General features: G+C 43.0%; 3 protein-coding genes across 6 annotated transcripts; 2 read left to right on the top strand and 1 right to left on the bottom strand.

The window, feature by feature from the left end:
• Positions 1–369: 369 nt before the first annotated feature.
• On the top strand, positions 370–44,069 carry LOC117363588. Its single transcript, XM_033951598.1, has 3 exons — positions 370–489; positions 28,292–29,436; positions 43,977–44,069. The coding sequence occupies exons 2-3, from the start codon at positions 28,410–28,412 to the stop codon at positions 43,994–43,996; spliced, it is 1,047 nt and encodes a 348-aa protein (XP_033807489.1). The 5' UTR covers positions 370–489; positions 28,292–28,409; the 3' UTR covers positions 43,997–44,069.
• An 11,492-nt stretch (positions 44,070–55,561) lies between these two features.
• Positions 55,562–175,093, top strand: FMN1 (formin 1). Of its 3 annotated transcripts, none has more exons than XR_004540101.1 (17): positions 55,563–57,741; positions 65,707–65,824; positions 80,003–80,064; positions 92,030–92,700; positions 111,488–111,632; positions 117,442–117,529; positions 120,194–120,255; positions 122,759–122,847; positions 129,150–129,279; positions 137,086–137,232; positions 143,851–143,910; positions 152,310–152,430; positions 157,941–158,033; positions 164,712–164,759; positions 167,060–167,209; positions 172,288–172,372; positions 174,623–174,681. XR_004540101.1 is itself a non-coding variant. In XM_033951595.1 (17 exons), exons 1-17 carry the CDS (start codon positions 56,314–56,316, stop codon positions 174,689–174,691), a joined length of 3,570 nt encoding a protein of 1,189 aa, XP_033807486.1. In that variant the 5' UTR covers positions 55,569–56,313; the 3' UTR covers positions 174,692–175,093. The 3 variants fall into 3 exon arrangements, 2 of the variants coding, with proteins under 2 accessions (XP_033807487.1, XP_033807486.1); XM_033951595.1 differs by having other exon boundaries at positions 55,569–57,741; positions 164,712–164,763; positions 174,623–175,093; XM_033951596.1 differs by lacking the exons at positions 157,941–158,033; positions 164,712–164,759; positions 167,060–167,209; positions 172,288–172,372; positions 174,623–174,681 and adding an exon at positions 157,784–157,926 and having other exon boundaries at positions 55,562–57,741.
• A 13,696-nt stretch (positions 175,094–188,789) lies between these two features.
• Positions 188,790–225,203, bottom strand: SCG5 (secretogranin V). Of its 2 annotated transcripts, XM_033952400.1 has the most exons (7): positions 225,151–225,203; positions 222,033–222,111; positions 211,364–211,596; positions 207,055–207,204; positions 198,932–199,044; positions 193,075–193,125; positions 188,790–189,462 (listed from the first exon to the last, which is right to left on the bottom strand). In XM_033952400.1, the coding sequence occupies exons 3-7, from the start codon at positions 211,587–211,589 to the stop codon at positions 189,346–189,348; spliced, it is 657 nt and encodes a 218-aa protein (XP_033808291.1). In that variant the 5' UTR covers positions 211,590–211,596; positions 222,033–222,111; positions 225,151–225,203; the 3' UTR covers positions 188,790–189,345. The 2 variants fall into 2 exon arrangements, with proteins under 2 accessions (XP_033808291.1, XP_033808290.1); XM_033952399.1 differs by lacking the exons at positions 222,033–222,111; positions 225,151–225,203 and adding an exon at positions 221,652–221,816.
• Between the last annotated feature and the right edge of the window lie 208 nt (positions 225,204–225,411).

Genomic DNA, 225,411 nt, shown 5'->3' with positions numbered 1-225,411 from the left:
TTCAATATAATTTTAGGGAGATTTTATAGGTACGTTTGTACATTAGTACCCTGCAGACAGGTGACCTTATTATGTTTTGTACCTTCTTTTCCTATCCTTTGAAATTATTTCATTTTAATCACTTCTTTGATTATTATTTTCATAACACATAAACATAAAGAGTAAATTTGATAGCACATATGCAAATAATCATCCATATCAGTAAGTTTCACGGACCTGGATCCCTATAGCGTTAGTCACCGATCTTCTCACTTTTTTTCCTCTCCTCTCCTCCCCTCCCATCCCATGCAGACCAGGAGAGTGAGCTGTTCTTGCCCCTCCCCCTCCCTCCGTGATAGACTATCACAGGCCCCGCCCCATGAAGTGAGGATTGGCTCTTGAGTCTGCCTGTATACTGGATTCAGCTGAGCAAGTGATTGAAAGACCTAACGGGGAGTTGGGAGATGTTTTGGTTTCTGATCCCGATGTTGAGATGTGCGAAATCACGGGGTGAGTCAGTCTCTAGATTGACAGTTTATTATAGTTATGGGGCTGTAAATTGTGGCGAGACGTCTCTCTGTTTGTTGTAGAGAGCTGCACGGGAACGGGGATGACGGGAATCCCGCGGGACCCGCGGGGATCCCGCGGGTTCCCCCTTTGGGTCACGGGGATCCCGTGGGGACGCCCCCTAGGGTCGCGGGGATCCCGTGGGGACGCCTCCGAGGGTCGCGGGGTTCCTGCGGGGTTGGATCGCAGCGGGGTTGGTCGAGCCGCGAGGGTAGTCTCCTTCTCCTTACCTGCCCTGTCGCAGCACACAGCCGAACGGAAATCTTCCCGATGTCAGCGCTGACGTCGGAGGGAGGGCTTAAGCAAAGCCCTCCCTTCCTCCGACGTCAGCGCTGACATCAGGAAGACTTCCGGTCGGCTGTGTGCGGCAGGGCAGGTAGGGAGAAGGCAATGGCGAACGAAAGAGGGGGGAGGGGGCGGTCCGCCCCGAAGAATGTGCACAGCCGGTCAGGTCCCCAGATCGACCGACAACAGGCCCGGCCGACAAATCTCCCTGCCCTGTAGCCGCGAATCTAAATTACCTCTTACAGCAGCTTCACTACTCCAGCTGCTGTAAGAAGGTAATTTAGATTCGCGGCTACAGGACAGGGAGATTTGTCCGACCGGGCCTGTTCTGTTGTCGGTCGGGTGCAAAAGCGCCACAAAGGTGGAGGCAGGGAGGGAGGAAAGGTGGAGTGGAGAAGAAAAGACGCTTAAGGGGGGAGAAGGCCGCTGAAAGCACTGGGGAAGACAAAGGGGTGGAAAAGAACGCTGAAAGGACATGGGGTAAACGGGAGATGAGGGGGGGAAGGACCCTGAAAGCACTGGGGAAGACAAAGGGGTGGAGAATGCCACTGAAAGGACATGGGGAAGACAGAGGGGGGAGAAGGCCGCTGAAAGGACATGGGGAAGGCAGAGAGGGGAGAAGGATGCTGCCTGACAGGACATGGGGAAGATGGTGGGGGAGAAGGACACTGAAAGGAAATGGGGAAGAGGGAATGGGAAGAAGACGCTGGCAGGGAAGAAGACAGAGGTGCCAGACTATGGAGGGAGCGGAGGGAAAAAGATGGGTGCCAGACCAATTTGGGAGGGGGGAGAAAGGGAGAGGCACAGTAACAGAGCAAATGGAAGACACAGAGAGAAGAGAGGCAGTGGATGGAAGGAATTGAATGTGAACATGAAGAAAGCAGAAACCAGGCAATAAAGGTAGGAAAAAAATAATTATTATTTTTTTTTTTGCTTAAGGATAAAGTAGTATATTAGTTGTGTTGATAAAAATTTATAAACATTAGAGGCTCTGGTAGAAACCCGTTTACAAAGTATGTATTCTTCCCAATTAATATTTCCAAATTAATAAAGTCTTTTTGCTTATTTTTAAATGGGTTTCTACCAGAGCCTTTAATTCAGTAGCATAATTAAATGAAATAACTATTTCTGTAGTTTATAGGGACAGGTGGGGATGTAGGGGATTCCTCGCGGGGACGGGCGGGGACGGAGGGGATTCCTCGTGGGGACGGGTGGGGACGGAGGGATTCCTCGCGGGGACGGGTGGGGACGGGTGGGAGTCCTCACGGGGACGGGTGGGGACGGGTGGGACTTTGGCGGGGACGGGTGGGGACGGGTGGGATTTCTGTCCCCGCGCAACTCTCTAGTTTGTTGTCTCTTCTCTCTCCGGGGGGTTAATGCCTCGCAATCTGAGCTGTGTCCTTGCTTCCTGAAGATGAGGCAGCTTCTTTCTGTCCCGGACTCTGCTTGTCTGTCTTTGCTTTTTATATCTCTTCTCTGGCCCTGCAGTAGCTTTTATTTACCTTCCCATCCCCCTACCCCCCTAATCCCAATTTCTAGCTCTGTCTCAGCCTGGGAAGTTATGGTTTCAGATAGTATTAAGAACCTGTAATTTCTGATACTCTAAAGAGCGTTCTCTGAATCCTGTAGGTGCAGAGAAATCGCCTCATACACTGCTGTTTAACAAGCAAGCAGTATGCTGTAGGTTTACCTTATGGCTTCAGAAAACGCAGGACAGATGGAGACATCCGGGTTTTACTTCCATTGGAAGCAATGGAAGTAAGTAGGACAGATTAGATATCTGGATTTTACTTCCATTGGAAGCAATGGAAGTACCATAGTAGATGACGGCAGATAAAGACCCGAATGGTCCATCCAGTCTAAAACCTGGATGTCTGAATCCATCTCCTTTTTCTGGAGCTATATGGTAAGGTAACCCTATTATAGGGGTAGTGCTTTATTATTGCTTCAAGTTTGTTCCTCTTCTCTTATGTAATTAAATTTATGACGCTTCCTATTCAGTCCTATACATAACTGCGGTTCATAGACAACGGCGCGAAAGACAAAAGCACGCGCCGACAATTGAGCGCAGCGCACGCCGCCACGCTGCTCTAAATTACAGTTTTTAGGGGCTCCGACAGGGGGTTTTGTTGGGGAACCCCCCCCAGTTTACTTAATAGACATCGCGCCGGCGTTATGGGGGGTTTGGGGGGTTGTAACCCTCCACATTTTACTGTAAACTGAACTTTTTCCCTAAAAACAGGGAAAAACTGAAGTTTTCAGTAAAATGTAGGGGGTTACAACCCCCCACACCCCCCACAATGCCCCCACAACGCGGCGCGATATCTATTAAGTAAAGTGGGGGGGTTCCCCCTCCACGCCCCCCCGTCAGAGCGCTAAAAACAGTAATTTAGAGCGGTGCGGTGGCGCGCGCTGCGCTCAATTGTCTGGGTGCGCCTTTGTCCCGGCGCGCTTTTGACCTGACACCCATAACTGCAGCTTCTCTGGCTAGATTACATTGGCAGTTTAGCCCTCAGTCTAAGTGCATTTCTCCAAGGACAAGCAGGCATTATATTCTCATATGTGGGTGATATTATCCACAGAACCCGGTATGGCCACTATCAAGTGCACTGACACTTTAAATTTTTAAGGCAGTGCTCATAGCACACACGTGCAGCTCACATAACCTGCAGTTTATTTTCTGCATAGCTGAGAAGCTATATTTTCAGTGTTTACTTTAGTGTGTCAAACTTTTATGTTTTTTGGTTCCTTCCGGTCACTTTTTTTTTTTTTCTTAGTTTCAGTTTTTTTGATCGCGAGCCTTTATTTTTACTGACTATGGTTTCTTTTCATCAACTTTTTTTTGGGGGGGGAGGGGGGCCTTCAGGCCACTTCAAGCCCTTTCTCTGCCTGAGAGCATCAATCGTTTTTGGGCTTTGTTTTACTTGAGCTTCCTGGCCCATTTGTGACTTCACATTTGTCGTTTTCCCATTTCGGGTTCAAGTTCAAGTGGTTTTTATATACCTCCTATCAAGATTATCTAAGTGGTTTACAATCAGGTACTCAAGTATTTTCTGATCTACTTAACAGGTGCTTTCAGCGCCTGGATCCTCAACACTGGGACATTGTGTCCTCTGCTCCTGTATGCAAAAGAGACCACTTAAAGCCCACAGACTACAATTTGAAACATTTTGGTACTGGGTCAACATCAAGCATGGCTCGGGAGTTGGATCCCAATGCTCAGTCTCCTGTGATGCCAACTGTATTGGTATTGCATCATGAGCATTGTACATTATGCTCCATGCATCATTAGTACTCTACTTAATCTTCAGCAGTGCCTCCAGCATTGAAGGACATAGCAAATAAGAAAACTAAGAACTTCGAAGCATCAACATTCTTCCCCTTCAAGGCATACCACTGCATCTTCCCCAAGCATTGACGCCCAAGATGACCTCTCTCCATCTGTTCCATTGATGTTTCCGCAGAGGCATACCTCGACATTAAGGTCTCCCATGCCATACCAACTGGTATAGCAGACTGTTTCCATGCCACTTTCTCTTCTGGTGCCAGCACTGACTCTCCAGGAGACGATCCAAGCTACGCTCAGACAAGAGCTTCCAGGGCTACTGCAGAAACAATCTTAGATCTTAAGTGCTACCGTGCTAGCCTCGGCCCAGGCCGAGGATGCATCGATTGAAGACAAGGTCTCGCACTCCAGCTCGATGTCAATCATCAGAGCCCACACCGACCCACTTGACGCATCTCAATGCAGGGTCAATGCTCACCTTGATGCGTACTTCCTGATACATCTAGAGAAAAAAACTTTGAAGAATCTGACTCGGATATCTGTATCCACTCAAGTGAGGAGTTACCAGAATACTCGGCTGAAGAGTTTTAAGGTATACCTTCAGATCCTTCTCCCCCACTCCTACACGGTGCACATCTCCACTTGAGGGCATCTGTTTTACGGTCCCTTTTGCATCTGTATTTTGTAAAACTTCCAATAAATTTTCAAGGAAAAAAAAAAAAGACAAATGGGGTCGGCCTTACTTGTCAAGATGGAAACAGAGGAGGAATTTCATTCTGAACTCTTTGAGCTCCTTGACTTTGAAACACCACCAAATGAGAGCATGAAGATTCCTTTATACAAAGTCGTGAAAGAAACTATCTAAAAACTGGGAGACTCCTTTATCTGTATAAGTAGCTCCTCCCACTCTCTCTGCTCTGCAATGCCTGCTTCCTATCCTTGACACAGATAATGCCTTCAGCCTGTTTGTTTGTATTTCTACAATGGTCTTGTGGTTTCCATCTTGACACCAGTGTGGGAGTGTAGGCATCGCATAACACAAATTAATTGAGATCTACACAGCAAGCAGGCATCTGTTTTGGGGAGGCACATAGGCAATATTTTGAGTAATGGAGCAAGGTAGGATAGCACTGGCTGGCTGAGTGCAACCGGCTGGTAGAAACTACTTGCTAGGTGGGACTGAGGCAATTAGAGAGAGAAACACTAATGGCACAGGCCACAGTGGCAATTAGACACTGCACGAAAATCCTAGAGACTCAGCCTTCTAGGATCTCATGGTACTTTCAGAATCTGTCAAACCCTGCAAATATGTGTGTGTGTGAATATATATGGGACATTTTTTTTAGTTAATTCCTGGCAGCAACATTTTTACTGTTGGCTGCCCTCTCTTCTGAACAACCTAGCACCACAATATATATATGTGTGTGTGTGTAGGTATGTATATACAGTGGTGCCTCGCATAACGAACGCCTCGCACAGCGAATGCTGCGCACAACGAACTTCATGTCTTGCTTCCTACAACGAACTTCGTTTCACACAACGAAGTCGCCCGAGCTGCATCCTTCCGCGCAGGCACTGCGCTTAACTGCCCTCTCTCCGCCTGGCTCCCTGTGCAGTGGCGGACCGTCGGCTCGCAGGGGCCCGGCGCCTACTGCTGATGCGTTGGGGGGGGGCGGAGCTACTCTCGCCGCTTCCCCGATGCTAGAAAAAAAAAAAAAAATGAACAGTTAAGTCCCAGTTTTTGCCGCTGAGACTCTGCCCTCTCTCACTGTAAAATTAGACTCTAATTAGTCTGTCTTTAAATTTAAAAAATGTGTGTTGTTTTAAAAAACAATTATGTTTTTAGATGTATCTAAATAAAAATAATAACAAAAAATTTATCTTTTTTTATGTCATCTTAGCATATTTTATGCTACAGAACGAATTATTTTTTTTAACATGTATTGTTATGGGAAAACGCGTTTCACATAACGAACTTTTCGCATAACAAACTTGCTCCTGGAACCAATTAAGTTCGTTGTGTGAGGCACCACTGTATATATATATTTATGTGTGTGTGTGTGTATGTATATATATGTGTGTGTGTGTGCGCACATGTATATATATGTGTGTGTGTATGTATGTATATATTGTCACCACTACTATAGCCCAGGGCTGGGCTCTATAGCAATCCCAGTGGTTAACATAAGCAGTACACCAGCGTGTGACCCGGCATGGAGTCACTCTGCAGGACTGGGTTCTCAGCAATAATCAAAATTAAAGCCAAGTAAAATAAAGTTCCAACAAAAGGTAGTGGATAATAGAAATAGTTCTTTTTACTCAATCCTTCATGCAGGTAAGTAATTCATTAAACTTTTTCAACATTGGTCAGGATTTCACACAGCATTAAAGAAAGATTGTCAAAAATGGCAAGAAAATAAAGCAGTCCAAAATAAAGTCCAAAGCTTTCTTTCACTCATAATAAAGTCCCAATTGGTCATGAGAACACAGCTCTCCACAGAGCTAGCACTGCCTGCCCAAAAGCAGGTAATTCAGTAACTAAAAAAAAATGCAGTTCAGGATAATAGTTTCCTCTATTCTCAGTCCTTAAGAAAAATGAGGAAAGCCTCTGGCAACATTTATGACTGCCAGGAAAGGAGAGTGTACAGGTTTTGTCAAAAATACAGCCACAGAAATGGCTTTCAAAATCCCACCCAGAGTGACAACAAAACCTCTCCCCATACACTCCTAGCTTTCCCAAAACCAACATCAAAAAAAAAAAACACAGCAAACAAACAGTTCCCAATAATCCAAACTCACTGTTTGTAGCTTGAGGCCAAGTCCACCTGCATAGACTCAGGGTAATTAGCTTCACAACCTGCACAAGCTTCCTGACATTCCATAGGTTCTTCATTCAACAGTAGCAAGTCTTCATCTTGTCCAGCCTCTGTCAGCTCCATAGGGTTGTTGCTCCTGTTTGGCCCAGGTGGATCTTTAGGGAGGCAAGGCCTGAACTTCCTCCCTAACCGGCCTGCTGGCTTGAATGCCACTGCTGGCTTACATACCCTAGGGGTGTGGCCTGATCTGAGTGAATCAGCAGAAGTCCAGGGACCTCTTGAGCTCCCCCGGTGGTGACTCGAATAAAGCTCACCTACTTCCTCCTCAGATGAATCCAGCTCCCTCTGGTGGTCAATGGCATTATCTCCCGAAATATACCCCTGGGAGATCTGGGAATTTCCCTTCCGTGTTTTTATTTTAACATTTTTCCTTGGCTTAACTGGGACCTTGGCAGAGCCCGGGTCTGACTGGTCACATACCCCCACCCTTAAACGAAGCTTATCCCTATAAGCGCATGTAAGTGAGGTGATTTAAGGAAAGAATATCAGCATCATTTGTGCCTCCTGTTCCGATATCTCCTTTCTTCTGGTCGGGGATCTGAGCATAAATTCTCAAAGTCCTCCGGCCAGTGGAGCACAGCGGGTTCACGGTTCTTGGCATCTTGTTCCTTACAAGATTCTGCCCCTTCTAACCCCTCCACCCTTTCTGTGATGGCAGTAAGGACCTGAGCTATTTCCTCCACCCGCTCTTGGATTTGATCCTGTAAGTTAGTCACACTGCCACCCACACGTTTCACCGAGACTTCAACGGAACCTAACTGCACAGCTTGCCGTTCTAACTGGGTTTTATTATTACGGCTCTGTTTGGCTAAACTGCCTGGTTCTATCCCTTCTGTAGCCCAGAGTTCTTGTGTAGTTTGAACTTTCTTCAGTTGCTCTAACAATTTGATTTGTTGAGCTTGACCACCTGCTACCTTGGTCTCTATTTCCTGTATTTGTTGTTTTATTTGGGCTGATAGCCCATCCAGAGTATCAGCCTGATGCTGTCTCTGTACGGCCATCTCTTGTCTTAATGTCTCCTTTAATTCAAGCAAGTAACCTTTGGAAAGAGATTCTTCTCTAGCTGCTTGCTTCCGGCCACTATCTAAGCACTCCTGACGGAGGGCTTGTATCTCCTCTTTCCACGGTGTCCCTGGAGTATCTGACATTTTACCCAATTCATTCTTAAGGGACGCTACTTCTTGTTGAAGCTGTATTATACTCTCTTCAGCCTTAGCTGTACTGACATTCTCAGGGTTTTGAAATGGTCTTTCCTTAAAGTTATTCCTTTCTCCTCCCTGGAATGTGTTCAGCTCGGGTCCCTGAGCATTAATCGGGCGAACTGACCCTGTGGACTCAAACCCCTTCGTTCCCCTATTGGTCTCCCGAAGGTGTACCCAGCGTTCTAATTTAGCATGCCAGATATGCTCGCATATTAGTTGAGCGATCCTGTCTCCAAGATGAACCTGAAAATCAGACTCCCCCTGGTTCACCAACAGTACAGAGACGTTACCTCTATAATCGGGGTCAATCACTCCGGCCGCTACATCAATAGAGTGTTCTAAAGCCAACCCCGATCTACATCATTGCACTCCCCTGCCTACCAACCTATTTGTTACTTGTTGAATATAAATATATAAATCTGGACTATAGTAACCAACCTACAAAAGTAAAAAACAAAATTGCAGATGGTTCTTAGCTGAGTTAGATGATATCAACATTCAAACAAAGGATGTAAAGTCCAGGATCCAAAACTGTATCTTCACTAGATGAAAAAATATATGTATTCAAATGGTAATGCAGGTGCTGAAGATCAAGCAATGAAAAAACTATACTCTAAGTTTACGCCGCTGGTTCCAATCCAATAATAAAGTAAAAGTGATTCCCCAAAAAGAAAACTGCTGAAACTCAACAATGAAAAACCATGTGAAAAGAAATTCTTAATGTGAAACGAGCAAATATCCAGGTTTTCCTCAGCACCGATCGTGTTTCACCACAAATTGCTATACGGAAGCTCAGCAGCCCCTCTCAACTCATCCAATTATTCTCTAATGTTTGGTCGACATCAAAAAGAATCCTTAACAGAGTCCAACCAAACCTACCATCCACAAAATATCTCCACTACAAACTAATTTTCCACTCTATCCTAACCTATCTGGAATGACCTACCAGAAGCTATCAGGAAAGAGACAAACTACACTAGATTCAGAAAAAACCTGAAGACTCACCTTTTTGACAACTAACTATCTCAGTTTCTGTATAACATCCATTACATCTAAGTCTCTCCTCTTATCTCTCCATGTCCTCTTCCCTGCCTTCTTTTCCCCTTTCTCTGTGATCTGTCGCCTTGAGCCTGTATAGATATGTGTGACTCGCAAATGGAAAATTAGATTAAACTAAACTAAACTAAGCCTTAAGTTTATATACCGCATCATCTCCACGGAAGTGGAGCTCGGCACGGTTTACAAAGCTTAAAAATATAAGAAGAGAGAGGAGAAAGATTTACAAGAGCATATGAATAGAGGGGATGTAAGCAGGAGAAGAAATGTTATATGTTAGAAAAAAGCCAGGTTTTCAGTTGTTTGCGGAATAATTGGAGGGAGCCAAGGTTCCGCAGCGGGATAGTGAGATCGTTCCAAAGGCCCGTGATTTTGGAGAGGAGGAATTTTCCCAGTTTGCCTGCGTAGAGGATACCGTGTAGAGAGGGGAAGGATAGTTTATATCTGTGGGCGGATCTGGTGGTAGCAGGCGTCAAGGCGTTAAAGGATAGTGGGATTAGGGGAGGGAGGATGCCGTGAATGATCTTGAAAGCCAGACAGGAGCATTTGAAATGAATTCTGGAAAGTACTGAGAGCCAGTGAAGATTGGTAAGTAGTGGGGAGACGTGATCAAATTTGCATTTAGGAAGATTAGATTAGATTCAGGTATTTATTTTGTACCTGGGACAACGGAGGGTTAAGTGGTGGAACTGCATTCCAGGTCAATCCCCAGAAATTAAACCCTGCCCCTGATATTAATTCTATGACAGTCAGTATATTTTTAAACATGGTGCACCGTGGGGTGTTTTTGTTGTTGTTGTTGTTCTCACATATTCAGTACCAGGCTGCACCAATTTATCTGGGCATAAAGTGGTCTCTAGCACTTGTCTGGCTATCGGCAATAATTGAACTCCTTGAAGTTAGGAGAGTCTTTTTGCCTCTGCTAACTTTAACTGGATAGTTACTCAGCAGAATGACTATTTATTAAGACGGTTTACAAAATGACAAGAGGGTCAAATGAAACGCAGACATAAAGGCAAAGAAAGGAAGGGTAAGTGTAGCACAACAAGGTAAATCCAAATGCATTGATTCAGGATTCACACAGATGATAGGAGAGGTAAGGAGACTAGGAAGTAGGAAATCAGAGAGGACAAAAATTGCCTAACGGAGCAGGAGACAAGATTCTTATCAATTCAATTAAGAAATGATTCAAAGGCTTGCCTGAAAAGCCTCATTTTTAATGTAGTTTTAAATTTAGGCTGAGAGACAACAGGCTGTAAATCTAGTGGAAGAGTTCCCAGGAGCATAGCAGCAAAAAGATAGCTCCTGGGAAGTCACACACAGGCCGCAGTAGGACTCAACAAATGATTACTGTTGGAGGATCTAAGACTGGCCCAGCTGATAAGGGATCAGGAGCTAAACAGGGTGCAGTTATGGAGTGATAGGCATTACCTGAGGGCCCAGAGCAGTTAGAGACTCAGTGCCTTTCCTCTATATGCCCAACCTTTCCTCTCTCTCTCTCCAACACTACTTTTTTCCTAAACACCCTGGTCTGGCACTTCCCCCCGCCACCCCGTATCTGAATTGTCCCCCTCGGTCTACTTTTAAAGCATTTCTCTGCTTTTAAAGCATTCCTCTGCTGCATCTTGCCCTTGCAAAAGCAGGAAGCTAGGTCAGAAGGATACAGCAGAGCAGGCAGGAGGGAGGGAAGGAACAGCTTGATCAGTGGTCTCAAACTCAAACCCTTTGCAGGGCCACATTTTGGATTTGTAGGTACAGAAAAAAAAAGTTAATGTCTTATTAAAGAAATGACAACTTTGCATAAGGTAAGTACCTACAAATCCAAAATGTGGATTATCTGAAATTATCAGAAGTAATTAAGGAAAGATTTATAAACTTGCTTCTGATAATTTCAGCTATACGCAGTGCAACATGCAGAAAGTGAAAAACTATCAAAGTATCAACTGCAAGAGACAAGATTTTGGACCAACTATTTTGAGGCCCTCGGTATTATAAAGAATGATTCTTTTTTAAAAATTCTTTATTCATTTCAAAACATACACAAAGTGCAATAAAATATACAACAGATGTTACAATAAACAGCACTTATAACTAACAAATAATAATGGAAGTACCTTCCCCCCCCTTCCCACCCATCCCAGATGTGTGTAAAAACTCTATAAAAAATGGAAGGCTTGTACTAGTGAATTGTTGTTACATAATTTGTTAATGGGCTCCAAATCTCCTTAAATTTTTTTTACAATTGCCCGTTATTTCCGAATTCATACGTTCATATCAATAGAATAAACATGGAATACCACCAGAAGATGTGATTCAGTCTATCACAATTCTTCCAATTTTATGTGATCATCTGTATAGGAACTTTCCAAGAGAATTCGCGGGAGCCAGTAAGGATGCCTCTCAGTACCGAGCAGCAGCGCAAAATCGCGCTCCTGCTCATGTCGCTCAGCGGATGAAGAAACTCCAGCAGCCGGTTAGCAGCAGGGCAGGAACTTGGAAAGTTCGCTCCTGCCCGCTGCACCTCCACCGCGGATCGCCAGATGAGGTAACCTATGAGGCTAGCGATGAAAACGAAAACAAAAAACTGTGGATACAGATGTTCTGGAGATAATTTATTATACACTGACATATAAAAACATGAAAATTCAATTTAAAAAGTACAATGATAAAAAATACAGTGATAAAAATCCAACCGGACCCTAAACGGTCTGTGGTTTCGGCAAACACGCCTTCCTCAGGGGTCCAATGGTTTGCAAACTCACATATAAAGAATTGGACTGAAAACAGTGAGCAAAGAACACCGCAGACAAGCTGAAGTAGCAAAAAAAACACTATGGAGAGAACCCAGTGGGGAGACTGAAACTAAATGCTGGATTGCTAGCACGATTTAATTACTTTGTATATTTGTACATTTAAGGTTTTTTGTTGTTGTTGTTGTTTTTGTTTAGAGTAAATTTTAGATTAAGACAGATACAGAACCAATCATTTTTGTTGGATGGGAGGTTGGGGGAAGGAAGGCTATGACCTTTATTGCTCGGGGACCCTGTGAGCCAGTGCTGTTCAAGCAACAGTGGAGAGATTTGATCATATTTCATGGCATTATATAGAAGCCAGATCAAGGTGGCCTGTGGTAATTTTCAGCAGCATTATAGGAATAATGCCTCTGAAACTCAATGGCTGACCTCTTGAATGGCATTTAGGAGGGCTGATTGAAAAGTAATGAAACTAGCTTTTTATTCAGAATCAAATGACTCCACAGGATCTGAACATTTTTTTTTCTTTTTCAAAGTAGCATCCTTTACATTCAATACATTTTTGCAGCATTTCAAAAGCGATTCAAAGACGTGCAGTAGAGTGTCTTTTAGCGCTGCGGCTGTGGCGTTTTTCACTTTATCATCTGAAGAGAACTTCCTTCTGCGCAGTTCTGTATGCTTGCCATAGCATTTCAAAAGTTTCATTACCGCTCTTTCCAAGTTGAACACAAAATTCAATCACACACCTCCTGAGGTGCTCTCACAGCCACGTCTTCCTCATCTGCCAAGATGAAATGTATGAAGTTCTTTCTCTCGCTGTGACCCAACAATGAAGACTACGACAGTCCAGCTGCCAGTTCAGAAACACCGATATTTGAGCTTCAAAAGAACCAGCACAGCGTTGCCATGTCTACTTCTTGGAAAGAACAATAGAGGTAGTTTCATTACTTTTCAATCAGCCCTCGTAGATGGTTTGAGAGCCACTCATACCTGAATAGTGACCCTCCACTGATCCTTTGGCTCTGATTGCATTATCATTAACTAGTATTTTAGCCCATTACATTAACGGGTGCTAGAGTAGATGTCTATTTTGGGATTTCTTTTTTCTTTGTCTCTTTCTCCTTGGACGCTGTCTGTCTGTGTCTCTCCCTGGCCCCCTCTCTATCTTTCTTTCTGTCTCTGTTTCCCTGGCCCCCTGTATTTCTCTGTTGTGCCATGCCTGCCTGTCTCTCAGTGGCCCCCTTCCTATGTCCATAGTGTCCCATCCCATCCCAGTGCCTCCTTCCCGTGTCCTTAGTGCCCCCAGTGCCTCTGTCCTGTGTCCTTAGTGCCCCTTCCTATGTCCTTAGTGCCCCTCAGTGCCTCCTTCTTATGTCCCCCTCACTGCCTTCCAGACTTTGACCCAACCCCACCCCCGAAGCCAGCCTGCCTGCCTGTCTGCCTCCCTCCCATCCCCCCCTGTGCAGTAGAACCGGTGAGCAGCCTGTTTCCATCTTCCCCCCCACCACCGTGCTGCCGACCCCATTGACCCATCGGGGGCTCTGTCGGCTACGCCTCTGCCCGGGTTGGGGGGGAGAGAAGGAGGTGTTTCTTACCTCATCTACGTCTCCTTTTGACGGCTGGGGGGGAGGGAGACCTGAGGATCGGCGCTGTCTCCAATCTGCCGCCGAGCCTGCAGCCGCCGAAAGCCGCCGCTGTGCCTTATAGCCGCCTCGGGAAATTCTCGCACATGCGCACTCCTACCTGCGGTGCCCTACAGCGCAAGGAAAATGGGAGCACGCAGGTGGGAGTGCGCATGCGCGCTTAGGGCTTTATCATATTAGATAGCTGTTTATTCCTTTGAGTATCACTATACTGCAATATAATTTTACCCTGATTTTAACTTTTATTGTAAACCGGCTAGATACTTGTTGATGGTCAGTATATTAAAAACTAATAAACTTGAAACTTTAAACTTTTAGGCTTTAAGGAAAAATTTGATAGGGTAACACCTCTTTATTTGCAATATCACTGGCTACCCATTCGCTATAGAATCCAATTTAAAGCTCTATTTCTTGCGCTTAGAGTTTATTCTCTACAGCCTGCTTATCTACATTCATATTTGATTCCTTACTCGCCATTAAGAACCTTAAGATGTATTCAAAATAATAGGATGGTAATACCCTATATTCATAGAGCTAGATCGAAGTCTACTCGAAATAAAGCGTTCTATTTTGCAGCTCCAAATTTATGGAACCATATGCCATGAGAGTTGGGATTAGAGGCAAATTTTAAAATTTTTCAAAATTTATGTTAAACAACAGGGTTTTTTTGTTGTTTTTTTTTTAAAGAAGCATTCGGGCAAGATATTCATATATTCTGAATGTTCTAGATCAGTGTTTTTCAACCTTTTTACACCTATGGACCGGCAGAAATAAAAGAATTATTCTATGGACCGGCATCGATCCGTGGACCGACGGTTGAAGAACACGGGGCTAAGTCGTGGGCCAGACCCCGCCCCCATAATAGTACTAATTGCACTTGCACATCCCGTGCCTCATCTGGAAGCCTTCCTTCTGACGTTGCAACGTCAAAGAGAAGGCTTCCGGTTCAGGCGCAGGATGCTCCTAGGAGCCACTGCCCATGGCTTTGTGCACTGAATCAGTTAGGAAGAGGGAGCTGGCTCGAAGATAACGCTGCATCGATCGCACTGTGGACCGGCGGTTGAAGAACACTGTTTTGGGCCTGATGCACGTGCTGGCCCTGTGGACCGGCAGGAAATTTCTGTGGACCGGCACTGGTCCATGGACCAGTGGTTGAAGAACACTGTTCTAGATCTTCAGTTAGCAGTCTGGTAAAATTTTAAAGTTCAATAGTATTTGTATGATTTTATTTAGGAGTGAATGCTTTTTGTAAGAGTGAATGTTTCTAGTATATCTGCTGTTTATATGGGTAGGGCTATACTATCTAATAATGGAGTTCTTTTTTTATATTTTGTTTTATTTTATTTTACTTTTATTATATTCTGTAAACTGCTTGGATCAGTAAAATGAACGAGCGGTATGACAAGATTAATAAACCATAAACCATACAGGCAGTCCCCAAGTTACAGACGCCCAACTTAAGTACGACTTGTACTTAAGAACGTGGTTGCGGCTTCATTTGATTTCACTGAGCAGTGTTTCCAGACTCCTACACTTTTCCTGTAGCAGATTTAGGAATGATGCATGGCCACATTAAGAACAGTGTGTGGTTGCGCATGCCCTACCTTAGAGGGAACACTGGTAGGGACAGTTGGCCCTTTTGTCAGCTGTGAAGCAGCAAGAATCTTAAAATCTACAAGTTCTGAGTTACATACAAATCTGACTTTAAGAACAGCTTTAAAAACGTAACTCATTCTTAACCTGGGGACTGTCTGTTTACTCCCTAAGAGATGTGCTGTCCCTTGGACACTGCTATGACATCCTATGTCTACTCTTTTTGGGTGTTGCTACATTCTCCTTATTAGTTGTACAAAGTATGATTAAAAAATATGGTGAATGTTTAAATAAGTAAAAATTATTACAGTAAAAGACACATTGCCATTAATCCTCCTCAAAATACTCCCTCTTGCTTTAAACACACTTATCCTGTCGTTCTTGCCACTTTCTGAAGCAGTTCTGGAAGTCCTCTTTATTGAGTGTCTTAAGTTGTGCTGTCGTGGCTGCCTCAATGTACTGAATTGATTAAAAACATTTGCCGTTCATGGGCATTTTGACTTTGGGGAAGAGCCAGAAGTTGCCCAGTGCTAGATCGGTGAATAAGGTAGATGATGATACACTAATGTTTTTTATTTGATAAAAATTCCCATTCCAGAAGCAATGTGTGACATGGAGCATTGTCATGATGGAGGATGAAACCATTGCCCATTTTTTTTGAGTTTTTAACGGAACCATAAGAGATATTCAGATCCTCAGAAATTTCCGTAATAGTCAATCTCCTGCTGATTGAATCATTTTGCTTACTCTTTCAACATTCTCTTGGGTTTTTGAGGTTGAAGGTATCCCAGTCTCTCCATCTCGACTCCTGCATTGACTGCCGATGGAGGCACGTGTGAAGTTTAAATTGGGCTGCTTTTGCTTTAAGGTACTATTCGGCCTAGCCACCAAATACATAACCGAGCTATTCTCCTTTTCAACCAATAGATATAAAAGAAGCTCAAACTTGAATTTTGTTTCTCCTCCAGTTAGAGGATGTAGATATAAAAGAAGCTCAAACTTGAATTTTGTTTCTCTTCCGGTTAGAGGATGTAAATATAAAAGAAGCTCAAACTTGAATTTTGTTTCTCCTCCGGTTAGAGGATGTAAATTTAAAAGACATCACCAACATGTTCTCTCTTATCAAGCAGCATTATGGGGCAATGATCTGAAACAATTACTTATGCTTGCCAATACCTATGGGCAGTGGCGTACCTAGGGTATGTGGCACCCGGGGCCCATCATTTTTTGACACCCCCCCCCCCTCATGGAAAAAAATTTTTTTTTTTTTTTTTGCAATAACCATGAAATGGAATAAATGGTCAGAATAGAAACAGGCAGTGAAAATTTTCTTTTATTGAACCTCATTTATGTAACCATTATTCCAAACATAACATAACATAAATTATGTCGGAATTGTCATGACATCAGAAGTACATATGGAGTAGTTGCAGGTGATGCTTGGGACAGTTCTGATTATGTTAGTTTGGTTTTATGTGTTTTTTGAATAGAAGGGTTTTTATTTCTTTTTTTAAGGTTTTGTAGTTTGTGGTCGAGGTCAATAGGTTGTAGAGTTGGGGGTCAAGTGTTGCAGCTTGAATGGCTAGGAGGTTGTCGAACAGTTTTTTTCTTTTGACGTTTTTGGTTGGAGGGTGTGTGAATGGTGCGTGAGTTCTCCTATGTCTGTTTGAAGTGGATTGAATTATTTAGCTGAAGAAATTAGTTACCCCCCCATTCCACACACATTAATTCTCTTCCATTTTTGTTCCCATTATAAAAAAACACTGATAAGTTCCCAGGAAAAAAATACATTAAAATAAGAAGTGAAAACAAAGGCCCCTACAGATGAGAACATAACATAAGAATAGCCTAACTGGGTCACACCAATGGTCCATCATGCCCAGTAGCCCATTCTCATGGTAGCCAATAGTGCTGCCCGATTCAGAGAAAAATATTTCATTCGATTCGATTCACCCTGTTGAATCGATTTTTCGATTAGATTCACTGTTAATGACACCGCTTTTTAAGTTTAAACAAAGTATAACAATAAATTTCACAACAACAATAAATTTCACAAAGTACTTAAAAAAAAAAAATCACATTTTTCCATTAAAGCAGTTCTGGAGACATTTGCTTGAACAGTCTTTTTTCCCAGTCCATAAGCAAGCAATATGAAAAAGATTTCCTTAATTATCTACTCAAACATTTTTGCTATTTACTTTCATTGTACCTAGACTATTATTCAGTAGAAAAAATTTAGTTTGTTCAATCAAGCAGAACATTCACTCATAGAAGTCCAATGTCCACACAGGATTTGATTGAACAAACCATATTTTTTCTACTGAATAATAGTTTAGGTATACTGAATAGCAAAAATGTTAAAGCCACACAGAAAAGCAGTAAAAGTCAATAGGTTCTCCAAGTGGGAACAACCTGATGTCTCAGCACTTGAGGAAAAGACCACGTAATAATGTTTATAAGATAAATCATATAAATGATTATACTGAAGCAGGGTGTCCTCAGCGTGAGAGGTAAGCGAGAGGAGAGAATTCTCCAGTGCTTTACACAATAAGGCTCCTCTGCCTGCAGTGCACACCATCATAGGACACCTCAGGTGTGCTCAAATTAATCAATGTGATAAATTAAACAGTGATAAACAATTGGTCAATCACAAGAGTGCAAGATCAAACAGGTTGTTCCCACTCAGAGAACCTATTGACTTTACTGCTTTTCTGTGTGAGTAGATAATTAAGCAAATTTCTGATAGCCTACAGAACTGATTCTCACCTTCCATCCCCAGCCCCCAAGACTTACCAGACCCCCCCTGCCGATGCATTTACTTACTGCCTGAACTGGATATTAAATCGTGGGGAAGAGAGGAGAAATGCGGGGAAAGAGCCAGCCAAAACTAGTATTTGTTGCTGCTGAGTGCACCAATCCAGGGCAAGCAGACGCTTCCCCCATGTCTTAATAACAGACAATGGACTTTTCCTCCAGGAATTTGTCCAAACCTTTCTTAAAACCAGCTACGCTATCTACTTTTAACATAACTTCTGGCCACTTCATTTTTAAGCTTAGATCTTTCCTTCCAAACAGAGACCTTGCTAGATGTCAAATACAGCACAAGGTAACTTCACATGGACTTAACTGTGCAGGAAATGAATCTCCTCATACACCCACCATATAGTGCAAAAATGTGCAAAGGTCTGTTTTTTTCTTTCGATCACTACATAGCCTAATGCCACACAAGCAGCGCTGTTACAAACATATTCTGAAGGTCAATGCTAAGGTTGACAAAGTTTCCTTCCTTGGACCAGAAGAAGATACTGACAAACCACTGGAAGAGATTCTAAAACAACTACCCAGAAATAACACCCAAAGACCCACTCAGTGTGTGAACCAGTTGAGTGGAGTGGACTAACTGGGGGTGGAAATGGGCCCAGAGTTTGCTCAGCAGAATTTCCCAGACTACCTCTTCCTCTCAACACACTGACATGCTACCACCACCACCAACACTAGGAACACCTCACCGAGTATGCCAGCAATGCTTATAAACTTTATAAAACACATTATTATATTTTCTTATAAAGCATATATTTTAACTGAACTCAGCCTTGCCATTCACAAAAATAGAAAAGTTCCCATTTCAAGCTGTCTCATGTACACTTTTCAAATCTAACATATTGTAATCACAAAACAGAAAATAAAATTATTTTTTCTACCTTTTGTTCTCTGATCAATATTCAAATCTTGTTGGTCCCAGGCTCTTGTTGTCTTGCTTGCCAGGGTCTCCTTTCTCCGTGCTAACCATCCGTCTGCCATCTCTGTTCTCCCCTTCCGTTTCCCTTCCCTCTCCCGGAGATCTGGCATCTTTCCTTTTTTTTGTCTCCATCCACAGATTCACCTTTTCTCAACTCCCCACCACCCCAGGATCCACCATCTCTCCCTTTCTGTTCCCAACTATCCTCCTATCCAGTATCTCTATCCCCCCTCCACACCATCCCCTGTTTCCAAGTTCTCTCCCTTTCTGTTCCTTCCCTCCCTAAATCCCATTATGCACCATCTCTCTCCCACTCCTCTGTTTTTAGACCCATTATTTCTAACCCCCAAAGTCTGGCATATGCACGTATCTTTGAACCCCCCCTTCCCTCTCTCCCTCTGTGTACTTTTACACCAGGACCCCCCTCCCCCGAAGGTCTGTCCCCCCTCAGAAGGGCTACACCCCACCCCTAAAGACCTGCACCCCCCGAAGGACTTTACCTCCCACCCGAAGGTCTGTCCCCCTCTGAACGCCTAAACCCCACCCCTGAAGGCCTGCACCCTCCCCGAAGGAATGTACCCCCCACCCGAAGGTCTGTCCCCCCCCTGAAGGCCTGCACCCATCCCGAAGGCCTGCACCCACCCCGAAGGCCTGCACCCACCCCGAAGGCCTGCACCCACCCCGAAGGCCTGCACCCCCCCTTGAAGGCCTGACCCCCCCCTTGAAGGCCTGCCTGCTTGTCCCCCCTTGAAGGCCTATCCCCCCTTAAAGGTCTGCCTGTCCCACCCCCTTGTAGGCCTGTCCCCCCTTAAAGGTCTGCCTGTCCCACCCCCTTGTAGGCCTGTCCCCCCCTTGAAGGCCTGACCCCCCCTTGAAGGCCTGCCTGCTTGTCCCCCCTTGAAGGCCTGTCCCCCCCTTGAAGGTTGGCACCCCCCCAAAGGCCTGCACCCCCTTGAAGGCCTGTCCCACCCCCTTGTAGGCCTGACCCCCCCTTGAAGGCCTGCCTGCTTGTCCCCCCTTGAAGGCCTATCCCCCCTTAAAGGTCTGCCTGTCCCACCCCCTTGTAGGCCTGTCCCCCCTTAAAGGTCTGCCTGTCCCACCCCCTTGTAGGCCTGTCCCCCCCTTGAAGGCCTGACCCCCCCTTGAAGGCCTGCCTGCTTGTCCCCCCTTGAAGGCCTGTCCCCCCCTTGAAGGTTGGCACCCCCCCAAAGGCCTGCACCCCCTTGAAGGCCTGTCCCACCCCCTTGTAGGCCTGTCCCCCCCTTGAAGGCCTGCCTGCTTGTCCCCCCTTGAAGGCCTGTCCCCCCCCTTGAAGGCCTGCACCCCCCCTTGAAGGTTGGCACCCCCCCAAAGGCCTGCACCCCCTTGAAGGCCTGTCCCACCCCCTTGTAGGCCTGTCCCCCCCCTTGAAGGCCTGCCTGCCTGTCCCCCCCTTGAAGGCCTGCACCCCCTTGAAGGTCTGCACCCCCCCCCGAAGGCCTGCACCCCCCCGAAGGCCTGTCCCCCCACTTGAAGGCCTGCCTGCCTGTCCCCCCCTTGAAGGCCTGCACCCCCTTGAAGGCCTGCACCCCCCCTTGAAGGTTGGCACCCCCCCAAAGGCCTGCACCCCCTTGAAGGCCTGTCCCACCCCCTTGTAGGCCTGTCCCCCCCTTGAAGGCCTGCCTGCCTGTCCCCCCCTTGAAGGCCTGCACCCCCTTGAAGGTCTGCACCCCCCCCCCCGAAGGCCTGCACCCCCCCGAAGGCCTGTCCCCCCACTTGAAGGCCTGCCTGCCTGTCCCCCCCTTGAAGGCCTGCACCCCCTTGAAGGTCGGCACCCCCCCTGAAGGCATGCACCCCCCCTGAAGGCCTGTCCCCCCTTGAAGGCCTGTCCCCCCCCCTTGTAGGCCTGCACCCCCTTGTAGGCCTGTCCCCCCCCCCTTGTAGGCCTGCCCCCCCCCTTGTAGGCCTGTCCCCCCCTTGAAGGCCTGCCTGCCTGTCCCCCCCTTGAAGGCCTGCACCCCCTTGAAGGTCTGCACCCCCCCCCCCGAAGACCTGCACCCCCCCTTGAAGGCCTGCCTGCCTGCCTGTCACCCCCCTCCCCCTTGAAAGTCTGCCTGCCCGCCCGCCCGCCCCACCCTGAAGGCCTGATGCCCCGACCCACCCCGAAGGACCATTCGCCCCCCTGGCCTCCCCGCACTACCTATGAAGCAGCCGCAGCAGGATCGCGACGTCAGCTATCTTTGCGCTGCTTAGGAGCTGCTTCCTGCGCCAGGCTACCTTAAGCTACTGCCCCCCCCCACGCCCGAAGGACCGCTCGCCCCACTGACCTTCCAGCACACCTATGAAGCAGCCCGCAGCAGGATCGCGACGTCAGCAATCCCTCAGCTGCTTGGGCGCTGCTTCCTGCGCCGCGGTCCCGCCCCCTCCTCTGACGTCAGAGGAGGGACGGGACCGCGGCGCAGGAAGCAGCGCCCAAGCAGCTGAGGGATTGCTGACGTCGCGATCCTGCTGCGGGCTGCTTCATAGGTGTGCTGGAAGGTCAGTGGGGCGAGCGGTCCTTCGGGCGTGGGGGGGGACTGAGCGGCAAGGCCGGGAACACCCCCTCAGGGCTGTTACCCGGGGCGGCCCGCCCCCCCCGCCCCCCCCTAGGTACGCCACTGCCTATGGGGAATTTAGGAAACACCTAAAAACATATCTGTTCCTAAAGTACATAGGAAGCTGATTTGCATAATCTCTCCCACAATAACTGATCTCTAGAGCTGTTAATCAATAGATTTCAACTATGTTAATTCTACTCAATCTGTAACATTTCTAATCATTGTAAACCGCATAGAACTTCACGGTCAAGCGGTATATAAACTGTTATTATTATCTTCAACCAACTCGCAATCATTATGAAATCGCTTGAACCACTTGTAAACTGTCTTCATGGTCACTGCAGCATCATCATAAACTAATTTTAACATTTCATGTGTTTCTTTAGCAATTTTCTGAAGTTTGAAACAAAAAATTAATGGCACACTTTAAAAACACACCTTCTCTCAACCGTAGCTCACAATTGACTGACTGCACCAAACAAGTTGAAACTTGTCACATGCTATTACTAAGGTTTGACACGCAGCTTCCCAGGTTGAAGATCTGTGCTTTTCCATTGGATGGCGCTCGGCAACAGCATTCACCGTATTTTTATTTATCACACGTCGTATGCTGTTTCAGGTGGTGTGTTCTTGCAACTGGTTGTCTGATTCTTGTACACTGGTGGGTCTCAAGTTGGTCCTAATTTGTCAGGATATTTAGAATGAACATGCATGAAATATGTTTAGGCATGAGCTGTAGAATAATTTGACTAATAAGAACATAAGAACATAAGAAGTTGCCTCCACTGGGTCAGACCGAGGTCCATCTCGCCCAGCGGTCCGCTCCCGCGGCGGCCCATCAGGTCTGCGACCTGTGAAGTGGTTTCTGACCACTTTTATAACCTACCTCAAGTTCTATCTGTACCCCTCTATCCCTTTATCCTCCAGGAACCTATCCAAACCCTTCTTGAACCCCTGTACAGAGTTTTGGCCTATCACTTCCTCCGGAAGCGCGTTCCATGTGTCCACCACCCTCTGCGTAAAAAAGAATTTTCTAGCATTTGTTCTAAACCTGTCCCCTTTCAATTTCTCCGAGTGACCCCTAGTGCTTGTGGCTCCCCTCAGTTTGAAGAATCTGTCCTTATTTACTCTCTCTATGCCCTTAAGGATTTTGAAGGTTTCTATCATGTCCCCTCTAAGTCTCCTCTTCTCCAGGGAGAACAGCCCCAGCATTTTTAACCTGTCAGCGTATGAAAAATTTTCCATACCATTTATTAGTTTAGTCGCCCTCCTCTGCACTCCCTCGAGTACCGCCATGTCCTTCTTGAGGTACGGTGACCAGTATTGAACACAGTACTCCAGGTGCGGGCGCACCATTGCGCGATACAGCGGCATGATGACTTCCTTCGTCCTGGTTGTAATACCTTTTTTGATGATGCCCAGCATTCTGTTTGCTTTCTTTGAGGCTGTCGCACATTGCGCCGATGGTTTCAGTGATGTGTCGACCATCACCCCCAGGTCCCTTTCAAGGTTACTCACCCCTAGCAGTGTTCCCCCCATTTTGTAGCTGAACATCGGGTTCTTTTTCCCTACATGCATGACCTTGCATTTTTCTACGTTAAAACTCATTTGCCACTTTTTTGCCCAGTCTTCCAGTTTCGTTAGGTCCCTTTGCAGGTCTTCACAGTCTTCCGTGTTTCTAACCCTGCTGCAGAGTTTGGTGTCGTCAGCAAATTTGATAACCTCACATTTTGTCCCTGCCTCCAGATCGTTAATAAATATATTGAACAGTAGAGGTCCCAGCACTGACCCCTGAGGAACTCCGCTCGTGACCCATTGCCAGTCTGAGTATTGGCCTTTTACTCCAACCCTCTGCTTCCTGCCCGCCAACCAGTGTTTGATCCATCGGTAGATATCCCCTTGTACCCCGTGGTACCACAGCTTTTTAAGTAGCCGTTCGTGAGGTACCTTGTCGAAGGCTTTTTGGAAGTCAAGGTAAATGATGTCTATGGATTCCCCCTTATCCATCTGGCTGTTTATTCCCTCAAAGAAGTACAGCAAGTTCGTGAGGCATGACCTTCCCTTGCAGAAGCCATGTTGGCTCGCCTTCAGTTGTCCATTGTTTTCTATGTATTCGCATATTGCGTCCTTTACCATTGCTTCCATCATCTTCCCTGGAACCGAGGTCAAGCTCACAGGCCTGTAGTTTCCCGGGTTACCCCTTGATCCCTTCTTAAAGATAGGCGTGACATTCGCTATTTTCCAGTCCTCTGGGATCTCCCCTGTTTTTAGGGAGAGGTTACATATTTGGTGAAGTGTCTCTGCTATTTCATTTCTCAGTTCTTTTAGTACCCTTGGGTGGATGCCGTCCGGGCCTGGTGATTTGTCGCTCTTTAGTCTGTCTATCTGCCTGAGGACTTCCTCTTTGCTCACCTCTAGTTTTACCAGCCTTTCATCTTGTTCTCCGTTTATAATCTCCTCGGGTTCTGGAATATTGGTTGTGTCCTCTCTGGTGAAGACTGACGAGAAGAATTTGTTTAACCTGTCAGCTATCTCTTTTTCCTCCTTTATCGCTCCTTTCCTATCTCCGTCATCCAGTGGTCCCACTTCCTCTCTGGCTGGTTGTTTCCCTTTCACATACCTGAAGAAGGGTTTGAAGTTTCTTGCTTCTCCTGCCAGTCTTTCCTCATATTCTCTCTTTGCTTTCCTGACCTCTCGATGACATTCTTTCTGGTGTCTTTTGTGCTCTTCCTGGTTTTCCTTTGTTGGTTCCTTTTTCCATTTCTTGTAGGATGATTTCTTGTCGCTTATCGTCTTTTTAACTGCAGATGTTATCCATGCTGGGTTTTTAGTTCGATTTTTTTTGCACCCTTTCCTAAACCTTGGGATGTACAGGTCTTGTGCCTCGAGCACTGTGCATTTAAGCAGTGTCCAGGCTTCCTTTACGGTCTTCACCTTTCCTGAGCTGCTGCTGAGCTTTTTTCCTACCATTTTCCTCATGTCCTTGTAGTTTCCTTTTCTGAAGTTGAGTGCTGTCGTTGTGGTTCTTTTCACCTTGGTTGTTCCCATGTTTAATTTGTATTGGATCATGTTGTGATCGCTGTTCCCTAACGGTGCTAGTACCTCCACTTCCTTTGCGGGTCCCTCTAGCCCATTGAGGATTAGGTCTAGAGTGGCATCCCCTCTCGTTGGTTCTGTGACCAGCTGCTCCATGAAACAGTCCCTTATTGCCTCTATGAATTTAGTTTCTCGCGTGCACTTTGAGTGCCCAATGTCCCAGTCTATTCCCGGATAGTTGAAGTCCCCCATAACCACCACCTTTTCTGTTTTGCACACCTGTCTCAGTTCGGCCTCCAGGTCTAGGTCGTTTGTTTCTGGCTGTCCTGGTGGGCGATAGTATAGTCCCAATTTGATGTCAGCTCCTTCCCCTCCTGTCAGCTTAACCCATAGTGACTCCAGACTGTCTGCCCTTATTGTTGTTTCGATTCTGGATGAGACAATGGAGTCCTTTATATACAGTGCTATTCCTCCCCCCTTCTTGTGAGCCCTGTCCTTCCTGTAGAGTTTGTACCCTGGCAGGGCCACATCCCATTTGTTGTCCTCTGACCACCATGTTTCTGTGATTCCTATTATGTCTATGTCCTTTTTTCTGGCTATAACTTCTAGCTCCCCCATTTTAGTTCTTAGGCTTCTAGCATTTGTATATAGGCAATTTAAGTCCCAGTTTGTTACCTTTTCTTTCGGATCTACTCTTGATTTGTTGCTCCTGCTGGTCTCCTCGCGTGTTGCCTCCTGCGGTGTGTCTATTCCGTCCTCTGCCCGCTTCTTTGTTCTTTGATAGCCCTCTGGTTCCGGCTGTTTCCTCCTTGTTTTGCTCTTTAGCTCTAAATGCCCCTCGGTTCCCTGTGCTGCTTCTTTGGGTTTATGTCCATAAAGTGTCCATTTTGTCTCTAGTCCTCTATTGCCAGTTTCTGTCTCAGTATCTTTGCTCGATACTGTGGTCCGATGTGTCGAAGTCAGATCGACTATCGGCTTTCCCCTTGTTATCAGTTTAAAGTCATGTCTATGCAGGTCTGGATGTTACGTGCCAGCATCCTTGTCCCAGCTGTGCTCAAATGCAGACCATCTCTCCTGTAGAGCTTGTTTTTCCCCAGGAAGGTTGACCAGTTCCGTACAAAGAGGAAGCCCTCCTCGTCACACCATCGCCTCAGCCATCCATTTGTTGCTTGCAGCTCGGTCTGCCTCCTCGCATCTGCCCTTGGTACTGGCAGGATCTCAGAAAAGGCTATCTTCCCTGTCCTCAGCTTCAGCTTCCTCCCCAGGATCTTAAACTGTTCGGTCAGTGTAGTCATGTTGAAATTCCTTCTGCTGACGTCATTTGTTCCGACATGGATTATCACTGCTGTGTCCTCTGTCTCAGCTCCCTCCATGATTCTCTCGATTTTGTCGGAGATGTCCTTTGTCCTCGCCCCTGGGAGACATGTCACTAGGCGATCCGCTCTGCCTCCTGCTATGTGACTGTCCACCTCTCTCAGGATTGAGTCTCCCACCACGATAGCAGATTTTCCTCTCCTCAGCTTCCTCCTGGGTCTCAGGTCTGTGTCGGTGATGATTGGGTCCTCCAATCCTTCCTTCTCCTGGTTGGTTCCTCCGCAAGGTTCCTCTCCCTCGGCTCCTGGTGGGTCCTCCAATCCTTCCTTCTCCTGGTTGGTTCCTCCGCAAGGTTCCTCTCCCTCGGCTCCTGGTGGGTCCTGATGGGTCCTGATGGCTCCTGGCGGGTCCTGTCCTCCATCCGTTTGTTCCCTTCTGAAGAGCGGGTGATCCTGTGTCTCTACCATCCTGCAGGCCTCCTCGATGAATCTTTCGAGCTCTTTGACCTGTTCACTGAAGTGGTTTTCTCTGGTGGTGTCCTCAGTTGGTTCAAATTCCCCTGGTTCCTCTATGGAGCGGAGTCCCTCTAGCTCCTGTACTTTGATTTGCAGTCTCCCGACCTCCTTCTTGAGGCTAGCCAGTTCCTGACATCGACCGCATATGTAGGCCTGCCTCCCGGAAGGGAGGTAGACATACATGTGACAATCGATGCAGTATACTGGAAAGCTTCGCTGGCCTTCTGCTGCCTCCATTATTCCTTCCTTGTGACTAGGAGTGGTACACGGTGTGCAGCTAGCTGAAAAAATAGATAGAGAAGAGAAGAATGAGAACAGAAAAAATAATTTTTTTTTTTTTTTTTTTTTTTTTTTTTTAGGTTAGAGTTAGAGTTAGAGTTTGCTGCTGGGCTGCCTGTGCTTCTGGCTCCTTCTCTAGGCTCCTTCGCGAAGAACGGCCGCGAGCCGTTGGCTCCCTTGCTTTTAAGGGTGAGCCCGGGCTCCGAGACGACCTCCGACGCTGTGGGGGTGGGCGGAGCTTGCTCTCGCCGCTACCCAATCAGCCTTCTGCCCTTCCTTGCCGGCTTCCGCCCCTCTCTATCTCTCCTCCGCTTTGCCCGGCTGCCTGCCTGTATCCCCTCAGCTTCCCGGTCCGCGCTGCAGGACACCAACAGAAGCAAAGTAAAAGTAAACAAGGTAAAAGTAAAAGTAAACAGTGTACTCTCGAGCCGCCGCCGAGTTCTGCTAATTATTTAGTGCTTTGTGCTTCTAGACAAAACACTATCGGGCTGATATTCAAATTGAGTAAATGGCTGCCAACCAGTTAAATTGCTTGTTCATGACTATCTGGTTATTTTCAGTGGAGAAAACTAGTTAAGCAGTACTGAAAAGGACCGGTTAGCACTGAATTCAAAAGCAGCTAACTTGTGGGAATTCAGGGGCAGAGTTGGGTTACAAGCCAATATTCAGTCCCTCACCGCATAACATAGACTGCTTAGATCGGGCTACATAAATAGCAGTCCTATTGTAAAGCAGTTTGATTTATGCAGTGAGGGGCTGAATATTAACTTACACTGGGGTTTTACTAAACGGTGGTAGAGGTTTCTGCCATGGGCCAGTGAGTTAAATGTTCTTGACACTCATATAATTCCTATGAGCGTCTAAGGGGAGTGTGTGGCGCAGTGGTTACAGCTACAGCCTCAGCACCCTGAGGTTGTGGGTTCAAATCCCATGCTGCTCTTTGTAACCCTGGGCAAGCCCCAGGTACGTTAGATAGTGTAAGCCTACCAGGACAGATAGGGACAAGTGCTTGAGTACCTGAATGTAAACCACTTAGGTTATAAGTGGTATCTAAATACTGAAATAAATAAACTCACTGGCCCATGGTAGAAACCTCTACTACCATTTAGTAAAAGGAGCCCTTAACCAGCTATACTAGCTTGCTCAAAAAAAAAAAAAAAAAAAAAGGATATTCAGTGCTGAAGCCCAGAAGAGACTCGGCATTGAATATCTGGAAATAACAACACTGGTGGCGGTCAGCAAATTGCTTATCACTGCTGGCTGAATATCAGCTGGCATGGCTTTGTTCTTGTTGGAGGCTCTTGCTCTTTAGATATGCTTAAGTAATGATTCTTGAACTGCCTTTTCCAGAGCAAGAGAAAGCCAGGTACTGCTCTTCCTCCGTTTTATGGAAGAGGGCCGTGCAAAGACTCCTGTGCTCATCACAGGTTGGAAAGGCTTGTGTTTGATGTATTATGGCGAGGAACCAAACATAAGCATATAAGTGGAAAGGCCTTGTAAAGCAGTATAAATAGTAAACAATGCACAAAAGGAACCATTACTATTTATGTGCCATGGGATTATGATTAATTGGCGTGTCCTTTCTTTAACAGGCCCGGTTATTGTAGATGGCTACTGTGGGATGAATCGGAATAGCACATGCTGGGCATCAGATGTTGTCTCATGCATCCATGAAACCCGCACATATTGCTTATAGCTGGATGTGATTAGATGAGCATAATGGAAGGCTCTCATACGACTCTCCAACTGCTTCCACCCATCACAGAACTCTGGTACATCAGCTTGTACTTTCCAAGGCCCAGAGCTGGTGGTTTCACACATTGCAGCACTGTGCAAGAAAGAGCCAGGAATACTGGGAACTGCTGGGAACCCCAGGAGAAACTATGGACAGCCAAGCGGAGAGCTCACTGGGATGTGACCCTTAGGGAACTCTTAACACAGTTGCACAGACTCTCCGCAGAGGAGGAGAAGCTGCTGGCCAGCCTGCTGAGCTCTCACCTTCTTTTGCATAGTAGCATGGGGAACCAAGATGAGAAATTACAGAAGGAAGATGACTCAGCCAGCCCCCAGGATCTCGCAGATGAAAAGAGGCCAGATTCTAGGATTAAAAAGTCAAGGACGTTTAGCAGAAGAAGGGAGAGTCTGGGCGGGTTTCTGAATACTAAGATTCAAAGAAAGGTATCAGGGGGCCAGGAATCCTTGGGTGCCGTCAGCAAAGACATACCTGCCTGGAAGGAGGGGGGTTTGTCTGACAGCGGATTGCAGGGCTCCTCAGCTTGCTCTTGGCTGCATTCTGTGGAGAACAAAGATGAGTCTGTGGTATTGGAAATAAACAATCAAATGGGAAAGCAAAGGAAAGCAAGGTGTTTGCTAGAGAGCACGAGGAACACAGACTCTGATACAGACCACGGGAATTCTTTGTACGAGTTTGACAATGACATATTCACGGATTGCCAGGGGCTGTCCCAGAGCCAGGATGTGCTGGGGAATGTGGCACACATTAGGGAAGTGCTGCAGCCCCGAGAAAACATCCCTTGCTTGAAGTGCTCGCTGCAGGACAGTTTATTGGAGAGGTCTCGGACTCTGAGTTTGTCCTCCACAGAGAATCATGACTGGGGCATTGAGAGCCATATTTTGCAGACAGGACCTGCAGTTGCGCCTGAAGCTGGAGTCTCTTTGGAACAGCAGAGAACAACAGATACAGCATCGTCTTCAGAGCTACAATGGTTACCGCCAGGTAGGTCTTGCAATTGGTGTTTTATGCTGCTTTTTTTAATAGTATACCTGTCACATAATTCAGCAGAAAACATCCCTGGATGTATGTGTTTAGCACGGTGTCAGGTCAAAAGCACGCCGGGACAAAGGCGCGCACAGACAATTGAGCGCAGCACGGAGGCACGCGCCACAGTAAATTACTGTTTTTAGGGCTCCGACGGGGGGGGGGGCGTGGGGGGGAACCCCCCCACTTTACTTAATAGAGATCTCGCCACATTGTGGGGGCGTTTTGGGGGGTTGTAACCCCCCACATTTTACTAAAAACGTCACTTTTTCCCTGTTTTTAGGGAAAAAGTTAAGTTTACAGTAAAATGTGGAGGGTTACAACCCCCCCAAACCCCCCACAATGCCGGCGCGATCTCTATTAAGTAAACTGGGGGGGCTCCCCAACAAAAACCCCCGTCGGAGCCCCTAAAAACTGTAATTTTCTTTGGCACGCGCCTCCGTCTTGCACTCAGTTGTCGGCACGCACCTTTGTCTTTTGCGGGGTTGTCTATGAACCATTTAGCACAATTACTGCAGCAGGTGTTGTGGTCTTATTACAACGTGGCAGTAAAAAACTCCACTTGAAAACCACAAAAAAGTGAGATCAAAATTGTATCAATCAAATCAGAAGTAGCCCTCATAGCATTCCATTTGCCCAGTTCCTCAGATTTTGCCGTATTTGCAGCTCTAATGCTGAATATCAGCGCCAGTCAGGAACCTTGATGGAGAAGTTCTATCAGAGAGGGTACCCAGAAACTATTGTGTCATGAGCAGCCAGAAGAGCTTTCTGCAATCACAGGGAGTCCTTACTGGAACACCGTAGGGAACAGACGTAAGGGGATGTGATTCCTTTTGTTTCTAAATTTAATCAAATGTCCCCTTGGGTGAAACGGGTCATACAGACACACGATGGGCTCTTCTCCGGGTTCACCCCTATTTCCAGGAGATGAGGATCCTTTTTGCTTACGGAAGGAATAGAAATTTATGTGACATCTTGAGTCCCAGTGTGTTGCTAACAGTGTGTGTGGAGGGTGTTCAGAATGGTGAGTGGGGTCGCCACTGTTGTGGTGGCTGCTCCGTGTGCTCCCTGATGTTAAACACTACTGAGTTTGTGCATCTAGTTTCTGGACAGAAGTATAGATTGAAGAGCAATACGTCCTGCATCACAGAGGGGGGTTATTTACATCATTATATGCCCTTGTCCTATGCTATACGTGGGACAGACTTCACGAAGATTAAAGATTAGATTACTGGAGCACAAGTCGTGTGTACACACCAGGAGAGTGGAGGAACCCCTTGTGGTGCACTGCCTTGAAGCCCAACATGTTTTCAATTCGTTGCGCTGTGTGGCAATTGAACACCTCCCCTGCTCAGCGAGACGTGGTGACTGGAGACGTCAGCTACGTCAGAGGGAACAGAGGTGGATGTACAATCTACATACCGTACACCCAGCTGGGCTGAATGCCCGGATTGAGTGAGCAGTGTTTTTTTGGTTGATGCTGACTCTGGATTGGTTTGATTGGAATGGGGAGGAGTCTGGACTTCTTTTTGAAGATGTTTGCTGCAGGGTAATCTCACGCCTGAGCCTCTACTTGTTTGGATGTGTGCAGTTTTAGTACTTGGAAAGCCTCAACGGTTGCTGGTGGAGTAGACTGAAATTGTTCCCCTGACGCAGCTCAGCGAAACGGAGATTTCCCCGTCGGACAGGAGTGGCTGCGGGGCCGAGCAGGCTAGCCCCATTTGGGTGCATGGGAGACAGCTTGGATACCGTCTGCAGCTAAGTGATTTTGTTTATCCTGTTTGCCATGGACAGTGTTTGAGACTGCTGTGCTCACACCTTTGGATATTTTGAAATTTGGCGTGCTGAAGTTTTTTAGATGGTTCCTATGAGGGCTACTATTGTGTTTCTCACTACTGATTTGACTGATACAATTTGAACCGCACTTTTTTGTGGTTTTCAAGAGGAGATTTTTGCCATATGAAGCTGAACGGAGGCTTTTTCTTTTTTTTTCTTTTTCTTGGCTGTTGTTTGAGTGAGTGGGTCTGTGTATTAGTGCAGTGAGTATACCTTGTAGTGTCTCGGTAGGTTCCCCTGTTGTTTCCAATAGGACATAAATTTAGTATTTTGGGGATTATATATGTCCTTTCCTTAGATCTTTTTGTGTATGACTGAAGCCCTGTAGATGGCACCAGAATACAAATAACTAAACCAAAAGGATTACTCTCGATGTACAATATGGAGCTTGCTGCCTGACACTGTATCTTAAAGACGCGATTTAGAAGAATGCTGCAAACTGCAAGTTATCACAGCATTCTTCTAAAGCGCGTCTTTAAGATACCGTGTCACGCAACCAGCTCCATATTGTACATCGAGAGTAATCCTTTTGGTTTAGTTATTTGTATTCTGGTGCCATCTACTGGGCTTCAGTCATACACCCCTGAAGAAGGCTATCTTAACCGAAACACGGACCGTGTTGGGGTTCAGTATGAAAAAGGATTGATAGATTCCTTGTTTTGCCTGCTTTGTTTTATGTATATGTATCATTGATTTACAACGTTTAAATAAATTGATTGTCCCTTAAGTTGATTGATTGTGTCCCTTCCCCACTTCTTTTTTGGTTCATATTTTCACACGTGGGGTTGTTTTTCCTCTGTATTGTGGGATACTTCAATCTAGATAAGACAATCTTTGTGCCCAGGATAACTTGTGTCCTTTCCTGAAAAGCTAATAGAAAATGCATTAGGAATTTTTATCAATAAAACTGGAAATATCTGCAGTTTTATTTTTATAGCTGACTGAGACCTGAAATCTCAAGGAGAATTTCCCACAATCAGAAAGTATCATTCAGCTACTGTTAAGTCATTGGATTTGGCAGTGTTTTGTGATTTAAAAGTGATTGTTTAAGACTGTAAATTCAAAATTGAACATTTCAGGTAGGAAGTATAGGTGTAAATGTGGTGATGTGATGGTGGCAATTAACCTCAGACATGAAACCTGAGAAGCAAAAGGGTAGCTTTCTTGTAAAAGCACATCCACTTCAAAAGTACATTAAAGAAAATGCTCATTAGATTTTTATTTAAGATTTTTTTAAAAAAGGGCAATGCTATTAAGTCCCCCTACCACTATGCACTTTTCTCTCTTTTAAATACTGTAGATACTGATTTACATGTTTTGGGGGGTTTTTCTGGAAATGCTGTCTTTCCCTTGTTTATATAACAAAACATTTCCTTGGATTTGAGCCAAAGATGAGGGATTTTGTGTTTTATTTACTTTGTGAGCCATGTCTTACGGTTTTATGTGAATGGTTCTAGAGAACATATTTTTGATTCTAGAAAACATATTTTTGTTTATATTAGAGATTATTTCAAACAGGCTGAAATGAACAAATAGCCTGTTCTTTGTCATGTATGGGATCTTGCTAATGAGTCAGGGACCACACACAATGCAAGGTACTGTACACAAAAGTGAAGGCTTGCAAGTGCAGAAAACAGAAAATGAAATTTTTTTGTTTTTCAGTTTTGTTTTTGATTTGAAGGTAAAATTATTCTTACCACCATCAAGCATGAAAGCACATAATCAACAAGAGAATAACAGTTTAACTGTAATGGTGAGCTTTTCCAAAGTGTGTCAAATGGCACAGAATGGATGGCAGTGCTCATTCTGGTGCTTCAATAGCCTCCTTTGTGGTCACAATATTGTACTCCAAAGTGATGTAATTCGAATGCATGGATAATAGGTCTCTGAATAAATGAATGAATAAATATTCCAAGCCTCACTCTGGTGTTCCAGTACCTTCTCTGTATTTCAAGCCTCACTCTGGTGCTCTAATAGCCCCTCGCAGTGGATTCCAAGTCTCACTCTGGTGCTCCAATAGCCTCTTTGAATGTGTTCCTAACCTCAATCAGGTGCTCCAATAGCATCTCTAACATGTTCCAAACCTCACTCTGGTGCACCAGCGACTTCTAGTATCTTTCTACTTCTCCCACCCCTCTCAAACCTGACCGTCATGCCCACAGGATTCCTGTAATCCCCATTCCCATGCAGCTCTCTAGGGAATACAGCAGTGCTTAAGTATGAGCCTGTACTAAGAGAGCCTACACAGCACTCAAATTTTAAGCTTTGAAAGGAGGGTGAAGTGGAGATGTAGCCTTATCCCAGTGTTTCCCAATTTGTCGCTAACCCTATGGGATCTATCTCCAACCCCATCCCATCCCCATGAGTTCTGTCCCTGCACTATCCCTGCAAGTTCTGTCCTCATCTGCACAGGCCTCAAGCACTTATGATTACCGTATTTTTTTTGCTTCTTAAGACACACCTGACCATAAGACGCACCCTAAATTTAGAGGAGGAAAGCAAGAAAAGAAACATTCTGAACCAAATTCTCCCTGACAGGCTCTGCACCCAACCCCACACTCATTACTAGGCTATGCACCCTGTCTTCCCTCCCTGCCAGGCTCTGCACCCTGTCCCCCCTCTGGTGGTCTAGTAGTAGGCTGGGACAGGGCACAGATGTCAAAGCAGATGACTTTTTAAAGTATGCAATGTCACCTCAGTAACAACTATAGAAAAATAGACAAATATAGTGCAAAATATAGACAGCAGATATACATTCTCCAAACTGACACATTTTGATCACTAAATTGAAACTAAAATCATTTTTCCTACCTTTGTTGTCTGGTGATTTTATTTTTATTTTTTTCTTTCTTTCCTCAGGCCCAACAATTGTCCCTTCTTCCCTCCCTCCCTCCTATGTTCCCCTCACTGCCTTGGTCATCTTTCTCCCCCAACTCAGGCCCAACAATTGTTCCTCCCTCCCTCCTATGTTCCTCTCACTACCTTCCAGCCTGTCCTCTTCCGCCCCCCCCCCCCAAGCCTGCCAGTCTGCGCGCTGGTTTGAATTGCCTCCCGCTGCTGCTGCTGTGAGAACATGTCCACAAAGCAGCAGTAGGGGGAGGGGGGACTCCTGTCTAAAGCACCGAGAGCGAGGGATGAGTAGGGACCCAGTGGCGCTTCACTCCCTACAGAAGCTTTTCACCCCCTATGAAGAAAAATTGCTGGGAAGGGCCATGCGGGTGCAGCGATTGCATGCCGCTGGCCCATAAGCCTTACCCCCAACGTCGACGAAGAAGCAGCAACAGCGGGTGGGGTGGGACTCCTGGCTCAGCGTGGCACCCGGAACGGAAGGAGTTGCTAGGAAGGGCCAGACGGGTGCAGCGATTGCACCCTGCCAGCCCAGAAGCCTTACTCCCGACATCAGAATTGACATTGAAAGTGAGGCTTCTGGGCCAGCAGTGTGCATTCGCTGCACCCGCCTGGCCTTTCCCTTCCTCTACTTTCAGCTGCAGTGAGTAACCAGCAGCAGTGGCGGCGGGTGAGGGGCGAGCAGTAGCGGCGGCCTAAATAAGGTAAAGGGGGGGGATTGGGGTATTTGCTCCATAGGACACACCCTTTTTTCCACCCACTTTTTTGGGTGGAAAAAGTGCTTCTTATGGAGCAAAAAATACGGTGGTATAAAGTCTTTGAGGCTTGTACAGATGAGGATAGAGCTTGTGGAGATGAGTCAGGGACAAAACTCGCGGGGATGGGATAGGGGAACAAATTTGTCTCTGTGTCATTCTCTAAAACATTTCAACAGAGTACCTGGATGTTTTATTGTTAAACACTAAGGGCAGGATTCTCTAATATCTCTGGTAAAATCCGACGAGTCGTCATAGCTACCGTAAATCTAACTATTTAAAAAAGACAAGTCCTTCTCGAAGAACTGTGTATGCAAATGAGGTTCATGGAGGTTTGACAAATTTACATGAGTTCAGTCACTGGTGATAGCGATTGGCTTGTGCAGAATAGTCCATGGTGGATAGGAGCAGCAGAGAACTACCAGCAACACTACATCATTGTGTCAATCATAGGCATGCCAGCACTGTTGGATCGAGAGGAAGGGAGGGGGGGGTGTAATCTTTGGCTTTCAACAAGCACATGTAAGACACGCCTCTAAGACACACGCTTGAGATGCATGCTTTTGAGATTTTTTTTCCCATCACTTATTTCTATAATTTATGTGAATAGTGTAGTAGTTTTAAAAATTTTTATCATGAGCCACAGCCAGAAACATGTGCCCGAGATGCGCTTTTCACAGTACCAGCACCCTGGGCCAGCCGGTAATTTTTGGTCATTAGAAGCTGCCGCTTCACTTGGAGAATCACCCAGAGAATCACCTGACATACTTGTTTAAATATTAATGAGCCCATTTTACTAACATTGTAATAGTAATGACCTCATTGTACTGCATTTGCATGGCCGAGTCGGAGGCTGCTAGTTAGCTCGGAAAATACCATGGTGAGCCATTCTGATAACTGGGCAGTAAAATACCGACATGCTAAACCAGCTGGAACCGAGTTTGCGACCATTGTTAAAGGTACGGTAAGTTTGAGAATCTGGCCCTAACTAACTAGGCAACATACATTACAAATAGAGGTTACTGGAACTGGTGTACAGACCAAATAATACTTTGGTTGATGTCTTATATTTGGTCTCATGTAAACTGGTCTCTTGACAGGTTCTGTATCATTCATACAAACTGAGTGAACATGAGTAATACTTGGGGCCTATTTATAAGAACAGGAGAAAAGGAAGGTCTCCAGAAAAGTTGCTATTACTGACCAATACGGTTTTCATCTTTGGCAATATGAAATCTCATCGGTCACTATGGGCAAATTCTCTCACACACATCTCACCTCCCCTCAGCCCTTTGTGTGTGTCTCTCTCTCTTTCACAAACTCACATTCACTCTCATTCACACACTCACACTTAGAGAATGACATGGGGACAAATTTGCTCCATCCCTGCAGGAACTCAATGTTGCTGTCTCATTCCTGTAAGCTCTGCCTTAACCGCCCAAGCCTCGAACACTTATGATTTTAAAGTGTTTGAGGCTTGCAGGAAAGGGGCAGGGACAGGAAAAGAACTCAATGGGATGGGAAAATGAGTTCCCGTAGGGACTGGGAAAAATTTGTCCCTGTGTCATACACAATCCTGCCACTTCAAAACACTATGCACAAACTTGTTCCCAGTTGGATAATTACCATATCATAACAGCTCTATCTCCCAGATCTCAAATAATAACCATCTATGTGTGAAAATATGTACCATAATACACAATACAACACCTAGGGCTAGATTCTCAAAACCTCGCATTAAAAAAAAAGGATGGGCTGCTGTTGCAGCCATTATTGTAACAATTTCAAAAAAGCGAGTCATTCTCTGAAAAATATGCATGCAAATGAGGTTGGTGGAGAGTAGCGAAGGTTTGCTAAATTTGCATGTGCCCATCGCTGGTGATAGCGATCAGCACATGCACAGAATAAATGCATAAAAAAAACAAATCGAAGATCAGCAGGAGAAATGCCCATTCCCTCCCCCCAGCAGCGGGAGAGGTGCCCACTCTTGTCGCCAAGCAAAGCCCCCATAACACTCCCCCAGCAGCGGGAGAGATGCCCACTCCCTCCCTCCAACACGCAACCTATCCCCCCACCCCCCTCCCCCTCACCTTGCAATATTACCTTGCTTACGATGGCTGGCTGGAGGGATGCTTATTCCTGCCAGCCAGCAGGCCCGCCTCTTCAAAATGGCGGGCCTTCCCAGTGCATCCTGGGAAGCGCTGAGAAGGGGCTCTGAGTGGCCCAGATGCCTAAGGCCCCTCCCATAGAAGAGGCCTTAAACAACCTGGTCCAGCAGCACCTCTTGTTCTCTCCTCCACTCCCAGTCCAGCAGCACCTCTCCCTCTCATCTCCCACCAGCAGCCCACAGCACCTCTATCTCTCCCATCCCACCCCCACCCCAGGTCCAGCAACACCTTCTCCTTCTCTCCCTTCCAGGTCCAGCAGCACCTTTTCCTTCCCACCCCTTCTCTTCCAGGTCCAGCAGCACCTCTCCTCTCCCTTCCTTTCTCCTTTGGGTTCATTAGTATCTTTTCCTTTCCTTTCCTTCCCCTTTCTCCCCAGGTCCAGTAACAACTCATAGTAACAAAGTAAATGGTGACAGATAAAGACCCAAAAAGTCCATCCAGTCTGCCCAACCATACACGCTCCATTAATTAATCATTTAATATAAATGGTCCTTTTTCTTAGATATTTCTGGGCCAGAAACCCAGAGCTCTGCCTGGTAGTATGCTTAGGTTCTATCTACTGAAGTCTCCATCAAAGCTCACTCCAGCCCATCTTAACCATCCTAGCCATCGAAGCCTTCCCCAGCCTATCCTCAACTGAATATCCATATATGGGACACAGACCATGCAAGTCTGGCCTTAGTTCCTTCAGTCTATACCAGTGGTCTCAAACTCGCGGCCCGGGGGCAACATGCGGCCCTCCAGGTACTATTTTGAGGCCCTCGGTATGTTTATCCTAATCACAAAAGTAAAATAAAACAGTATCTTGATCATATGTCTCTTTAGCTATGAATGACAATATTATTATTAAGACTTAGCCAAAAGGAAAGATTTTATCTTGTGCAAAATTGTCATTTCTTTAATAAGACATTAACTATTTTTTTCTGAGGCCCTCCAAGTACCTACAAATCCAAAATGTGGCCCTGCAAAGGGTTTGAGTTTGAGACCACTGGTCTATACCCATTATCTCCCTTTCCCCTATACATGTATAAAAATAGTACAAATTGTATAAATTAAGGCATAAAAAGTTTGTTAGACTATAACACTCTGTTAGCACATACTGTAGTTACCATGACTGCAAAATTCTAGAAATAGCAAAACTATATAAAGGCAAAAAATTATAATGCATACATTTTGTATGCTTAAGTTTAAATATAATAGAAAACATAACATTTTATGCAAAAAAATTTCTATTTAGCAAGAGGTTAATTTACATGTGAGAATGATCTAGATATATATTTAAGATTATTTTCTACCACAGAGTTCAACAAACAAAAGGGGTGGGTGCTGTGCCTACATGCTCTGTTCCATCAGATATCACCATGTTTCAACAAAGAGGCACTAGCCTGAGAAAGGCAAACTTTTTCCTGAGAGTTATGTAAACAGCTAAAGGCCCGATGGATTCTTTTATAGTTAGGATGGATCATCTTGGCCAGAATGAAGAAAACATGTGGAGGGGCATAATCTAAGGATGCATATGTCCATTTTGGGCCTAAGTTTCTAGTTGCCGAAAGTTCATTCCCAAAAAATATGTTCAAATTTTTTTTTTTTTTTTAAATCGTCTAATTATACGTTCAGCCGTTTGATCGTCCAGACCGCTAAGTCTATCTTTATACCCCGTTCTTGTCCCAAAATTTGTCCAAGTCAAAATATATACACTGTATTTTTCGCTCCATAAGATACACTGGACCATAAGACGCACGCTAGATTTAGAGTAGAAAAATCCAGAAAAAAAGCATTCTGAACCAAATTGTGTACTAATATGTACCAGGCTCTGCACCCTGTCTCCCCTTCCCTGCCAAGCTGTTCATTTCATTTTTCATATACACACAGCAGATATAAATTATCAAAACTGACACATTTTGATCACTAAATTGAAAATAAAATAATTTTTCCTACTTTTGTTGTCTGGTGATTTCATGAGTCTCCTTCCTTCCTTTTTTTCATTCTTTCTTTTTTCACTCAGGCCCAAGAATTGTCCCTTTCTATTCCCTCCCTCCCTCCCATGTCCCAAGTTCATGCCCCTTCCCACTCATTGCCTTCCAGTCTTTGTTCTTTGACCTCCCTCCCATGTCCCGAGTTTGTGCCCCTCACTGCCTTCTAGCCTTTATCCTTCGTCCTCCCTGCTGCGCCGGAAACTGCCTTCCTCCCCCCCCCCTGTGCGCTGAAACCTGCCTACCCTCCACCGATTCCTCCTCCTCTGGCCCCAGTCTACCGCTGCTGCGCCAGAAACTGCCTTCCTCCCTCCCTGCGTGCTGAAACCTCCCTACCGTCTGCCGATTCCTCCTCCTCTGGCCCCGGTCTGCCACAGCTGCGCCGCAACTCAGGAAAGGGAAGGGCCAGCATGCAGCAATTGCATGTCGCCGGTCCACAAGCCTTTGCCTGACATCAGGAGAAGGCTTGTGGGCCAGCAACGTGCAATTGCTGCACGCTAGCCCTTCCCTTCTTTGAGTTGTGGCCCAGCGGTGAGCAGCAGGGAGCAGTGGTGGTGGGAGCAGCGGTGGGCAGCAGTCGGCCTGCGTATCCCCAACGAGTGGGTCATTTTAAAAAGGTACACCGGTTTGGGTGGGGGGTGTTTAAAAAAAGTTATCTTTACTTCATAAGACGCACTGAAATTTCCCTAGGATTGCCAGATTTCCCCTTAAAAAAAAAAAAAAAGAGAAAGACAGGACACCTGGCCCCCAGCTGAACCTTCTGTCTCCTTCCCCAAGGTTTGGAGGACTTCTATGCATTTGCAGACGTCAACTCGATGCTGCTTGCATGCTCGCACGTGTATGATATTATCGCGTCGATGTCCACGCATATGCAGAGGGCCTCCAGGCATGGCCCTGAGCTCGGGGACTTCCAAAACCCAGACAAACTGCTGGGTTTTGGAAATCCCTCTGGGCACCCGGACATTCCTCTAAAAAGAGGACATGTCTGGATTTTCCTGGCCGTCTGGTAACCAGTGGCGTAGTAAGGGGGGTGGCCTGCCTCGGGCACCATCTTGGTGGGGGCACCAGCACATCTCCTCCTCTCCGTTCCCCCACTCCTTCCCACTCCAACCCCGCCGCCACGCCCACACACCTTCAATCCCCACCACTGTACCTCTAGCTCTTCGCCGGCGAGCAGCAGCTTCAACCTGCTGCTCGCGCCAACCTCAGCGCTCCCCTCTGACGTTACTTCCGGGTCCCACGACTAGGAAGTGACATCGATGGGAAAACTGACGCTAGCGCAGGCAGTAAATTAGAGATGCTGCTTGTGCTGGTAAACTGAACAGGTACTGGAGAAGGGAAGGGGATCGCGCAGGGGAGGCAGAGAAGAGGGCAAGGGGGGGCACCAACACCACTACCTCAGGTGCCTCCCACCCTTGCTACGCCACTGCTGCTAACCTTATCTCTCCCTCTGATTCTAGCTCTGACTTTTAAGTTCTTCAGAGTCGCTTCCTGGTTTCCTCCTTCTCTCTCCTCTCCTCCCCCCCTCCCTGAGGAAATCTCTTTCTTAGTAATGCTCTGGTTTTGAGACAAATTGGCCATGAGAGGGAGTGCCAGGTTAGTCTGAATCTGTGAAGTGTCGGACAGGGGAAGTGGCAATGTTTTTTCATACTCTGTCACATACCACCTTTTTGTTGTACAATCAAAGAGGTTTACATATGCCATAGAAAAAATCTCGGGGATTCTTAGGCCAAACATATGCATATACAAAATGCATATTGTCAATGGTATACCCACAAATTAACAGTGCAATATGTGCCAGGAGGTATACCGCAAGGTAATTTAAAAGTTCAGCTACCAGATATTCCAAAGATGATCTGGATATTTTTGTACCAGAAATATGCATCCTGCCAGTTGCAGGCACAGTATAAATATATTCTATTTGCCAACTGTAATGATTTCCAGGCTTAGTTAGCTGGATAGGACAGCATATCTGAAATTTTTAAAAAATGCATTAGTATCTGGGTTATAATTTGACATATTCAGCTTGATTGGTCATGTTGGAAGTGTGGGGGGAGGGATGTAAACTATAGCCTTCAGCTAGCTGCCCCACAATGAATAACATAGCAAGGCTGAGGAGAGCATTCATGATCAAAAGAAGATGACTCTGATTTTCTGCTTTTAGCTTATAGAATTGTCCTTCACTTGTACAGAATTTCTTAGGGCATCTGAAAGGACCCCAAGGAAAATAAACACCTAATTTCCTTAATAGAATACTAGGGTAACTGGTTATACTATATATGTGCCTAGATATTTGGGCATGAGCACTTATGCTAACCATACATGTGGCTAAAGGTGAGCCGGTTGATGTATATCTAGATTTTCAGAATGCTTTTGACAAAATTCCTCATAAGAGGCTCCTGAGAAAATTAAAGAGTCATGGGATAGGCAATGTACAGTTGTAGATTAGGAATTGGTTATCGGATATAAAACAGAGGGTAGGGTTATATGGTCATTTTTCTCAGATGGAGGAGAGTAAACAGTGGAGTGCCACAGGGGTCTGTATTGGAACTAGTGCTATTTAACTTGTTTATAACTTATTTATTTATTTGGAAATTGAAACAACGAGTGAGGTGATTAAATTTGCAGATGACACTAAACTGTTCAAAGTTGTTAAAACACATTCAGATTGTGAAAAATTGCAGGCAAATCTTAGGAAATTGGAAAACTGGGCATCCAAGTGCAGATAAAATTTAATGTGGACAAATACAAAGTGATGCACATTGGGAAGAATAACCCAAATCATGTCCAGATGCGAGGGTCCACCTTGGGGGTTAGTTCCCAAGAAAAGGATCTGGGTATCATTGTAGACACTATGATGAAACCTTCCGCCCAATGTGTGGTGGTGGCCAAAAAAGCAAACAAGATGCTAGGAATTATTAAAAAAGGGATGGTTAACAAGACTAAAGATGTTATAAGCCTCTGTATCGCTCCATGGTGCGACCTTACCCAGAGTATTGTGTTCAATTCTGGTTTCCTTATCTCAAGAAAGAGATAGCGGCACTAGAAAAGGTTCAAAGAAGAGCGACCAAGATGATAAAGGGAATTGAACTCCTCTTGTATGAGAAAAGGTTAAAAAGGTTAGGGCATTTCAGCTTGGAAAAGAGATGGCTGAGGGGAGATATGATTGAAGTCTACAAAATCCTGAGTGGAGTAGAATGGGTACAAGTGGATCGATTTTTCACTCTGACAGAAATTACAAAGACTAGGGGACGCACGATGAAGTTACAGGTAAATACTTTTAAAATCAATAGGAGGAAATATTTTTTCACTCGGAGAATGAATGGGTCTCATTGCTGGAGGTTGTGGTAAGAGTTGATAACATAGCTGGTTTTAAGAAGAGTTTGGACAATTTTCTGGAGAAAAAAGTCCATAGTTTGATATTGAGAAAGACATGGGGGAAGCCACTGCTTGCCCTGGATCGGTAGCCTGGAATGTTGCTACTCTTTGGGTTTTGGCCAGGTACTACTGACCTGGATTGGCCACTGTGAGAACGGGCTACTGGGCTTGATGAACCATTGGTGTGACCCAGTAAGGCTATTCTTATTTTCTTAGAAATCACAATATAAAAAAAGTCCACATCAAGAAGGCTGAAGTGAAACAACAATGACATTCTACTGATGAGTTATGTGCACCTTTACAAAATAGCACATCAGCATGTCCATGTACAGTATGTATGTATACAATTGCCTGAACGTACTAGTTTTCTAAGTCAGTCTTTTTAGAAGTGCTATTTATGAATTAAATGTCGATGTCCAGGTGTATAAATGCTTAAAATGTATAAAGCATCATTTTAGAAAAGGCCAGGGCTAAATTTTTAAGCCACAAAACATTTAGAATGGCTAGGGTCACATATGGGGGCATATCATGGGTGTTACAGCATCCTCCGTGTCTTTCCCTAATTCCAGGTAATGTGTCAATATACAAGCAAAGCTAGCTAAATGTTGGGACTTCAGCACCTATAAAGGATAAATGTTCTGCTGCAGCATGTCCCTGTATCTGCTTCCATTGCTGCTGATTGGAGGAGAGCATAGAGAGAATCTGTGAGCCTGATTGCCATCTCTGTCCATCCACCTTTGTTGTCTTCAATCCCTGCCACCTGCCCTCCATCACCCAGCTCCAGCCTTCTGCCCTTGCCTGCCTGCCTCTACAACTTCCTTGCCATCTGTACCCATAACCAAATGTAAGACCCCTCCACATCCCTCTCAGACTCTGCCCCTTTCCAGCCCCTCTTTGTCAGCATCTGCCCTGTCATTCCCGAAAGCACATCAGAGGCAACGTACTCTGACCCGCTTCCCCTCTGCCTTTGGTATCATAGACTGCATCCACATCTCCCTCAAGCTTCCCAGGAGAGGACCTACCTATCACAACAGAGAAGTCTTCCACTCAATGAATATACAAGTTGTGTGCAGTTCACCGGGGGGGGGGGGGGGGGGGTGAGAGAGATCACCTTCTCCGCTTTCCAGGATCCTGTTACGACTGGCATACTCTGAAAATACATGACTGCTTTTAAAGTGGAAAGATCAGTGACAGATGGTAAGAAGGTAAGGTAAGAAGCACAGACAGATTGTAAGCTCTTTCGAGCAGGGACTTTTTTCTTCTTCTATGCAACTCTGTACAGTGCTGCGTATGTCCGGTAGCGCTATAGAAATAATTAATAGTAGTAGTAGACCCTATGTAATGCCTCCATTGTAAGCCACTTTGATTGTAACCATAGAAAGGCAGTATGTCAAATTCCATCCCCTTTCCAGAACCACAAAGGTCCTTGTGCCAGAGCCTAGCTGCCACCTCCAATTTGTAGGCAGCTGGAACAATACCCCACCACACAGCTCTGCTCTCCCACTCACCCCATTTTTATTCTGTCTTTTATTCTTATACAGGTGATCAGGGCTACCCTTAAAAAGAGGTAGCCAATGACCCCAGTCATCAGGCACAGCAAGAAGCTGAGGAGTGCTACATCAGGACGCCAGATCCTTCACTGAATGAACATTTGGAATTCTGAAGACCAAATTTCAGGTGTGGGGATAGATCTGTAGGGAGCTGCTGTACAAACTTGAAAAGGTCTGGCCTGCTGCATTTTGCACAGTCTGGCATTGAAGTACAAAATGCTACTCGCTGAAGGACTTCAGTCATTTTGCCAGGGTCACAGAGGAGGAAGAGGAACAGGCTGTGCCACCACCAGAGCATGCTCATCCTCACAGGCATGTCTGTGCTGCAATGGACAAACTTGTACACCAAGCTTTTCTGTAAAAATAACATTTAATCTCACAGTGCACTTTCTCACATCCAAATGTCCTTTCTCTATGCCCTTCTACGCTGTGCCAGACCTATCATCTACCAGCTTTTCTCTGGGGGGCAGTGGGAAATATACAGTATGTAGGGGGGGCTTTGTTCATTGTGATTGGGTGTTTGTTTTATCTGAAAAAGGGGGCAATGGCTGTTGGGCAAAGATGAGAGGGCCAGAGATATACATCTGCATATCTCTGAGGGAGCACCAACAAAATATGTGTAGGTGTCATGTGGATAGGCTGTTGGGGGTAATACAGTAATTGTGTTACCTTAGGGTTTAAACTTGGGTTAGGGATAGAAATGAGGACACTGCAACTGTGCATTTAAAAAAAAAAAAAAGTATGACAACCCATATTTTTCATAAATCAAAACTTTGAAACAGAAACTGAGGTGGTATGTTCACAAACATCAAATGTTGATCTGTGTAATAGAATTATTTAAATAAATTGTACTTTGAACCCCAGAAACATGATTCGCTGCCCTTCTTACTATAAATGGTTGACAATTATGAGATAGTGATTGTGAGCAGCATAGTATGAAGGAAATAATCTAAGGAAATACTTTTTTACAGCAAGGATGGAAGATGCCTAGAATAGTGTCTCAGTGAAGATGGTGGATGCAAAGACTATCTGAATTCATGAAAGTGTGAGAAAAGCACATGGGATTCCTTAGAGAAAGGAGAAGATAGTGGATGCTGGTGATGGGCAGATTGAATGGGCCATTTGGCCTTTATCTGCCATCTTGTTTCTATGTTGTGGTCCCCTCTCCTTTTGTTCTTCCCCTTAAGTGTTCTTTTTCTCTCTATCACAGTGGTCTCAAACTCAAACTCTTTGCAGGGCTACATTTTAGATTTGTAGGTACTTGCAGGGCTTCAGAAAAAATAGTTTATGTCTTATTAAAGAAATGACAATTTTGCATGAGGTAAAACTCTTTATAGTTTATAAATCTTTCCTTTTGGCTAAGTCTTAATAATAATATTGTCATTTATAGTTAAAGAAACATATGATCAAGAAACTGTTTCATTTTACTTTTGGGATTATGATAAACATACTGAGGGCCTCAAAGTAGTACTTGGCGGGCCCATGTGGCCTCCGGGCCGCGGGTTTGAGACCACTGCTCTATCAGTTGTAGTTCTAATCCCTTCTTCCCTTTTGTTCCCGTTTGTCATTGTCCTTAAAAAATTGTCTTTTCCCTTGGTTTGTTTTTGTTTACATTGTATTTTAATTGGCACATTGTTATGGCGTTTTTTTGTACTCTACCTAGAAGGTTCGAATGGGCGGTATAAATTTTAAATAAACTTGAAACTTGTGAGTTCAGGCATTGGGATGTGGATGATAGCATGGGGATGAGCAGGTAACAGATTCATGGGGCGAATGCTGGGTTTTTTTTTTAGCAGAGATGGGGGAGGCAGTTGAGGTGTGTGTGTTTGTGGGGTTCTTACATATCCATTGGTATTCAGGATTGTCTTGAACTGTGTTTTATAGGTCTCCAGATCGCTAGTAATGCCAAAAATTCTGTAAGATATGAAGGGATTCAAAATACTTTTTTCCATTGTAGCAACTGACATGTAGCCATCAGTTCCATCGACATGTTTGCAGGTTTTCCCTGTATAAGATTTCTCCAAGATATTTTAAATCTACTACTTAGTAACTTCATTACATGCCCCCCCCCCCCCTGATACTAATATTTTTGGAAAGAGTAAACAGTGGATTTATATCTACATATTCCATTCTACTCAGTATTTTATAGACCTTTACCATGTCTCCCCTGAGTTGTTTGTTATCCAGGCTGAAGAGCCTTAGCCGCTTAAGCCTTTCCTCAGAGGGAAGTTGCCTTATTCCTTTTATCATTTCTGTCACCATTTTCTGTACCTTTTCTAATTCTGCTATATCTTTTTTTGAGATGTGGCAACCAGAATTGCTACCACCACACATCAAGCTGAAGGTTTCAACTTATCCTCAATGATGACAGTTAGATCCTTTTCCTGGGCAGTGACTCCTAATGTGGAACCCTGCATCGTATAGCTATAGTTTGGGTTCCTCTTTCCCACATGCATCACTTTGCACTTGCTCACATTTTGATGCCCAGTCTCCCAGTCTTGCAAGGTCCTCTTGCAAGTTTTTACAGTCCTCTTGCGAATTAACAACTTTGTGTCATTAGCAGATTTAATTATCTCACTTGTTATTCCCATACCTAGATCATTGGTAATATGCTAAAAATGGGGAATCCCACTAATTACCCTTCTCCATTGAGAATATTAACCTACTCTTTGGTTTTTATCTTTTAACCATTTCTTATTCCATTAGGACAGGCATATCCAACAGGTAGAGTGCAATCTATCGGTAGATCGGAGGGGTCAGAGGTAGATCACCAGCGATGGGGCGGGCCCCTGGAGAGATGGAGCCAACTGATTCTTTTCCCAGCTTCTTACTTTTAATATACCTAAGAAAGTTTTTACTATGTGTTTTTGATTCCAGCATGGTCTTCTTTTCAAGGTCTCACTTTGCCTTCCTTATTAGTGCCTTGCATTTGACTTGTCATTCCTTATGCTGTTTCCTATTACAGTATTTTCAGTCAGATCTTTCTTCTACTTTCTGAAGGATTTTCTTTCAGCTCTAATAGCTTCCTTCACCTCACTTATTAACCACACCAGCTGTCGTTTGGTCTTCCTTCCTCCTTTTTTAATACATGGAATATATCTGGTCTGGGCTGCCAGGATGGTATTTTTTAATAAAATCCATGCCTGATGTAAATTTTTGACCTTTGCAGCTGCTCCTCTAAGTTTTTCTTTTTTACCATGCTCCTCATGTTATCATAGTCAAAGTTAAATGCTATTGTATTGGATTTCCTGCGTGAACTTAATTCCAGAGATATCAAATCTGATCATGTTGTGATCACTGTTATCAAGTGGCCCAGCACCATTACTTTTTGTACCAATTCATGTGCTCCACTAAGAATTAGATCTAGAATTGCTTTGCCTCTTGTCATCAGTGTAGCAAGGGAGGGAGACGCCTGTGGTAGTGGCTCCTGGGCATTGCCACACTGTGTACCACCCCCAACTATTCCCCACCACTTGAGCACCCTGAACCAGTTCTTCCATAAAGCAGTCCTTGATTTCATCAAGGAATTTTACCTCCCTAGCATGCCCTGATGTGTTACATTTACCCAGTAAATAATGGGGTAATTGAAATCATCCACTACTCAATCAGTACCCTATAGGGAACAAACAGAGGATTCTAAGACACTGCAAGGCCTCATCAACACATACATATACTTCATTCACTCGGTCACAAATGGAACAAAGAAAAAGAAGTGGAGAAAAAGCCTCAGTTCTGCTTCATATGACAAAAAACTCCACTTCACATAAGTAACCACTTGCATATGTGAACTACAAAAAATGGTGAAAAAAGGCACTGTAACAGCCCATAGAGAACCACCATGTAAATCAACACGCCAGGAAAAAATTCAAACAGTGATAATGTGGATAGAATAGCACCTCAGCACAACAGAAGTGATTCATGTGTGGAATTGGAGCGTGTTCTGACTTGTTGCCTGTGATGCAGTAGGATTTAAACCCCTGATGCAGCGAGGCGAAACGGATATTTCTCCGTTGGATCAACTGGCTGCGGCATCCAGGTGTAGGAGTACTGATCGCGAGTGCCTTGGAGAAAGCCTGGACACCATCGGCAGCTAAGTTTTTTTGTTTTGTTCTGTTCATGAAGCAATGTTAGTGACTGTTGTGCTGAGGTGCTATTCTATCCACATTATCACTGTTTTAATTTTTTCCTGACGTGCTAATTTACATGGTGATTTTCTATGGGCTGCTATAGTTCACATGAGCAAATGGTTACGTATGTGAAGTGGAATTTTTTGCCATGTGAAGCAGAACTGAGGCTTTTTCTCCACTTCTTTTTCTTTTTCCATTTGCGACTGAGTGAATGAAGTGTATGTATGTGTTGGTGAGGCCTTGCAGTGTCTTAAGAGTCCCCTGTTTGTTCCATATAGGGATCTGATTGAATAGTGGAAGAGTTTACATACCCTTTTCCTGAGGTGAGTGTGCAACTGAAATCACCCATTATTATTGTGTTACCCAGTTCATTAGCCTCCCTAATTTCTGGTAACATTTCAGAATCTGTTCATCCTAGTCAGACGGATGGTAGTTTACTCCTATCACAATCCTGTTTTACCCATAGGGATTCCAAGGTGTGTTTTGGTTCCTTTAGATTTTTTAGTCTAGGGGCAGGCCATACATGTGTTTGCCCATTTGAGGCATTTCCTGCATCTTAAGCACCCAATATGCAAATTCTGAAAGTCTACATTCACATATTGTAATTTTGGGACATCAACGTTTATCTCCTGTACGTTTATGACAGAGGTTAGGCATTGTAGTGGTGATGGCTGGTGGGGAGTGTGATGAAGATGGGTCGCTTTTGCAATGCACTTACATTTTACAATACCATTGCTTCATGTTTTCATCAAAATGTCTATATTCACACTTCCATGACATATCTGAAAGGTGCTACACATATTTATAGTGTATGCAAGGTAGATGTGTAAATCTTAGTACCTAATTTTAGAATTGCCTCAGTAATGTAGAGCATAATTTGAATGTAATTACTTAAGAATACATTTTGACATATATGAATGTATTGTAGTGTATTAAGTTCTTGTTTTTCCTTTGTGTGTCTCTCTCAGGAGCAGGAGGAATATGCAGAGAGCACCCTGCTGGATGCTTAACCTGGAATAGGGAGCTGGAAGAAATCATCTGGCAGAGTGTCTGGCTAGAAGGCTTGGAACCCAAAACAATATGTGATGAAACTGGGATGTCTGATAGGAATAGACTGCACCTGAGCCTGGAATTAAATGTGAGCCACTACTTTGATCACATTTTAAGTTTTTTCATTCTCCTCCAAAACTGGTTACTGATCAGACACTGCATACTCATCCCAGACTAGTTTTCAAAAAGAGACAAACACCTAAGCAGATTTTAAGTTATATTTTCTGGGCTAGATTGTTGTCTGAAAGTCATTTTCATTCTAAGTAGCTAATATTTATCAACCAAGAATTAGGCCTCTCCCTTATTTGACAGGTTGACCCTAGTAGTGCATTCCAAAACATCACTAGTGGTCAGGAATCACAATTTTGTAAGATGGTGGTGTAAATGGCAGGAGTGAGTTGCCATCATTCTTGCTTCTCAACTTTAGAAGTGGGTAGGGGGAGGAGTTGGGGGGCCTGATCCATCAATGAATGCTTTCTGGTTGATGGCATCCTTATGCTTGTGTGCCTAGACCAGGGATTTCCTAGACCAGATATCCTGGAGATGAGGGAAGAAGAAGAACAGGGGGACGAGTCCACCAGAGAATTTGTGGAATGGATAGTTGAGGGTCTTTAGGAATTAGACTTTGAGTCTTAAATATTGGCTCTGGGTTGGGTTCCATCCTGGCTAATATGAGACATCTAAGTGCAGATCTGACATTTCTGCTTTCAGTGGAAGACTTCTACTTTGGCAGTTCATCTCCTGCCAAAGTTGAAAATTCTCCTGCTGAACCACTACCACATCGCTGCTGCTGCTGCTTCTCCTGATGAGCAGCAGTAGTGGCTTCGCTAGGTGTCCTAGAGTTAGGCACCAGTATGTTAGGCCAGACTTTACCTGGCCTAATTTACTGGTGCCTAACTTGGACGCCTAGTGATGCCTAAGTCTACCACGCTGACTTTTCAGATAGGCATTGGAGGGCGCCTTGACTTAGGCATTGCTGGGCACCGTGTGGAGGATATCCACGCACAGCCTAAATTATCAATTTAAAAAGTTGTTTTTTAATTAGTTTTAATGGCGTGGTCAATTACCATGCCATTTAACCCATTATAAAACAAGTTGCACGTGAATTGTAGTTAGGCATTGCTAGGCGTCCATTTTATAGAATCAGGCCCTGTGTATTTCTTAGTTTAGTTCCCTGGCTTTCTTCTTGTTTAATTGCTGGATCCTTGCTCCCCTCTTTGCTCTTGGTAAAACTCTGCACCACGTCCCAGGTCTCATCTCAGCTCTTTGAGCTGGACGCTTGTTCCTTGGCCACTGGAGCAAATATCCTGCAGGCAGCCCAGAATACAGTGGCTTAGTATGAGTGCATGCTCCTATGCCCTAGGCTGCTGGAATATGTTTTCCTACTCAGCATGTAATCTTTGAGGTTTCAAACTGTGATCCTTGCATGGCTTCCAGAGCTCAGGGTGAACATGTGGCAAAGAATCCAATTTGGACTCTGTGGGCAGAGGGTGGCCATCAGCTTGGAATCTGTGAGTACCAAGGTAAGTGCTGTAGTGCAAAAAGGGATGAGGACCAGTCCCAGAAAACAGGAATGTGCCTGGAGCCAGGGAGAGCAGAGCAGGGAAATGATCTAAGCCTGTGGTCAGTGGGGAGTCACAAATTGAAGATTAGTTAAACCTACAAACAAAAGGAGAGAAGTGGGAATCGGTAAAGGGATTGATGAGCCAAACCTTCATAGAATGGCAACTGGCTAGAGAAATATGCATTGGAGCTTTTGGGGGAACGAAGGGAAATAGAAGGCTGGGTCAAGGGAAAATGAGAAGCAGAACAGGCTAAAAAGATTTAGGGAGTGGAACAGGCAAAAATCTAGTAAACACCTTCCTTCAAATATAAAACATCAAATTACGCTTATGTAGGAGGAGGAAAATGAAAAAGTGAAGAGGGAGGAGGGAAATAGGACAATGAGAAATAGTGGTGTGCTGTGACATTTCTAGCAGGGAATTCAGTAGACATGCTAAATCAAAGGTGTCCAAATTCGACCTTCACCAGGTTGGGTTTTCAGGATTTCCATAATGAAGTCTATCTGCATACAATGGAGGCCACTGCATGAAAACAGATCTCATGCATATTCATTGGGGAAATCCTGAAATATACCAGAAGTACATACTTGGCAACATTTATACTGGATTTTGAACAGCAATCACCAAAAGTATCTAGGGTGAATAGCCTCATGGCTTTCTCTAGAATGACCCACATTCATCAATGCGAAATTGCTGACCAGTACAGTTCACACAATAAAGGTAATTTATAGTATACCAAATGTCACAGTTTACAAAAATTAAAATTAATATCACAAGAAAAAGGAAAAGAGACCTCATAAATTTGATAAACTTGTTTTTGAGAGAAGTTCCCTAGGGTATAAAACCTTAAGCTCAATTCAAATCCTTGTTATTGGATGCTTGCCTCCCTGGCCAAATGATCTGCAAGCATATGAGGGGAGAGCCATCCAGCCCAAAGATCCTAGCCATCTAAGCCTAAGAAAATAAAGGAGATAGGGACACGAGTACCCAGGTCAGATCAGTCTATAAGGAAAAGTCTTGGGGCATTTGCGTGACAGTAGCAGCTGTGACAGGGACACCCAGCTAACTCTCCCTGAGCCAGCTGGAGCCCTGTCTGGCCGAGTAGTTTGGTGTGTGATTTTAATTATTCAGCCTAAGATTCAGTGCCTTCCATGCACACTGCTGGACCTGGCTTTACTTGGATAGGTTTCAGCTTTTATTTTCAGGCTTGACTTAAAGCCACTTATTTTTAACTAGTCAAGATTACAGTTCAGTTCCCCGTCCACAAGGGTAGCAATAGCAGAGCTCAAAACAAAACTCTCAATAGTATATTGCAGCGCATTCTAAAACAATAATGCAGAACCAATAAATCAAAAACGTCCTTTTCTTATTTGGGAGCAGGAGAGCTTTGGATTCTCTGCTTCTCCCCTCCTCCGTGCCTGTGGCACAGGAAAAAAAAACCACCTCCAAAGGCAAAAATCCTTTTCCTGCACTCCCAGCAGGGAAAAGAAAACAACTTTAATACCGGCTTAACTGAGAATGCTAGGCCCTTGCTATTCCAAGCAGCATTGGGCCTGGATGCCACTTGCCTGGACTGGGTAGGCTGAATCCCAATTCTTTCAAAAAAACCTGCCTGCCCAATAATTATGCAGGGTGTATTTTGCACACTATAGCCCTTTCCCTTTTCTTCTTCAGGCAAAGTAAAAATGGCAACATAGCCTCCTTAACACTTCTAGGCCTCTCTTTCTTAAACACAGTCTCAAACATTAGAGAGGGAAAAAAAACCATTCAAAAAGGCAAGCTTCTCTTAATGTCCCCAAATACAAGAAGATTCTGACTTTGCTTTACACAGTTCAGCTGAGTCTGTTTCAAACGGCAGCACTCATGTGTCCAGGGCTTAGGTTTCAGCACAGAGAAAAAACACAGTCAGCAAACTTTCCCCAGTTTAGCTTTAAAACTCTGACCTGCTTTAAGAGCTGTGCTGCAGTCCATGGCCTCGGGCAATAGCTGTGTTACAGGAGCCTCTTCCCAGTCCATCTGGCTTGTCTCCAGCATAGGCAACTCCCCAGCAGGAAAATCTCCATCACAACTGTTACCAGTGTCCATCAGCTCCCATATCTCTTCCTCCTTGACTCTTCTGACTTGCTCCTCCCCGGCTTTTCCCTTCTGGCTCAGCTTTGCTGTAGGATAAGGGCTCATATGTTTCAGGCCCCTCCCTCCCCCCCCCCCCCCCCCATTACTCTCAATGAGCACACCAGAGGCCTCCTGGCTTGAAGCCAAGGTAATTTCCTGTCTCGTAAAGGGACAGGCTTAAAAGGTGCAGCACAAGTCTGCTTAACATTTCTAGGCTGTACTGCTCTTAAGCTTGGGAATAGACACAGGGATAGGACTGCAAGGCTGCAGATCAATGTCAGGGGAGTGCAGCGCAGTGTCCCTGTCACACAGCTTAGGTTCTGTGCAGTGAGGGGATCAGTTGGAATAAGGAACCTGCTGCACTCATAGTTGCATAGTTGTATATTTCCAGCAGGAAGACCAAGACCACCAATCTTCTATACAAGTTCCATGAACCACTTCTGGGACAGAAGAAACAAGAAGTAACCAGCTCCATGGGACTCAATCATACTTCCCACCAAGAATAAACTACCTAAGACTTGCTTTGGAGCCTCAGAACTCCTGAGTATTCCAGAACACCCAACAGCAAAGACTGTAACAATCTTCTTTGAAACATTCTCATTTATATGAGCTGCACTGTTATTACCGCCATCCAAACTTTTCTCCTGTCTCTCCTCCCAGTCTGATGCCCGTGGGTTTTCAAGATGTGCAAATCTGCAAGTTCCTGGCTCGAATACCAGAGGTAATGTAGGTTTGGGGCTTCCATTACCTTAATGCAAAGAGAAGCTTTATAAGTCTTGGGCAGTGGATAAAACAAGGATCTCGTGGACCATGCAAGCTGTCAAAACAGAGAGAGACCAATTTTTAAGGCCATGGGGTAGAGATCCGTGAGGTCCACAGGATCCTTGTTTTACCCACTCCCAGCTATGTGACCGGGTATTAAAAAAACGGGCGGGCAGAGGTACACAGAGCTGGGTGTGGAGCAGCTGGCAGCTTTACTTGGACTAGTAGATGGAGGAGAAGGAGCTCCACTTGTGCACCATGTAGGCTAGAATGCCTCTCTCCAGTACTGCTGCCAATACCACCACTATCATAATAGACCATCAGTAATGGGGGACGGTAGAGAGAGATCAGCAATGGCACCCCCTCATTCCCTTCTACAACAAATTTTCAAAGAAAAGTCTTACCTAGGCTGTGCCTGGTGCACAGCCTTGAAATTAGTGGCAGGCTGCAGCACAAACACTCCTGGAGGAACACTGAATCCCCGACTGCACAATGCGCTCCAGTACAGCAGGACGCTAAGGAGGAGAAGCCTGAATGCTCTGCTAGCCTTGTATTGGTCAGTCTTCGGCAGTCAGGGGATTCTATGTCTGTAGAGAACCCCTGACTGCACAGTGTAGGCAGGCACAGAGGAGCCGGGAGTGAGCAGCCAGCAGTCCATAGTAAGAGCCTTGAAGGCCCTGACCATATGCCACTGAGGAGAAGCAATGGGGGGGGGGGGGGGAGAGAAGAAATTAGGGGAAATTAGTGTTATGTAGATGGGCTGAGGGAAGAGAGGAACTGGTTGGAGAAAAGTGCTATGAATGGCTTGAACAGAGAGGAAAAAAAAGTATGATGCTCACAGCATTTGCTTGCATATTTTAACATGATTTGTATACTGTGTTCATATGTTGCAACTCTGCCCCTGATCCACCCAAACGATGGACTAGATTCACTAAGCAAACCGATCATGTACTGATCGGTTTGCGAGCCCTTTTGCGACCCGATTTCCCTCCGACCCGATTCACTAACCTGTGTCCCGATCATCCTCCGATCTGCGCATGCAAATGAGGGGAATCGGCATGCAAAGCAGGAAGGACATGATTCACTACACTTTCTGACTAGCTGGCCGATCAAAAAAACAAGTGACTGGTGAGGACCAGTCACTTGTGCTAAAACCCTGCTCTCTGTCCCGATTCTCCTGCTCTTGCTGCTCTGTTCTCTGCCCCGATTCTCCTGCCTGCCATCCCTCTCTCTGCCCCCGATTCTCCTGCCTGCCGCCCTGCTTCTCTGCCCCAATCTCCTGCCCTTCCCTGTAGTGCGAGCCCGTGGTTTTATCCCATAGGCTTAAAGGGGGTTAAAACCATGGGCTTGCAAAAAACCAAACAAAGCTAAAACGAACACCAAACGCATGAGCAGACCATCTACAGGGAAAGCAGATGGTCCGCGTATGCGTCAGGATCACACACTAGCAATCCGTGTCGGCAGATGGGGGCGTTCCTCCAATCACCTCCATTAGAATATTACTGATTGCAGAATCCATCGGACCTGCCCGAATCGGACACAGATCAGTCAAGTTAGTGAATCTAGCCCTATACCCCTGGAAACACCTATAGTCGGTATGCATATGAATGTGCACCATTTTGTTGGTATGCATAATTGTACATGCATATTCAGGCATAGTTTTACCTTTTCCCAAATGTAAAATCTGTGTTTATGTTTGGAGAATGCTTTATAAAATTACCTCTACAGTATACTGTTTTTTTCTATACTAGCTTCTGTAGCGCTTTGCACTTTAGTTTCTCTTTTTCCTGTTTTCACTGCCTTGTATGTAATCAGAGTGAGGTATTTACATTGGGCATTAACATTAATCGTTAAGTTTGTAACCTTAGTGTGTTTACCCTACCACCCATTTGCTGCTCAGTTGCAATAGGGTGTGGTGATGAATACTCCCTTCTCTGTAAATACCTGTGTTCAGAATTCAGGAAGAGCAGCTGAGTCTGATTTGGATTAGTAATTTGAAACCGTGCTGCTTGGTTTTTCATTCTTGGCAATGCGACCTGACATTTGCATTCCAGGAGAAACCTGCAGCAGAGCGGAATTACAGTACAGGGCAGTGCTACAGTGTATTGTGCTCCCAGAGCTCTGGAGTTCCAGGCCGTCAGCAGTGCCGGACAGTTCCATGTACCTCTGTGCCACTGCTCAACACCAACTTTTTCCCCTTGTCTTACTGTTGGCCCTGTGCATTGGGATCTGAAAAAGTTGATTCCAGACAACATGGAGCTTTCTCCGTGGACTTTTCTGCTGATTCATAGTTACAGTTTCGGGACTGAAGTAAAGTAAGTGGAATATTTTGTTTGTTACTTCTCTGACCATCTCAGAGGAAGAGACAGAACCCAGCAGGATGACCAAAGTCTGGGAAGACCTTGCCAAAGTTAGTCACGGCTAAGATTACAGAGTACTACATATTAGTCTGTGTCTGGCTTGTTTGCCTTTTAAAAGGCTTTTTTGTGTTAGTGTTGCAGCTGCTGGGAAAACTTTACTAGTCTTGAATATACAGAGTCTTTGAGGAACTATGAAATATGACACCCATAGTTTTTAAAGTTTAGCTGGCTACACTGAGCAAATGGAGGGAGAGAGTTTCTCCAAATCCCTGTATAGAGAAGAAAGAGACCAGCTAATTAAAACAATTTAAGCAAAGATTGTTCTAAGTCTAGTAACAGTACCCCAGAAACATCCATGGAAACAAATAACGAGCCTTCTGATGAGGGGAGTCTGAGACCCTTGAGCCCAGAGGTCATATCATCTCTCGTCACTAAATTTTCCATGAAGATGGTTTTTGGACTGAATGACAAACTGGAAGCACCAAAGAAAGACGAGACTTTACTAACGGCTGTCAGAGCCCTTGATATTGAGCACCACGATTCTGGTAAGAGCCAGGAGGATGCTGGGAATCACCCTGGGGAATCACTTTTAAGGCCAGAAATACCACATGAGGAAGACAAAGAACATAAATCAGACCCCTCAAACGCAAACCCTTTGGATTTACAAACTGACAGGTTTGAAAATGTACACGTTCATAATGGAAATTATGTTTCAGCAGATCTGGAGAATTTAGAAATAGAAACACTGAAAGATGCAGGCCTGGAGAAGGTGGGAGCCGTGCGTGCAAACTGCACAGAGCAAGTGCAGGGCTGGCAGACTAGTGCTGGCAGAGATACAGAAGTCTCTCGGACATCTAGCACTGGAGAGCTAGAAGAACAGGAGGCTTCCCTTGTTCAAAGTACTTTAGTTCACACAATAAGTGACACGGACTCGGACAGTGAGAGTCCAGTGTATTCTGTTGGCAGAAATTTAGATGATGTCTCAGCATCTAACTTTGAAGCAGTGTTGTTTTCATCTCTAAATGATGATCCTAAAAAGGAGGCAGAATTGGAAGTGCGGGATATCTCTAAGACGTGGACTAATATTACCAACAAAGCTGAAACGGAAGTGACCTCAACTACTCCACAATCTCCTACAGCCACATGGGATTCAGAGGGAGTACAAGGATGTCTTACTGACCATAGTGAGCACTGTGAAGGAGGCCCCTTAACTTCACCTTCAGAGAAGTCTTTCCAGCTTCCAGCCTTCTTCAGTGGACTAAAAGTGCACAAAAAGGGGCCCATATCAAATAAAGATACCATCACAGAGAGAGACAGCAATCATGCCCTACTGAATCTAACTCAGCCTGTTCAAAAATTAAACGCAAACCCTGAAAGTCCGTTGAAAAAGAAGGCCGCCGACTCAAAACCCGGCTCCAGTTTTCTGGAGCAGCTCTCCCAGCTCTTAAGCTTTGACCTCCCAAAAAATGAAGAAAAGGCGACCGCCCCTGACGAACCTGAGGTCCTAGAAGACGAGAGCACAGACCAGGGCAGCGAACCAGCAGATGAGACCGAGATGGCCTCTTCACTTGAAGGCAACAAGCCATCTCCTGCCGAGACTGCACTAGATGCTTTCAAGTCATTATTCACAAGACCTTCAAGGAAAGCACCGGTCATCAACTCTGTTGATCTAGATACACTGAAACGCAAACGCCGGAATGAGAGGGAATCTCTGAAAGCCATCTTTGAGAGGTCAAAGTCCAAGCCAGATGATAGTGATTCGGGGTTGTCGGAGACCAGATTGGTATGTTAAACTCCTCTATTTGCCATTTTTCATAATTTTTCCCTTTATTTATTAAAATGTATTTACTGCCTTTTTGAAAAAGTTCATCCAATATAGTATACAGTAAGTGTAACCCGGACATAAATATTTACAACAATAAAAATACTCAAATAACATTACTCATTATATACATTACAAAATCTTAATAGACAACATTATAGAGTGTGGGGGCAACTCTGAAGAAGACTCTGGCAGGTGGGTAAGGGATAATTCATTCAACCTTGGTGGGTGGTTCTTTTGGGGAGAAGGTGGTTAGGAATAGTCCCTTGGGAGGACAATAGTACTGACGTGTCATTTTGATCCATTGATACCTCCCTGCCAAACAAGGCAATTCTTATGCACCCTAATTCATAAAACAGGCAGGACAAAAAAAGTAGCTTTGCAAAGAATTCCTAAAGCCTTCACTTCTTCCTCTCTTGAGCAAATAGAAACACTGAAGGCAGATAAAGACTATGCCCTAGATTTACTAAGCCCACGAATCTTACCCGATCCGTGGGCGATCCGAGGCAGGCCAACCGATTCACCAGCCATCTTCATGCAAATGGGGGCGATCGGAGGCACGCCCCTCACCAACGACACGGATCACTGGAGAGCGATCCCGACTCATGCGCAGACCATCTGCGCCTGTAGATGGTCTGTACATGCGTTTGCTGTCTGTTTTTTTTTTACTTTTTTTTTTTTTACTTGCCCGACTCTCCTGCTCTTTGCCGCTCTTCCCTGCAGTGCGAACCTGTAGTTTTAACCCACGGGTTTAATGTGGGTTAAAACCACAGGCCCACACTGCAGGGTAGGGTGGGAAGCAGGAGCAGAGAACTTTTCTCAGCAGAGCAGGAGAATCGCAGCAGAGAGCAGTGAGGGAGCAGGGTGCAGAGCTATCGGCAGAGCAGGCTCGTGGCAGAGAGCAGGGAGGGAGCAGAGAGCTTTTAGAGCAGGGTGCAGAGCTGTCGGCAGAGCAGGCTCGCGGCAGAGAGCAGGGAGGGAGCAGAGAGCTAAATGGAGCAGGGCAGAGAGCAAGGCTGGTGGAAGTTGGCTGGGATTTCAGGGCGGCATGGAGCAGGAGAGTCGGCAGGGACATGTGCAACTGGTCCTCAGCAGGCGTTTGTTTTAGGATCAGCCAGCCCAGTCTGTGTTCCTCTTTTTTTTTTTTTTTGTGAATCGCTGCCTGCCTACATTTGCAAGCCATTCCCCCTCATTTGCATGCACAGATCAGATCGGGTGCGGGAGGAGGGTTAGTGAATTGGGTCGGGGTCGCAAAGTGATCGCAAATTGGTCGGGACACAATCAATGCCCTTAGTGAATCTAGCCCTATATGACCTATGTAGTTTACTGAACCATGCCATTATGTCGGGATTTAATTTTCCATTTGATTTTAGTATTAGAAGAAAAATTAACCTGATTAATTTATTGTATTGTCGTATATATGATTATATATGTATGGATAAATCCTAATGTGATCTGCTGAATTTTAGATTATATTTCCCGGATGTAATGATCTGGCTCTTGTTTTATGTAATCCATCCTTGAACTGCTAAGATATAAATAGAATACAAAAACCTGACATAACATCTACTATCCCCTCCTCTCCCTTAGAAATCCAGCGTACCTGTCTCAAACTTTCTTGAATTCAGATACACTTTTTGCCTCCCCCACCTCTCCACCGGGAGACTCTTCCAAGCATTTCCATGAAAAAGTATTTTCTGAGGTTACTTATGAATCTATCCCCTTTCACCTTCATCCCATTTAGTAGACCGGGAGGGGATATTCAGCACTGAAGCGGACAATGCTGCTGAATATCTCATCTGCAATGGTTTTGACTGCACACAGCAGTTCAACTGTGTATTATTGCCGCTCCTTTGGCTTCAGACTTCGCATCGATTAGTTTCTTCAAGATTTGAACCATTTGTTCCACATTTGCATATTTCACCAACAAATCCCTCTTGGACCCTTGAGGAAGGCTTGTTTGCCGAAACACGGCCCGTGTCGGGTCCGTTGAACATTACTGTAATCAATGTGGATATTTTAATGAGATTGTTTGACGATTTTTGTTAGAAATAATAGGAAAGTCAAGAACATTGCGGTTTCCACAGTTCTTTTGTGTTTGGATTGCTCCTTTTCTGGTGAAAAATTGGGTCTTCCATTTTTTGCTTTTCCTATCTGAATATCTCATCTAACCACCATTGTACTATCCAGTTAATGATTGGGTAGAGCTGGAAAGTGTGCAGGCACCAGCATTGTTCAGCGTCAGTGCCTGTGCTCATATACATAGCAGCTAGCTTGAGCACTCCCAATATATATATATATTTTAATAAATCTTTATTGATTTTATTAAGCATATAAAAAGTACAACAATTATACATTCAAAAATTCAATAAGCAGCATTTACATATTTGCAAATTACTGAAACAATTTACCCTCCCCCCTCTTGGATGTATGTGGAAACCAGTGAAATTGAGATTGAATCTGGTCAGTGAATTACGAATCATTAAGATGTTTAACAAATATAAGGTATTGATTATCTGATAAGAAAAGATGGGAAGGGTGGGAGATAAGAGCGTATTATTTGTACCATTGATGATTATTAAGTGTTATATTTATTGTTAATTTGTTTGGATATATTGTTACACTTATTGTAAATTTGAAAATGAATAAAGAATTTAAAAAAAAAAAAAAAAAAGAGGTTTAACAAATGACTACAATGGACTCCAAATTTCTTTAAAATTCTTAATTTTCCCAGATTGCTCCGCTAACATTCTTTCATAACAGTAATATAAACAAAATGTTTCCCACCAAAAAGTAAAATTTAGACGATCCCAATTTTTCCAATTTCTAGTAATTAGTTGTATGGCCACCCCAGTCATTATAAGAAGAAGTCTATCTTTATTTTTATCAATTAAACTTATAGGATTCAACGAAATAAAATCACATCATATGACCACGGAATAGAGACACCTAAAACTAATTTTTCCCCAAATTGATTTCAATAAATTAAGTATCAATGGACAATAAAATAAAAGATGATCCAGTGTCCCCAATTCAAGATGACAGTGCCATCTATTAGATTTATCCAGTTCTTGCAGTCTTCCTCCCAGTATTAAACAAACTCCTTGACCATATAGTTAAGGGAGGGGTAATTTCTATTGAGTTCAGCACCCCCAGTCGTTTTGAAAAGTTGACTTCATTGCCCAGACACCTAACTGGGTGGATAGGACTGCACAAAAAAGCAGTCTTGTCTTTGCTGATTAGGGATGCAGGTACCACCTCTGAATATTGGTCCGCAGATGGACTTGGATATTCAATGCCGGTGCCCGGATGAGGCCTGGAATTGAATATTTAGGTCTAATTCAGCCCATTGCTTTCATCGGCTTTACAACTGCTGAAGCTGAATATTGCCCAGATCATTTTCTAAATTGTTGTTATAGCATCCAGTGCATTTAATATTGAAACCTTGCGCACAAGTTACTTTTGTACAGCAGCAGCTCTTAAAGTCTGTGAGCAATACTAAGGGATACTATTTGCTAACTGTTTTTCCTATAAATATAAAAGATCTAGTTCTGTAACAGGGTGTGTATGTGTCTTGATAAAATATACATGTACACTGCAACTCCTGTGCTCCACCCAAATGTCACCTCCAGGAATGCCAGTGTCTAGCAAATGTATAAGCATGCACAACCCAAGTACTCAGTTATACATGCAGCCTTGTAGGCTTTTTCCACATGTAAAGGGGAAAACCTTTATCTCAGCAATATTCAGCGTGGTCAGAGGTATTAAAGCTCCTGACAGACATGGGCTTAACTTGACTTGGATATTCAGTGTCGGGCTTAGATATTCAGTGTCTTGTAGCAGGCCCAGATTTTGTGTGGATGGCGTTTGGTATTCACTGTTGGTATCTGCATTAGAGGTATGCACTGGAATGGGGATTGCGGGAACCTCATGGGTACCATTGATGGGAATCCCCCTGGATCCACAGGACTCCTGTGAGGGTCCCCTCAAAGACTGCTGGGATCTCGTGGGGATGGACACTAGTTTGTGGAGTTCCTGCGGTAATGCCAGCCTACCCTTCTTCAAGGGTATGCCCTGAGTTCTTGGGTCTCCCATGCCATCAAGCTGATCAGGGGGCGGGAACGAGTTTGCACTCACCAATTATCAGGCATGTGCATGTAGTGACTGGCGATTGGTGAGCGTTACCTCTAGCCCCGCCCCCTGAGGCAACTCAGGATAGTATGTCTCCTCTATCCTCCACCCCCCCCCCCAAGTGGGAGAGGGTGAACAGACAAAAAGCAGGAGCTAGAGACCGAGAGATGGACAGACGGGTTATCTGAGGATCAGAATGCAAGCGGAGACTAATAATCTGTTCTTGCTCTGAGAAAGGAGGGACAGAGAGAGGGGTATAGTGAAGTTCAGACTGGGATGCAAACAGGGACAGACAGATGGATCTCTACAGGGGAGGAGACGAGCTGATCTGGGGATCACAGCCCTCCTGCAGGACACCAGAGCACTTTACCTTGGCTTCTGGCTTCCAGAATCCAGATTCACAAGCAAGGGGCTGTCACGAAGGTCCAATGCAGAAAGTCGGGGGGGGGGGGGGAGCAGAGGGCTCCCCATGATTGGCTTTTTGTTCCCTCTCTGTTTCTCTTCCTTCTTACTGAGTGTCTGTCCCTCCTCCTCGCTCACCTGTGTGTAACTCTCCTTTAGTAGTGGATGCCCTGTGCCTAACCCTTCCCTCTGTGCCTTTCCTTTCACCTCCCCCCCCCCCCCTTTTGTAATCCTTCCCTCTGTGGAGCTCTCTACAGCCTCTCTCACTGCAGTGGAACCCTTGCCCTCTGTGCTGTGTTCCTCCAGTGCTGTCTCCTATTTGTAACTTCTTCCTTGTGTAACTCCTCCCTCTGTGTATATTCCCCCTCTTGTTTCTTCTGTGTAATACTGCAGAGCCTTGTGAGCATGCATCTTATGCTCACCCTGATTAGCGCACAATTTTTGTGTGCTTAAAATTAGCGTTGGTGAGCAAATACTTAGAAGCTTGCACTTAACATATGGCTCTGATGCAGTTTTCTGCAAGGACTCCTGTTTGTGGTTGTGAAGTTGGTCTTTATGGTTTTCATGTCAGTTTTGCTTGCCACCTGTATTCCGAAGCTGAATTAAAATGAACCATTTATGCCACAGAAAGGAATATACAAGAATGATTGCATAGTAGCTACCTTTCAGTGCATAAATTATGGTCAGCACAATGGGAAAGAGTGCTTTGGTCTCTGGAATGTTCACAGTGTTGTGAATGCCTTTTAAACGATTGGAAAACAATTCTCTGATGAAAGTACAAACAGAATCGTCCTCCTTTATTTTTTGTAGCATATTATTGGATCCAGTCAACAAATGGACTAATGGGAGAGAAACTAAAAAAAAAAAAAAAAACGCTCTCACAAAAATATGCATTGAAGACTAAGCACAGAGACCCACACCTTTTGAATTACTAAATATATATTTTTAAGAAGAGATATCGGTGGCTAATGTGCGCAATCCAGCACAACTTTTAGAAGGCAAATGGAGCTAATTGCTCATTTTGCCACCGTTAATCACATCATGTGGTTCCTCACATATCTGTGTAGGGTTTTTTAAACCGTGAAAATCAATTTGTGCATTTATTAGTCATTCATGCAAGCATGTTCGCTGTAAAGTGCCTAATGCAGGTTGTGGAAACAAACCACTAAAAATGCCTAAATATAGGTCTACTGCTTCAAGAAGGCCCGCACAGGGATTGAGTTACTTCAAAAAAAGGCAAGAGTCCAACCACTCACAAAATTAAATAGAAGGAAACAAAAAAACTTATCTGGAAATGCTAAAGAATGGAAAAACCAGCATTTTCCAATGAGGGACCCCGTTTCGCTATCTTCTTCAGGGATCTTAGCGTCCGCATTCCACAGTTACCATTCCAACAAGTTGTTTCATTCTCTGCTCCTTATCTTTAAGAATCTAGAGAAAAAAAATACCCCTTGCAGTCTTCAAAAGTAACATTAAGAAGCAACAACTGCCTGATCTTTTTTTGATAGGAGGGGATGGGATGGGGGGAGGAGCTGTGCCTAGCGATTGCTCTTCTGAGCAATCTTCAGGCACAGTTCCTCCTCACTTTACTGGTGATGTTCCACATGAGTAGCAAAAAACAAAAGGAATTGACCCCAAAATATCCACAAAGAAGAAAATCCAGAGAAACCCAAAAAAAACTCTTTCATACTCTTTGCATGTTTGATATCATTCACAGTCTTGTATTTCATCACCACTGCCATTCATAACTTATATGCATTCTCAATGTACCCCTCATTATTTATAGGACCCCTGAAGAAGACTTTCTGTCAAAACGCGGCTCATGTTGGATCCTGTATCCCTAGCGGACTAGGTCCTGTAAGGCTTTTATGTGGATAACCTATTTTTACGTGGATGAATTTATTTTTTATATGGATGAATTTATTTTATGTGGATGATTTCAATGTATCTTTGGAACTTTGACACTTTCAAATAAAGTCCATTTTGGAACATTGTCACTCCACAGAGTTTTTTGTTTTGTTTTCTCCACATGAGTAGCATGCATATAATTTGCATGCTATTGTGTTGAGCATTGCTAGTAAAAATAATCACTCCCACCACGTTATTTTGTACCATGGTGTTGGAGCTTTTGTGCATTGGGGCCTGAAAGACTTTGAATATACCGATATTTGTTGTTGCCGTTTCCTCTGCCACACTGGATAATTTTGATTGATTTAACTAAGTAAATACTGTAGTTGATTCGGAGCCAATCCTTTGGAGTTGGCTGAGTTATTGAGTGAGTAGATTAGCTGAAAAATCTGAAATCATTTATTTGGCCTTCTGGTATTCACCAGCCTTGCCCTGGTCCCAACCACAAAAATATTATGTTAATGTACTGGGTTCCTACCACTCAGGGAATGCTCTAGGCCAGTGGATCAAAACATGTTGTGGGGACCACAAGCCAGTTGGGTTTTCAGGATATCCTTAATAAATATGCAGACAGATTTACATTCCTGTCACCTCCATTATATGCAAATCTATTTAATGCTCTACAATACAAGATTTTAAATTACATGCCACAGATATGAAAACTATATTCATACAGTGGGATTACCTCTGTTGGGTGATTAAAAAGGCATATAAATGTGCCTTATATGCCCGATGAATCTGGTTATTTCTTCCTAAACAGATATACTCATAAGACTTTATAATCTGTGTTTTTGCCTTATTCATGGCAGGTACATTTTGTTAAACTTATGAGTTTGAAATACTGGCATGTATTGCAAATACATCCTGCTTTTGCTAACAATCCCCGGTTTGCTTACTAGCGAGGGAAAAATCTTGCAGATTTAATGACTCTCTTTTTTAAAGAATGTAGATTTTCATTTGGTCTTTAGATATGTAATAATACTCATCACAATGGATTTCAACAGAAATGATCTAAGCTTTCACAGTGCAAAAGCTAGTGTAAGCTTTATTACATACCTCAGAATCTATCCGTCCAAAACATTTTTTATGTTGTTTTGACATCAAACAAAAATCCCTGTACTTGGTTTTGTCTCCAGCAGGTAAGAGGTGTCGGATTCCTTCAAGCTGATTTTAAAAAGTATTTCCCTGTAACTTCGAGTGTCCCCTAGTCTTGATAATTTTTGACGGAGTGAAAAATCAATCCACTCTATTCCACAAAGGAATTTGTAGACTTCAATCATATCTCCCCTCAGCCGTCTCTTTTCTAAGCTGAAGAGTCCAAACCATTTTAGTCTTTCTTTTAGATATGCCTAGTGGATGAGAACTTAGAAACATTCACAAGGGTTAGGGTTAGTTGTGGAATGCATTGGCTTTCCAAGATGACTAGTTATCATATTGCTGGGAGAGTAGTTTTCTGGACTAAGTCTCTTTTGCTTTTCTTATTAGCAAGAACAGAATATTTTGGATTCAGAGGACCGGACTCCTGGAAAATTACAGGCTGTTTGGCCACCACCAAAGCCAAAGGATGAAGAGGAAAAAGTGGGACTAAAGTACACTGAAGCAGGTAAGAAATACAGTTCTAAGATCTTTAAAATATCAGCAATGCCTTAGGGGGAAATTCTACCGGCACTGAAGTTAATTAACATACACCGTTTAAAATAATATGTGTGGGAATCATTCCTATGTAAATGCTTTAGGCCGCCTAATGCCACTGTGGGCGTGGCTAATGCCAGAAGTGGTGTTGAGCGGCCTAAAGCACCTGCGTAGGTACGATTCACAACAAAGATAAGCACTGGAAATGTAGGCCTGGAAAACCCTGGCCTACATTTCCGGCACCTAGTTTTCATGAAGACGTGATTCTCTATAGGGCACTGTTGCGTGATTGACGCACAATCGGCAGCCACCGATACCTGTACTCTATAGAGAATCCAGGCCTTAGTGTTTCTGCTGAAAATTAAGTGTTTAATTAATCTTTTTGCATCTTTACTGAGAATTACCGTATATACTTGAATATAAACCAAGATTTTAGGGCCAAAAAAATTATGCGGCTTCGTAAAAGGAGCCCTAAGACTCTTTGGCCCAAATTCTGTAACCGGCACCTATTTCGGAAGCGCCCATCTAGATAGGCGCCTATCTAAATTGATTAACAAGCTCAATTAAGCTTTTTAATCAGCAATAATCGAAACTTAGGTGCCTATCAAGAAAGAGCGATTCTGTAACAAGGCGTCTCTAAAAATTTAGGCGGCCTTCAAAAAAATAGGCGCTATGCACATTAGGCATGGGCGTGGCTATGTGTTAGGCGCCATGTTGCAGAATCACTGCTCTTAAGCATGCTTAAGCGCTAGCATGAGCGCCTAACTTTTAGTTGTGCCTAGAGCTGGCCTATTTATTGGGGACCTCCAAAATAGGTGCCGCTCAGTGTGATTCACTAAACAGCGCCCAATTTTACTTGAATCGTGCTGAATGGTGCCTAATTCGGCGCCTACCTTTTGGGTGCTTTTTATAGAATTTGCCCTTCTGTTACACTAGTAAAAAGTCAAACGAGAGACTATATAATATAAAGCAAAGTTCTCACACAAAGTATATAATTTACTAGAGAATTTATATAGAAAAGTAATAAATAAAAATATGTGAATGTGCTCAGTGACGTGAACAAATCAAATAGCCACAGGGAGGCTGAAGAAAGTTCAACTTATAACCTCATTGCACATGCCCTGCCTGCCTCCATTGTCCAAAATATAACTGATGTAATGTGTCTACAAAAAGATTTAAAACAGGGGTTCCCAAACCTGTCCTGGGGGACCCCCAGCCAGTCAGGTTTTCAAGATATCCCTAATGAATATGCATGAGAGAGATTTGCATACCTGTCACTTCCATTATATGCAAATCTCTCTCATGCATATTCATTAGGGATATCTTGAAAACCTGACTGGCTGGGGATCCCCCAGGGAACCACTGATCTAAAATATATGAGTAAAGAAACCACTTATCTCAGTTCTTGTAGGTTCTCATGATTTTCTCGGCAGGGAGCACGGACTTTGTATCAAATAATGAAGATCTCGACCAGCTGGCAGAAAAACATGTGTGTGTGGTCAGTTCCCCAAATTAATCCACAGTGGAAATCAAATTGGCAAAAATCAAAAACAAAAAACCACCATTTAAAATCCAAGTCAATCATGAATGTACGATAAATCCACAACTCAGTTTCCCCAACATAGATTGTGTTTCCATTAATTCTTTCTCAAGAGGAAGAAGACGCTGGAGATGTGAGCACACACACAAATAAAAGTCATAAAACACATCTCAAAAAGTGATATTTAAACAAGATTCAAATCTTAATAAATGGATTATGCAACTATCTTACCAGGTGGAGAGTACGGACTACACACTACCAAGTTCAGCGACTGAATTTTCGTGGGACCCAGCTGCGTGAGCACATGATCACTCACCAAAGCACAGAAATAAATACAACACCATCATGACGTAACAGACCCAGATGAAAACATAGTCCATTAGCGACGGGGTCCCACCACAAGACCAAGAAAAAAATCAAAACATAAAAATGCCTAGCTCTTCAATATCAACCACTCAATTTCCCTGTTAATCCCGCAGAGAATCACTGTATTTCAAGCAAAAATCAGTTGCTGTTTGTGATAGGTGAGAAGCTGAGATATGTCACCCCCATTTTTAGGATGAAATTTGAAGGTACCTTTTGGGATAAGGCCCTTCGTTAGTAGTGCAGAGACTTGAGCCAGAGACCGAAGAGATTTAAAAAGGCTTTTATTTAAACAAGCATATGCTGGACTTCTGAGCAGAACTGGCTGCATAAACAGAAGACCCTGAGAATTTCAAACACAAAGATTATATAGGGTCCTAACCAGTCCGAACCAGTTTGACCAGTTCTGACCAAAAGGTAGGAGCAAAGAGAAAAACAAAACCATAAATCCATCCTATAATCTACACATCTTAGGCTAACTAGCATCTACATTCCTCTGCCTCCTGGCTGTACCAGGCACTAAGACAGATACATAGTACAGGCCTGCATGCATACGTGATTTCTCAGAGCAGTAAAATGGAGTCACAACTTGTTCTTTGTACTGATTATGACCCACTGATCTAAAATAAAGCTTTCTTCATCTACACCGTGACCCAGCCATGTCAGCTAGCTAGGGATCCTTCATTCCCAACTTTTCTTCTGTAGGCTAGCTGACTAACTGGGTTACGGGAGGTCAGGGCCATCTGTATCAGAGGTGGGGACTGGGTGATAGGAGGAAAGGGCCAGGACTAGAGCGGTGGTACTTTTGTCAATCGTAGTCCTAATAGTATGGTTAAGGGTTTTCAATAAACATGGTAACAGGCAAGGAAGAACACAAAATATGACAGAGAATACCAGGAAAATTATGGTGAGGGCTTTAAAGAGTCCCGGTTTGGAGGCCCAATCAGTCAGTGAGTTAAGTCCAAACATATCAGCAGAAAAACCCTTCCAAGTCTGGACAGGAACGTGAGCTAATCTGGTAATTTTATCTATGACCTCTTCAACCACAAATCCTTCATCATCTAGTTGTAGACAGCAGTTGGAAAGATTGAATTTGCCACATACCCCTCCTTCAGCGGCCAATAGATAGTCTAAGGCCAGTCGGTTCTGATAGATGGCGGTACGCATCATAGTGTTCGCTTTGGCCAGGGCTCCCAGGGCCCTAGCTGTTTCATTGGTGATAACTTCTAAAACTGCCTGCAGTCGTATGAGGCGGTTAAGCATGTAGATTGGGGTCCGGTACCCAAACATACCATCATCAGCCCAAGTAGCAGGACCGTAGACAGCAATGATGCGCTCCGGGGGCCAAGTGTCATCCCATTTACCGATTTCCAAACTTCTTTCAGGACGGGCCCGTTGATCGAATACTGGGACAGCCAGATGTTCTCCTTCGGATAACGGGAGGAGGAAGAAGGCTGGTTTGATAGTGCCCAGAACACAAGTGCCAGTCCAATTTGAGGGTAGAGTGGGGTATGCCGTTTTCCCACAGATCCAGTAGTATCCTTCCGGTGCAGCCCAAGGGGCAGAAGCAGGCAGGTTGAGGTAGACATTTAATGTGGTAGCATTGCCAGTAGTATTCCATCGTCTGGGTATTTTTAACTTAGGATCTCCGGTCCAATAAGTCCAACCGGGCTGAGAGGTGCTGTTTTTAGTCCATAAGGATTGGCACTGCAAGTGTCCAACACGAGTGGTAAAGGATGGTCCGAGACGCTGTATGCAGTGTTTTGCCAGAATGGAGTTTTTCAGAGGCCAGCTGGGTGCCCGCTGTAAGTTGGGGGTGTAGTTGAAAGACGGGAGGCTGGCCAGCCGGAGCATGGAAACCTGTTTAGCCTCCCATGGCCATTTCTCTCCCATATTTGTGCCCCCGCAGACATAACAGTTTGTCAGATTTAAGGTGGCTCCTATGGCTTCAGCGAACTGTATGAAAAGGTTGCGGGTGGTGGCAGAGGGCACAAAGTCTTGTTGGTCTAGTTTCATATGTTCATAAAAGTCAGGAAACACAATGCTGTGTTGTTCAGGGATCCGGTGTCTCTCAACGAGTTTGATGTGTAAGACAGTACCAGGGTCCGTGCCTTTACCATATATCTGTAGGCCCACAAGATAGCGAGCTTTCCGGAGGCTATCATCGAGGTTCCATTTAAACGGCTGTAGGATAGTGAAGTTAAGTGGATTACAGTTCTGGAGGCCACAGTCAGAGGTAGTCACCCCCTTGGATAATATGGCTCGGGTGGTAGGCAGTCGGGTCATACCCCAAGTAGCCCAGGATACACATCTCCAGTAGTTACAGTAGTAGTGTTCGGAAGACCCTTCACAGTGGGACGGCTTCTGTCCCGCCAGGCACATGTATTTATCATTGTGCATATATTCCCTCCTCCATGCCAGGGCACCACAACGTCCAAGGAAGGTGGGGTTTTGGTCCATGGCATGGCAAGCATCAAAGAGGACTGAGGCCGGGACATAGGGATTAGTGACCAGGGTTTGTTGAATCAGGGGGCCCTGATCCCAGACTGACCTGACCTCTATCCAAGTATCCCTATTAGTTGCTTTGGGGTCAAAACAGATCTGTGAGTCTCCATTATTACATATAGAATATTCAACCTTGTTATATATACATACAGGGGTCACTAGTTGACCCTTACACTCATAATTAGTTTGAAATCTAATAACATTTTCCGTTTTGCCCCCATTGTCCACTAGTGCCACACAAGGGGCACACCCAGGCGTGGGAGGGGTAGGGGACATGGACAATGTTGGCAAGACGCAAATCACAAGCAGTATATACACAACAGAGTTCATATTAAATATCTTGACAGATCTCTGGATCAGACGTGCGTGATTACTCTTCCAGAGTGTGGGGCAGCCGTGTGATTTTCAGTTGAAGGTCAGTAGGCCCTTTTTCACAAATATACTCAGCAGCGGGCTTCACACGGCTGTAGTGAATCCAAGACTCGTGGCGGGACAATTTGACAGCTGTGGGAGAAGCAAGTAAGACAGTGAAAGGCCCTGTCCAAAGGGGTTTCAGCGGTTCTTTCTTCCATACTTTTAGCCACACTTGATCCCCAGGTTTGTAGAGGTGAACAGGGGTTGTAATTGGTAGCGGGGCTCTAGAAATGACCCAGTTCTGTAATTTCATAATGGTCTTTCCTAGCTGCTTTATCTCTGCGTCTGTGATAGCGTTCCCTATCTGTTCAAGAGACTCAGGGTCTGGGCTGACTATCGGCGGGGGTCGGCCATACATGAGCTCAAATGGGGACAACCGATTGCGTTTACCTGGGGTACAGCGGATGCGAAATAGAACAGAAGGAATCAGTTTGGGCCATGGCAGGCGGCTTTCCTCTGCCGCTTTTCCGAGGAGGGTTTTAATAGTTCTGTTGATGCGTTCAACTTGGCCAGAGCTCTGGGGGTGATAGGCCGCATGTAATTTCCAGGTGATTTGCAGAGCCCGAGAAACAGCTTGTGTGACTTGTGATATGTAGGCGGGGCCATTATCGCTGCCAATCACTAGGGGCAGGCCATAGCGAGGGATGATGTCATGGAGTAAAGCCTTTACTATTTCCCTACTTTTCTCTGTGCGCACTGGGTAGGCCTCTGGCCACCCAGTGTGGGAATCAATGAAAACCAGGAGGTAACGGAACCCATGGGAGGGGGGCAAGTGGGTAAAATCAGTAGAGAGGACTTGCATGGGGTGTGAACCGATAGGCTGGTGACCAGGAACGGGGGACCTGACAGAAGAGGGGTTGTGTCGGAGGCAAATGACACAGCGGAGCAGGACATGGGAGATGAGTTGAGAGAGATTCGGGATATAGAAATTCTGTCGGAGAAGAGTGCGGAGAGCTGGGTTACCGGCATGAGAAAAATCGTGTGCACGTTGGACAACAGTGAGGGCCAGGAGTTGAGGGACGTACAGGAGGGGGGTGGATGTGTGAGAGGAAGGTATAGTAATCCATCCAGATGGGAGGGTGCAATGGCCAGATTGCTGCACGGCCCACTTGCGCTCGGGGTCAGTGTACTGGGGGGAAAGGGAATGAAGGAAAGGTTGAGGGGAGGAAAGGGATAACAGAAGAGGGGGTGTGGACGGACCTTGGAGGGCTGCCTGGCGAGCCGAGCGGTCAGCCAAGGCATTACCGCGGCTGATGAAGTCACGGAGGCGACGGTGGGCCCGGCAGTGCATGATAGAAACTTTGGAGGGTAGCAAGATAGCATCCAAAAGGTCCAGGATGAGTTGGTGGTGTTGGATAGGGGATCCAGAGGAGGTGAGGAAGGAACGCTGGCGCCAGAGGGCAGCGTGGGCATGAACAGCTAGAAAGGCATATTTAGAGTCAGTGTAGAGGTTGCAGGTGTAGTTAGCACAGTATCGGAGGGCAGCTGTGAGGGCCACAAGTTCGGCTGCCTGGGCTGAGGGGGCAGGAGTTAGGGAACCCGAAAGGATAACTATATCTGTAGTGGTCACCGCATATCCGGAGCGACGAGTCCCGGACTCGTCCAAGAAGGAGGAGCCATCTGTGAAAAGGATATAGTCCGGGTTGGACAGTGGGCGATCAGAAAGATCAGGGCGGGAAGAGTAGACAGAATCGATAGCATGAAGACAATCATGTGACAAGGAAGAGGGGGCTGCAGTGGAGAGGAGTGACAAGGAAGAGGGGGCTGCGGTGGAAAGGAGTACAGGAAGCAGGGTGGAGGGATCAAGGGGGCTCACAAGGACGAGGGAAAGGGTGGGGTTCTCAGAGAAGAGCGCAGTATATTTCAGGAGACGCTCATTTGATAACCAGAGGTGGGCCCGATAGTCCAGGAGGGAGAGGACATCATGCGGGACATGAACTGTCAAGTGCTGACCAAAGGTAAACTTAGAGGCATGGGCCACTAAGTCAGCGGCAGCGGCTACGGCCCGGAGGCAAGGGGGCCAACCAGAGGCGACAGGGTCAAGTTGCCGGGAGAGATAGGCAGCAGGGCGTTTCCAAGAACCGAGGGTTTGCAGAAGGACTCCTGAGGCAATTCCGGACCGTTCATGACAGTATAAGTGGAAAGGTTTCTCAGGATCGGGGAGGCCCAGAGCAGGGGCCGACAGAAGTGCAGAGCGCAGGGAGTCATGGGCCTTTTGTTGGGTGGAGGTCCAAAGGAAAGGTGAGCGATCAGGCCCTTTGGTAGCCTCGTAAAGGGGTTTAGCCAGAGTGGCAAAGTCAGGTATCCAAAGACGACAGTACCCAGCTATGCCGAGGAAGGTGCGGAGAGATTTACGGTCAGTCGGGGTGGGCAGAGAACACAGTGCCTCAGCCCGATCAGGTGGTAGGGAACGCTGGCCCTGTGAAATGGTGAAGCCGAGGTAGGTGACTGAGGGCAGAGAAAACTGAGCCTTCTTGAGGCTGACCCGATATCCACAGTCGTATAGGTGGAGGAGCAGGGAAAGGGTGTGTGTGTGCGCTGAAGAGAGGTCAGGGCAACATAGGAGGAGATCATCAATGTACTGGAGAAGGCAGGCAGGGGGTGGAAGGGAAAAGGAGCTGAGGTCTTGGGCTAATGCCGTACTGAACAGGGTTGGGCTGTTTTTGAAGCCCTGGGGTAATCTGGTCCAGGTTGCCTGGGTAGGGGATCGGGAAGGGTCAGGGTCCGGTCGCTCAAAGGCGAAAATGGGTTGACTGACCGGGGCCAGTCGGCAACAGAAAAAGGCATCCTTAAGGTCCAAGACCGTGAAGACAGTGGCAGAGGGTGGGATATGGGACAGGAGGGTATAGGGGTTGGGAACCAGAGGGTGGATATCAGTGGTGCGAGAGTTAACTGCACGAAGATCCTGGACAGGGCGGTAGTCAGGGGGATCTCCAGGTTTGAGAACCGGGAGGAGGGGAGTGTTCCAAGGGGATGTACAGGGACGGATAAAGCCATCTCGGGCAAGGCGATCCAAATGAACAATGATAGAGGTCAAAGCCCGTTTAGGGATATGATACTGTTTGATTGAAACTGGAGTGGCAGCAGGTTTCAGGTCAATCACAAAAGGAGGAATGTTGTGTGCCAATCCAGGAGACCCAGACTCAGCCCAAAGATCAGGAGGAACAGTAAGGAGGTAGGACGGGACAGCGGGATGAGGAGCCGGTTCCCCGGAGGGAGACTGCATGAGGGAACAGAGACGGGAAGACAAATGCTGATCTAGGGGTTGACTAGCGAGGAGAGGATCATCAGGAATGTGCAGGGAAAATCCTCGTGTGGTTATGGAAATGGAAGCGTGCAAGGCCTGTAGAAGATCGCGGCCCAGCAAGGGGATAGGGCAGGAAGGCATATATATGAACCGGTGAGGGATAGCATGGGGGCCGAGGGAAACTGGCAACGGTTCAAGAATGGGGGCAGCGGCTTGGGATCCCGTGGCGCCGGAGACCTCAATTGTATCTGGGGAGAAACGACTGAGGGGTTTAGTGAGAACGGAGTGCTGAGCACCTGTGTCAACCATCATGGTGACTTTGTGGTTCCCTATTTGGACATCGACCAGGGGTTCAAGGGAACCTAGGGAGTAGACGGGCAGGACATGGGTCAGTCGTACTCCCGAAACCGGTCTGTCTCAGTATTCACCATCTGAATCAGGGGCAGTGTCCTGGACCATAGCGATACTAGGGAGTGGTCGGGGAGCCAGAGAGGGACCGGCACGGGGTCCAGGCCTACCGGAAGCGGCTGGGGGTCCGGATCGGGGATTAAACCGATCCTGAGAGGGTCGATTAGGACATTCATTTTTCCAGTGTCCTGATTGTTTACAGTAAGCACATTGATCTCGGGCCAGATCAGGGCGGGTTCCTGGACCCGGTGTGAACCCTGGACCAGCGGGAGCAGAAGGGGGGCCAACCTTATAGGGAGTGCGGAGGGCTAGGGCAAAGAGGTCTGCCTTTCGGCGGAGACAGCGATCAGCTTCCCGCCGAGCGGCAGTGTCGCGGTTCATAAAAACACGCTGAGCTATTTCTAACAGCTGGGTAGTTGTCATGCCAGCGAATCCCTCTTGCTTTTGAAGCTTACGGCGGATGTCAGGCTGGGCTTGGCTGACAAAAGAGGTATTTACCATGCGTAGATTTTCAGGGAGTTCCGGGTCAAAAGGGGTATAAGTACGATAGGCTTCGGTCAGGCGTTCAAGAAACGCAGCGGGAGATTCATCAGGTTTTTGCATGATTTCGGCTACACGAGTAACATTTATGGGTTTCCGAGAACTCTGAACTAAGCCCTGTATAATATATTTGCGATACGAATCTAGTAAAGTCATGTGGGCAGGTTGATCAGGTTGCCAGGAGGGATCTGTGTCAGGGAAATGTATCGTAAGCCAGTTGTCAGGATTCGGGTCCACGGAGGCTAAAGTTTGGGCATGTTTCCGGGCCTCAGAAAGGGCTCGGCGCCGTTCTTCAGTGCTCAATAGGCAGACTAAAAGTTGCTGACAGTCTGCCCAAGTGGGCAGGTGGGTCTGGAATATGGAGGTAAGGAGATCAATAGTAGCTTGAGGTTTTTCAGAGAAGGGCGGACAGTTCGTTTTCCAATTATAAATATCAGTGGTTGAAAAGGGGGTGTATACCAGATGGGTTATCGGAGGTCGGGGAAACCCATGGTCATCCGGGAGCTGGGCGGTGAGAGTATGTCGGAGGGGAAGTATGGCAGCGGGCTTATCAGGACGATGTCGAAGACGAGATTGCAAGGGGGGGCTGCAGGATGCCTGGGGGTCAGGTTGAGGGTGGAGGGCTTGTTGGGGAGGTAAATCAGGGGATGGGGGTAAATCGGGATCCTGAATATCACCGTCACCAGGACCGACAGGAACGTTCAAATCGGGTCGAGGGGTATACGAAGGAGGGGGCGCTGAGGGTTCCAACGGATCCGGTCCACTATCTAATGGCTCGGATAAAACTGGGCAGTTTTCCTGGACCTTCCGCCGGAGGGCCATTACATGCACTAAGGTAGCTTTGTCCAATTGAGGTTTAAGCCAGGAAGGTTTTAGTCGGACCGTATCCAACCAACTATCTATATAAGGGAACTGATCAGGATGTCCCTCAGTGGGACTGGTGACACGGATATATACCTGACGTATAATATTCAAATCCAGAGTACCCTCGGGGGGCCATCCTACACCGAAAGTGGGCCATTCATATGCACAAAATTTAGTAAGGGTAGATTTTGTCATTTTAGGGTCGCCATAATCGCCAGAAAAGGCGGTAGTAAAATGGTTAAGCATAATCTGAAGGGGGTCGGTGGGCTTGGTGCTGCTCTGACCCATATTATACAATCTGTATATGCACTCAACAAAAATTCCAATTTCCAGAAACCAGAATCCTATATACCTCCCCGCGCTTCACGTCGGATTAAGAAGTTACTAGACAGGAAAGGTAGAGACAGGATAGAGAAGAAATCAACTTCTCACTTACCAAGACAGGTCCGGTACCGGCACAACAAAACCAGGAGCCAGAAATCTCCACCGATTTGTTCCTTCTCGAGGTGCAATCCGTTGTCTTTGACGAGAAACCGTTCCTGGTCAACCACCAGGTTAATGCCGGCTATTACGGGTCTCGTAGAAGGCAAGGTTTGAAATCCTCCGAGGGAGACGATCGTGCCAAACAGGCTCAAGTCTGTAGATCAAGTCCCTGTTCGGGCGCCAAATGAAGGTACCTTTTGGGATAAGGCCCTTCGTTAGTAGTGCAGAGACTTGAGCCAGAGACCGAAGAGATTTAAAAAGGCTTTTATTTAAACAAGCATATGCTGGACTTCTGAGCAGAACTGGCTGCATAAACAGAAGACCCTGAGAATTTCAAACACAAAGATTATATAGGGTCCTAACCAGTCCGAACCAGTTTGACCAGTTCTGACCAAAAGGTAGGAGCAAAGAGAAAAACAAAACCATAAATCCATCCTATAATCTACACATCTTAGGCTAACTAGCATCTACATTCCTCTGCCTCCTGGCTGTACCAGGCACTAAGACAGATACATAGTACAGGCCTGCATGCATACGTGATTTCTCAGAGCAGTAAAATGGAGTCACAACTTGTTCTTTGTACTGATTATGACCCACTGATCTAAAATAAAGCTTTCTTCATCTACACCGTGACCCAGCCATGTCAGCTAGCTAGGGATCCTTCAAAATTGTTTTAGCACACAAAACTTTAGATCAGTGAGCATATGATTTGCTTGATTCCAATGTTCAACCAATGGAGAATCAATCTTATTAGTCCTGATGCAACTTAAATGCTCTGCAATTCGAATTTTTATCGCTCTTTTAGTTTGTCATGTATAATTTAGGGCAGGGACAAAAAAAATCCCAGAAACCATTTGTCTTGATTTGCAATTAGACTTAGATCGCAATTCAAAATTGATATTAGTGTTAGGGACATGGATTTTCTGAGTGTGCATAGAATACTGACAGTACCTACAAGCACCACAAGGAACATGACCAGCATTAATATTGATATTAAATTCAGCACACTGTTTTAAATGTTATACCACGTTTAAAGGCAAAGCAGGGTCTCTCCATAAACTCAGGATGAAAACCCAATAATTACCCTACAAAGCAATCATTGTTTTGGCGGAACTCTCTCTGGTTATGGTTGTCTTGTGTGGCATGGACTCCTGCCAAGCGATCATTGTTTTTGCGGAACTCTGGTTATGGTTGTCTTGTGTGGCATGGACTCCTGCCAAGCGATCATTGTTTTGGCGGAACTCTTTCTGGTTATGATTGTCTTTTGTAGCATGGACTCCAGAAGCAAAAGTCCTTCATCATCCCAGAAGACAGTTGCCATGCCTTTGCCTGAAAATTTTTCTTTCTTGAAAATTTTTGGGGTGGGGGATGACTTGTTTTTCCACTGCATGACTCCATTTTCGATTCAGGTTCTCTGTGATAGACCCAAGTCTCATCTCCAGTTGCCAAATAAGGAAAAAATTACACTTCGTCTTCACAGAGAATCTCCACGTTCTCCTAACAGCATTGGAGCCTCGTGGCCTTCTGACATGGTATCAGTATTCTTGGAACTCATCTTGCACTAACCTTGGACATGCCTAAATTTTCATAAATTATTTTCCAAACTGTACATGCCGAGATGCCCATTTCTTCAGCTACTCGGGAAACTATAATTCGTCTGTCTGACAAAATTAAATCTTTGACTTTCTTACACATTTCTGTGGAAGTTGCTTCCATAGGCTGTCCAGCGTGAGGGTCATCTCTAATGGACTATCTACCCCACTTAAACTGCTTGCTCCAAAATTTTACTCTGTAGGATTATGGGGCAGACTCACCATAAACTGCAGTCATGTTTTAATAGATCTACTTTGGCTTTTTCCTTTCTTTGCTGAGAATTCTTATCACTGAATGGTGCTCCAAATATAGCAGTTTCTTACTTGATTTGCATGAGGACTCTCCTGACACCCTGTCTCTTGGAATGTTAAACTTACACTGAGCCACAACTGTGCTTTGAGTAGCTTTGAGATAGGTCTCAACCTGCACAGACATATTTCAACACGCTTGCTACTTTCTTTCATACTCAGGTAGATAAATTATTGAATACCCCTTGTATCCCTCTAACAGACAGTTACCTAAGGAACCACATGCTAAAAGTCCTGAATCACACTTGGAACTTAGCATGGCTTTCTATCTAACCTTGGACCATAGGAAGGAAACCATTGTCCTAACCTGAGTTGTAGGATGTACATGGAAGAGTCTTTAGCTCCTTCGGTGAGCTTTTGGATTCCAAACTGATGTTTCACAGCTGGCTCTGAATAAGCTGTAGCAAACTACTCAAGGTACATAGATAGGATTCCTATTCTCTGTTCTCAGAGTCTCAGTTTGTGTTTTCTTCCTCCCTCTCTCTTTCCCAGCAGCAGCCAGTCCTAACAACACCCCTCCCTCCTCCCGCCCTCTGGCCCCCGAAGCAGCAGGCAGCCAGTCCTGACAACAAAGAAACATGATGGCAGATAAAGGCCAAATGGCCCATCCAGTCTGCTGTAGAGACACTTGTCTTCCTCATATACTATTCCAGATCACTGTTTACCATCAAAAAGAGGAGGACTGTCCTCCTTCCAGCCCAACACAACTATACAGTTATTAACAAGGTACAAACTTTAACTTTGTCAAAGTACAGCCTTTTTCTTGCCCTTCTTTACAGTAGAGAGCTGCAAATCTCTATGTTGGTCTTCTTGTGTTCCTGGCAATTCTCTATCTGACAAGGCACAAACATTGCTTCCTACATTTCAGGAAACCATCGTCAAACCTCTCACTACATCCTTGCAATCCTGGGGTTCATTCTAGAGCAGGGGTGTCAAAGTCCCTCCTCAAGGGCCGCAATCCAGTCGAGTTTTCAGGATTTCCTCAATGAATATGCATGAGATCTATTTGCATACACTGCTTTCTTTGTATGCTAATAGATCTCATGCATATTCATTGGGGAAATCCTGAAAACCTGACTGGATTGCAGCCCTCAAGGAGGGACTTTGACACCCCTGTTCTAGAGGCTCCTTCCCTCTGAGCCTTTCCTAGATTTTTTTTTGTCTCTGTTGGCTAAACCTTGCCCTCCCTGCTAAGCACTCTAGGGCTAGGCCCTGTGAGGGAGTGTGCTTAAGGGGGTACCACCCATTTCCTGTACACTCCATCTCTAAGGAAGCAGAGTCCAGGGTAACGTCAAAATTTCTTCAGAAAGGATGGTGGATGCATAGGAAAGCCTTCCTTTGAAGACGGTAGAACAAAAAAATATGGCAGAAATCAAGAAAATTTGGAAAAATAGAGAAGATACTTAGATATTGGGAAGTGAGGGCAAAAATAGAGTAAAAGTTAACTCTGGAATTTCAGTGGCAAGGCAGAATGGACAAAAACAGGATGAGACCTCTGGTATCTTATCAGTCTGTTGGGTTTTTTTCTTGATTGAGGGCCCCTTTTATCGAGCTGCGCTAGAGGTTTTAGCACAAGCCAGTGCGTTAAATGCTCCGACACTCATAGAATTCCTATGAGCATCACTTACCTCACTGGCCCATGCTAAAAAACCTCTAGCGCAACTTGATAAAAGGGAGGGTGAGTTATCTGAAGAGTCAAGGTAAGGTGTCATAGCATCCATTTTTGTCATAATTTATCAGACAATGTGAACAATAAAAGGAGACATAATGATGTATGAGTGTTAGAAGTTGAATTTTTAAGGCTGTGAGCTCATTGAGGGCTAAAACTAGATCATTATAAGGAAAGCATCTCTTTCTTGCTAATTGCTCTTCTTTCCTGAACAGAATATCAGGCGGCCATACTTCACCTGAAGAGGGAACAGAAGGAGGAAATTGAGAAGCTGAAGGTTTGTACTCTCTCAGTGCATTGTGATTACTGCATCTTGCTGTCGCCTCTGCAATTTTCTCCTTGGGAAGATCGCTGTCACTTTTTAAAATGGATTTAATTTTGTTTCAGATTTCCACAAGAAATTGTTTTTCCATCCTGCTCTCAAAATGCAGTTGATCAGCAGTGACTAATAGCAGATAAAGTTGGCATGCCATTGAATTATATCTTACATTACAGCAATGTATGACTGTCCGTCTTTCCCAGCCCTGCTACTATGAAAAAAGATGTCCCTGTTGCCTTTTCGGTGGGACACTTTAATGACACCGCCAACGGTGGAGAAGGGTTGTTTAGCCTCTGCACTGCCGGGATATGGTTCTCCTTCTCATAAGAACATAAGCAATCAATTCTCCTATTTCTTTTTCGGTGCCACTCAAGCTGAAACTTTTTTCTGTCAGCATTGGCGGGTATTCCCTCCCCCGCTGGAACCAAGGCAGGGCCCTGAGGGGAGGGAGCCATATCAATTGATTCGTGCCGGCTAACAGCGACTTCGATGTTGTAGACATTCTGAGTGAAGCTGTCTTCATGGTCCTAGTGGCCGCCGTGTAACAACAAACGGCAGGCAAGTATAGTGAAGAGAAACAGACTCGCAATTTCTCTGAAGAGAAAAACTGTTGGTTTTTCTGATTTTTTTTAAGGTTGTTAGAAGGAAAAAATACTTGCGGTTAGTAGCATTGTCATTTATTTTGAAAGGTCAGTTATTCTGTCACTGAGGGGAGTTGGCAAACCGATGAGACAATAAATGACTTAATTTTTTTTTTTTGAACTGCCCCTAGGGCTAGAAAGCCAAAGCTTTCTGACAAAAAGTACTTGTAGTTATAAATTTGAATGTTTTCTCTGAGAAGGGGAGAGCCGCAACTGTTCAGGAGCGGGTCAGAGAAAACCTGACAGGAGCAGTGGAGGGGGCTCGAGGAGCAGGGCAATCCTGCACATGCTCAAAAGCTTACTGTATCTAGGGGAGAGTCCGACGCAATTGGCTCAATCAGAGACTTCACCAACAAGTGGGGCTGCATATCCCCTGCCTGTCTCTGGAGAACATCCTGAAATATAGTGTTCCACTTGAGAACACAACATCTGAGGATGAGAGTTAAATAGCTTAAAAGTAGTCAAGAGCTGATTAAATCTAGACTGGTCATTTATTGCTAACATAGTCACATCCATTCTCTGCAAGGCTTCCGGCTGACTCTCAGCAGAAAGAAGCGTCTGTTGTCCCAGAACACCAGAGATTATCAGGCATAATATGTACTACAGGTTTTCCTGAAGAAGGGAGTTTTCCAGAAACTGAGCTCAGTAGAACAGACCTGTGTGAAACATTTAATGAACTTACTTCATTGCAAGATAAGTTGAAGTTTTTTTGTTACTTTCACAGAGCTTCACCCCAGTGGCGTACCAAGGGGGGGGACAGGGGGCGGTCTGCCCCGGGTGCAGCCTTAGGGAGGGTGCACAGCCAGCCAGGTCCGGAAAATTCCTGGGCTGCAATGGCGACGGCACTCAGCGGCATCGGCGACAGCACTCAGCGACATCGGCGCCCTCCCCCCTGGCGATGGCCCTCAGCGGCATCAGCGCCCCCCCTCCTCCACGACGGCACTCAGCGGCATCGGCGCCTCCCTGCGACAGCACTCAAGTTTGGCCTCCTTCTCCCGGCATCAACAGAACTTCAGATCGGCAACAGGTGCTCAGTCAAAAGCTTCCCCTGACTCAGCTTCCTGTTTCCACCCAGGCAGTTCAGTCAGAGGGAAGCTTTTGACTGAGCACCTGTTGCCGATCTGAAGTTCTGTTGATGCCGGGAGAAGGAGGCCGAAATTGAGTGCTGTCGCAGGGCGGGCGCCGATGCCGCTGAGTGCTGTCGTAGGGAGGGTGCCTTGCCGATCTTGTTGCCAAAATCGGAAAGGTGAGGAAGGGAAAAAGATGGGCCTGTGGTGGATGGAGAGATTGAGAGAAGTGGACAGATGATGGAAGTGGGGAGAGAGAAGAGGGCATAGAAACATAGAACATGACAGCAGAAAAGGGCCACGCCTCATCTAGTCTGCCCACACTAATGGCCCACCCCCCTAACTACCTCCATGAAGAGATCCCACTGCCAATCCCATCTTTTCTTAAAATCTGGCACCCTGCTGGCAGATGATGGAAGTGGGGGGAAAGAGAGAGAAGGTGCAGATGATGGAAGTGGAGAGAAGGGGGAGAGAGAATAGGGCAGATGATGAAAGTGGGGAGAAGGGGCAGATGATGGAAGTGGGGAGAAGGGAGAGCAAATGCTGAATGGAAGTGGAGAAAGAGAACACATACTGGATGGAAGGCGGGATAAAGAAAAAAGACATATGCTGGATGGGGGAAGAAGATAGAATTAGTGAGATAGTGGAGGGGTGAAGAAAAGGGGTGGCATGCTGTGGGTAGACATAGTGAAAAGAGGGAATTTGAGGACTGCATAGTAAGAATGAATTTAATTTAGGCGGACGCAGAAAATAAAGAAGGAAGACCAGAGAAGGAAAGGGAAGGGAGAGAGGAGAGAGAGATGCCAGAGAACGGGGAAGGAGACAGAGATATCAGATCTGAGTGGAGGAAATGAGAAGAGAGAGATGCTAAAAACCACAGGGGGGAGGGAAAGAGAGATGAAAGGAGAAAGATGCCAGACCATGAGGGAACAGTGGGAAGATGATAGATGCCAGACCAAAGGGGGGGTCTAGAGGAGAGATGGCAGGGGGAGACAGACAGTTTCTGGAAGGGGCAGACAGTGGATGGAGCGGGCAGATGCTGGATTGAAGAGACAGGGCAGACGCTGGAAGGAAAAGATTAAAAAGAAGATAAAAGCAGAAATCAGAGACAACAAAAGGTAGAAAAAAATCATTTTATTTCTATTTTGTCATTAGAATATATCAGATTTGAAATATGTATCCTGCTAGAGACATAACTGGGGACTGTAAAGCCCAGGCAGTGCTTCTTTAGCTTCCAGCTGGCTTAGGGCTCTCTCGGACCAGGGGGCATTCCCCTAACACTTTTCCTGTCATGTGTGACTGCAGTATTCTGTTAGCATGATATTTCAGTGTAGCATTCTATAATAATTTGGCTTGTTCAGTTTTCTTGATAGTAGAGGGGATATATGTGAAGGGCAGGGGAAACAGGGGTTTTGTTGGTTCTTGCTCTGTATATTTATATTTATAAAATGGCAATTGTACAGAATATTTTTTTTTCTTTTTATACTTTAATAAAATATGTTCAATATAAAATCATAACTGAGACTTATGCGGATGGGATCAGATGGTTTGCGGGGACTGAGCTTGCGGAGATGGGGTGGAAATTAGTTTTTTTAATTTCAGTCTTAGTAGTTTGCCGGTCCACAAAATAATTCTTTTACTTCTGCTGGTCCACGGGTGTAAAAAGGTTGAAAAATACTGCTCTAGAGCAGAGTCAGCAGCTGCGCTGAGGTGCAGGAAGGTCCCCCGATGACGCGTCTGCCGGCTTTGCTCCGAAAGAAATAAGTTATGTCAGAAGAGATGGATCCAACAGACGCAGTCATCGCGGGTCTTTGCCACAACTCCCTCCGATGCAACTTACTTCTTCCGGAGCAAAGCCTGGAGTCATCGCAGGACCTTCCAGCACGCGGCTGCTGACTCTGCTCCAGAGCTAGTACGTCAGAGTGGGGTGTACCGGCAGCCGGCAGCTACAGTCATCGTGAGAAAGGAGCAGGACTGCTGGAATGAAAGAGTGGTGCAGGGAGAGAAAGGGGGCAGGGTGGAATGGAAGGGCGGTGCTGATGGAATTGATGTACAGGGAAAGGGGAGAGAGACATAAGGGGGTAGGATACTGGATGGAATTGGATTGGAGGGAAAGAAAGGGGGCAGATGCTAATTGAAGAGGGGTGGATGGAGAGAGAAAGGGCAGACATTGGATGGTAGTGTGGCGGGTAGAGGAGGAGCCTATGCTGGATGGAAGTGCAGATGGGAGAGATAAGGGAGCATCGACAAAATAGAGCAGGGAAAAAAATTATTTACAATGTCCAATGTGACACGGACAAGAGGACATGGACTGAAACTAAGGGGGGACAAGTCCAGGACAAATGCCAGGAAGTTCTGCTTCACGCAGCGAGTGATGGACACTTGGAATGCTCTCCCAGAGAAGGTTATTGCGGAATCCACCGTTCTAGGATTCAAAAGCAAATTAGATGCACATCTCCTTACGAGAGGCATAGAGGTATATGGGTGACTAAAACTACATCAGGTGTACACCTGACTGGGCCTCCACGTGTGCGGATCACCGGACTCGATGGACCGTAGGTCTGATCCAGAGATGACAGTTCTTATGTTCTTATGCAAATGCAGGAAGGAAATGGGAGGAGAGAAAGAGGGGAGCAGACGATGGAAGTGGACAGAGAGGAGAAGATACTGGATGGAAGGGGTAGGGAAAGAGGACACATGATGGAGGGAGGGGATAAATAAAAGTTGGGCACATGATGGGAGAAAAGGATTGAGTTAGGGAAATACTGGAGGGGGTGAGGGAAAGAGGTGGCAAGCTGTAGGTAGACAGTAAAAAAGGAAATTGATGAAAGGGTAGTAAGAACGTAATCTAGATGGATGCAGAAAATAAACTGAAAAGGAAAATGAGGAAAGAAAGGGATTGCAGAAGAGAGGTGTGGAAGAGGGAAGGAGAGGAGAGAGATGCCAGACCAATGGGGGTGAAAGGAGAGATGGAAGGGGGAGGCATACAGTTTCTGGAATGGGCATAGAAGGAGAGAAGATGCCATATAGGGGCAGAGAGATGGCAGACAGTGGATGGAAGGAAGAGAGTTACAAGAAGAAACCAGAGAAGACAAAGGTAGAAAAAATTTTCTATTTATTTATTGCTTTAGGAGACATGTGTCACTGTTTCATTGTATGCAGAGTTGAGCTTCTTGCTGATCAATTTAACCTTTGTCTATGTATTTATATTTTATCCCCCCCCCTTTTACAAAACTGTGGAGCTTTTTTTAGCTCCAGACGTGGTGGAGCAGCTCTGATGCTCAGAATTCTATGAGCGTCAGAGCTGCTTTGTAAAAGGGGGAGAGGTTAGTTAGTGATGACATATTCCATATTAGACGAAGGTGTTTTCTGTGTTCTGTGTGTTCGAAAGACATGGTTTTCTGTTAGGATTGATGGTGTAAGATTGATCTGTACTAGTCTGGCTTGTTTAGTTTTACATTGGGTGTATTGATTTACTGCTCACTGCATATGTAAGATGCTGCCTTTTCCTAGGTACTCATGTGTGATGTGTGGCTTGTTACAAAAAATCATGTTTTTCGTACAGATGGGGGGGTGCCAAAAAATAATGGGCCCCGGGTGTCACATATGCTAGGTACGCCACTGCTTCACCCTTCTGTATTTTTTTAATTGTTAGTGTTTTCTCTGAGGAAATGTGCTATATTTTTTTTACATTTTGATTATTTTTGTCGCTGTTAGTCAAACACATGAATACACACACACATGCAATCCATGTGCGGTTCAAGATGGCAAAAGGAAGCCATCTGTAGCGTTTAGTAGAGCTGCCCGATTCAGGAAAAAAAAATTTTTGATTCAATTCAGCCTATTGAATCGATTTTTCTATTTGATTTTCCTGCCCAATTTGGTGTTTTTTTCAAACAACCTGGTGGGTTTATTTTATAGCCTCTTCACCCCTTTTATAGCCTCTTCGCCCCCTTTGCCCTCTCCTACCCACACTGGCACTTGGTGTAAACAAAATAAACAAAAAAGACTTTTCCTCTCTGTTAAATCCTAGCTCACCTTTGCGATCTAACACCAGCTCTGGCAGGATACATATTTCAAATCTGACATATTGTAATCACAAAACAGATAATAAAATCATTTTTCCTACCTTTGTTGTCTGGTGATTGCATGAGTCTCTGGTTGCACTTCCTTCTGACTGTGCATCCAATCTTTCTTTCTTCACTCAGGCCCAACAATTGTCCCTTTCTATTCCCTCCCTATCTCCTTCATTTCTATGTCCCAAGTTAGTGCCCCCTTCCTTCCTTCCTGTGTAAGTTAGTGCCCCCTTCTTCACTCCCTCCTTCCTATGTAAGTTAGTGCCCCCTACCTCCCTCCTTCCTATGTAAGTTAGTGCCCCCTTTCTCCTTCCTTCCTTCCTTCCTATGTAAGTTAGTGCTCCCTCCCTCCTTCCTTCCTATGTAAGTTAGTGCTCCCTCCCTCCTTCCTTCCTTCCAATGTAAGTTAATGCTCCCTTCCTCATCCCTCCTTCTTTCTTTCCTTCCTATGTAAGTTAGTGCTCCCTCCCTCCTCTTTCCTTCCTTCCTATGTAAGTTAGTGCCCCCTTCCTCCCTCTCTCCCTCCTTCCTTCCTTCTTATGTAAGTTAGTGCCCCCCTTTCTCCTTCCCTCTTTCCTTCCTTCCTATTTAAGTTAGTGCTCCCTTCCTCCTTACTTTCTATGTAAGTTAGTGCTCCCTCCCTCCCTCCTTCTTTCCTTCCTTCCTATGTAAGTTAGTATCTCCTTCCTCCCTTCCTGCCTCGCCAAAGCCTGTCTATCCACCATCGATTCCTCCTCCTCTCCCCCCGGTCCGCTGCTCACCGGAACTCCAGGAAGGTAAGGGCCAACGTGCAGCAATTGCATGCCGCCAGCCCACAAGCCTTCCCCCGACATCAATTCTGATGTTGGAGAGAAGGTCCGGGCCAGCCAAGCAGCCATGCAACAACTTTCTGTGTTCTTGTTCAGGCCACAAGGTACTTTTGCACTTTGCTCCTGTTCTCTGTGAATATCTTTCTGTCCTTCTGGACCAGAAAATGAAATAGATTCCTTTCTGATAGAGTGCCAGAAACTGCTGTCAACACTTTACTCTGGGCAACCACCTTCACTGAATAATTGTTAAAAAAAAAAGAAAATAAAAGATCTCTGTCATTCATAGTAACAGAGTAGATGACAGCAGATAAAGACCCAAATGGTCCATCCATTCTGCCCAACCTAATTCAATTTAAATTTTTTTTCTTCTTAGCTATTTCTGGGCAAGAATCCAAAGCTCTACCCCCGTACTGTGCTTGGGCTCCAACTGATGAAGTCTCCGTCAAAGCTCACTCCAGCCCATCCACACCCTCCCAGCCATTGAAGCCCTCCCCAGCCCATCCTCAACCAAAAGGCCATATACAATCACATGCCGTGCAAGTCTGCCCAGTACTGGCCTTAGTTCTTCAATATTTACTATTTTCTGATTCTAGAACCTCTTTGTTTATCCCACGCTTTTTTGAACTCTGTCACTGTTTTCTTCTCCACCACCTCTCTCGGGAGCGCTTTCCAGGTATCCACCACCCTCTCTGTAAAGTAGAATTTCCTAACATTGCTCTTAAATCTACCATCCCTCAACCTCAAATTATGTTTTCTGGTTTTACTTTTTTCTTTTCTCTGTAAAAGATTTTGTTTTACGTTAATACCTTTCAAGTATTTGCACATCTGAATCATATCTCCCCTGTCTCTACTTTCTTCTAGGGCAGTGTTTTTCAACCTTTTTACACCCATGGACCGGCAGAAATAAAATAATTATTTTGTGGACCGGCAAACTACTAGGACTAAAATTTAAAAAGCCTGTTTCCACCCCATCTCCACGAGCTCGGTCCCCGCAATTCATCTGATCCCATCCGCGCAAGCCTCAGTTATGATTTTATATTGAACTAGTATTTTAGCCCGTTACATTTGTTAGCCCGTTACATTTGTGCTAGAATAGCCTCACCTATATCTTGACCCTGACCCCGACCCCACCCATGGCCCTCCATCTGGCCTCCTGGACCCCCATTACTTACTCAAGGCGATCCTGACCCCTCCTCCCTCAGTGCCCCAAAGCAGCAGCGGTACACCCTCTCTGACCCTGTTTATTTTCTTGTTGGTTTTGCAATTTTATAATTTCAGTTATAATTTGCCACAAAAAACATTTGCTCCGTTTAGTGTGCCAGAGCTAAACAAGTTTGAGACACACAGATTTAGCTAATTATGTGACCTGAGTGACCTTAATTTACCACTGGGACTACTGTCTTGGAAATTTAAAGGGCAAGATAATGTTGTCTTTGAAGTTTTTTTTCAGCATGTTTGATGTCACAGATTGTTTTAGCAACTACTTACAATGCTGGCAATGTTCTTGATTTGATTTTGCCATCTTTCCCTTTCCTGTCCCCTTCGTCCTTCCCCAAGGACATCTCTCTCTCTCCTGCTCCTGCTGTACAGACAGGCAGCCTTGAATGCTTGCAGGGTCTGCTGGAGTATATTAGGAGGGGATAGATTCTGTAAAAGTACAAATTACCAGCGCTTTTTCTTAATTTTTTTTTTGTAAGCTACCTAGTCTCCAGGGCGACAATTCAGGACACGCGGCCACCAGCCATTCTTCCAGCCGCGCGCCTGCTTCCCCCAAACCGGAAACAGGAACCTCAGTCGGAGGCGGGAAGGCGCCGACGTGGACTGACAAAATGAAATCCAAATCCTGCGCTGGCCATTCTTCCGGCCGCGCACCCGCTTCCCCCAAACTGGAAACAGGAACCACAGTCGGAGGGGGAAGGCTCCGATGTGGGCTGACAAAACGAAATTCAAATTCTGCGCCGGCTCCGGTCCTGCCAGGCCATTTTGCTCGGGCTGCTTTGGTGGACTGGATATAGGACCTATACAGCAGGGAGGCCGGCGCTTTGCAATTTCTCTTCCGGCCGCTGGCACTGGTATGCACGCATACGCACTCCTGCCGCCACGGACCTACTGATCATGGATCAGATATCATGGAAGCAGGCAGGTAAGATTGCGCATGTGCACTTAGGGTTTTATTATATTAGATGTATTTTATTAAAGTATAAAAAGAAACAATATTCTGTACAATTGTCATTTTATAAATGCAAATAATACAGGGAAAGGATCAACAAAACCCATCTCCCCTCTCCTTCATATATATTCCCTCTACTATCAAGAAAACTGAACAAGCCAAATTATTACAGAATGCTACACAGAAATATCATGCTAACGGAATACCGCAGTCACACATGACAGGAATAGTGTTAGAGGAGTGCAACTAGGGCAACTGCCCCCTGGTCAGAGAACGCCCTAAGCAAGCTGGAATCTAAAGAAGCACTGCCTGGGCTTTGCAGTCCCCAGTTATGTCTAACACCAGCTCTAGCAGGATATATATTTCAAATCTGATATATTCTAATCACAAAATATAAATAATTTTTTTTTCTACCTTTTGTCGTCTCTGGTTTCTGCTTTCATCTTCTTTTCACTCTCTTCCTTCCAGTGTCTGCCCTCTCTGTCTCTTCAATCCAGCATCTGCCCCTTCCATCCACTGTCTGTCCTCTCCCCCTTCCATATGGTATCTGTCTTCTTTCTATGCCCCTCTCCCCTTTCCATCCAGCCTGTGCCCCCCTCTCTCCTTTTTACATGATTCATTCCAGCTTCACTGCTCTCTTCATTTTTATCTCTCCTACACCAAATCTACCATCATTGACCCTCTCTGCTTATTTTTCTGCTGACCCCTTCCCATCATCAATCTCTCTACTTTCTCGTGCCTGTCTCTCCCCTTCCCCTCCTTTAATCTCCCTGCCAGCTGTTTCCTTCCTTTTTTCCTTTCCCTTCCCTCCTTCTCCTGTCCAGCAGTAACTCTCTTCCCTTCCTCCCATCCCAGCAGTATCTCTCCTTCTCCTTCCCTCCAGGACCAGTTTCAACTGTCCCTTTTTTTCCCTTGTCCAGAAGCTTCCCAGATTACTTTCCCTCCTCCCCTTCTAGCAGCATCTCTCCTTCTCCCTCTCCAGTAGCAGCTGTCCCTTTTTTTCCCTTGCCCAACAGCTTCCCAGACTCCTTTCCCTCCTCCCCTCCCAGCAGCATCTCTCCTTCTCCATCTCCAGTAGCAGCTGTCCCTTTTTTCCCTTGCCCAGCAACTTCCCAGACTCTTTTCCCTCCTCCCCTCCCAGCAGCATCTCTCCTTCTTCCTCTCCAGTAGCAGCTGTCCCTTTTTTTCCCTTGCCCAGCAGCTTCCCAGACTTCAATAGTGGCTTTCTCCCCTCCAAGCAGCTCTCCTTACTTCCCAGCGCAGCGATTCAGGAAGGCAGCCTCGGGTCCTTTGTTGGGTCGCGCCGCCTCTGAGGAAAGAGGAAGTTGCATCATCGGAGACGGCCGCAACTCAGCAAAAGCCCCAAGGCTGCCTTTCTGAATCGCTGTGCTGGTAAGTAAGGAGAGCAGCCCAGCACGGACCAGCTGAAAATATCTCGATCTTGCCGGCCCTGCGCACACCAGCAGAAATTTCCTGTGGACCGGCAGTTGAAGAACAGTGTTCTAGGGTATACATATTCAGGGCATCAAGTCTCTCCTCATATGTCTTCTGGCGCAAACCTATTATTTTCGTCGCCCTCCTCTGGACTACTTCAAGTCTTCAAGTCGGTCTCCAAAACTGACTTCAAGTCGGTCTCCAAAACTGAACACAATACTCCAAGTGGGGCCTCACCAACGACCTGTACAGGGGCATCCAGATCTTTGTTCTTCTACTAGTTACGCTTCTTTATACATCCCAACATCCTTTTAGCAACAGCCACCGCCTTGTCACACTGTTTTTTTGCCTTTAGATCTTCGGACACTATCATCCCAAGGTCCCTCTCCCCCTCTGTGCATATCAGCCTCTCACCTCCCAGCATATACGGTTCCTTCCGATTATTAATCCCCAAATGCATTACTCTGCATTTCTTTGCGTTGAATTTTAGTTGCCAGATATTAGACCATTCCTCTATCTTTTTCATATTTTCCACATATTCCATGCTCTTCTCCTTATGATAAGCCCTATGATAAGCCTTTCTTGACAAGCACAAATAGTGTGTGGTCGCTAGTCATGGCCTTTACTTGGCCTCCCACAGACCCAATACAGTTGTATGCATACTGTGACAAATCCCATCCCTTGGAACCTAAATCCCAAGCATTCCAGGAGCAAATTTGCAAGGAAAAAAAAAAAAAAGTAATTAAGCTTCCAGTCCTTCGTAAACTTTGAGATAGCCACTGTACATAGGTTGTTCTGACATCTTCTATTCTCTTTCTCCTCCATTTACTTCAGTAGGAGTTAGCATTATCTTTTTGATGAACCCCAACCTGTGCAGCCAGCCTACTACCTTCCTCTTTTTTTTTTTTTTCTGTACCTATATCCTGTCCTCCATGTGTGTGATGCATGAGGCTTGTGTCTTTAAATGCTCCTAGATCTCATCCATAATGACTAGAACTTATTAAGATTGTCCGCCAGTGCTACTGGAAGCTCCTTGATATCTCCTGGATAAGGGAGCCCATACCCATAATTAGCAAACCCTCATTGTCTGAGCTTGCAGCCATTTTTTCTTCTTTTGCTTTACCTCTGTTGCAGACTACCTGGGGTGTTTTCTTGTTAATACCTGAGCTCTGCAGGTATGCCTCCTTTCCACTGGTCTCCAATCTGTTGATGTGCTTCTGAAGACCAAACGCTCACTGTGGGTAACCTATGCTTGTCCAATGCAATAATTGGGGTTTGTGTTGTGGAACAGATATTTTAACAGACATTTATGCAGTTATATTCAGGTGGTGGTGTGGGAGCCCTGGTGCCACGCATCAGCTCAGCCTTACAGCATATGCAACTCTGTTTATTAGTGTGAGGTATACCATGGGGGGGGGGGTCCTTAATCAGTGTTAGTGTATGGTGTGTCACAAAGGGAATCATTTAGTATTGGTGCAAGATAGACCCGTCAATTTCCACTTCTAACCAACTGAAATAATACCAGATTATAAGAAAATGTCATTTAATTAGCACTGTTTGGCTTTTACATACTAGATGAGTTCTTTAAGTACTATTAATACTAAATGAATTTTGCTACAATAGTGTTTAGTCCATTAGCTTGTAGCCATATTACTTTCCATCTCTTTGCAATATATAATATTCTTATGCAATGTTTTCCTTGACCTCTGCTTCTTTCTTCCTCTAGGCCCAGTTTGAACTCGAGATCTTCAATGTGCGAGGAGAGCAGGCTGTCCTTACATCTTCACTGGAAGATGAGATTCAGAAGCTAAAATGTATGTTAGAAAACCGTCTCACTGGAGGTGGCAATCAAGTCCATGATGTATGTGTCTCCACTGAAGATGACAACCCACCCAAAACCTTCAGGACTGTCTGCATACAGACTGATCGTGAAACTTTTATCAGACCCTGTGAAGAGGAGAAGACTGCAAAGAACAGTCAAGCTACACCCAAAAAACTAAACCTTGCTTCTTTAAACCAGAGTGCAAACTCCTTGATGAATAGTAAGGACATGGGATGCCCTGTATCAAAGCCAAACTGTGTCCCACCACCCCCTCCTCCACCCCTACCACACTTTGCACCTACTTCTGTCCTCCCTCCTCCTCCTCCTCCCCTTCCCCCTCCTCCTCCTCCCCCTCTGCCACCACCACTTCCAGGTTCCGGGCCATCACTGCCGCCACCACCACCACCACCTCCTCCTCTTCTTCCTGGTGCTGGACCTCCACATGCATTTCCGCTATCTGGATTCCTCTTCAGTGATAGCTCAATTTCCAGCACAGGACCTCGAAAGCCTGCCATTGAGCCCAGCTGCCCAATGAAGCCTTTATATTGGACCAGGATCCAGGTGAAAGACAGCAGGTAATTATCTAAACTTGGACTACGATCTATGTGTCTGTCTATTATGTGTATTTGCTTGTTAGTAACACTGATAGACATTCATGAGCTTATCTGAGATACATAATCAGTCATAAAGGAGATAGCTGTAGTTGATTTTTATTTAAAAGTCCAAAGAAGCATTCAGCAAAGGTTGGGATCCACACATTCATCCCAGTAGAAAGGGGCCACAAACACCACATATTTATGGCTGATACTATCTAGGCCATGGGTGCCTACACTATTTTGGCTTACGAGCTACTTTTAAAATGATCAAGTCAAAATGATCTACCAACAATAAAATTTTAAAAAACACAAAGCACACTGTACGCAGAGAAAATGTTAATTATCATTTATATTTAGGTGTTTTGGTTTTTTTTCAGAGGTCAAGGCAGATGACTTCAAAATATGCAATGTCACCTCAGTAACAACTATACAAAAATAGACAAATATACCCCCTCCCCTTTTATTAAATCTCAATAGCGATTTTTAGCGCAGGGAGCTGCGCTGAATGCCCTTCGCACCTCCCGATGCTCATAGACTCCCTGCGCTAAAAACCAATATCGCGGTTTAGTAAAAGGGGGGCCATAGTTCAAAATATAGACAGCAGATATAAATTCTCAAAACGGACACATTTTGATCACTAAATTGAAAATAAAATCATTTTTCCTACCTTTTTGTCTGGTGATTTCACGAATCTCTGGTTACACTTGCTTCTTCTGACTGTAAATCCAATTTTTCTTTCTTTCTGCCCCCCCCAACCCTTTTCTTTCTGTCTCTTTCTTTCTCTCTCCCCCTGCCCTCTCTTTATTTCCGTCTTTTTTTCTCTCTACCCTGCCTGCCTGTCTTTCTTTCTCTCTCCCACTGCCTGCCTGTCTTTCTTTTTCTCTCCCCCTGCCCCCCCAAGCCATCGTGCCGATTTCTCCACTTCCCCGATTCTTTCTCTCCCCCAAACCACCACGCCAATTTCTCCCTGCTTCCCCAAGCCAGGCCTGGAACGTACAAGCGCCAGACCCACAAACCTTCACCTCCGACGTCAATTCTGACATTGGAGAGGAACGATTGGCTGGCCCAGAACTTCCTCACTGAGGTCAGAATTGACATCAGAGGTGAAGGTTTGTGGGTCCAGCACTTGTACGTGCCTGGCCTGGTTCAGGGATGCAGGAAGAACAAGATTGCAAAGGCAACTCGATTGACTTGCGTTGCCTTTGCAATCTACTGGTTGATCACGATCGACCATTTGGGCACCCCTGATCTAGGCCCTGATTAAGGTTCCACAGCATAGGGTACCAGTACAAAATAATATACCAAAGTGCATTATTCTCCTTCTATTGAAGGGATGTCAAAGTCCCTCCTCAAAAGCCACAATCCAGTCAGGTTTTCAGGATTTCCCCAATGAATATGCATGAGATCTATTTGCATGCACTGCTTTCATTGTATGCTAATAGATATCGTGCATATTCGTTGGGGAAATCCTTAAAACTCGACAGGATTGCGGCCCTCGAGGAGGGACTTTGACACCCCTGTTCTATTGCATGCCTTTCACTGAAAAACTGTGTGATCTCCTTTTGTAGAATGAGTGCAACACAGTAAAAGTGATTTCTGTTATCAAATAAGGAGGAAATCTCTGTAGTAGGTAAAACATGAACAAAACCAGAAGTAATTGGGAAAAGTAGTGGAAGGACACCCAAAGTTCACCACAAGAAGCTTTATTATAGAAATGACCTAACATGGCTGAGATTTAGCAAATCTGTTTACATCAGCGGTCCCAACACATTGCACTTTTTGTTTGAGGCACTGCTAACACAGCAAGCAACTTATCTACCTCTTAGAGCTCATAGCTTAAGAATTATGGAGGCAAAGCTGTATTGTCATGACAATATAGGATAGGATAGGTTCTGGCACACAGCTGGGTGACATCATCACAGGGTGCCAGGACAGAATAGCTCTCCCAAAGCTCAGAACTAAGTATAAAGTTCTGAGAGCATATAGACCTTCTCTTACATAATGATTTCCTCGCTCTCTGTGGTGTTTTTTATGCTCTGTTGAATGGACACAAAAACAAAGTTATCTCATTAATGAAGATTCGCCAGTCATTTGTGTTCTAATGTTATTTTTCACTGTCAAAAAAAAAGGAAAGAAATTAATTGAGCCTTTATTTTGTGTGTCAGGTTTTCTTTTCCCTGTTAAAGAATGTTTCAGATAAAGTTAGGTTTCCTCCCTGCCCTCAGTTTGGTAGAAAGACCTAGAACTTCGTCTCACACTCCCGATTACTCATGTGTTCTGTTGCAGACCATATTCAGCTCAAAAATATTATCTCTATAACCTCTGCACTCATTATGATGTCAGCCTAGCATTGCTAGCAGTCAGCATATTCGGTTGGCCTAACCAATGTCAGCAAAGGCCTATGGGACATTATATCAATCTGACTCTGGAATGTTGATGCAGATAGACCCTAAATGCTCCTGCACAGAATTCACATACATTAAGCATCCAGCCAGACTGGATTGTTTATCAAGAAGATAGGCTACTTGAATGGGACAAAGAAGCCAGAGGCTAATCCCATCTACCATGCCTGCAAGTATCATACCTTTCCTTATCAGCTAAACTAACCATTGTTTCAAACAGTTTACAAATTATAAACAGAAAGATACTGGGAAATACAGTAAAACCTTGGATTGCAAGTAACTTGGTTTGCAAGCGTTTTGCAAGACAAGCAAAACATTTTATTAAATTTTAACTTGAAATACAAGCAATGTCTTGCAATACAAGTACATACAGTATACATACATCACAACTGAGTCGATGGTTCTTCTTTCTCTGACATTGCAAAAGTGTAATATATGAGCAAAGTCTTGCAATACGAGTACATGCAGTAAACACACGTCACGTGTATTACAACTGAGCCGATGGTTCTTCTCTCTCTGACTCTGAGGGAGTGTGAATGAGCGAGGTCTTGCAATACAAGTATGTATAGTATTTTGTATTAAAATTTTTGGGTTGTGGAACGAATCGTCTGAGTTTCCATTATTTCCTATGGGGAAATTTGCTTTGATATATGAGTGCTTTGGATTAGAAGCATGCTTCTGGAACGAATTATGCTTGCAAACCAAGGCTTTACTGTACAATAGTTTCTACCTATAAAAGCCTCCTCTCTGCAACACCCCTCTCTCTCTGTCTGGAACATCACCCCTCTCCTCTCTCTCTTTCCTCTGAACTCTGTAAGGCAGGTAAACTCTGTTTTCTCGCTCATTAATTGTAATGCTTGATGTATCTTTATGAATCTTGCTTTTCTGTAATATTAAGCTTATTTCTGCACAATATATATATTTTCTTTATGCAAGCACTCTTATCGGTCTTTGTCAGTAATTTTACTTAGAACATAAGTCTGCTGGGTCAGACCAGAGGTCCATCGTGCCCAGCAGTCCGCTCACGTGGTGGCCCATCAGGTCTAGGACCTGTATAGTAATCCTCTATCTATATCCTTCTATCCCCTTTTCCTTCAGGAAATCATTCAGTCCCTTCTTGAACCCTAATACTGTACTCTGTCCTGTCACCCTCTGGAAGCGTATTCCAGGTGTCCACCACCCTTTAGGTGAAGAAGAACTTCCTAGCATTGGTTCTGAATCTGTCCCCTCTTAATTTTTCCAAATGCCCTCTCGACAGTGGTGTACTAAGGGGGGGCGGTCCACCCTGGGTGCACGGCTTGCGGGGGTGCACAGCCGGCCAGGTCCAGGTCCTCCTGCCCTTCCTTTCCCCCGGCCCGCGCCGACAAGAAGTCTTTCCGACATTAATTCTGACGTCGGAGAGGATGTTCCGGGCCAGCCATGCAGTGATTGGCTGGCCCGGAACGTCCTCTCCGACGTCAGAATTGACGTCGAAAAGACTTCTTGTCGGTGGGGGGAGGTAAGATTGCAGGCGTGGACCGGGTGAAAGGAAGGGGAGAGGCGCTTTTTTTCCCCGCGGCAGGGAGGGCAGGATGTAGGCAGGCAAGCTGGCTGGCTTTAGCGCAGCAGGGAGGGAAGGAGATAGGTAGGCAGACAGGCAGGCTGGCTTTGGGGGTGGACAAAATCTGGAAGTGGGGGGGACATAAGGAGGCACTAAGGACACAGGAAGGAGACGCTGGGGGTACTATGGACACAGGAAGGAGGCACTGGGGGCACCATGGACATGGGAAGGAGGCACTGGGGGCACCGAGGACACAGGAAGGAGGCACTGGGGGCACCATGGACACGGGAAGGAGGTACTGGGGGCACCATGGACACGGGAAGGAGGCATTGGGGGCACTAAGAATATGGGAAGGAAGGAGAGAGAGAGTAGAAAGGGACAATTGTTGGGCCTGAGTGCAGAAAGAAAGAAATGAAAGAAAGGATACACAGTCAATTAATAGATGTCCCCTTTTGATGAAAAAAATAAATGGTCATGTTACCTCTGACTTACTTTCTCTGCAGCAGAGTCGGGAGCCGCGCTGAGGTGCAGGAAGGTCCCGCGATGACTCGTCTGCCGGCTCTGCTCCAGAAAGAAGTAAGTTACGTCGGAGGGGGTGGACCTGGCAGATGTAGTCATTGCGAGACTTTGCCACAACTCCCTGCGTCTGCCGGAGCAGAGCCAGCAGATGAGTCATTGCGGGACCTTCCAGCATGCGGCTGCTGAGTCCGCTCCAGAGCAAATATGCCGGAGTGGGGTGGATTGGCAGCTGGCAGCTACAGTCATCATGGGACCTTGCTGCATGAAGAGAGAGAAAGGAGCAGGACTGCTGGAATGGAAGAGTGGTGGAGGGAAAGAAAGGGGGCAGGGTGATATGGAAGGGTGGTGCTGATGGAATTGATGTACAGAGAAAGGGGAGAGACATAAGGGGGAAGGATATTGGAGGGAAAGAAAGGGGGCAGATGCTGATTGAAGAGGGGTGGATGGTGAGAGAAAGGGCAGACATTGGATGGTAGTGGGGAGCCTATGCTGGATGGAAGTGCAGATGGGAGAGATAAGGGAGCAAATGCAGGAAGGAAATGGGAGGAGAGAAAGAGGGGAGCAGACGCTGGATGGAAGTGGACAGAGAGAGGAGAAGGTACTAGATGGAAGAGTTGGAGAAAGAGGGTACATGATGGAAGGAGAGGATAAATAAAAGGAGGGCACATGATGGGGAGAAAAGGATTGAGTTAGGGAAACACTGGAGGGGTGAGGGAAAGAGGTGGCAAGCTTTAGGTAGACAGTAAAAAAGGAAATTTATGAGAGGGTAGTAAGAACGTAATCTAGATAGATGCAGAAAATAAATTGAAAAGGAAAATGAGCGAAAAAGGGAAAGGGATTGCAGAGGAGAGGTGTGGGAGAGGGAAGGAGAGGAGAGAGATGCCAGACCAATGGGGGTAAAAGGAGAGATGGAAGGGGGAGGCATACGGTTTCTGGAAGGGGCATAGAAGGAGAGAAGATGCCATATAGGGGAAGAGAGATGGCAGACAGTGGATGAAAGGAAGAGAGTTACAAGAAGATGAGGAAAGCAGAAACCACAGAAGAAAAAGGTAGAAAAAAAATTTATATTTATTTATTGCTTTAGGAGACATGTGTCACTGTTTCTGTGGTGCACTGTATGCCGAGTCCAGCTTCTTACTGGTTCAATTTAACCTTTGTCTATGTATTTCTATTTTATCCCCCCTTTTACAAAACTATGGAGCGTTTTTTAGCGCCAGTCGTGGTGGTAGCAGCTCTGATGCTCAGAATTCTATGAACGTCAGAGCTATTACCACCGTGGCTAAAATCCACACTACAGTTTTGTAAAAGAGGGAGGGGTTAGTTTGTGATTACATATTCCATACTAGGTGAAGGTGTTTTCTATGTTCTGTGTGTTCGGAAGACATGTTTTTTTGTTAGGATTGACTGTAGGATTGATCTGTACTAGTCTGGCTTGTTTAGTTTTACAATGGGTATATTGATGTTGTACTGCTCACTGCAGTATGTAAGATGCTGCCTTTTCCTAGGTACTCATGTGTGACGTGTGGCTTGTTACTAAAAATCATGTTTTTCGTACAGATGGGGGGTGTCAAAAAATGATGGGCCCCGGGTGTCACATATGCTAGGTACGCCACTGCCTCTCGTTCTTGTAGTTTTCAGAAGTTTGAAGAATCTGTCCCTCTCCACTTTCTCTATGCCCTTCATGATCTTGTAAGTCTTTATCATGTCCCCTCTAAGCCTCCGCTTTTCCAGGGAAAAGAGCCACAATTTCGCTAATCTTTCAGCATATGAAAGATTAGTACTTCCTACTGAATCTTCTACGAGGGTATTGAACCTGGGACCTGGCGGATTGTAAGGCCGCTTCAACATTACCCTCCAAGCCTTACATTTGGGGGGCTAAGCCTTACAATTCTGAAAAGAAACAAAATTCTTCTGCACTAGATCCTTTTCTGCAGATGATGTTTGTAGTAATATGAATGCCAAAAATACTTGGTTTGGTTCTGAATCTCATTCATGTGACGTGGCAGAGGAAAGGCCTTGCTGGAGCTGGCCGCGGGCAGCCTTTTTACAGTATTGCTTCTGCTGACCGGCTGTTGCATTGGGTGAGGGAGGGGAGAGTTGGTGGGCAGGACCATTGCTGCTTCAGGGCTAGAGGGAGGGGGGTGGTGGGTCAGGGTCACTGCTGCTTTGCGGATGGAGGTAGGGGGGTTGGCGAGTCAAGATGGATGCTGCTGCTGCTTCAGGTAAGTAAGGGAGGGGGTGTTTCAGGACTTGTTGCCGCTGTTTCTTCAGGGGCTGGAAGGAGGGGGGTTTGTCAGGACTGGCTGCTGCTGCATCGGGAACTGGAGGAAGGGAGTCGGACTTTTGTACGACCACACAGAAAACCATGCAGTGAGCTGTTTTCAACATTGGGTTGGCAAACCTCCAACAATTTTGGAGGTTGTCAGTCAGGAGCGCGGGAGACAACTTTTTTTTTTCCTGACAATTTTTGTGGCCGGTTGGTTGAGCATGCTGGTTTGTTAAATATCGGTCATACTGGTTTAGTGACCTTCAGTACCCGAGGAGAGTGTTAATACATCTAGCCCAGAGTGTTTAAAAAAATAAAATAGAAACTTGGTTTTGAATATATTTAGTGTCCCCTAGTCTTTGTAAAAAATAAAATTACAAAGACTAGGGGACACTCAATGAAGTTACAGGGAAATACTTTTAAAACCAATAGGTGAAAATATTTTTTCATTCAGAGAATGAATGGGTCGCATTGCCAGAGGTTGTGGTAAGAGTGGATAGCGTAGCTGGTTTTAAGAAAGGTTTGGACAATTTCCTGGAGGAAAAGTCCATAGTCTGTTATTGAGAGAGACATGGGGGAAGCCACTGCTTGCCCTGTATTGGTACCCTGGAATGTTGCTACTCTTTGAGTTTTGGCCAGGTTCTAGTGAACTGGATTGGCCACCATGAGAACGGGCTACTGGGCTTGATGGACCATTGGTCTGACCCCATAAGGCTATTCTTATATTCTTATGACTAAGAGTCTGTGAGTGTCTGAATGAGTTCAGGAATAAGAAAATAATAATGCAGTGACATGCTGGTTAATATCCAACAAGTGAGAGAAGAAAACTTGAAACTTGAAAACTAGAAATTGGAAGGGAGTGGTGAAGGAGGAGAAGGTAGTGGCAGAAAGGCTTAACATGTTCTTCTCGTCTGTATTTACTAACGAAAACACGTCCAACATGCCGGAACCTGAGCAATTCTTCAACGGAAGTCAAGCAGAAAAATTAACATTCATAGGGATGGGGGGAGACATGGGAGAGGGGGGACATGATTGAGACATTTAAGTACATCACAGGACGTGTCGAGGTGGAAGATGACATTTTCTTTCCCAAAGGACCCTCGGCCACAAGAGGACATCCGCTCAAACTCAGAGGAGGGAAATTTAATGGCGACACCAGGAAGTACTTCTTCACGGAAAGAGTGATAGATCGCTGGAACAAGCTTCCGGTGCAAGTGGTTGAGGCCACCAGCGTACCTGACTTTAAGAATAAATGGGACACCTACGTAGGATCACTACGAAGATCAAGTTAAAGAATGGGGTCATTAGCACACAGACTAAATTGGGTGGGTCAGTAGAGTGGGCAGACTTGATGGGCTGTAGCCCTTTTCTGCCGTCATCTTTCTATGTTTCTATGTTTCTATAGAAGTGAGCATTGAGGACGTTCGCAGGCAGATAGAAAAACTAAAAACTGACAAATCCCCGGGTCCGGATGGCATACATCCAAGGGTTCTGAAGGAATTAAAGGAGGTGATAGCGGAACTACTGCAGCAAATTTGCAACTTATCCCTAAAAAACAGGCGAGATCCCGGAGGATTGGAAGATAGCCAACGTTACGCCCATCTTTAAAAAGGGATCAAGAGGTGATCCGGGAAACTACAGGCCAGTGAGCCTGACTTCAGTTCCTGGGAAAATGGCAGAAGCACTGATAAAAGAAATCATTGATCAACATTTTGAAAAGTACGAACTTCTGATAGCCAGCCAGCATGGTTTCTGCAAGGGACGATCATGCCAAACAAACTTATTGCACTTCTTCGAAGGGATTAACAAACAGATGGACAAAGGAGACCCCATTGACATCATATATCTAGATTTCCAAAAAGCCTTTGACAAGGTGCCCCATGAACGTCTACTCCGGAAACTAAAGAACCATGGGGTGGAAGGAGACGTACATAGATGGATCAGAAACTGGTTGGAGGGTAGAAAACAAAGGGTAGGAGTGAAGGGCCACTACTCCGACTGGAGGAGGGTCACGAGTGGTGTCCCGCAGGGCTCGGTGCTTGGGCCGCTACTATTTAATATCTTCATAAATGATCTAGAAACAGGGACGAAGTGCGAGATAATAAAATTTGCGGACGACACTAAAGTATTTAATGGAGCTCGGACTACAGAGGAATGTGAAGAATTGCAAAGGAACTTGAACAAACTAGAAGATTGGGCGACGAGATGGCAGATGAAGTTCAACATTGAGAAATGTAAGGTATTACATGTGGGGAGCAGAAACTCGAGGTACAACTATATAATGGGAGGGATATTATTGAATAAGAGTACCCAGGAAAGGGACTTGGGGGTATTGGTGGACATGACAATGAAGCCAACGGCACAGTGTGCAGCGGCCGCTAAGAGAGCGAATAGAATGCTTGGTATAATCAAAAAAGGTATTACAGCCAGAACGAAAGAGGTTATCCTGCCGTTGTATCGGGCAATGGTGCGCCTGCATTTGGAGTACTGCATCCAATATTGGTCGCCGTAACTTAAGAAGGATATGGTGTTAGTCGAGGGGGTTCAGAGGAGAGCGACGCGTCTGATAAAAGGGATGGAAAACCTGTCATTTGCTGAGAGATTGGAGAAGCTGGGTCTCTTTTCCCTGGAGAAGAGGAGACTTAGAGGGGATATGATAGAGACTTACAAAATCATGAAGGGCATAGAGAGAGTAGAGAGGGACAGATTCTTCAAACTTTCGAATAATAAAAGAACAAGAGGGCACTCGGAAAAGTTGATAGGAGACAGATTCAAAACAAATACTAGGAAGTTCTTTTTTTACCCAACGTGTGGTGGACACCTGGAATGCACTTCCAGAGGATGTGATTGGGCAGAGTACGGTACTGGGGTTCAAGAAAGGATTGGACAAATTCCTACTGGAAAAGAGGATAGAGGGGTATAGATAGAAGATTACTGCACAGGTCCTGGACCTGCTGGGCCACCGCGTGAGCGGACTGCTGGGCACGATGGACCTCGGGTCTGACCCAGCAGAGGCATTTCTTATGTTCTTATGTTCTTATTATCTGATTCTCTCTCTTGTTGGATATTAGTTATCAAAAAAAAAATTATGACTATGAAACTGGCAAATCCTTTTGAAGGATGTAACACGATTTTTGTTCCTGGGGAGTAAGGCCCATATTCTATAAACGGCGCCCAGAACCTAACTTAAGTGCAAAATGCTGTTTAAAAAAAAAGTAGCCTACCAGCACCTATAAAAGGAGCCTGCGTCAGGCTACAGTGTCGCTTTATGGTGCCTGATGCCACTGTAAGCGCGGCTAACACTGGAACTGGGGTTAGGCTTCATAAAGTGCCTCCGTAGCTGCGATTCATGTGAAAGGTAGGCGCCAGAAATGTAGGCCTTGAAAACCTTTCATGAAGCCACGATTCTAAAAATGATTCCGGTGTGTGATTGACACGCAGTCAGCGGCCATTTTTTAGGTGGCTACTGATACCGGTGCCATTTGTAGAATCTGGCCCTAAGTGTAATTTCCTAATTGATTATATCTAAAAAAATATATAGAAAATGTCTGTTATTTCCGTAAAACTTTGCTTTTGAGACCAGGATAGTTAAATGTTGCAATTTACCTATTTAAAACATTAAAAATGCTGAATTTCTATCTTTTTATTCTCGTAACATCATAGAAAGCAACATATGAATCACAACTAACATGTATTTATGTTGAAGTTATACAAAATGACCCCAGAAGATTTAGAAGTGAGTAGTATTTTGAGATTTGTGATTATATTGTAAGTCACTTTCATGAATCAGCCCCCAGATGTAGTCTCCCATCATTTTCTCATTATATTGTACTTGGTAGCAAAGTCCAGTATATCTTGGTGGAAGTGCTCACCTTGCTCCTCTGAGTATGCTCCCATGTTCTCCTTGAATGTCTCAAGATGAGCATCAAGGACGTGGACTGTGAGAGACATCCTACAGCCCATCTTACTGTAATTCTTTACCGGATTCTCAATCAACTCCATGAAGTTTTTGGCCTTGTGATTGCCCAGGAAGCCCAGAACCACTGTGACAAAGCTGTTCCAAGCTGCTTTCTCCTTCAAAGTTAGCTTCGTGGAAAATTCCTTGCACTCCAGGATCTTTTTTATCTGTGGTCCGACTAAAACTACAGGTTTGAACTTTGCCTCAGATAGATTGGAAAAGATGTCTTGAAGGTACCTGAAGGCTGCTGACTCCTTATTTAGAGCTCTGACAAACTTTCATTAGGTCCAATTTGATGTGCAGTGGTGGCATCAGCACCTTCTGGGAGTCCACATTTGATGTTATTTCACCCCACAGAGAACTTGGTCTGCTATGGCCAGTCTCTGCTGTCCCAAAGGCAGAACTAGCAGGGAAACTTGGTAAATCGCTTTGGAGACTTATTAGGAATGCCACAATTTTGAAGTCCCCGATCACCTGCCAGCTGTAGTCATCATACTTCAAGGTGCCTGGTAAGATCTTGATGCTGTTGTAATCCTCTCTGCAATGCACTGAATGAGCCAGTAGAAGAGACGAGTAGTTGTTCCCGTTATGGAGCAGAACAGCATTGATGCTCCTGGATGAGCTATCAATGAAGATATGCCACTCTTATGGGTTAACAGACAATTCGATTGCCTCAAACAGATTGGTCACATTGTAGCATAGCCTATCTTGATTGGTGAAGAAGGTGGGAAAGGTTGGTGATGCTTCCTCTGATCTGTGACTTGCACACTTTCATCTAACAAGTTCCACTGCTTGAACCTAGACATCAAAAGGGCCCCTAGGTTTGCTCAACTTGGAATCAATCTGAAATGTTCTGCAATAAAGGTAAATTGTCCTGGTCACAAAAAGCAATATTTGAGAGGGAATGATAGCCATTGTCTATACTTTTGTAGCATAGGCAATTAAGAAAGAACACTTTATTACCCAAAAACAAAAATATTTTGCTTACATATTGATGCTTTGGGAGAGTAAGATGATTTTTCATAGAAATTTAAATTATGCTTTTCCATGACCTATAAACAGATTAAAAATATATGCCATGTGAGAGAAAGTGAGAGAATAAAAAGTGTGAAAACATTTTGTTACTGTACTTGAGAACTAAACAAGTAGAGAAACTGTGAAAATTTGAAACTCCTTCGGAAGATTGCTCTGCTTTTGGAAACATTTTGGGAAACCATAGAGATAAAACTAGAAGAATTTTAGATTAATGGTGCTGTTTATTTTATCTAGCCTAGCTATTTAAACAGTAAATATCAAAGATGACCAGGAATGAGGAGCACTGTCAGTTACCAAGACAAGAAGACCTTCAAGCAGTATTCTGGAAAAGCTGATTGGAGCATTCCTGTTGCAGAGCTATCTAGAAGTAAATAGATCTTGCATTCTCTACAGATAGAGAAGTTTCAGCAAATAATAGTGGAGCCCATGTGGGATGTGGCCTTACTAGACCTGGTGCTTACGAATGGGGAGAGTATTTCTGATGCTATAGTGGGTGATTATTTGGCATCTAGTGATCATTGAATGTTATGCTTCTATATTAAGACACTAGTCTTTAAGCCTGTTACATTAATGGGTGCTAGAGTAGATGTCTGTCTGTCTGGTTTTTTTTTTTTCTTTGTCTCTCTCTCCTTGCACGCTGCCTGTCTGTCATTTTTTCTGTCTGTGAATCTCCCTGTGTCCTTAGTGCCCTCAGTGCCTCCTTCCTCCCCTCACCCCCCTCTGATGCCAGCCTGCCTCCCATCCCCCTTCCATTGAACCCCCCCCCCCTCGATGCCAGCCTGCCTGCCTCCCATCCCCCTGAGCAGCATGTTTCCATGGAAACCACCCTACCCCCGATGCCAGCATGCCTGCCTGCTTTTGAAACCCCCCACCCCCCTCCGATGCCAGCCTGCCTGCCTCCCATTCCCCTTTCATTGAAACCCCCCCACGCCAGCCTACCTGCTCCCATCCTCCTGAGCAGCATGTTTCCATGGAAACCACCCCCGATGCCATCCTGCCTGCCTGCCTTCCATTGAACCCCCCCACCACCCCCTCTGATGCCAGCCTGCTTGCCTCCCATCCCCCTTCCACTGAAACCCCCCCACCCCACCCCTGATGCCAGTCTGCCTGCCTGCCTCCCATCCCCCTGAGCAGCATGTTTCCATGGAAACCACCCCCGATGCCATCCTGCCTGCCTGCCTTCCATTGAACCCCCCACCCCCCCTCCGATGCCAGCCTGCCTGACTCCCATCCCCCTTCCACTGAATCCCCACCCCCCGATGCCCCTAATGCTGCAGTTTCGGAAACACATCCATTTATGTGCCAAACGGCATCCCTTCCTCCCATATGCACTTTATGCCCCAATTAGGAATTACTTTCCGCAGTCTGCACAGTAGTTTTTGTGAGACTCTGGCAAAATGATTTATCGGACCCAACCTCTAGTGGTGGAGATGAGAAGAAAGACTAAAACATCACCAGAGATCACCTGGAAGAGAATGGCTGGGGAAGGAAAACAGATCTAATGTGGCATCACTTTTCGCTCCGGAGCATTTCTTTCCCCCCCCCCTCCCCCCCGAGCACACTCTGTTTTGTTCCAGGAGGGGGACTCTTATTTTGAAGGCACTGGCTAGCGAAGACTCTTCCGAAGGACTGCATTGCCGCCTGGGACCGGGACTGCCAGTGCATGTTTGTCTGGGTTGGAGCCGCGCGATCGGGATTTAAGGATACACGTCCGCACAGCCAGCGACTGCTGTCTTTCTGCCTCTGCCGGCAGGGACCGCCAGGGCCTGGGTGCAGCGGGGAGGGGGGTCTTGCCTGGCCAGGGCCGGCCGAATCCCGGGCCTGCTCTCCTTCCCCTAAGTCCCGGTCCCTCATGCCGCGCCATCTAGCGCATGCGCACTCGTGCTGCCATATCCCGACAGATCAGGGATCAGGGAACACATGGCGCGAGTGCTCATGCGCGCGTAGCGTTTTATTATTATAGATTGGAATTTTAGGGAAAGGCTGTATTTGTAATGAGATGGCTTTTAATAGATATTGAATAAATATTTTTGATTGAAAAGGCATATATCTGTACAAATTGTTAATTTGGGATATCCTTGTTGAGCAGGTGTTGCAGTCACCCTTGCTTATATCCCAAGTCATTTTGCATTATGGCAAATGCAGATCCATGGCTGATATCCAAATTTGCAGCCAGTTGAGACACCATTAGACATCAATCTTCTCTAATCAAGGCATCCACCCTGTGCAATGTTGATAGGTGACCTGAACGACCTTCGTCGGTTACATTTGTTTTACCTACTCATAAACCTTTTGTTGATTTGTGGTGCTATGTCCATACTGAGTCAATATCCGATGGTGAATTTCTATAGGCTTTTTTTCCCTCTGCCCAAAGAAAGAACACTGCTGCATGTTGTTCTTTGGTGCACTCTTGCAATGGAGCATCCATGTTTTCTGACCTCGTGGCTGTGACATGACTAAAGGCCAAATGCTGCACTGTGCATGGACGAACTATCCAACAGGCAATGTACAAGTACATATGTTGCATTTCGCTAACTTTGTTTCCGTCATCACGTAATTTAACAATTGCCTTTAATTTTTGATTTGCCCTCATATATTGGATTAGTGTAGTTAGTGTGGTGAGAATAACATAGAAAAGAATGGGAAATAGTATAGGCCCCACAGAATAGAAAAAAACCAAAATCTGTAAAGATTCATTGGTATGTTAGTTGTTAAATCTCTATTTGAGCAGAGTCTTCCTTCTGTAACTGATGAATTGTTAAATGTTTAAGGGGAAAAGAGAAGTATAATGCTGGTTTTGTGTGAATGGAAATAACTGCCAAGAACAGATAAAAGAAACCCCTAGAGTAGTGTAATCGTGCAAGCAACTGGAAGGCCTGGACTCCTTATAAAATACAAATAGCAGGTAATGAAAAGTTCAAAAGGAAAGCGTTATTGCTATACCAAAAAGGTAAACATAAACAGGCTTGTTTCTTCACTGATTCTGCACTCTCAACAAAAATCTCTCAAACACAATTCTTATACTCTATCTAGAGAATGACAAGGGGACAAATTTTTCCCCGTCCCTGTGGGAACTCATTTTCCCATCCCATCCCTGTGAGTTATTTTCCTGTCCCTGCTCCATTCCTGCAAGCTTTGTCCTCATCTGCACAAGCCTCAAATACTTTAGAATCATAAGTGTTCGAGGTTTGTGCGGTTAGGGCAGAGCTTACAGGAACGGGACAGGGGCAGCGACAAAACTCACGGGGACGGGGAAATTGAGTTCCTGAAAGGACAGAGGCAAATTTGTCCCTGTGTCATTCTCTAGCTCTGTCCTCGACAGGTTTCACATTTATACTATTTTTCCTTATAAATTAGGGCTTCTGTTGCTTGTCCCAGGTTAAAACAGTCACTTCTCAGTCTCTCAACTTAGGTTCCAAGGAATGTCTCCTATTTTGTTGAAACCTCATCTTCATACAAACTCAGGGTCGCAATGGGGCTCATTTTCAAAACAGAAAGACATTCAAAAAGTGGCATAAAATATGTTAGTACTGGACCAAATGGACAGTTGTCTTGTAAAACCATCCAAATCGCTATTTTTGAAACGGATTTTCTAAACGGATTTCTGTACTGTTCATCCGCAGTTTGTCTAAATCTCAAGGGGGTGTGTTAGAGAGATGTTTTGGGTGGGACTGAAGTGGGCTTATGACTTGGATTTTTTTTTTTTTGCCATACTCAAACATTTTAGAAAACATCCAGGGCACAATTTGGAGGTTTGGCGCTAGACCTATTTTTAAAGCGATGCTATGGCCAGTTCTATGGGAGCAGCAAGCAGGACTCCGGAGTAGCCTGGTAGGCAGTGCAGTGGACTCCAGAGAGAGGGACCCAGGCCCATATCTCACTCTAACAACTATACTTGTGGTGTAGAGTGTGAGCCCACCAAAACCAACCCAAAATCTATTGACCATCATATAGGTGACACCTGCAGATATAAGGGTTATTGGGGTAGAGTATAGTTAAGAACATAAGAATAGCCTTACTGGGTCAGACCAAAGGTCCATCAAGCTCAGGAGCCTGTTCTGACGGTGGCCAATCCAGGTTTATGTTTCTTTATTTATATTCACAATTTGATATACCACTCCCACATTTTACTGACCTAAGCAGTTTACAATGTAACAGTTAAAACAGGAACTCCATAGAACATATTCAAATAGGAAAGGTAGAGATAGAGAAAGATAAAAGATATATACATATCCTAACAAGTAATCATTACAGGTGAAAACAAAACAAAAACAAAAATTACTTTAAAAATAAAGTAAATTTAAGCAAATTAGAAATTGAAAAATAAGGCTCAGTCCTCTGCAAGGCAGGACACAATGGCCGAGATGAAGGTGAGGTAGAAGAGGTCCCTAGTACCTGGCCAAAACGCAAGGAGTATCAACATTTCATGCTACCAATCCAGGGCAAGCAGTGGCTTCCCCCATGTCTTTCTCAATACCAAACTAGTATGGACTTTTCCTTCAGGAAATTATCCAAACCTTTCTTAAAATCAGCTACGCTATCCACTCTTACTACAACCTCTGGCAATGCATTCCAGAGCTTAACTAATTCTCTGAGTGAAAAAATATTTCCTCTTATTGGTTTTAAAAGTATTTCCCTGAAACTTTGACAAGTGTCCCCTAGTCTTTGTAATTTTTAACGGAGTGAAAAATTGATGCGCTTGTTGTACCCATTCTACTCCACTCAGGATTTTGTAGATTTCAATCATATCTCCCCTCAGCTGTCTCTTTTCCAAGCTGACGAGCCCTAACCTTTTTAGTCTTTCCTCATACGAAGAGTTCCATCCCGTTTATCATCTTGGTTGTTCTTCTTTGAACCTTTTTTAGTGCCGCTATATCTTTCTTGAGATAAGGAGACCAGAATGGAAAGCAATACTGAGGTCACACCATGAAGCAATACAGAGGCATTATAACATGCTTAGTCTTGTTAACCATCCCTTTTTAAATAATTCCTAGCATTCTGTTTGATTTTTTGGCCGCCGCCACTGCACATTGGGTGGAAGGTTTCATCGTATTGTCTACAATGACACCCAGATCCTTTTCTTGGGTGCTAACCCCAAGGTGGATCCTAGCATGCAGTAACTTTGATTTGGGCTATTTTTCCCAATGTGGATCCAGTAGATTTTGGAGCTCTCACCTTACATTGTAAGTGGGTTATGGTGAGATGTGTACCTGGGACATTTGATGTGAAGTTCACTGCATTGCTCCCTAAGGTGCCCTACTCCTCTGCTTAGATGTCTGTAAGATAAGCCTACTAAAAATACTGACCTTTCCTAAGTCCCAATGGCTTTTTCCTGCGTCTTTTCATTTGGACATTTTCTTTTTGGAAAATGGTAAAAAAGAATAAACACACTAAGGGTGAACAAGTATAGAAAGGTCATTTATGAAAAAAATAAGATAGACATTTTACAGTTTCAAAAATGACCATTTTCTTTACTCGATTTTTGGGTGTACTTCACAAAATGCCCAAACTCAGACTGAGCCATCATATTAGAAATGCCCCTCTATGTCTACTGAAGGCCACCTCATTTCTCCAGATCATCCCCAGGTACTACAGCCAAGAAGATACGCTGGAAAAATCCTTGCCCTGAGGACCTCCCTTCAGAGAGCTCTTGCCTTGGAGTCTTATACAGGGAAACCTCTTGCTTCGGGACCTCACTGGTTCTACAGTGTCTCAGAGCATTTTCAATTCCTTCATTCTGAGCCTTGCAATGCATCTCTGACTTAGGACCTGCTCTGGAAGTTTAGTGCCCCCTGATATTAGGCAGCTAAAATTTGCTCTCATGGAGGAAGTGTGTATCCCTTTACCATTTACTTCCTCACAGGTGGTTTGTATTTTAGCACAAAAGATGAGTATGTTCTAATCTAAAACAATGCTTCAGTCAAAAAGGATATGTTTTGATTGCTTGACAAAAATATTCAACATTAAGTATCTTTATGTTGGAAACGTATGTGAGCCCTTCATTCAGTAACTGGTAGCATCTCCAAGGGAAGCAATAACTGTTTTCCATAACTGTTGATCACCCTTCAGGAATTCTGGCCAATTCTTCAATTTAGAATTGTTTCAACTCTTTGACATTTGAGGACTTTCTTGCCTGAAGTTTCAATAAGATTAGGTTGGAACTTTCACTTGGCCAAACCAAAACATGAAATCTCTACAGCCATTCCATAGAGTAGATGCACTTGAATGCTTAGGATTGTCATTTGCTATGTGACCCATGTTTTGATCTGCTTCATCTCATGGATGAATGGATAGCCTGGCAAGTAAGAAGGGGCCGATCAGGCAGGTTCATTGGAAACAAAACAGAGATTGGAAGGATTCAATGGGGGGAGGAGGAAGAGAAGGTAATATGCATGCAGTGTGTGTGCTGAATAAACTAAGGCCTGTCTATCCATGGCCTATATGCTGACCACTAATTCCTACACATTTGGGCTCGTACTGTATCTAGGACAGAAATACGTGCTCAACCAGCACTAATAAGTATTGTGGTGGGATATTGAGAATAGAGGCCATGTGCTGGTCTTGACCTGAGCATGAGCCACCAGAAATTTTCCTTGCCATATCTCATAGATGAGAAACACTGTCTTAGAGAAATGAAGGTTTTCTTTCTCAGGGCCTGAACGCATCACCTGTATACAGTGATGATCTTCAGAGGTGGAGGGAGAGAAGAAATACAAGGTGATCTGATGGGGATTATTACATCAAGAAAATGCTCAGCCTTGGAGAAATCTTTTCTTCCAGAACTGAGCTTGAAAGAAGACTTCAATTGCTCATCTGATCATTCTAGGGACGAGGACAAGTTATGTTGTTTCACTTTCTTCTGCAAGCAGGGGGAAACTTGAATTGCTCACGTGATTATTCTAGGGAGAGAAAAAGTTACACTGTTTTTTGATTTGGCTGCGATCTCATAAAAAAATCTTTTGAGGTTTAGTAACACTGCTGATCAAATCCTATGGGACTCTCTTTCACTAGCCTTACTAACAGAATTCCCTTGTTTTCACTGACAGTGCTAACCCAAATTTATGGGTATCCCTAGAAGAGCCTAAAATTCACGACACTGAGGAATTTGAGGACTTGTTTTCCAAAGCTGCTTTTCAGGAAAAGAGGAAACTGCTGTCGGAGTCATATGAAAAAAAAGTCAAAGCCAAAAAGGTAACTTTATTATTTCTGTATGCCAGAAGTGTGCCTAAATGAAGACTGCTTTATGTAGAGAGACTCCTGCAGTCATGTAACAGAGTAGCTGAGGCACCTTCAGTCTTTTAGTGAACTTTGTAGACCACTTGTAGGCACTCGGGGAGTGCCTGTAGATACAGCGAGTGATCATTCACCCCTAGTAAAACAGAAAACATTCACAGACTCACATTTTATCTTAAGCAAGTGCTTGGTGAAGCACATAGCAAACACATAGCAATCCTGAAGCAAGTCCTCACAGAGAGGCCTGCCATCCTGCAATAAGCACTTCCAAGTCCAACTGTTTTTTATATATTGTAGCGGAGCCGGTACCTGCGTCCTCAGTAACCCCGGCTCTGCTCACTTCAACGAGGCCCTCACGTGCTTCCTGCAAGTAGGAAGTCCTGCTGGAACAGCCTTGTCAACACTGGAACTATAATGGTTATCAAAGAAAAATCAAATCTTGGTTCAAAAATAAAGTCATTTATTGTGGCATGTATGAGTCTATGCACAACTGGACCTGGCTCCACAAGTAACAATGATAGTCCAGCAACAAAACAAAGCAAAACAGAGCTCAAATCAAAAGAGCTCAGTTACCACCTTAATTCAGGTAAGTAAAATATCTCATAGTCCCAAAATCATTGTTATTAGTTGGTCTAAGTAAATGTCCACAAATGTTGCGGCCTTCAAGCTTCACCAAGCCTTCAGCAATAAAGCCAGCCCTTTTGATAGAGCTATATGCAAGCCTGTGGTTCTGCTGGCTTGCTCCCAATCAGCTTAGCTAAGCTGATGTGGGGGGGAGGGGAGTAAGTGAATCCACCTTTTTAAACTTTTCTGTAAAACAGAATGCCACGAATGGCTCCACTAACCCACCCAAATGGTAAGTGGATTCTCCCCAAGGTTCCTTACTTCCCTCAGGTATCTTAACCCATTCAAAACCTAGTTCAAAAACTTCAGTTATTCAGTCAATCAGCACTTGAACAAAACAAACGTTTTTTTTTTCTTTCCCTGTTCCAAATGAACACAGCAGTAGCAGCCTCATTATATTCTCAAGGCAGCTTGCCTTGAGCAACCCCTCCTTAGCTTAACCCTGCTATAATATAGACTGCACAGACCTGCCACTTAACTCCAGTCCATGCCGCAATCTTCAGGCAGTCCTTCCGTCTGTGTCCAGTCCATGGGTTCAAGTACTGGCTGCTGACTGGTTCCAAGGTCAGTATCAGCCTCAGTCATTTCAATATCCTGGGGCTGCAGTGCTCCATCAGGAGAGTCCTCTCCTGTAGCTGGCCCAGGAAAGACTGATCTTTTCCTTCTGAGGGCAGCCTCTAAATTGCACAACTTCCCACGCCCTGTTCTCAGAGGGGGAGGAGTTAGTTGCACTGCCTTCTTAGGTTTACCCGCATTCTTGCTTATTACCCTCAGCTGGGGACTAGCAGAGGGAGAGGTGTGTCTCAGAGGCTGTTCCAAGCTGTTCCTCTTAACAACCTCCACTCCCTGCAACTGGATTTTTTTAGACTTAAAGGGGCAGTCAGTAGTTTCCTTCTTACTGTTCACTACCCTATCTCTTCCATTAGTGCTCTGTATGAAAGGGGTGACCTTAGTCTTATCACGGCCATGCCCGAGTCCAGCTTTAGGGCTAGGGTCGTGACAATATATATATATTAGTCTTTAAGCCCGTTACATTAACGGGTGCTAGAGATTCCTCGGCTTCCTCCCCCTCCCTTTCCCCTTCCCGTCCCGTCAACCCCCTTATTTCCCTTTGCACAGTCTCCCTGCTTCATCCGCTCCTTCTCCTACGCGGGCCACCGGAGCAGAGGGGGCTGCCAGCCTGGGCCGGCGGAGAGGAGCTAGGCGGCTGGAGGAGTAGCAGCAGCCGCTGCCGATTGCAGCCTCCGTCCCGCCTTCGCCTCCCTGGATTTGCTAGAGCGGCCTGCAAGGTTCGCTACAGTGGCTTGCGAACCTGAGCAGGCCGCTTTGAAGAGGACCGGCAGTGGGAGGGAGGAGTCGCTGGCACACGCGCTAGTGCAGGCGCCGTGAGCACTGGCACAGAAGCACAGCTCACGCCACCAGGACTCACAGATTTTCAACAGCGCATGCACGCTTAGCCTTTTATTATTATGGAGATATATATATATAAACTGGACCTTACTTAAAAAATAGTGAAGAACTCTGACTTAGTATATTGGATAAAAGTAACCACAGTGATTTGTCTTTACCTACTTTCACATGCATATGCCTTGGGCCATTTTATAAGTGCCTACCTGAGCAAATAAAATGATATTCTGCATGTTCAGAGCCTAAAAAAATTGATTCCAAAAGATCTGCAGTCTCACAGCAAGTATTGTGGTCATTTTACTAAGCTACGGTAAGCACTAACGCATGCTTACCGCAGGTTAAAATCAACTACCATGGGGTGCGCTCGGGCATTCCATAGTAGTTTTGGCATCTGCACACATTTACCACACACTAATCAGCGCAGCTGTATCGCCCTGTACTAACCGATTAGCACACGGTTAGCACATGAACCCTTGGGCCCACATGTTTAATGGAAAGATTAGCATGTTAAAAAAACACATATCCTTACACCAACTAGAATATAGGACAAAACCAAAAAAAGACTAATTCTGGTGGAGAAAAGACATCAGTTCGCATAAAGGACGGGAAAGAAAACAAACATTTCCATTCACAAAGTGATTCCTCTCATGTCATACAAAAATACTGGAGATGGAAGAAAGACATCGCGGGTTTAAAAAAAACAACAAAAAAACTCCACGAAAGTCATACAGACAACTAATGTAAGCCCGCTGTACGATAGGAGAGGAATCGCTTTGGGAACAAAGGTGTTTGTTTTCTTTCCCATCCTTTGTGCAACATTGAGGTATTTTTTTCCACCACAATTGCACTGGCTTTTACAAAACCATGGTAGAACTTTTTACCATGGGTTGGTGAGGTAAATTCTGTGATGCTCATAGGAAATAAATGAGTATCAGCGCATTTACTTTGTCGGCCCACAGTAAAAAGCTCTACCGTGATTTAGTAAAAGGAGCCCTTAGTCGTTTTGGGTTTTTGTTCTACATCCTAGTTGGTGGATAAAAATTATGTTTTTTTATATTCACATAATTTTTATTGAGCTGTTCAAAACATCCAAACAGAACTTAACTGATTCTTGCATGGTACAGGTCAGATTATGAAAAGTACAATACAATGCTCAACCCCTCCAATCTCTTCCCCTCCCCCCCCCCAACTTCAAAATTCAGATACAATATGTGTAAATATCAAACTACCATGTAAAGTATAAAGTCCTAAGGCATTCAGCCATTTCAGATACAACTGTGAGTAACAGTGGCCAGCATTGTCCAAAAAGGCTCCCATGTAGTCTGAAAGCACACTCCACGTCGGGATGAAAAGTCAAATATTTCCTTCCGCTCCCAGGCTACAACATAGAGCATTTGAGTACACCATAATTGCCAGGAAGGAGCATCAGTGTCCAGCAATTTAATCAGAATGCACAAGATTTTAAACTCCATCCTACTTAAGTGTTTTTTTTACTTTGTCATATATTGGAGAGGATTAGCATGTAGCCATTGCACATATGGAAAATATAGCCTTGCTAAATTTGGCTTCAGCACATGGGCTTGCTAATCATAGCAGAGGCCACTTTTTAGTGTGGCTTTGAAAAAGGGCCCCATAGTGGCTGTGGAAGGTTTATGCTTCTGTTAAGAAATGTTCACCTTTTGTTGCCTTGTAGGCTGGAAATAAAATGCATTGACTCTATACATCCTATCCTACATCTGTCAATTGAAACTGATGTAGAAATCCTTAGGAAATGAAGTAGATAAATACCATGGGCCAGCTCAGTTGGATAAGTGTCCAACCTGCGTACTTGTGTAACGAGCTTAAATACTTGAACTTCTGGTATAACCAATCGCCTTCAAAAGCACATATCAAGTGAATTGCACCCCCCTCCCCTCCAATATTAAATTGTACTGATTCAAATTATAGAATAATTTCAACAGTTCCTGTTGACTCCTACAAGCACATCTAGTAAGAAAGTTTGTGACAACCTCCTTTGAACATACTTAAGCTGCTTGCTTCATTGTAATAGGGGAGAATAAATGGAAGATAACTACCTATTCTGATAACGAGCAAAGGATATTGAGATCTTAGAGGACTTTGTAAAAGTTGATTGCTTATTGCTTCTGCCATTGATGACTATCTCCACAAATGTTACTGTCCCACCCATTTTCTAAATAAGACTTTTATGTGAATAAGTTGGTTCAGAATAGAAATCCCGGAATAGTCTGGCTCACTGACTGAGTGGTGAGTGTGCAGTGTGTGTGGAAATTTCAATGCTCTAGCCTCAACCAAAGAAAATGTTGCCAGCAACATTGTTTGATTATTGGTATAATCAAGTCTTGACAATGAATGTGACTATCTACAACCGAAATTATAAAACCACACAGCTTTGGTCACCTTGTTGGTCAAACTGGGTGGACCATGCAGATCTTTATCTGCTATTTACTACGGGGTCAATAATCAGAACGATTTAACTGGCCAGAATTGGCCGCTGACCTGTCAAATCGCTCGTTCGAGGCTATCCTCTAATTTTCAGTGGCACTTAACTGGTTATCGCCTCTGAAATTTAGCAGTTAGGGGCTGATTCTATAAGTGGTGCCTACCGTGTGTCAATCACTGACAGGCGCCGCTTCCAGAATCCCAAGAACCCTAAGCACTGGAAATGTAGGTCAGGATTTCACAGGCCTACATTTCCGGCACCTAGGGTCCCATCAGAATTGCAGCCAGTGGCACATAGTGACTCCAAAGTCCAGCACTGCCCTTGACCACGCCCATTTCTAGGCTTTGGCATCACTATGCACTGCTAGCCGCCAGGGAACTAGGTGCTGGTCCTGGAGGCTGCATAGTGGCACCTTCTTTTTTTGTAATTACTTTTTAATTGGTTTTAAATGATGAAATCAGTTACTGCATTGTTTAGCACCAATTAAAACAATTAAGTGGTGGTAGAATGCCAACCACCACCTAATCTTTGGCGTCCTCTGGGCAACCTGCAATAGAATTTTATTTGCAAACTTGGCTATATCAGGATTACTTTTTACTCAATTATCTGTGACAAATTAAAGGTGCACTGTTGTAAGTTCTCAATTTCATACATTTGTATTGGAGCAGGTTTTCAGTTCATACCAACAAAAAACCAGTACTGTGGAGTGGGCTACGTCCCTAGGATGGTCCTGATCACCACAGTGATGGACCAAGGAACCACAAAAAGTACGAAATGTTCAAGAGCAAAAAGTGTGGAACCAGATCCTGGACTTCCAAGAGTTAAAATTGGAATAGTTTATTGATGCCTTTACCAAATACAGTATCACAAAAATATGTATATATTAAAAAATAATAAAAGCCAAATGCAATTGCTGTATTCTAGTGATCTGACCCTACACAGGCCGTGTTTTGGCAGTATTCTGCCTTCCTCATGGGTCCTTTGAAATAAAATAAACAAAATAAAAAACATGAAAAGGGTTGGTCACATACACTTTCAGTTCATATACACTTTCTCTCTCTCTCTCGCTCACTTGCTCTCTCTCTCTCTCTCTCTTGCTGTTTTGATTTTTTTTTTTTTGTATGCTTCATCCATATTTTTGCGTATTTTTTTTATTGCAACATGAACCTGAGCTCCATCAGCTTTTCTTGTTTTGTACACTGTTGCATATAGGCCTAACTTTTCAAAGTCCCAGGGGTATATATGCAAAAGAACTTCTTTCTGTCTTTATTCTAGGTCATCAAACTACTGGATGGCAAGCGATCACAAGCTGTAGGGATCCTAATCTCCAGTTTACATTTGGATATGAAAGACATCCAGAAAGGTGAGTACCTGCTCTGCATGTACCACCTCTCTCCTCTCCCTTTCTTTTAGCTGTTGTTTATCAGTTTTGTCTGAAAATATTAGATTTCACTCTAGAAGAGGAGCAGTCTGCCTGTTTAAAATCAGGTCCAATTAATTTTAATTGAAATGAGAAGCTTCCGTGTCCTCCAAATTTTCATATATAGTAGTCTCATAGTTTATTTAATTTATTATACCACTTGGTTTATACAAGAACACGGTGGTAAACCAACCCATGAAGAATATAACTTTGGGATTTTGGGGCAGACCCACTGAAAAGACATCAGTAATATTGCAACCTGGCCTAATTTGAAGGAATTTTTATCAGACTGAATAATTCACTTTCTCCTAGTACAGTTGTTGAACCCTTAGCTGTGCTGGATTAATACTCGGGCGAGTGTGCTTGTGAGTTATCAGTCATTTTCAAAAATTTAGCTTTACTAAAAGCAAAATGGATTGAATTGGGATAAAATTGTTAACACCTAGAACTTTGAGCAACATTGCTTGAAGCAGAGCTAGAAGGGGTGACTGGGACCTAAAATTGAGGGAGAGAAGTTTCCCTGGAATGCAAATCTCTACCCCAGTGCTAGGTGGTTGTGGAGGTTGAACCAGAAACGTAGCTGGATCTCAGTTTTAGGATGGGCCTGGGGGTGGACTAAGAGGCCTGACCCACTCATTTCCATTCTGTCCCCTCCACCTCATCAAAACAATAAAAATATTTTGGCTGGTGCAGATCCCTGGGCCCCGCCAGCTGAAGAGTCCTTTCTGAAGTCCCAAGCAAATTCAACCTCCTGGCAGTTAACAGTGTGTTTCCATCTGCCAACACTAGTACCCCCCAGCCACATACTCAGTTTATCCGGCATCCCTCATGCATGCATTCGCAGGGGTTCCAAGTGAACTGAGCATGTGCGGGAGGAAGGGGGAATATTAGCGTTGGCAGTTGAACATGCATGGATAATGGATCTGCTTGGGACTTCGTAAAGGATTCTTCGGCTGGCAGTGCCTGGGGATCGCCACCAGCTACATTAACATTGCACGTTGCCACTGGGTGGGCCTGTGGCTACGCCAATGAGTTGAATAGGATCCCTCCGTCACAGAGAACTGAGGAGCTAGTCACAGAAAGTTCTTACAGCCAGAAGTCTCGGGTAGCGATAGGTTGGTGTGGAAAAGATGCTCCAGAACTAGAGAATGACACAGATACCCATTCCCTTGGAAAACTGTGGTAAAACCACAGGAACAGGGAAGACTTTGGCCCGTTTACCATGGGTAGGGGAGCAAGGATTTTCACCACCCGCAGGAGCGGTAAAAAGCCTTGCTCCCATGGTAAAAAAAAAATGTGATTGTCGTAAGTTCACCCCTCTGTGCTGCCTTCCCCACCTCCCCTGCGCTATCAGTACCTTACTGTAGGACTGGAGCTTCAGTGACCAAAGAAAGAATTGCAGACCTGCTCCAGGACCTTCCTTCGGCCTGGTCCCTCCTTCTAATGTAACTTCCAAACTGAACTTGCCATATTTAAAATAACCTTGTCTAGTTTCTTTGTCATTGCTAAGTAATAGTTACACTCTTTCTTTCAGGTTTATGCTTTTTGAATAAGCTACTGTGTGTCTTTAAAACAATTGTGACTTTGTAGAATATGCCAATACTTTGTCAGTTTTCTTTATATCTATGGATAAATTTGAAAACTTCAATGTACCTACTGTTTTTCATTTGTATTAATTTATTCCTACTGGCCTGCTTTGCCTTGTTATACCCTTCTCCAGTGCATTTTTTTAGGGTATACCCTGTTTTGAAATCTAGATGACATCTATGGCCTTTTCTTTGAAATCAGTAAAGTCTAAGAAGCTGCAAAAACTGCCTATGACGAATTAAGTTTGATTTCTTATGTGGAAGTTTGTATAATGTAAAAGTTTGGCTTTATCCATAGGTGTTCTCTAAATAGCAGTCATCAAGCCATAATTGGGCCTCACCTAACCCTGACTGCAAGCGAACCCAGATTTTGAGTATTAGATTTAGCTGTTTAGTGAAACCTATGGTACTAAATGTAGCCTTTCATACAGGCACATTTTTGGTCTTCGCTTGAGCTGGTTAAGTCCTTACTTAGGGACCCTATTACTAAGCTGCAGTAAGCACTAGCATTTGCTTACCTCAGATTAAAAAGACGTTACCTCGGAGAGTGCTCAGGCTAAGAAATAGAAATTATTTTTTTGGCATGGGGGGGGGGTGAATTTGGAAGTGAAGAGTTGGTATGCCCTGTGATTATTGGGTAGCACAGGTAAATCGGTGCATACTGCCCAATTAGTACGGGAGCTCTTACCGCCTTCAAAATAGATGGCAAGAAGGGCTCATGTACTAACGAACACACACTAATTTTGACTTTAATGCATGGCCAATAACTGTAAAACAGAAATTGTGGGGCATTTTAGAGCCATGCTGAAAGTAGCATCAGAACGCAGGAAACCCACACGTTAATAACAATGTAAGCCACTCTAGCACAGCTTAGTAAAATGGCCTCTTAGTTTACTAGATCCCTTTAAATATTTATTTCAATCTGCATTAATAAAAATGCACTGCTTTTTTCTAATGTATATCTTTGTACCTCAATATTTTTTTTTTCAGCTGCTTGATTGATTGATTTATTTATTTGCAGCTGTTTTAAATTTGGATGATTCTATAGTTGACCTAGAGACACTGGAAGCCCTGTATGAGAATGTAAGTACATCGGCCAAGTCAAGGAAAACTTTCATTGTAGAACACCAGAGAGCAGCGAATCCGATCATTGGATTATCTGGCATACCCTCACTTTTATTGGATTTGAAATTGGTTTGGTGGAGAGGAGTTTACATCTGACCATTAGAGCTATGTCGTTCCTGGAGAGTGCATCATCAGTCTGCGACTGAGGGAAAGTAGAACCACTCTCATCACTGACATCATTGGAGGGGGCCAGTTAGGAGGTGCTGCAGAGGGTCAGAGAAGAATCCATCTTACCTGCTCTATGGCAGGGCTAAATTAACACTATATTGGGTCCTGGACAAATATATATTTGTAGCCCTCTCAGTTTTCTTCTTTTCTCACTCTACCCTAGATCTTATTCATGACCCCCCTCCCTCCTCCCAACATTTCACCTCTCTAGAAGCAGCAGGGAAAAATGCAGTGCCTAGCTGTGGGCATCCGCTATAATAATACCCTTAGCGCGCATACGCACTTCAATCCCCATGTTCCTGTGCCTCAGTGGTGCCATGTCCCCGCATGCTCAGTAGGAGCCTGCGCATGTTTCCCCAGCAATGTTCCTGCCTGAGAGGAAAGATTGCTGCGGGAACAAAACCTCGGCAGCCAGTCGGGCTCTCCACCTCCGGCTTCAACTTTAAACATAGGCAGCGACAAACTGCAGTGCCCTAACGCCGCCGTACCAACCTATTGCCTCACTGAGGGGCCCCATCTCGGTAACCGAGGGAACCTGCTGCCGAGATGGCGGAGGAATAGAGAGCATAGTGTCGGCCTCCTCCTCCATCGCTGACGCCTACACCCATTCTGTCAAACCCACGGAGCTGTGCGGCCGCGGGGCATTTGCTAGGCCGGCCCACTTTGATAATGCGAGTCGGGCCGTCCTAGCAAAAGCCCCGAGGATGCATGGCCTAGCAGATGCTGAACAGGGAGAAGGGGTACTACTGGACAGGAGAAAGCAGTGAAGGGGTGCTGTTGGACAGGGGGGAGGTAAAAGGAAGGGAAAAGGCCTACTGCTGGACATGGGGAGCAGGAAAGGGGTGCTACTGGACAGGGGTGAGGTAAAAGGAAGGGAGCAGGGCTACTGCTGGACAGGTGGAGCAGGGAAGGGGTGCTGCTGGACAGGGGGGAGATAAATGTAAGGGAGAAGTGAAGACAGACAGGGGAAGAGAGACAGAAAAAAAAAAGACAGACAAATGGGGCATAGAGAGAGAAATAAAGAAAGAAAGACAGACAGGGGCTAGAGAGTGAGACAGAAAGAGGGCAGGAAGAGAGAAATAAAGACAAACATACAGAAAGAAAGAAAAAAAGAAAGACATGCCTAAGTCTACACATATATTCTAGCACCCATAATGGGCTAAACAACAAGTGTCGTCATAAGAACCATAAGTATTGCCAGAAGACCATTGAAATTTGACTCTTGATAAAGGCAGTTCCTGCCGAAACACTGTCAGTGTCGAGTCAACTATTGCAGCTATCAATAAAGTTTCTCCTGATTGACCCATGCTTGAGCTGATGACATTTCTCTCCCTCATGACTCCTGTGTTTGCTCGCATTGCACTGGTTCACATTAACGCCATCTGCCATTTGTATGCCCAGTCTTGCAATTTTGCACAATCCTCTTGCAATCTAACAACTTTGAATAACTTTGTGTCATCAGCAAATTAATTACCTCACTAGTTAGTCCCATTTATAGATTATTAATACATATGTTAAAAAGCAGCAGTACTAGCACAGACCCCTGGGGACCCCCACTATCTACCTTTTTTATTGAGAATACTTCCTAGGTTCTGTTATAGAATACTAATATTTAGGTGCTTGCTTATTTGAAGTAATTGACCGTCCTTTATACTCCAGGATGTACATTACGATCATTGCAAGAAAATAGATCGGTTCTGCCAGGTGGGAAATTACTCGTTATATAGCACCTGGTCTTTGGAATCATCTTTCAAACCATATTTGCTCTGAAGTAAATTTTAAGGCTTTTAAGACATTATTGAAGATCCATTTATTTCTATTAGCTTTCGGTATAGGCTCTTTTCTGATTGATCATATTCATTGATTGAGAAGTTATCAGGCATTCCTTAAACACTTTGAAATAATGGTTTACAACTTGTATGATTTGTGTTTCTTTTAGTGCTGTCCTATTTTTAATGGTGTTCTTATCTTTATTTTATTGAATTTTTATTATTATGCAAACCGCTGCGAATTGTTGTAAGATTTGGCGGGATTTCAAATTTTAATAAACATAACCATTATCACACTTTAGTATGTAGCTTTAAGTTTAGGGAAGATGTCCTCTGTATTCAGTTTCCAGCTGTGAGCAATAGGAGACAAATTGTCATCATACTTTAAATATGAATATCTTTCATCTTCTAGACAAATGTTTGTAGTTTTACCATTTTCTTCTCCTCATCTCTAATAGTTTCATTTTAGCAATGGACAAAAAAAGGGAAGGACCAAAAAGTATCATGTTTTTCTTGTATTGCAGAGGGGCCAGAAAGAAGAGTTGGAAATGATAAAGAAGCATCATCAGACCTCAAAGGAAGAGGAGAGGAAACTTTTGGATAAACCAGAGCAGTAAGAGCTTTAGGGCGGCCATATCCACATTTCTAATATGAACAGGCATCGCAGAGCAAAAGGCCAATTTTCAGCTGCCTAAGTGACTACATGCTACCCATAGGGACCAATATTCAGTAAAGTAGTTGGTGATAAAATTAATTAGATATCTTTATCCAGTTATTTTGATTCCATTTTGTATGGGGGGGGGAGCAAATCTGTAAAATAGGTGCTAACAATTATGCAACTATTCTATTCATAAGTGTTTAAAATAATGTAAGCACTATTTTGTAGATACTTAATTACTGGCCAGGACTCCCAACTTACATACATTACCATACCATACTATATTGTTTCTTATACTCTGCATTTGTCAACTGGGAATCATTGCAGCTTACATAAGATTAATAAGGTTAGCAACATAGATATTATGAATCATGGCGAGACCATAATGAAAACCGATGCGTTTTTAGCACCTTCCTAAATTGAAGATAGGAGGAGGTCTGACATATGCAGGTTGGGAAGCAGTTTAAAATTTTGGGGCCTTGAAACTTGGAAGGTGGATTCAAAGAGTGATTTCCTCCAATGCATGGGTCCTCAATTAAACAGCTTTGTGGACTGTTGTTACTTATGGGTGAAGTCGAGCAGAGATTTTAGCTTGGTCCTACTTGGTCCGCATGAAGGGCCGCACAAAGGGCCCATCAGCAGGGCCCGCCAACGGTGCAGGTCTGCCTAATATGCAGCCCTTTAAAGCAGTGGTTCCCAAACCTGTCCTGGAGGACCACCAGGCCAGTCGCGTTTTCAGGATAGTTCTAATGAATATGCGTGGAGCAGATTTGCATGCAGGGCACCTCCATTATATGCAGATCTCTCTCATGCATATTCATTAGGGCTATCCTGAAAACCCGACTGGCCTTGTGGTCCTCCAAGACAGGGATGGGAACCACTGCTTTAAAGGACTGCTTAATCAGGTCCAGGAGGTAGTAGGTGGGGCCTTATTTCAGCTGAGAATATTCAGGTGGAGAGAGGAGGGGCAATCAACTGACTCCCTTCCTCCTCTCTCTGCTGGAATCGGAATGGCCGGTGGTTTTTTACATTATGCACTTATATCCCGCAATATCCCAGCAAAGTTCAATGTGGTTACAAATAAAGAGGCTGGGCAATACTCCAAGAATTACAATTTAAACAAGTGTAAAATATTTAACAAAGTTTAAAAAGGTATGTTTTCAACGCTTTCCTAAAAGCGTTATAATTGTCTAACTTCTTGATACTTGATGGAAGAGAATGCCACCATTTGGTCGATTGATAGGAAAATAAACCATTAAATACAGTTTTGTATCTGACATTTCTAGGGCTTGGATATAGTAATAATAGTGGAAGTCAATATGAATAATCCCCATTTCTGTGAGTGAGATTATCTAAATTAATAGCTTAATTTTATATCCCGTCATACCTTTTCAGTTCAAGATGGTGTATAACAAGAGGTGCTGTAAGGACAGCGAAGTAATATCAATTAGATTTGGGAAGGGGTAGATAGACAGTTATGTGATGGGGTGGCATAGGGTAGGAGGAAGGAACGTGTAAGATGAGGTAGATGTAGCACAGATTTGGGGGGGATCAGGTGAACTGAAAAAAAAAGATTTTTCATGGCTAGTTCCAACGATAAAATTACAGATAAAACTCTTTATTTAAGAGGACAAGAATATCCAATAGTCTCATCTCTTAAAATTTTAGGAGTTATACTTGACCGCCATCTAACCCTGGGGGAACATACCGATATGCTTGTTAAGAAATGTTTCTTTGCATTATGGAAATTGTGTTCCATTAAAAAATACTTTGACCCTACTTCTTTTAGATTACTAGTTCAAGCATTAATCTTATCTATTCTTGACTACTGCAATATAATCTATTTGGGAGCTTATAAAACCGTTTTAGGAAGATTAAGGTTAATCCAAAATACAGCGGTCTGTTTAATTTTCAGATTAAAAAATCAGGAACATGTCAGCCCTTATTATCATCAGCTGCACTGGTTGCCAATGGAAGCAAGAGTACTTTTCAAATTTGCTTGTATTTGCTATAAGATGTTAATTGGATTAGCTCCGTTATATCTCTTCTCTCATTTTGAATTGTACTGTTTGACTAGGTCTACTCGGCGTACTGACTTATTCACTTTTCCTAATCCCCAAAATTGCCATTATATAAAATATTTTGATTGATCTTTGGCTTATCAAGCAGGTAAAGTTCAAGTATGGTTAGACAATCTGATTCAACAATCTGCATCTTATTGCACCTTTAGAAAACTGGTCAAGACCTATTTGTTTAAAATATTTGTTACTTGATTGATGACTGTCATAGTTTCTTACTGTATTTTTTATTATTGAAATATTGTACTGCCTTTCTGTGTGCTTTGTATAATCACTGGAATGTTCAGCCCTCTTTATTCTGTGAACCGCCTAGAACATTTTGGGTATTGGAGGTATAGAAAAATAAAGCTATTATTATTATTAACTTGTTGAATAGGTGGGTTTTTAGTGATTTTCTGAAAGAGTGGTATGTTAGAGAGTTCAGGATTAGGTCACTTAAGGTGGTGTTCCAGATCCCTGCTTGAAAGGAGAATATCCTGTTGAGGAATCCTTTGAATTTGCATCCTTTGGGAAAAGGAAATGAGAACAGTAATGTTCTGCATGAAAAGTGAGTTTGTCCTGCAGGGTGAGGTGTTTCAGGAGGTAGGTGGGAGCAGAGCCAAAAAGAGTTTTGAAGCAGAAGCAACCAAATTTGAAGATTATTCTGGTCTCAATAGGTAGCCAGTGAAGTTTCTTGTAGTATGGGGTGATGTGGTCAGATTTTTTTCAAGCCAAAGATAAGTGGTTTTTGTGTGCATAGTTTCCATAGTAGGTGGAAGTATTTTTATTTTTTTTTTAATTAGGATGTTGGTGTGGGCTTCGAATGTCAGTTGTTGGTCTAGGGAGACTCCTAGGATTTTTTTTTTTAAATCTTTATTTATTATCAATTAATTACAGACAAAGAATTAACTTTGAAAAGAAAATTAGAAAAAATATCATCGATATCATTGAAACACAAACTTTCCACAAACTTAATATATAGTCCACAATAGGGAGAACAAAGTAAGTAAATAAACCCTTCCAGGAAAAAGGGGAACAAATATAAATGTTTAAAGAATAGAGCAGTTAACCTCGGCTAATATTAACAGACGTGAATAAACCTGTACTTCCTAAGGGGCATCGAAAATCCCTTTCCCTTCTAGGAAAAATCGCAGCTGTTCTGGTTCAAAGAAAATATACTTATTTTGTTGGTAATTTATAAGACATTTACAGGGAAACCTCAACTGAAAAGAAGCTCCCAAAGAAATAACCTTAGATCTATATTGAATAAATTCCTTCCTTCGAATCTGAGTCCATCGTGAAACATCAGGAAAAATATAAATTTTTCCCCCCAAATAGAAATTCTGCTTCAAATTAAAATATAATTTCAAAATCATGTCCTTATCTTGAAGAAAAACAAAAGATACTATCAAAGTAGCACGACCCAGAATTTCAATTTCAGATGATTCCAGTAGCTCAGAGATTTCTAACTGTTCTTGTTCTTCCTCTTCTTTCTTTTCCATCATAGTTCTTTTAAGGAAATAAAGTTTTTGTATAGGAGGGATATTAGACTCTGGAATTTTCAATATGGAAGTCAAAAAATTTTTAAAGATCTCTCTTGTAGTCATAAGTTTTGGTATAGGAAAATTCAGTAGCCTTAAATTCAGGCTCCTATATTGATTTTCAAGATTTTCAATTTTCCGTAGATAAAAAGTTTTATCTGTAACTTGTTGTTTATTAAAAGTCTTGACTTCCAGCATAGTTTGTTCAATCTCCCCAATTTTCTGGTTTTGCAGTTGAACCTGAGATTCCAATTGATTAATTTTCAATGGGAGCCCAAGTGTTAAAGAAATAACGTTGCTACATACCAAATGAAGATTTTCAATTGCTGTCCAAAGAGAGTCCATGGTTACCACCGGTGGTCTGAGAAGCGGCTTGAGTTGGGTCAGCTGAGACAGATCTTGCTCCAGCCGCTGAACTCCATTGCGGCTTATGTCTCCTCCCGACTCCCCACCGCTCTCATTCGGTGCTCCTCCCTCAGTCGGCTTCAACAAAGTTGGAATTGTTGAAGAAATCGCCTCCAAACCTGCTAGCTGCAGCGAATCCTCCCTCCCTTCTATTCCCAGGGAGCCCTCTGATCGGTAGATCGACGCAGCCGCGTTTCCAGGCACTGGGGGAGGGTCAGGTCCAGCTGGGCTCAGCGAAAAAACGCTGTCTAAGCTGAGCCTTTCCTGCGGCTCTGCAGCAGATAAGCCCGTCGCCAAGGGGACTGTAAATGAAGTCATTACAGTCTGTCGCGGTGTGGATGTTACAGACAGAGGTAGAGGGTTAATCCTCTGCCTTCCCCTTCTTTTTGGCATTGAAAAAGAATAAAGAAAAAAACGTAGTAAGTAAAAAATACACTCGCCAAATCAGGAGCTCACAAAAACGCGTCCTGCTCTGTCGCCATCTTAGTTTGTTCTCCCTCCTAGGATTTTAATGGTGGGGTTAATTGGGAAATTTTTTTTTTCCATTTAAGTTGACTTGTTTGTTGGGGAGGTGAGCAGTAGTGGCTCGTGGCCAGTAGGGGGTGATGTTTATGGGACGGTAATGGAATGGATATCAGAATATGATGGTGCAGTATTAAGTGCTTGCTTTTCGTATGATTCTGGGTAATTCTAGTTAGATACAAGCATATGTGTTAGTTAAGGCCACGCCCAATAGAAGCGTACGAAATAAGGTGAATATAAATCTGAATATGGATGTAGTCAAGGCCAGAAAAACACACTACAGATTAATATTAAGGGAAAGTATAATAATATTCTTTTTATGTACTTTGCTATTAGGCTAGATCATGAAGGAAATCACATGGACTCCATTTTGTTCTCTGTTTTGCTATATCTGCTGTCTTTGGAATCCATTTTATGTTCAGTTTTTTCCAAGTCTTTGTGTAGGCTTCTCAGCATCGTGGTGTTAATTGATACCAGATGTGCCTTAGGCTGGGTAGGAAAAGTATATTGGATTACGTATCCTAAACTAAGATATAACATTTATGAAATATGAATGGCCGAGATATGAATGAAAATTATGAATGCTTGGGCCCAAGCAAGTATGAATGTGTGGATATGAAAGAATTGGTATTAAAAATGAAATAGAAGACACAACATCCAGAAATGGTTAACTTAAAGTCAGAGACTGCTGCTCTAACATAGGAAGACTTCTGTGTGAAGATTAATGAAATTTGAAACTGTCAGCTTAGGGGGAGACAGCCCCTCCTTCTCTTTGATTGCCTTCTCCTGCACTTTCTCCTTTCCTCTAAGGCTGACAACATTTCAGCACTTTTTTTTTTTAACAAATGATTCTCTTAATATACCTTTGTGAAAAGGATAATGTATATTCAGAAATGAATGTAAACAAACGAATATGAGTTCTGAAACTTTTAAACGTAGAGGAATTTATTTGTTTAACTTTAAACACCACCTCTGATATTTTATTGGATGTCAAGCTGATGATGTCACACTGAGCCAAAAGTATATAATAGAGTGTAGCAAAATATTGAACTGAGTTCGTTATCAGAAGGCCAGCATTTTGGCAACTATAACGACCTCCCACTAATGCAACTATTAACACAAGCAATTATGCTTTATTCTTTTGAGTCTCATAATGAAAAAATATAAACAATAACCAAATAAAATACATAATTATAATTATATTTGCATTGGTGTAATTTGCATGTTTTTGTTATTTTTCACACCTTGAGCTTCATGAGTGCGCGGCTTCCCATGCTCAGGAGGTCATAAATATTTTGGTCTTTTCCAGGTTTAGTTTTAGTTTGGAGTTTGTTGACCATTGTTCTACTTGGTTGATGATAGATGAGACGAAGTGAAAGGTTTCAGATGACAGTTCTGAGATGAGGACAATGATTGTGATGTCATCTGCGTAGATGTATGATTGGAGGTTTAGGTTGGATAGTATGTTCTGGTGATAACATGCAGGCATTGCAGCTCTAACATTTTAGGCACTAACACCAGGTGATTTAAATGGCCAGGAGTGTGGAAGGAGTGAAGAGGAAAGATGTGGAATTATGGGAAGAATCATTGCGTCAGATGAGTGGGGGATATTTTATAAGCTTTTTGAGGCACAACAATGCATCTGTATACTTTCAGAACGTAGGCATCCTGCAATAAAATTACTCCCTCAATGTATAAAAGTATTTTATTCAGTTCTTTCTCCATGAAACAGATTTCTCTATGAGTTATCCCAGATCCCAAATTTTGCTGAACGCTCCCAATGCATCATCTTCCAGTCCATTTTCTGGGAGGGAATAACTGCTGTCCAGCGGAAGGTGGACATTATCGTTCAAGCATGTAAGGTATGTTTCCATATTGTCATCCTAAGTAGTAAATATATACAGAAAGCCATCCATCAGAACTTGTTAAATTAAGTGATTTTAATTTCATGTCAGTGTAATTTGCATTCACAAAGGTGCAGATTGTAAAACGTGCATGCAAGCATTAAGTTAACTCAGGCTGAGTTAAGGCCAACATTATATAACATAGGCCATATTATTTTCATATATGTGCAATAGCACCATTTCTGTCTTTTAAATAGGCATATTGCACACTGCCTCTCTTTTCAGTACTATAAAGAAAGATATGAGCTTCTGACTAGTGGTAGTAAGCAAGGACAGATAAAAGAGTTCTCAGTAGCTTGTTTTGAATTTTGAATGCTATCATCTTTTGTGATAAATATTTTCCCTGACTGTTCCCCTTTATTTCTCATTTTCTTTGTGAATGAAAACTTGAGTGCAAGCTTCTGGCATTTGATCTTGCCAGTCTCTATTTTTGTTCTTATTAGAATATATGATAATATATAGAATTAAAAGAAAACAAAAGGAATGAAGGTGATAACTTTTTAATTGGATTAACTTCTGTAGCAAAGACATAATTCTGTACTGTAGCTGTTGATTCCCAATAGACACGAATCTGAAAAAGGGTGTCGCTCAGAAATTCTGAACTACTCCCCTTCTGCAGTGGAGAACAGCTCCCTCTTCAGTTTTTCCTTTTGAAAGTGAACTCAGAAGGTGGTTCTGATCTGCTGTGCATCATTTTATTATTTTCAAGTATTTTTGTCATCAGCTTTTGAAATTTCTGCTTGACTTCAGAGCTCAGAAGTCCCATTCTTGGGTGGACTGCTGCTACCAAACTAATCTCTTAGAGTACCTTTGGAGACAGCCTGCTTTGTGTCCCTTCAAGTGCTCGAGGTCTGTTCCCTTGGGAGCTGCTTGCCTGCTAATTTATCAGAGGCCTGAGTGCAGGCTATAGGGCCCCTGAGTATCAGAGAGCCAGCTGCAAAGTTTTTCAATCCAACGCATTGCTTGGATTGTCAGGGATGGAAGTCTGTGATCGAGGTCCACCAGATCTCCAGCGGTGGACTTGTACTGGCTATCTCTGAGGCAGAAATTCATTCCCTGCAAGTAGCTGACAGGCACCAGAAGTCACAGTGAGTACTCTCATTGTTCCCTATGGGGAAAATCGAGGGGGGGGTTATGAAAAATCCAGTTTTTGAGGGGTTAGGGTTAGGTCCTTCCACCTCCAAAACCTCTTTTTCAATATTTTTTTGTTTTTCAGTTAAGCTCCCATGGGCTATTTTTGGCATGAATTTTCTGGTGGTGGCCATCTTGGATTTTTAGCTATTTTTCTTTCAAAGTCCTTTTTTCTTCCTCATAACACCTTGTTTTGTCTAGGGATCATCTATAATGGATGCCCCAGGTCAGTCTTGCCACAATTCCTGTGTTTATTGTGCAGATTTACTGGGTGAGGAGTGGCCATATTCCACGTGCTACGGGGTGCAAGAGGAAAGGGTGGGAGCTTTCAGCTCAGCTTCTAATCAGTCCTCCAGGGCCTTGGAACCTCAAAAGGTCTCCACTACAGAATGAAAGATTAGGTTCTTACCTTGCTAATCTTTTTTTCTGACAGAAGACATAGGATTCTGTATGACTGCCCTGTTCAGAGTTTTGATTCACCTGATTCCTGCCTTGGACATTGCCAGTGTCCGTCTCGAGACCTCTTCTTCTGTATCTAAGATTTAGCACAGACTAACTACAGGAATATGAGGGTTGCTATTCTCTTTCTCCTTTAGGGAGATTTTATGGATTCTCCCAGTTGCACTTTGCAGGTTGGTTCCTAGCTATTCATGTGCATAATTTGTTGTTCTATGTTAAATTGTTATTACTGTATATACTCGAATATGTGTCAATCCAAATATAAGTTGAGACCCCTCTTCCCCCCCAAAAGGAGGAAAAATGGTTGACTCGAATATAAGTCAGGCAGCTTAATAGTCAAGTGCCCTGCCCTGTCAGGCTCTGCATCAGCCCCCTCCCTGCCAAGCTCTGCACCCAGCCCCCTTCCCTCCCTCCCCTGTCAGGTACTGCACACAGCTCCCTTCCTGCCAGGCACTGCACCCAGCTTCCTTCCTGTCAGGCACTGCACACAGCACCCTTCACTCCTTCCCCTGTCAGGTACTGCACCCAGCACCCTTCCTTCCCTCCCTCCCCTGTCAGGCTCTGCACCCAGCACCCTTCCTTCCTTCCCTCCCCTGTCAGGCTCTGCACCCAGAACCCTTCCTTCCCTCCCTCCCCTGTCAGGCTCTGCACCCAGCACCATTCCTTCCCTCCCTCCCCTGTCAGGCTCTGCACCCAGCACCCTTCCTTCCTTCCCTCCCCTGTCAGGCTCTGCACCCAGAACCCTTCCTTCCCTCCCTCCCCTGTCAGGCTCTGCACTCAGCACCCTTCTTTCCCTCCCTCCCCTGTTGGGCTCTGTACCCAGCATGCTTCCCTCTCTCCCTTCCTTCTCTGTCAGGCTCTGCACCGAGCACCCTTCCTTCCTTCCCCTGTAAGACTCTGCACCCTCTCTCCCTCCCAGGCTCTGCCCCCTGTCCCCACTCCCTGCCCTATCCTCATACCTCTGCCGTTGCCTGGTGGAGGTGTAGTGGGTAGGAGCAAGCTTTCCGAACTCCTGCCCCACTGCTAACTGGCTGCACAGATCCAGTTTCTTCGGCTGAGCAGCATGAGCGTGATTTGGCGCTGTTGCTCGGTGCTGAGTGGCTTCCTTACTAGCTCCTGAAAATTCTCATGAGAATTCATGGGAGCCAGTAAGGAAGCCACTCAGCACTGAGCAGCAGCACCAATTCACGCTCGTGCTGCTCAGCAGCCTAAGAAATTCGATCTGTGGCGGCTGGTTAGCAGCGGGGCAGAAGTTCAGAAAGCTTGCTCCTGCCCACTGCACCTCCACCAGGGATCAGCAGAGGTATGAGGATAGGACAGAGAGGAGGGCAGGGGGCAGAGCCTTGTGGCAACGGTCTGAAAAATTCTGGGAGGGGGCGTTGGCTCAAATTTAAACTGGGACCTACATTTTTGAGCCAGTTTTTGGGCCCAAAATCCCCGGTTTATATTTGAGCTTATTCGGTAATCATTGTTCTCATATCATAAGTTCCAGCACAGAACAGAATAGGGTTTGTTGCTGGGGCAGTTCCTCGTGCCCCTCCTTCTTCTTTCTTATGTTTTATTTGAGTTTGTTTGCTTTAGTACCAACTGAAGAGGGAGCTGCAGATTGAGAGGAGTTCAGAGTTTGAGTGACACCCTTCTGCAGATTTGCAACTAATGGGAAGCAACAACTACAGTATAGAATTCTATGTCTTCTATCAGAAAAATGATTAGCAAGATAAGAACCTAATCTGGAAGAAATACTTCAGTACCTGAATTTATAGACTATAAAGTGGTCTATAAATACTAAAATAAATAAATAAATTTTCATTAGGGTTCCTTTTACTAAATGGTGCTAGAAGTTTTTGCTTGAGCCCAAATAGTAGCAACATTCCATGTTACCGACCCCAGGGCAAGCAGTGGCTTCCCCTATGTTTGTCTCAATACTAGACTATGGACTTTTCCTCCAGGAACTTGTCCAAAACCTTTATTTTAAACCAGCTTCTTAACTATTCTCTGAGTGAAAAAATATTTCCTTCTATTGGTTTTAAAAGTGTTTCCCTGTAACTTCATCGAATTATAAGTGAAACATCAAAGCATCACTGAAATACTTTGATGTTTCACTTACATATACTGACAGTTATCAACATTTTCTTATTTCTGATCTGAGGAAGAAGGGTCACCTTTGAACCTAATCAAACAATGCACTGAGTTAGTCCAATTAAGAATAGGTATTACCTTAATTCCTTTTGTTTTGTTTTATTTTCTGTTGATTCTATATATTATCTCAAACAGTGGACTAACATGGCTACCTCACCATTTCACTCTAGAATATGCAAGAAAGGAGCATCTGAGCATGACGCACTAAATGACGACAGATTAAGACCTGCACAGTCCATCCAGTGTACCCAGCAAGGTGGCCAGAGCCTTGCCCTCTACTCTATATGGACTCCATTCACCCATGCTTAAATACAGGTTATCAAGTCTCCACCATGTCAGACATATAGGCGGCTAACCACATATCATCCCCAAATTTGACACTATTCAACTTCCCAGTCAAGATGTCTTCTCCTCCACTCTGAGTTGTACAGCACCCTCCCTGGCAGCATGTGACAATAAAGTGGGCTACAACACTGAAGCTGCCGAAGCATCACCTGCGTTTTGCCGTTTGCCTTACCTTTGGGACGGGTTTGCCGAAGGCAGTGTGTTTACTTCATTCACACTGCCTGCAGTCTGAAGAGTGCAGGACTGCAGCGCTGGAAACAAAAAGTGCCAGATCCCAACGGGAGTGGGGGGAGGGAAAAGGGAAAATGCCAGATATCTGTGGAAAGAAAGATGGGGGTGAAAGGTGAAGGGCGCAAATAGAACATAAGAATTTCTTTTGCTGGGTCAGACCAGTGGTCCATTGTGCCCAGCAGTCTGCACCCGCGGTGGCCCTTAGGTCAAAGACTAGTGCCCTAACTGAGACTAGCCTTACCTGTGTAAGTTCCGGTTCAGCAGGAACTTGTCTAACTTTGTCTTGAATCCCTGGAGAGTGTTTTCCCCTATAACAGCCTCCGGAAGAACATTCCAGTTTTCTACCACTCTCTGGGTGAAGAACTTCCTTATGTTTGTACGGAATCTATCCCCTTTTAACTTTAGAAAGAGCCCTTTTGTTCTCTCTACATTGGAGAGGGTGAACAACCTGTCCTTATCTACTAAGTCTATTCCCTTCATTACCTTGAATGTTTCAATCATGTCCCCTCTGTCTCCTCTTTTCAAGGGAGAAGAGGCCTAGTTTCTCCGATCTCTCACTGTACGGCAACTCTCCAGCCCCTTAAACATTTTAGTCGCTCTTCTCTGGACCCTTTCGAGTAGAACCATGTCCTTCATGTACGGCGACCAGTGTTGGACGCAGTACTCCAAGTGAGGGCGCACCATGGCCCGGTACAGCAGCATGATAACCTTCTCCAATCTGTTCGTGATCCCCTTCTTAATCATTCCTAGCATTCTGTTCACCCTTTCCGCCACCGCCGCACCTTACGCGGACAGCTTCATTGACTTGTCAACCAGTACTCCCAAGTCTCTTTCCTGGGGGGTCTCTCCAAGTATTGCACCGGACATCCTGTATTACTGTATAAGATTTTTGTTACCGACATGCATCACCTTACACTTATCCACATTAAACCTCATTTGCCATGTCGCGGCCCATTTCTCGAGCGTGTTTATGTCACATTACAGGTCTTCGCAATCCTCCTGCATCTTCACTACTCTGAATAACTTCGTATCGTCTACAAATTTAATCACCTCACTCGTCGTACCAATTTCCAGGTCGTTTATGAATATGTTGAAGAACACGGGTCCAAGCACCAAACCCTGGGAGGAGATGGTGCACATGGATTGAGAGGAGGGGAAGACATGAAATAGTAGACAGATTGAGAAGAAAGCAGAAAAATGGAAGAAAGTTGAATGTAGGGTAGAAAGTGGAGAACAAACAGCAAATAGATAAGAAGGTCCTGGAAACAGTTAAGAGCACAGACAGAAGGAAGTGCAGCCAGAGCCTGGGAAAAGATAGTTAGAAAAATAAAATCACCAAAGGTAGGAAAAATGATTTTATTTTCAATTCAGTGATTGAAATATGTCAGTTTTGAGAATTTACATCTGCTGTCTCTATTTTGCACTGTTCATGAAGACATGCAACATAAGCAACACAGTTTGTAGCTAAAATACATGGTCTAACATAAATATTCAGTCATAATCTACTGTGAGAAATATATTTGAAATAGATAACTCTTAAAGTATTTCTGAAAAAGTAAGAAAGCAATATTCTTAATGACAAGAGACAGGCTGTTCCAGGTCTTACTTGCCAGTGTACTATAATTGAATCATTAATGGTGTCACTTGCCCCCCCAAAAAAATTAATTCTGTAATAACTGGAGCTTCCAAAGCAATTTAGTAGAAACATTCAGATAAAGTGAATTAGAATAATCAAACTTCAATTATAATAACCTGAACTAACAGTCTAAAATGAGCAGCCTGAAGAAAGAATATGTAGATCCAGCTGCCTCAATCTAAAAAAATATCTTCTAAACTGAAATATTTACTTAGGGGGGTCAAAGGATAACTTAGAGCCAAGTAGTATACCCTAAACTCTAGCCAATATTTTAATTATAATAGATTCCCCTGATGTAGGTTGAAAGCATCTTCTGTTATCTTCAGTGAGCCTTCTTGAGGGATGCTGATATATAAGACCCCCATGCTTAGTGTAGTCCAAGGATATCAAAGTCCCTCCTCGAGGGCTGCAATCCTTTCGGGTTTTCAGGATTTCCCCAGTGAATATGCATGAGATCTATTAGCATACAATGAAAGCAGTGCATGCAAATAGATCTCATGCATATTCATTGGGGAAATCCTGAAAACCCGACTGGATTGCGGCCCTCGAGGAGGGACTTTGACACCCCTGGTGTAGTCCCTTAAACTCCTCTAAAACAATCATCATCTCTCTAGAATTATGAATATAAGAAGTTACAGTAACTAGGTTCTCTTGCTTATTTTTGTTTAGACCAGTGGTTCCCAAACCTGTCCTGGGGGACCCCCAGCCAGTCAGGTTTTCAAGATATCCCTAATGAATATGCATGAGAGAGATTTGCATATAATGGAAGTGACAGGTATGCAAATCTCTCTCATGCATATTCATTAGGGATATCTTGAAAACCTGACTGACTGGGGGTCCCCCAGGACAGGTTTGGGAACCACTGCTATAACAAATAATTCTGGGGCGATGATGATCATTTCAGAAGGCACAGGAGAAATAGCATGCTGTAAATTGCACACAGAGATTTGAATATGAACCTTTTCATTTTCAGATTTGTGTGATTAACTGTGGGAGTTAACCAGATAAATTTTTCAATGAAAAACTTATGTCTTACTAACTTGAACCAGACAACCCATTCATTAGTTAAAATTTAGGCCCCCTTTTATCAAGCCACATTGGAGTTTATTTTTTAAATCATCAGCCGCTGCATTAAAAGCTCTGACACTCATAGGAATTTTTACTGTAGCGGCTGTCGATAAAAAACCCTAACGGGACTTGATAAAAGGGACTTTAGTCAGTTAAACTTCAAAGGGATTATATAATTCAGTGTTACCTGGTTGTCTTTAAGCGGTTAACATGAAATGCATGTGTTAACATGTCTGTCAAAACGAACTAAAAACACCAGGTTAAAATAACTGTAATCTGCATTATTCATGCATGCTGAGTTAATCAGATATCTGAATATCTTAATTCAGTTAACTTTAAAATGAAATATTGCTTCTGAATATTGGCCTCAAAATTTTGATGCACACTTTCACTCCTCTGACTTATTCTTGTTCCTTTTTTCATGCAGGTAAAAATGCATACATTTTGGTCAGTCCATTTATCGAACTCTACTAAAGTGGAGTTTGATAAATGGACTGAGTGATTTAAGGAATTGCTTCACTTATAATAGACAAAGAATATTTGCCAGTTAAGTGAGTGATAATCAATACATTTTGAACAGTGCCATACTTTTTATTCTGAGTTGGAGGAGATATTAGAAATAAATTTTGATGTGGATAGACATTTATTTAATCAGTTTAAAATTTGGATGTTTGCCTCCTGTGTGTTCAGTACATTAGAATAGGCTGAAACTAAGTACTATCTGCCCCAGTCACACGTTGCTGTTGATGTTTCAGGGTCTACAGGATATGAAGAGTGTGAAGGAAGTCCTTGGCCTAATCTTGGCTTTTGGTAATTACATGAATGGGGGGAACAGAACACGCGGCCAGGCTGATGGGTATGGTTTAGAGATTCTTCCCAAGCTGAAGGACGTCAAAAGCAGGGTAAGTGTCACAACTCTTTTAACATGCTCTAATAAGTAGAAGGAATGGAAAGAAGAGTAGAGCTGTATGAGGGGGTAATTTTATAAAGCTTTGTCCACATGTAAAGCCTGTTTTGCAGCTGCACATAAAAAGTAAACAAACAGTTTATCTGCTATTTTGTGATCTGCACATAGGAGGAGTCATTTGGATGATGTGGAGGGGGGATTTGTGAGGTACCTGCTTTTTTTTAATATACTTATTAAATATGCTCATATATTTATATCTTTTTCAGAGTAGGTATAAATTTGTTGCACACTACTAGGGTTAATTCTGAGAGCCTATTTTATAAATGCTCATTGCCACCAATGTTGCCTTTTTAAAATAAGCTTAAAAATGGATACCTGTTGTGAAATCCTATGTAAATGTCTTGTAAATGTCGATTTCTTCTCTCCTGCAATCCCTCATAAGCAGTTCATGCAGTATTAGAGCTGTTCCGAGAATTCATATTTGAGCCAGTCCTGAATACATTATTTCTATTCGGCTGAATAGTGATTTAAATGTCAATACAAATAATCCAGGACTCTACCGTGCTAAATCCTACTGAAATAGCAGACAATGGACTTTTCCTCCAGGAACTTGTCCTAACCTTTTTTAAACCCAGATATGCTAACTGCTGTTACCACATCCTCTGGCAAAGAGTTTCAGAGCTTTTACTATTCTTTGCATGAAAAAATATTTCTTCCTGTTTGTTTTAAAGGGATTTCCATGTAACTAATTATGTTCCCTAGTCTTTGTAATTTTTGAAAGAGTGAAAAATCAATTTACTTTTTTTTATGTATTTAGTTGGTTTTATCCTGTCCTTCCCAAAGAGCTCAGAATGATTACGATTTAACATTCGCAATTGTAAAGTATTACATTACATTTCCAAGGTTTATTTAAAATTTGATATACTGCTTAAAAAGTTGTCTAAGCAATGTATAGAGTCAATGAACAGATAACATCTTGGGGAGACATAATTAGACAACAACAGTCTTAAATGACATATTGAAACATGAGGGATAGGGGGAGAAATACAATAGGAGAGAATGATATAGGTCAATACAGTAGGTAGTAGTTCTCATAGGGTTACAATGACAGTACATGGGGTTAAGGTATGTTCATATTTACCCGTTTTATACCACTCAGGATTTTGTCAACCTCAGTATTATACCCCCTCAGGTATCCCTCTTCCAAGCTGAAGAGCCCTAATCTATTTAGCTGTTTTTCATGAGAGGCGTTCCTTCCCCTTTCTCATTTTGGTTACTCTTCTGTGAACCTCTTCTAAATCTGCTATTTTTTTATTTTTTTATTTTTTTTTTAGATACAGCGATCAAAACTGAACACAATACTCAGCATTAAAATATTATCTCCCGCTGAATACTTCAGTTAGCAGCTTATCACTAACTAGCTATGTACTGTATATGTCGCAACATAGCTAGCTAGATGTGGATATTCAGGGCCAAATTCTATAAATGGTGTCCCGATTGTAGGCAGCGGTAGGCATCCTACTGCTGTCTAACCAGCCAATTGGGACGCACGTTTTGTTTTTTTTTAAAGAAAAAACAAACAAACTTGAGGCAGGCCACCTACACCGTATACGTCTGTCGCGGGTGAAGGTAGGTGCCTAGGGATGTTTAAGCTCACCCAAGGCTGGGCGTGGGCATGGTTTCACCCAGGAGAGGCCTTAGGTGAGCTTAAGTGACCCTAGGCATCTAAAATGTAGGGCAGTAAAATGCTGGCCTACATTTCAAATAGACATGGCCGCTAAACTGATCGCTGCAAGGAAATCTCCCTGCCACGATCAGCTGAGTGGCCATGACAGGGAACCCTCGAACCCCACGCAAGTTGGCCAGCAGGATGGATGCCCACTCTCTCCTGCCAGAACCCCTGAACCCCCCCTACACACACACACACACTGTCTACGGATGTGTTGAGAGTGGCCTAATACTCCGAATGGCCAGATCCCTAAGGCCACTCCCATGGAGGGGGTTCAGGGGTTCCCTGCAACTCAGCTGATCGCGGCAGAGAGATTCCCTTGCAGCAATCAGCTCAGTGGCAACGTGATTCTCTAAACCAGGGGTGTAAAATTCAATCACATTAAGGGGCCAAAATCCAAAACACAGGCTAAGTCGCAAGCCAGACCCCACCCCTGATCCTGCCCCTATAATTATAACACCATTTTTCCATTCATTTTTCATATATACACACACAATATAATCTTATTAACACATAATGGTTAACCACAAAATTAAACTACACAAAGCACACTGTATTTTTCTCAACATTCCTACCAGAACCCAGATAACCCCTAAGCAAATACGGGCCCCAAAATTAAAAGTACTAATATATAAAAAAGAAACCCTAAGATTCAAGACTCTGCATGCAGTACAATCCCCAGAGAAAAAGAAACAAATTTATTTCTTCCTGAGCAGTGCAAAAGATAAACAGCAGATTAAAATTCTCAAAATTGACACAATTCAAACACTAAATTGAAAATAAACCTCATTCCCCCTACATAAGAACATAAGAAGTTGCCTCCGCTGAGGCAGACCAGAGGTCCATCTCGCCCAGCGGTCCGCTCCCGCGGCGGCCCATCAGGCCCATTGCCTGATCAGTGGTCCCTGGCTATTCCTTTAACTTGTCTCTCACTCCTATCCCTGTACCTACCTCTACTCTTATCTGTACCCCTCAATCCCTTTGTCCTCTAGGAACCTATCCAAACCTTCTTTGAAGCCCTACAACGTGCTCCTACCTTTGTTGTCTCTCTCCCTCCATGCTGTGCCTCCCTCCGGCGGGTGTCTTACCTTCTGGCCTGCTCCAATCTGGCCTTGCGGTTCGCGGTCCGATGCCCCCTGGTGTTATCTTATGGCCGGCTCCCTCCTCCTCACCGCCACAGTGTACATGAACCCACGTGTAGTGGCTCCTCGTGCATCCTGCGCCTGAGCCGGAAGCCTTATCTCTGATGTCGCAACATCAGAGGGAATGCTTCTGGATGAGACGCGGGATGCGCAAGGAGCCACTGCGGCTGTGAGGAGGAGGTGGGAGCCGGCCACAAGATAACACTGAGGGCATCGGACCGCAGGCCGCATAAAATGACCAGGCGGACCATATTCGGCCCGTGGGCCTTGAATTTGACACCTGTACTCTAAACGGTGCCTGTGACATAGACATCGTTTAGAGAATTGGGGGGGTTATCAGGGTTAGGAGGCTGTTTGTTAGGACAGAAGCAATTCTGTATAGGATGCCCATGTGTGCTTCTCAAAAGCTGCTTAGGCAGCTGCTGAGACCAGGCGTCCTATACAGAATCAGGCCCCGAGTGCCTAACTGGCTATGTTTAGTGGCTAAAATAGGCCTCAGAAATAGTAGGCCTAACTTTAGCTCCTAAGTACTTAACCAGTTAGTGCTAAATATTGACATAAGTTGCCATGGGTAAAACTGGATATCTGTGTCGGTCACCAGAAATGGCTCAGCATTGAATATCGAGGTTGAGTGCCAGCACTGGGCGGGCAGTGCACTGATCTGCACCAGCTGACTATCTACCTCTTGATCTCTGATTTTATGAGTACATTGCTTCATTTATTATTTGTTATGTTAAAGCTCAGTGCCCATTATTCATATTCTGTATTCATATTCAGCCAAATAATATTTTTCATTATTCATATTTGGCCTAATAGTAAAATATGCTATTCAGTACAGCTCTGTAATTTGGGTTTCTCAGGCTACTGATTCTCCTCCCTGCAGAGACATGGAAGAAGCCTCATTACACCTAAGAGACTATGAGGCCTATTTTCTAAAATTGCATTAGATTTGAATAGCTCCCCTGGGTAGCCTTTCAAACCAAGTGCACATATTAAACATTTGCATTTAATTAAGGCCTCTGAATAAAGATTTGGGCTCCACCTTTAATGTTATTCTGTTAGCATAGGATAGAATAGGATATCTGCTCCTTTATCCCTCTACACTCTCATGTACTTGGTAGAAGGTCATTCCTTTAGTCTTCCTTCCATTCCAAACTATCTGGTGTTGCTAGGACTGAGTGGGCCCCAGACAGAAAAATAGAAGGAAAGAAGAGGAAAACCCTCCAGAGCTCCAGTAAACAAATCTGTAAAAGTAAAACACAATTCAAACCTATATGGAATACTTGACATAATATTACAATTAATTCAGAAAAAAAATACATTTTTCTTCATTGTTGTTTGAGTATTGCTTTAGTACCAGTATCTGTTTTATGTTTTCTTTTCTTACCTATATTTCTCTTGTCCAGCATTGCCCCTCTGTGTCCCTGTACCTAGATTCTCTCCATGTCCAGCATCTCTTTTCTGTGAGAATGTCCTGGCCCTTTTCATGTCTAGCTTCTCCCCTCTCTCCTTCTTTCCTCATGCACAGGACCAGCATTTCTCCCTCTTTCTTTTTTCATCCCTGGCCCCTACTTCTTACTTTGGAGTTAGCATCTCTCCCTCTGGCACCCTGACTTCAACCCTATGGTCTGGCTTCTCTTTATTACCTTTTACTATTGGTCCAGTGTCCATTCCCCGTTCTCCCCCCTTTTTATTCTGGGAGTCTCTCTCTCTCTCCTTCTTCCCCCCCCCCCATTTCTTCTCCTCTTTATCACCTCCCCATCCCTCTGGCAGTCCTTCAGAATACCAACAGACGACTGGCAAGTGGCCCCTACCACTGAGCAGCCCTGGGCATTTTGCTACTTATCTGATCTGGATTAAATTGTCATTATTCCTTGCCTAGCCCATTCGCCAGTATTAATGTTTCACCCACTGATATCCTGTTAGGGCAGTGGGCTAAAAACCAGGGAAAGCTGGGTTCATATTAGAAGGCATGTGAAAACAGCTTTTTTTAGTTTTTGGCCAAAACTGAATCTGCAGGTAAAATTCAGTGCTCATTTTCAGCTGAAACTGAATCTGGCTGCTGGGTCTGGGCCAGAAAGTAATAGACCCTATATCCTCCCCCACTCCTGAATAGCTCCTCTCCCTCACCCTTAGGCTCTCTGGGTCTACTGTACTACTGAAGGTCTCATAACAGCTAGTCAGGGCAGGAACAATCCCCAGTCTTCTGCCTATGACAGTTTTGCTGTCAAAATGGTTGCCATTAGACTGCTGCTGGAGGTCCCAGCAGCCATTTTGACAGCACAGCTGGCATGGAGAGGAGCACTGGGGACTGCTCTTGCCCCAACCAGTCACTAGACCATCAAATTTGGTCTGTCTCTAGTTCATATCCTGCTTCTGTTACTAATATGCTTCCTGACCTCAGGCAAGTCACTTTATGTCCCATTGCCTCAGTTAGGTACCTATATAGGTTGCAAGCTCTTTCAGAAAGATACAATATACCTGAATACATATCACCTGCTACATTTATGTCAACTTTCCTTGAGGTTCTAGTTTAAAATCTGCTCCATCTCCTTTTTAAATGTTAGCATCTGCAGCCCATTCCATCCTGGTTAAGGTGGAGCCCATCTTTTTAGAATAGGCTCCCCTTTCCCAGGAATGTTGTCCAGTTCCAACCAAATCTAAATCCATGAGCCCTGTACAGTCATCTGAACCATGCATGGAGACTTTGGAGCTCTGGCCTGCCTCTTAGGTTCTGCACACGGAATAGGGAGCATTTCTGCAGAGAGATACTCCTGGAATACATATCCCACTGAGCCCACTGATATTCTCTCTCCTTCCATGCATCCGGACCCTGGACACTCCTCATTTGAGCCTTAGATACCTGTCTCTAAATTCTTTTGGCTGATATTTTCAGACATAATCCCAGTTTGGAGGAAAGAGTTCTGTTTCTCAGTTGATTGACCTCTGGTTCTGAGCCACATCCCAGTCAATATCTGCAACCAACTTTTTGTGGTAGTGTTATGGATGTGGCTCTAAGCCCATGATTTACTTCTGCTATGTAGGCCCCAGTTTTTCTTATATAACCACTCTTATGTCCAGAGTTGCATCCTTTATTAATCTGCCTTGTGGCTAGCCTAGTAGCACTGTCCACTGTTATGTGACTCACCTGGCTGGGTCAACAAGGAGTGTAGTATATTTGCAAAGAACATGTTTGTATGTAAGTTTGTTTAAGATGGGGTTTGGGTGGAAGGGGTTTACTCTCAGCACATCTCTGATGTTTCTGGCTTCTTCTATTGTATTGAAACAAGAGTGGGCATTACTGTTGTATCTGCTTTAGCTGGTTTTTTATTTTGATTGTGAATTTGGAGGGATGGATGGGAGAGGGTGGGTAATAGGATTTAAGAATAGGAAATTATAAGTGAAGGGGCAAGATTAGGTGGGAATTATTTCTTAAAATGTATTTTTTGACCTTAAACTGGTACTGTATTTAAGGATATTCTTGAGGACTGAATTTGTGTACTCCTGTTCTTTGAAGTATGTGGGTACAAAATTACCTGGTTATTTGTTCCTAGGCAGTTTAATGAAAATTACTTTCATTATTTATAGAGCATCGTCCATTTAAACAGCTATTAAAAACAAAAAAACAATACTAAGTAGACTGGCTATTACAAATTGCACAGGAAACAGTAAGACAGGTGCCATGCAATGCAACTGCTACATGAAAGTCCTGAGGATTTTACTCTTCCCTTTCTTCCAACAGAACAGCTCGATCAGCCTCATGGGTTATATTGTCAGCTACTACTTGCGCCACTATGACCAGGTCAGAACCTTTTCCTTTTTATCTTATACGGAAAGGTTTGCAGAATTTTATTCCTGCATTTGAATCGCTTATTCTTTCTTGTTTAAAGGTGAACATCATTGATCTGTGATAGAGGTTGTATTATTTAGTGGCTCATAATAATGCAGATTTCCTTATCGTCCCATCAAACCAGTCCAGACACTTGGGTTGGGCTTTCCTGCCAGCAGATGGAGACTGAGAAATACTGAACTGTGATGTCATTGAAAGGTCACTTTGGGAAGCCACAAAACTTAGAGACTTGAAGAAAGCACAGATGTTTATTAGCATACATATGCGACTTCTGAGCTCCAAGCTGGCTTTAGAAGTCCCAAAAACAGGAAGTTACAGAGATATTTATACATTCTTCTGGCTATACAACTGAATTCTAGAAAAAACTTTTCACGTGTTACTTTTCTTAACAATCATTGGTGCTAAGCTCACACTAGCAGGTCACTAGCAGGTCACTTATCTAAGCCCTGCAGTCTTTCTGTTACATGTCCAAGAGGGCGGAATACAATATCATGTATGCTGAGATAGCCATAAGAAGCTAGAATGCTCAAGCTAAAACACCCAGTGCAGGCAGGCTAGAACATGAGATAAGTTAGGTCTGCAGCTAAACATAATTCAGCATTTTATTAAAGAGAAAACTTAGTTCAACACTTAGAAAAACCAGTCCCAGACTCCTTCATCATCACTTAAGAACTCTATGCAACTTCATGGCCAGTCAGTATTTTTTATCTCCATCCAGGTGGTAGGCCTAATATACAATTTCTGATTGTCTGGTAAGACTTTAAAATAAAAAGAAAAGAAAGCAATCTAGGGGATATTTCTGGCTTTCTTAAAAAAAATATATATATTTTAAGGGTGCAACACCTGAGGGTCTAATCTAATCTAATCTTCCATTTGTGTGTCATTCATACCTATTCAGGCTCTAGGCGACTTGCAGAGGGGTTAGAAGGGGGTCAAGGGTGAACTTAGAAGGAGGGCATTAATTAAGAGGGAGGAGGAGAAGGGAGTGAGAAAAACTCAGTTGTTGGAAAGAGTTATCAGCTTAGGTCCAACCCTGATCAACCATTTTTCTCAGACCTTCCCCTTGGTAGAAAACTTTGAGTTTGATATAATGTAACCACCTAAGTTTAGCGCTTTACTCAGATGCATAAAAATCGGTCCTATCTTTCTGTAGTGTCACCTTATGTGATTAACCCCCTTTTTACAAAGCCACGCTAGCAGCTGCTGCTGTGGTAATCGCTCCGATGTCCAAAGGGAATTGATGGACGTCGGAGTGTTTGAACCATGCGGCTTTGTAAAAGAAATCCTAAGTGCTGAATATCGCATTTAACTGCATAAGAGAGCTGGCTGCATAACCCCAGTTATTCAATGCTGGTGCCTGAGCATGGTCTGGTCTTGAATATCCAGGAATAACACCGCTAGTGGCTAAAAGAAATGCTCAGCACCATCAGCTAAATATCAACCCCAAGTTAATAAAGAAGGCACATTATATCAAAGAGAATCCTTAAAGTCCTCATTGACAGAAAGCAAGATTAAAGAAAAATGATAAAGAAACTAATCTAAATAATATAATCATATACAGTATAATCTAATTATAATGGACTTGCTTATAATGGAATATCGTGTATAGCGGACGAGGTCTGCTGCTCCTTGGCCATATGCGCCTTTATGAACATGCAGAAAATCATCGCATATAGCGGACTCACATATAACAGACAAGCAATTTGGTCCCTAGAGCCGCTTTTAGCTGTAATTTTGTTCGGCTATAACAGACATGCAGGCTACGCCTACAAGGCGTGTGGCGTGCCGGTGATATAGTATCAAAATGCAACTCAGAAGAAAATGACAGAGTATTTTTCTTTCCAGTACAGTACGAGATAATGATTTAGAGCATCTTTTAGTGTTCTGGTTTTGCAATCATTTTGTGCCATACCAATGTTTTGCTGAGTTTTGTTATTGATGTTGCTGATATGCTTGTGCGGTGACTGTCCATTGATTGTACGTTGTTTCAAGTTGACCTAAATAAAGTTTTTAGAAAATGCAACTGGATATAACAGACTGTTTTTCCAGTTCCCTTGAAGTCCACTATAACGAGATTATACTGTACTAATCTGTTAATCTAGTGAAGTATAATCATCCAAATCAAGATTAATAGAGAGAGCCAGATACAATTTAACCAGTCTAATGTACAAGAAACTCTTGAAGCTCTTCATGTTGCCAGAAAATGTACCTAGTTCCTTGATAGTTCAACAGACATTTACAAGGGAACCATAGAAAGAATTGCACCTCACATTATTTCAGAGCCAAGAACAATTTATGTCTAACCTTTGTAGTATGAGAAACATTTGGAAATATGGAGATTTTTAAACCCCAAAAATGAATCTTCTCTGTTCTAAAAAAATGCGTTTATAACATAATCTCTTATGTGTAGCCAGCACAAAAGTTAGCAATGCTATCAGAGTCAAGAAAGTCTGTAAGATTTGAAATACATCCAAAGTATACATACATACATTTCTCAGTTGTCCTACTGCCTTCAACTTCCTTGCAGAAACAAAGATAAGTTTCAAGTAAAAAACTCAATGCCTTCAAAAAGTATTTTTTAAACAACTCTCAAACAGAAATTGCATTATGTTGGGGAAAATTTAACCTATGAAATAGAGTTCCAAATGAAAATTTTCCAAATTTTCTATTTTAAACAAAACTTTCATAATATCTTTAATCATAGCTTGAAGGGACATCTCTACCGTAATTATAGATTTTTTTTTACATTTTCAGTTTACCAGCATGATCTACTAAGCTATTTTCAGCCACCAAACATCTGGTCTGAAATTCAGTAGATTGATTTAATAACTGACCAAAACGTTTATTGACAATGTGGAGGGGCATTTTCCATATGACATCTTAAGTCCGAGTTTGGACATTTTTTGGGAACACACACAAAATTCCAATAGCAAACATGACAATTTCAAAACCAAAAAACGTCTTTCTTTTTGTTTCGAAATGGGACATTTCGCACATTTGTGCACAGTACATCAATCTTTTTGAACCATTTTCGAAAACTAAGGGTTCCTTTTACTAAGGTGCGCTAGCATTTTTAGCTCGCGCTAAACAAAAAACACTAACACAAGCTCTAAGGAGGCGTTAGCGTTTAGCGCACGCTAAAACCGCTAGCGTACCTTAATAAAAGGAGCCCTAAATGTCCAAAAGAAATTTGCACCAAACATGCCATTGGGATGTAGGAAGGGCCAGCATTTTTAGTAGACTGGCCACACAAACATCCCAGCAGAAGTGGGGGTACTGCAGTGAACTTCACATAAAAAGTTCTAAGTACACATCTCACCATAACCCCCTTATACTGAAAGATGAGCCTTCCAAAACCAACCTCAAACCTACTGGACCCAACTGTACACCAAAACAATAGCTCGTATGCATGAAGGTGTCACCCAAATGTAAGTACAATAGGACTTGGGTGGGTTGTGGGAGGCTACATATTCGACCATAAGTATAGTAGTTAAAGTGGGGTATAGGCCGGAGTCCCTATCTCTGTGGATGACTATACCACCTACTAGGCTACTCCAAGAATCTGCTTGCTGCTCTAATAGGACTGTCCATTAGCATCCAAAGCTATCATTCAGACAGGTATGTACTGTTTCATTCACATCTCTGGGAGGTGAGAGAGGTCAGTGACCATTGAGGGGGGAAGTCATGTTTATATCCCTCCAGTGGTCATCTAGTCAGTTTGAGCGCCTTTTTGGCTCTTATTCGTTGTTAAAACAGGTCTGTCCACAAACGTCCAAATTGTGCCCTGGACAAATTCTAAAATGTTTGATCATTGCAGAAAAATGTCCAAATCATACTCTTGCCCTAGTCCCACCCAAACCACGCCTCAAACATGCACTCATGAGATTTAGATGCACTGTAGACAAACAGCATAGACATCCATCTAGATATGAAATGTTGCTACTGTTTGGGATTCTGCCAGGTACTTGTGACCTGGATTAGTCACTGTTGGAAACATGGATATTGGACCTGCGGAAACAGGATATTGGACTAGATGAACCAATGGTTTGATCCAGTACATGTATAACATGTTCTTATGATTGACTGAACATATAAGTACCGTCCACTCTTACTTTGACAGCTCTGTGTGAAAAAAAAAACTATTGTTCTGAGGATCTCACTTGCTTTACAGATAATGTGACCATTTATTTTTTTATCAAAACGGGACATCTACTGATTTTCAATCCCGCCCTAGCCCCACCCCCAATTTCTTCCATTCATTTTTCATGTACACACAATATCTTATTAATTCATAATGGTAACCATAAAATTAAAAAAACCCACAGAGCAGAAAAAAATGTTAATTATCATTTATATTTGGGTTTTTTCAAAGAGGTCAAGACAGATGACTTTAAAATATGCTATGTCACCTCAGTAACAACTATAGAAAAATAGACAAATATAGTGCAATATATAGACAGCAGGTATAAATTCTCAAAACTGACACATTTCGATCACTTAATTGAAAATAAAATCATTTTTCCTACCTTTGTTGTCTGGTGAGTCTCTGGTTGCACTTTCTTCTAACTGTGCATCATTTCTTTCTTTCTGTCTTTCTGTCTATCTTTCTGTCTCTCTCCCTGCCCCCCCCCCAAGCTGCCGCCACAGTCACGCTCCCCTAACTTTTTCTTTCTTTCTCTCTCCCCATTTCACCGACGATGACAATTTCTTCCTGTTTCCCTGCCGCCAATGCAGCAACAGGGTCCAGTGAGGCGAGTGCAGCGACTGCACAATGGCCAGCCCAGAAGCCTTCCCCTGACGTCAATTCTGATGTCGAAGAGGAAGTTCCAGGCCAGCCAGTCACTGCCTGGGTGGCCCGGAACTTCCTCTCCGATGTCAGAACTGACATCAGGGAGAAGGCTTCTGGGCCGGCCATTGTGCAGTCGCTGCACTTGCCTCTCCTGGTCCTGTTGTTGTGTCAGTGGCAGGGAAACAGGGAGAGAGCCCAGGCTCCGTGATTGCCTGTCCCGTTGTCCCCACGCACAGCTTCAGGACGCTCTCTCTGAAAATGGGACATTTCGGCATCCCGAAGCAGTGCATGGAGACAACGGGACGGTCCCGTTCAAAACGGGACGTATGGTCACATTATTTATAGATCAAGTGGTTCCCACAGTGAGGGAAGGCAATTTAGAATTAATCACATTTTTTAAGTTTTGAGACCAGGAAACCTCATACATTCATGCAGTGTTTCCTGAATGTTTCTGTACAAAAAAAGTTATGTGGCACCTCATAGCTTTTCTTCAGCTGTGATTCCCTTCTTACTACCCCCTTATACAAGCTATGCTTGTGGTACAATATTGAAATTGTTTAACAAATAGCATTATCCCTGTTCTCTGCCAGATACCTCGGAAGTTAATTTAAAGAAGTGGTCTTTGCTAATTTTTAAGTGAGGGCCGTTTTGGGTCCAAATGGGCTGAAAGAGAGCCAACAAATATCTTTTTACTTGGGGCCATGATGCCAGTAGTACATTTTGACATTAATTCTTATCAGAACACCTGGCTTTGGTCATACAATGAGCCCTATGCAAATAAAGGACCACAAACTCAAAGTCCTAATATACACAACTGAAACCCATGATGCCAGACTCTGCATGTAGTATACCACCAGAGAAATAGAGAGAAATGCATTTCATCCTGAACAGTGCAAAATATAGACAGCAGATGTAAATTCTCAAAGCTGACATATTTTTTTTAAATAAATCTTTATTAATTTTCAAATGTTAACACACTTTAAATATACAAATAATTCAAAAAACAATCATTTTCTCCCCCCCACCTCCTTCCCGTAATTAATAGAAGTACATATTTAATTTCAATAATATAGATAATTAAGTATAGCAAACAATAATACATTCCCCTCCCCCCACCCACCCACCCTCCCTGAATGTGTAAGGAAGTCAAATAAAAGGAAAGGTTATTGTGACTCAATAAATACAGTCAATGGGCTCCACACCATTTTAAATGTGTTACTATATCCCAAACATTCCGCGTTCATTCTTTCATATTTGTAACTGGAACATAGGTTTACCCACCAGAAAGTGTAATTCAGTCAATCATAACTCTTCCAGTTACGTGTAACCATCTGGATGGCTATTCCCGTCATTATCAAGAAAAGCTGGCTTTTATGTCGATCCAAAGAAGATTTAATATGTAATAGAGTACCACAAATTATGGCTTCATAAGTCATTGGTATTGATGACCCAAGTACAACATTGATTTGTCCCCAAATTGACTTCCAAAAATTAAGTATCAATGGACAATAAAATAGTTTTTCCTACCTTTGTTGTATGGTGATTTTATTTTTCTAACTATCTTTTACCAGGCTCTGGCTGCATTTCTTTCTGTCTGTGCTCTTAACTGTTTCCAGGACCTTCTTATCCATTTGCTGTTTTTCTCTCCACTTGCTGCCCTATATTCAACTTTCTTCCATTTTTCTGCTTCCTTCTCAATCTGTCTACTTTTCCATGTCTTCCCCTCCTCTCCATCCATGTGCACCATCTCCTTCCTCCCTCTCTCTTCCCTTTTCCTTCCCCCCATCTTTCTTTCCACAAAGGTCTGGCATCTTTTTCCCTTTTCCCTCCCCCACCCCCATTGGGATCCGGTACTTTTTGTTTCCATCACTGCAGTCCTGCAGTCAGACAGCAGGCAGTGTGAATGAAGTAAACGTGCTGCCTTCTGTGACCCCGGAAGTTTTCCCTCTGCTACAGCTTCCTGTCCCCACACTAGTATGTTTACTTCATTTGTACAGCCTGTGGCCCAAAGAGTGCAGGACTGCAGCGTTAGAAACAGAAAGTGCCAGATCCTGACCTGGGAGGAGGGAATTATATTCTACACAGGTTTCATGGGCTGCCAAAGATGTCTCAGAGGGCCACCATTGGCTGTGCTATGAAGACTATTGATTTAAAGTCATCTTAGGTCTCTCATTGACCTTTCTCTGAAGTTTCCTTAGCCCACAGCTGCTAACTTTGGATTGACAGCCTGATCAACGCAGTGTCTTAGAGATGTCCAACTCTTTTCGCTTTTCAATGATGGACCTGACAATGCCCCAAGAAATGTTCAAACGCATTGAAATTTTCTTAAAGCCTTCCCTCGGTTCTCCTTGCTACTTTCAGTAGCTGTATGCCAGCATGTTTAGGCCTTTGCTTCATATTGTCTTCATACAAAAGAGTTTGGTTCTTCATCCATGACTACTCAGATCAGTTCTGCTGCTATAACTGAACACAAGTGGGCTATATTTGGAGCAGAAGAGTAGCCTAATGGTTGGAGCAGCAAGCTGAGAACCAGAGAAGCCCAGCTCAAATCCCATTTCTGCTTTTTGTGATCTTGGGCAAGCCAGTTAACCTTGGGTAAAAACTTATCAGTCAATATTTATCCCACAGGAGATAGCATTTTTTTTTTTTTTAAAGCTCTGCCATTACCTGAATAACTATCTGACTAATTTAGGACAGCTTATTTCTATGGTTCTCCTTCCCCAAGTAATAGAAGGGCTTATTTCAAAATCCCTGTAAGTCCTTATTAGTTGCAATGAACTTAAGAGAGTTTTGGAAGTAAGCCTTTCAGTTATTCAGGCACCAGCACTGAATAGCAGCAGTGCCTGGATAACTTTCAGGCTGGCCCCAAATCAAATCCTAGACCACTCCAGTACCACCTGGATAGTACAAAGGCAATCAGAGCAGGTATTCACTGGTATTCTATAGTTAAGTGCTACTGAGCATCTGCTTCCGACCCACGCAATGCTGTTTGTCCAGTTAAATAGCTCTAAATATCAACTTCTTAGATTATAAGCCCGTTAGGGGTAGGAAAATGCCTGCTTTACCTGAATGTAACTCATCTTGAGCTACTGAAAATGAACTTGAGCATAATTCAAATCCCTATTATTTGTTGTTGGGGTGTTTTTGGGTTGTTTTTTTTTAGAATTTAGCTCATGCTTTTCCAGTAGTAGCTCAAGGTGAGTTACATTCAATTAAGTAAGTATTTACCTGTCCCTAGAAGGTTTACAATCCAATAACTGATGCCGAAAGCCACCACAAGCCAAATGGCACAGTTACCACAGGGTTAACATGCAGGTTACTGGCTTTGGTGTGATTGTCAGTTTTTCATCCATTTTTATGAGGATCCCATTGTCGCACTGAAAGAGCTAGGGCATAAGGCTGCGAAGGTCATTTCATTGGTGTGTTAATAACAGCATATGAGGGATCTGCTGGTATTTATGTTGGTATTTTAGTACATTCACAAGGGCTGTGCATATGTTCTCATTTGCATTTCAAAGAGAGGACACATGTAATCTCATGACACTGATTTTTTATTTTTAAGGAAGCTGGAACCGACAAGAGTGTGTATCCATTGCCGGAGCCACAGGATTTCCTTTTGGCCTCTCAAGTAAAATTAGAGGACCTAATGAAAGACCTGAGAAAGCTTCAGAAGGATCTGCAAGGTAATGAGATCCATTTATTGTTTTACTAATGTTTGCAACCCGACACAAAACAGATCAGGATGCACTGGAGTGGCTTTCAACAGCAACTCTAGCAGTGAGGAAGTGTAGCCAATTACAATTGGAACACAGCATTCCTTCCCCTCTCCTCCCATCCTTGTGCACCATCTTCTTCCTATCTCTCTCCCCATCCCGTGTTCTGACATCTCTGTCTTCTCCCTTTCGTATGGTCTGGCATCTCTCCTTCCCACAATCTGGCATCTCTCTCCCTTCCCTTCACTGGCATCTCTGTTTCTTTGCTTCCCACCCCCTTTTTGTGGTCTGACATATCTCTCCTTCCCTTCCCTCCTTCCTGTGATCTGGTATCACTCTCTTTGCCTTTCCTTAGTCTGGCATATCTTTCTCCCCTTCTTTCTTACCATAATCTGGTATCACTCTCTCTCCTTCCCTCCCCCTCATCCTTCCCCTTCCAGTGGTCCACCTCTCTCCTTCCCTTTCCAAGGGTACTGAAGGAACTTAGGGAAGTTCTGTGGCTTCGCCAGATGACCTATTCAATGCTTCTACATCAGGAGTGGTACCAGAGGACTGGAAAAGGGCAAATGTGGTTCCTCTGCACAAAAGTGGAAGTAAGGAAGAAGTAGGGAACTACATGCTGTTATGTCTGACTTCTGTTATAAGTAAATTAATGGAAACGCTTTTAAAATAGAGAACAGTTATGTTTCTAGAATTCAGTGGATTATAGGACCCAAGGCAACATGGATTCAGTAGAGGTAGGTTTTGGACAAATCTGATCAATTTTTTTGACTGGGTGACCAGAGAATTAGATAGAAGAAGTGTGCTAGATTTGGTGTATTTAGATTTTAGGAAAGCCTTTGACAGTGTTCCACACAGGCATCTAATAAATAAACTTAGTTCCCTCGGAATGGGCCCCAAAGCGAAGGACTGGTTGAGTGGAAGAACTGGTTGAGTGGAAGACGACAGAGAGTAGTGGTCAGTGGAGATCTCTGTAAGGAAAGGGATGTTACCAGTGGTGTGCCTCAATATGTTCAGTTCTTGGCAGTGGCATAGCGATGGTGAATGACACCTGGGGCAGTAGCACCCCTCTCCTACCCTCTTCCCCACACCCCCGCTGCACACATGCGCCCCTTCCACACACCTTTATATCATCAGCGTGAGCAGCCACCATTGCATTAAATATATAGCCTCATGCTACATAATTAAAAACGAATCCTTATTTCATGATGATTATGGACTTCAATGTATCTTAAATAGAAAACTATCTTTAAATAGATTTTTCCTCAAAAAGCATTTCACTTTTAAAAATCCAATTTTTTTTTTTTTTGTTTTAATCATCGATTTTTATCTACCCTAACTGGTATTATGAGCTATTTATTGTTATAGAAAATTTTGTTTAAAACACAGGGCCCAATATTTTAAAGCATTTAACTAGCCAGCAATTTTCAATGACTCTATTTCAAAGGTTATGCTGAAAATTATTACCTGAAAAATGCTGGGTTGAGTGAGTAGGTGATCTCAGGAATTATTCATATACGTAGTGGCAATGTTCAATTCAGTCTCCAGTTGACTTACCTGGTTAACTTAGGACAGCAAACAGGCTTTCCTGATTTATTTAGATAGCAGACTGGATATCACCACCATCTGGATAACATCAGTGGTTGCCACTTTATCCAAATAGTGGCACTGAATATCCGTTTTTTTTAACTGTCATGGCTAGTTTTTTAGAAATGACCACATCAGCAGAATATTGACCCCAATGATTTTTACTGGAATTTATGTTGATTGACAAGTAACAATCCTTTATTTTTTCTTTTGTTATATATTTATTTTAGTAATATCTTTATTAAGAATATAAGAATTGCCACTGCTGGGTCAGACCAGTGGCCCGTCGTGCCCAGCAGTCTGCTCACACGGCGGCCCTTATGTCAAAGACCAGTGCTGCGTATGTTTAGCAGGAACTTGTCCAACTTTGTCTTGAATCCCAGGAGGGTGTTTTCCCCTCTAACAGACTCCTGAAGAGCGTTCCAGTTTTCTACCACTTTCTGGGTGAAGAAGAACTTCCTTACGTTTGTTCAGAATCTATCCCCTTTCAACTTTAGAGAGTGCCCTCTCGTTCTCCCTACCTTGGAGAGGTTGAACAATCTGTCTTTATCTGCTAAGTCTATTCCCTTCAGTATTTTGAATGTTTCGATCATGTCCCCTCTCAGTCTCCTCTTTTCAAGGGAGAAGAGGCCCAGTTTCTCCAATCTCTCACTGTACGGCAACTCCTCCAGTCCCTTAACCATTTTAGTCGCTCTTCTCTGGACCCTTTCAAGTAGTACCATGTCATTCTTCATGTACGGTAACCAGTGCTGGACGCAGTACTCTAGGTGAGGGCGCACCATGGCCCAGAACAGCGGCATGATAACCTTCTCTGATCTGTTCGTGATCCCTTTCTTTATCCCAGTTAATAAATCCCAGTCAATAAATGCGAATAATTATTTTTATTGAGTTATTTTTTTTTTTTTTGCATTTATAATATACATATTTCACAAAAATTAAATACAAGAAATCAAAGTCCACAACAATTGAGTTGGTGCTGTCTGGCACAGGGTGTGGCAGGCCACCTGGGCTGGATAGTGTACAAGGTATTTTTGTTTGATACATGCAAGTATAAATAAAGGAAAAAGAAATCCCAGTTGGATGTAGATTTTTCAACATGCAGACACCTATTTTTCATAGGATTCTGGATAAACTAGTTAGAAATGAAATTATGGTAGATAAGGGCAACGCCCAATTAAGAGCATAATGAAAAGTTAGGTGCTTCTCTGGGAAAGAGATACAAAAAAATTGAATATGGGTTACAGCCAGAGTCAGAAAAACACTAGGAATTAATAGTAAGAATAATCATAATCATAATAATATATAAATAATTGTGTAATTTGTTGGTTAAGCAAGACTTAGGGGAAAATTAATTATATAATACATCTGTAGAGCAATTAAAATTAGAAGATTTCTATCTCTTTTTCTTTGTTTAACCAGAACATCAATTTCCTGCCTAAAGCCTGGTCTCTTGGTGTTCTTTGTCTAAACTACTATGCCCAGGGGACTAACAAGAGCCTCTGGCTTCTGGTAGTTGTAAGGAAGATATAGGATTTCACATTCCGGAGCAAAGGCAGTCTGTATTTTAGAATTAAATCTTTTTTATTAGCCAACAAGAAAACCTTGAACAGTACAAAGAAATCTTCCGGTAAAAAACAAAGAGTGACAATCCCACCCACTCTCCCCCCACCCCATCCCACAAAATCCCAAATGCAGCAACATGACAAGAAACCACAATCGCATAGCGGCATATGCAAACACATGCGAAAACAGTAAACATCTAAGTAGCCAATTTCCCCCCCCCCCCCAACCTTCCCAACACAACTAATCACAAGTCTTGAAACACATGACCAACAGAAAAATGGAAAGTCTTGGTGGGGGTCTCCACCAATCCAAAAACACTAGTGCAGGGGATACCAAAGGCAGAGACAACCGCCACAAAATCAAGAGATCCAAATAGAAAAAGGGACCAGGGCAGCCCTATAGGGACGCATCACCTAACGTGTTCAAAAGATGACTATGCGCTCTATGGGGCAGGGATCGTAAATATGGATCCCAGATAGTTAAAAGAAAAGCTTCCTCCGTTTGTATGTGTGTTGTGCATCTTGCATTTTCCAAGCAATCAGTCTAGCAATATGAGCTCGCCAAGCCCAATAAGAAGGGGCAGAGGAAGTGATCCATAGCTGCAAAATCATTTTGCAGCCCAAGAGACAAAATCCAAGAGAGGATGCCCCGCCTAAGGAGAGTAAAAGCCTCTGAAAAGCCCAATAAAAAAAGAATGGGATTGCAAGATATCACCCTCCCCAACACATGACATATATGCACAAACTCTTTTCTAAAAAGCATGTACCACTGGGCAGGTCCAAAAAGCATGAATAAAATTAGCGCTTTCCAAAGAACACTTAGCACAAACATCGCTATCTAGAAAGCTCATACGATGGAGCTGCGCTAAAGTGATATAAGCCCAATTAAGGAAACGATAACGACATTCGCAGAGAGAGGCACTGTAAACAAGGCGAGGAATACCACGCAAACTGGCCCCAACATCCCAAGCTTGAAGAGAGAGCCCAAGATCCTGTTCTCAAGTAACTTTCAAAGACGAAAAAATCAAGGGTGGGCCCAATGAAAGCAAGGCTCTATGGATCCCAGCAATAGAAGGACGATCCTGGTTCATATTATCAAAGAACTTTCAAAGCTTACACCCCCACCGAAAAGATCACTGGATCAACAGCTAGAGAACCAAAATAGTGTTTAAGTTGATGAAAAGCAAAGCAATGCCCCCATCCCGCTAGCTGTGTATGACTTATTGGCATAACGTACCCTACTTGTTGGACCGCTGTATGAGAAGCAGGCTCACAATGGGAAGAAACAACTGAAATATACAAGAAATAAAATCAAGCAGAAAAAAAGACTCACCCCCATCTTCTTCAAACCATTTTTTTCCATCTTAACTATCCACTTACACTACCCCTTAACAGAAGCTTCTTTTTCAATTAGTAATCTTTCAAGCAGAGTAGGATCAAAATAAATATATCTAATAGAGTCTAATGTTATCATTCATTTATTGGGAAACTGGAGGAAAAAAAACTCCTCCCAAAGCTGTTATCCTGTCTTTCAATTTCAGAAATTCCTTTTGAGATAGTTATAAGGTCTTAGGAACATCCAGAAAAATCTGAATAGGATGGCCACAAAACTTGAAAATCTTATTTCCGGAAATACGTCTTCAATATATTAATTTTTTCCTCTTCAGTTGAGAGAGTAACTTGGAGGGAAGCCCTAGTATTAATTTCTTTCTGTGAGGATTCTAGGAAATTTGTCAAATTTAATGATTTTGATTTGGTTCCCTCTTTTGCTCCTCATCTACCCTCTCAACTTAAGGAATAAAAACATTTCTAAAGTCAGAAATATTCAATTCCTTTGCATTATCTAATTGCAATATCTCCTTTAAATATCTAACCACAATATCTCAGAAAACAGAAGATAAAAATACATAATACATAATGTTCTTGAACAAATATGGTATTGAAGAGATTATAATTGTCTATGGATTAACAAGCTGTCTTTAACAAAAGCTGAGGAAACTGATTAGTAATTAACGATAGAAGAATAAATTTGCGATTGGTATCCTTCTTATCAGTTTTAGAATATACATTATGAGACTTGTCAACTGTCTGGTGAGAAAAACTACAAAGTTGTGGTAGGAGTTATTGTATTGTTTATATAAATTCCCAAAATGTCTCTTTTAAATCTAATATAGCTAACTGAATCAAAACAAGCATACACAGCAGAAAAGATCCCCAAAGTGAACAGACTGCCGTGAGCATGAGCGGACCGCCGGGCAGGATGGACCACTGGTCTGACCCAGCAGCGGCAATTCTTATGTTCTTTGGGTCATTCTGATGTTTTATTTACAGCTTGTGAGAAGCAAGCAAGCCTGGTATACAGTGAGTCCCCAGAACAGCATCTCCAGCCTTTCAAGGATGAAATGGAAACATTTATTCAGAATGGTAAGTAATAAATAACTCTTTCTAGGCGGTGTCAGGTCAAAAGCGCGCCGGGACAAAGGCGCGCCCAGACAATTGAGCGCAGCGTGCGCCGCCACACCGCTCTAAATTACTGTTTTTAGTGCTCCGACGGGGGGGGTGTGGGGGGAACCCCCCCACTTTACTTAATAGACATCGCGCCGTGTTGTGGGGGCATTGTGGGGGGTTGTAACCCCCCACATTTTACTGAAAACTTTACTTTTTCCCTGTTTTTAGGGAAAAATTTCCATTTAAAATAAAATGTGGAGGGTTACAACCCCCCAAACCCCCCATAACACCGGCGCGATGTCTGTTAAGTAAACTGGGGGGTTCCCCAACAAAACCCCCTGTCTGAGCCCCTAAAAACTGTAATTTAGAGCGGCACGGCGGCGCGCGCTGCGCTCAATTGTCAGCGCGCGCTTTTGTCTTTCGCGCCGTTGTCTATGAACCTTCTAGGCAGAGATACCAACATTTCAAAATGACTGGAGTGACAAACACAATATAGATTACCTCTGCTTGGACACAGTGAAGGAGCTTGCTTAATATTGGAGTTGCTGTGTATCCAGAGTGCTGGCTTCTAAGAATAGGGTTACTAGCTGACTGGGATTACATTAGTTTCTTTTATTCCACCAATACCATGCGGTTCTAGGTGGATTACAAAAGGAAGAGATTCTGGCCACTTCCAGAAGATTACCGGGAAGCTATTGGTTGTAACATTTGGAGTCTGGTGATGGAGTGAGGATTTTGGTTGTATCAGGAGTTAGTCTTGACATATTTCTTGAACAACTTGGTTTTTATTTCCCTCCTGAAGGTTCTGTAGTTTGGTGCTGAAATCAGTGAATTGGAGATGTGGTTGTCTAGTTTCGCTGCTTGCGTGGCGAGTAGTCCGTCGTGTATTTTTTTTTACACTGAATGCCTTTGATTGGGGGTTGGGTGAAGGGTGTCTGAGTTCTCCTTGGTCTGGAAGAGTTGTTCCGAGTTAGGACAAGTTTACGATCTACTGGTATGTTTTATGAAGGAAACATAGGCATCTATAGTCCTTCATAAAATAGGATTCTGGAACCACAACATTTACATGCAGATCATGTAAAAGTAGGTACACACTTTCACTTGACACTTTTGGAGAGGGAAATTTTCTATAAATGGCACCTAAATTTAGGCTCTAATTTCACACCCAACTTGTGTCAAGGAAGTGTGTTGTAACAGAGGCAAGGTGCTGAAACGGTAGATCAGTGTGAAGATGCACTTATGAAGGGATGCTGAAAAGTTCTCAGCCCTTTCTCGGCCCAACCAAGAAAGGAATGACGTGGATTCAAGAAACTGAACAAGTTATTCCACATAACCCAAGTTATTGCCCCTAAATTTAACATCCTTGGCACATCATGTCTGAATTTTCTGTAACCCTTCCAAAAACTACTCTGATGTCATTTGAAAATTGTCACCCTTTCAAACTCTTTTTTAAGGTTTGGAAGCAGAAAATAGTGAGATGGAGCAAGATCTGGTAAGTAGGGTACATGGTCTATGCACTGAAACCCCAACTGCATCAAAACATCCATTGTTTTACCAGCCTTGTGTGCAGGTGCATTGTCTTGCAAATAGAGAACTCCTTTCCGCAGCTTCTCTCCCCTTTTTTCTTTCAATACCTCCTTTAATCAGCGCAGCAAATTATAGTAGTATTCTGTGTTAACTGTTTGGCACCTTGGAAGATAGTCAGTCACTGCATCACCTTCCTGATCCCAAAACATTGTGGCCATGACCTTTCCTGCTGACTTATGGGTCTTGAATTTTCTTGACCTTGGAGAACCTGAGTGTCACCATTGCATGGACTGTTGTTTTGTCTCAGGATCATAGTGGTGTAACCATGTTTCATCAACAGTAACTAGTCATTCCAAAAGGTTGGCACCAACTTTGCTGAAAATGCTGCAAAATCATCTTGGCAGTGTCCACTCTACATCATTTCTTGTCAGCATTCAAACATTTGGGCACTCACTTGGCTGACATCTGCATACCCAGCTGCTCGTGGATTATACACCCAACACGTTCCCTGGATATCTGTAGCTGATATCCACCAATCTGCCAAAATCAGGTCATGGGCATGTCAACAATTTCAGGAGTTGACACCATTTGAAGACCTTGCTGTATCTTCAGTCTTGAAATCTCAACGCTGAAAGTTTGTATACCACTTCTTCACTATAGAGTATGATGGGCATTTGTCACTCAATGTGTTCATCATACATTCATGAATTTCCTTTGGAGTTTTCTTCTGCAGGAATAGGAATTTCATGACGGCTCAGAGTTCCACACTTGAAAATTCCACACTTTTCGTTGACATGGTTCAATCAATGATCTGAAACAATGTCAAAACATAGTAACATAGTAGATGACGGCAGATAAAGACCCGAATGGTTCATCCAGTCTGCCCAACCTGATTCAATTTAAATTTTTTTATTTTTTTATTTTTTCTTCTTAGCTATTTCTGGGCAAGAATCCAAAGCTTTACCCGGTACTGTGCTTGGGTTCCAACTGCCGAAATCTCTGTTAAGACTTACTCCAGCCCATCTACACCCTCCCAGCCATTGAAGCCCTCCCCTGCCCATCCTCCACCAAACGGCCATACACAGACACAGACCGTGCAAGTCTGCCCAGTAACTGGCCTAGTTCAATATTTAATATTATTTTCTGATTCTAAATCTTCTGTGTTCATCCCACGCTTCTTTGAACTCAGTCACAGTTTTACTCTCCACCACATCTCTCGGGAGCGCATTCCAGGCATCCACTACCCTCTCCGTAAAGTAGAATTTCCTAACATTGCCCCTGAATCTACCACCCCTCAACCTCAAATTATGTCCTCTGGTTTTACCATTTTCCTTTCTCTGGAAAATATTTTGTTCTACGTTAATACCCTTCAAGTATTTGAACGTCTGAATCATATCTCCCCTGTCTCTCCTTTCCTCTAGGGCAGGGGTGCCCACACTTTTTGGGCTTGCGAGCTACTTTTAAAATGACCAAGTCAAAATGATCTACCAACAATAAAAATGCTAAACATATATATATTTATTTATATATATATATATATATATACACACCGAGTGTACTTTGTATTTATGTTCAAATATTTTTTTATTATACAGCCCCCCTCCCCCGAAGGCCTGACCCCCCCTGAAGGTCTGCACATTCCCCCTCAAAGGTTGACTCCCCCCCTGAAGGCCTGCACTACCCCTTGAAGGACTGCACTCCCCCCCCCCCGAAGGCCTACCCTCCCCACATCCATTTACCTAATTCCAGCAGGGAGCAGTCTGCAGAGAGGATCGCTGGTACTTTAGCGATCCTTGCAGGTTGCCATAGGCCTCAGGAGCTGTCTTCCCTCTGCCCCAAGCCTGTCTCTGACTTAGAGGAGGGGCAGGACCACGGCAGAGGAAGACAGCTCCTGAGGCCTATGGCAACCTATAAGAATTGCTAAAGTACCACCTGCCACTGGCCGTCTCCCATTCGTCCCCTTTGGAGATCCCCACAGGAATAAGGAAGTTAAATTAATAGAATACTTAGGCACAGAAAAACAAAGAAATACTTCCAAGAACTGTCCCATAAGAACTGCCTGTCACAATGCTCATTAGTGGAACTGAATAAAAGACAAGTACAATGGATTTAGAAGGGGGACGATCCGCCCGGGTGCACGGCTTGGAGGGGTGCACAGCCGGCCAGGTCCGGGTCATCCTGCCTTTCTTTTCCCCTGGTCCGCGCTCGGGGCTTGCGCCTGCCTGGTCCCGCGCCGACGCTCGAATGGTGCCGTCAACTCCCGCGAGTCTCGCAATAACCAACAGCACCATTTGGGCGGCGGGAGCGAGCCCCGTGCGCAGACCGGTGGAAAGGAAGGGCAGGAGGACCCAGACGGCTGTGCATCCCTCCAAGCCGTGCACCCGGGGCGGGGGCGGGGGCGGACCGCCCCACCTCGGTACGCCACTGATTGGGAGGCCGATTTTGGGGTTTTTAAAATTGTATATCGGGCAGCATTAGGCCTCGCTCTTACCTCAATCATTTCAGGCGCTTCTATTTCTTGTGATGCGCTGAGCTCCGTCCCCCACCGACCTTCACCCCGCCCTTCCAGCACTCTGATTGGCCAGCGTTCTTTAAGAGGCGGGCCAGTCAGGAGGGGAAAAAAAGAGAAGGGAAGAAGGGAACCTGCTGTGCGATCAACTGGGGTCACCTGAGCGAACGACCTGTCGATCGCGATCGACGCGTTGGGCACCCCTGCTCTAGGGTATACATATTCAGGGCTTTCAGTCTCTCCTCATACGTCTTTTGGCGCAAGCCTCCTATCATTTTCATCGCCCTCTTCTGGACCGCATCAAGTCTTCTTACGCCTTTCGCCAGATACGGTCTCCAAAACTGAACACAATACTCCAAGTGGGGCCTCACCAATGACCTGTACAGGGACATCAACACCTTCTTCCTTCTACTGACTATGCCTCTCTTTATACAGCCCAGCATCCTTCTGGAAGCAGCCACTGCCTTGTCACACTGTTTTTTCGCCTTTAGATCTTCGGACACTATAATCCCAAGGTCCCTCTCCCCGTCTGTGCATATCAGCTTCTCTCCTCCCAGCATATACGGTTCCTTCCTATTATTAATCCCCAAATGCATTACTCTGCATTTCTTTGCATTGAATTTTAGTTGCCAGGCATTAGACCATTCCTCTAACTTTTGCAGATCCTTTTTCATATTTTCCACTCCCTCTTCGGTGTCTACTCTGTTACAAATCTTGGTATCATCTGCAAAAAGGCACACTTTTCCTTCTAACCCTTCAGCAATGTCACTCACAAACATATTGAACAGGATTGGCCCCAGCACCGAACCCTGAGGGACTCCACTACTCACCTTTCCTTCCTTCGAGCGACTTCCATTAACCACCACCCTCTGGCGTCTGTCCGACAGCCAGTTTCTGACCCAGTTCACCACTTTGGGTCCTAACTTCAGCCCTTCAAGTTTGTTCAACAGCCTCCTATGAGGAACTGTATCAAAGGCTTTGCTGAAATCCAAGTAAATTACATCTAGCATATGTCCTCGATCCAGCTCTCTGGTCACCCAATCAAAAAATTCAATCAGGTTTGTTTGGCACGATTTACCTTTTATAAAGCCATGTTGCCTCGGATCCTGTAACCCATTAGATTCAAGGAAGTACACTATCCTTTCTTTCAGTAACACTTCCATTATTTTTCCAACAACTGAAGTGAGGCTCACCTGTAGTTTCCTGCTTCATCCTTGTGACCACTTTTATGAATAGGGACCACATCCGCTCTCCTCCAATCCTCAGGAATCACTCCCGTCTCCAGAGATTTGTTGAACAAGTCTTTAATAGGACTCGCCAGAACCTCTCTGAGCTCCCTTAGTATCCTGGGATGGATCCCGTCTGGTCCCATCGCTTTGTCCACCTTCAGTTTTTCAAGTTGCTCATAAACACCCTCCTCCGTGAACGGCGCAGAATCTACTCCATTTTCTCGTGTAACTTTGCCAGACAGTCTCGGTCCTTCTCCAAGATTTTCTTCTGTGAACACAGAAGTATTTGTTTAGCACATTTGCTTTCTCCTCATCACTCTCCACATATTTGTTCCCAGCATCTTTTAGCCTAGCAATTCCATTTTTTATCTTCCTCCTTTCACTAATATATCTGAAAACATTTTTATCTCCCTTTTTTACATTTTTAGCCATTTGTTCTTCTGCCTGTGCCTTCGCCAAACGTATCTCTCTCTTGGCTTCTTTCAGTTTCACCCTGTAGTCCTTTCTGCTCTCCTCTTCTTGGGTTTTTTATATTTCATGAACGCCAACTCTTTCGCCTTTATTTTCTCAGCCACTAGGTTGGAGAACCATATCGGCTTCCTTTTTCTCTTGTTTTTATTGATTTTCTTCACATAAAGGTCTGTAGCCATTTTTATTGCTCCTTTCAGCTTAGACCACTGTCTTTCCACTTCTGCAAATTAGCTCTTTGTTAAATAAAATAACACTTTTTTCAACTACAGTGGCAAAATAACGCTCATATATTTGGGAAGTTGGTTGGACTGAGAACTTTTCAGCCCCCCCCCAATAGATGCCCTGTTATAGGATAGTGTCTAAGTGTATTCTGCATGCATCCATCTGCAAAGGGGGTGTTCTTAGAGGAAGAGCATGGGCGGGTCAGAGATATTTTGGAAAATGCGCACAGTATTATAGAATATTATGGATGCACACCAAGATTTATACCTGGTTTTAATTGGTGTAAGTCTTCACGGCCAGCGCTATTCTATAAAAAGTGCTCATCCTGTTGCCCTGTATAAAATGGTACTGGGTGTCCTTTACCAAATCCAGTCCTATATGTGCCTATGTGGGCATGCAATTTTATTTTAAAAAAAACCTTTTCTGAAAGTAAAATGAGCTTTTTAAAAGTATCTTCTTAAAGTAAAGGGAAATGTTACCCAAAAGTCATGTAAACTTTGTAGTCTACATATAAGAATCCACTTTAGTGTGCTAGTTTGCCACATGAAAGCAGTTTTCTTGAAATGGCCATTCTTGGGGCACTGAAGAAGAATGTATAAGTCCTAAAGAGAAATTTCCTCACCTGTACTATGGAGGTGAATTCTATCAGGAGATATATATACACAGGACAGCAAAATGAATGTTTTGTCTTTGCAGCTAAAGAAGAAATTAAGATGAAGACAAAGCATTGGGAAGATGCACGATGTAGGTATGAGCTCTTCTCTCGGCTTTAGCCCTATGACCTCTTTGGCAATGTTCTTGTTCTTAGGTACAGATCACAATGAAATGACATTTGTTCCCTGGCTATGTCATACTACAATATCAAGAATCTATTTTTCAACATGTGGGACATTTGTGCTGTTCCTAAAACTACTGTGGGATGCCTCAGTAGTGATTTTAACCTGCTGTAAGCACGCATTAGTGCTTTCCACAGCTTAGTAAAAAGGCCCCTTAATGACCTACTAGAGAATGAGAAGTATGATTTTTATCCCTACCGATTACATTAAGTAGCTGTTAGACTAAGATGAACTCTGAATTTGCTTATAAACCAGATTCAGAAATATGATTCCTGAGCCAAATTCTCCAGGGGCAATATTGGGACAGGGGAAAGGGTATAGAGTTCCCCTATAAACTCATTGTTAGCCTTACATTACTATCAGCATTTAAATTGGCCTAACGAGAGTGTCAGCAAAGACCTATGGGAGATTATATTAAGCAAATGTGATCCTTATTCTTGGAATGTCAGTGCAGATAGACTGGTTCCTGAATGGCACGTGGACAAATTTTTCCCCGTCCCCTTGGGAACTCATTTTCCAGTTCCATCCCCACAAGTTCTTTTCCTGTTCTTGTCCTATTCCTGCAAACTCCATCCTCATCTGCACAAGCCTCAAATGCTTTAAAATCATAAGTGTTTGAGGCTTGTTCGGTTAAGGCAGGGCTTACAGGAATGGGGCAGCGACAAAAGGCATAGGGACGGGATGTGGAAATTGAGTTCCTATGGGGACAGGGACAAATTTGTCTCCATGTCATTCTCTAATTAACAAAGAACCCTTGCCATAGTATGGGAGTATCCACCATAGCCCTGGTATTTCAACAGATGTGCTAAAGTCAGATGCTTAAGGAAATCTTGTCAATTGAGAGCCATTTTCTTAAACAGATACCAAATTATGAACAGAAGAAAGATACTGGAAAATATGTTAAGATCAGTAGTTAACAATGATAGATACTATTTTTAGAACAAGATTCCAACCTATATAAACACACACCGCTCTCTCTTGGCCCTCTCATGGCTTCTCCTCTCTTCTTCCCCCTATTTGCCTCTTCACACCAATACACCCACTAATCAGAAGCATACATGCACCATTCATTTAGACAGTACATAGAAATAGCAAAAGAGATGAAGACCCAATGAACCACAATAAAATTAATCCAGCGATGAAAACAAAAAGCTGTGGATACTGATGTTCTGAGATAAATTTATTGTACACTCTTACACATTAAAACCATAAAAATACAAGTATAATAGTCCAACCGGACCCTACATGGTCCGTGTTTCTGCGAACATGTCTTCCTCAGGGGACCAACAGATCTCAAATGCACAGATAAAAAAATGGACTGAAAATAGTCTAATTGTCTTTAAACTTCAAACTCATGCCTGGAGTCGATCGCCTCCAGTGCCCCGCCTCCTCTGACACAACTTTCCTCCATCGGCCGCGTTCTGCCAATAGAGGGAAGTTGTGTCAGAGGGGGTGGGGCACCAGAAAAGGAACTCGGTGGGGTCGGTGGCGATCGACCTCAGGCATGAGTTTGAAGTTTAAAGACAATTAGACTGTTTTCAGTCCATTTTTTTATCTGTGCAATTCAGATCCATTGGACCCCTGAGGAAGGCGTGTTCGCCGAAACACGGACCATGTAGGGTCCGGTTGGACTATTATACTTGTATTTTTATGGTTTTAAGAGTAAGAGTATACAATGAATTTATCTCAGAACATCAGTATCCACAGCTTTTTGTTTTCATCGCTGGATTAATTTTATTGTGGATCATTGGGTCTTCATCTCTTTTGTTATTTCTATGTACTGTCCAAATGAATGGTGCATGTATGCTTCTGAATAGTGGGTGTATTGGTGTGAAGAGGCAAATAGGGGGAAGAAGAGAGGAGAAGCCATGAGAGGGCCAAGAGAGAGCGGTGTGTGTGTTTATATAGGTTGGAATCTTGTTCTAAAAATAGTATCTATCATAGCTTTTTGTTTTCAGTACATAGAAATAAACACACAGAAGCAGCTCTAAATCTAACTGTATACTCTGTATTTGTAAAAGCCTATTTATACATAGATAGATACACACAGACGATATAAAGTATACTTTTTATGTACCACTCCTGGCTGTTTCATAATTTTACTTCCTGCTGCCTCTTTGAGGGAATTGAACCCAAGACCTAGAATAGATGAGAATAAAGACAAAAATTATTTACTTATTTACTCTGCTGGGTTTTTTAAATCCATAGCTTTGAAGAGATGACCAATTACTTTGGGCTGAAGCCAAAGCCTGGGGAGAAAGAGATTGTCCCCAGCTATGTGTTTACCGTCTGGTATGAGTTCTGCAGTGACTTCAAGACCATTTGGAAACAAGAAAACAAAGCCCTGTCTGCAGAAAGGTATGGTTCTTATCACTCTGAGCCCATCGGAAGTGTTCCTAAGAGAAACAGATCTGGTCCTGCCAAGCTCTAGAAAAGTTTAGGGGCCGATATTAAAAATCAATTATCCATTTAGCTTTGGAATCTAATAGTTCTGAAGACTGACATCTTCAAAAAGATATAAAAAGTCAGACAAGAGGGTATGCAAAGAGAGAAACAGTTTGGCTGTATGTATGTGTGTTTGTGGAAGGGGGCACAGAGAGGAACCTACTGGATGAATATATTTTTAAACTGGGGCAAAGGATTGTTTTAGGTATAATTAGAAGAATATAAGAACATAATTGACCAGTTAAGATTCAGTCACTGGGTCCCAACATGATATTCAGCAACACTTAACCATTACTACCACTCAGTATCTTATCTGATCACTTCAGCACTATCTGGTTAATGCCAGGTCGGTCCAGAGACAGAGCACAGAAAAAAAGCAAAAAATATGAAGTCCAAATCTGAGTTTGAACATTTTGCAGAACACACACAAAAATCCAGTAGCTAAGGGCCACCGTGTGAGCGGACTGCTGGGCAAGATGGACCACTGGTCTGACCCAGCAGTGGCAAATCTTATGTCCAATTTTGAAACAGAAAAAAAAATCTTTTGTTTCAAAAATGGCCATTTCTCAGATGTGCTTATCCTCAGCTTTTGGGATGTAGGCGGAGCCACCATTTTTAGTAGACTGGCTACACAGACATCCCAGCAGAGCAGTGGTGCACCTTAGGGGGCACTGCAGTGAACTTCACATGAAAAGACCCAGGTACACATCTCATCATAACCCCCTTATGGCATATGGCGAGCCCTCCAACTGGACCCAGCTGTATACTACACTGATAGCCCTTTTGCCTGGGATTTGGGTGGGTTTTGGAGCACTCACATAATCCACCATAAGTGTAGTAGATAGAGTGGGTTAGTTAGGCTACTCCAGGAACCTACTAGCCATAATGTCTGAAGTTATCATGCAGGTATGTACTATTCCATTAACATTTTGGGGGGTAGGAGGGGGGTCAGTGACTACTGGGGGAGTGTGGGAGAGTCATGCCTTTATTCCTCCAGTGGTCATCTGGTCAGTTTGGGCACCTTTTTAGCACTTACATATTGCTAAAACAGGTCTAGCCCCAAATGTCCAATTGTGCCCTGGACATTTTCTAAAATATTTGATTATTGCAGAAAAATGTCCAAATCATAAGCCCACCCTAGTCCTGCCCAAACCACACCCCTAACACGTTCCTTTCAGATTTAGAAGCACTGCAGACAACCGCCATAGAAATCCATCTAGAAAATGGGATTCAAAAATAGCAAATTGGAAGGACTTGGTGAGAAAAACGTACCTCTGTCCCTTTATGCCACTTTTGGCTGTTTTTCAAAAATGAACCCCGTAGTGAAATTGAAAAAGGTACAGAGAAGGGGATGGAATGACTTCCCTACATGGAAAAGCTAAATAGGCTAGGGTTCTTCAGCTTGGAAAAGAGATGGCTAAGGAGAATAATGAGGTTTACGAAATACTGAATGGAGTGGATAGGGTAGATGAATTGCTTATTTATTCTTTCTAAATAGGGTAGATGAATTGCTTATTTATTCTTTCTAAATAGGGTAGATGAATTGCTTATTTATTCTTTCTAAATAGGGTAGATGAATTGCTTATTTATTCTTTCCAAATAGGGTAGATGAATTGCTTATTCTTTCCAAATAGGGTAGATGAATTGCTTATTTATTCTTTCTAAATAGGGTAGATGAATTGCTTATTTATTCTTTCCAAATAGGGTAGATGAATTGCTTATTTATTCTTTCTAAATAGGGTAGATGAATTGCTTATTTATTCTTTCCAAATAGGGTAGATGAATTGCTTATTCTTTCCAAATAGGGTAGATGAATTGCTTATTTATTCTTTCTAAATAGGGTAGATGAATTGCTTATTTATTCTTTCCAAATAGGGTAGATGAATTGCTTATTTATTCTTTCCAAATAGGGTAGATGAATTGCTTATTTGTTCTTTCCAAATAGGGTAGATGAATTGCTTATTTATTCTTTCTAAATAGGGTAGATGAATTGCTTATTTATTCTTTCCAAATAGGGTAGATGAATTGCTTATTTATTCTTTCCAAATTGGATAGATGAATTGCTTATTTATTCTTTCTAAATAGGGTAGATGAATTGCTTATTTATTCTTTCCAAATAGGGTAGATGAATTGCTTATTTGTTCTTTCCAAATAGGGTAGATGAATTGCTTATTTATTCTTTCCAAATTGGATAGATGAATTGCTTATTTATTCTTTCTAAATAGGGTAGATGAATTGCTTATTTATTCTTTCCAAATAGGGTAGATGAATTGCTTATTTGTTCTTTCCAAATAGGGTAGATGAATTGCTTATTTATTCTTTCCAAATAGGGTAGATGAATTGCTTATTTATTCTTTCTAAATAGGGTAGATGAATTGCTTATTTATTCTTTCCAAATAGGGTAGATGAATTGCTTATTTATTCTTTCTAAATAGGGTAGATGAATTGCTTATTTATTCTTTCCAAATAGGATAGATGAATTGCTTATTTATTCTTTCCAAATAGGGTAGATGAATTGCTTATTTATTCTTTCCAAATAGGGTAGATGAATTGCTTATTTATTCTTTCTAAATAGGGTAGATGAATTGCTTATTTATTCTTTCCAAATAGGGTAGATGAATTGCTTATTTATTCTTTCCAAATTGGATAGATGAATTGCTTATTTATTCTTTCTAAATAGGGTAGATGAATTGCTTATTTATTCTTTCCAAATAGGGTAGATGAATTGCTTATTTGTTCTTTCCAAATAGGGTAGATGAATTGCTTATTTATTCTTTCTAAATAGGGTAGATGAATTGCTTATTTATTCTTTCCAAATAGGGTAGATGAATTGCTTATTTATTCTTTCCAAATTGGATAGATGAATTGCTTATTTATTCTTTCTAAATAGGGTAGATGAATTGCTTATTTATTCTTTCCAAATAGGGTAGATGAATTGCTTATTTGTTCTTTCCAAATAGGGTAGATGAATTGCTTATTTATTCTTTCCAAATAGGGTAGATGAATTGCTTATTTGTTCTTTCCAAATAGGGTAGATGAATTGCTTATTTATTCTTTCTAAATAGGGTAGATGAATTGCTTATTTATTCTTTCCAAATAGGGTAGATGAATTGCTTATTTATTCTTTCCAAATAGGGTAGATGAATTGCTTATTTATTCTTTCCAAATTGGATAGATGAATTGCTTATTTATTCTTTCTAAATAGGGTAGATGAATTGCTTATTTATTCTTTCCAAAAATAAAAGGACTAGGGGGAACGCAATGAAGCTACTAAGTAGTAAATTTAATAATAATAATTTTATTTTTGTATACCGCCATACCACATAGTTCTAGGCGGTTCACATACAATAAAAATTACACAATCAATGAGTAAAATACAATTAACTAAAAATCAGTAAGTAAAATACAATTAATTAAAAATGCATTAAAATCAACTAAAACAAGCACACTATAAGAACAGTATACTATTTACCAATCAGGATTCTAAAAAAATCAGTTTACAAATTTATCAAACATCAGTTTTTAGCAATTTCCTAAAAGACATACATGAATGGGCCTGAGAAATGATGGTACTTAACCATAAGTTCATTTTATCTGCATGAAAACCGAGTAATTTATCAAAAGATCTCTTGTATCGGCAAGATTTAATAGATGAACAAATAGATATTGCCCTCAAGTAATCCTATTAGGTTTATATCATTCAAAACATGAGGACAGATAAGTAGGCACCGTACCAAACAAGACTTTAAAGCAGATACAACCGAATTTAAACAACACTCCAGCCTCAAAAGGCAGCCAATGAAACTGTTGATAAGATGGAGTAACATGGTCATACTTTTTCAGACCAAAATTCAGACGGACCGCCGTGTTCTAGATAAGTCTTAATCTTTAAAACAAATTGGAGAAAATATTTCTTTATTTAATGTTTAGTTAAACTATGACATTGGTTGTCAGAGAATGTGGTGAAATCATTTAGCTTAGCAGGGTTTGTTTTAAAGTTTGGAACGTTCCTAAAAGAAAAGCCCATAAGCCATTAAGATCGACTGGAGAAAATCCACTGCTTATTTCTGTGATAAGCAGTATAAAATCAGTATTACTCTCTTGAGATCTTTTCGAGTACTTGTGATCTAGATCAGCCAATGTTGGAAACAGGATATTGGGCTGGATGGACCAGTAGGTCAATGCTTATGTTATTATGTTCTTATCCATGCATCACTGATACTCATTGTCAATGCCTGAATAACAATCCAAGCAAGTAGAATTTCATAAGTGGCAGTCCTTACTTGCCCAGATAGCTATCCAGCAGTATCCAGATAACTTCCAGAACCTAACCAATGCTCCTTCTAAAGATTGGCCGGGTGTGTTTTATTAGGTTTCTTTATATACCGCCTATCAAAATTATCTAAGCGGTTTTACAATCAGGTACTCAAGTATTTTCCCTATCTGTCCCGGAGGCTCACAATCTATCTAACGTACCTGAGGCTATGGAGAACTGAGTGACTTGCCCAGGGTCATAAGGAGCAGCGTGGGGTTTGAACCCACAACCCCAAGGTGCTGAAGCTGTAGCTCCAACCACTGCACCACACACTCCTGTGCATATTTTTCCTCATGTGAGCAATAAGTTCTAAAAAATTTATTTTGTCTGAGCAAGAATTTCTAAAACCCAACCATTTTCCAAATTTGCAAGTATTTTTGTGAGCAACCATGTAAAATCTGTGAGCGACGCTCCTCGAATAAATGAGCATTGCTCATGCACAGAGCTTAGAGGGAACATAATATCTAACCAAGACTCAGATAGTCAGGGCTGATTGCCAAAGTGGCCTGGTACTAAATATACGAGACTAAATCAGCCTACAGCATTTAGCATTTAAAGAAAACGTTGATCACTGCGAGCTGAATGTTGATCAGCATCATTATAAGAAGTCGATGACTCCAGTTTTGTTCCTGTGTAACTTGGGGTAGTTTGAGCTGTTGCTTTTATGTTTTTTTAGGCTGAGAGTGGCACAACAATCTGTGAACAAGCTAACAGCAGAGAAGAAGGTGGAAACTAGAAAGATCAACCCCACAGCCAGCCTGGTAACGGCTTCACTTTTTATGATGATTTCTCTGTATAGAGAAACACACGTGCTATATTCACTGTGTAGTACTATATTTCCCCATATATAGGCCACGGCATATACATGGGTTTTACAAACCTGTGTATGGGGCATGGCCTAGTTATATGGGGCGGCCTATGTAAAAATTTAAAATCATCCCCCCACCCCGGTACCTTTTTCAACCATCCCCCCATACCTTCTTCAAAACCCCCTCGGTGCACGGCTCGAATCTCCAGCGGTGCAGGGCAGCCGCGATCTCCTTGGCATCCGGCCTGCCCCTACACCACTTGCTGCTGTCAGTTCTCGTGAGTCCCACGAGAGCTGACGGCCATTCAGCGGGTGGTGCGGGGACAAGCTGAATGCCGAGGAGATTGCGACTGCCCTGTACCAGTGAAGATTCGAGCCGTGCGCCATCCAGCGAGGGGTTTTGATGGAGGTACCGGGAGGGGAGGATGGTTGAAAAAGCCAGGTAATGTACTGGAAGATAAGCCGTGGATAATACCATGGGGTGGCTTATCATCCGGTTTTTTAAACATAGGTCGCCCTTTTCTGTGGCCTATGCAGAGGGGCGGCCTATATGCGGGGAAGTACAGTTATATACATTGCATAATTTTATATTCATACTCCAAAGATACATATATAAATGTTTACTCTTGGAGAAATTCTACACAATAAACTTAGGAATTCTGCATCAAAATGTTGAACATTCTGAGCACAGTATTTTAAAATTCTGCAAATTCTGGGCTGGAATTACTAAAGTGAGTTATGTTAGTGCACACCTATGCTTTCAATGCATTTCAATTGCATAACATGGAACCTACAATAAATAGCATAGGTTAAATGTGCAATAGCACCTTTCAGTAAATCTATTCATCTATTTATAATTGTTTTTTGTGAAGGTTGGGTCTTCCCCACCTTGATACCTGGGGGGGGTCCAGGGAGGGGGGGTTCAATGGGGGGTCCGACTGGAGGGATTGGGCACCCTCCTGTCGGTGATCTTCAGGGAGGGGTGGGGGGTTTCATTGGGGGGGAGTCCAGGGAGGGGGTTCATTGGGGGGTCCGGCAGGAGGGATTTGGCACCCTCCTGCCGGCGATCATGAGGGTTGGCGGTCTTCAGGCAGGAGGGGTTGGACTCCCTCCTGCCGTGATATTTGGGGTGGAGGGATCGGGTCCGGTCTTTGGGCAGGAGGGATTGGGCTCCCTCCTGCTGCGATCATTCAGGTTGGGGACTAGCATCTGTGGCCACTATACTTGCCGCGAGAAGTGCAGTGGCCGCATCTACTTACAATGTAGGCCAGCATTTTGTAGGCCTACATTGTACGCGTCTCCCGCTGGCCTAGGGAGACACGTACTGCTGCCTAAGGCTAGACCTAGCTTTAGGCGAGCTTAGGCGGTTTTGCGGGCCTCCCCAGGCTCCTGGAAGCGCCTTCAATATAGGCAACCTGCCTGGGGAGCATTTTTTTTTTATAAACTTGCATCCCGATTGGCTGGTTAGACAGCTGTAGGACGCCTACAGCTGCCTACAATCAGGACGCCTTTTTCAGAATCCGGGCCCCAGTGTCTGAATTCAAGAAAGCATGGGACAGGCACGTAGGATTTCTCAGGGAGAGGAGGAGATAGTGAATGCTGTGGATGGGCAGACTGGATGGGCTATTTGGCTTTTATCTACCATCATATTTCTGTGTTCTATGTAACACTCAAGTTTGAAGTTCAAGGGGTGGAATAGTGAAAAGCCACCTTCACATAGGGTAGCCAAATCTATTAGTTCTATTAGGAAAGAGATGACATACAGCTGAATTTGGCTATGATATATTGAATTTGTCATAAGATGATCTCCTCTGCTTTTATGTTGAACAATATTTCTATAAGGCCATTTATACTGTACATTCTACTAATCAAATTTTGTTGCAGGTGCCCTATGTATATTCAACCTGTTGCTACTAACCAGAGGGTATTCTCTTGTAGTCTTTCTCTTTGGAACTTGCTTCCCCTTAAGTGTTTATAATGCTTTATTAAATTTCTGGTTTAAAAAAAAATGTAAATATGTATTTTTTATTTTATTTAATGATATGTAGTTTTACTGTTGTAAACAAGCTTGCAGGCTTACAGGAAAGGCAATACAGAAAAATGAGAAATAAAAGTTCAGTCGTACAATATTATTGGTTGTTACAAAGTAGACTTTAGTAGATAGCAGAGAAAATGTTATAATAAAGGTTTTCTTCTTAAACAGAAAGAGCGGCTGCGACAGAAAGAGGCAAATGTTGAACAGCACTTGAGAGAATCTCCAGGGCAGCAATGAGTCTAAGACTGAAGGCAATGGCGAAAGGTCTACCTGCCCCGTTTCAGGAGGAACACCTTGTCATATTGTCTCCATGTGGCTGATGCCTCCAAAACTAACCAACAAATGACTTTTCTACATGTACGTAGTATCAGTAAATGATGTGTCATTTGTCAGGGTGAAAACTGAGGATTCATATACATGAATATTGCTTAAAAGAGACTAAAATGTAGCACTTCCCTTGAAGGATTTATTCAAGAACTGCTAAACAAATGCAGAAGCACAAGCTTTACTTGGAAATATGGAGCAAATCACCAAGGACAATAACTTCTTTTTAAACATAAATTTATATATTTGATGAGCAGTTTGTCTTGAAAAATTAACTTTGCTGATTCTAAAATAAAGTTCCTGAAATAATATACATGTCCTTTCTAAAGGATGTAACTTAGTCAAGCAGCGCATCTTTAGAATGAAAGCATTTCCCCTAGATCTGCATCATTCCTCCTCTGCCTTGTGTTTTACATTCTACCAAATCAATGGCAGTGTATGGGTCATTGCCATAATAACGGGAGAATGGTGCACCATCACCAGGAGTACTGCGTCCAGCACTGGTCACCATACATGAAGAAGGACACGGTACTACTTGAAAGGGTCCAGAGAAGAGCGACTAAAATGGTTAAGGGGCTGGAGGAGTTGCCATACAGTGAGAGATTGGAGAAACTGGCCTCTTCTCCCTTGAAAAGAGGAGACTGAGAGGGGACATGATCGAAACATTCAAAATATTGAAGGGAATAGACTTAATAGATAAAGACAGGTTTTTCACCCTCTCCAAGGTAGAAAGAACGAGAGAGCACTCTCTAAAGTTAAAAGGGGACAGATTCCGTATAAATGTAAGTTTCAAGTTCAAGTTTCAAGTTTTATTAAAATTTTGATGTATCGCAATATCATTAATTCAAAGTGATTTACAATTAAAACAGGGTCTTAATTATTAACTAAAACCAACACAGATGGACATGACATACCAATACATAAGGGAAGTAGGGAGAACTACAATAAGTATAGTAAAGTATACATTCAAGGAAAATACAAATGGAGGGTAAGAAACTATAGAAAATTAGGAACTTTTTCTTTTTTTTTAAATTCAATTTCTCCAAACCTAAAACAGAGGACTCGTGAGTTTAAACAACGAATGGGATCAATAGAGACTCCGATAATTAGGTCTCAAAAACATCCTTGTACAACCAGCATTTTAACAGTCCTTTAAATTTACTTAGTGATTTTTCTTCCTTAATAAATGATGGTAAGGAATTCCATATTCTGGGCGCTATAACTCCAAAGATCGTATCTTTTCTTGTATTTATTATACTAAGTGGTGGAATTACTAGAAGGTAAGGAAGTTCTTCTTCACCCAGATAGTGGTAGGAAACTGGAACACTCATCCGTAGGCTATTATAGGGGAAAACACCCTCCAGGGATTCAAGACAAAGTTAGACAAGTTCCTGCTGAACCAGAACGTATGCAGGTAGGGCTATTCTCAGTTAGGGCGCTGGTCTTTGACCAGAGGGCCACCATGTGAGCGGACTGCTGGGCACGATGGACCACTGGTCTGACCCAGCAGCGGTAATTCTTATGTTGTACTACATGAGATTAATAAAGCTGTTCTTATATTAGAGCTGCATAAGATATCTTATTAACTTATCTGCTTCCAAGTTGCCCAGAAGTCTGGCAATACAAATGCTCACATTTATAGTCCTCAACCATAAATAAGGCAATAGATCCATCTGTACAAAAATCAACAGCATCAGCAAGATATCTGTTCAGAACGCTGAATTTAATCTAAGCAAATATGCTCAAGTATAAGGCATAGGACAATGGAAAAAGTCTATTACATACTGTTACTCAACCACATTTGATAATAGACTATCATTTATATCCTGCTTTCTTAGGGTAAAAAAACCCGCATCATTTACTTTTCCAAAGACATCTCTCATTAATACTGATCAGTTTCGGACCTTCATTTACTTCTCTTATCAAAACACCTTTCTTTGTCAATATAGATAAGGAAGGCTTCTATTTGCACATTTCGGCCTTCTTTCTCCACTATAAAGTAGAATCTCCAGAGTTAGCATTTGTCGATAACTCAAGACAATTTCTTACATTTTTCAGTCAAAATGTTAAGTCTAACATTCAAGTTTCCTGAGCCAACCCAAGCTTTTGATGAGATAACACTTTATGGTCTGCCACTATATACACGAGGCTGTTGGCCATGCGCTTTTTCAATAGGGCATCTTTCACCATGCAGCAAGGAGGGCCCAACCTAAGGTACAGCTACCCCAGCTGCACCCAACATCCTAACAGTGAAATCAGGCACTGCCTACAAGTACTCTTCCAGGTCGGGTACTCCTGACCTGAGGTAGTTATATAATTTGCCCCAGGCCAAAGTCCCCACCAAGCCGCTGTCAGTTCTGTGGGCAAAAAACTTTTTTCCAGCATTTTCTATAGGTCATTTAATAAACAAGTCATTACCAATATCACGCCACTCATTTGCCTAGCTATGTGAAATCTGAGTATCCCCCAGCTGTGTATTCCATGAATGCTATTTGTCTGTTAAAGCAGAGAGAACGATGTTGGGCCATACTTTTAGGGACCTCTCAAATTGCTGAGAAATGATGGATAGATCTTGTCGGACAGTGTACAGCACCTTAACACTGGAAATGGCTCCCAGGTTGTTTCCCCCAAAGGTGAATGGTGAGGTCATGCCAGAGCCCAAGAATAGCCCTTTTTTTCTGGAAGAAAGGAAGAAATTGAGCCCTGTGCATTCATCCTGTGTCCATCCAGTAAATGAACACTTTCATGTGAATTAGACCCAAATGCCAGCTGTATGTAAATCAGGGATGTCAAAGTCCCTCCTCGAGGGCCGCAATCCAGTCAGGTTTTCAGGATTCCCCCAATGAATATGCATGACATCTATTAGCATGCAAATAGATCTCATGCATATTCATTGGGCAAATCCCGAAAACCCGACTGGATTGCGGCCCTCGAGGAGGGACTTTGACACCCCTGATGTAAATGAAATGTCCTCAAATTACTCATATAGTGTCTATAAATAAAGACAATTCAAGATGAAACTTTAGTTTTATGTTTCATAATCAGTATGTGAAACATCAAACATGTATCAATATCAATAAATAATACTGCATACTAATAAAAGACTACTTATATATAGTCTTATAGGTCTCTGAGGACTAAAGAGTCCAATATTACAATGAGCAGCCTCACTCCTTTCCAGGCTGTTTCCAGGAGCCCTTTCTTAAACACCGGACCACCAATTTCATCTTAAAAGACTTTGGGTCTCATTTTTGGAAAATAAAAATGTCCAAAAGGTGGCATAAAGCAGCAGATGAACATTTTTCTTGCCAAACCCTTCCAATTTGCTATTTTTGAAACTCATTTTCTAGATAGATTTGGTGGTTGTTTGACGTGCATGTTGGAGGTGTGGTTTGGACAGGACTTAGGTGGGCTTATGATTTGGACCTTTTTCTGTAATAATCAAACATTTTAGAAAAAAATTCAGGGCACAGTTTGGACTTTTAAGTTTAGACTCTGTTTTAACAACAAATAAGTGCCAAAAATGTACCCAAACTGACCAGATGAGCACTAGAGGGATGAAGGCATGACCATCCCACACTCCCCACACACCCCTTCCCATCCCCCAAAGATGTGAATGAAACAGTACATACCTGTCTGTATGATTTTCAGATGTTATGACCAGTCCTATTAGAGCAGCAAACAGGTTTCTAGAGTAGCCTAGGGGTGGTGCAGTGGACTATAGAGATGTGGAACCAGGCCTATATCCCACTCCTAACTAGTACATTCAAATCCCACTATGCCTACATATACGAGGGGGAGTTGCTGAAAAATTCTGAGGCCAGCCAAGAAGGGAATGACCTGGATATGGTTCAATCAATGATCTTTAACAATGTTAAAAAACATAGAATTTTGTTTCTGTAAATTGGCATTTAACGAAATAAAATAACTTTTTTCAGCTAAAGTGGCAAAATAAAGCTCAGAATTTAGGAAGTTGGACTGAGAACATTTCAGCACCCCCTCGTAGATGACACCTGCTCCCCCATCTCTGCCCCTCCTCCCTTCCCTTGCTCCTCTTGCTTCCCCTCCCCTTCTCTCTCACTCTACGTCCCCTCACCTGCCTCTTCTTCGAATGCCTATAATTTTTTTGTCCTGTAACTTTACTGTGAATGTCAATTGTAACCCATTCTGAGCTCCCGGGAGAATGGGATAGAAATCTGAATAAATAAATAAGGGCTATTGATATGGTACAGTTGGGTGGGGAGGGGTTTGGGTGACCATACGTCCCGTTTTGAATGGGACTGTCCCCTTTTTAGATCCCCTGTCCCATTGTCCCCACACACAGCTTCAGAACGCCAAAATGTCCCGTTTCCAGGGACAGCATCCCGAAGCTGTCCTTGGGGACAACGGGACAGGCGATCGCTTCCCCTCCCTCCAGCGCCGAAGCCAAAGCCTGCCCCCCCCGGTCCAGCCCCCACTGCTGCTGCCTACCGCCACTTCAAACACACACACACACACCCCGGTCCGCCGCTGCTGCCGACCGCTGCAACTAAAGCAAAGTAAGGTCCAGGCACTGGCCCACAAACCTTCTTCCCGATATCAGTTCTAACATTGGAGAGGAAGTTCCTGGCCAGTGTGGTGTAGTGGATAGAACTACAGCATCAGCACCCTGGGGTTCAAACTCCATGCTACTTCCTGTGACCCTGGCAAGTCACTTAATCCTCCACTGCCCCAGGTACATTAGATAGATTTTGAGTCCACTGGGACAGATAGGAAAAATGCTTAAGTACCTGTACGTAAACCACTTTTGAGTGTAGTTGTACAACTACAGAAAGGTGGTATACAAGTTCCAATAAAGAAAAATGGGGAGACCCAATAATCCACAGTGGAAACAATCCACCGATGAAAACAAAAAACTTTGGATGCAGATGTTCTGGAGTTAATTTATATGTCAATGTTTAATAAATTATCTCCAGAACATCTGTATCCACGTTTTTTTTGTTTTTATACAAGTTCCAATCCCTTTTTCTTTCCTCCCTCATAAATATTCAAGGGGGTTATAAAGGAAAGAGATTGGGCTCAATTTTCAGCTGATTTTAACTGCACTGCCTGCTGCAGGCGCTGAACAAAGATATTCACGTAAGACCTTGTCCAGAGACCAGCATTGGATATCCAGTTTCATTTTTGGTCACCAGCTGATAACTGATTAAGACGATATACAGCAATAACCAGTCATCAGCTAGCACCTAAAGATAGAACTGCTATATATGTGGTCCTATTTATGTGCTAACCTTGCCCAGTCAGTGCTAAATATTAGGTCTTAAGTATGACCCATCCCTGAAACACCACCAAGATAGTTGGGTCTCATTTATGCACTAACTGCACATATTCAGCGAGTGTGGGCAGTGTGTGGCGCAGTGGTTAAAGCTACAGCCTCATCACCCTGGGGTTGTGGGTTCAAAACCCATGCTGCTTCTTGTGACCATGGGCAAGTCACTTAATTCCCCCCCCCCCACATTGCCCCAGATACATTAGGTAGATTGTGAGCCCACCAGGACAAACAGGGAAAAATGCTTGAGTACCTGAATAAATTCATGTAAACCGTTCTGAGCTCCCTTGGGAGAACGGTATAGAAATTGAATGAATAACCATTTTATCTCCTGCTGAATATTCGTGGATAGCCAGTTATGTGCAATTTAACCGGTCAGCGGCCATTGCTAATCAGTTAAATTGCTTTGAAGGTGGGGCCCCTTGATTCTGAAAAAGACCTTGAGCAATAGATATGTACATGCATGAAAGTAGAGTCACATACGAGGGGGTCCTGAGGAACCTGACCCTTTCTGTGGCCTAGAATGCATTTCTGTCTGCTGGCCTGCAATATTGAAGATTTGGAAACTATGACCAAGTCAGTTTTTGGGTGGGATGTTGGTCTGGTGTCCCAGTCTCTTCAACTTATGGCTATGCATTGCAAAAATCACCTTTTAACCATCACCTTTCATCGAGGCTCCTCACTATCATTCAAACAGACAATGCACACAGTAGGGGCTAACAAATTCCCACTGTGCTTAATGACATCCCAAATGAATGCTCAGTGCACTATGTCTGATGAATGTGGTCCTATCCTCCACACCCTGGTGGGAACATACCTTTTCTCACAGAAGAGAGTTAAAGAGCTCTTTATGTGGACAGCAATGCAGTGACTGGTATGTTATTTGGCTACAAATTTCCTGGTTGTATGGATGTGGTGAGCTGCATTTCCCTGTAGTGGGTGTCGGCTTCTGTGACATTGTGAGTTCAGTGGCCCTGCCAAACTCAAGCAAGGTTTAGTTACCAAATGGTTGTGTAGATGCTGGACCCTCCTAAATCCCAATGTTTTATTTGTGTGGGTTTTTCTTTTGGTCTTTTTTTCTGTAAATGGTTCAAAAAAGATGCACTGAGTACAAAAACTTCTATGAAATGGCCATTTTCAAAACAGAAAGATACATGTTTTTCTGCTTTGAAAATGATCACATTTGCTACTTTTTGGATGTTTTTCACAAAAGGTCCAAAACTGAATATAGACATCATATGGAAAATGTCCCTCTATATGTGTGAACATCTTAGCATTGTTGGCATCTTAATGATAGGCAAAGAAATTGATTTTTATAATAACACAGGCCAACAAAAAAAAATTTTTTCTTGGTGCCTCGGGTTTTGACCTGTTCCTGGGGTTATTTGGGGCACTGATTCAGAAAATTGCATTGGACAGACCGCATCAGCTCTAGTTTCATAGATATGGTTGAATTTTTTACTGCTATTTGAAAGATCTCTTCTGCAGAATCAAGATGTCATAACAAGCTTTCTTTTTTGAATGGGAAACTTATGTATTTAAATCACCCACATTTTTTTGTGTATAATGACCTTTGTTTCACAACTATTCATCTACTTCCTAATGCACACTGGCAAATGACAAAATCGCCTTTGTTCTGTTATATAATTATTGCAAAAAATTTAGATAGTAAACATGGTTTCCTTAGACTACATAAATTTGTATTTCAAAGTTTCTCAACCTGATCTGTTTAAAACAATTGTACATAATTTAAATTATAACAGGTTTTTCAACTTTGTCTTCTGTTACTTGATTTGTGTTTTTGCATACAAGCTAGCAGATATAATGAAAGTGTTTACTTATTTCCAACTGTACTTTTACATCCAAACCATTGGATTGTAAAAAGTAAGTAACTTAACTGTATAATAGTTATGATCGTATAGTAGGTGTGTGTATATTCCCACTCATATCATTTCATTTTTGCAAATCAAACACTGTAGAAGTTATGGCTACTTCAAGATAGAGCTGTTTGAATCATCCCAATATATATTACTATATTTGTGGAGAGTACACACTGAAAGCAAGTAGAAAACCCATTTCTAAGTTTGTAAAAGAGCATATGTAGGTTATTTTGGTGTCAAGCTTGGAGATCAAGATAAGTCAAGGGCTCCTCATATTGTATGCAAAACTTGTACGGAGCATTTGCACCAGTGGACAAATGGAAAGAGAAGCTGCCTGAAATTTGGAGTACCAATGGTTTGAGGGGAACCGAAAAACCACTTTGATGACTGTTATTTTTATATTGTTAATATCATAGGCATCAGTTGAAATAATCGTGACAAGTGGTCTTACCCTGATCTACCTTCAGCTAGGAGACCTGTTCCGTACTCGGACCTTGTACCCGTTCAACCTTTCCATGAACTACTACAACTCTGAGGATGAGTTTTGCATGTATGATATTGCACATGGTAAAGAAAGTGGGGGGGCAGTGACAATGATTCCCAAACAACTTCACATAGTGAACGTTTTGACCAGCATGAATTGAGTGATCTGATCAGGGATTTAAATCTTTCCAAGGAGTCTTCTGAATTGCTTGCCTCCAGACTAAAGGAAAAGAATATACTTCAGCCTGAAATGAAAATTACATTTTATCGAAGGAGAGAAAAGGACTTGCTGCCATTCTTTATCGAAGACAACAACGTTAGTATTCTTCAATGATATCAGATATCTTCTGAAGAAAATGGGTCTTTCAGAATATAACCTAAGTGAGTGGCATCATTTCATTGACAGTTCAAAACGTAGTTTGAAATGTGTTCTTTTAAAAAACAGCAACAAAATATGGTGCTATTCCAATTGGTCACTCCACCAGGATGAAAGAAGAGTACAAGGCCATCTCTTTAGTCTTGGAAAAGGTAAATAAGCAAGAACATCAATGAGTGATTTGTGTAGATTTGAAGATGGTTAATTGAAGTGGCTACACAAAGTCTCCTTGCTTTTTATGCCTTTGGGATAGTAGAGCCAAACATGAACATTGGACAAAAAAAAGATTGGCCTACTAGGGAATATATGGTGGTTGGAGGACAAAATGTAATCAATGAACCTTTGGTAGCATGAGAGAGAATCATACTGCTACTACTACATATAAAGCTAGGCCTGATGAAATGATTTGTAAAGGCTTTGAATAAAGATGGTTTGTGCATTGATTACATAGCACATATGTTACCTGGACTTACCATGGAAAAACTGAAGGCAGGAATTTTCGATGGTCCACAGATCAGACAACTTATAAATGACCCACATTTCTTAGCATCAATGAATGAAATCGGATCATGTGCCTGGTCTTCATTTGTTCTTGTTGCGAAAAACTTTCTTGGCAACAAGAAGGCAGACAATTATACACAATTAGTAGAGGATATGCCCTTTAATTTCAACAAACTTGGCTGTAACATGAGTGTTGAAGTCCATTATCTGCACAGTAACTTAGATCACTTTCCAGAGAACCTTGGTGACTTAAGCGAAGAGCATGGTGAAAGATTTCACCAAGACATAAAAACAATGGAAACCAGATACCAAGGAAGATGGGATGTACACATGATGTCAGACTATCATTGGAATCTTATGCGGGATTGTCCTGGCAGATCCCACTCTTGGAAGTCTTACAAAAGGAGCTTCTTGTGTGTCAAATGACTGGAAAGTTGGTATCATGAACTTGTGCTTTTGGTATGAAATAAGTAGATTTTAATGTTATACATTTTTCTTTTAATTTTTAATATGTTTCTTTCATGCTTAAAAGATATTAATATAAACACTACATTAAAATATTCTGATTTTTTAATGGGCAAGCAGAGAAAAGAGTGGTATATGGCACATGTTCTGTATCTTAAAAACTAGACCTGTGTCGTATTTACTTTCCATTACAGAACCACTAACTTATTCAATAATTATTTTGGGAGAATATGGTCTTAAATCTACAATAAATACATATTAAAAAACCAGTTACTTAAGAATTTAATAGTGATTGCAATCAAAACAATTTTATCTAATTGGAAAGTCTTCTCCATTCTCGCAACAAATTTGCTGTTCTCCAACAATTTGACCTCTCCGCAGCCTTTGATGTCGTCCACCACGACATCCTAATCTTCCAACTCTCCGAAATAGGCATAAGCTCCACAGTCCTAGATTGGTTCTCGAAATTCTTACGCTTCCGCTCCTACACCGTTAACACAAACGGTACCTCTTCCCCCCCCCCCGGAAGCCAAAATGTGGAGTCCCGCAAGGCTCACCCCTCTCCCCTATCCTTTTCAACATCTACATGTCCTCTTTGAAACTCCTTCATCTATCCCCCCTAGAAACTCTCTACTCCTACGCTGATGACATCCTCATCCTCCTCGAGACCGACTCAAACCTCTCAAACCTTGCTGATAACATATCCACATGTATAACGAATCTCCAATCCTGGGCCCAATCTGTACAAATGAAACTGAATGAGTCCAAAACAAAACTACTTTGGCTCGGCCCAATTTTAGATCATTTACCCACCTCCATCCCACTACCATCCGGCCCCACTCTTCAGCTTGAGTTTTCAAGCAAAGTCCTAGGCATCGTCATAGACTCCTCTCTCTCCTTCAATGATCACCTCAACTCCTTGGTAAAAAAATGCTTCTTTAGCCTTCATATGCTGAGGAGAGTGAGATCCTGCTTTCATCATTCTCACTTCGCCGTCCTCGTTCAATCTACCATCCTCTCTAGACTGGATTACTGTAATTCCATCTACATAAGCCTAACTAAGAAAAACCTCCATAGACTTCAGCTAATTCAGAACGCCGCGGCCAAGCTTATTTTCGCAAAAGGCAAGTTCGATCACGTCTCCCCACTCCTCTCCAAGCTTCACTGGCTCCCAGTATACTCCAGAGTCCTCTATAAATGTGCTTGCTTAATCTTCAAGATCCTACATGGCGTCCTCCCTCCCGTTATCCCACTCTTTTGGAACTCCTCAAACCCACACCCCACTAGACCCTCACAAAAACTGAAACTGTCTTTCCCCTCTATAAAAGGTATATCCCGCGCAGGAAAACTTGGAACATCCCTCCTCTTTAGAACCACAGAACTCTGGAACAACCTCACACCCCCGCTCAGAAATTCAAGCTCCTTCCAATCCTTCCGCAAACACTTGAAAACTTGGCTCTTTTCAAAAATCTAATTACCTCCCGTTCTCTAGCAATCGGTCCCTCTCTATCTTCTTAGTCCCTCTCCTTTATCCCTTCATTGTAGTTCCTTTCCTCTTAACTTCTGTAAACCGTGCCGAGCTCTGCGCTTGCGGAGATGGCGCGGTATACAAACCTAAGATTTAGTTTAGTTTAGTTTAGTTTCTCTAAATTGGAATATAACATATGATGGAACATGGTTTGTTTCTATAGCAAATATGAGAAAATTTATGCAATTAAGTGTGGCAAATATGAAAATTTTTTAAAAGATTTGGAATTGCTTATTGAATATGAAGGAGTAAAGGTTTATACATAAGTATTTTGGGGGGGTCAACCCTGACATTTAGCTTATTTTATAATTATTTTATAGTTACTAAGGCCACCTTTTACGAAACTGTGCTTGCGTTTTCTTAACACCAAGAGCTGCGCTGAATGCTGTGTGCTGCTCCTGACACTCATAGGAACTCATAGCAGCATTCAGCGCGGCTCCTGGCATTAAACACTTCCAGCGCAGTTTTGTAAAAGGGGGGGGGGTAAATTGTATTACTTGTTTTTTTATCATCATTTTATGATTAAATTGTAATGATTTATTAAAATTCAATAAAATATTTTTGAAAAAAAAACCAAACCAAAACCTGAGCTGATAGAAGAAAATTAGTTAAAACTATAACAAAAATAAAAAATGGGAGCAGTGGTATAGCTGAAAGCACACACCAAAATATCAAGAACTACACTGCTGACAAGTATTGGAGGGAGCAACCACTAGTGCTGCCTGATTCAGGAAAAATAAATTTTGATTCGATTCAGCCTATTGAATCGATTTTTCGATTCAATTTTCCTACCCAATTGGGTGTTTGTTTGTTTTTTTAAAACATCCTGGTGGGTTTATTTTATAACCTCTTCACCCCTTTGATAGCCTCTTCACCCCATTTGCCTTCTCCTAACCACACTGGTGCTGTGGTTTAAACAAACAAAAAAGACTTTTCCTCTCTCTGTTAAATCCTAGCTCACATTCGCAGTCTAACACCAGTTCTGTCAGGATACATGTTTCAAATCTGACATATTGTAATCACAAAACAGAAAATAAAATTAGTTTTTCTACCTTTTGTTGTCTGGTCATTATTCAAATCTTGTTGGTCCCAGACTCTGGTTGTCTTCTGATAACTTGCTTGCCAGGGTCTCCTTCTTTCTCCATGCTAACCATCCATCTGCCATCTCTGTCCTCCCCTTCCATTTCCCTTCCCTCCCCCAGAGGTCTGACATAAGAACATAAGAAGTTGCCTCCGCTGAGGCAGACCAGAGGTCCATCCTGCCCAGCGGTCCGCTCCCGCGGCGGACATCTTTCCTTTTTTTCATCTCCATCCATAGATCCATCTTTTCTCAACTACCCTTTCATCCAGCATCTCTCCCTCCTTCACCACCACCCCAGGGTCCACCATCTCTCCCTTCTTTTTCACAAATACCCTCCTATCCAGTATCTCTATCCCCCCCCTCCACACTATCCCTTGTATCCAACTTCTCTTCCTTTCTGTTCCTTTCCTCCCTAAATCTCATTGCCAATCATCTCTCTCCCTATCCTCTATTTTTAGACCCATTATTTCTTCCCCCCAAAGTCCAGCATATGCACGTCTCTTTGAACCCCCCCCTTCCCTCCCTCCCTCCGTGTACTTCTATACCAGGGCCCATTCTCCTGAAGGTTTGTCCACCCCTGAAGGCCTACACTCCACCCCTGAAGGCCTGCCTGTCCCCCCTGATGTCAGAGGAGGGGGCGGGACCATGGCAGAGAGAAGGCAGCTTGGAAGACCCGATGGCAGCTTGCAAAGATCGCTAGCACTAGCGATCTTATCCAGGCTGCTGAAATTAGGTAAATTGATGCCGGGAGGCCAGGAGAGAAGCCAGACAGAAGCACTTCCCGACTGACACTCCCCACTCGCCCTCTAAAGCAGGAGCGGCAGCGGCCGGCCAGCAAGAGGCAGCACTGCCTATCCTGCTTTAGGGGGAGAGGAGGGGAGGGTCACTCGCCGAATTGGGAGGCCGATTTTTTTGTTTTTGAATCAATCCGAACTGATTCACCCGAAATGAATCGGTGAATCGATTCAAATCGTGAATTGGGCAGCACTAGCAATCGCAATCATTCGAATAGCAAGTAAATCATAATAAATTGTGGAGAAAACCAAACCTCAATATAGTGGGTCATGGGCCGCAAGGTACTGAATTGTATGACTGAATTATATATATGTTGTGGAGGTTTTTTTTTAAATTCCAGTGATAATACAGGTTCCTTTGGGTATCTTGCGGCCCAGGACCCACTGTATTGAGGTTTGGTTTTCTCCCCAATTTATTTATTATGTCTTGTGATTTACTTGCTGTTTGAATGATTGTGGTTGCTCCCTCCAATACTCATCAGCAGTGTAGTTTTTGATATTTAGGAGAAAATGAGTGCCATTTTTGGAATCAGCAGGTCAAATATACCCAGAACAGGTCTAACATTTAAGACACCAAAATGAGTACCGGCCAGTGTAATCAATTGGGTTAGGCATATAGGAGAAGGGATTTTTTAACATTATGGGGTCCTCTTACTAAGGCACGATAACCAATTTAGTGCCCATTATATTCTATGGGCATGTTAGCATTTAGCGCATGCTAATCTTTAGCGTGCACTAAATCAGTTAGCGCACCTTAGTAAAAGGACCCCTGTTTTTGGTATTTTGGAGAATGGTTCTTGATACAGCTAAAGAACGAATATGATTCATGTCGGATAAGTATCCCCTCTGACTGGACCAGTATTTAAGATGAGTAACATATTTTGTCTAAAAGGATTATATATTTATATTTTAAAACATTTTCCAATTTGACATTGAAATAGAAAAGAATTTAAGTGTTTTTGGACCAACAATGAACTAAGGGCCTCTTCTACTAAACTGTGCTAGCGATTGTAGCGCCAGGAGCTGTGCTGAATGACCTGCGCTGCTCATGACACTCATAAGAACTATGTGAGCATCGGGAGCAGTGCGGTTCCTTGTTCTAAAACCACTAGTGCAATTTAGTAGAAGAGAGGGTACGTGTAGAGACCTCAGAGTAAGTTTATGAACTCCTGAGGATCACTGCTGCTGGGTCATTGTACACTTTAAATAATTATTTGAATAGGTAATGTTGACTATTGTTATTCTAGACCTCTTTAATTGTAAGTTACGTGCCTCATTGGAGAATGGATAAGTGCTGAATTTTAGCGATACATCAAATGGGCATCCTCTAACTCTCTAGAGTAGTGGCAGGCAATTCCAGTCCTCAAGAGCCGGAGCCAGGTCAGGTTTTCAGGATATCCACAATAAATTTGCATCTCAAAGAGGCAGTGCATGCAAATCCATCTCATATATATTCATTGTGGATATCCTGAAAACCTGATCTGGCTCCGGCTCTCGAGGACCGGAATTGCCTACCCCTGCTCTAGTGGATCATATCAGCATTGCAGGATGAGAGAAAGACAAAATAACCACCATTCTAGCATGCCCCCTCGGGGAAAGGATTATTTATTGTTATTCAGCAAGGAAAGAAACCCCAACACAGTAATAGGAATGTATAGTACAAAGTGCTGTGGGTTTTTTTTATTATCATTAATAGAATGTAAAAATTTAGGTATATCAAATAAATTGGTTTGCAGCCACTCTTTCAATAGTTTATACTGGTGCTATCAAAAACACTGCTAAAATAGCACCAGAGTTTAAATTTCACAACAAAACTGAAAGTTCCTATTTAGCATTTAGTTCACACAAAGCTACTGTATAACAACCTAAGGCCCCCTTTTATGAAGCTGCATTAGGCTTTTTATCGCTGGCATGGCGGTATTAGCTCTGACGCTCTTAGGAATTCTACGAGTGTTGGAGCTTTTACGGCTGGAGTCAGCGATACAAAAGCCTAACAAGGCTTCATAAAAGGAGGGGGGTAATTTAATAAATACAGATGTTTTGATTCACATCTGTACAGTACTAAGCATGTTGTGCTCTCAAGGTGTTACTGTACATAGACATGATTTCACTTCTTTTGGATTAGCATTTGCTTCAATCATTTGCCAGCTCTTACAACACTTCTTCCTTATTTTTGTCGTCATCTTCACCTTCTGCAGAAAAATGTGGGGCAGATTTCTTGGCTACCACACTGTCAAGCCTCTGTCCTTGCAGGAATGGATTCACACTCTGCAAAAGAGGACAATAGAAGTAGTAAATGATCAGCAGAATGTCTATAGAGGGATGTGAAATGGGGTACAGAAGAAAAGAATTCAGAACATAGAAATATGATGGCAAATAAAGACCAAATGGCCCATCCGGTCTGCCCATCCTTAGTAACAATTATCTCTCCCTCTCTCTAAGATATCCCACGTGCCTATCCTACACTTTCTTGAAGTCAGACATAGTCTCTGTCTCCACCATCTCTTCTGGGAGACTGTTCAATGCATCTACCAACCTTTCTGTAAAAAAAAGTATTTTCTTAGAATACGCCAGAGCCTATCACCTCTTAACTTCATCCTATTCCCTCTCATTCCGGAGCTTCCTTTCAAATAAAAGAGACTCGCCTCGTGCATTTATGCCATATAGTGCTGATTTGCTGATTCGAATCAATTCCTTTCCCCCAAAAAACAGACTCATCGATCCGATGAACAGCCCTCACCCCCGGTGACATACCTCCAGGGTCTCCTAAAGCAGCAGCAGCAGCAGCGGTGGTGGTGAATGACTAGCAGACAGGTTCTGAACAGGCCACTCATGGCCTGCCTCACTGGGGCCTTCCCTCTGCCGTGTCACTGATGATATGGCAGAGGGAAGCCCTGGTGAGACAGGCCACAACTAGCCTGTACAGAGTCTGCATATGCTAGCCATCTGCTGCCACCGCTAGTGCATTAGGAGACCCAACAGTATGTCAGATCTGGGGGGGGGGGGGTTGGTCGGGAAGTGCTGCACAGGAGGATGGGAGGGATGGAAAGCAGCCACAAAGGGGGATAGGAGAGAGGGACAGAAAGCTGCTGCATAGGGGCATAGGAGGGATGAAAAGCTGCTGCACATAGGGGAAGAGAGGAAGAATTGTTGAACATGGGGTGGAGGAGAGGAAGGGAGTACAACAAAGAGGTAGAAAGGAGTGAGAGGGAGAAATCCTCCATATGGTGGAGGGGAGGGATACATGCATGGAGAAGAGAGAGGGAGAAATGTTGGACATAGGGTGGAGGGCAGGGAGAGATGGTGCATGGGGAGAGAGAAAAATATTTTATATGATAATGGAGGGGAGGAAGGGATAGATGCTGCATGAAGGGGAATAGGTTTGACCCAGGGCACAAGGCAGGGAGAGAGAGAGATAAGACAGTAGGAAAGAAATGTTGGCATTGGATATGGCATTGGAAGGAAAGGTACACGATTCATTCCAGCTTCAACCTCTCTCCATTTTTCTCTCTCCTTTCTCTGTCTCCCCTGCCTCCTATGCTCTGGCATCTCTCCCCTCTCCTTTACTTCCTTCCTTCCTCCCCTTCCCCATCCCATCAGATCTCATGTGCTGGCATCTCTCTCTCCTTCCCTGCCATTTCTCCCCCCCCCCAATGGTTTAGCATATCTCTCCTCTCCTTTCCTCACCCTAGGTCTGGTATCTCAGTCTCCTTCCATTTGTCCCTCCCGCCCCATCCCATCCCACCCTATGGTTTAGCATCTCTCTCTTTCCCTCCCCTTCACCCCCTTGGTATTATAACATTGTCATCTGTTTTCCATTCCTTTCCTGATAATTTCTAATATTCTATTTGTTTTCTTTGCTTCTACCACACATTGAACTGAGGAGTCTTTCATGAGGAACTTTGTCAAATGTTTTTGGAAACCCCAGATTATACAATATCAACTGGCTTACCATTATGCACATGTTCATTCACCCCTTCAAGGAAATGCAGTAGATTGGTGAGGCAAGATTTCCCTTGACTAAATCCATGTTGGCTTTCTCTCATTAATCCATGCTTATGTATATGCTCTGTAATTTTGTTCTTCAGATTTAATAGATTTATTCAATTTGATATACCGCAAACTTACAATGCAATCTAAGCAGTTTATAATTTTAAATAAAATCACATATTGGAAAATTTCTCCATATACTAGACAGCCCCACCCAAATACACAAAAAAACAAAGTATTAGTTTTTATTAAAAAATAAATAAATTTTGCCCATCACTGATTACAGACTCACTGGTCTATAATTTCCCTCTGCAGTCTACCCGACAACCAGTGCTTGATCCATCTGTGCACATCCCCTCCCACCCCGTGGTTCCACAGCTTCCTAAGCAGCCTTTCATGTGGCACCTTGTCGAAAGCCTTTTGAAAATCGAGGTAAATGATGTCTATAGGTTCCCCATTGTCCACCAGACTGCTTATTCCCTCAAAGAAGTACAGAAGGTTCGTTAGGCACGACCTTCCCTTACAGAATACGTGCTGGCTTGTTCTCAGTAGGCCATTTCTCTCGATGTGCTCGCAAATGCCGTCCTTGATCATAGCTTCCACCATCTTTTCTATAATTGAAGTCAGAGCTGGTGTTAGGCAACGAGTTTGGGCTAGGTCCTAACAGAGAGAGGAAAAATCTTTTTTGTTTATTTTGTTTGCACCACAGCACTGGTGTGGGGTTGGAAAGGGCAAAGGGTGGTGGGGTGAATGAAGAGGCTACAAAATAAACCTGCCAGGATGTTTGAAAAAAATACCCAATTGGGCAGGAAAAGTGAATTGAATTGAATCATCAATTCAATAAGCTGAATCGAATCAAATCAAAAAATGCTTCCCAACATCTTCCTCAGTGAAGACTGAAGTAGAATTTATTTAATCTCTCCGCTGTGGCCTTGTCTTCCCCGAGCTCACCTTTTATAGCTTTGTCATCTATAGGTCCAACTGATTCTTGTGGCTTCTTGCTTCTAATATACCTAAAAATGTTTTTACTATATGTTTTTGCCTCCAACACAATCTTCTTTTCAAGGTCTTCCTTATCCACACCTTACATTTGACTTGCCATTCCTTATGCACACTTCAGCCCCTTCCTTTTGCCCCCATTTCATACCCTCACTCATGCTCCCAGCCCATCTAACTGCCCCCTTCCATGCCTATCCCCTCCAAATCCCCATCTGTCTCACCATTATCTATCAAATCTCCTTCACTATCCCCTCCAAATTCCCATTCAGTTTCTTCAACCCATTATTCCCTGCTCTGCCCTCCAATACTCTCCCACTCAATCACCAAATCACAATTCTTCCAAGTCCCATCCAATTTCTGCTCCCCTTCCCCTTTGGATCCCATACATCTTCTGTTCTTCTTTTCCTCCCCATTCATGCCATCCAATTTCTATTCCCCTTCCCCACTTGAGTCTCATTCAGATTCTGTTCCCCTTCCCCTCGCCCTCCCCTTTCTTCCACGTCCCTTTTGAAACCCATTCAGCTTTTGCTCCTCTTTCCCCTCCTCCAGAATCCCATATAGCCTTTGCTCCCCTCCGCACTGACCCCTCCCTGACATCTGCTTGTCACTTTCTCTCCACCCTCAGCATCTCCTTGTCCTTCTTTCCAGGTTCAGGTCTATCCCTCTCTCTTCAAGTGCTGGGGAGTTTCCTGTACCGGGCTCTACTGAATGATGTTACCTATCTATAAGGATTTCAATATCTATATTCTGCTTGTCTGGAAAAATTTGGGTGACTTTAGGGGAAAGGTGCCCTTTGTGTGCCCATAGTGTAGTCTTGTTTAATTTTTCTTACTGACTTCATATTCTATAATAGAAAGAAAATAGTTGAAGAGGACATGCACAGAAATTTACCCTTCTTCTCCTTTTTACTCCTTTCATCTTCTCAAATAACAAATTCTTGTTCTGAAAAAGATATTAAAAGGCTTATATTATATTGTCAGTATTTCATTAAATCATTTAGGAGATGAAACCTGGAATAAATTATGTAAGAAAATGCTCTCTGACATCAATATTTAGTAGTCCTTCGACCACATATCTGATTTTCAGTGATATTACCTCTATAAAAAGTGTCACTAAAAATCCATATGTAACTTTCATAAATATCTTTTTGCTATCAAGTTTTTGCTATAAAGTAAAATGCTATGGGGCTCATAATCAAAACTTAAACACGTCTATAAACCCACCCAAGTCAGCACTTGGATGACCTAAAGACAGGTGCCAATAATCATACTGAATTTCTGGACTTATCCAGGAACATTTTAGGTATCTGAATGCTGCTGTGCACCCAGAGCTGAAAGGGGTGTATCTGGAGGAGTGGTTAGGGTGGGATTTGGGCAGGATGTGGGCTGACCTATACTTAGGGATAATCAAACTTCTCACGAGACTTCATGGACGAAAATTATATGTTGTGGCTTAAGATGATGTAAAAGCAGATATAAATGGCAAAAAGGTATCCAAAATGACAAGATAACCCCTGTAGAGACAACATAAAGCCTCAACACACTCCCTCAGTGATCATTGACACCCCCCCCTCACGCTGCCACAAATATAATAAAAAAGTTCATACTTGTTTCAAGAACATCAGCACCTGCTATAGGAAAGCCTAGCAGAGCTGCATAAAGATATTTTAAGAAGCCTGGTGGGTGGCTAGTGAACCATGCTGAGGACTCCATAAACCACTCTAACCACTACATTCATGGTAGAAAATGTGAGCCCACTAAAACACCCCAAACCCCTACTGTACTGCCATATAGATGCCACTTGCAGCCATGAGGGCTATTGGGGTTGTAGACAGGTGGTATAGTGTGTTTGGGGGGGGGGGGCTCACCATATCCTATAAGGGAGTTCTGGTGAGATGTTTATGTGGCACCATTTTTGTGAAGTTCACAGCAGTGCCCTATAAGGTCCCCCACTGCTCTGTTGCCATGTCTAGGTGTCCAGTCCTTCAGAATTCTGGCCCGTTCCATGCCCATATGGTCTTGTTCTGGGCATTTAGGACTTGGATGATTTTTTGGTCAAAAATGTGGTATAAATATAGATGTACTGGCGGTCTGGATGATCAATAGCCTGGATGTCCAGATAGATGATTTTCAAAAAAATATATTCTAGATGTATTTTTCGAAAATGGACATTTTCCCCCTGCCAACTTTGGGCGACTAGTACCATACATCCGAATCGGACTTAGACGTATCTTTTGATGATGCCCCTCTATTTCTTTATATGATGATGATGATGGGTATTTATAGCCTATCAAATCCCCCCAAAAATTTCAAGGCGGGTTTACATATCAAGAAATTGATCAAAATTAAACAGTCATCTATCAAAACATCATAAAATCAAAAAACTATCAAGTATAAGGTGCATTAAAAAATTTAGAAAATAGAAAATGTTTCAGTATCTTGCAAAACTGAAAATAATTGGAACACATCTGAATATTCACCAGTAATATATTCCATCTTTTGGCCAGTTGATATTTTAAAGACTTTTCATATAGAGATAACTTTACCCCTTAAGAACAGGGTATTGCAAAGCAAAATAAATGTAAGCATGCTTACGAGTTCCTAACAAATGTATAGTAAATATTGGATCAGCTGGCTTACCTGTCACCTATCTATAATAGGTAATAGCCTTACAAAATCTTAAAAACTAAACAACATAATTTAAAAACTATTCATTCTATAACAGGAAGCCAATGAAAATCAACTATTCCCTATTCTCAGCAAGCTTTCAAGATCAAACGCATCATAAAATCACATTGGAGTATTTTACAACATCACGCTGTTTTTCATGATTCCCCTCGTTTCGCCTACTCTCGTAGTCGTAACCTCAAACAATGTCTGACAAGGTCCCAATTTTTATCAGAGGGTCCTGCATTGAGTTCACCTGGGAGCTGTCATTCCCCTTGCTTATCCTGTAAAGTTTGCCCGTACAGTGTGCCTCTTACTAGCATCAATTTACCCTCGTGGATGCATAAACGTACTAATATACCTTCTACTAACTGCTCTACCAGTGGAGTTGTGTATGTCATCCAATGTCCCTGCGATAAATTATACGTGGGACACACCATCAGAAGTATTAAAGTGCGTATTGGAGAACACCTCGAGTAATGGAAGCTCCCCTCACCCAACATTGGGTGACTGAAAACCATCTCCTTACTTCAATGAAATTTTCCATCTTGGAAGTCCCTGTGCTACCTCGTGGTGGCAACCTAAAAGCCAAATTACATGTGAGGGAGCAGTATTGGATTTTCAAATTAAACACCTTGCACCCACTAGGTCTTAACAGTGAGATCGAGTGGCGCGCTTTTCTGTAATTCAGCATTTTTTTGTAATTTAGGATTTATGTTATCAATTCTTTGATGCAATTCACATCTGTTTCATTTTTTCATTCTTTCATTTTTATTTTTATTTCTTCAGTATATTTCGATTGACAGTGTCTCTTCAGTCTTTTGGCACCTTTGTTTTTCCGTATGTGCTATGACGTCATCACGTGTTTTCGCGCGTGATCACATCCTTCAGAGCCCTTTAAAATCATGGCGGTTTTTCCGCTCTGGTTACCTCTCAAAGCAGCTAAACCGCGCTACTTGCGCTTCTATATGTGAGACAACAGTCCGTTCTGGTGAGTCCTTTTTCTGTTTAGCCGAAAGCTAAGTTTAAATTGCTTTAATTTTCATGTGCTAAACTTTTTTAACTTATTTTTGAATAAAGCATTGATTCATTTAATTTTGTTTTTTCAGAATCTCTGTACCTATTGCATGAGTTTTTTCATCTATTCCTGTGTGTTAACATAGTAACATAACATAGTAACATAACATAGTAGATGACGGCAGATAAAGACCCGAATGGTCCATCCAGTCTGCCCAACCTGATTCAATTTAAATTTTTTTTTTTTTTTTTTTTCTTCTTAGCTATTTCTGGGCGCGAATCCAAAGCTTTACCCGGTACTGTGCTTGGGTTCCAACTGCCGAAATCTCTGTTAAGACTTACTCCAGCCCATCTACACCCTCCCAGCCATTGAAGCCCTCCCCTGCCCATCCTCCTCCAAACGGCCATGCACAGACACAGACCGTACAAGTCTGCCCAGTAACTGGCCTAGTTCAATCTTTAATATTATTTTCTGATTCTAAATCTTCTGTGTTCATCCCACGCTTCTTTGAACTCAGTCACAGTTTTACTCTCCACCACCTCTCTCGGGAGTGCATTCCAGGCATCCACCACCCTCTCCGTAAAGTAGAATTTCCTAACATTGCCCCTGAATCTACCACCCCTCAACCTCAAATTATGTCCTCTGGTTTTACCATTTTCCTTTCTCTGGAAAAGATTTTGTTCTACGTTAATACCCTTTAAGTATTTGAACGTCTGAATCATATCTCCCCTGTCTCTCCTTTCCTCTAGGGTATACATATTCAGGGCTTCCAGTCTCTCCTCATACGTCTTCTGGCGCAAGCCTCCTATCATTTTCGTCGCCCTCCTCTGGACTGCCTCAAGTCTTCTTACGTCTTTCGCCAGATACGGTCTCCAAAACTGTTCCCTGAGGCAGGATCGAAACGTGCACGTCGGAACCCACAAGCTGCAAGTTAAGTTTGCTCAGTTCTTTGACTAAAAAACCTAGTTAACATAGTGCTGAACGTTAACATTTTTTCATAACACAAAAAGCATATATGGAATGATATAACGTTTCTGTTTACTCTCCATGCGATGATTGGGCTGTGAGGTGGTTTTTCTGGGGCTTGCCCCAGTTTTCTCCTCCTTGATTCTGAGCAAGTTTTTGTGAACTGAGTTATATCATCAACCTTACTCTTTGAACAGGTCCATAGAGTGATTTTTCTTTTCAATACATGCACCTTTTCACTCTTGTTACATTGATTGTAACTTGTCCCCCTCTTCATATAATGAAAATCAACAAGCAGAGGGGTCACGTGATCAAACTTTGACCTATGAAAGATCCTTTGGGCAACTGTTTATAAGGTTTTTGATTAGCTCATTTGACAAATTTTTTGAAAAGTATAGTTTTCAGTTCTTTCCTGAATTTTTTGTAGTTGGTTATCTTAGTCAGTAGCTTGGAGAGGTGGCAGTCTATTTTCACTGCTCTGGTGGCTTGTAGTTCATCATATATTTCAATGAGATGATGAGTTGTATCGTGACAAATAAACAAGAGCTGGAATAGTGTCACTATTCAGGCTAAACCAGAGAACCTGAATTTTATCTGCATTAAGTTTCAAATAAAAGGATTTACCCAGGAACTAGTTTTTGTTATGAAAATTAATCTTGAGAAATGTAAGAGCTCTACCATTACTAGCTGGAATATGGCAGACTATGGCTGAATACTTCTACAACAAAGTTCACAAGATTAACCCTGAATTCTCCTCTCCTTCCTCTCCTCTCCTTCCTCCAGTCCATTCTGTCAACTTTCCAAATCCTGCCATCTTTTCCTTTTCTGAAATCACTGAAGAGAAAACTGACCATTTTTTTCCTCCTCCAAACTCACTACTTGTTCCTCTGATCTGATTCCCACCCATCTACTCAGCACTATCTCTTCTACTGTTATGCCTTCTAACTGTCATACCCTCAATCTTTCACTTTCCACTGCAAGTGTTCCTGATGCCTTCAAACATGCAGTAGTTACACCACTCCTCAAAAACCCCTCACGTGATCCTACTTGCCCTTCCAATTATCACCCCATTTCCCTCCTCCCTGCCTTAACCAAGCTACTGCCATTCCTTGACTTTATTTCATCTCAAGCTACTCTTGTCCCACTTCAATCAGGCTTTCGCCCTCTGCATTCTATGGAATCTACTCTTGCTAATGTTTCCAATGACCTGTTCCTGACCAGATCCATAGCCCTCTATTCTATTCTCATCCTTCTTGATCTATCTGCTGCTTTTGATACTGTTGACCACCACCTACTTCTTGATACGCTGTCTGCACTTGGATTTCAGGACTCTGTTCTTTCTTGGTTTTCTTCTTATCTCTCCCACCACACTTTTAATGTATGCAGTGGTGGACCCTCCTCCACTGCTATCCCACTAACAGTCCGTGTATGAGTATATCAGGGCTCTGTCTTGGGAACTCTTTTTTTTCCCCATCTATATTCATTCCCTCAGTACTGACAATTCCCAAATCTACCTCTCTACACCAGAAATTTCTACAGGAATCCAGGCCCAAGTCTCAGCCTGCCTCTCTGTCATTGCTGTCTGGATGTCTCACTGCCATTTAAAACTGAATGTGGTCAAGATAGAGCTGCTTATCTTTCCACCTAAACCCACTGATAAGAGAGGAAGTGACTGAGGAAGATTTGTCTGCCAGCTTTCTTAAGGCTACTAAGGTTATCCCCAATATAGGGCTGCTTGAGATCCACTTGAAAGGCTTACATTACCAGATGCAAGGAGAGGCAAATGGGTCTGTGGCCGGATGACAAGTGTACTAGATGCAAGACTCAGCAGGGGACATTAGTACATCACATTTTAGAATGCCTCTTTTTTGAGGGACTTATAGCTAAAGTGGGATCAGAGGCAGCTCCCCAGAATGGTCTTATAAAATCGTATTGTTGGGCATGGAGGGGCCGTATCCTAGAACAAGGCATAGCAGAGAATAATAGATGGTTTCTCTTAATGGCCCTTGGCCTAGTGAAAAACATTTTACTCTAGCATTGGGTGGGAGAGACCTGACCCTCAGTACAGTATTGGCTGGCTTTTATACTGTATACTCACCCATTTGCCCAAGTCTAGATAGTCGTGCTCAGGATCAAAGAAGCGCTGGTGAAGCTGGTAGTCCCTGCTGAACTCTGCCGTGTCTGATGAGTTTTCTATACAACCATCATCACCTAGAAGTAATGGAGGAAACTGTATAAGCAGCAAAAGTGTACAAGATAAAAACAGAAGACGTCAGCAAATAAGAACTACTTGATCAATCAAATGCCCAATTTATGCCCCTCCCCTATATTTTCACAAATATTATCTGATCTGTAGTCTTCTCTCTCCTCACCCTCTGTTTCTATATAAAGCATGACTGAATTTTACCATGATTTTGTCTCTTAATCACCTCCATTAGAAATCTGTTAACATTTCATTCCTTCTCTCGGTATTTTATCACATTCTTTTATAGCTCACTTCCTTCAGCTACATATCACACAGCTCCTTACCCTAAACTTCTCATGCTAACAAAAATTATTTGGATTTACTGTAGCTCACACCTTTTCATTTATAAAGCAAGTAAGGTTACCAGATTTTACGTATGTAAAATCCGGACCCATAGACCCGCCCCTAGGCCTACCCAGTTCAACCCATCCCTGCCCCGTTACACCCATATCACGCCCCAGCCTCGCCCCTAGCCCCGCCCCTCAGCCTGCTCATCTCAGTCAGGAGGGCATCTGCGCATGCACGGATGCCCCTCCCAACACAATTTGCTTTTCAAATCCCTGATAAAGTGTTGGGTTTTGAAAAGCTGTCTGGATGCCCGGAGATGCCCTCTAAAATGAGGACATGTCCAGGTAAATCCTGACCATCTGGTAACCCTAAGTACAAGGCACATTAACTAGGTCTGACTTTCTAAAATTACCTTGTATATATGGCGAGAATAGCAAAGTTTTAGTTATACCATCATTAAAATCAATAAATACTTTACGCACCAACACTTTGCTGTCACTGCCCCTTCTCTTTGGAATTTACTGCCTATATATCTCCGTAATGAATCAGATATAAAACAATTTAAAATAGAATTAAAAACATTTCTATTCCGAGACACTTTTTGTTAAATGCCTTTTTTTTTTTTTTGACAATCTTTTTACCTAACCTACTGTTTTAGCCTTTATGATTTACCTATCCTATATTTATTGTAGTTCTTCCCCATCTGTCCTTTTGTTGCCGTATGTTTGTGTAAATCACTTGTCTTCCCTGTTTTAATATGTTTAACCTGTTTTTGTGTAATTTTATTATGGTAACCGCTTAGAAATTGGATTAAGCGGTCAAACAAATCTTTAATAAACTTGAAACTTGAAAACTTGAAGGAAAGGTAAAGTTGGTGGGTTTTCCATTGAGGGGGCTCTTCATCAACTGTCTTAAATCTGAAGTATATGTGTTGGGATAGTGCCGATAGCTGCCTATCGCATTGCTTTAGTTTAATAAACGTACCTCTTTTCAGTATCTTGGCCACCACTGACTACAGGCAGTCTCCGAGTTACAGATGCCCGACTTATATACGACTGATACTTAAGAACACGGTTGTGGCTTCATTTGATTTCATTGAGCAGTATTTCCAGTGGCATAGACTCCTACATGTCTCCTGCGGCAAATTCAGGAATGATGCATGGCCACATTAAGAGCAGTGTGTGGTTATATGTGTTGTACCTTAGAACAGTGTTTCTCAACACGCGGTATGGACCATTCGTTGGGGGTACGCGGCCTGACTGCCGCAGAGGATAGTCCCTGCCCGTCAGTACCTGAGATCTCTCCAACTTTTCCGCAAACATCTGAAGACCTGGCTATTCTCAAAAATCTGATACTTACTCCATCTTCGACATTCTAAGCCCTCTAAAACTCTTCATACCTGGACCTCTAACCCTTCATTGTAGTTCCTTTCTATCCCATCTCCTGTAAACCTCTAGCTTTCATTGTAGTTCCTTTCTATCCCTTCTCCTGTAAACCGTGCCGAGCTCTACGAATGTGGAGATGATGCGGTATACAAACCTAAGATTTAGTTTGGTTTAGTTTAGTAGAAGCCGCTGCCACCGGGGCTTCAGGGTAGGGGTTTGCGGGCGGGCAGGCAGGGAGGGAGGGATCCCTAACAGCGGCTTAAGCGGGGGCGGGTGGGCAGGGATCGCCGGCATACAACTTAATTTTGGTACAAAGGCTGGAAAGTAGGGAGGGGGGCATGAACTCGACACAGAAGGAAGAGATGAAGGGGACACTAACTTGGGACATAGGAAGGAGGAAATAGAAAGGGAGAATTGTTGGGCATGAATGTGTGAGTGAGAGATGGTACACATGGGGAAAGGAAGAAAGGGAAATTCGGCATAGAGAGAGAGAGAAGAGTGAGGTAGAGATGCATGGGGAATAGAAGGATGAGAGGGAGAAATGTTGTATATGGTGGTGGAGAGGGACCAAAGGGACAGATTGAAGGGGATGCAAAGGGGAGGAATGTTGGACATAGTGATGGAGGGAGAGATGTGGCATTGTGCTGGAGAGGGATGATATAAGGAGAAATGGGCATGGGACTGGTGGGCAGTGGTGAAAAATTCTGCACATGATCCGGGGGATGAGAAAGTGAGAAATGTTGGATATGACAGAAGAGGGGGTGGGAGAGATGCCTGGATCTCTCAAGACAGAAGGACAGTGAGAGAGAGAGAGAGAGGGAGACTTGTTGTCAATAGGGGTGGAGGAGAGAGGAAGATTACTCCGGAGCCTATCACTATTTAACTTCATCCTATGCCCTCTCATTGCAGAGTTTCCTTTCAAATGAAAGAGACTCAACTCATGTACATTTAAATTACGTAGGTATTTAAATCTCTATCATATCTCCCCTCTCCTGCCTTTCCTCCAAAGTATACAGATTGAGATCTTTAAGTCTGTCCTCATATGCCTTATCACGAAGACCACACACCATTTTAGTAGCCTTCCTCTGGACCGACTCCATCCTGTTTATATTCTAAATGAGGTCTAACCAGAGTCTTATACAGAGGCATCAATACCTCCTTTTTCCTACTGGCCATACCTCTCCTTATGCAACCTAGCATCCTACTAGCTTTCGCAGTCACCTTTTCAACTTGTTTGGCCACCTTAAGATCATCACAAACAATCACACCCAGGTCCCCCAACCAACATCTCTCTCTCTCCCTCCATGAATTTAACTTTTTATTCTCTGCCTTCTCCCCCTTCCCCTGTGTGTGACATTTCTTCTTCCTTCCTTTCTTCCCTCCCCATTCATCTCTCACTCTCTCTCTCCATGCGTCCAACGCTCTTGAATGAGATTGGCTAATTTGGTACTACGTTGAAATTATTTTAGGTTTGGAACAGTTTTACCTCAAGATGCAAGAAGTAGCTATGGGTACATCTCCTACTCCCATTTTGTCAGAGATATGCAAATCATTTCGAAGATATTCATATGTATACTTCATAATGGTACCAGTATGTAAAAGTACGGTTTCAATTCATTGATAATGTTTTCTTAATTTGGACAGCTTCAGATTTATTGAAGCATTTTATGAATTGGCTTAACACACTGGATAATCATCTGAAATTCGCTATGACTTACAACCAGCAGAGTATATTTTTGTACACACTAGTTTCAAACAATGAGAATGTGCTTATCACATCAATATATTGGAAATGCACGATCAATATTATAGACCTGAAAGAATGAATTCTGAACAAATGGGACATAATAAAAAAATTTAAGGAAACATGGGGTCCATTAGCGGAATTTGTTAAAACTGAATAGTCGAATAAGCCTTTAATTCTTAACTGACCTTTACACACATCCAGGGAGGGTGGGAAGGAGGGGAGGGGGAAATATACTGTATATCATTATTTGTTTGAATGTAAATGCTGTTTAATGCATTAATTGATTGTATATTCTTTGCACTTTGTATTTGATTAGAAAATTAATAAAGAATTACAAAAAAAAAAAAAAGGAAACGTATGGTCAAAATTCATTACTAAATTTTTCTATTCATCATCCATTTTGTTTAAAGAACTCTGTATGTGTAGAAAAATTTTTGAGATTACACAGGATCTGTACATTGGACACGGAGTTAAAAAACAGGCACATATTCTAACTACTAAATTGTTGAAACAAGGGTATTCTATTAAGGTTATACATCAAGTATTCAAGAGAGCTTGGTTTGCCCAGAGGTCTTTATTGGTATTGGATAAGCCTGATGAAACAATGTATAAATATGTATGTGTCTTAATTTATTCAGATCTTGCACCAAAAATTGCAAACAATATTTGTAGACATTGGAAAGTATTGTTCTTCCATTCAGTCTTTCAGGAATCCTCTTTCATTGCATATAATCACAGTAGTATTTTATGAAACATATTAGTTCACACATATTTAGGGGAGCAATTATATCATCAAGAGCATCATCCTTATGGTTCTTGTCAGTACTGCATACAAACTTCATGCTTTCCATTACAGATTGGCAGCATCCACGGACATTAAAGAAATATACATTGAAAGTCACCACAAATTGCACTTCTACTTTCATAGTGTATGCAATTTGCTGTCCTTGTAATCTGCTCTAAGTGGGACATACCACAAGAACAATTAACACATGAATAACAGAGCACAAGAGCCATTTGAATACATCAACCATGTCTGCTCCCCTTGTGACTCATTGTTTGCAGAATGGTCACCAACTTAATGATCTTAGGTGACATTATGGACCAGGTCTTACCCATCTCTTGGGTGGGGGGCAATCGCAAAATGTTGTCAGCCAATAAAGAACAGTATTGGATTCTTGAGTTGGGAACTATTCATCCTGCAGGACTTAATGAGTTGATAGAATGGAATACATTATTTAACAGACATACTGTATTAATGTTTGGGAATATATTTATCATGCATTATAGCATGGGCTGGGAGGTGGGATTTTTTTTGTACACTGTGATAACACCTTTCATTGAAAGTGTTTTTCATGGACATATATTAAGATGTAATTTTTGCCAGTTTCTGTGGTAGTCAATAAAGTTTGTTTCAAATTGCTCACTATATATGTCACTTCAGGAGGAACCTGACTTGCCTGGAGCCATATGAATGCTCTCATGCCATTTTGAGAGCAAGCACCTGCAACATTATAAGATATGATGCTTGAGTAAAAATACGACTTACAGCTCATCCAAGTCCCTAATGCAGTCGTTAAGGCAAAATCTGCGATGTTGGGCATGGCTCAGAAGTGGAGCAATTGAAGATATATTGCACACATTAAGACAGCTGCAACTGACAATCAGTCATATATAAACTTATATACAGTATAAGATTGGTGAAGGATTTTCCAAGTTTATTAAAATTTGATATACCACTTAAAAATTATCAAAGCGGTGTATATTACATTTAATAAAGTATAAAAGTTGGGAAAATATAATTAACTAGTTTTTTAGCCCTTTACATTAACGGGCTAGAATAGATGTGTAGACTTAGGCATTTCTTTCTTTCTTTCTGTCTGCTTGTCTCTCTCCCTGCCCCCTTTCTTTCTTTCTTTCTTTCTGACTTTCTTTCTGTCTCTCTCCCTGGCCCCTTGTCTGTCTGTCTTTCTTTCTGTCTCTCTCCCTGCCCCCTGTCTGTCTTTTTTTCTTTCTCTCTCCCCCTGTCTGTCTCTCTTTCTGTCTCTCTCCCTGCCCCCTGTCTGTCTATCTTTCTTTCTTTCTCTCTCCCCCTGTCTGTCTTTCTTGCTGTCTCTCTCCCCCTGTCTGTCTCTCTTTCTGTCTCTCTCCCTGCCCCCTGTCTGTCTGTCTTTCTTTCTTTCTCTCTCCCCCTGTCTGTCTTTCTTTCTGTCTCTCTCCCCTGTCCAGCAGCACCCCTTCCATCTTCCCCTGTCCAGCAGTAGCCCTTCTCCCTTCCTTTTACCTACCCCCTGTCCAGCAGTAGCCCTTTTCCCTTACTTTTACCTCTCCCCTGTCCAGTAGTACTCTTTCTCCCTTCCCTGCTCCCTGTCCAGCATCCGCTAGGCCGGGCAGCCTCGGGGATTTTGCTAGGCCAGCCTGCCTCACATTATCGAAGTGGGATGGCCTAGTAAATGCCCTGCGGCTGCTTGATGAAACCGCGGCTGCTGTCGCTGCTGGTCCGGGGGTGAGAAGAGGTGGCGCCCTGGCAGCGTAGTCAGAAGACAGAAAGGCAGCCGACGTCAGAGATCGGGACAGGAACATTGCTGGGGAAACCGCCGCAGGCTCCTACTGCGCATGCGGTGGCACAGATGCACGGACGCACGGAGAGTTAAGTGCGCATGCGAGCTAAGGGTTTATTATAGCGAATACGTAAGACAACGAAAAGACAATTTTAATAAGAGTGCATTTGTGAACACTTAACAATTAATAGTATCTGGTTATTAAGCACACATAGATATTGCATAAGCAATGAGTTTTTCCAGTAGAAGAGAAACTAACGTATTCACCTGTTTAATGGCTTAACATTTATGTTGTAGCATTGATGAGTTTCAGAGCTGAGGGTTTCCCCACTCACATATACACATATACAATTGTACCACCAGCAGTATCATCACCAGAGCTACAATATAGGATTTATCTGCACATCTGGTTGTGCACCATACTATGAGGCAAGGCACCTAACTCCCATAGCACACAACTCAAAAGGGATGTGGCCACGGGAGGAGTATGGGCATGTCGAGGGCTTTCCAAAAAGTTGTGTGTATAAGTTATAGAATACTGAATCAACATGCCCAACTTGGGAGCAGCATTTCCACCAGGTTTCAGCTGGGATAAGTCTGGTACATCAAGGTGCAGGAATCGGCACTATAATTCTATAAAGAGAGTACACCCTTTAAAGCAGTGGTTCCCAACTCTATCCTGGAGGATAGCCAGTTTGGTTTTTGGGATAGCCCTAATGAATATGCATGAGAGAGAGTTGCATATAATGTAGGTGAACGGCATGCAAATCTACCCCATGCATAATCATTAGGGCTATCTTGAAAACCTGGTGGTTGGGAACCATTGTTTAAAGAATTGTACTTAGTGCCAATGTTTTCCAGCACTCATTTTTGAATGCCGTTTATAGAATCTGACCCTTAATTCCCAAAGTTAGTTAAAATTATGAAATTTGGGTATGATTAGATTAAACTAATTTATCTTAATTTCTTTTTCAGCAGAGCAGTTTACAAATTTAAACACAAAAGAAAAGATAAAACAAGCAAAAGGCAAAATAAAACAAGTGTAACCTCCTAAAAATTACAATCTAAAAGCTGAAATCTGGAATCCCTCCCTAGGGTCCAATGTTATGATATATCAGATAAAATGCTCTCATGCTCGGTGTCCTCGGTGCCAGTCTACCCCTGCAGGCCTACTTCATATGTTTTGGTCTTCTGACCGCATTCAAACATTTTGGTCCTTTGTAGCTCTGTATCTGCAGTCTGCTTTGAGTAAGCAGATTCCCTTAAGAGCGGATGTTCTACTTTTATCTCAGGGGGTCCATTTGGGACTGTCTAGAGGGGGCAACTTGTTATTACAGAAGGCCTCTTTGTTGGCCCAGAAGTGTATTCTTTTGTTGTGGCGCCAAGCTGAAGTGCCGACCCTTACTATGTGGCGGAATGAACTGTTTACTCTTTTGAAATTTGAATACCTGGATGTTCGGAGGGGGGGCCTGGGCATTGGAGGAAATTTAGGAGAATCTGGGCTCCAATTTGGGAGGGATTGTCCCCTAGAGCTCGCAGTTCTTTACTGAACTTTTAACACTGGAGTGCTGGGGGGAGGTTGGGGGGGAGGTGGGGGTTCAGCTGGGGGGATTAGGTTTCTGTAGGTTTTTGTGAAGGAAGACCCAATTGTTTCAGTATTTTCTCTTGTCAGTGGATGTTGGTTTGTATTGATCTGTATTTCAAAATTTAATAAAAATGATTATAAAAAAAAAAAAAATGCTGTAAGATAAAGCAGTGTTTCTCAACTCAGTCCTAGAATACCCCTTACTAATCAGGTTTTCAGGATATCCACAATGAATATACATGAAAGAAATCCGCATAAAATGGAGGCAGTGTATGCAAATCAAGTTTATATAAATTCATTATGGATATCCAGAAAACTGACAGGCAAGGGGTACTCCAGGACCGAGTTGAGAAACACTGGTATAAAGGTCAGCATAAAGCTGAATATATGAGAAGTACAGATTTATGTACCTGTTTTTTCAACTGGACAAGGATTTGGAGGGTCGGGATACCCCTGATTGTTGCTGAAGTCCTTTGAAGCATTGTCACCTGTCAGTTCAGCCACCACATTAGGAATATTACCATATGGGCCCAAGTGTTGAAGGCCCTCATGAGTACCACCTATTAAAGACAAACAAGTTATTGCATGTTATGACAAGCTTAATAGAAAGTTTTCTATATTTTTCTTCTTTCTTCTGAAAAAAATCTAATTAAAGAATTATAAAAATCTCAACAATTTCGCGCAAGCAACTACAAAAATATTTGTCAAGTAAATATAAGATACCAACAATCAAGAAGCGGCTACTAAGATTTCAATACTTTGCACATTCAACAGCTGGTACAAAAAACAGTGCTCAGAGATTCAATAAGATTTGTCAGACCAAACGCTGGAAAAACCAGACGTTTAAACAAGCTGAAATTTCTCTCTCTAATCATGTTTTTCAATATTTTTATAAATTTATATTGCAAACAAAAATTGGCAAAAATTATCAGAACACCACTTATCTGAAGTGTATGCACAGATGTCACATCGCTTAGAAACCATAAATGCCTGTTACACAGGGTAAAAGAGGTTTTTTTCTTTGACCAATGATTGATGTTACCTAGTGTAACAGGTATTTATTGTTTTATTTGCCTGTCAAGGGAATCTGAGGTCTTTTTTCTTCCTTACACAAAGGGCTCCTTTTACAAAGCCATGCTAGCGGGTTTAATGCGCGCAACTTTTCATCACACGCTAACCCCCGCGCTGGCTGAAGAGAAGGCGGTAGCAACTAGCGGTTTAGCACACGCTATTACGCACGTTAAACCGCTAGCGCGGCTTTGTAAAAGGAGCCCAAACTATACAGTAAGCATTTCATTGACATGTATATATAATTTTTTATACATCAATCCAACATATTCTCCCTTGAACAATTGCTCATATATTCTAACGATCCTCAGCAGGCTCTGTAGTCATGCGCTGAATAATCATGCACTATCATCACTAGATCGCATATTTTTCCTTTTTTTCTTTATTTTTACTATTTGTCATTAAGTTTGAATAGCATAACACTTATCTTCTAATTATTGATTTTTTCTGCCTCTCCGGACATGATCACGTTTCAATTTGAACCTTCTTCAGGGTCGAGGCTATTTAATCTCCTGCATTGCTCTTACTACAGTCAAGGTTATTTAATCTCCTGTATTGCTCTTACTACGGAGCTGTAGTAAGAGCAATGCAGGAGATTAAATAGCCTCGACCCTGAAGAAGGTTCAAATTGAAATGTGATCATGTCCAGAGAGGCAGAAAAAAAATCAATAATTAAAAGATAAGTGTTATACTATTCAAACTTAATGACAAATAGTAAAAATAAAGAAAAAAAAGGAAAAATATGTAATCCAGTGATGATAGTGGCTCATGCTAGAAATACTATTCAACACATAAGAACATAGGAAGTTGCCTCCACTGGGTCAGACCAGAGGTCCATCGCGCCCAGCGGTCCGCTCCCGCGGCGGCCCATCAGGTCCATGACCTGTGAAGTGGTTCCTGACCTTTCTATAACCTACCTCTACTTCTATCTGTACCCCTCAATCCCCTTATCCTTTAGGAACTTATCCAAACCTTCCTTGAACCCCTGTAATGTGCTTTGACCTATCACAACCTCCGGAAGCGCGTTCCATGTGTCCACCACCCTCTGAGGATCGTTACAATATATGACCAATTGTTCAAAGAAGAATATGTTGGATTGATTTATGATATATAATCCCTACGAGTGAATAGTGGACAGATACGGTATATAATTTTTATGTCATATTTTTATGTTTTTGCATCCTCCACTTTTATAGTTGGTATTTCAACAGGTGTGTGTGTGTGTGAGGGGGGGGGTCCTTTTTGTTTTCCTTAGTGATGCTTAGTGAAAAAGCCAGTTTTTTTTAATAACAGCAGTGAAGTTTTTGAAGGATAACAACATAAGAATAGTCTTACTGGGTCAAACCAAAGGTCGATCAAGCCCAGTAGCCTGTTCTCACGGTGGCCAAAATCCAAAGAGTAGCAACATTCCATGCTACTGATCCAGGGCAAGCAGTGGCTTGCCCCATGTCTTTCTCAATAATAGACTATGGACTTTTCCTTCAGGAAATTGTCCAAACCCTTCTTAAAACCAGTTATACTATTCAGCATGAACATAGAAGGGGAAAGAATTCCAGAAGAAAGGGTCAGTAAAGTAGAGAGAATGGTGCCTGGTGGACTCAAACTGAACTGCTTTGAGACTGGGGAGGATTATGCGATGGTTGTTAATATGAATGGAACATGGACTAGTAAGAGCCACCAAATAGTGGGGAAGGCCTATTCTTGGGACCCTAAAAGTAAGTGTCAGTAGTTTATAGATTATATACACTGTTCAATGGGAAGCCAGTGCTGATTTTGGAATAGTGGGGACAGATTTGTGGGGATGAAATAATAGTCTAATAGCTGAATTTTGGATGTATTGGAGCTTTTTTGCTTTTTTTTTTTTAAATTAACGTGAACTGCCTAAATATGCTATAATAATCTAAACTGGTGACTAGTAGAGAGAGAATAAAAGAATGCAATGTGTCATGGTTAAAGTATCGTCTAACTGAATACAATTGGCAGAGAACCAAGTACCTAGTCTTACAAAGGCTTGGATATCTGTGGAGTAAAGGTAAGTTTGAGTCAAGAATAATTCCTAAATAATGGAAAGAATCTACAGGTGAAACAGAATTCCCAAAAAGGTTTAGTGGAAAAGTTGAATTCAGGACACCCATTAGTAAACCAACAAACTACTGTCTTTGATTTATTCAGAACTAATTTATGCTCTGAAAGCCAATTAGACACCGAGGGCCTGATTCTGGAAACAACGCCTGCCACAGTCTTTTGTAAACCGTGTTGAACTTGTGGTTACGTGGTTAACAAGCCCAATGTAATGTAATCACATCTATTTTCTTCTACAGCCACCTTAAATGTAGACCAGCGTTTTACAGGCCTACATTTAAGGCATCTGATTTGCACCTACGAAAAATGCCTAGGCACGCCTATGAATGTCTAAGGCCACTTCTGGCATAACCCACACCTACGCCAGCCTCAGGCGTCCATAGGCATGCCTAGATGTCTCCATGTGCACTTGAACAATGCCTACATTGTAGGGGTCCTTTGCTCCATCAATTTTTTTTTTTTAATGTGCATCCCAATTGGTCCGTTAGACAGTAGTAAGATGCCTACTGCTGCCTGCAATCAGGACACTATTTTCAGAATCAGGCCCTGTGTGTAGACAGTCTTGGAGGAGACTAATTTTGGAGTTGAATGGGTTAATGGGGAAAAGTCAAAGGATATCATCTGCATAAAAAAGGAATGATAAACTATTGAACTGGATAATTGTGGCAAGGGATTTTACAGTATAAACAGATTGAAAAGAAGAGGTAACAGAACCAATCCCTGTGGGAACCCACATGGAGGCAGTGGATGAGGCAGCAATTCATGATTCATGAGGGGAAAGAGGAAAACCAAGCAAGAACAGAAACAATTAGGCCAAGAGGTGAGATAGTAGTAAGGAATGGTTAATCAGATCAAAGGCTGCAGAAAGATCAAGTGAAACAGCGAGAATAATGTTATGTTTGTCAAGGTGGGAATAAATTTCCCTAAGTATTGCTGTGAGAAATGTTTCAATGCTAACACTGGCTCTGAATCCTGATTGAGGGTGAGAGCAAAAGATTTTTAAATGAAAGAGGACTTTACAGAGAAAACATAGATTCAATACTAGTCTGTAATGGGCTGGGATTAGGGGATCCAGTGAAGGTTTCTTTAGAATAGAACAGGAGGTTGGTATCTGTCCAGATGAAAGGCTAGTATTTATTAGCAGTAGGACCTTTGATAATAGTTGTCACTCAGAAATTTTAAGTGAGGAAGATGGAGTTGGATCACATGAACAAAATGGAACTGGATCACATGAACAAAATATACATTTTAGAAAGACCATGTGAATGAAAACCATGTGGATGGACCAAGGAATGAGTCCGGCTGCTGTGATGAAGTTAGACAGGGCGAGGGCAGGTTCAGTATGGCAACATGAAGAACTGAGGTAAAGATGGTGGAACGGTAGAGAGAATAGTACTGGGTAGAGAGCTTACAAGGTGAGGAGATGGGGAGGTGTGAACTCATACAACAGCACAGAGGCACAGTCTATGAATAGTAAAAAAATATTACTGATAAACATGAAAATTCCAAGTAGTAGCTATTTGTTAATTCAAGAAAACAACCAGTAACTTTATATGACAGCTTCTGTACCTTGCATCCTTTGGGGGCCCATGAGATTCATAGCTTGGTGTGCAGTGTACTCTACACGGGGCCTGGCAATGCCAAGTTGCTCCATGACTCCATGAAGAAGGCGTTGAATATCAGCTTCTGTTACTCTATCTGCTGTCCTTGAAACGTGACAAGAAACCAGGGCCAATCCCAAAATCAGCAGAAAAATCACATTTGAAATAACACCTCTGGTAATTTTTGCACTCATTATTTATCTGTAAAATAATTAGAAAAAGAAATATAAACCATGATGTAAAATCAAGCACAATACTGTAGTCAAACCAATAGAAATAAATTGTCTTAAGTCAAATTTTCTTTTTAGAGTGAGACATCCTGTTCCAGAGTAAAGTAAATTGGAAACATGTTCTAATATCCTTGACTTTGCCATGATGACTTGAGATACAAAGTATTGTAGAATGAAAAATACTGAACATCAGACAAAAATACTATATAACTTTTGAAATTTATATGAGGGACTTAACTCTGTTTAGAAGAGACATTTTAAGACTACAACTTTAAACAAACCTGAAATAGATGCTTAACAGAAGTTAGATTTCCCAGAGCTTTCTAGAACAATCAGCATTTTTCATGGACCTGCATAATTAATCACAAGCCATTCTGCAGCTCCCCTCAGTTCCTTTTATCTAGCTTTGTATTGTGTGTGTGGGGGTGGGGTGGGGGGGATGCATCTTGAAGGAGAGGCAGGTCAGGTGGGTTTGCCATACTAGGACAGACCAAAGGACCATCAAGCCTAGTATCCTGTTTGCAACAGTGGCCAATCCAGGTCACAAGTAATTAGAAGATCCCAAAGAGTAAAATAGATTTTATGCTGTTTATCCTAGAAATAAGCAGTGGATTTTCCCAAGTCCATCTTAATAATGGCTTTTGGATTTTTCTTATAGGGAATTAGCTAAACCTTTATAAAACCCTGCTAAGCTAACTGCTTTCACCACATTCTCTAGTAATGAATTCCAGAGCTTAATTTCATGTTGAGTGAAGAAATATTTTCTCTAGTTTGTTTTAAACATACTACTTAGTAGCTTCACTGCATGCCTCCTAGTATTTTTGGAAAGAGTGAACAAGCGATTCACTTCTACCCTTTCCACTCCAATCAATATTTTTAGACCTCTATCATATCTCTGAGCCATCTCCTCTCCAAGCTGAAGAGCCCTAGCCCTCTTAGGGAATTCAGCCCATTCCCTTTATCATTCTTGTTGTCCTTTTCTTTACCTTTTCTAATTCTGCTATATCTTTTTTTGAGATGCAGTGATCAGAATTGCTGTCCTCAGAAAACGCCTATTGCAGGTAATCAGAACAAAGAGAGACCTAGTTGCAGGTCACCCTTTTCGCCTAGCTCCTTTGATCTTCCCAAATATGATGTCCTTCTCTAGTGATCTTTCTCTCTTCTAACAGTGTGACCAAAATAAGATAGGCGTAACTTCATCACGTAGGCTTTGAGTGACATATCTGGTCTGATATCTGACAAAATCGATTTGTTAGTTTTCCTGGCAGTCAATGCATGCACAGAATCCTTCTCCAGCACCAGAGTTCAAACGAATCAATCCTATCTTATTTCCAGCTTTCACATCCATAACTGACCACTGAGGGAAAAAATGCATGGACCAGTCTGATCTTCATTTTAACTGTTATTTCCTTGCCTTTAAATACCTTATCAAGAGCCTTCATTACATAGCAACCAATTGTTATTCTATGGAGCATCTCTTCCCTACTTGTTGCTTCCTTGTTTACCAAAGAGCCCAAAAGATTAAAACTCTTTACAACTTCTAGTCTATCGCCTTCAAGCTCAAAATCTTCATCATTTTCTATGTTCATAACTTTTGTTTTATTTATATTCAGTTATAATCCCATAGTTTGACTTTTAGCTTTTACTACTGGCAATGAGCATTATGACATCTCCACAATGCAGGTTGTTTATATTTCAACCACCAACTTTAAAATCAGTGCTCTCTTCTTCCAAATTTGCTTTTCTGAAATTAGCTTTGTTGTAAAGATTATACAAATAAAGTGACAAAATATATCCTTGCATGTTCCCATATTCAGTTCTCACTGCAGCTTCTCAATTTTCATAGAAGCTCTATATCGGCTGAATTATATGTTTTGGTATTCCCATTTGTACTAGAGTTCATCATAGATACTGCTGGATACTCCCTCACAATGTCAGAACTACCTTAATATAGGTAGCTCCTCCTTAGGGAGAAGAGAGACATGAAGAAGGAGCCAGGGAGGCAAAGACTAGGAAGTGTAAAGGGCAGGGCCAGAGCTAGGTCAGGGAGGCCATGGGGAAAGGAGGAGGAAGAGGTGATTCCTGTATGTGCCCTGTCTACAACCCTTTGATACTCAGCTTGGCTGAGGTAAGCCAATATTCCTTTCTGTTGCTGAACATCTGTGATTTTGCTCTGAGGTCTGGCTGGGGCCAGACCGTGTTGACTGAGGAAAACTATCAAAAGACTGTGTTTGGATTAGGGTCCTGAGAGGGGCCTAAGGCTCTGATTGGTCCAAACACCTATGGCCCTTTCCATAGGAGCCTTAAGCAACCTTTGCCAATCAGAGCCTTAGGCCTCTCTCCAGCGCAACCCAGGATGCACCGGGGAGCAAAGGCTCACCATTTTGAAGAAATGGGCCTGCTAGCTGGAGATAGGAGGCATCCCTCCGGCCCCCCTTCATAAACAAGGGTCACTGTGAATATGACGGTGGCAAGGGGAGGGAGTGGGCTTCCCTCCCGCTGCCAAGGGGGTTGTATAGCGATGGGAGGCAGTGGGCATCCTTCCCGCTGCATGGGGAGGTGTCGGGGGAGGGTTTGCTTGATGGCAGCAGCGGCAGTGGGCATCGTCGCTGCCGGGGGGGGGGGAGGTGGCGGGTGTGAGTGAGCATTCCTCCTGCCAATCTTCGATTTGGGGGTCTTTTTTTATTTGTACATTTATTCTGCGCATGTGCTGATCGCTTTCACCAGTGATCGGCACATGCAAATTTTGCATTCCTACATGATTCTCCGCCAACCTCATTTGCATGTGTGATTTTTTATGAATGAGTCACCTTTTTAAAATTACAGTAATGGCTACGATAGCGGCCTGTCAGATTTTACTGCTAACATTTGAGAATCTTCCCCTCAAACATAGAAACATCTAAGCAGATAATGGTCAAATGGCCCATCCACTCTGCCCATCTGCAGCATCCACTATCTCCTTCTCTCCCTAAGAGATTTCCACGTGCCTGTCCCACGCTTTCTTGAATTCAGTCTTTGTCTCCATCACCTCTATCGGGAGATTATTCAATGCATCTACCACTCTTTCTGTAAAAACTTATTTCCTTAGATTAGTTCTGAGCCTATCACCTCTTAACGTTATCCCCTGTCCTCTCTCTCTAGAGCAGGGATCTCAAAGTCCCTCCTTGAGGGCCGCAATCCAGTCGGGTTTACAGGATTTCCCCAATGAATATGCATTGAAAGCAGTGCATACACATAGATCTCATGCATATTCACTGGGGAAATCCTGAAAACCCAACTGGATTGCAGCCCTCAAGGAGGGACTTTGAGACCCCTGCTCTAGAGTTTCCTTTCAATTGAGACTTGCCTCAAGTAGGTATTTAAACCATCTCTATCATATCTCCCTTCTCCAGCCTTTCCTCCACATATTGAGAACTTGGAGTCCCCATACGCCTTATGACATAGACCATTTTAGTAGTCTTCCTCTAACCATTTCCATCCTGTTTACATCCTTCTGAAGGTGCGGTCTCAAGAGTTGTACACAATATTCTAAATGAGGTCTCACCTGTCTTATACAGGGGCATCAATACCTCCTGTTGCCTACTGGCCTTCCTTTCCCTATGTACCCAAGTATCATTCACCATCACCTTTTCAACTTGTTTGGCCACCTTAAAATCATCACATACTATCACACCCAAGTCCCACTCCTCTTTTGTGCCCAAAGGTTTTTTACCCCCTTAACTGCACCATTCTTTCATGATTTTGCAGGCCAAATGCATGACTCTGCATTTCTTAGTATTAAATATTAGCTGCCAAATTTCAGACCATTCATCAAGCTTCACTAGGTCCTAGGGGTGTCTACTCTATTGCAGATTTTGGTTTCATCCGCAAAGAGGCAAATCTTATCAGAGAGCCCCTTCAGCAATATCACTTACAAAAAATGTTAAAAAGAACAGGCCTAAGAACCCATGGCGTGGTAAAGGGGTGGACCAACCCAGGTGCTATCTTGGGGGAATGCCAGCACCTCTCCTCCCCTCACGCCCTCCCTTCCCTTCCTCCATATCTTTAAATCTCTGCCAGCACGAGTAACTTTGGCTAACAGCTTGCGCTGGCCTAGCTCCCCTCTGAAATTACTTCCAGGTAGTGACATCAGAGGGAAAGCCAATGCCGGCACAAACAGCAGGTCAGAAAAGCTGCTCACACTGGTGAAGATTTAAAAAGGTACAGTGGGAAGGGCGGGTGAGCGTATGGCATGGGGGTGCCACTGCTCCAGGCACCTCCTACCCTCACTGCGCCACTGCCAAGAACCGAACCTTGAGGCACATCACTGGTAACATCTCTTTCTTCAGAGTGATCTCCATTGACCACTACTGCCTGTTGACTTCCACTCAACCAATTACTGACCCAGTCCTTAACTTTGGGGCCCATCCCAATGGCACTCTACCTGTATGGAACACTGTCAAAGACCTTGATGTTCCTGTCTAATCATCAGATAGATATGCAGGAGTATTTTTTTTTTTTTTTTTAAAGTGCTTTGAAAACCAAACAATATTTTAAAGATTATTCTAGCTGAAACAGGTAGCCAATGTAAGTCTTTCAGCTGTTCTTCTTCCATTGACTACTAAACACACCGTTGCATTTTGAACCAGTTGGAATCTCCTCTGATTGATTACTGCGAGTCCCAAATACAAAGAATTGCAATAATCAATCCTGTTTGTAACAAAAGCATGAACAAGTTTAATCAAATTGATGCGAGTCAGAAGAGTTTTGAATTGATGAATTTGTCTCAGCTGTAAATTAGCATGATTTGACAATATGGGGGACCTAAGGCTGGTGCTGAACTGGCTTCTATATTCTGTATCCTGCAAATGGCAAAAGACAGGTGAAATTTTGCAAGTCCAGTATTATAGATCACTTTGTGAGGGTGATGTGCAGCTCAGGTGGCAGGGGAAGACAATTTGATTGGTAAGATGAATACTGTCAGCAAAATTTGGAGTCGGTTATAACCCCATTTCCCCATCATGTTTGGCATGATAGAGACTTGACAACCAGTGTTTAAGCACGAGTGACTCGGGCCCAAGCAGAGTGGTGGGCATGGCTCTGGCCTTCTTGTTGAGTAGACTGAATGGACTGTGTGGGTCTTTATCTGCCATCATTTACTGTTACTGTGTAAATTTATTTATTTTTATTTAAAAAATTTAAATACCGCCTAGAGCAGTGGTTCTTAACCTGGGTTCGACCGAACCCCAGGGGTTTCGGTGAGTCAGTCTCGTGGGTTCGGCGGAGGTCAAAACACACCTCCGACTCATATAGCGCGCAATCCTTTTCGAGGATGCTGGACATAAAAACGAAGAAAAGGAACAGACTTTGTTGCGAAAATGACATGAGAGTGGCACTTGCCAAGGTAAAGCCGCGCATTTCTGAACTGGTCTCTGAGAGGCAACAGCAGAAGTCACACTGATTTGCAGTAAATTTCATTATTATGTTATTATTATTCGAAATATAGGAGAACTTTTTTGTTTTCAAAATTGATATTATTTTTTCCCTCACTGTATACCTTTGTTTTGAATTTGTAAAAATCATATTTTATTTTTCCAATAAAGAAGGGTTCGGTGAACACGCATATGAAACTGGTGGGGTTCAGTACCTCCAACAAGGTTAAGAACCACTGGCCTAGAGTCTTAGCGGTTTCCAAGATAACATACATAAAAATAGCACATACATAACATTGTACAGTAATTCAAAGCAACTCAAGAAATGGAACCTAAAAACTCCTTGGTATCATCCTTCACTATCATTACAGTTAGAAGTAAAACAAAATCCTAGGGAGCAATTCACAGATATGCATTGACAAAAAGCTTAGTTTAAAGCAATCTTTTTAGAACACAGAATTAGAGATTGTATTCATATTAAACATGGTATATAAGCCTTAGAAATGTTTTAGGACCCAGCCTGCCCTCATGCTTCCCACCCCAAGGGTGGCATTTCCTATATTGTGCCTAATCCATTATCCCTTTCAATTAAGTCTACCTAATCTACAGCCTAGCTTGAGGAGAACATTGCAAGCTGAGACTAATTTAGTTCTGTCTACTTTTTATATCCAGTGCTCTGCCTGATTTATATAAAGAGTTTTTGTTCTAAAGTTGCTGGGTTAACTAGTTTCTGTAATTGACTGAAAAGGATTAGTTTAGTTTTTTCTCCATTCCTTTAAGGAGCTTGCTTATTATCTTGCTCTAGGATTTAATTTTCTTTGTTTCTTCACTTCAAAGGGGGAGGCAAGCAAATTAGAGAATAACCTTTATATAGGGCCAGATTCACTAAGGTGTCCCGACCAGTTTGCAACCCGATTTTCCTCCGACCTGATTCACTAACCTGTGTGCCGATCATCCTCCAATCCAATCCAATCTGTACAAGCAACTGAGGGGAAAAGGCATGCAAAGATGCAGCAATTCACTAAACAAAAATCTTGAACAACAACTGGGCTGGCCGATCAATAAGAAATGACTGCTGGGGACCATTCGCATCCTTTCCGGATGCACCTCCTGCTCTCTGCCTGACTCGCCGCCTGCTCTCTGTTTCCTGCAGTGTGTTTTGCCAGCATTTAGGAAGTTTTGTGCCTAATATTTTGACACTAGTTTTTTTTCTTGTGCATGTTATGAAAAGAGTTGGAATTGTCTGCTACACAACTGAACAATTGGCTATGTTATCCACCATGCTCTCTGCCTCGACTAGCCACCCTGCTCTCATAGAAAAACATAGAAACATAGATGACGGCAGAAAAGGGCTACAACCCATCAAGTCTGCCCACTCTGTTTACCCACCCCCTGTCTCTGCCCTAATGACCCAATTTTCTTATCTTGACCCTCATAGGGATCCCACATGGGTATCCCATTTATTCTTAAAGTCTGGCACGCTGTCTGCCTCGATCGCCTGCACTGGAAGCTTGTTCCAATGATCAACCACTCTCTCTGTGAAGAAATACTTTCTGGTGTCGCCATGAAATTTTCCGCCCCTGAGTTTGAGCGGGTGCCCTCTTGTGGCCGAGGGTCCCTTGAGAAAGAAAATATCATCCTCCACTTCGACACGTCCCATGAGGTACTTAAATGTCTCGATCATGTCTCCCCTCTCCCTACGTTCCTCGAGAGTGTAGAGTTGCCCCAACTCTCCTGCCATTCCCTGTAGTGCGAGCCCGTGGGTTTAACCCGCGGGTTAAAAGCACAGGCTCATAAGTGAAGTTAAAAGAAAAAAAAAATTGCAGCTTTGTAAGCATGCGCAGACCATCTACAGGCAAAGATGGTCTGCGCATGCTTCAGGATCGCTCACTAGCGATCTGTGTGATTGGAGGGGGCATTCCTCCGATTGCCCCCATTTAAATACTGACCCGTTGTGAATCAGTCGGCCTGCCACGGATCGGGCACGATCGGCAGGTTAGTGAATCTAACCCATAGACTCTATAGCAGGGGTGTCAAAGTCCCTCCCCGAGGGCCGCAATCCAGTCGGGTTTTCAGGATTTCCCCAATGAATATGCATGAGATCTATTTGCCTACCCTGATTTCATTGGATGCTAATAGATCTCAAGCATATTCATTGGGGAAATCCTGAAATCCCAACTGGATTGCGGCCCTTGAGGAGGGACTTTGACACCCCTGCTCTATAGAGACCCACTCACTATTTAGCTGTTTGGTATTGGTATAATAATAATAATAAAAAAGTCAATAGTAACATTGTAGTTATCTGTTAAAAAAAATTAAGAGAGGAAGTGACATCATCCACTATGGCAGTTTAGCTCCTTTGCTCCCGCAGCCCTGAGTAAATTAAAGAACAGTTCCTAATCATCTGCAGCTCAGGTATTGGAAACGTGCTTTTCTGTTTTTTAGATAAGCATTCACATTTATTCAAGAAAAAAAGACCTTAGAGTAACATCTTTATATAGAGTTTCAACACACACAGTATATTCTACACCAAAGATCGTCATCGGTCCAAAAAGTTTTTTTTCAAAAGTTCTTAAAGTGCAATTTTCCTAAATAAATAGAAATATGAAAATTTCACTTTAAGCATTTTTGAAAAAAATTTCTGGACCGATGATGATCTTTGGTGTAGAATACACTGTGTGTGTTGAAACTTGATTTTCACAGTTACACCACTGAGGTCTATGACGCTCTATATAAAGATGTTACTGTAAGGTCTTTTTTTCTTGAATAAATGTGAATGCTTTTGCTGACCTTAGCTTAAGACCCTATTAGCCTGACTATTACTGTGTTTTAGATAAGCAGCCATCATGAATGTCATGAAGCTGGTTACTCAACTCCACTGACATAGCCAATGCAACCAAGATGGGAGAGGCAGGTGCTAAACTTTGGAATGCGTTGCCTGGAGTTTTGCGATATGGTGCTGGGAGGAGGAATTTGGAGAGCTGTTTTGCAATCGTGTTTAGATGAGGTGTTTAACCTGTTATGATTGCAATCTTTGTAAACTATATAGTTAATATACAGTATATTCATTAAGTACCAACAAACATAAAACAAAACATTTCAGCTGCCATACTCTGCAGTTTTAAACATTTTAATTAATATTTGGGAAGGCCGCCGGAGACTAATCTCATAGTTAAAAATGCATAGATTAATGTTACTAAGGGCCTCTTCTACCAAACTGTGCTAGCAGTTTTTAGCGCAGAGAGCCACGCTACTCCCAACACTCATAGGAACTCTATGAGCATTGGGAGCAGCGCAGCTCACAGCACTACGAACTGCTAGCACAGTTTGGTAGAAGAGATCCTAAATTTTTCTGCTCTAAGATAAAGGCCAAAGCCTGCACACGAGGGACGCGATCATGAAAAGACGAGGCATCATCAAAAATTACCCCCATATTTCTCACTTTTCCTATTCGTTATAGAGCCTCTAACTACTGGAAGGCATTCAAGAGGTTTACCTTGTCTGTTAATCCACAGATATTCAGATTTTTCTTTTTTACAAATTAAATTTCTGGAGCTAAGTTCCAGTTTTGGGACTAAGCCATTAACAATAATACCAGATGACCCATATCAAACCTTACAATAGTTCAGTGCCTTCATGGTGCATGTCTAGACACTTGGAGAGTGGTTTAAAAGGCAGGGGTTTAACTGTCATTCTTTGTTTCTTTCCTTCAACTTTGCTGCTCAGGGCCCTTTAAGAAAGGGAAAGAGAGGGAACTTCCCTAAAGCTTTAATCCTGCAAAGATGAAGGAGTAAACGTGGTTGAAATTATACAAATATGCATTCTATGTATCTTTATGATGATTCTGTGAAAAATTATATTTGAGTGGATAGCATTATATCTTTCAAGGACACTACCCAAATATGATGCCAGCTAAGGGAAAACACTATTCTGATCCCGTTTTTTTTTGGGGGGGGCAAATTATTAAAATGTTCATTTTTTCCAAACTGGATGATATGGAATTATCATGCTTCAGACATTATCATAAATAAAATAAAAGATTATCTCCTTTAGTCTAGCTTCAAGAAGATACATATTTTAATGAGCTAAAGCAGTAACTATTTTAGTAATAACCTGAACAAGTGGGGCACCCACAGAATTCATAGGGTGCATTACTTGTTTTTTTAATAATAAAATAGATTCTGAAATAAGAATGTTATCTGAATATTTTTGTACTAAAATTGAAAGTTGCATCTATTGGATTAAAACCATTATTTTGGATGTATTTTCTTACCTAATTTTTCCCAATAACAAGTCCCCATTTCTGTTAATACATAATAAGCACATTATTTTATTGTGGAATCAGGAAAGACTAATTGAATCTGTAAATCTCGTGTTGCATTGGTATCGTATCTTTTTTGTTTGCTTGCTTGCTTTTAACATCTACAGAAAACAAGTCCCCACCGACACAGATCTATTTTGTGTTTGATTAAATAAAGAAATTCTAGTTGAAACCTTTGTGCCTTAGGCTCTAGGGCATTATTTTGCACAGAGATAACAGACAAAAATCACATGGGCATTTTGGAATTCTTTTCACTCAAAAGAAGGTTCAATGCAGAGATTAAAATTTACTTACCAAATGAAAATGGAGCCCGTCAGCAAGAAGACAGACCTATACAAATTTGCAGAGGAAGGAGACAGACAGGATGAGCAATATTGTACTGAAACAAGGAGAGAGTATAACTAAGCAAAATGTACCAAAGACACAGACTAAAAAGGGAAGCGCAGTAGCAAGAGTGCAATAACCATGAAAAGCAGAAAGGAGGAGAAATCTTAGTCAGCAGTTCTGACGACAGGTGATGGGAAGGCAGACTCTGTTGCCTTGGCTACAAGCTCCTTGACGTCACCATTTCTTCTTCATACTTCTCTCGTTGCTCCTACCATTGCCTTTTCTCTGAAGATGAGAGACAGCAGGTGGGGATAAACTGAAGCTGAGCTAGTTGATTGAATTTAATACCTGTGCCTTTCACCTTTCACCACATCTGGTCTTCTCTGCCATGGGTTCTCCTTTTCTTTTTTTTTGTGCCTTAGGGCCTCTGAAGCCAAAACAATAAAACACAAATAGCAAATAGGTTTATGGTAGCCTATGTACTCTGATGGGGGAGGGGCAGATTGAGGGAACATTAGGGAAAGAGAAAGTGGATAGGACTTGGTCCTTTCTGTGGTTACTTTACATGAAAAAATAATGAATGGTTGATTTATCCAAATGTACCAACTAATGTTTTTTGTTTTATATTATTTTTGCAGGTTAGTCAGGGAGAGGAGAAAGCAAGCATATTTTGCAGGTTAGTCAGGGAGAGGAGAAAGCAATGTTTAAACAACATTCTAGTTCATCAATCAGGAAGTAGAAGTGCCTCATTTTACAGAAAGTCTTTTTCTATTTGATAATTGAATGCAATCCATTAGCACCCCTTACATTTGGCATTGCAGGAAGATTAAAACAAAAAAAAAAAAAGTTTCAACTCCTGCCATTGTGGTTCACAGTACCTGGCTGAAATTTATTTAAAACCAATTGTCCATTTCATTGACTATACAGAACAGTATGCATTTTGGAACAATCCATAAATAATAAAATGCAAGGAAAGTACCTACCTACTCCAAGGGTATATGATGACCTTCAGCTGTGTGTTTATGGATCAAGGCCTTCACCCTGCAGTGGCCAGCATTCCTCTCCTTCCCTTCCTTTACCCTCCATTGTGTTTAACATCCCGCTTTTCTCCTTCACCATGGTGTTCATTCCTTCTCTCCCTATTCTCTCTGCTCCATGAGATGTTCAGTGGCATATTTCCCTTCCTCTAGGGCAGTGATGCAGCAGTAAACATCTACAGAAGTTGGACCATGGCCAGTGTGGAGCGTTGACTATGTATGGATAAGCAAGACCCCCACACTAGTTTAGATGAAACATCTATAGTTACTATTGTGTTGCTTACCTAGCAGAAGGGAGGTAAGATACAGGATGAGGAAGGAAGGAAATAAAGGCACTTATCTATTCTGAGTTTAAAAATATTTCCTCCTATTGGTTTTAAAGTATCTACCTATAACTTCGAGTGTGCCCTAGACTTTCTAATTTTTGATGGAGTAAAAAAAACAATCTACTTGTACCCATTCTATACCACTCAGGATTTTGTAACTTCAATCATATTTCCCCTCAGCTGTCTCTTTTCAAAGCTGAAGAGCCCTAACCTCTTTAATCTTTCCTCATACGAGAGGAGTTCCATCCCCTTTATCATCTTGGCCACTTTTTGAACCTTTTCTAATTCAGGAAACTTTTACATAGGCATTATATCCAGGTGCCATTTTTTGGTGAAAGATCAATGGGTGAGCAAGTGTAAGCTATTTAACAAGTTTTTTTTATCAGAACGTTACACCTGAGGGAGCTGTGTGGAGCAGTGGAACAAGGATTTTTGTGACAACGAAGTTGGAATGTTCACAGATTAAAGCCCAGATTCACTAAGGCCATGGATCCAATCCATGAACAATCCAATCCGTAGCCAAGGGGGCTGATTCACGAATTGCCCTCATGCAAATGAGGGCGATCAGAATCACGCCTCCAACCGACTGCCCGGATTGCTCTACAGGGATTCAGACACATGCACAGACCATCTGTAGATGGTCTGCGCATGTGCTGGTCCTCCATGCCCGGCAGAGCAGGAAACTTTACTTTACTTTTTTTTTTTCTTTGCCTCAGAAACTTGTCAAAACAACTCCAAACCTTTAAATCTTTGGGCTGCCAGTCAGATTGACCCCAAGACCTTCACCCCTAGAGAACCTTGAAGCACAATGGGGGCAGGAAATATGCAGCTAGCACTCTGATACTCCAAGTGTTCTTACACAGGGCATCCTCAGCCTGTGCTTAAGACTCTGAAATAATTCAGAAGGGAAGCTAGCAACCAGGGGAATGGACCCCGAGCCCTGAAAACACACAGCAGACTGGCTCCCCAGGTCTACCCAAAGGCTTGCCCTTAAGAGCTGAAGTCCAGCTCAGCAGAACCTGCGTCCTTTCCCAGGCAAAGAACCCATAAGTAAGCTGTCTCAGGGTACCAAAGACACCAAAAAAGCAAACTTTTGATGTAAAAAGAAAAATTAAGCAGAACAGATCAAAAACACATCAGCACAGTTCCCTTGCAGAAGGAAAAACTGAAGGGGGCACAATACTGTACTGACAATGTGGGAGGTGCTGAAAGCTAAGGTATATCACACTTCTGCAAGACGCTGTTTTGGATTTAACACCTAATGCACCTGAGGAAATGTAACAGAATTTCTATTAACCCAATATTGACTGGATAAATGTAATGTTAGGGCACGGTAAAGTTCCTAGATGACAAAGGATTACTTCATGGAGCAACTGGTTCAGGAACTGACAAGAGGGTGAGTAATTCTAGATCTAGTTCTTAGTGCAAATTACTAGCCAGTATCTAACATCCCATTTACAGAAACAGAAAAAACTGTCTGCATTCAAGTCAACAATAGGCTAAAAGAAACTGGCAGGATCTTTGTAAATCTGGATTCAGACCTGAACTTTATCCATGTAATCAATCTCCATAGAAACTTTGACAGTGAATTCACCTGTTAGTTCTGCTGATTTCTCAGCAGTTTTTGAAACTGTGGACCACAATATCAACTAGCACAACTGACAAAAATCAGTTGCACTGTATATGCTTGGCTCAGATCCTATCAGACAACAGTCTATATGGTTTATTACCTGTGGGGCAGCATCTCATTGCCACCTTGGGCACTGGCTTATGGGGTACAAGGATCCATTGTCACTTTTCATTTAGTATCCATCTCAAATCACTAGCCTAGCTGATTTGGTTGATGGCTATTCAGTTCTATATCTACATATATGATGGGCAGCTAATCATACCCACTGAGACTTACCTACAGCCCTGTCTAAAAGCAATTAAAAAAATGGTATATAAACAAGAAGCTCTGAAACCAAAACAAACCCAGAACTCCTGTTGGTCCCTAACACAAGTAGTCATATACCTGACATCAAAATCCCTTTTTGGAGCTATGAACTGCCTCTTAAAATCACAGGTCAAACACCTTGGGGTACAGCTGGTTTCAACACTTACACTGATCCCCAAATCCAAGAAATCTTCAAGAGTTGCCTTTATCATCTGCAACACTAAACAAAATAAGGAAATATTATGTTGTATTACTGCATCCTCCTGTATCACTTTAAACCACCATGCAGTATTGTTCATAAAAACCACTAAAGGAAAATCAAAATAATACAAAAAATTATTAATCAACCAGTGTTATTTTAGTGTGCTCAGTGCTTCAGCATAAATCATGAGAAGGTAAGACTATTATGAAGAGGAACCATCATTGCT

Source organism: Geotrypetes seraphini, chromosome 7 (genome assembly GCF_902459505.1).
Source record: "Geotrypetes seraphini chromosome 7, aGeoSer1.1, whole genome shotgun sequence".
NCBI classification, from domain to species: domain Eukaryota; kingdom Metazoa; phylum Chordata; class Amphibia; order Gymnophiona; family Dermophiidae; genus Geotrypetes; species Geotrypetes seraphini.
The sequence above is the reverse complement of the archived record's forward strand: the minus strand, read 5'-3'. Positions and strand labels throughout refer to the sequence as shown.

What these genes read in the sequence shown, in the direction of transcription:
- LOC117363588 (XM_033951598.1), top strand. Translation starts at nt 28,410, where the DNA reads ATGAGCATAATGGAAGGCTCTCATACGACTCTCCAACTGCTTCCACCC. An exon ending in GCTACAATGGTTACCGCCAG is followed by an intron (nt 29,437 to 43,976) that starts GTAGGTCTTGCA and finishes ATTCTTATACAG; the next exon opens with GTGATCAGGGCTACCCTTAA.
- FMN1 (XM_033951595.1), top strand. Translation starts at nt 56,314, where the DNA reads ATGGAAACAAATAACGAGCCTTCTGATGAGGGGAGTCTGAGACCCTTG. An exon ending in GGTTGTCGGAGACCAGATTG is followed by an intron (nt 57,742 to 65,706) that starts GTATGTTAAACT and finishes TTTTCTTATTAG; the next exon opens with CAAGAACAGAATATTTTGGA. An exon ending in AAAAAGTCAAAGCCAAAAAG is followed by an intron (nt 111,633 to 117,441) that starts GTAACTTTATTA and finishes TCTTTATTCTAG; the next exon opens with GTCATCAAACTACTGGATGG.
- SCG5 (XM_033952400.1), bottom strand. Translation starts at nt 211,589, where the DNA reads ATGAGTGCAAAAATTACCAGAGGTGTTATTTCAAATGTGATTTTTCTG. An exon ending in GGGCCCCCAAAGGATGCAAG is followed by an intron (nt 207,205 to 211,363) that starts GTACAGAAGCTG and finishes TGTCTTTAATAG; the next exon opens with GTGGTACTCATGAGGGCCTT. An exon ending in TTGTCCAGTTGAAAAAACAG is followed by an intron (nt 199,045 to 207,054) that starts GTACATAAATCT and finishes CATTACTTCTAG; the next exon opens with GTGATGATGGTTGTATAGAA.